Genomic DNA, 288,358 nt, shown 5'->3' with positions numbered 1-288,358 from the left:
AACGACATGTTTGGTGTTTGTCACTTTTGTTTGGGCATTGAACAACGTCACATTAACTATATTGATCCAGCTCACGCACATGGACCGACGGACACATACGCAGTCATGGATATATGTACGTATGTATATCAACTATTATGCACAGCACTATTTTGTAGACTTATGCTTGTTCTATGCTCTCACACTCACACACACACGCATTCTCATGGCCCGATTAATGTTTGAGATCACGTTCGAAACACATACACGCACGCACACACGCACGGACATACGATAGTTACAGCGAATTTTATTGTTGTTGCTTTTCAAATGGTAACGGAAAGAGTAGGAGATTTTTTTAATTGAAAAACGTATAACAACAATACAACGACAATTGTAGAAGGAGAACTCGTTACCGATGCGAGAAGAGTTGTAGTATATATTTTTTCTGTAGAGCAATTAAATAACATTAATTTTAGAGATTTTTTCCCTTAGGGTAGTTCGGGGAATTCCTTGTAATTGTAATTAGATTTTTAGTATAGTTTTTTGCATAATTAAATACTTATTTGCGACCATTAGGGAAAATAATGACAACGGAGTTAATTGCCGGATAAATCTGAAATGAGAAATAATAGATAATTTATTAGGTAGTGGTAAGAGAACGAGACATTTTCCAAATAAAAGAATAAATAACATTTTACAAGCCGCCGGAAATCTGTCTATAAAATTTTGTAGGTCTCAAAGGCAAACAAAAAGTCTTCTGAAAAATGTTGTAGGCCTCAAAGGGCAACGAAAAATCTACCAGGACATTTTTAAAACATTTGTTTCTATAAAATTTCTAAGATCTCAAAGTCCATCCGAAAATTGTCTATAAAGTTTTTACTGGTCCATTATAGACAGAAAAATTTCTTCCGATCATTGAAATAGAGAAAGACTTGAACAAGCCTTTTAAACATATCTTCGGACGCATGGAGAAACTTAAATTTACTACTACAAATAATTAACTACAATATATATTATATCATATTTAAAATTATAGCCCATGACAGAGGCATGTTAGGAGTAAAACACAATTACACTTATTATTATTACGGTTTAAATCTAACAAATTTTGAAAATAGAACTAAACAAGTAATTAACTTTTAATACCCTCCACCTTTGGGTAAAGAGAATATTTTAATGCAACAGTAACTAAATTTAAACGAGTTCCACTTTAAACTACAAATACCAGTCAGACCATTTGGATAATGCTCTTCAACTTTTCAAAAAAAAAAAAAAAAAAACATATAGTAGGTGATGCCATTATATGGGGGCCACACCAAAACGGAAACCTTATAGACAATTTTATACTTCAAGAATTAGCATCTACCAATTCTTCTTAGCTCCAAAACAATTTCCTGGGTTATCAAAATACGGGGTACAGTTGTATGTGCGCTTTAGGAAAACGTGGACCTGTTCTGTCACCTGAACTAGAATCCATTATGAACAGCAAAGACCAATTTTTAGACAAGTCCGTCGAAAAATCCGGCAATTATCATCAAAATACTGAATGTTGAATGAACATTGTTACATGAACAATATTCCGCCACCAGAGCTAGAACTTATTCGAAGTACAAATACCAATTTTTAGACAAATCCGTGGAGGTACCGTTATATGGGAGCTTTACAAAAACGTAGACCGATACATCTCATTTTCAATATCAACCATCTTAGACACAATACAAATTGTTTTGCCAAATTTTGAAGCTCTATGTCAAATAGTGTGTGCTATATCTGTATTTTAACAGACAGATGGACAGACATACAGACGAACTTCGTTAAATCGACTTAGCATTTTATGCTGATCATGAATATATATATTTATGGGGTCGAATACTTGGATGTTACAAACGGAATGACAAAGCTAATGTACCCTTGTTTACATGGTGGAGGGTATAAAAAAGAAGACACGTTTTTTGGCGTTTTGAAAATTTGCATCGAAAAGTAACCAAAATTGAGGGGGCAAGTTCCCCCTATTCCGAACTTTTGGACATTTTCGGATTGAGATTCTACAGAATCCGTGCATTTTAGGTATATGGAGTCTTCGGCAATATTGTAGATAAATGTACAAGAAAAACTTTAGTAGAAATTATCGGCCCTCAAACGAGTAAACGTTAGTTAAACAAACAAGCCCTCCATCGTTTAGAACGAATTTGGCAATTTTCAAAAACAATAAAATCCGTTAAAAATTCTGTAAAAATCTTAAAAATACTGAATGTAGCTGTTTATTAGGGTCTATACGACGACGTGGACCTGCATAGATAACTTTTGTCATGAGTTAATAATGTAGCTAAAATCATCAAAGGTACCGTTATATGGAGGTTATGCGAAGACGTGGACCTGCACAGACAATTTCCTTTTATAGGCTGTAGCATTCATTACAAACATCAAATACCAAATTTGAAACAATTCAGGTGAATAATGCCGCTAAAATCATCAAAATACCGAATATCGGAAGGTACCTTTATATGGTGGCTATACCAAATCGTGGACCGACATGGCCCATTTTCAATACCAAAGTCTTGCAGACATTTGAGTAAAATTTTATCAATCTACTTCAATTCGTTCGGAAACTAGAGTGATTTCCACAGACTTACGGACATCGCTAAATCGACATAGAATTTTATGCTAATCAAGAATATATATACTTTTTGGGGTCTAAAAGGTATATTTCGAGGTGTTACAAATGAAATGACATATACCCTTCATACTATGGTGGAGGGTGTAAAAATTCCTTTCCTCGTAGCAAGTAAAACATATTCCACAAAATTATTTGTCATAAGTTCTTACTATAAGTCCTAGAAGACTCCAAGAGTCTAAAACATACCTAAACGTCAGGAAATCATATATATGAAAAATATACATTTAAGGGATAAAGCCGTACTTTTTGTAAGTTGGTACAAAATCTCCAACAAAGAATCAATTTAGAAAGATGACGTCAAAGAGAAAAATATTCTTCGTAAAATTTTTGATCTATGGATGCCTATGAAAATGTTTCCGCAATACTTTTAAGACCTGCGCAAAAGCCAACGAATATTTATACCATCAGCCATGTGGCTAGAGAGGGTATATATCATCTGATACGGTCAAAACGTGCCTAGACGAAATAACGATTTTAGACCCTAGGTCTCATTAGACCAAATCTATTGAGGACGTTCAGATTCGATGTAGCGATGTCCGTCCGTCTGTCTGTCTAAAGGTGAGAATACATAAATACGCTTTTTTGACTGGCTTAAGTCATCGGCTGGCTTCTTCGGAAAAGAACAAAGGAGCCTCGGACCAAAATCGGTCTAAGTCAACCTAAAACTCCTTTTTTCCGTTATGAAGAAGCCAGCCGATGACTTAATCCAGATAAAAAAAAGCCTTTTATGTACTTTCATCTTTAGGTTTCAGAGGCCTACAAAAAGCTTACACATTTTTGTAAAAGGAATTTTTATGAGGTACAGTGAAACGTAGAACTGTTTTAAAATTTGTAAAATGTGAGATAAATTACACATGGAACATTAAAACGAATATTGGCCAACAGAAATTGGTTATAAATATTTTGTAGACATGAATGTTAAAGAAAACATGTAAAAAGCTGTATGTTCGGCCGGGCCGAACTTTGAATACCCTCCACCATTTGGTACAAATTTAGCAATTTTCAAAAAAATTAAAATCCATTAAAAAATTCTGTTAAAATCTTAAAAATACCGAATTAGCCGTATATAAGGGTCTAGACGACGACGTGGACCTGCATACGCAACTTTTGTCATAAGCCTGCATAGGCATAGGCATACAATACTTGAAAAAATGCTGGTAAATAATGTCGCTAAAATCATAAAAATACCTTATATCGGGGGTACCGTTATATGGGGGCTATACGAAGACGGAGACCTGTACAGACAATTTTCTGTCTTATGCTGTAGTATTCATTATGAACTTCGAAAACCAAATTTGAAATAATTCCGGTAAATAATGTCGCTAAAATCATCAAAATACCGAATATCAGGAGATGCCGTTATATTAGTGCTATACGAAGACGTCAACCTACATGGCCCATTTTCTGTTTTAGGCTGTAGTATCCATTACAAACTTCAAATACTAATTTTGAAACAATTCCGGTAAATAATGTCGCTAAAATCATCAAAATACCGCATATCGGAAGGTACCGTTATATGGGGGCTATATGAATATGGGGACCTGCATGGCCCATTTTCAATACCAAAAGTACTGCAGACATAACACACATTTGAGTAAATTCTTATCAACTTACTTCATTTCGTCCGGAAGCTAGAGTGATTTCCACAGACGGGCAAACAGATAGAAGGATACCCGGACAGACGGACGGACATTGTTAAATCGGCATAGAATTTTATGCTGATCGAAAATATATATACTCTGTGGGGTCTAAAATCTGTATTTCGAGGTGTTACAAACGGAATCACAAACTTAATATACCCTCCATACTATGTTGCAAGGTATAAAAAGATAAAAAAAATTATAGGCCCCAATAACTAATAAAAAACTTTCTTGCTTCTTCAATTTTATAGCCTCAAATGCGAACAGAAAATTTTCAATGCAATTATACAGGGCTCCGAGACCTACAAAAATTTTGTACCAGATTTTTCTTTAAACATTCTGCATCAAAAATTATAACATCTGCTTTGCAACACCAACGAAAGCCCAAAGCGTGCTTGTGGCTTCCATTAAAAATTTAAAGAAATGTTGTTTTAATTTTATGTTTCCTCTCTCTCTCTCTCTCTCTCTCTCTCTCTTTCTCTCTCTCTCTCTCTGCCTTTCACCTCTGCTTCCCAGATCATGGAAACGTGTTATTTTATTAGACATTATGGACGAAATACCTGTAAATTATGCATTTTATTTTTCATTCCTTCATTTCATGGTTACCTACTTGACGTGTGGTGTGGCGTGGCCAGGCGAAAATGTGATTAACATTTACTCGAAACTTTACAAGGCAGCGTTAATGTTCAGGTCATAAAGATGTTACTTCATTGTAATTTGAATCCCAAAAGATTTACTTTGGTAATATGAAAATAGCTTTTATGATACCATTGTGTTGAGTGTAAAATTGTAATTTTATGAAGAAAGCGAGGTGGGGTGAGGTGCGATGACTAAAAGAACATTGAAATACCAGGAAATTAACAACTTCAATGTACACTCCATACATACATATTTCAAAAGTCATGAAAAGTTTAAAGGAAATTAAAGAAAGCAAGTAAAAAACATTAAGTTCGGCCGGGCCGAACTTTTAATACCCTCCACTATTTGCAACGAATTTGGAAATTATTAAAAAATAAAATCCTTAAAAAAATTCTGTTAAAATTTTAAAAATACCGAATATAGCCGTTATATTGGGGTCTATACGACGTGGACATACATAGGCATTGTTTGTCATAAGCCATTACCATATTCAAATTCGAAACTTGAAATAAACGGTGAATAATGTAGCTAAAATCATCAAAATGTCGTATATAAGGTGGTGCCGTTACATTGGAGCTGTGCGAAGACCTGGACCAGCATAGACAATTTTCTGTCACAGGCTGTAGCATCCATTACGAACTTCAAATACCACATCTCAAACAATTTCGGTGGGTATTGTACCCAAAATCGTCAAAATACCGAATATAGGGAGGTACCGTTGTATGGGGGCTATATGAAGACGTGGACCTGCACAGACAATTTTCCGTCTTAGGGTGTAGTATCCATTTTGAACTTCAAATACCAAATTTGAAACAATTCCCGTGAATAATGTCGCTAAAATCATCAAAACACCGAATATGGGGGCTATACGAAGGTGTGGACCTGCGCATACAATTTTCCGTCTTAGGGTGTAGTATCCATTTTGAACTTCAAATACCAAATTTGAAACAATTCCCGTGAATAATGTCGCTAAAATCATCAAAATACCGAATATAGGGAGGTACCGTTATATGGGGGCTAAATGAAAACGTGGACCTACATGGCCCATTTATGAACTTAACCTGCCTACTGGAAAAATAAACATGTGTGCAAAATTTTAGACATCTATCTCAATTCATTCGAAAGATTACAACAGACAGACAGACGGACAGACAGACAGACGTACAGACAGACAGACAGACAGACAGACGGACATTGCTAAATCGACTTAGAATTTTACGCTGATCAAGAATATATATACTTTGTTGGGTCTCATATGAGTAGGAGTTACAAACGGAATGACAAAGTTAATATACCCTCCATAGTATGGTGGAGGGTATAAAAATAAAGCCCTGTGAAGTCGATATATTTAAGAGTAACATTTTCGCAGACATTTGAGACTCATACAACTTTAAGAGTTTTTTTTTTTCAACTATTTTGAGCGCTTCTGTGGCTAAAGAAATAAGAAAATTTTTTGAAGAATTCTGAGTCTTTAGAACCAAAAATGGCTTTAACCACATACAACAGCAGCGACGTCTACTTCATTATATTATTCCTTTTGCCATTATCAAATTTAGTACTATTTAGTACTTTACCCCCTGGCAGAGAATTTTCTCTATAGGTCCACGATATCGTATATCCCCCATACAACGGTTCCCCCCGATATTCGGTATTTTAATGATTTTAGCCACATTTTTCAACGGAATTGTCTGAAATTGTACACAAGGAGTTCTCTATGAGTACTTTATCCTCTGGCAGAAAACTGTCTATATAGCTCCACGATATTGTATATCCTCCATATAACGGTACCCACCGATATTCGGTATTTTGATGATTTTAGCCACATTTTTCAACGGAACTGTCTGAAATTGTACACAAGGAGTTCTCTAAGAGTATTTTACCCCCTGGCAGAGAATTGTCTATATAGGTCAACGATATCGTATAGCCCCCATATAAAGGTACTCTCATAGCTGATGATTTTAGCCACATTTTTTAACGGAACTATCTGAAATTGCATACAAGGAGTTCCGTGTGAGTACTTTATGTATATATACGTCCACAATATCGTATATCCCCCATGTATCGGCACCATGCAATATTCGGTATTTTTAAGATTTTAACAGAATTTTTAATGGATTTTATGTTTTTGAAAATTTCCTAATTCGTTCCAAACTGTTTTTCTATTTTTTTTGCCACAAAACTGAATAAAAAATTCAAGCACTCTAAAGTCCACAACAAAGATTCTATTCTCCAATTTTCTCGTTTTTTTTTTTCCAGAAATGCCTAATGTCATTGTGAATTTTTCCAACAAATTGAAATACCAATATCCCTCATTTTTGATTGTGAAATAAAGATACGTTTGTTTGTTGTTGCATCAAAAATATTATTTGTGAAAATAAAAGCGAATCACTTCCAAAGTATTCAATTTCCATTTAAATGCAAAAAACGAAACGAAAATAAATCCAAGTTATTTTAAATCTAGAATTTCAAAATTCATTCAGAGAAAACAAAAACAGCAACAAAAGCCTGCACTGGAAATGAACAGTGGAGAAGCAAACCAAACAAAAAAAGCACAGCCGTTTTACATTTTACGCTGATTTCTATCACACAAATTGTTGGTGCTAACAGGCACACACACACACACCAATACCACCACAAACTTGTAAGCGTGACGGTATTACTTTTCATATTACAGCCATCCAAATATCAAAAGAAGAAGCAGCGGCAGTGGTAGTAATATCATCAGTTGTGATTGTAGTTGTATGGGAGAACAACGAGTTTTCCTTTTGTTCTCCATTTTCCGCTGCTAACTTTGTTGTAGTTGTTATTGGGCGATATGATGATGGCGATGGTGGTGCGGTGGTGCTTTTTTGTTACGAAAACGAAGATGGTGAATAAGAGAAGAAAATAAAACAACTTTAACAAGTTGTCGAAAAGCAATGGCAAAGCAAGCTTACACGCACACACACACACATATATACATGTTCATAAATGCCCCGGGATACGGGACCGGGGATGTTGAAGGAAACAAACAACAACGTGTTGTATGCATCCAACATCCAGAGCGTTGCTGTATTTAACCCCAGTGACACACTCACATGTTGGCAACGGGCAACAACAACAAAAAATTGACAGACAGCTGAGATTGTCCAATTTGGAGTGGAACAATCCAGCCAGCTGGGGAGGGAGAACTTTGTTGTTCTTGTCATTTCGGCAAATTTCTTATAATTTTCACATTTTCATCTCTTTTGCCTTTTTGCCCCCCACTCACATGCTGTACGAAAAACAAAACCGCTCCGAGAACAAATAAACCACCAGACTGGGAAAACTTAGAATGTGGAAATTTCTTTTGGGTTGATGTAGAGTAGTTTGTGAATGGAGATTCTTCCAACAAAATATGATTGAAAATTATGATTTTCCTTCTCCATTTATTTTTTCAGCTGTTTTCTATTCAGTTTTTTTTTTCTTCTGACATGCCAACGAATAGCAGCAAATTTTTTTATTCTCAATTCTTTTGTTTGTTTCATCTTTAATGTCTTTCGGTATTTTTTGGAGATTGGATTTGAGTTTTCAATGAATTCACACAAAACAGAAATTGTCTCCTCTCTCTCTCTCTTGAGCATTGGCTGAAATGTGTGTTAGTGTGTGTGTGTGCCATGCTCTCTTTCTTATTTGTTGGTAATTGAGGTATGAGTTGTGTTTTAATGAACTTTTACTTTTTTTCCAGTGGAATCGTGAGTTTGTGCTTCTAACAGAAACAATGAGTCTGTGATGATGTGAAACGAGTTTTTCAATAGTTTTAAAAAGTCTTTTGTTATTTTTCTAAGAATATTTTTTTTTTCGTTGGCAGGAAATTTCTAAAGTTCCGGAGGAAATTAGAGGATGTTCTTCTTTTTTTTTTGCAAAAGGGGTTTAATTTATTATGATACTCTGTAAAGTAATGTTTAAAATAACTGAAAGAGACCCCATTACCTTTAATAAAAAAGGCCATTGGTCCTCTATAGTAAGGCGTAATGTTCTTCTAAAGAAAGAGAAGACTCCATATGAGAAAACCCTTTTGTCTTCTATGAGACGACCTAATTGTCGTCTATGAGAAGACGTAATTCTCTTCTATGAGAAGACCTAATTGTCGTCTATGAGAAGACCTAACTGTCTTCTATGAGAAGACCTAATTGTCGTCTATGAGAAGACCTAACTGTCTTCTATGAGAAGACCTAATTGTCTTCTATGAGAAGACCTAATTGTCTTCTATGAGATGACCTAATTGTCGTCTATGAGAAGACCTAATTGTCGTCTATGAGAAGACCTAATTGTCTTCTATGAGAAGACCTAAGTGTCTTCTATGAGAAGACCAATTTGTCTTCTGTGAGAAGACCTAATTGTCTTCTGTGAGAAGACCTAACTGTCTTCTGTGAGAAGACCAATTTGTCTTCTGTGAGAAGACCTAATTGTCTTCTGTGAGAAGACCTACTTGTCTTCTGTGAGAAGGCCTAATTGTCTTCTATGAGAAGACCAATTTGTCTTCTATGAGAAGATCTATTCATCTTCTATGAGAAGACCTAATTGTCTTCTATGAGAAGAACTACTTGTCTTCTATGAGAAGACCTAATTGTCGTCTATGAGAAGACCTAATTGTCTCTTATGAGAAGACCTAAGTGTCTTCTATGAGAAGAACTACTTGTCTTCTATGAGAAGACCTACTTGTCTTCTATGAGAAGACCTACATGTCTTCTGAGAAGACCTACTTGTCTTCTATGAAAAGACCTACTTGTCTTCTATGAGAAGACCTAATTGTTTTCTATGAGAAGACCTACTTAACTTCTATGAGAAGACCTACTTAACTTCTATGAGAAGACCTACTTGCTTCTACGGGAAGACCTACTTGCTTCTACGGGAAGACCTACTTGTCTTCTATGAGAAGACCTAATTGTCTTCTATGAGAAGACCTAATTGTCTTCTATGAGAAGACCTAATTGTCTTCTATGAGAAGACCTTTTTGTCTTCTATTAGAATAATTGTTAATTTTCTATGGGAAGACATTTAGGCCTTCTCCGAGAACATCTTTTATGAGAAGAATTTTTGGCCTTTTTTGAGAAGATGTTCTTTTCATCTATGAGGAGACTTTTCCTCTTCTGCAAGAAGATGTTGTGGTGTTCTATGGATAGGACTTTTGGTTTTTTTGAGAAAATATTGGTCGTGAAAAGACTTGTTGTCTTTCAAATGAAGACCTATTGGTATTTATAAGAAGACTTTTTGGTCTTCTATGACAAGACTTTCTATAAGAAGACCTTTTGGTATTTTATTACCGACTTTTTGGTCTTCTTCTTTAAGAATAATTTTGCTCCTCTATTGGAAATCCTTTAATATTTTTCCAAGATCATCATTTAGTCTTCCATGGGAAAACGTTCTGGTCTTCTATGAGAAGACTTTTTTTGTCTTCTATGAGAAGACTTATTTGTCTTCTATGAGAAGACTTTTTCGTCTTCTATAAGAAGATCCTTTGATCTTCTATGAGAGGGGCTTTTGGTCTTATATACATTTGAGAAGACCTGTTTGTCTCCCATAGCAAGACCTATTGGTCATCTGTGAGAAAATCTTTTCGTCTGTTATCAGAAAACCTATTGGCCTTCTGTTCATTACATATTGGTCTTTTATGAGTAGTTATTTTGGTCCTCTGAAGGAAAAGATCATTTTTCTATGAGAATAATTTCTGTTTTTCTATGAGAGGTCTTTAGTAAACACAATCTACTTCTCGAACTAAGTGAAGAAATTTTAAAAAATGTTTACTAAATTCTAACCACGGACGTAAATTATTTGGATAGAACGGATTATTTACATGAAACCAGATTATTTGCAGCTCTACCGCTGACATTATGGTGTTAAAACCGGAGTAATTCTGCCTGACATCGTATGCCTATCAAGACTATAAACTTCATTTGGTCACTGACATGATCATATGTGAAGTAAAAATACGGGTACTGCACTACAGTGAACCTTTGTCAAAACGTGGACCGATATTGAAATTTTTTTTCGGACGGATTCTGATCCTTTTTTTTTTTTTTGTTTTAAGAAAAGAAAACTTAGCACCAAAACAAAAAAATGGTGCAAAAATAGCACCCATATGCCAAAAAGAAGATCTACATTAATAACTTATTGCGTGACAACTTTGTATGCTCTTAGGACCTCAAACTCCACACAAGTACTATGTTGGTAAAAAATTCATCTGAAACCTTTGAAATATTTAACAATTAAAAATGCAGTCAAGTTACATCAACAGGAATTCTTAATAGCCTCCACCATCAGAAAAACGTTATTTTTGAATAGGAACTGGCGATACCAAATTGCAAAAAAAAAATCCGTAAAACATGTGGTTAAAATCATCAAAATTTCGATAAGAGAAAGGAAACGTTATATGAGGGATATAGTTTGGATGATAGTTTTGGGATAATCTTTAAATGTGCGTGAGGTATTAGGTATAATGTACCGACGAATTCCACTTTATCTTATGCTGATAAAAAAAATATTGGAATGTGCAAAATTTAATGAAAAATTTTATGCGAATAATTGCAATTTAAAAATCAAAATTCTGGTTGAGAGAAATATTTAAATATACCTAGTTGGAATAGGATCGCTGACTTTTTTCACAAGTCATAAGATATCTATAATCTTCACACCATATCTTGTGTTAGTAGAAAGTGTATGAACGAAAATGAGATTATTACTTCCCATTTTATGAGTGTTTTGTTATTCAAAATGTTGATGTTTATTTTCAATTTTAAGAGAGATATAATCCTTCAAAATGTTGATGCGTTGTTGGGAAGATACCTAAGTAGTCCAATATTTTCCATATTCACACCTAATCTTGTGCTGATAGAAATATTGGGATATGCTAACTTTAAAAGGAATAGGATGAAAGAAACGCGTTTTTTAAGTTGACCCGTTGTAGGGAAGGTGCGCGAAAGGAGTGGTCCGATATATTCCATCTTCACACCTGACACCTGAGATGTTCAAAGACTGAAGAGAATCGGATGCTATTGCATATCTTTAAAATCATAATTATTCAAAAAGTTAACCCTTTGCATGGGAGGGATATGGTGGATTGAGCGGATATTGCAGATTTTCGCGCTTAACATAGCACTGTTACAAATATAAGGATTTTCAAAATTTGGATTATCCTTTCATGTTTTATGCGGTAAAATATTTTCTATAAAAATTTTGACCTTTTGAGAGAGAGGTACCGGAAGGTGTGATAAGATATTGTCCATGACCGAACACGAACTAATACTGACAATAAAATTACGATGTACTAAGTATGAATAAAAACGGATACTCCCTTCGTGAGTTACCGTGCGTACATACACACAGAGGGGCGGTGGGAAACATCCATATTTCCTGAAACGAATTTTGTCCAAAGGGACCTCGATTGCATAACCGATATTTTGATACGCGCATTTTGTCCGTATCAAATTATTTATACACTCTGTAGCCATATTGTTTACCCGCTAAATATTATCCGATCGCCAACCAAAATGCAAAATTCCGTCTCGATAGATCTTTAATTGTGACCCGTAGAACGACTGCAATTTCCAGTTCTTAATCCATTTCAACCCCTAAATATTTTGGGAAAATCTTTAAAACAGTCGGCTACTATTCCGACAGTAACCCAACTCCCTTTTGTGATGATCGGACAATAATTGCGACCTGAATATAAAATTCCCAACACATTGTGTTGAAGGGTGTGAAAAAATATTACAAGATGTACAATTCAATATTTTAAGTAAAATTGAAAAAATCTCATGCGATAAAAATGTAACAAAAAAAAATATCATAAAATATTACAAAAAATATTCACAATTTTATTTGCGTATTTTTAGGAGATTTTTCTTTTCTTCTGATTATTTTTCGATGACTATCCAAATTGGTAGTCCAGCCCTGAATTCTAGCCGTTTGCAAAATTTTGTTATTTGGTCTATACTTGTGAAGTCTAGAGCAACTGCAAAATCAAGAAATAAGGAAGAAGAATAGGAAGTTCTATATGTAATATCGTATGTCCAGGACCAATATTTCGAGGTGTTACATACGTTTTGACCTAATCAAACTTAGTATTGTAGGGTATAATAAACGGACAAAAATCGTCCACTCTCTCCAAATCAAGTTATCTTTATCAAGATAAAACCTCTGCTTCAAAAGTTAGGAATGACAGAAATCACGGTAATCACGCAAGAGTTAAAACGAATTATGATAGGAAACAACAATTTCGCACAGATAAGTCCTTTGTTTGCAGGCAAGTCAAGATCAAAGATGGGTTATATCGATCGACGATATTGTATAGCCCCCAAATAACGATACCTTCCTATATTCGGTATTTTGATGATTGTAGCCATATTTTTAATGGAATCGTCTGAAATTTTACACAAGTAGCTCTTTGTGAGTACTTTATCCCCTGAAAGAGAATTGTCCATATAAGTATTCGGTAGCTCCGAATATTCGGTATTTTCATGATTTAGCCACATTTCTGAATGGAATTGTTTCAAAATCCACACGAGGAGTTCCGTTAGAGTACTTAACCCCCTGGAAGAGAATTGTCTATATAGGTGCACTATATCGTATATCCTCCATATAACGGTACCTCCCGTTATTCGGTATTTTCGTGATTTTAGTCACATTTTTTAATGGAATTGCCTTAAAATCCCCACCAGAAGTTCCTTCTTAGTGCTTAACCCTCTAGAAGAGAATTTTCTATTTTGGTCCCTGATATTGTATATACCCCACATAATGGTTCCTCCCGATATTCGGCATTTTCATTGTTTTAGCCACAATTTCCAAAATATTGGTCTCAAAATACACACAAGGAGTTCTGTTAGAGTACTTGACCTCCTGGAGGAGAATTATGCATATATTTCCACGATATCGTATATCCCCCATATAACTGTACCTCCCGATATTCGGTATATTGATAATTGTAAAACAAATTATCGGAATTGTTTCAAATCTCGTATTTGAAGGTCGTAATGGGTAGTACAGCGTATCAGAATATTCGGTTTTTTGGTGATTTAAGCCACATTTTCCAATGAAAATTCTGAAATTATACACAAGGAGTTCCTTCTGAGTACTTAACTGAAAGGCAATTGTCGATATCGAATAGCCTCCATACGATATCTGATATTCGCTATTTTGATAGTTTTAGCGACATTTTTACCAGAGTTGCTTCATATTTAAAGTTCGTAATGACAGTATGCGTATCTTGATCTATATCTTCGTATAGACCTCATGCAACATACAGTTATTTGATTATATAAGCGACATTATTCACCTGAATTGTTTCCAGTTTGATGATATTTTTACAGGAATTGCTCCAAAATTCATATTTAAAGTTCGCAATGAGTACTATAGCCCATGACGAAAAAATTGTTTATGTCTTCGTATAGCCCCAATATAACGGTTTTCCTCTAAGCGGTATTTTTCGATGCATTTTTTTTTTAATTTTTTTAAAGTTTCTTCAAAATGGTGCAGGGTATTAAAAATTCGGCCCGGCCTAATTTATCTGCTTTTTTACTCGTTCATACTAAATTTGTGGTCTATTGAATCATTCGATATTTCCAAAATGCGAAATATTGATGAAAAAATTGTTTTTTTGACATAGATCCGAAAAAAACGGATCAATTCAAGATAAGCAGACAATTTCAATCGATGTACTATATGGAGAATCTTGAGGCATAATTTCTCAATGCTGCAAATTTTGTAAATGAAAGGTTTCCCAAAAACCTATTCAGAGGTGACACATATTTTGGAGGCAAATCTAATTCCCACAATTCACAATTGATTCTACACAGTTTCATTAGCTTTAGTTTGTCATATTTCTAGAAAAAAAAATTCGAATAGATAACAAATTGCTATATTCAAATTCTAAACACACACCTTCTTCTGGCAGCGTATTCTAATGAAACTCCATGTATTTTGTTCGAATACTTAATGTCACCAACACACACACACACACTCACGCACTCAAAACGAAACAGAAATGAATACTCAAATTGTAGTTTATTTCATTTTTCATTCACACTAGTTGATCTCTTTGTTTGTGGAATGGTTGCTTGGCTTGGCTTGACTTGCCATTGCATAGAATTCGTTCGTCTTCAAGGTTGTTGGAATTGCTGCTTTGTTCGTCCAACACATTTATAGCCTTAAAGTATGCTATGACTTTTTTCTTCGTCTTCTTCTGCTTCTTCGCTTTTTGTTCTATGGAATTTTATTTATTTTTCTCGCACTTAACCTCTTTGCGGTTTCTTTTCTTTTTTTTTCGACTTTCTTTATGTTTGTTGCTCTGAGCTCCCTTAAGTATACTTGAATTTTGGTACTTCAAACGCGGCGAGCGGTGGCGGGGGCAGCGGAGCTGTTTTCATCTAAGACTTAAAGTAGATTTGGATTCTTGTGTGTTTTTGCGCGTAATAAATTAATTCCGACTTGACTTGAATTGAATCGAAAGTAGATTTGCCATTGTATGTTGGGCAATCGTTTTCACAATTTCATTTTACACTCCGCTAACATATTTATGTGAGTTTTCATCCTGTCACACACACGTGCTATTCAAAAACACACACATTTTTTCGCGATTTCGTATTCAATTGATTATTTAATCTCACCAATATTCCGAAAATTGGAAAAGAATTTATGTTTCATTTCTTTTTTGGCATCTTCTTTTTTGTTATATTTGTTTTGTGTTTATCTTTTTTTTTTAACTCCCAGTAATGTGCTCTAATTTATCTCATGTAACTAAGAGTATGCAATACTTTACAGAAATTTACTGTGTATGTATGAATGTGCTGGAACAGCAAAACTTAACACGTATAATTGCCTTAATTGAATGAACTCTTGGCAATGTTTTGTTGTTCGTCACAATTTTGTTGTTGTTAATATTATTGCTGTTGTAGTAGTTATGTTTTTATATTCTGCTTAAAACTTCGTTGACTGAGAAATGATGGCACTAGAAATGGCGTTGGCTGGTTAGTGTTGGTGACGAAGATGACGATGGTCGTAATGGTAGTTGTGGTGGTACCGATGCTGCTGCTGCTGCCACTGCTTCAATGCTGGCTGGGTTGTTGATGGTGGTGGTGGTGGGGATGTTGGTTTCTGTTTTATTTTTACGTCACAGACTCAGCAGCCGCCACTCTGCTATACATAACAATAACCTTAAACATTCAAAACGTTTGTGAACGCACTCACACGCACATACACTGTCATCCGAGATACGCACTCACACTTATACACTTAACCACTTTCACATGAAAGCACACTTGCTGGCTTAACTTGCCTGCTCGACGCACAAGGATTTATATATAAATTTCTTTTCTATTTTTATAGCCTACTTTGGGGCTTTCATTTTTTACCGAAATATATCTCTTTGACAGCAAATTAACTTTCACTTTTTGCCCATCATTTCATTTCTTCACTTTTCATCACTTTTTGTTTCCAACTCTCTGTTGCAAAAAAAAAAAGAAACCAACGACTGAAACTAATTCCAAAAGTATTTTCACTCTTCTTTGTGGTATTAGATTTTTTCCTCGTTACGACCGTTTCCTGACACGCTAAACATCGGTTTCTTAGGTTTTTCAATGTTGACCCGTCTATGTGAGGCTGCTATCAGCGACTGATTTGTTGTCAGGCATCTGTGCGTTTCGCAGGAATACTTGGATTCAAAGAGCTATTTTTCACTCTCGCTCTTTCTCTCTCTCTTCCGCTCATTGAATTAAAAGCATCTCTTGCATCAAGTCTCCACAAGTAAATCATGTGCTCCCCACCCCGCCCCCAACACACACACACTCATACCCCTCAACCCGCACCCTTGTCCAGCCACACAATTCACGTCGTTTTCAACCCTCCCCGTTGAAGGAACATTCAACAGTCATTAAACTTTCAACTTAAAATATCCCACCATTTACATTTGTGTGTGTGTATGTATGTGTTTATTTTCTGCCAAGAGACAATGCTGGAATACCAGAGAGCGGCAAATTGAGAGTATTCTCCAAAAATGTATTATGTTTTTACATGTTTTTTGCAATCTCTCTCTCTCCCTCTCTCTCTCGTGATAACTTTCCAATGTGTTTTACTCCGTTTCCTTATCTTTTATGATTTATCCTTGTTTCTTTGTATCCTTGTTTTGACATATAATTTTAGGTTAGTGGTTACTTGTTTGCCGTAATAATTTCACACATATGCATGCCAAACTCACACCGAGACACTCTCACTCTAACCCAGACTGACATCTGGCGTTGCTTAGCAATAAATTAACGAAGCATCATGAAATGGAGTAAGAGGCATGTGATAAATGCCTAAACATATTAAACAAATTGCAGGTTAATTTCAAGTTCCCATATTTTGATTGAATTCGTCAGGGTGATGGCACTATGATATAAGACATGCCATGCATGTCTGCGAAGGAGGTCATATTAATATCTCAGTGGAAAAGCTGGAACAAGAGCTGTGATATTCATTGAAATTTGGAAATAACTACAGCATTAAAAAATAAAAATGGTACAAAAATAACTTGCATTTTTCCATTGATTTTAAAAATGCCTTTTAAACTGGTACTCAAGAAATAAAAAAAAAAACATTAAAAATTTCAATACGGATCAACTTTTTGAAACACGTTTTATAAAAATCAACAGCTAAACAAGTGTTCTAACAGTGTTCATTTTAAACGATTCTAACGATTCTAAGGAGACATTTGAACTGGAAGTGTACTAGAAGTTAGCAAAACATTTATACTAAGTGAACCGGTAAGACTAGCAGATCTCTTTTATTTTTTGTGTTGAAAGAACATTTCCTCTAATCAAAGTTATTCTTATTTTAAAGTTTTTTTAATTTTAAAATTTTGTGAAATAATTTTTTTTCTATTTTTTCGTATTTTCATATTTTTTTTTTACTTCTGACAACAAGAAAATACTAAGTTCTGGATTCGCCTACTGTGTGGCCTAACTTGAATGGTCTTGGAAGCTTTTATGTCTGCTATTTTGAGTCAATTACATGCTTTTGTACCTAAATCAACTTGATATCTAATTAAGTTCTTAATATTAAAAAAAAACTTATGTATGATTTTTTACAAACACTATTTATTTATATAAATATTTTTTATGCTATTTCTAATTTAGTTCTGGATATTTTATCTAGAGGAGCGTATAAAACTTTGCATACACTTTTTTATAGATTTCGGCAGCTTTTCTAACGACCATAAGTGCTGCCAAATTCTTAATGGGAATGGCGTTTAGTGCTGCCCATCTCCGTTGTGATGTTGCATATCATTTCATATATAGATGGCGCTGCGTGAAATACATGTACATTCAGTCAATATATAGTTAGTTAACATGATTAGTTCTTTCATATGTTGTTTTTAAACCATTGCACTAGAATAAAAGAAGATAAACCTAGACTTGGGGACATAAAAAAAAACAAAAATTATTATTCTCAAGCAAATTTAAATATATATATAATATATACAAGTTTAACGCATTAATACAATAAATACAATTTAACAACAACCACATAGAAATTTGTGATTGTTAATAATGTTACAGTTGTAGCATCGTAGAAGAATATAGATAGACGCATCGACATAGCCGCTGGGGCAATGAACTGTCAAACCAATTTTGGAAAATTATTTAAATTTGTAAAAATTGTTGAACAACGCGTATTATATAACGTCGTATAAGAAATCATATAAAATTCTACTTATATTTAAAAAGACCAAAAATCTCAATAGATTGTTTTAACTTCTAAAATATATAGTTAAAGCCCATTCAGACTATACCCGTATAGGGTAAGTGTACCAGTAGTCGCCACTTTAAGGATTTTCAATGTTTCGATCTTTCAATATTCTGAGTGAAATCATTCAATCAACGTCAACATCAATCAACAGAAAAATAAAGTTGTTCAGATTCCAAATTTTGTTTACTTTTCGAAATAAAAAATAAAAATTTAATTTGCTTTTATTAAATTGGCAAAATATGCAATTTTACTAAAATAGTAGTTTTTTGCCAGTAATCGGCACCATTTTCCAATGCTCGGCATGTCTATTTGCCAGTAGTCGGCATATGAGACATATTTTGTTATTTTAAATAGTATAAAATAATGCTATATTATAATTCATAGTTTAATCCAGAATTTGAAATTAATTTCGTTTTTAAATAGTGTTCTATTTAATTATCATTCTGAACTAAATAGTACTGTTACCTTCAGTAACGTATGGATTTTCAATTAAAATAGAAATGAGATTAAATAAAAAAGTGCCTTTCTTATATTTGGAATTTGTGAATTGATCTTTTTTCCTTTAGATAGCCAACATTTTAAAAAAAAAAAAATGCCACCGCTATCTAAGACGTCAAATAGCTGATTTGAAAAACCTACTTAATTTAGAAAAGTTGATCAAAAAGCCCAAATAAAATCAACTGCCGACACAAAAATATTTTTTTATTTGTGTAGTTTTTGGATAATTTTTTAATAGTTTTCTCAAGTTTTGGTGAAATTGGTCAACAATTATATTTTTCTTGCAATCGGCACCCCCTGCCGACTACTGACAAATCTCTTTTTTTCTGTTCCTAATATCGGCATTTAAAAAATATAACAGAAAAATGCTTGATTTGTAAATTTTTTAAGATATAAAATGATCTTTAGGCTGTTATTTACTATCATAAAATATTTCGGATTCCAAAAGTATTGAATTTAATGTCCTTAAATTGATTATAAAGTTGACGCCACCCCTATTTTTATACCCTCCACCTTGGAAAGGAGGGTATATTAACTTTGTCATTCCGTTTGTAACATCCTTAAATATCCGTCTTAGACCCCATAAAGTATATATATTCATAATCAGCATAAAATTCTAAGTCGATTTAACGATGTCCGTCTGTCTGTCTGTCTGTTGAAATCACGATACAGCCCACATTATTTGACGTAGAGGGCCAAAATTTAACAGAGCTATTTGCATTGTGTCTAGGATGGTTGGTATTGAAAATGAGATATATCGGTCCACGTTCTGGTATAGTCCCCATATAACGGTACCTTCCGATATTCGGTATTTTGATGATTTATGCCACATTTTTTCACGGATTTGTCTGAAAATTGGTATTTGTAGGTCATAACGGGTCCCTGCGCGTGTGGCAAAACATTGCATGTATAGGTCCACGTTGTGGTATAGCCCCCATATAAAGGTACCTCCCGATATTCGGTATTTTATTTTTTTTGCCACATTTTTTCACGGATTTGTCTAAAAATTGGTATATGTGGGTCATAATGGTTTCCAGCTCCGGTGGCGAAACATTGCATGTATGGGCCCATGATTTGGTATAGCTCCCATATAACGGTAACTCCCGATATTCGGTATTTTGATGGTTTTTGCCACATTTGTTCACTGATTTGTCTAAAAATTGGTATTTGTGGGTCATAATGGGTCCCTGAGCGTGTGGCAAAACATTGCATGTGTAGGTCCACGTTTTGGTAAAGCTCCCTTATAACGGTACCTCCCGATATTCGGTAATTGGATGATTTTTGCCACATTTTTTCACGGATTTGTCTGAAAATTGGTATTTGTTGGTCATAATGGGTTCCAGCTTCGATGGCGAAATATTGCATGCATGGGTCCATGATTTGATATAGCCCCCATATAACGGTACCTCCCGCTATTCGGTATTTTGATGGTTTTTGCCACATTTTTTCACTGATTTGTCTAAGAATTGGTATTTGTGGGTCATAATGGGTTCTAGTTCGTATGGCAAAACATTGTAATTATAGGTCCACCTTTTGGTGTAGCCCCCATATAACGGTACCTCCCGATATTCGGAATTGTAATGTTTTTTGCCACATTTCTTCTAATGTTTCTTTTACCCTAAGGTGGAGGGTATTAAAAGTTTGGCCCGGCCGAAATTAATGTTTTTTTACTTGTTTTCTTTACAAACAAGCATGCATTGGAAGAAATTCACTGACAAAAACCGTTATTCTCTCGTAATAAATGATCGGAGCTCAAAAGAGCAGAGAACACTGTTGACGTTTTTTGTAATTATTTCATTATTTGGTCACTTCTATTCATAGTTATTTAAGTTTAAATTTCAAAACTGCCGATTTCAAACTTTAACAATGTAATTGATAGAAAGTCAAGATGTTAAGTTTTTATAGAGTATGAAGGAAAAAGTGTATATTCAACATATGGTGGGCATAGGTAATATGGAGATCTAAATATGGATATTGAAATAAGTGGATATTTGAAATAAGTGAAACCGGGAAGCAATTGCATATAGGAGATAAACCGATACATGGAATTTCATCATCTTATTTGTACAGATTTTTAACTATGTTATACACTACAGGACTTCAACAGTGAAAGGTGAATGAATCCAAAGAATGTTAGATTGGTTTGGGGAACAAAACATTGACAAATTTTTGGGGTGTGGTTAAATATTGAGATAATTTTTTTCATTTCAAATTGTTTATCCCCGTAATTTCGAAATGTATAAAAGTTATCTATACATAAACGACTTCCTGCAAGTCTACTATACATTTCATAGCTGAGCAATTTAATTAATTTGGCCTGATTTCTTCTTGTAAAGAAATTTTTCGTATTTTGTATTTATAAATCTATTGCACATACAGAAATCAGAGATGGGAACCTCTTTTTATGTAGTGAAATGGGACAAGGTAAATTACAGAAAATGCGGAGATGGGTATGCTTATTTGAAATGACTTTACCTTCATAATTTTACCATGTTTAATATTTTGATTGGATAAACAATCTGCCCCAAAATTTTGTACTTCAAATTAATTCGCCCGAATTACAGCTTTGTTGTAATTTTCGCCTATGTTGCTCCTGGTATTTCTACCATGCAGTTTTCTGAAGAAGTTTCAACTCGTGTACAAAATGCGCGCCTCGGATGAGAGAGAAAATAAAATTTACATTTGTTTGAATGTAAATACGCAATTTAACTTTGTAGCTTTCATTCATAATTCTCAGTCTCCCCAAAAAATTTTAAAATTTCTTTAAATTTTTCTATTTTTTAAATGTCATAATTTATTTTTTCGATGAATGGCATACATTTCATCTTAGATCTGAGTGTGATTTGAATGGAACAAAGAATCTTTGTTAGCTCAGCAAATTTTGTGTGGGAAATTAAGTAGATATTTCTTAAATAATGGTCGAACAAGGAATAGAGATCGAATCACGTGCCATGTGAACTTAATATAAATATGTACAATTTTTGATAGGATAACTAATTTTCCCTTATAATATCGACAAAAAAATGCAAAACTGTTATATTCTTGCATGTTTCGGAGCCGAATAAAAACCAATTTTATATTTTTATTTGTATACCTCGGAAAAAATGCATGTTTCAAAGGTAATATGTAATAATGGTAACTTTTTCCTTTGCTCTTCCTAAAGCGAGGGATAAGAAAAGCGGCTATGCAGGAGGGATGTTAGGCATTTCCATGACATTTCCGTATATTGAATGATAAATGATACAGAAATACCCCGCTTCTCACCACTAACAAGCTTTTTTGTACGGCCGTATTACCCAAATACACGGAAATGCTAACTCCATTCAAAATTAACTAAATTTGAAACACTAATAGAATATAAATTTTCATTTTCAAAATACCAAATATTCACATGTTTTCTATATTATTATTTCAATCTACCAGAAAACCCACTGTTAAAGTTGACAATTTTCGGCTTTATTTTTTCATATGCCTATTTTGGGGAACTTTGTGGCGAATAACCCCGTCATTTTGTTAATGCCGGAAAGTTATTTTACGACATTTTATTAATTATGGTTAACTCCTGCCTTTGGCCACTCGAAACTGAATATGGTAACTTTATTACCCATTCAGTGTTACCACATTTTTAATTGGTCCAACATAAATTTATAAGGTTGGCAACACGCATAATTTTAACGAAGATGTTGCTGAATAAATACAGTGTTGTATTGTTCAACGTTGCGAACGTTGCCATACTATAACACTGAAATGAAAGAGGGGATAGCAGCACAATGTTTTGCTTCTATTTTATAATACGGTTTTATTATATATTTTAAATTTGTCTTAGTTCAACATAATTTTGATTAGAAACGATAAGTGTAAGAAGAACATCTAAATTATATTGAAAAATGTATTCGTTGAAAAAATTTAATTTTATATTGACACAATAATACAAAAGTCAAATGCATAGTTTTCAATTAGAATTGCCAAAATACTCATTGCGTATGAAAATATAAAAATGAAAAGTTCCAACTTGGAAATTACAAAATAAAAATATATGCTTTAACATACTGCTACGATAACAAGTTTTTAACGATATCGAAAAATATTGCAAAACTAGTAGATTCTCGCAGATTCAGGAACAGAGCAAATATTTAAAACCATTGAACTTTACTACTTTACTTTAATATTTTACAAAAATTTTTAAACTTAGGTTCATTTGAAATATACGATACGAAAGTCTCAAACGTTTTATTGTGATAAGAAGACGCGTATTTTCGTGCTCATCGCAAACATGTGTGTAAGACTCTAAAACCTTCTTTATATATACATGAAAATATATCAATATACAGTGTTTGTCACATATTACTTTACACAAATCACATTTTTCATTACTTTTTCCAGAAATTCATCGAAATAAGGTATTTCATGACTAGTTAAGCTTTGTATTGCTCTTTTATTGTTTTACTAGAACTTTTATGGTAAATTGTCCTTGCTAGTTAAAGCGGGACCAAATATTATATTTTGGAGGAGTTTTCTGTGGCAATGTAGCAACCTAAGGACTAATGTGCAGAAAATATATCGAAAAGGGGTTCCGTAACATCGCATTTTAGAAAAACTTTTAAGGATACACTAAACCAAACCCTTAATATAAGCCTAAAACAAAAATTACTAACTAGATTACGCGACTAATCACAAATTTTAAAAACGAAATACTACAAATATCTACAGGTACGCGTACAAGAGGCTACTAGTAACAAGAAATCAATTGGATAATGCTATAGTTCTACACTGAGTTTTCATAATTCCTAAAAGTAAAAAAACTGTAAGTTCGGCCGGCCCGAACTTAAAATACCTTCCACCATTTGGAACGAATTTGGCACTTTTCAAAAAAAAATAAAATCAGTTAAAATCTTAAAAGTACCGAATGTAGCCGCTATATAAAGGTCAGCATAGGCAACTTTTGTCATAAGCCATTAAAACATTCAAATGCGAAACATGAAAAAATTCGCTGAATAATGTAGATAAAATCATCAAAATACCGAATATAGGGAGGTACTGTTATATAGGGACCTGGACAAATACCAAATTTGAAACAACTCCGGTGAATAATGTCTCTAAAATCATCAATGTATCGAATATTGGGAGGTGCCGTTATATGGGGGCTATACGAAGACGTGGACTTGCACGGACAATTTTGGTTCATAGGCTGTACTATCAATTACGAACTTCAAATACCAAATTTGAAACAATTCCGGTGAATAATGTCGCTAAAATAAGCAAAATACCGAAAAAAGAGAGGTACCATTACATGGGAGCTATACCAAAACTTGGACCTACATGGACCATTTTCAATACGAAAAGTCCTGCAGACATAATATACATTTGAGGAAAATTTTACACAGGGACAGACAGGCATTATTGCTAAAACTACATAGAATTTTATGCTGATCAATCAAAAAATATATATTTTCCACACTATGGTGGAGGGTATACAAGTAGTTGGCGTTAGCCAGGTTTCGACAAAAAATTAGAGGTTTTATGATAATTTAACTGGAATACTTATTTTTCTTTAGTATAAAATTATACTCCAATATAAAATAAATTAGAACAATACAACGCTTTAACATTCCCTTGCCACCATATGTCGTCCATTCGATCTGGCAACACGGAAACAACGAAAAGAAACTTAACGCTATGGCTGAATTTCGTGCTGACAAAACTTAACGTCAATGGCAAAGTGAACGAATCAGCACCACAAGTCAACCATCTTTGCAAGTATTACGTCTAGAGAGGGCTGGGTGTATAAGAAGTAAATCCGTTTTTTCTGCAAGCGACAAGAAATAGAAAATTAATTTTAAGTCAAAATGTCGATGATTTCTGCTCGTTTGGCTACATCTGTGGCCCGCAATTTGCCAAAGGCCGCTCAACAGGTATTAGTTTAAACAAATTGGAATAAATATTAAAAAAACCAAAAATTATAACGAGAAAAAAATGTGCAAAAATGTCTTTGCCCGACGAAAGTGTGTGAAAACTCTTCAAGAGAATGAAAAAAGTTGTGCAATCAGAAAACATGGCTTGAACGGAAAGAAAATTATGGCCACAACAAAAGTAAAGTGATTGGAACAATTTTTCACAAATAAAAAGTGAAGTTTTATGAATTTTTCATGGATTTAAAAGATTTGCCGATAATGTTACGCAACCCTTGGTTAGGTTCAGTGGCTGAGTTGAGTGGCAATGAGTTTGGAAGAATGTGGAACCAAGTAAGATGGGCCGAACCGAAGGAATAAGTGCAGTGAAATTTTGGTTTTTATCAAAGTTTAAATTGTTTATTTTGGGGAAAATTCTAAGCATAGCTTTTAAGTTTTTCGCCCAAGTTACATAATGTTCAGAAAACGGCTGAATTTTGCGGCACTTTTCCCCCGTCTTCGGCAACTGCTCTCTTCTTCAATGCTACTGTATTCTATTGCTCTCTCTTGTCACTCTCCCAATGGCCCGGTTCAATTGTTGGTGTTATTTTTCTGTTTCTCTTGCTCAGCTGTCAAAAATCACATAACTGCCAAGAGGAACAGCAAAATGCCTACACTACCGAGTTGAGGTTAGGTTATGTCCACATTTACATTTTAATAAATATACGATTTAAAGTAAAAAAAATATTCATAGAAGAAAAAAAAAACTTGAAGAAATATTAATTTATTTTGATTTTTCTAATTGGAATTAAACTTTTGTTTGCAAATTATTGCAAAGATCTGTCTGTTATTTTTCGGTAGTGTGTGTTTGTTGGTTGCTTTTGTTCATAGTATGTGTGTGAGAAAAGAACAACCAACTGCATGTGCTGCCATATTTACTGCTGCTGATGGTTATTCAATTGCCAGAGTAGACTTTTTTCGGTCAAATCTTACATAAGTGTAATTTAATGAAAATTCCATAAAATATATACAATATTATTGACATTTCCTGTAATTTATTATAAATGTTAAAACTTTTGCACATTTTTTTCTTAATTTAAAAAAATATATTTTGTAAGCACCCGGCATTTACATTGCATATTTGTAAAAAAACTATTATTCATCACTTACTAAGTTTAAGACAGTAGAACATTGTTTTTAATAATGTATATACATACTTATTATATATTGGCATTTTACCAATATTTTATTTGGTACGTAGGTATGATAAAACTTTTTCCGGTTTCTGGTTGGGTTATGTCACTATATGGAAAAGGTGTCAATGCCTTCTCCCTAACGAAGAAAAATTGTTTTCTGCAAGCAAGAAAATTGATTTTGCCAACATCGGTCCACAGATCTCGAACATATATCCTTGTTTTGATATACCTGCCTTACTATTTATTATTTGTTGTCTGCGACAATAATTTATTGGGCGTTGCTACAAAAATATTTTACGAACTTTTTTTAATATTCTGCAAAAAATCTATTTTTATTGGTTTGGAGGGGTTCAAACCTTCCCTTAAATCTAGCCTAATTACAAAAAAGAAATGAAATTTCTGTTGTACATTTTAACAATGAGACTGTCCCAAGGTATTTCTTCGAGTTAACGGAGATTTTCTACATTTCTCGACTATAAAAAAGTGTATTTCAGTATTTTTTATTTGTGAATTTAATTTTTTGCTTTAATTTAGAGCCTGTATATATATCGAAATGTAAAAAGAATTACACATGTTGGTCCTGGGTCTGCTTGATTAGTGAGAAAATACTAAGAAAAATTAAGGAAAGACCAAAGATTCATTTTCAAAATAACTGGGTACCAACCTAGAAAACAAAAACAACAAATATCCATAGACCTCTTGTAAATCGTACGCCTAAACAAAATATGACAGAAAAGAAAACAGGGATATGATTTTGGGATACATTTAAATGGTGTGTCCCTCTAGAAGAATGAAGACATTTTGAATGTATAATATATATAGAAGTCTTTGGAAATTTTTTAATAGAAAAACTTTTAATTGCCTTATGAAACTCATTTATATATATGTCAATGTCTTGTAGAAAAGTATCTTGTGTTGTTCTCCCATGTAGTGATCTAGAATGTGAAAAATGTCCAATTGCTTGCCGCTATGCAACTAACAGTAAAGAGTTGATATCCCACTTTGTAATTGTCCCGATTTAACCTAACTCCTGCCTTTGTTGAAACCTCACGTAATTAGCTATTTGACAATCGCTGTTTTGAAAATGCTAAACTTTGCTTACCAAATGCTTCTTTCCACCCCCCTTTCTTTGGCAAGAGCACTCTGCGTCAAATTTGATCATGCCTCATTTGATGCGATTTTTTAAACTTGCCAAAACTAATTGGTGGCAAACATTTATTCATTGATTTAGTCATGTCAAGACTTTATCAAATGTATATGACTTGTCACATTTAAAAATATATATGTGCAAAACCTTCCCCTCATTGGCATGTCAGTAGAAAAGTAGTTATAATCTCTTGTAGTTTGCTATTTTTCTAAACTCAAATTTGTTTTTCCCTCCGAGTCCATATCACACGACTTTTTTTTTCACAGAAACTGCAATTTTGTTGGTGGCAGGGAAGAAAATGTCGTAATTATTCTCCTCTCTTACTCAGAATTCAAGAGCTATTGTGAAAAAAACGTCCAAAGTGTGTTATTTGACCACTTCAAAATTTGTTTTTACACTTTTATCCACCTCGACAAAGCATCTAATACCTATTGTACTGTCTATCCGTACAACCAACTCCCAACCCCTTTTTTTCTTACATAACAAAAGATATATTGTAGGCATAATTTTTTTGTATATTGCATAAAACAAGTAGATTCTTCTTCTTAAAATAACAACACCAACAACACATGACATTTGATGAGTATTACATACTAATATATTTTTCCTTTTACTTAACTGCATTTAGGTTGCTGCCAAAGCCGCTTACCCAGCTGCAACTCTAGCTGCACGTAAACTCCATGTCTCCAGCACACAACGCAGCGCTGAAATCTCTTCCATCTTGGAAGAACGCATTATGGGCGTTGCTCCCAAGGCCGATTTGGAAGAGACTGGCCGTGTGTTGAGCATTGGTGATGGTATCGCTCGTGTCTATGGCTTGAACAACATCCAAGCCGATGAGATGGTAGAATTCTCCTCCGGTTTGAAGGGTATGGCTTTGAATTTGGAACCCGATAACGTTGGTGTTGTCGTATTCGGTAACGATAAGCTCATCAAGCAAGGCGATATTGTCAAGCGTACCGGTGCTATTGTCGATGTCCCCGTCGGTGATGAATTGTTGGGCCGTGTCGTTGATGCTTTGGGTAACGCCATTGACGGTAAGGGTGCCATCAACACCAAGGAACGTTTCCGTGTCGGTATCAAGGCCCCCGGTATCATTCCCCGTGTCTCTGTACGCGAACCTATGCAAACTGGTATTAAGGCCGTCGATTCCTTGGTACCCATTGGTCGTGGTCAACGTGAATTGATCATTGGTGATCGTCAAACTGGGTAAGATAATCTGAGGGGGGATGAAGGAGAAAGATTATATTCCATATTATAACATGTTCTTAATATTTTTTTATTGTCTCTTTAAACCTTTCCTCAAATACAGCAAAACCGCTTTGGCTATTGATACCATCATCAACCAAAAGCGTTTCAACGATGGCCAAGATGAATCCAAGAAATTGTACTGTATCTACGTTGCCATTGGTCAGAAGCGTTCCACCGTCGCCCAAATTGTCAAGCGTTTGACTGATGCCGGCGCCATGGACTACTCCGTCATTGTCTCCGCCACTGCCTCCGATGCCGCTCCCTTGCAATACTTGGCTCCCTACTCTGGCTGCGCCATGGGTGAATACTTCCGTGACAAGGGCAAGCACGCCTTGATCATCTATGACGATTTGTCCAAACAGGCCGTCGCCTACCGTCAAATGTCCCTGTTGTTGCGTCGTCCCCCAGGTCGTGAAGCCTACCCCGGTGATGTCTTCTACTTGCATTCCCGTTTGTTGGAACGTGCCGCCAAGATGTCCCCCGCCATGGGTGGTGGCTCCTTGACTGCCTTGCCCGTCATTGAAACCCAAGCCGGTGATGTATCCGCTTACATTCCAACCAACGTCATTTCCATCACTGACGGTCAGATCTTCTTGGAAACTGAATTGTTCTACAAGGGTATCCGTCCCGCCATTAACGTCGGTTTGTCTGTATCCCGTGTCGGTTCCGCTGCCCAAACCAAGGCCATGAAACAGGTCGCTGGTTCCATGAAATTGGAATTGGCCCAATACCGTGAAGTAGCTGCTTTCGCCCAATTCGGTTCCGATTTGGATGCTGCTACCCAACAATTGTTGAACCGTGGTGTTCGTTTGACTGAATTGTTGAAGCAAGGTCAATACGTACCCATGGCCATTGAAGATCAAGTAAGTATTCGGCTGGGAGTGAAATCCAGGCAAGATTATTAATTACATTTCGTCCTGCTTAGGTTGCTGTCATCTACTGTGGTGTCCGTGGTCACTTGGACAAGATGGATCCCGCTAAGATCACCAAGTTCGAAAAGGAATTCTTGCAACACATCAAGACCTCCGAACAAGGTCTCTTGGACCAAATTGCCAAGGAAGGCAAGATCTCCGAATCCGCTGATGCTAAATTGAAGGAAGTCGTCACCAAATTCTTGTCCACCTTCCAAGGTTAAACAAAGGATGCTAACATCAACAAATAAATTCACAAAACAACAACCTACCATCGTCATTTCAGTAAAAACGTAGCATTAACAACAGCCAAAGCTACCTTACACACTCACACACCAAAATACCAACTACTAAACACAGAGTGTTCCATCATCGGTGTCGTCTCACGTTATTCTTGTAATTTAAATATAAAATATCGTTAAACGATTTCACTTAAGGCATAAACACACACAGAAACGTTAAAGCAGAATTAAACACTCTTTTAAAAAGAATGAATGAAAAAATAGTCACTTGCAAAACAACAAACAAAACGTTAAGTTAAAGAAAACATTGAATAACAAACAATAAAATATAAAAACTTATAAAAATCGAAATGTTCAAAAAAATCTTAAAAATTTCCATAGAAAACTTTTGTTCAGGTTTTCCTTATTCTACTTTGTTATTACCCACCAATGCCCTGTCTGAGCAGTAGATGAGAAGAGATAAAAACACGAGGGCTCGAATGATGCGAAATCGAAATGGCCGACAACATTAGGAGAATATTTCCATCCCAACTTCATCTTAAACAAGATCTATGAGAGAGCGCGCCTAAAGGGAGAAATGTTCTCTTGGATGTTGTTAGCCGACGATATGGATTTTTTGTTTTATTTTCCCCCAAAAAAACTCGACAATTCGTTTCAAACGAATTTCTTTAAAGTGTTGCTTTTTAAAGATATGAAAATATTACTCTTACCAGCCATTATTAAACAATAAAGATTGAAAAACACATTTATATATAAAAATATGATTACATCATATAATGGAGCATGTGGATGTTTAAATTAAACACATTAAATTACTGATTACTATAATAAATATAATGGAATATCCTTAAAGTTAAACAAAATACACCACTCTAAAACAATGTGTTTTTATTTCACAGTTAAAATTAACTTCTTGATTAGTGAGGGTGCTTGGATTGTAGAAAAAAACGTGTTTCCTTACGTAAGCGCATATATGTGTATGAGAGTTGGTATTGAATTGAAAGAAACAAAATTGAACGAATGTAGAATAAGGATTACCATGAATGTGGGGTGGTGAAAAAGGAGGGGTTAAATTTGGTCTTTGATCAATTTGAGAATATTGTTATATGGGGGATATACGAAAACGTGAACCTATATACGAATGTTTTTGTCATAGGCTGTAGTGCCGATGACGAACTTTAAATACGAAGTTTGTTACAATTCCGGTCAAAAATGTCGCACAAATCATAAAAATACCAAGTATTTGGAGGTACCGTCATATGGGGGCTATACGAAGACCTGGACCTGCATACAAAAAAATTTTTATTATTAGCTGTGACACCCATTACGAACTTGAAATACGGAATTTGAAATAATTCCGGTTAATAATGCCAATCTCAATCGGACAATACATGGTAAAATTAAGGAGGTAAAGTCATTTCAAATAAGACTGTCCATCTCTGCATTTTCTGTAATTTATCTTGTCAAATTTCACTGAATAAAAAACAGGTTCCCATCTCCGATTTTTGTGTATACAATGGATTTAAAAATATAAATTTTGACAATAAGATGTTGTCAAATGAATAATTTTGAAAAAAAATTGTAAACATATGATTGCATGACTTTACCTTCTTCATTCTACCATGGAACAATATATGCGACATGCACTTTATTTTCAATATATGGACATGTATAAATCGACTCAGAATGTGATTCTATGAAGATCATCACAGGTACTATGAGTCTATCTCGTTTTATTCTGCATGTTACAGACAAATGCACAAAGACATAATACCGTGTACCACAGTGAGTCGTAGGGTTTAATAAACATATGTAGAGGATTAGGATATTTCATATACTAGATTCTTATTCTATGGAATGGAGTGGATCTATTTTATACCCTCCACCCATGGTAAAAGAATATAGGTAGACGCATCGACACAGCTGCTGGGACAATGAACTGTCAAACCAATTTTAGAATTGAAAATGTTGAATGAAAAATGTTTTAATTTGTAAAAATTGTTGAAAAACACGAATTATAATAAACTCCGAATGACGTAGTATAAGAAAACATATAAATATCTACTTATATATGAAAAAACATTTAATTTTTTTGATATATCAATGCTCCCAAGCGTTGATGCATCTACCTGTATTCTTCTGCCATGCCTCCACCATACTATGAAGGGTTTTGGTCTGTTCTAGAACTGTAAGAATGTACAAGTTTTTACTACTATAATCGATTCCCCTTTTATGATATCAAAAAAAAAAAAAAAAAAAAAAAAAAAAAATAGTAGATTATTGTAGGTACTGGAACAGATCATGTATTAACTTTGTAATTTCGTTTGTAACTCATCGAAATAAACATTTTTGTTAGAAATGATTAATTTTACTTGACAATATAAAAAAAATTCTTAATTACTGGTTTTTATCGGGCTTTTTTGGTCGGATTATTTTAAAATGAAAATAAGATTTTATTTCATTTTTTTGCTCGACGTTTCGTTGGTTTTTTTCCAACATTATCAAGAGCTTATTTATTTGAAATTTTTAATTATTTTTCATTATTATCTATTAAAATGCATTAAAATCTGGACTCCACGTACATATAATTAATACAATAAATAATAATAAAATAAAAAATCAATTGAATACTCAATTGCGATAATGTAGAAACAGTTCTGTGATAAAATTAACTTAAGTTTAACTGTTTTTTTATTATTTATTATTTATTGTATTAATTATATGTCCACGTAAAGTTTTTAATGCATATTAATAGATAATAATGAAAAATAATTAAAAATTTCAAATAAATAAGCTCTTGATAATAGTTGTGTTCCAGAACATACAAATTAGTACTAATTCTGCTACAACGCGTTCCCGTACTCCAAAAACTAGAAAAACTTGGAGCTCCCTTGGAGAAAAAAATGGCGCTGAGTGGTGCCCATTTCTGCTTGTTTTAGCTACATAAATTTGGCCGAGCAGAAATGTGCATATTGTAAATTTGACATTTAATTGGCAGGGCTAACAAGGTTGAAAAATATATTGATACATTTCAATGTTCGCGCGTGACAACAAAAATAAAGAAAATGGTGAACTTAAAAACTAATATTTGTCGGGCAAAAAACAAAAAGAGAAAATATGGAGCAACTAATGTATTAATACCAGCAGTGAAGAGGACTGGCTGAATGAGGAATCAGATTAGTAATTATTATTATAGATTATTAATTTTAACTTATTATCTTCAATACTCATTTTTTAAATTTTTGCGTCCTTTTCAGTAAGTTTTCACCAGTCCGATTCAACTGTTTACTTTTGGAATTTTGACATTTTATGCTAATTTTCCGTTCCCTTATTTTTTTAGCACACCCTAATGAGAATGACATTTCGAACTGTTTTACTATTATTTCGAATAGTTTTACTATTAAAAAAGTACTGGAACACAACTAATGTTGGAAAAAAGCCAACGAAACGTCGAGCAAAAAATGAAATAAAATCTTATTTTCATTTTAAAACAATCCGACCAGAAAAGCCCGATAAAAACCAGTAATAAATAATTAAATTGGTCGAAAATCAAAATATAACAATTCTCAATTTTTTTCCAAGAAAGATAAATTTATTACAAAGAATTGCTTACTTGCAGAACCTCCAAGAATCCTTGAGTTTTTCAATTTTTTCGATATCATAAAGAGAACATCGGTTTTTATAGTTAATATTTTTAAATTCTTGCAGTTCTGGAACAGACAAAATATAAATGCTTGATCAAATGATTCTTTGCCCTTTTTAACGTTGCCATATTTTTTTGAGTAAGCTCAAAATATATTTACATACAAATTTTTCTCATACAGGCAGGTATGAGAAAATGGTTTCAATTCCGTAATTCAAAATCGTTCGTTTTTGTTTTAGCTTCTTCAGATTTTGTACGATTTGGTGAACTACAAATTCAATTTAAATTTGACAATATTAAATATTCAATATGGTAACATTAGAGGAATGAAAGAACGAATGAATGAGGAATCAAAACAAAACACATGACTAGAAACATTGTAGAAGTCATGGTACAATAAGGAGGTAGAACAGCTTCGTAAAACTACAGAAATACAGCCCTGAGGCTATGCCCGTTTCCTGTCAGAATTGTTCCAAATTATTGGCAACAAGTTGTTTTCATTCATTTGGTATTTTTTGTTCATTTCTAAAATGATTCAAATAGCGCGAAAGATAAATGAAAAGCCTGGAATATGGACCTAAGTGTTCAATCTTTTAATTCCATAGCAAATCTGGTTAAAATTGTTAATGCGCGCCTCGCAATTTATGTTTCTTCTAATCATTATTTTGAATATGTTTTATTTTTATTTTTCAAAACAACAAATACATACACAAAATTGACAGAAGTCGGGCACACTTAGAAAAAAATTGTAATCAGCTGGGAGCTCTACCTTACCTTTTCATTGTACCATTGCTGAAGTGTAAATATTCTTTTTAAAAGTGTTTTTTTTTTTTTGTGCAAAACTAAAACCATTATCATTAATCAGATGATGCTTTAAGCATTTTGGAAAGGTAAGAGTGTCAGCAATAATTTGGAATCAATTTAGTTGACCCCCATAATGGGCCATTTTCCAATTTTTTTTGCGGTTTTATAAAAAATCCGGGTGCAAAAGTGGATAATTTGACTATAACTTGCAAACCGCTTAAAAATTACCTCATTGGTTAGATATTTTCATAAGCTATCCAATGATACCTATATTGTCTATATCGGGTAAGTAGATCCGGTCCAAGAACCGGACTTTCGGGTCAAAAATCGTGGGTCCCGGGTCTGTCCTCCAAGAAAAATATAGTTTCCCGGGCTCAGGTAAAAAATACGTACAACTGGAAAAAATTTAAAAAAAATTAAGAGTTTTTATTAAACATATTTTCAGATAATTACATTTTTGTACAAAATTCTTTTTTTCTTTTTAGTGTTATTTTTGTTTAGTTTTTTTCTCTGCTTCAGTTTATTAATTATACCCTCCACCATGGGTAGGAGGGTATATTAACTTTGTCATTCCGTTTGTAACACCTCTAAATATTCGTCGTAGACCCCATAAAGTATATATATTCATAATCAGCATAAAATTCTAAGACGATTTAGCGATGTCCGTCTGTCTGTCTGTCTGTCCGTCTGTCTGTCTGTCTGTCTGTCCGTCTGTCTGTTGAAATCACGATAGAGCCCACATTATTTGACGTAGACCTTTGAAATTTGGCACAAGTGTGTGTATTTTCCCTAGGATGGTTGGTATTGAAAATGAGATATATCGGTCCACGTTTTGGTATAGTCCCCATATAACGGTACCTCCAGATATTCGGTATTTTGATGATTTATGCCACATTTTTTCACGGATTTATCTGAAAATTGGTATTTGTAGGTCATTACGGGTCCCTGAGCGTGTGGCAAAACATTGCATGTATAGGTCCACGTTTTGGTATAGCCCCCATATAACGGTACCTACCGATATTCGGTATTTTGATGATTTATGCCACATTTTTTCACGGATTTGTCTGAAAATTGATATTTGTAGGTCACAACGGGTCCCACATTTTTATGCCACATTTTTTCACTGATTTGTGTAAAAGTTGGTATTTGTGGGTCATAATGGGTCCTAGCTCGTGTGGCGAAACATTGTAATTATAGGTGCACGTGTTGGTGTAGCCCCTATATAACGGTACCTCCCGATATTCGGCATTTTAATGTTTTTTGCCACATTTTTTCTAATGTTCTTTTACGATAGGGTGGAGGGTATTAAAAGTTTGGCCCGGCCGAACTTAATGTTTTTTTACTTGTTTTTTGAATAATTTTTGTTTGACGAAAAAAGTGATTTTCAAGAAAAAAGTGATGTGACAACACTTTGTTAACAATTGGCTTCGTCAATTGAGAAACCATTAAAATTTGCTAATTATTTAAAATTTGCTAATTATTTTAATTTAATTTAACTGTGTATTTGTCATTAAGACATTTTTATTGCATAAAAGTTTTTTAAGGTGACAAGTTTCCATAAAAAAATACAATTTCACTTGCAAAAACAAAAGAGGTTTCAAACCGAGAAGAATATTGCGTTTTATGATTTGTGAAGAAGCTAAGTACGAAATTAAATTCACTTTCGTACGGAATTCGTTCCTGTGACTTGCCTGATAATTTTATAATTCTCACAAACTCACAACAATTGATCAGAAATATCGAAAATATTAAGAATGCCCAATGTCGATCAAGCAAATTTTGATTTCATGCAAGATCTCCATAGTGCGGTTAGTGTTCCCGCCAAATTCCAGTACAATAGCTTTGTAAACACATATTTTTGATGAACATTTTAAATTTTCTATTGACCAAAGGTCAGTATTGAAGAAATCTATTTCCGCACATCTGTCTAATGTTCTGAACACACAATTTTATTATTCTTAAAAATATAATATTGTTCCTATTCATCTTAGAGAGGAAACTATACTCTCTTATGTCTGCAACAACAATTTCGTCAGAGAGGTTAGGTAAAAAGCAAACAGAATACTTTTCGTTGAACATGCTTACAAAAAAAAAACAATTTATTTTCAATCACCGTAACAATATAAAAATTACCAAAGGAAGTTGTCAACTTCTGCAGCAGACAATGTCTGGGGTAGACTAACTAACCATACTATTAGGATTATTTCATGGTATGTATTTATTGTTGTAAAGGATTTTTAGCGCCTTTTATGCATTCAATGCAGCTTGCCTGGACTATTTAAGGACAGTACTTAGAGCTAGTTAAGATTCCATTGTGTTTAATTTTTTGGTCACAAGCTGAGAGGATTCGGTCACAATGTTCTTTTACCAGCAATGTATTTTTTGTTTATCTATAGGGTATTTTAGAAATCTGCTAGCTTTGAAGAAATAATAATACTGTCAACAGCAAGGAAACAAAAAGAAAAAAAAAAAACAAGTAAAAGATAGTAAGTTTGGTCAGGCCGAACTTTGAATACCCTCCGCCATTTGGAATGTATTTGGAAATTTTCAAAAAATAAAATTCGTTAAGAATTTTGTTAAAATCTTAAAAATACCGAATATAGCCGTTATATTGGGGTCTACACAAAAATTTGGGCCTACATAGGCATTGTTTGTGATAAGCCATTACCATATTCAAAAACGGAACTTGAAAAAAAAAAAAAAAACGGTGAATAATGTAGATAAAATCATCAAAATACCGTAAATGGGTAGGTACCGTTATATCGCAGATATACGAAGACCTGGACAATTTTCTGTCACAGTCTGTAGTATCCATTAGGAACTTCAAATACGATATCTCACACTAATTTCGCTTAGTATTGTAGCTAAAATCGTCAAAATATAGAATATAGGGGGGTACCGTTATATGGAGGCCACACGAAGACGAGGGTCTGCATTCGCAATATTTTGTCATGTCAAAATACGAAATATGAAAAATTTAGCTAACATCATCAAAATACCGAATATGAGAAGGTACCGTTATATGGGGGATATACGAAATTTGGTTACAAACATCAAAATATAGAATATCGGGTGTTACCGTTATATGGAGGCTTCGAACCTTACCTGCCTCAAAGCAAGATCTGATCTATGCAAAATTTAAGCTTCCTACCTTTTATCGTTTTGACTGTAACGTGATTACAACAGACGAACAGAAATCGTCTTAGAATTTTACGTTGATCAAGAATATATATACTTTGTTGGGTCTAAAATTATTATTTCGATGAGTTAGAAACGGAATGACGAACTTAATATACCCTCCATACTATGTGTGGTGGAGGGTATAAAAAATGTTCAGTATATTTACAGCTCTTCTATGAATAGAAATCTGTGATTTTTATGGATAGAAGATTTTTATAGGCCCCTACATGTAGAACCCCTTCCACATTTCTTCCAATGATATATGAATAAAATAAAATAAAATAAATAATAAAATAAAAAAAATAAAAAAATAGACCTAATGAAGATTTATAGAAGACCTATGAAAGTCCTATAGAAGACCCAAGGAAGATCTTCTATTCATAAAAGGTCTTATACATACAGAAGAGCTGTAAATTTATATATCGAAGTCCTGCGGAAGTCCTTCAATATTTTGAAGATCTGAACAGTTCCTCTTAACGGTATTCCCTTTATATAAGAAGGCCTTAGATGTTCTATTTTTCGAATACCTACAAAAGGTGTTTTTTCTTCTATGAGTAAAGGACTACAGCTTTTATGGGTAGAAGACTAGTAAAGGCCCATATGTCTTCTATAGATATATGAATAAAACGGCAGCAGAAGTGTTTAAATTCAAACAATGGTCCATAGAAGACAAATGAAAGTTCTTCTCTCCATAGACGACCTGTAAGGTATCTTCAAACCGAAGAAGGCCATTAAATGTTCCGTAAAAGATCTAAACGAGTAAATATCCTCCACCATTTCTATGAAACTTGAGAAAATTAAAAAAATCCGTCGAAAAATACAGTCTAAATGAAAACTGTTATTTACGGTCTGTACGAGGACATGGATTGGTATAAGTAATAGGCTGTGGTACTGATTCCGAACTTCAAATACTAAATTTAAAACAATTCAGGTGAATAATGTCGCTAATAACATCAAAATATCGAATATCGGTAGGTACCATTATATGTAGGCTATACGAAGACGTGGAACTGCATAGACAATTTCCTGTCATAGCTTACAGTACCTAATGCGAACTTCAAATACCGAATATTATGAGGTACCGTTATATATGGGATATACGAAGACGTCAGCGTGCATATGTATTTTTTTGTCAGATAACAACAGACAGGTAGACGGACAGACAGACCCACAGCCGTAAATCGCTAAATCAACTTAGAATTTTACGCTGATCCAGAATATATATACTTTGTAGGGTATTACATGAATATATCCATATTATGGTGGAGGGTATAAAAAGGTATTATATACATAAATAGGTAATCAATTCAAGCAAGTGGACTGTTCCGGAGCCGCAAGAATGTAATAGTTTTTACTACGATAACCGATTTTACCATTATGATATCGATAAAACGTTGCAAAACTAGAAAATTCTTGAAGGATCTGGAACTGAGCAAATTTGTATAAAAGGTTTTAACATTAGGGGAGATCTTAATTTCTCTTGTTCATTAAACACGTTTTAGAAATTTCTATCCTCCAATCTTTGGAATACCTTTGTAAGGGCTCCTATCCTAAAATAAGTTGTGGAGATTCTTCGACCTGTAAAGGGTTATTTATTTCTCGAAGACCTATTAAAGTTATGGGGGTCTTCTAAGGAAGGGTCTATATTTGAAACAAATTCACAGTCAGTACATGCGTAGAATTTTCATTAATGTTGCATACAAATATAGGTGTTTATAATCCTTAATATATTTAGAATCTAATGTCTTTATTATATCTGTGTACCAGCCTCATAAAAAATGCCCTTCATATTCTCTTTCGAAATAACTTTCCTTCTTTTGACTACTCTTTATCATCCATCACCTTCATCACAGTATAAACACCATTGCTAACATTAGTGTGATTGTTGTACCCCTACCTCTGCTATTCGATTCGATTTATTACCGCTATTGTTGTTATTGTTTTCGATGTTTTGTTTTTTTTGGTGTGTTCATTTACTAATGGCTCTTGTCGAAACGCATGAAGCAACCAAATTGTTACTCACAGCAAATATGTGTATCTACAAGTAGGAAAATAGGTAGTTGTGTACTACGCGCGAAAAGAATCTACGATGCAGGTTTTGGTGGTTGTTGGTTCGTTGGCTGGCTGGCGAGCTATTTTGTGAAATGCAGGGTATCTACCGATTGTTCGTTCACTTTCTATATTTTGCTGTGCGCCTATTCGAAAATCGAGTTTGACGGTTTTATGACCGTCATTTATTTTCTTCTTCAACTTGTTCTTGGGCTTTTTTATGGCCTGTTTTATTGCGCTACTACAACTTGCTATACCGCCGCTCTGACTGTTGTTGGTGCTGACACATTAATTACATCGAAAAGCACCACACTCTGCCTTCGTTCAGAACAGACAGACATGGTGCAAATAAATGGATACATCAGGGTGTGCCGCCAAAATTGCTGGAATGTAATAAAATTGGTGATTAATAAAATGTTTTAATGAGGTTGGATTGCTTAGCTCCTCAGCTAAGCATAAATAATAAAAAACATAAAAATCAGAATAAGCACTGAAATCGTTTGGTCAGTTCCAGATCTGCAAGAATCTAAAAATTTTTACTGCGATAACCGATTTTCCCTTTATGATATAGAAGAAAATTGCAAAACTAGTAGATTCTTGCAGGTTCTAGAATAGAACATTGATAGTACGGTCCAAATAATTTAATGTTTGAACATAAATTCATGCAAATGTTGAACGCGACTGCGATTCAAATAGTCTGCCGGCTTAGTTCAATTTTGGCATATTCTTTCAACATTTCAGCTGGTATCTCTTGAATAAATGCGACTCAACGTTGTCTTCTAATAAGTCACTTAAAGCGGACTCTTCTATATATGTATACATAAAATCACATGTCATGCAAGTCAAGGTCTTGAATTTTGGGCAAGAAAAGTTGGATATAGTCTCACGGTAAAGCTGGCCATACACATTTACATCATCTTTGAAAAAGTACGGCTCAATGATGCCACCAGCCCACAAACCGCTCCATACTGTGATGTTCATGGACGCTTGCAGTGCTCCTATCTTATATTCACTCCAAAATCGACAATTCAAATTATTTTGGTACCCATTGAGACAAATGTGAGCTTAACCGCTGAATGGAGGAAAGCGCGACTAACTTTGTTAACAGGGCACGCATTTTAATGATAAAATTCAATTCATGGACCAAACTGAAGATGATTGACAGTAAAACGAAACACGAAACGTGGGTGAGCTGTTTAAGCCAGTGCACAGTGGTCCCAACCCATGAAAAAAACCAACGGCCTCAGTACAATAAACTTTAACTCAAGCTCAGCATAGTCACTTCAAACATTAAATTATAGGGTGAGATGAAAAAACTGCAACTGTCATTATATTGTTTACAAGCGTACAAAAGCATTTTGGTGAAAAATTTCAGAAAAAAGTTATACGTGCTGGAATTCATGTGTGATAGTGTGATTTCTTTATATTTGGCTGAAAAACCACATGTGGCTATCGTTAGAGCACTCCTGCATTTAAACGTGAATAAATCTTTTGTGTCTCGTACCATTGCTCGTTACCGTGCTCCTGGTAGCGTAGCCCGACGTCAATGAAGTGGACAGCAACATCAGCAGAAATGGTTCGAAAAGCAAAGAAACGACTTGATCGAAACTCGCGTCGCAGTGGTTGAAAAATGGCTCGGCAAATATTGAAAAATGAGCTCAGGGTACATCCATTGAAATTCCAAAAAGTGCAAGAACTTACACCGCCACATAAAGAAAATAAACTCAAAAGAGCTAAAGATTTGCTTCGCTTGGCCGAATGGTGATCGGCCGGATTCGGGTTTCTCCGATGAGAAAACATTTGTTGTCCAGCAGTTTGTAAACAAACAAAATGATCGTGTTTACTTGCCAAAGAGGTCTGCTGAAAATGTGCACCTTTGGTTGGCCACCAGAACTTCAGCGCCGGCCGTCGTGATGGTGTGGACCGCCATGACAGCCGATGGTCGCTCTCCACTCATATTATTTGACCGTGGCATCAGAATAAATGCCGAAATTATCGCGAAAATATTCTAAAGGGTGTATTAAAGCCTTGGGCATGCAAACTTTTCGGCCGCAGATCTTGGACATTCCAACAGGACTCAGCACCATCGCACTCAGTACGCGTCACCCGTGAATGGTTACAAAATGAGGTTCTTCGCTTCATTTCTAGCGCACAATGGCCACCAAAATCTCCGGATACCAATCCGTTGGACTATTGTGTCTGGAGTATTTTGGAAAGCAAGGTGGGCACTAAAAAATACCAAAGTGTCGATCACCTCAAGCAAGCGCTTCGCCGAAAATGGGCCAAAATACCGCAGAGCAACATTCGGGCAGCGTGTGACGGTTTCATTGGCCGTAATTCGTGCCAAAGGTGACCATTTCGAACAAATCTTAACTTATTTTAAAATTTTATGCTATTTCCACATTTCTTGCTTTGATTCAAAAAAATGTAAAAAAGAAATAAAAAGTTTAGCGTTGCACTCTGTTGCAGTTTTTTTAATCACCCTGTGCACCAAATAATTCCTATCGGATATCTTAAGAATTCATTTTAGGGAAAAGAAGCCGATTTTGTTTGCTTTTCTCCGTGCTGCAATTTGTCTTTAATTAATTTCTTTTTTTGAGTGCAATTCGGCCAGCAAAAAATTAAATTATTTCATACTCGTATATTTTATGTACCTACATACGCATGTACAAAGTTCATTAACGCGTTTCTTTTCTTCATCTTCGTCACATCTACCATCTATGCATGTGTGAGTATATATCTGCAAGATAACATTTTTTATTGGTCTCGGTACTGATAAATGCCGGTTACTGTATGTTAATTATTGAGCCTTACCATTTGCATACAGGCAGACGCATCTACATATCTGTATGTATGCACGAATTTATGTGCCTATCATTCTCTCTTAATCACTTACTCTATCGCTATACTTTTGATTGGAAACCAGGGGATACAGCGTGTTTTGGTGTTGCTTTCCATATCTTTTTGCCAGTTCTGTGCTGCTGTTACTCAAATATGCAAAACATTATGTTTGGTTGTGTATATAGAGACGAGTAGTAGTAAGTTTTATTATAAGCGGAGATAATAACTGTAGAGTGCTGAGCGACTATGTCAGAGATACAAGTAGGTAGACCTACTTATGACCATATGCAATAATCTTTTCTATCAAGTTCCAGCAGAAATGAAATTGGTTCAAAACTGACATGACAGTGACAAAGAATACTTTGTAGATGTCCCATGGTTAACAGAAGGAGACACCAAACATTTCCTAGGTATGTCATAGAATGTACATCACATTTACAAGCTTATATTAGCTACACAAATCTTAATAACGATAAAATTCACAACGTCACTGCATTTATACCCTACGCCACACTGTGGTACAGGACATTTGTGCAACTGTTTGTAGCAGGCCAAAGGAAGAGATATAGGCCTATAGTGCCTTTTGATGATCACATTCTGAGTCGATTGTTTGTCGATAATTTTTGTAAACGAAGTACAGGTCTTATTTATTTTCCACAAATCACTTTTTGTGATAGTTCCCATATATATCTTCGTCCGATTTGAATTTAATGTTACGTCATATGTGTAATATTCGTCCAAATAGGAAATATCTCGGCACATCCGATCGACTTCAGCCTAGAAGCAAGTACTTCAAATTTGGTGAAAATCGGTTCAGATATAGCTTTATAGTTTCCATATCTTGCATGGATTTATAAACATTCAACCGAATTTTCCATTTGGTAAAACCCTGTTTCTTATTGCTCCGATATATATTTTTATACCCTCCACCATACATAGTATGAAGGGTATTGTAAGTTCGTCATTCCGTTTGTAACTCATTGAAACAATTTTAGACCCAACAAAGTATATATACTCTTGATGAGCGTATAATTCTGAGAAGTCCGTCGGTTGTAATCACGCTAGAGTCAAAACAAATTAAGATAGGATGCTAAAATTTTGCACAGTCTATTGTGCGCAGGCAGGTCAACTTCGAAGATGGGCTATATTGGTCCACGACATCGAAAAGCCCCATATAACGGTACCCCCGATATTCGGTGATTTTAGGCACATTTTTTTCAATTGAGTTTTCTAAAATTCTGCACAAGAATTTCTTCACATTTGTCAATGGTATTGTCTGAAATTCTACACAAGGAGTTCTCTGTGAGTACTTGACCACCTGAAAGAGAATTTTCTATACAGGCCCACGATAAGGGTACCCCCCGATATTCGGTATTTGGATGAATTTAGCCACATTTTTCAACGGAATTGTGTGAAATTCTACACAAGGAGTTCTCTGTGAGTACTTTATATCCTGGAAGAGAATTGTTTATATAGGACCACAATATAGGATATTTTGATGATTCTGAAATTCTACACAAGGAGTTCTTCCTGACTACTTTAACCCCTAAAAAAGAATTGGCTATATAGGTCTACAATATTATATATCACCCTCATAATTGTACCTCCCGATATTCGGTATTTTGATGATTTTAACCACATTTTTAAATGGATTTGTCTGAAATTCTGCCCAAGGAGTACTCTGTGAGGACTTTATCTCCTGAAAGGGAGCTTTCTATATAGGACCACGATATCCTATAGGCCCCATACAATGGTATGGGTTATTCGGTATTTTTATGATTTTAGTCACATTTTTCAATAGAATAGTCTGAAAATCCCCACAATGAGTTCTCTTTGAGTACTTTACCCCGTGGAAGAGAATTGTCTATGTAGGTATACGTTTTAGTATAGCACCCATATAACGCTACCCCGAGAAATTGGGTATTTTCAGGATTTTCGCAACATTATTCACCGGAATTGTGTCAAATTTCGCATTTGAAGTTCGTAATGGGTACTACACCCACTGACGGAAAATTGTCTATGCAGGTCCACGGAGGTACAACGGTATCTCCCTTTATTGATATTCTGATGATATTAGAGACATTATTTACCGGAATTGTTTCGAATTTCATATTTGAAGTTCGGAATCGGTACTTCAGCCTATGACAGAAAATTACTAGCATTACCAGCACCACGTCTTCGTATAGCCCCTTATACAAAGGTATTTATTTGAGCGATATCCCTTTCCAATGGTGAAGGGTATTAAAAGGTCTGTCCGGTCGAACTTAGCTGATTTTTTAGTTGTTTAATATAATCCTTTTCAAAGCCATATCATACACTCGATAGCAATGCAAGCAAAACGATCTTCACGATTTAAAATGTACAAGAAATTGCCAAAATCTAAACAGGGTCCGGCCTTTATTCTTTGACAGAAGTGTCAACAACAATTTAGACAATTAATAAAACTACACACCTTCTTATTTTTCTCTTATTTAAAATAATTTATATTTATTTTTTAAAACTTGTTTTACATATCATGTTTTGTGTATTTTTATGAATTAATTAAAATAATAAAAATATATAATTGAGAAAATTTGTTTTTTTAAATACATACAAAAATATAAATTGCTTTTGTGTGAAATATGCGATATTTAAATTCTAATAGAAATTCGTGTAACATACACTACTACGTTTTGACCATTATTTTTGTGTTTGCATAGCATAGACGTATTCTTAGGGAAAATTTAGCTATAAAATGGGATGGATATATTGGTCGTATAAAGTGTGGCGAAAGTGACGTTTTTGTGTGTGCGGAGGGACTACCATATTTAAAACAGTGTTAAACAAAATAAAAATGGTCAAACATAAGAAAAATAAACATACCAAACAAAAAACGCTCATTAATTTATGAAATGGAAAATGAAATGGGAAATTAATAAATCAACATAAAAAAACTTAAAAATATAAATAATAAATGGGACAAAAAGTATTTAAAATAGCTAATGTTCGTATGGAATTTATTGAAAAATCAGTCAGATAAAGGTGGGAAAATTAGGGGAAATTTAAAGCAAAACATTTGTTGTTAAATCTTTTTTATGAAAGGCATATAGAAAAGGAACGCTGTGTAGAAAAGAATAGTAAGTTAGAGATTTATCGCAACATTTATTTAGCCAGCAAATGCGATTGTTTTGTAAATATCATGAGTAAAACTATAAAATACAGCTGCTTTTTTCTGAGTCATACATTTGCCATGTAAGCAAATTAAGCCAAATCAAGCCGCGCCTAAGACCCGAACCTAAACAAAATCCTAACCAAATCATATTTATATATTTTTTTTTTTTTTGGTAACAAAAAGCCGCGCCGCGCCTATAGTTTGTTTGAATTATGGACAACAATGAAACGTTTTGTACTTCCCAAAGCTACTGGTTTTGTTTTCTTTTCAAACATCACAAGACTCAAGGTGATGTTAAAGAAAACAAATATTAAATTGATAAAACTGCCTCTATGTATGTGTGATGAATTAAATGGGGATTCCATACCAAAAATCAGTACGTACTTAATGGGTAAATTTTGTACTAAATAAGGGATGGGGTAGGGACAAAAATTAAACAATTATGCTAACTATTGTTACAATTATTAAAGACAAAGGCAGAGAGAGTAGGAAAAGTGTCATCTAGGAAATCTCAAACCTTAAGGTCTTTTTATTTTTTGAAGTTGGAAATATGATCATGGATTTCTGATCCTCACTGTGGTCAGTCAACATTAAAATGTCTAGATTCACATTAAATCATAATAATAATGCATAGTTATGTAATTTGCTTATACAATTGTTTTATGACACAAATTTGTTAATATTTATTAACATTATTAAATGGACTAAAATTTCTTTCGATGAAATTTTTCTCACTCCCTTTTGTATGTGTTTGAAAGAAGAATATTACAAACAAAAGAAAAAGTCAACCACTACAATTGTTATATCTACTCCTTACTGCTAACGATGGAATCCATTAGAGTACTATACAATTCGGAACGTGTGGAGACTTTTTGGAATTTTGAAGCTTGATATTTGGTATACACAGCCTTCAGTTTGGCATTTGGTGCATTACGAGCCACAGTGGCAATTTTCTTGGCAATGGGTCTTAAATGCTCCGGCGAGTAACGTGAATACCATTCCAAGGTCGAGTTCCAATGTTTGTTGTTCAAACCGGTGGCCATGTTGGTATTTTCTTTCAATAGATTTAGGGAGAGGAACAGTGAGGCGGCAGCAATCTGGAATGAAAAGATTAATGGTTTTACATTTTTTTTTTTATAAATTTAAAAATAATTTTAAAAGCAATTTTAAAAACAATGAAGTTTAAAAAATTAATTATTTGAAATATTCAAATTGATCACATCTAAAAGTAGATGATTCACAAAAATAAAAACAATTCCATTTCGATCCAAATTTGTCCGATATTGAATCAGAGGATTTGGTTTAGTTCACTTGTCGTTGAGTGGTTGAAAATAGGTTAGGTGAAAATATCAATCTCTTACTGGTTTTAAGTGAAATAAGGTCTTACTGTTCAAATTTTTAACATTTACAATATCTACTTTATATTATACGAAAAATCTGTTAATAATCAGTCTATACTTACTTCTGATGGCTTATAATGTGACATATCATACTCAATCATGGCCAATTCCAAAAAGTATTTCGACATGGCATGATGATTGTCTTCAGCTTCAGCAGCTTTGGAGAAACGGCGCAAGAAATGTATGGGCAATGGTCGCGACAAATTGCAATCCAAAGCCTTGAATATCTGCAATTCCATTTGACGAATTTGCTTGCCAGTATAGGTATCATCGGTGATATAGATGAAATCCGCAATGGCTGGTGGGAAAAGCTCTTCATACTTGGCAGCAATGAACAATGCGGTAACGCCAACCAATTGCAAATGTGATCGTTTGGTATCCTTAACAGCTTGCAAATAACGATCAATTATTGCCACAGCCAATTGGAATGTCTCAGCGGCCAAATGGAACTGAGTATGAACTTCGTTGATCCAATCAATTAGAACGGCACGCATTTTGGCGTAGACCTCAGCCTGGCCTTCCAAGTGATTTTTGGCAACTGGCTGCTCGGCTTCCAATTTGAAAAGGTACGAATAGATGTCGTTAACATAGTCTGAGACCAAAACCAAGTTTTCCGAATCGCCTTCATCAATATCCTTAACATCGTCCAATAGCTTGCTTGAGTGTGTTTGAACACTGACAATTTTCAGTTTATTATCGGCGGACTTAGTGGTGGTAGAGGTAGCTGTTGTTTCGGTGGTCTTCACAACTGGTTCCTTACGGCTTAATGTGGCAGCTGCCGAATGCGATTTGACCAGTGTTGGTTTGGTTGTAGCAGCATTTTGTGTAATGGCAGCCTTGATTTTTGTTAATGATTTACGGGATAAATTGCTATCTTCACGACGTAGAGAAGGTTCGACGGTGACATCCGTTTCAGTCTTGTTGTTTGTTTTGTTGATAACTAAAAATGCAGATTTTTATTTAAAATAAAATTGAAAATTAAGAGATATATGGGGCCCAACTTACTTTTAACTTGTTGCACTTTATTTTCGACCAGTTTCGTGGTCAGCGTCTTAACTTTATTATGCCCGACAAGCAAGTGCGAATTTGCCGATGCATGTCGTTGCAGTCCTCCCAATCCGGTGGTGGTTGTGGTGCCCAAACGCACCGAATTGGATCGGGTTAATACTTTACGCTGGGCTGCGGCAGCAGTAGGTGCCACTTCGCCGGTTGCAACATTTGTACGTGTAGCACCGCCGACTGTGGTCGTTGTTGTGGTCTTCTTCCAATGGGTATCCACACGAGCCTTGGTTGCACGCAACGCATTTTGAAGTTTTGTATCCTTCAGGCTGAAATTTAAAAAGAATGATTTGTTTATATATAATAAACTGCAGCAGACTACTGGGAAGATTAAAACAATAGTCAGAAAAAAAAAATGGGCAGAAAGGCATTCAAATATAACGGTTTTTTTTTTAATAGCCGCCCTTTGGACGGGGCTTGCGATTTTTTTCCTCTGGGAAGGTCCATCGCCGACAACACGGAGTAAAGAAAACATGATTTCTCCATATCTCTGGACCCAGAAAATATAACATATATTGTGGCATGTGTCAACTTTAATTTTAATTGGAACAAATTGAGTTTACACCCAGGTGGAGAAAAAATCCTGACATTTTCCATAAAGGTATACCTCCTGATCCTAATTGTAATATAATCAATACTTATCGAGATATAGGGTTCCAAAGTTGCAAAAATTTCCTTTTTATACTTAAAAACCAATAAAGAAAATATCAGTAAAAATTTCAGAAAAAATCTAGCTGAGCGTACTCACTTGAAACCTTTTAATTTTCGACATTAGGGGAAGGATTTTATTTAAAAACAAGTAAAAATTCAGGTATGTTAGTCCGAAATACGAAATTTGAAACAACTCCGGTGAATAATGTCGCTAATATCATCAAAATACCGAATATAGGGCTGAACCGATATATTGGGATTATACGAAGATCTAGACCTGCATAGCCAATTTTCTGTCATAGGCTTTAGGACGAAATACGAAATTTTTAAACCATTCCGGTAAATAATATTGCCGAAGTCATTAAAATACCGAATACAAGGAGGTACTGATACATGGGGCCTATACGAAGGCGTGGACCTGCATAGACAATTTTCTGTCACAGGCTTAGTACCCATTACCAAGTACAAATACAAAATTTGAAACCATTCCTGGGAATAACGTCGCTAAAATCTTCAAAATACCGAACATAGGGAGGTACAGTCCTATGGGGGATATATCTGGACGTGGACCTATATAGCCCATTTTACACCTATACCAAAAGTCCTGCAGATCAAACATTCAGTTGAGCAAAATTTTATCAACCTACTTCCATTCGTTCGGAAGCTGAAGTAATTTCCACAGACGGACGGACGGACAGGGCTAATCGACCTAGAATTTTATGCTGATCAAGAATACATATATTTTGTAGGGTCTAAAATGCTTAATTCTAGGTGTTACAAACGGAATGACAAACTTAATACTATGGTGGAGTGTATCGATACTTTTAATATAACACCCGTACCGTTTTAAATAACCCCCATCATGTGGCCATGTGTTATCAGTAGCTTTCATACTTCATGTGCAGTAGTTTAGTAGATCTATCTGGGAGCCGGACTTTCGGGCCAAATATCTGGGCATCCGTCACGCAAGAAAAAATACAAACATCTACCTCTAGAAACAATTAAAAACCAAGATTTCCTACTAAATTAGAGCTAAGCATATAAAACAATTATTTAAATTTGTGTTTCATCTATGGATGTGATCATACTGGAATGTAGATATTTAAAGAAAAATTTATATTCCATCTCTCCAAACTGCACTTATCGCACCACAATGGGTTAACATACAATAACAAGTCTACGTGATCTCTCAGCAATAAAAGCCGTTAAACTTGACGAACACTGTTTTCCATTCCACTCTTGTCCTATCTCTCTCTCTCACCATTGCATACAGAGGTCTCATGTACAACAAAGAATAATACAAAAATGAAAATAAGAATAACAGATGGAATGGATAGATTGATTGTGTACATATAATGATTGAAGTTAAACATCCCTGGCCGGGGAGGGAAAATGGAGAAAAATGATTACATCTAAAAAAATTGAAAATCATAATCAAAAGAAATTATGTTCTCCCCAGCTGTCATTAATGTGAGGATTGTAAATTACTTACTCCTTTTGTGCTGCGTCCTTGGCGGCAATTGTCCGTACAACACCACGATTTTGTAGGTCTCCTAATGCGGCTCTTTTTGTGACCTCTGTTGTGGAGACACCAATTTTTTTAACTTGCTTGAAAGCAGCAGACTCATTCTATAATAAAATAAATCGAGTTGAAAATTAAATGCAAATATTTTGATTTTCTTTTAACTTATTCTTGCAATGAAATTTGATAATTGTCAATTCAAGAATGAGGTAGACGCAAGAATTGAAAATGCCGCCATAAGGGTAAGTTGTTGTTGCAAATCACAGCATACAATTGGCTGTGTTGTTTCTGTATCAAAAGGAATGGGAATAATACCGCAAGTAAAACATGCTCGAAGGAAAAGAAGATATTCCAATGGAAATTGTGGAAAAAAACATATTTGTTGTTGTTGATCGAAAACAAAACGGTAAAATTCCCAAGGAAACAATGGATTTCTTTACATTGCTCGAATGGCGGGCATTCTAAATAAAATGTTTTATTAAAGCCCTTGTGGGAAAACCTCCACTTACCTCATCGACACGTTTTAAAACAGTTGTTCCAACCATTTTTGTCTAGTTTTTGTTTTGTATTCTATAGAATCCTCTTTAGAATTTGTTATAATTACTGAAATCGATCGCTTTTTTCTTCGTTTATTTTAATTGAAAGTTTTTATTCCCAGAATTTTCTTCGAGGAGAATAAAAACTGACACACAAATACAGAGACGTTTTGTTCAGGCTCGACAAACACACAAATTTATTTGAAGTTTTTTTCTTTTTGTTACTTGATTACATTAATGACACACAAAAATTGTTAATTATTTCTATTTGTTACTATTCTTTTCGATATTTCTCGTTGATTGCACTTTTGTGAAAACGTAGGTGTTTTCTTTAAAATAAAATAATAAATAAAATTCTTATAAAACGAAAATCTCTGCTCTCTACCTACGATCTGAACTCGAGCCGTTGCTGTTTGCTTTTGAATAAATGGCGTTTGAATTGTGGCGCACTTGGTTCGTTGAGTTGCGTTTCTTTCGTCAAAAAAATGGAGTTCTCAATAGCAAGGCAGCTGAATTCAATGTGGATGATGTGCACGCGTGTGTGTGTGAGTACTTGTTTTATTATTGCTTTGACGAAAACCTCTCTCTTGCTCTATCTCTATTGTTGTTTTGTTGCATCATGTGTTTGAATGTTTTGTTGCTATACCAATTGGCGGGCTTTGGTTGGGTTATGACGTTTAGGGTAGAAATTGTGATGTTAGAACCAAAAATACTACTTATGGACACACATTTTTGATCGTTTTACACAAAATCAATATTTTATAATAGTTTAAATAAATTAAAAATGTAATTTTAGGGTATTTCTCTCGTAGAATTATTTGACGAAGCTTAGCAGTGTTGTATTTGCGAATACGCTTCAAGAGGGAACCTATAGAAAATGCGTATATGATATGCCGAGGAGGTGTTGTACAATTTGTTGACAGTTTTGGAAACATTGAACATACACATTAGGGCTTTCAATGTTAAACACACCGTAGATGCGCTCACAAATATGGAAAAAATACAAGGTTTTTATACCCTGTGCTATAATTTGGTAGAATCAAGAAGGTAAAGCCATGCAATCATGTATTTACAATCTTTTCAAAATAATTCATTTGATGGCATCTCATTAAAATGTATATTTATTTATCCACTGTAAATACACATATCAGAGATGGGAAACTATATTTTATGCAGTGAAATTGGCTAAGGTAAATTACAGGAAATGTAGAGATGGGTATGCTTATTTCAAATGAGTTTATCTACTAAATTTTACCATGGCAACTACTCGATATACCCATATCAGACCCATCAAAGTATATACATTCTTGATCAACGTAAAAAGCTAAGTCGATTTAGCTATGTCCAACTGTCAGTTTCTCTGTCTGTTGTAATCACGATATTTTTTCGAACGAATTCAGACAGAAGGCTAAAATGTGTCACACATATGTATTTTGTCAGTAGACAGGTTAGGTTCGAAAAAGGCTCTTATCGGCTCACGTTTTCCTACAGCCCCCATATAACGATAGCTCTCAATATTCGGTATTTGGATGATTTTGGCGACATTATAGACCAGAATTGTTTCGAATTTCGTATTGTAAGATCTAAATGAGTACTACTACCTATGACAAAATATTACTAAGGGTTCAAGTACATAAAACGCTTGAAGTCACGGCTTGGCATATTAATGTCAAATTATAATGGAAAACGACGGCAGGATTTTAGTGCGGCTCTGTAATCGCTTTGTGAAAAGTCACAAAATATTCCTAGCCATGACTTCAAGCCTCTTATGTACTTAGCCCTTAATACATGTCCACGCTTCCGTATAGCCCCTATATAACGAAACCTCCCAAGATTCGGTATTTTAACGATTTTAGAGACATTATTCTCCGGAATTGTTCGTCCCGGCCGAACTTAGTTGCTTTTTATACCTTCCACCATAGTATGGTGGGTATATTAAGTTTGTCATTCCGTTTGTAACACTTCGAAATATACATTTTAGACCCCATAAAGTACATTTATTCTTGATCAGCACAAAATTCCATGTCTATTTAGTGATGTCCGTGCGTCAGTTGAAGTCATTCTAGCTTCCGAACGAATTAAAGTAGGTTGATAAAATTTTACTCAAATGTATATAATATCTGCAGTACTTTTGGGATTGAAAATGTGCCATGTAGGTCCGCTACCTTCCGATATCCGGTATTTTGATGATTTTAATGAAATTATTTGCCGGAATTGTTTCAAATTTGGTTTATGAAGTTCGTAATGGATACTACAGCCTTAGACATAAAATTGTCTGTGCAGGTCCACGTCTTCGGAGATACCCCTATAACGGTATCTCCCAATATTCGTTAATTTTCATGATTCTAACAACATTATTTACAATAATTGTTTCATATTTGGTATTTGAAGTTCGAAATGGATACTACATTCTATTACAGAAAATTCTCTGTGCAGATCCACGTTCTGGTATAGCCCTCATATAATAGTACCTCTCTATATTCGGTATTTTGATGATTTTAGCTACATTATTTACCGATTTCATATTTGAACATTGTGTGACAAAAGTCCGCGTCGTCGTAAAGACCCCAATATAACGATTTTAACAAAATTTTTAATGGATTTTTTTTTAAATTGTCAAGTTTGTTCCAAATGGTGGAGGGCATTCAATGTTCGATTTTTCCAATTCCAATTTTTAGACAAATCCATGAAAAAATGTGGCAAAAATCGTCAAGATACCGAATATCGGGAGATACCGTTATATGGGGGCTATACCACACAAACTAGGACCCATTATGACCTACAAATAACAATCTTCAGACAAATCCGTGAAAAAGTGAGGCAAAAATCTTAAAAATGCCGAATAGCGAGAGGTATTGTTATATGGGGACTATACCAAAATGTGGACTGATATATGTCCTTTTCAATACCAACCATCCTAGACACAATACAAATTATTCTAATTATTGAATTCAAATAATGTGGCCTGTATTGTGATTCCAACAGACGGACGGACAGACAGACGGACATTGTTAACTCGACTCAGAATTTTATGCTGATTATGATTATATATACACTATGGGGTCTACGACGAATATTTAGGGATGTTACAAACGGAATGACAAAGTTAATATACCCTCCTTCCCAAGGTGGAGGGTATAAAAATAAGTAGATTTTTAAATGTTTATTTATACGACGCCAATGGGTGTTTTTTATAATAGACATTTTTCAACAATTTTAACAACTTTCAATCATTTTCATTCAACACGATACCAATCGGAGGTTGTTATGATATACATTTTTCAAAAATTTCTACAAATTTGAATAATTTTTCATTCAAAATTTTCAATTTCGAAATCGGTTTGACAGTTCATTGTCCCAACAGCTGTGTCGATGCGACTACCTGTAATGACCTACCATGGTACATAGCCAAACAATAGAGAGACATATGATTGAGATTGTTGTAAAATAAGTGAGTTTATTCACATTGGTCTTATAGAATAACAGTAGGTTTTCTTTACAGAATCCATTTTTTGGTGAAAACTTTTTTATTAATTGCCTGTCTTCGGAAGAAAAAAACCCTTTGGAAAACCTTGAACATAAACCAACAATGACAGACAAACAGTGTTAATTGAATTTTAAACACCTTCCATTGACTTATCATTCAACAATTTATGATTTCCGCCAAATCACAAAACTGAAGTACCTACCAATCCAACAGCAAAAAATACAGAAACATCGCCAGAATCCATTTGCATGCATTGTTATTACAAGAAACAAAAATACATACAGCATCAAAAACAATGACAACAACAACTAATTCTAGAATCAAAATTCTAACAAGAACATTGTTGTGTTTGTTGTTCTTGCCAATATTAGCACTTATCATCATGCATATCTTCTGCAAACTGGGTATCTTTGAAAAGAATCTTTGCACGGTGCAGCAGTGGTTAGCTGGCGGCAGAGGAAATGCCTGCAAAAAACACTGGAAAATAAAACGAAGAACGGCCAAGAGATTTAGCTGAACTGTGTCTGGGTGTTTTTTTTGCGAGCACACATGTGCACGAGTCGATGATATTCACAAATATTTGTGTGTTTTGAGATGTGTTATGGAAAAATGAGCAAAAAATTAGAAAAAAAAAAAACAACTCCAAAATCAAAACAAAAAACACAAGAATTGGTTTTTCAAATTCCATTTCAACCGACTGTGATGATCAGTGTCAAGATTTGACATACAACTTGTGCTTCTTGTTAGGTCTTTTTATACCCTCCACCATAGATAGTATGGAGGGTATATTAAGTTCGTCATTCCGTTTATAACTCATCGAAATACTCATGTCAGACCCAACAAAGTATATCTATTCTTGATCAGCGTAAAATTCTAAGACGATTTAGCCATGCCCGTCTGTGTGTCTGTCTGTCTGTCTGTTGTAATCACGCTATCTTTCGAACAGATTGAGATAGAAGGCTAAAATTTTGCACACATGTATATTTTGCCAGTAACGGTACCTCCCGTATTTTGATGATTTTAGCGACATTATTTAACGGAATCGTTTCAAATTTGCTATTTGAAGTTCGTAATGGATACTACATCCTAAGTCAAAAAATGAGCTATATAGGTCCACGTCTTCATATAGCCCCCATATAACGGTACCCCCCGATATTCGGTATTTTGATGATTTTAGCGACATTATTTAACGGAATCGTTCCAAACTTGGTATTTGAAGCTCATAATAGATACTGCAGCATAATACAGAAAATGGGCAATGTAGGTTCACGTCTTCGTATAGCCCCCATATACCGTATAGCTCCCATATAACGGTACCCCCTATATTCGGTATTTTGATGATTTTAGCTAAATTATACACATATTTTTCTTCATGTTTCGCATTTAAATATTGTAATAACTTATGGCAAAGTTGCATATGCAGGTCTACTTTTTTTTTAAATTTTCGGTTTTTTGTTATTGCAAAATGGTCAGGCTTTATTCCTTTTATTGTTGTTTTTATAAAAACAACGTTTGTTTATTAGTGGAGAACGACCATTTTGCAACAACAAAATACTACGGTATCCCGAACAAACAAGCCACACTGTTCGATTTTCGGTATTTTTAAGATTTTAACAGAATTTTTAACGGATTTTATTTTTTTGGAAATTGCCAAATTTGTACCAAATGGTGGAGGGTATTAAAAGCTCGGCCGAACTTACTGCTTTTTTACTTGTTTTTTTTTTTTTTTTTTTTGAAAATTTCCTAATCCTTTGCATATGGTGGAGGGCATTCAAAGTTCGGCCCGGCCGAACTTAGAGCTTTTTTACTTGTTTATCTATTTAATGCGTTTGAATGGACAATTGTTTGCAACATGTTTGAGTGTGGCTCATTTAGTGTTTTTGTACAATTTCAATGTCGAAAAATTATGATTTATTAACGCGTCGTTCGTTACTCTTATCAGGAATTCATACCTAAAAGGTCTTAAAAATTAAATTAAGAGTTTACAGACGAAATGACACTATCAGTATATGCTTCTGAACATTGATCATGGCACAACCAGAAATGTAGTTTAAATTAACAAAGGAGGCAGAAAAATACAATTCTGTACTAGAATCTTACTATGTCAAATAGACCTTTGCGGTATGGAAACAATTGTTTTGTTTATTTTCATTTTAATACATTTTTTGCATTGGGAAAACCAGTAGAACAAAAATGGAAGTAGAATAAACGGTTTATTGCAAAAAAGATAGAAGGACAATATTTTTTTTATCCCAAAATTCAATAAGTTGTTCCCCACTACACTTGTTAAATCGATGGCACTATCTTTTTAACAATCTAGCACTTTTCGTACCTCCTTACTTCAAATTCGTACATCACCTTAACAATTTCAAAAGTTGTACCTCAGGCAAAACTATCGAATATACTGATCTTCGATACAATACATAAAGAGCAACAAATTTAGTAACAATTTAGCACTTTTCGAACAATTATAGTATATAGCCTATTCAGAACCAACTCCTTTCACCAACAGTGAAACTCATATTTAGGATTTCAGCTCTATTCCTTCAATCAATACCAACGCATTTGCAAAATCACCACCAGCTCTATACATTCACTCAATAGCCAATTTAGTACCATTTAGTAATTTTCGAACAACTATAGTACACATTTCCTGAACCACATCCATATCTTAACCGCAGATACCAACAGAGTACTTCTCGAATTAATAGAGGACACAAATCCAAACCACCGTCAAATCTCAAAGACACTTACCATCAGTAATCTAAATATCAAATTTCAGAACCGTTTATCGAACCCTTCACCCAATACCTAATATATTACCATTCAGTACTTTTCATACAATTATAATATACATTTTCGCAACCACCTTTATATGTCCAAGCTATACATACCAATACCAAATCGTTCCAATTTAAGTACTATTTAGTACTTTCCGTGGATTTCCAAGACCACCTCTTTATCACAAACCAACCACCAACAGGGACCCAAATACAAAAATTCAAAATGCCAGCTTCATCTGTTCACCACAAACCAAACTGTTGCAAATTTAGTACCATTTAGTACAGTTCGCATACTTAGTACACATTTCCAAAATGACGTTAATTTTTTAAACTTACGTTCCAACCTAATTCTCATATTCAATTTAATTTTTTTATATCCTCCACTATTGTATGGAGGGTATATTAAGTTTGTCATTCCGTTTGTAACACACCGAAATACACATTTTAGACCCCACAAAGTACATACATTCTTGATCAGCATAAAAATCTAAGTCGATTTAGGGATGTCCGTTCGTCTGTCCGTCCGTGTATCCGTCGGTCCGTCAGTGGAAACCAATCTAGCTTCCGAACTAATTGAAGTAGATTGATAAAATTTTACTCAAATGTTATTACTCAAATGTCTGCAGGACTTTTGGTATTGGAAATGGGCTATGTAGGTCCACGTTTTGGTATGGCCCCCATATAACGGTACCTCCCGATATTCGGTATTTTGATGATTTTAGCGACACTACTCACTATTCAGATTTGGTATTTGAAGTTCGAAATGGATACTACAGCCTAAGACAGAAAATTGTCTGTGCAGATCCACGTCTTCATATAGCCCCCATATAACGGTACCACCCGCTATTCGGTATTTTGATGATTTTAGCGACATTATTAACCGGAATTGTTTCAAATTTGATATTTGATGTTCCAAAGGGATATTACAGCCTAAGACAGAAAATTGTCTATGCAGGTCCACGTTTTCGTATAGCCCCCCATATAACGGTACCTCCCAATATTCGGTATTTGGATGATTTTATCGTTAGTGTTCACCGGAATTGTTTCAAATTACGTATTTAGAATTCGTAATGGGATCTACAGTCTGCGACAGAAAATTGTCTGTGCAGGTCCAGGTTTTCGTATAGGCTCCATATATCAGTACCTCCCTATATTCGGTATTTTGACGAGTTTAAGTACAATACGCACCAAAATTATTTTAGATGTGGTATTTGAATTTCGTAATGGACAGAAAAATATCTACGCTTGTCCATGTGTTCGCACAGCTCTGATTACAGGGTACCTCCCTATATACGATATTTTGATGATTTTAGCTACATTATTCACCGTTTATTTCAAGTTTTCGAATTTGAATATGGTAATGGCTTATGACAAACAATGTCTATGTAGGTCCACGTCGTATAGACCCCAATAAATCAACGATATTCGGTATTTTTAAAATTTAAACAGAATTTTTTAAGAATTTTATTTTTTTTTTAAATTCCAAATTCGTTCCAAAAGGTGGAGGGTATTTTTTTTTAACTTTTTTTTTTGTTTTTTTAATTTGTTACAAATGGTGGAGGTTATTCAAACTACCGATTGTACTTATTCTTACTTATAAAAAAAATTTGTAATAATGTCGAATTTATTTAAAAACGTCTTTTTATCTCTCTTATAAACGCTACATTGTTCACACTGATGCAGCGTTGGTGTTCGATTTGAGGTCCACAAAATGAATGTAATGAATTTTCAACACAAAAACATACGTACATGCATACATACAAGCATACATTGAATATTTTAGCATTATTGGAAGAACAATGAATATGAACAAAAACAATGATGTATACATACATACACACATATTTTCATAGTTTTAAAACAAAAGAAATGTATTTTTGAATTTTTAGAATCAAAAGCTAAGAACTTTTGAATTGTTTAAGGAAATTTTAGTGAGGTAAGAATAACGATAATTTAGTGTATAGATAGGTAAAAATGAAAATATTATTACAAACATATGTTTTGTTCCAGATTCTGCAACAATATACTAGTGCTGCATTTTTATACCCTGCATCACATTGTGGTAAGGGTATTATGTATTTGTGCATTTGTTTGTAACATGGAGAAGGAAGCGAGATAGATCCATAGTTACTTTTGAAAACATTCGCAGAACCACTTTCTGAGTAGATTTATGCATGTCAGTCCGTCCATCCGTCCATGTATTCTTGTGAACAAAATGCAGGTCGCATTTATTATCCGATTGAGATGAAGTTTTGCAACAATATTTGTTTGGCACAAGGTCAAACCCTATTGAAATTGGTGATAATCGGATCAGATTTAGATATAGCTTCCATATATCTTCAACCGATTTCGGGTTAATTGTGCACCAAATGGCTAATATCAGTCCAAATGACCTGTATTTTGGTACATCCCACGGAACTCAGTCTAGAAGCAAGTAAATCCATATATTATATTTCATTCGATTTGGGGGCTGAAGTCCCTCACATGAGTAATATGCACTCCAGAAGAATGATATTTGATACCGGACATCAGATACTGCTCAAAAATATCTCTGTCAAATTTTATAGAGATCGGTTCAGATTAGGATACAGTTGCCATATATATCTTTATCCGATATCAGGTTTATTGTGACCCAAACGGGCAATATAAGTCCAAATGTACTACATTCATCCTATAAACCAGTACTTCAAATTTGGTGTAAATCTGTTCAGATATAGCTATAGCTCCTATATACAGGGTGAGATGAAAAACTGAAAAAACAAACTTCAGATTGTTGTCATTCCTAAGCCACTCGTCCGACAGCTGCTAAAATTATTCCATTGACAGAGATGGAATTCAAGCGTGATAGTGTGATTTCTTTATATTTGGCTGCAAAACCACAAGTGGCTATCGTTAGAGCACTCCAGCATTTAAATGTGAATAAATCTTTTGTGTCTCGTACCATCGCTCGTTACCGTGATACTGGTAGCGTAGCCCGATGTCAAAGAAGTGGACGGAAGAAAACAGCAACATCACCAGAAATAGTTCGAAAAGTAAAGAAGCGACTTGATCGAAACCCGCGTCGCAGTAGCCGAAAAATGGCTCGTGAGCTGAACATATCGCAATATTCTATTCGGAAAATATTGAAAAATTAGCTCGGGGTAAAGCCGTTGAAATTCCAAAAAGTGCAAGAACTTACACCGCAACAGAAAGAAAATAGACTCAAAAGAGCTAAAGGGTTGCTTCGCTTGACCGAAATTGGTAAACTGCCGAATTTGATTTCCTGCGATGAGAAAACAGTCGTTGTCCTGCAGTTTGTAAACAAACAAAATGATCGTGTTTACTTGCCAAAGAGCTCAGGTGAAAATGTGCACCTTCGGTTGGCCAGCAGAACTCAAGCGCCGGCCATGGTGATGGTATGGGCCGTCATAACAGCCGATGGTCGCTCTCCGCTCGTATTAATCGACCATGGCATCAGAATAAATGCCGAATATTATCGCGAAAATATTCTGGAGGGTGTATTAAAGCCTTGGGCACGCAAATTTTGTGGCCGCAGACCTGGCACATTCCAACAGGACTCAGCACAATCCACCATTCAGCACGCGCCACCGAAGAATGGTTACAATATGAAGTTCCTCGCTTAATTTCCAGCGCACAATGGCCACCAAAATCTCTGGATACCAATCCGTTGGAATATTGTGTCTGGAGCAAGCGCTTCGCCGGGAATGGGCCAAAATACCGCAGAGCAACATTCGGGCAGCGTGTGACGAGTTAATTGGCCTTTGGAAGACCATAATTCGTGCCAAAGGTGACCAATTCGAAGAAATCTAAACTTATTATAAAATTTGATGCTATTTCCGACATTTTTTGCTTTCATTCAGAAAAATTAAAAAAATGTAAAAATGATGGCTTTTGACTTTGTTGCAGTTTTTTTATCTCATCCTGTATGCTTTGTTTCTGCAACTTTTTCGATATCTAGTTTTGCAAAAATTATATTAAAAAAATTAAATTATTTTTGTGTGTTTGATTTATTCATAATTGGAAAAATGTTTTAATTTTTTTACTTAAGGCTCATTACAGAGTTAGATGAGGTTGACCTTGTTCGTATCGCCCTTAAATGCATGTGTAAAACTTGGAGAACAGAAAAATACTATTGGTCGGTGTTAATATTAAAATATACACAAAAAATAGCAATTCCGATATTGTACAACCATATAGTGATGTTGTCGTAATTATAGTAAACATGGCCTAGCTTGTTATTACTGTCTTAGGTTTTTTTTTTGCAGGAATCTTATTACCCGCTGATCTTCCCCATTGTTATAATATCAACAATTTGAATGTTCTATGATCAGCTTCACTTAATCGGATATGAGATTATCAATAAACTGACAAAAAATGTATTTACATAAATGTATTCAACGTCAATTACCTTAACTCCATTAACGACTACCTAGTTAATAGATTTATACACATACTCGTATAGATCAATGCGTGTCCAAGTGGGCATCAAAGAATTGAAAAATATAAATGTACAGGGTGAGATAAAAAGCAACTGCAACAAAATCAAACGCCATAAGTTTTAATTATACCCTACAACACTTTGTGTTGGGGGTATTATAAGTTTGATTGGGCCAAAAATTATGTAACACCACGAAATATTGATTTCCCACATAGGAAAGTATATATGGATCTTCCTATCTCGCCGAGCTGAGTCGATCTAGCTATGTATATCCGTCCGTCCGTCTGTCCATGTTAATTTGTAATCACTCTACAGGTTGCAGTTATGGCCCGATCTTCGCGAAATCTAAAATGTAGATGGGGTTACGGTCAGAATAGAACCCTATTTCTTTTGAAGATGATCGCATAATATTTAGGGGTTGAAATGGACCAAAAACTGAAAAATTCCTGATTTTGCAGTTGCTCTACAGGTCACAATTATAGACCAATCAAAGCGAAAGTTAGCATGGGGCTAGGCTGAGCAGAAGCTTTCCAATTTTGATGATCATCGGGTAATATTTAGTTGTTGAAATAGACCATAACATTTGTGTTAAACAAAAGTCAAATTTTCCATTAAACCGCGAATACTTTTAATGCCGTCGAAATCACAAATAGACGAACAGGTCAATTCTGACCGTTACGTAGATGCCGATAGTAAAAATATCGGATATATATAGCGAAATAAATAAAACATATAAAGGGATGTTAGCTAGAATGCATATATCTCCAGAATGGCTGGAGGATTTTGACAAATTTTGTAAATTTAGAATGCCCTTTTGGCATAAAAGTATAAAATCTAAAAAAATCGCATAAAATGATGCCAACAATGATGTTAATATAGATTTTGTGAATTTTCATATTTTCATATTTTTTATCGCATGCGATTTTTTCAATTTGACTCATAATATTGAAGTGTATATTTTGTAATATATTTTACCCTACAACAAAGGTTGGGTTATTATATACAGCTTACAATTATCGTCCGATCCTCACGAAAATTTCCACAAGGGTAGGGTTAGGCTCAGAAGGGCTAGACCTATTGTTTTCAAAGATGCCCGCAATATATTTAGGGGTTGAAAGGGACCAACAACTAAAAATGTTCCTGGTTTTGCAGCCCTTATAAAGGTCATAAATAGAAACCAAATGACACGAAATCTCGTAGTTAGAGTTTAGAACAGTGGGTAGAATGGACCACTACTTTTGTGTGAAAAATACCAACATTACTTACAGGCGATATCCAAAATACACAAAAAGGCGAACTTCTGGATTCTTATGCTGATATAGCCAAATATCGTAGGGAAGAAGTCTAGCATATTTAGCTCTAAAATGGACCACAACAACAAAGAGCACAACGGAGTTTGTAAATATAGGGCAAATGTCACTGGTCAAAATACTGGGCAGTGCTCCGTGACATAATTTCAAAAGCGAAATCTTCCAAAATAAATTTGGACATAAGAGGGCCTCTAACACATTGTAGTGTTGTAGGGTATCACATGGTCGGCCCCGCACCACTATAGCCTTTGCTTACTTGTTTTTTTTTTAATTTTATTGAATGAAAGCAACATATGTCGGAACTAGCATCAAATTTTAGAATAAGTTTAGATTTGTTCGAATTTGTCACCTTTAGTACGAATTATGGCCTTCAAAAGGCCAATGAAACAGGCTGCCCGAATGTTGCTCTGCAGTATTTTGGTCCATTCAAGGCGAAGCGCTTGCTTGAGGTGTTCGACACTTTGGTCTTTTTTAGTGCCAACCTTGCTTTCCCAAAATGCTCCAGACACAATAGTCCAACGGATTGGTGTCCGGAGATTTTGGTGGCCATTTTGCGCTGGGAATGAAGCAAGGGACCTCATTTTGTAACCATTCTTGGTTGGCGCCTGTTGGAATGCTCAAAATGTTTGCGTACCCATGGCTTTAATACACCCTCCAGAATATTTTTTCGATAATATTCGGCATTTCTTTTGTTGCCACGTTCGATTAATACGAGTGGACAGCAACCATCGGTTGTTATGGCGGCCCACAACTTCACCATGGCCGGCGCTTGAGTTCTAGTGGCCAAACGAAGGTGCACATTTCCAGCTGACCTTTTTGGCAAGTAAACACGATTATTTTGTTTGCTCACAAACTGCAGGACAACGAATGTTTTCTTATCGCAGGAAACCAAATTCGGCAGTTTACCATTTTCGTTCAAGCGAAGTAACTCTTTAGCTCTTTTGAGTCTATTTTCTTTCTGTTGCGGTGTAAGTTCTTGCACTTTTTGGAATTTCAATGGATTTACCCCGAACTCATTTTTCAACAACATTTGCCCAATGGAATATTGCGATATGTTCAGCTCACGAGCCATTTTTCGGCCACTGCGACACGGGTTTCGATCAAGTCGCTTCTTTACTTTTCGAACCATTTCTGCTGATGTTGCTGTTTTCTTCCATCCATTTCCTTGACGTCGGGCTACGCTACCAGTATTACGGTAACGGGCGATGGCCCGAGACACAAAAGATTTATTTACCTTTAAATGCTGGAGTGATATAACGGTAGCCACTTGTGGTTTTCCAGCCAAATATAAAGGAATCACACTATCACGCATGAATTCCATCAGGAATATTTTTTTTTCTGGAAAATTCTCAACAATATAATAAGCTGTCACTAGACTAATTTTAACAGCTGTCGGACGAGTGGCTTAGAAATGAAGTTAGTTGCAATTTTTTATGTCACGCTGTAATAAGGTGTCCGATATACGAATACTTTTTAATGATTCTGACAAATATCGGGCATGACATCAACACAAAAATGTACCTCCTTATTGTACCATGGCTTCACATTTTTAAGAAATAAATACTTGTTGTATTTTACACACCCCTAAAGTTAAATGACACTTGTGAAACATAAACAAAGCAATGACATTTCTTTGTGAGTCAAGTGTAATTTGAAATTCGCCCAAATAATCAAATTCTAGAATTTTTGATGTGGTCACAACTTTTGATTTGTAATGAAATAGGATCGTTCAAAGTTGTAGTAACTTAAGAAATGGTATGAAGCGAACTTACCCCTAAAGATCCAATTGCCTGAAGACGATGATCATCAAAACCAAACGAAAGTTTCCAACAAAAGTTTCCACCCCTTACTCCAATTTTATTGCTGAGAATGGCACAATTGTTGGAACAGCGAAAGAGGAATGCTTTTGTTGCTGGGAGGAGTGTTTGTGTTTGTGCCAGTCCAGTTGGTTGTGTGATGTTCGATTGGCACTTGTCTAGGTTGAGTGTTTGTTTTGTGGGGGATCGTCTCTATTGTTGGAGGTGTTGTGGCGACGACTAGCTCTGGCTGGTTGTGTGTAACATTGCGGTGTGTTGTCGTTGTTTCGTTCATTTTTTTGTAACAATAAAAGAGAACACTTTGTTTTGCGAAGTGTGCGCTTCTGATCGTCAGCGCGATCGTTGCGTTGAAACAAGAACACACAACATTTTCATGCAAAGAGTTTTTCCCATTTGCACGAACAACAAGTCGCTCATTCGCGTTTGAAACGGCGTTGTGATAGAAACGGTGAACGCGGAAAATCTTTGTTTGCCAATCGAATGAATGCAGCGTGGGGGAAATGTGAAAATTCCGAAACGAAGAAGAAACTAAGAAACGAACAAAGAACAAAAAGTGTTTAATTAATTAAGTCATATAACGGTGCATAAATAAAATAATAAAAACGAAATTAAAATAATGTAATATTTTTAAAATAAAAAAATATTAATTTTCAAATCCACATGTTTTGTGACCTTAAAAATAAAATAACAATACTTTGTGCTAAACATAATTTCCAAAACATAATTAACCAAAGTTCAAAAGTAAAGTAAAGTACTCCACATTTTGTCATGCAATTAAACAATTCTAACAATTTTGTTGTTTGGTTTTTGGTGTTTGTTATGTTCGAGTTGTGCGTCCGTTTTTTAAATTTTGTCTGTTGTGGCAAAAAATGAACGAGAATAATTGGGAAAAACTAAAATGGAAAAGAACAAACTTTGTTACGCTTGAAGGGCGAACATTATAAATTATATTTTTTCGCCATGATTTTCCAAATTTAAATTTTTATTTACCTTTTCCACTGGCATTTCTAGGTTATGTATGTGCGTGTGGTGTAGAATAGAAGAACAATCTGAAGTTAGTCCATGGTCGGTATCATAAAAATAAAAAAAGGTGCGGATTTAAAATACCCTTGCATTTCAATTGATTTATTATTGAAAATATAAAAAAAAAAGTTTGCAAGCAGAACCATAAGTTTCTTAAATTGTTAAATTTTGTAATATTGTAAAATCCTCAGTTCGTAGTGAAAGAATGTTTTATACGGTTCCCGATAAAACAAAAAATTTAATTTTTCATTCTTTTCGGCGTAATTTTTTGCCGATTTAGCCATGTTCGTTTGTCTGTCTGTCCCTCTGTTGACATTGCGATAGATTTTGCACCATTAAATATAGAGCTATGACATTTTACATAGATAATTGGGACCAAAACAAAAAAAAAAAAAAAAAAAAAAAAACACATAAATATCTGTCCATTTATGGGTAAAGCTGAAAACCAAATGATGTGGATTTTGGAATATTCCCCCCTCACCAAATAAGCTGTAAATTTATATTCGGATTTTTTGGGTTTTGTATTGCTCCCATATAATTATTATACCCTCCACCATGCTATATTGATTTTAGCTATATTATTCACCGTTTATTTCAAGTTTCGAATTTTAATATGGTAATGACTTTTGACAAACAATGCCCATGTAGGTCCACGTCGTATGGACACCAATACAGGGTTGCCCATATTCGACGGACCCATCTGGCAACGCTATAACTTTTGACAGAGATGTCACATCGCTTAATGACATAGCGCGTTTGAAGCGTCAGTCCAAGCAGATTTTTACCATGAACCAATACACGCCACGCGAGCGCTCTGAAATAGTTGAAATTTAAATTCAACAGAAGAAGTCAATTGTGAAAACTCAACGTGCTTTTAAAACTTTAAAAAAATGTGAGAAGTGTGCCTTCTAAGAACACCATTAAGCGGTTATACGACTGATAAGGCCCTTTCTAATCCGAAGAGGCCATATAAAAGTCGACCAAGGCGATCGGCCGAGAATATCGCTGCCGTACGAGCCAGTGTTGAGAGGTCCCCAAGAACATCCCAAAAACGCCGTTCTCAGCAGTTAGGCATGGCTCGGTCCACTTTACAACGGATTATTCGCATTGATTTGCATTTGTTCCCGTATTTTTGGTATTTTTTGGTATTTTTATATTTGGTATTTTTAAAATTTTAACAGAATTTTTAAGGATTTTATTTCCTAATTTGTTCCAAATGGTAGAGGGTATTCAAAGTTCGGCTCGGCCGAACTTACTGCTTTTTAACTTGTTTTTTTTTGGTATTTTAAAGATTTTTGTTTAAAATTTTCAACCAAATCAATTCCGGTGTTCTGTTGGCAGATTAAATCTTTGCTCGATTAGATTTTAGGTATTTGCTATGTTTTGATTGGTCCATGACATAAGATATAGACATTATATGTGAATTTCAAATATCTGAATTGATCTTGATATGTGTGTCCGTCCTTCCGTTTGTCCATAAATTTTAATCACGCTGCAGGTGGCTCGATCCTCACGAAATTTTGCATGGATGTGGGGTTAAGGCAAAAATAGAAGCCAATTGGGGTTTAATTGCAAAATATTTTGCGGTTTGAATTGTTCCAAAGTCAGAAAACGTTTTTGATTTTGCAGTTGCTCTAGAGGTCACAGTTATAGACTAATCGACTCGGAATTTTCCATGGGCTGGGCAAAAGCCTACTAGTTTGGATGGTCACTGAATAATTTTAAGCGGGAGATTATTAAAATAAAAATTACGAACATTTCCATTAAGCCGCGAATATTTTAAATCCCAGCGAAATCACAATACTTGAAAAGGTAATTTCTGAGCGCCATATTGATGCTTTGATCCAATATATCGATATATAGCAAAATATATAAAATCTCATATAAAAAAGATTGAATTTTTAATTAGGAGTTTTTAGTTATAACTCAAGAACGGCTGGACGGATTGTAACAATTCGGTTGGCAGAAAATAATAAACAATATATGATTTTAACTAGACCAAAAACCTAAAAATTGTTTGGATTTTTCAGTCGTCCTACAGTTCTCAACTAGATAGACCAATAGACATGGATTTTTATAAGGTTGGAGTTAGGGACAGCGTTGAAGCCTAGAAGTTAGGATGATCATCTGATACAATCCAGCTGTTTAAATAGACCACAAAAATACCAAAATCGGCGAAGCCACAAATACATGAAAGACGCACCTCTGACCTTTACATTGATGCTGATTTCATTGACGAATATAGCCAATATCGGAGATACGTGAAGTCATACAGAGGAATGTTAATTTTCAAATACATATTGTTTTGAATACTTATAAACATCATAGCGCCTAAATATAGGATAAATTCTACGAAGATTTACATGACCTCGTGGTTTCGGTCAAAAGGCAAGATAAAACTTTTGCAGGGCTATGTGACATTATTTAAAAAATGAAATGAAGATAAAAATTTCAATATGCACGGAAATTTTTTTGAATTTTTAAAAAAAGTTTCCGAAATTTAAGTATTTGACGTTGTTGAAACATCTGCTTCATCAAATACCGATGTTTTTTAGAGACCATATGTTTTTGGAAGATATTGGTTATAGATCTATGATGATAATTCGAATAGAGATTGGGGGATATCTCATACATCCCCCATGGTTGGGGATGTTTTTTTTTTTAAATCTCCATTCTAGTCAAAAGGGTTTTAGATCTGCAGAAACTTTACCGCAATTGTTTTTCTTGCTTTTAAATATCGTCCCTAATTTTCAACCACTTTAGCTGGAATATCTTTTATTTTTGATTCTTTGTAGGCAAATTAACTCCTCTCAAATAATTTAATGGAGCTTCTAAATATTTGGTTTTCAACGATTTTAGGACCCAAGAAGAAGACTTAGTAAGAAGGCTTCCAAGATGCTTGAAAGTATATTAACAAATCACGCTATAAATCTTGAAAAAGTTTAAAAATGTCTTAAAAATCCGAAATACTTTCATTTCTGCACTTTTTGCATATTTTAAGAAATGAGTTTGAAGAAAATCGGTTACTGATTTCACAATTAATAAGACAATAATATAATACAACAAAATAGCTACGTTATTCCAAATAAAGTGTCAACGCCGTTCTATTATATGCGAATTTTGACATCCTGAAAAGAAACGGAAATTTAAGGAAAATCGTTTCAATAATGATATTAGGTATCAGATGCCTCACATAGCCCACACATACCTCTTTCAAATTTCATCAATATCAGTTCAGAGTAGAATATAGTTGTTCACCAAATTGTTAAGATCAGTCCAAATGATGTGGATTAAGGCCCATATGACCGATATTAGCCTAGAAGCAAGTACTTCAAATTTGATGAAAATCGGTTTAGATTTAGCTATAGCTCCCATATATATGTTTCATTCGATTTGGTAATTAAGCCCCTCACATTCGTAATATGCACTCCACAACAATGATATTTGGTACCAGACCAGAAATACCTCTTTCAAATTTTATCATTATCGTTATCCGATTTCACATTTATTGTGCACCAAATGGAAGATATAAGTTCGAATGAATTGGATTTAGGCCTATACGACCCATCTCAGGCTGTTTCATCCGATTTAGCGTTTATGTCCTTCACATTTGTAATATGCCCTACACAACAATGATATTTGGTGCCAGATATCACAGCTAGAAATACCTTAAATTTTATCGAGCTTGGTTCAGATATGGCTATAGCTTCCATATATGTCTTCATCCTATCTTTCCGTTATTGTGCACCAAATATGTTAAATCAATCCAAATTGGATGGATTTTTTCACATTGAACCAAGTTTTTTCTATTGGTGAGACTCGGTTCTCATACATCTATCGCTGTGATATACAGCGTGAGATGAAGAAAAACTACAACTAACTTCAGACTGCTGTCATTTCTAAGCAACTCGTCCGACAGCTGTTAAAATTATTCCAATTTATTGTTTACAAGCGTACAAAAGCATTTTGGTAAGAATTGTCCAGAAAAAAGTTATTCGTGATGGAATTCAAGCGTGATAGTGTAGTTTTTTTAATCTTTGGCTGGAAAACCACAGGTGGCTATCGTTAGAGCACTTCTGCATTTAAATGTGAATAAATCGTTTGTGTCTCGTACCATCAGTCATTATCGTGATACTGGTAGCGTAGCCCGAAGTCAAGGAAGTGAACGGAAGAAAACAGCAACATTAGCAGAAAAAAACAAAATGATCGTGTTGACTTGCCAAAGAGGTCAGCTGAAAATGTGCAACTTCGGTTGGCCACCAGAACTCAAGCGCCGGCCATGGTGATGGTGTGGGACGCCATAACAACCAATGGTCGATCTCCGCTCGTATTAATCGGTCGTGGCACCAGAATAAGTGCCGAATATTGTCGCGAAAATATTCTGGTTGTATACCAAAGTGTCGATCACCTAAGCAATCGCTTCGCCAGGAATGAGCAAAATACCGCAGAGCAACATTCGGGCAGAGTGTGACGGTTTCATTGGCCGTTTGAAGCCCATAATTCGTGCCAAAGGTGACCAATTCGAACAATTCTAAATGTATTCTAAAAATGTAGGTCCACGTCTTCGTATAGCCCCCATATAACGATACATCCCGATATATGGTATTTTGATGATTTTAGACACATTATTTACCGAAACTATTTCAAATTTGGTATTTGAAGTTCGTAATAGATACTACAGCCTGTGCCAGAAAATTGTACGTGCAGTTCCAGGTCTTCGTATAGCCCGCATATAACGGTACCTCCCGATATTCGCTATTTTAATGATTTTATCGACATTATTCAACGGAATTGTTTCAAATTTGGCGTTTGAAGTTTGTAATAGATACTACAGCCTAAGACAGAAAATTATCCGGGCAGATTCACGCCATCGTATAGCCCCCATATAATGGTTCCTCCCGATATTCGGTATTTTGATGATTTTAGCGTCATTATTCACCGGAATTGTTTCAAATTACGTATTAAGAGTTCGTAATAAGAACTACAGTCAGTGACAGAAAATTTTCTATGTAGGTCCAGGTCTTCGTATATATATCAGTATCTCCCTATATTCGGTATTTTGACTAGTTTAGGTACAATACCAACCGAAATTGTATGTGAAGTCGTATTTGAGTTTCGTAATGAATGCTATAGCCTGTGACAGAAAATTGTCTATGCTGGTTCAGGTCTTCGCACATCTCCGATATAACGGTACCTCCCTATATACGATATTTTGATGATTTTAGCTATATTATAAATAGATTTTTTTTCAAGTTTCGCATTTGAATATTCTAATAGCTTATGACAAAGTTGCCTATGCATGTCCACATCGTCGTATAGACCCTAATATACGGCTACATTTGGCATTTTAAAGATTTTAACAGAATTTTTAACGGATTTTATTTCTTTGAACATTGGTAAATTTGTACCAAGTGGTGGAGGGTATTCAAAGTTCAGCATGACCGAACTTAAAGCTTCTTTACTTATTTGCTTTTAAATAAATAAAATAAAAAAGAAAAAAAAAAAACGCAAAAATTATTGGGTTTGACTTTGTTGCAGTTTTTTTATACCACCCTGTATATTTTTGAATATTATCCTTCTAGATACCATGTAGGGTATCATATAGTCGGCTTAGCCCAGACCAGCCCAGCCCGACCCGAATTTTGACCTTACTTTCCTGGTTTTTACTTTCCGTTGCAAAAAATCATTATCTAGCTGATAAATTTCAGAAATAGTTATGGAACTCAGAATCTAAAGTTTGTTTTCTTAATAAATATGAAAGTGGACCAAAGACTGTAAATTTAATGATAATGGAAGACGAAATTTTTTTTTTTTTTTTTTTTTTTTGAGTTTTGCCTTGTTGAAATTATTTTTTTATCCCGCTGAAGATTTAAGTTAAACTACGCCATAAAATACCAAAGATATCTATAGTTTTTATGTTTACAATAATACATTAAGGTTTAAGTTAAAAAAAGTTAAAATTTATTCGAATGTCTTATTGAAAAGTGAGCCAGTGGGTCTTGGGAAATACCTTTGAACCTTGAACTGTGAGCCTTGGGTTCATAAAATTATGTAAATTATAGGTATATTTTTTAACCTAGAGGGATATAGAGGGGGAAACTTTTTAAATTTATTTCATTCGAATGAGAAAGTCTAAGTCTGCAAATGATTAAGTATTTTAGTCTTTCTCATCGTCTATGGTAGAATTTTAGCATTTTTATTTTGGGCTATATACATTGCATCATAGAATTGGTAATAATTTCATGAAACAAATGACCTCAACAGTTTATTTAAGCATCCATCAGTATCATGTGAAGCTGTCATTAGCTAAATTTGTTAAAATTGTTAGAGATTTGATAAATTTGATGCATGATATATACAATATTAAAAAAAAAACAAATATTTATCAAATGACCCAAGAAAATTAATGATTCTAATATGCAAAAAATGCTAACAAATCCTAGTGTTGATTGTTCTTCCCACACCTAAAATTTTTAATGAAACAAAAACAATCCCAAAAAAAGAAATAACCTGTCTTGTTGTCGCTAAATTTTTCAATGTTTATATTTGACAGTTTGTCTTTACAATATTTTTAGTAGCGATTTAAAACTAGAACTCTAGAGAAGCATGAGTCGGTTATGCTAGTGGACAAGTTAAAAAAATCTTTAAAGCAGTTGCAGCTAAAAAAGTTGCAACAAAAAAATATTTGTCAAACCATCGACAAAATAAAAACCACACAATAATTAACATTACAACACACACCTACATTGAACATTATAAGAAAATGAAATTTTCTTAGATACCGTTAAAATATAAAAAAAATATTAATAATAAAAAAAGAAATTTTCGAACTGCAATGTAAATATAGCAAAAAACACACACATACAACAAGTGCATGAAGTGAAACAAAAGACTTAAGCAACAAACGTGATTCTGGCTGGCTTAGAAGACGACGATATACAGCTAACCAACAACAACAACAGCAAGAGCCACAACAACCATCATCTAAGCAAGCTAGCAACCAACGAATCATCCAACCAAGCAAACAATTCACTAAGCCTGCAAATGTAAACATAACCACAAAACTATAACAAAAGCCTCCTCCACCCCCCCAAACCAGAGTAAAATAACATCATCGTAAGCATTATCATCATCGCTACCACCTCCACCAACAGCACCACAACAACGACGACGATTAGTGGCAGCAGCAGCAATCGCTCCGTACACTGAGCCACACTAATTCGAAACCCACCTAAACTGGAGTAAACCAAGTTAAACATAACAAACAATTAATTAGTGCATAAACTTACAAATAATTAACTGCCGTTAAATTTAACTCTTACGCCTCTGCCTTGGTGTGCAGCCAGCCCGCCGTTGCTGGCCCATCGAATTGCCCAAATGTAAGCGCACTACACAATGATTTCGTTTTTTCGAACATTCACTTTTTTATTTTTTTGTTTGGTTCGGTCCGTCGATGTGAAATTGAAGACGAGTGCAGATAAGAGAAAAACATGTAGTTTTGAAAAATTGGATGATTCGAATTGTAACCTGCTCTATAGGCAGCCATAATTTTTAGACAAGAGTTGAACACTTGTATCTTCAATCGGGGAAAGATTTTTTCAGAGGTTTCCTTCGGATAGTAGGCCGTTCGATAGACAATTATTCGGGTAGATATGTTGTCTTCTTATGGAAAACGAAGAGGTCTTTCCCTTGAAGAGAATAATATCTTCTCAAAGAAGAGCAGGAGATCTTCTCAAAAAAGAGCAGAAGATCTTCTCATAGAAGAGCAGAAGGTCTTCTCATAGAATAGCAGAAGGTTTTCTCATAGAAGAGCGGATGAAGGTCTTCTCAGAAAAGAGCAGAAGAAGAGAATAAGGTCTTCACATAGAAATACAATAGTTCTTCTCATAGAAGTGAATAAGGTCTTCACATAGATATGCAGTAGTTATTCTCATAGAAGAGCAGAAGGTCTTCTCATAGAAGAGTCGAAGGTCTTCTCATAGAAGAGTCGAAGGTCTTCTCATAGAAGAGCAGAAGGTCTTCTCATAGAAGAGTCGAAGGTCTTCTCATAGAAGAGTGGAAGGTCTTCTCATAGAAGAGTCGAATGTCTTCTCATAGAAGAGTCGAAGGTCTTCTCATAGAAGAGTCGAAGGTCTTCTCATAGAAGAGTCGAAGGTCTTCTCATAGAAGAGTCGAAGTGCTTCTCATAGAAAAGCAGAAGCTCTTCTCACAAAAGAGCAGAAGCTCTTCTCACAAAAGAGCAGAAGCTCTTCTCACAAAAGAGCAGAAGCTCTTCTCACAAAAGAGCAGAAGCTCTTCTCACAAAAGAGCAGAAGCTCTTCTCACAAAGGAGCAGAAGCTCTTCTCACAAAAGAGCAGAAGCTCTTCTCATAGAAAAGCAGAAGCTCTTCTCACAAAAGAGCAGAAGCTCTTCTCACAAAAGAGCAGAAGCTCTTCTCATAGAAGAGCAGAAGCTCTTCTCACAAAAGAGCAGAAGCTCTTCTCATAGAAGAGCAGAAGGTCTTCTCATAGAAGAGCAGAAGGTCTTCTCATAGAAAAGCAGAAGGTCTTCTCATAGAAGAGCAGAAGGTCTTCTCATAGGAGAGCAGAAGGTCGTCTCATAGAAGAGCAGAAGGTCTTCTCATAGAAGAGCAGAAGGTCTTCTCATAGAAGAGCAGAAGGTCTTCTCATAGAAGAGCAGAAGGTCTTCTCATAGAAGAGCAGAAGGTCTTCTCATAGAAGAGCAGAAGGTCTTCTCATAGAAGAGCAGAAGGTCTTCTCATAGAAGAGCAGAAGGTCTTCTCATAGAAGAGCAGAAGGTCTTCTCATAAAAGAGCAGAAGGTCTTCTCATAAAAGAGCAGAAGGTCTTCTCGTAGAAGAGCAGAAGGTCTTCTCATAGAAGAGCAGAAGGTCTTCTCATAGAAGAGCAGAAGGTCTTCTCATAGAAGAGCAGAAGGTCTTCTCATAGAAGAGCAGAAGGTCTTCTCATAGAAGAGCAGAAGGTCTTCTCATAGAAGAGCAGAAGGTCTTCTCATAGAAGAGCAGAAGGTCTTCTCATAGAAGAGCAGAAGGTCTTCTCATAGAAGAGCAGAAGGTCTTCTCATAGAAGAGCAGAAGGTCTTCTCATAGAAGAGCAGAAGGTCTTCTCATAGAAGAGCAGAAGGTCTTCTCATAGAAGAGCAGAAGGTCTTCTCATAGAAGAGCAGAAGGTCTTCTCATAGAAGAGCAGAAGGTCTTCTCATAGAATAGAATAGAATACGAGAATGTTTCTCATGGAAGAGCAGAAGGTCTTCTCATAGAATAGAATACGAGAATGTTTCTCATGGAAGAGAAGAGAAAATGGTCTTCTCATGGGAGGTAAGACGAGATGATATTCTTATAAAAGGTAAGGAGAAAAGAAGAAAGTTGAAGATAATAAGAAGGTCTTCTCGTAATAATGAAGAAGAAGAATGTCTTCTCGTTGAAAAAAGAGTGTCTTTTGAAAGATGAGAGGAATGGTTTGAATAGAAGATAAGAAGGTGTTCTAAGAAAATGACGAGTTAAAGAAAAACGTCCAGAAAGGTTTCTCTTTAGACCATCAGAAGGTCTCCTCTCTCAGAGGGTCTTGTCATAGCAGTACCGATGGTCTTTCATAAGAGCATTATAGTATCTTCTCTAGAAGACCTGAAGGTCTTGTCATAGAAGGGTTTAAGATATTGTCAAGAAAGGCCAGGAGGTTAATTCATAGAAGACCTATTAATAGAATATCATTTCGAGGTCCTGCGTAAATTGAATTTACATATCCTTCAGAGCTTTTCTAGTTACAGAAGACCCCTCCTCTATTCATGGAAGATCCTGCAGACCTCTTCTGTACATAAAATTTCACTCGGACGTCATCTATAGTTATTAGACACCACCTCCATCCTCTGGTGCAGAGTAAAGGCATAGTCCACATTGCCAATCATAAATTTTCAAAACAAAATTCTTCAACATTTTCAGATTCCTGAGGCGAAAATATGGCAAAATGTCTTGGAATGTTGGCAAATTATTTGGAAATTAATAACAACAACTGCTCAACAGCAATCACAAAATCAATGAGCGAGGAGGCCGCATCAGATATCAGCAACAAAAACAACAACCCCAATAATAATGATGTTCATGCTGATGTCTATTGACCAATAAATTCCAAAAGAGGCTAATTAAAACTGCATTAAGAAGACGGCAAACGTCAGGTGCTGCAAAAATAATAACATTCGAACAGCAAAAACAACAACACCGAACACTGCCAACGAAAGTGTAACGTTTTACTTTTCGTTTCGTTGCGAATACAAACACCAACAACAAAAACACTTCAATGCTTGCCGAAAGCCCCACCTCCTGGAAAACAACACGAAAAGCGAAACATTGTAGAATGTGTTCAAACATTGGCTTGATTTTGATTTTATTAATCGCTTTATTTGGTCCATGTTTTTACAACGTCAATTGCCTGCAACAGCAGCAGCAGCAGCAGCAACAACAACAACAACATCAAAATAGTACTACAACAACAAATAAACTCACAAGTGCCGGACTGCAAGGTGGTCATCATCATCACCATCCGCATGGAGTAAATATTTCGACTGATGACGTCGCCGACGATGACGACGGCGATGTGGGTGATTTTGAAAACAATTCATGGCACGCTTCGAATACCACACACCAACCTCATGCGGCTTCGGACGAAAGCTCAAGCGCAACGGGCGGTGGCCACTTTATTGATATAACACGGAAACACCAAATCCACTACAACGGCCAGTTGGTAAGTGATATTCATTTTTCATTTTTTTTGAGTTTTCTTTTCTCTGTTGTTATTTTTTTTTTTTGGAGAGCTAGCTTATTTTAATAACATTTCTTAATTTTTATGAGTTGGAAGTTTTGAGGGTAATTTAAATATTCTTGCGTTTTAAATTTAGTTAACTAATTAGGCAACATTCAAAATGTTTCGTATTTTGGAAAAAAGTGTGTGGTCATAAATTACACAAGATTAGGTTGTTGTAAAAGATAAACGACCTTCAATTTTCAAAATTCCTCACAGATAGTAAATGTTAAAAAGTATTTCATAGATGGAAGCCTACGGAAACGTCTTACATTGATATTAGATATTCGAGGCGGCCTATTGTAGATATAGGGCCTTCAAATAGATTTCTGTTAAAAAAAAAAAAAAAAAAACAAAATATCAGCAACATGTCTTCTATAATTTATAAAGCGTTTTCAGTACACCAGAATCATTTCTCATAGCAGACCGATAGGATTTCTTCTACTTCTTCAGAAAGACTAGAATCTTTCGCTTTGGCTTTGAACAGACAACATTCTTATAGAAGACAATAGTTCTTCTAATCGAGGCGTGGTAACCTGAAGAATTTATTTAATAAAGACAAAAGGGTTCTTTAACGGAACTTCTCAATAAGACTCGTAGGTCCCCCTTTAGGGGGAAGGAATAAATTCTCAGAAGTCCAGAGTCACATAGAAAAACCGGAGGTCTTTCTCTCATGGAAGACCATCGAAGAGCAGAATGTTTTCTCGTTGCAGAGGAGAAGGTCTTCTCCTCGAAAAGCACAAGGTCTTCTCTTCGCAGAGAAGAGGGTATTCTCATCGACGAGAATAAGGTCCTTCCATCGATTATAGAAAGGCCTTATCATCGATGTTGAGAAGATCCTTTATAAGATTGTCGCCTAAACATCGAAAAGAAGGTTTTCTCATCGACGGGGAGACGGTTCTCCCATCAAGGAGTAAAAGTTTTTATCATCGAAAAGAAGAAGGTCTCCTTACTGCAGAGAAGAAGGTCTTCCTATCGCAGTAAAAAAAGTCTTCTCATCGAAGAGAAAAAGGTCTCCTCAACGAAGAACAGAAGGTATTCTCATTGAAGGTCTTCTCGTCTTCTCATCGAAGAGAAGAAGGGTTTTTCATCGAAGAGAAGAAGGTCTTCTCATCGAAGAGAAGGAGGTATTCTCATCGAAGAGAAGAAGGTATTCTCATCGAAGAGCAGAAGGTCTTTTCGTCGAAGAGAAGAAGGTCTTCTCATCGAAGAGAAGAAGGTCTTTTCACCGCAGAGAAGAAGGTCTTCTCATCGCAGAGATGAAGGTCTTCTCATCGCAGAGATGAAGGTCTTTCCACCAAAGAGAAAAAGGTATTTTCATCGCAGAGAAGAAGGCCTTCTCATCGAAGAGAAAAAGGTCTTCTCATCGCAGAGAAGAAGGTATTCTCATCGAAGTGTGGAAGGACTTCTCATAAAAGGGAAGAAGGTCTTCTCATCGATGAGTAGAAGGTCTTCTCATCGAAGAGAAGAAGGTCTTTTCATCGAAGAGAAGAAGGTATTCTCATCGAAGAGAAGAAAGTATTCTCATCGCACGGAAGAAAAAGAGGCATCTCACCTCAATGAAGGAGGTTTTCTCATGGAAGAAAAAAAGATCATCACGACGAAGAGAAAAGAACGTTTTCTTTCCAAAGAGAAGAATGTCTTCTCGTTGAAGAAAAGGAAGTCTTCTCGTTGAAGAGAAGGAGGTCTTCTCGTAGAAGACCTTTCATCGAAAAGGGGAAGGTCTTTTCATCGAAAAGAGGGAGGTCTTTTCAACGAAAAGAGGAAGGTCTTCTCAGAGGTATGTCTACTTATCGTAAAAAAGAAAGCCTTCTCACAAAAGACAAAAATGACATCCTGTAGAAGAACTGAGAGTCTTCTTATAGATGAACAGCCAGAAGGTCTTCTCATAGAAGACAAGAATTTTTATTGCACACCATAAAGTCTTTTAATAGAAGATCTGAAGGTCTTTTTACAGAAATACAGATGGACTTTTCAGAGAATACCGTAAAGTCATTTGACAGAATATGGAAGGTCTTCTCAGAAAAGACTAGAAGGTGTTGTCTTTAAAAAACAGAAGGTATCTACTTTATATGACAAGGAAGCGCTCACCTAGAAGAACCAAATGCCCTTGCTTCTCACAGAAGGACAGAAGATAAAGCAGGTTTTATCAAAGAAGACCAGAATATCGTCTCCCAGAAGAAATACCAAAACATTTTCTCTTTGCAAATAAAAAGGCTTTCCATACAAAACTCTAAATTTTTCCCATACCAGGTGGTCTTCTCACACAAAAGCAGAATGTCTACATACGAAAGATCAGAAAGATTTTCTCATGCAATATCAGAACGTCTCCTATTGGAATATTGGGAAATCTTTCCACGGAAGACCAAAAAGTTTTCCACACCAGATCAAAATATCTTCTTATAGGAGAACAGACTATTTGATAGCTTTTTTATTGACCTGTTAAAGAAATGCTATAAATTATAATACATCTCCAGTCTCGCTATTTGCGTGATCTGTCTCAATAAGTCTGTGTTTCATGAATTCAAATGTTTTTTTTTTTTTAACTTAAAGCCATGTCCATAAAAAACTCTCATTGTTTCGATTTGTTATTCACCCAAGAATGTATATCCCTGCTTTTTGAATAACGTTTAATTTGAAACTCATGTAAATTACTCACATTCGAGCTCAAGTGATCATATTAAAAGACTACAAATCAATCAAACTATTTGAAATATGTATTGAATGAGGAGAGCGCCACACAACATAACATTGTCAGTCAGTCAGTCGGTCGGTTAGCCAGGCACCCAGTCGAGCCTCTGTGCTCACCATCACGACTGGCTGGCTGCACAACTGACTGTCAATGATGCAAATCAGATGCCAATACCAGTCAGGCAATCTGACTCACGTGCCACCGCAATTTAACATAGATTTCCATTTGTCTCCCCCCAACAATGCGTCCAAAGAGCGGAGCCACAGAGGTTGAATATCTATGCCACCAATCGAACATAGATATTGTAACAAAAACAAATAACACGATCAAAGATTTCAATAGAGCAAAGATCATGAAAAGAGTTTTTGTTTTGCAGCATGACAATGTAAGTGCTAAAAGTGGGTAGGTACCGAAACGAGGTTCGAAATCGGAAGTTTATTAGTATGGACTGTGTTCATGGAATATTGGGTATAATTTGGCTAGTTTGGGATAATTATTGTACATTGAATATTTTTGAATAAATAACATTTACAAATAAAATTTTTAGTTTTGTTACGAAGATGGTTCCATATTCTTACTACTACAAATAATAATCGTGGATTTCAAAAACTCCGAAATAGCTTGTAACACAATTTTCTATACCCCCTCATATGTGAAAAATAATTTTTTTATTGTTTTAGAAAAAAAATCTATGTTAGGGTTCTGTTGGCACACCCTAGAGACATTTGAACGTCAGGGTTAAGTGCAAAAATTTCAACAGTTTTCTGCATTTTTAATTCTTCGATTGTTTGCAATAAAATAAAAATGGAAATATAATTCAAAATAATTTTGTATTGTTATCTTGACAAATACTGAATAATTAAATTAAAAACTCTGAATTGAGGTGTTGCATTTAATGACAATATAATTATTGGTTTATTGGAATTACTCAACACTGTTAATAACGATACTAAAGAGGACTAAAATTGATTGGACCTGAAAATAGCATTTTTAAAGTCGGTACTATAAAAAGTTTTTTGTTGGGTTAGAAAAGCTTTTTTCGAGGATATATTTTCATTTAAGATCTGAATTTCTTATAACGGAGCAGAAGAACGTCATCTCATAGAAGAAAATAGGGTTTTCTTCCGAACTAGGATAAAATCTATTGTAGAAGACCACACGAAAGTCATCTTAATAAAATGGACCAAAATGCCCCTTACAAGAAGCCCAAGGTCGTCCCATAAAATGCCAAAACTGTCTTACTATTAAAAATAACATTGCTTTCTAACTCAAAACTAATAGTTGATCTCATAGAGGACCAATAGCTTATCTAATTGTGGGGCTGAAGGTCTCCTCAAAAAAAATCTTACACAATGCCAGGCGTCCTGCACATGAAAGACCGAAGCAGAGAGAATTGGTTGGGCTTTATTTTAAACGTCGGAAGGTTTCTTCATCAAAAGACTGGGAAGTATTTCGAGAACTTCGCGCAAAAGATTACAGAATCGTCTGATAAATAGACAAAGGCTTTTGCAAAAGGCCTTCTCATAGAAAAGCAAAGGTCATCTCAAAGAGGACCAGAAAGTCTTTTCATAGAAGAACAGAAGGTCTTCTCATCGAAATCCAAAAAGTGTTTTCACAGAAGGCTAGAAGGACTTTGCACAGATGCGAAGAAAATCTACTTACAGATGATCCCCTTAGAAGACCACAAGGTTTTCTCTAGATGAGAGAAAAGTCTTCTCTTGAGGAACAAAAGGTCTTATTTCGAGGAGAGCAAAAGGACTTCTCATAGAAAAGCAACAGGCCTTCTCATGGAAGAGCAATAGGTCTTCTCAAAAAAGATCAACAATTCTTCTCATAGAGCCGAAGGTCTTCTCGAAGAACAGCTTAAGGTCTTCTCGAAGAAGAGCTTAAGGTCTTCTCGAAGAAGAGCTTAAGGTCTTCTCGAAGATGAGCTTAAGGTCTTCTCGAAGATGAGCTTAAGGTCTTCTCGAAGAAGAGCTTAAGGTCTTCTCGAAGAAGAGCTTAAGGTCTTCTCGAAGAAGAGCAAAAGGTCTTCTCGTAGAAGAGCAAAAGGTCTTCTCGAAGAAGAGCTTAAGGTCTTTTCGAAGAAGAGCTTAAGGTCTTCTCGAAGAAGAGCTTAAGGTCTTCTCGAAGAAGAGCTTAAGGTCTTCTCGAAGAAGAGCTTAAGGTCTTCTCGAAGAAGAGCTTAAGGTCTTCTCGAAGAAGAGCTGAAGGCCTTCTCCAAGAAGCCCTAGAAGACTTCTTATAGAAGAGCTGAAGGCCTTCTCCTAGAAGACCTAGAAGTCTTCTTTTAAAAGGTTTAATGGTCTTCTTTTAGAAGGCCTCGAAGTTTTCTCATTTGAAGACCTGAAAGTCTTCTCAAGGAGAAGACCTGGAAGTATTCTCATAGAAGACCTGGAGATCTTCCCATAGAAGACCTGGAGGTCTTCCCACAGAAGACCTGGATGTCTCTCCATAGAAGACCTAGAGATATTCTCACAGAATACCTGGAGATCCACAGACCTGGAGGTTTTCCCACAGAAGATCTGGAGATTTTCCCAGAGAAGACCTGGATGTCTTCCCAAAAAAGACCTGGAGGTCTTCCCACAGTAGGTCTTCCCTGGAGGTCTTCTCATAGAAAAACTGGAGCTCTTCCCATAGAAGACCTGGACGTCTTCCCATAGAAGACCTGGATGACTTCCCATAGAAGTCCTTGACGCCTTCCCATAGAAGATCTGGACGTCCTCCCATAGCAGATCTGGAGGTCTTCCCATAGAAGTTATTTTATAGAAAACCTGGACCTCTCTTGATAGAAAACCAAAATGTCTTCTCTTAATTTCTGACTATTCCATATTTCTATCATCGCTATAACTAAGGTGGAAGTGGGTTATATCGCTCCACTCCTTCTTCTTCAATTTTCAAAATTTTCTACTACCATGTTCATTATAGGAAGCGAAGTGAGTATCCTCTGTTAAACAAACCTCATACTTCGTATTAATTGTATCACGCTTATGTCAGGTGCGAAAATGTCCTCACAAAAAGTCGTGCTAATAATTGTAATACTAACAATAAAAATAGTTACAATAATATTTTTTTATTATTGTTATAATTCAGATAATTAACAACAGCGACTACAACCTACTCAACAATATCTGAATTATGGGCAACAGAAAATTATCAGCAAATATCTTCAACTTAAAACCATTCATTACCCCACGTCTCAACGCCACTGCTACTTGAGTTGCAATTAAATCGCAATCATTTCTTTCTTATCGATTCCGATTTTAATGTAATGTCTTAATTGCAATCGAAGACTGATAGAGTCATTGTGACACACCGTCAAATAGTCAATCCACTAGAAAATCAATTGACCAGATTGCGCTTGTTGACAATTATTTTGCCATGGCACTTCAGAACTATTGACCATTCCGCACACGTGTCGTGTCGTATCGTTGCTGGCAAACTGGCTATGTCGTCTTGTGTATAAAGTGCAATATTTCCATTCACGTTTGCTTTTATTTTCCAGTTTTATTCTCACTAGCACCGTCTAATGATGCCTAGTATTATTATCAGTATTTTTGCTATTATTGTTTATTGTTATTGTTTATTTGTTTGTTAAACGATTGATAGATTGCGTTTCAATTGAACGCCATCGCCATCATCTTCATCCTACACCGCCGAGAGAGATATTGATTGCAACAAATTGTCGGTTGCAAATGGACCATAGCAAATGCATAACAAATACTTTTGCCCGGGGTCGAAGTTGTGATTTGTGATTGCGCTGTACACTTTTTTTAAATCAATTATTAATTGTTAATAAAAAGTTATTGCTGAACTGGTTACTTAACTCGGGCAATAAATAATAAAATGTGGCGGAAGCTATCTAATGCAAAAGACAATGCAAATGCAACACGTTGTTTAGAATCGCTCATATGCAAACACCGGCGAAATATGGGTGATGAGAGTGGGTTGGTGTGACTAAAACTAAAATTGTATTAAACAGACCAAAGGATACTGAATTCCAGCATAATTAAATAAGTATTCTATGTCGATTTAGCGATGTCCGTCCGTCTATCCATCTGAGGAAATCACTCCAGTTTACGAACGAATTGAAGTAGGTTGATAAAATTTTACTCAAATGTATATTATGTCTGCAGTACCTTTGGTATTGAAAATGGGTCACCTTTTTGCATAGGTCCCATATAATGGTACCTCCCTGTTTTCGGTATTTTGGTGATTTAAGCGACATTATTCATCGGAATAGTATACAATTTCGTATTTAAAGTTCCAAATGGGTGCTTCAGTCAATGAACGAAAATTGTCTGTGCAGGTCCAAGCCTTTCTATAGCCCTTCACAATGGTACCTCGTATTAGATACATGAAAATTGTCTTCTAGAGGTCCTCTCTCTCGTATAGAAAATCCGGAGATCCTCTCTCTCGTATAGAAAATCCGGAGGTCCTCTCTCTCGTATAGAAGAGCTAGAGGTCCTCTATCTCGTATAGAAGAGCTGGAGGTCCTCTATCTCGTATAGAAGAGCTGGAGGTCCTCTATCTCGTATAGAAGAGCTGGAGGTCCTCTATCTCGTATAAAAGTGCTGGAGGTCCTCTGTCTCGTATAGAAGAGCTGAAGGTCCTCTATCTCGTATAGAAGAGCTGGATGTCCTCTATTTCGTATAGAAGAGCTGAAGATGCTCTATCTCGTATAGAAGAGCTGAAGGTCCTCTATCTCGTATAGAAGAGCTGGAGGTCCTCTCCCTCGTATAAAAGAGCTGGATGTCCTCTATTTCGTGTACTAGACCTGTAGGAACTCTACCTCATTAAGGAGACTTGGAGGTCGTACAGGTCCTTTATCTCTTTTAGAGGACTTTTTAGTCCTCTATCTCGTGCAGAGGACATTCTAGTCCTTTATCTCGTATAGATGACTTTTGAGTCATCTAGCTTCTATAAAGGACTTTTCGGTCATCTATCTCCTATAAGGACTTTTAAGTCATTAATCTCCTATAGAGAACCTTTAAGGTTCCTTATCTCGTATATTTGACCCCTAAGACACGTATTGAAGATCTGAAAATACCTTATCTCATAAAAAGGATCTTTTAGTGCTCTAACACGTATAGAAGACCTGGAGAGCTCTTATCTCATATTAAGACCTCGTATAGTATACCTGGAAATCCATTATCATGCATAGAGGACCTCGAGGTCCTTCACCCTCCTTATCTCGTAAATAGGATTTTGAGGTCCGTTATTTTGTGCAGAAAACCTGGGTATGCTCTATCTCGTATGAAAGACCCTAATGTAGCAAATCTGGTAACCCAGGTAGAAGACATGGAGGTACCTTCTCTCGTATAGAATACCTGAATATATATCGGCCATTGCGACGCGGGTTTCGATTAAGTCGCTTATTTACTTTCCGAACCATTTCTTCTGATGTTGCTGTTTTCTTCCGTCCACTTCCTTGACGTCGGGCTACGCTGCCAGTATCACAAAAGATTTATTCACATTTAAATGCTTTCCAGCCAAATATAAAAAATCACACTGTCACGCTTGAATTCCATCACGAATAGCATTTTTCTGGAAAATGCTCACCAAAATACTTTTGTAAGCTTGTAAACAATATAATGAGCTGTCACTGGAGTAATTTTTAAAAGCTGTCCGGCGAGTGGCTTAGAAATGACTGCAGTCTGAAGTTGGTTGCAGTTTTTTCATCTCACCCTGTACTTTAATACACGTGCATCAATTTGTAATACCAAGAATGCAACATTGCCTTGTGTTTGTATCCCTAATTCCGTAAGCTGTCTTCCTGAGCTTCAAGAGTAAGGAAGTACATAGAATTATGACAAATTTTGATATCAGCAGAAAACAATAGAAGATGAGTTCCAAGACTAGAATTGAGATACAAGTTATCACACATATACTACTGAACTGCATGGAAAGGTCGTTGTGCATTGAAAATGCATAATTTTTTGTTGATTCCAAAGAAAACATATGTTTGACAATAAAATATGCACGTTCAGCAAGTATCATGACAAGGCAAATCATATCTCCTTTAAACGTTTCTTTTCGAGGCAATATTGAATAACTGAATTTCAGTTTTTTTTGGTTTGAGTCGGTTAAATATTCTGAGATTCCAATTTCATGCAAAAAATCACTTAATTTTCATTTTTGATGGATGGTTGGCCTGACAGGCAGACAGTCAGAAGCTACTATCAACAATAAGCTGCTAACGACATTAAGCGATTTTTTTGTTTATTTTCATTTTCATGACGGAATGTTTATGTTTTGAGTCATTGACATGAAAATCACTTCGAGCCGGTCATTTTGCTAACTGGCTCGCAGGTTTTGTGTCTCTCTTTTTTTTGCGGCAATTCAATTACTGTTCTTAATTTAATTTTGTAAAACCAAGTATTATTTATTGTAGTTTTGTTCGAAAGAGTAAAAAAAATAAATTAAAAATGATAAACATGCAAAAAATAAAAACAAAATTAAATCGTACGATAATCACCTGTTCGTTGTGATGGCAAGCAATATATTCTCAAATGTGTCCAGTAATGAAATATTGTTTCGCTTTGCGTATTCAAGCAATTATTATGGGTCAAGACTTTTTTCTACCCTAATCGCAACTGGTTTTGGATGCAGTAGTTTATACACATTATTAGTTACAGATTTATGTGTCGCATTTAACAGCTCACCATTTCAAGCATGACACCCTAACCCCATTATCTGGTTCTAAGCTATCAAAGTAAAATACTAGGCCAATTAATAAATGGTATCAGCATTAAGTTTTCACACATCAAAACATTGACATCGATGTCAGCTTCTTTAATAAAACATATATTCTGGGCTCTTGGGAAGACCTTGAGGCCCCTTGGGACCAGTAGAAAACGTTTAAAAAAGATATTGCCCTTTAGAAGATCCAAAAAGACCTCGTTTTTGATCCTGGGGGATCTTCTCGAATAGAAAAAAAGATCCATCTTTAATAGAAGCCTTGGAGGTCTTCTATCTCATATAAAAGAGCTTCTATCTCCTATAGAGGACCTGGAGGTCTTCTAGCTCGCATAGAAGACCTGGAGATATTCTATCTATATCGTATAGAAGAGCTTGGAGCTGTTCTATCTCGTATATAAGAGCTTGGAGCTCTTCTATCTCTTATTGAAGAGCTTGGAACTCTTCTATCTCGTATAGAGGAGTTTGGAGCTCTTCTATCTCGTATAGAGGAGTTTGGAGCTCTTCTATCTCGTATAGAAGAGCTTGAAGCTTTTCTATCTCGTATAAAGGAGCTTGGAGCTCTTCTATCTCGTACAGAAGAGCTTGGAGCTCTTCTATCTCGTACAGAAGAGCTTGGAGCTCTTCTATCTCGTACAGAAGAGCTTGGAGCTCTTCTATCTCGTACAGAAGAGCTTGGAGCTCTTCTATCTCGTACAGAAGAGCTTGGGGGTCTTCTATCTCGTATAGAAGAGCTTGGAGCTCTTCTACCTCGTATAGAAGAGCTTGGAGCTCTTCTATCTCGTATAGAAGAGCTTGGAGCTCTTCTATATAGAAGAGCTTGAGAGAGTATAGAAGAGGTTGGAGCTCTTCTATCTCGTATAGAAGAGCTTGGAGCTCTTCTTTCTCGTATAGAAGAGCTTGGAGCTCTTCTTTCTCGTATAGAAGAGCTTGGAGCTCTTCTTTCTCGTATAGAAGAGCTTGGAGCTCTTCTTTCTCGTATGGAAGAGCTTGGAGCTCTTCTTTCTCGTATAGAAGAGCTGGAGATCTTCTTTCTCGTATAGAAGAGTTGGAGCTCTTCTTTCTCGTATAGAAGAGTTGGAGCTATTCTTTCTCGTATAGAAGAGTTGGAGCTCTTCTATCTCGTATAGAAGAGCTTGGGGGTCTTCTCTCTTGTATAGAAGAGCTTGGGGGTCTTCTATCTCGTATAGAAGAGCTTGGGGGTCTTCTATCTCGTATAGAAGACCTGGAGGTATTTTCTATCTCCTAGAGGAGAGCTGGAGGTTTTCTCTCTCGTATAGAAGACCTGGAGATCTATCATATAGAAGACCTTGTGAGGCTTCAATTTCATATAGAAGACCTGAACTGTCGTATATTCCCTATAGAAGACCCTTAAGGCCTTCTACTTCATATACGATTTCCATCTCGTATATAGATCTTTTATCTCAAAATGTATTTTTAAAACACTTTTGAATTTTTGTCTGAAAGGGCTGATGTGTTTCCTACGTATACAAGACCATGATTTTATATAGCCTGGATACCTTCTTTCTTCTATAGAAGGCCTGATGGGACTTTTATATGGTATAGAAGACCTGGAGGGCTTCTATAGGGTTTTTAAGGCCTGGAGAACTTCTATCTGGTATTGAAGGCCTGGAGAACTTCTATCTGGTGTTGAAGGCCTGGAGTGATTCTATCTGGTGTAGAAGGCTTAGAGGTCTTTTATATCATATAGAAGTCCTGAAGGTTTTCTATTTTCTATACGATTTCCGTCGGGTATATAGGTCTTCTATCTTGTTCTGCATTATGTAAAATTTATTTTAAAATAACTTTTCCATTTTTGTCTGACATTTTTCATAATTGAGTAATTTTTTTGGGCTTCGATACCTCTGCCAGTTTTAGTCACAGTTACACTTTGATTTTAAAGTGGTTAATGATAACCCCCTGAACAACCAAATCCAATTTATGCCGACACTCCGTTTTTATTTTAACAACCCGGCGGTTAGCACAACGTTTATTACATAACGATTATAATTTGAATATTTTTTGGTCGAACACCACAACAAAAACAATGAGCATGAAAGCATTAAATAATTTCACTTAATTTCTTTAATATGCTTACAAAAAAAAAAAATCACCCCCGACAATTTTTGTTGCTGTTGTTTTTTTTCGCTACTCCAGTTTGCTCAAATTATCCAAAAACAATGGAAAACTGGTAAAGAAGACTTCATGTTTAGACAAATTATTATGTGAAATACAACATAATTGCGTTCGGAATTGTAATGAGAAATTGTTCAAATGTCATACGAGTATAGATATGTATGGTTGAGGGGGAGAGATATAGAGCAAATGGTGGTAACTAACAAAAGGTTTGAAATATATAAACGGCTGCAAAGGAGTTAAAAATTGTAACACTGAGTCTCAACTAGAAGAAATCGGATGAACCTAAACCATTAAGGATTTTTAGAATGTCTTTTATTCGTCATAGAGGGCGTGGAGGTCTTCTAGGTCATAAACGAACAAATAGACAGATTGGAGATCTTGAATGGAGACCATAGAAAGTCTAGATTTCGTCTATAAGACCTGAATGTATTCTACTTGCGACCTGGATGTCTTCTACTTGAGACTTGGATGTCTTCTATATGCCGTCCTAGTTGCTTTTCATTTGCCATAGATGACCTAGAGGTCTTCTATATGCTATAAACAGATTGGATATGCTTTCTGGCTGGATGCATTCCTTATGGCATGAACGATTCTATATGCAAAAGGCGACGTGGAAGTCTTTTATGCCAATATTGAGGACGTGGATGTGTTCATAGGTGACTTTAAGGACTTATACATCGTGAGAAGGAAAAACTGCAACCAACTTCAGACTCCTGTCATTCCAGTGACAGCCTATTATATTGTTAACAAGCCTATAAAAGTGTTTTGGTGAGCATTTTCCAGAAAAAAAGTTATTCGTGATGGAATTCAAGGGCGATAGTGTGATTTCTTTAAATTTAACTGGAGAACCACAAGTGACTATCGTAAGAGCACTCCAGCAATTAAATGTGAATAAAGCTTCTGCGTATCGTACCATCGATTGTTACCGTGATATTGGTAGCGTAGCCTGACGTCAAAAAATCGACGAAAAGTAAAGAAGCGTGAGCTGAACATATCGCAATATTCCATTTGGCAATTATTGAAAAATGATCTCGGGGTAGAGCCATTGAAATTCCAAAAAGTGCAAGAAGTAACACCGCAAAATAAAAAAGAGTTATTTACTTGCCAAAAAGGCCGCCATAACAGCCGATGGTCGCTCTCCGCTCATATTAATCGACGAAGGCATCAGAATAAATTTCGAATATTATCACGAAAATGTTCTGGAGGGTGTATTAAAGCCTTGGCACGCAAACATTTTGGCCGCAGACCTTGGACATTCCAACAGGACTCAGCACCATCGCACTTAGCACGCGCCACCCAGGAATAGTTACAAAATGAGGTTCCTCGTCTTATTTCCAGCGCACAATGGATACCAAAGTCTACGGATAACAATCCGTTGGACTATTGTGTCTGGAGTATTTTGGAAGGCAAGGTTGGCACTGAAAAGTACCAAAGTGTCGATCACCTCAAGCAAGCGCTGCATCTGGAATGGGCCAAAATACCGCAGAGCAACATTCGGAGTGCGTGTGACGGTTTCATTGGCCGTTTGAAGGCCATAATTCGTGCTAAAGGTGACCAATTCGAACAACTCTAAATGTAGCCTAAAATTTGATGATATTTCCGACATTTCCGACAATAAAATTAAAAAATCAAGTAATCAAAGGTTATTGCCTGCAACACTACTATATGTTAGAAGTCCCTTTATATCCAAATCCATTTTGGAAGATTTCGCTTTTGAAATTATTTTACGGAGCACTGCCCAGATATTACCCTTAGCATTTTGACCAGGGTCATTTTTCCAATATTTACGCACTCCATCGTGCTGTTAGTTGCAGCTAAATATAATCCAATGGTCATCCAAAATGCTAGAATTCTTCCCTGTTGTTAACTCTCGCCTCTGGCGTGTCGATTGGCTTCAATTATGTGATCAGGAAAATGTTTCTATTTTTGGTTCGTTTAGCAAGAGGGTCCTCTGTATCTCCAAATTTAGACTCATCTATATGATTTGCTTGTCTACGATATTTGGCTATATTCGCCTGTAAGTTATTTTCAGCGTTTCGATAGAATGGAAATGTTGGTATTTGTTCACACAAAATTTCGTCTATTTGTGACTTCGCCGTTATTAAAAATGTTCGCGGTTTAATGGAAAATTTTACTTTTATTTAACACAAATGCTAGGATCTATTTTATTCACTAAATATTATCCGATGACCATCAAAATTGGAAGGCTTCTGACCAGTCCTGAGCTCCAGCCCCATGCTTACTTCCGCGTCGATTAGACTATAACTGCACCTGTAGAACAACTTCAACATCAGGAAATTTTTCAGTTTTTGGTCTATTTCAACACCTAAATATTATGCAATCATCTCCAAAAGCAATAGGCTTCTATTCTTACTATAACCCCACCTCCATTCAATTCGTGAGGATCGGGCCATAATTGCGACCTGTAGAGTGATTACAAATTAACATAGACAGACGGGGGGACGAACATACATAGCTAGATCGACTCAGCTCGGCGAGATAGAAAGATCCATATATACTTTCCCATGTGGGAAACCAATATTTCGAGGTGTTACATAATTTTTGGCCCAATCAAACTTATAATACCTCCAACACATACAGGGTTGCCCATATTCGACGGACCCATCTGGCAACGCCATAACTTTTGACAGAGATGTCACATCGCTTAATGACATACCGCGTTTGAAGCGTCAGTCCAAGAAGATTTTTACCATGAACCAATACACACCATGCGAGCGCTCTGAAATAGTTGAAATTTAAATTCAACAGAAGAAGTCAATTGTGAAAACTCAACGTGTTTTTAAAACATTAAAAAATGTGAGAAGTGCGCCTTCTAAAAACACCATTAAGTGTTTATACGAAAAATGTTCTACTGGTAAAGCTCTTTCTAATCCGAAGAAGCCATATAAAAGTCGACCAAGGCGATCGGCCGAGAATATCGCTGCCGTACGAGCCAGTGTTGAGAGGTCCCCAAGAACATCCCAAAAACGCCGTTCTCAGCAGTTGGGCATGGCTCGGTCCACTTTACAACGGATTATTCGCATTGATTTGCATTTGTTCTCGTACAAAATTGAATTGACGCAAAGAATGTTGCCCGCGGACAAGCCTCGTCGATTGGAATGGGCCCAAAGAGTCATCGAAATGGCTGAAGATGACGAGCAATTTTGGTACAAAATTATAATGTCCGATGAAGCCCATTTCACATTGAATGGGACCGTAAATAAGCAAAATTGCCGTTTTTAAACCACTGAAAATCCTCAGGAGATTCAAGAAGTGCCTCTTCATGACGAAAAAGTCACAGTTTGGTGCGGCGTTAGTGCGAAAACGGTCATTGGGCCGTTTTTCTTCCAAAATGAAAATGGCCATGCTGTTACCATCAATCCGGAGCGTTATCGCGACATGATGACCACTTTTGTGATGCCAATTATTCGTCGAAAGCGTATAAGGCAGTTCTGGTTTCAACAATCGATTTTTCGAAGAATTTGTTTCCGGGCCGTTTGATGTTGAAAAGTGGTTATTTGGACCGGCCACCGCGTTCGCCCGATTTGACGCCGCCTGACTTCTTCTTGTGGGGATATTTGAAGTCAAAGGTTTACGTTAACAAGCCAAGGACCGTAGAAGAGCTCGAGGACAACATTCGTGAAGAAATAGCCGATATTCCGGCCGAAATGTTGGCAAAAACGATGGAAAATGCAGCAAAAAGGGCACAATACGTCATCAACGCCAGAGGCGGCCATTTGAGTGATATCATATTCAAAAATTGATGTAAACAAATCTACTTGGAACAAATTAAATGATTAACATTGCCAACCGCCAAATTTTTATTTTTTTCTTTGATTTAAAAAAAAATCATGGGTCCGTCGAATGTGGGCAACCCTGTGGTTTATAAATTAAGGCGTTTGACTCTGTTGTAGTTTTTTATCTCACCCTGTATGCTATAGACTGACTGGAGGTATTCCATGTGCTATAGAGCTGGATATATTCTATATGCCTGAAAATCTTCCATATGCCAAAGATGACCTGGAAGTCTTCTATACGACATTGAAGACTAGGAGGTGTTATGGACAACATTAGCGACCTTATGGACTTATATTTGCCATAGACGACTTGGAAGTCTTCCATGTTGAAAACCTGGAGATCTACTTCTGGACGACTTGGAGATGTTATATATGCCATGGAACAGAGCCATAGAAAATCTATATTTCGTCTATAGGGCCTAGACATCCTCTATAAGACCCGAATGTCTTCTACTTCCCATAGTAAGCCTGTAGGTTTTACAAACTCCATTGAATACCTCAATATAGCCCTAAAATCCAATAGATTATGTAATTTCAGGTAGCTTGAAGCGTTTCACAATATTTGTTATTCAATATTTGGGACACAAAGAAAATTTCTTGTCATATGTCTCTCAATCTTAGCTTCAAATGCTTGGTTCAAATTTGATTCGTTACAAAATACATTTCCAATATTTCGTTCAGTATTTGGATTGGAAATGCCAACAAAATTGCAAATCTTTCCTAACACCCCTTCAACATCTGTCACATATTGTCAAAAATTACAAAAGATGTTAATGCACTGCTAAATTGTCACTTAAGTTACTTTGCATTTTGTCACAAAGCTGGAGCACTTTTTTGTGTGTTTTACCTACCATGTTCATCATTAGACGAAAATGCGATTACCTAGCCAGACAATACGGAAGTCACAGCAGACTGAATGGACTTGGATGAACCGAAAAAGAGTAGAATTGTAACAAACCAAACATACACGCATACATATATTGTTGTTATTGTTTTTAACTTCTAAAGACAATCGTTCTTTTGGTTCGTCGTCGGGGGGTTATTTATTTGTTTATGATTCTGGCCATGATGTGTGTGTGTGTGTCTGTCACTTTGATATGGAATGTTGACATTTGCGACAATTGACAATTGGTTTTTTTTCTTCCTTTCGTACGCTTGTTAGTTAAACATCACATGAATTATGAAGGGAAAATAATTTTCTTAATTTTAGGAAAATTCCCAAATAGACATTAGAAGTTGTAATATGGGAGTCGAAGACGTTGGCAAATTGTGTAAATAAAGTTAGGTAGAGGCGGCGATTTTGTGTGTTTTATGTTGTGTTTGTGTGACATAAGGGTAGCGCTTCTCCTTTTCTCCTTTAATAATTTAATTTGTGAGAGCATGAGTACAAAATTGCCACTGAATATTTTTGTGACTAATATAAGCGGAAATTATTAATTAAAAATTTCTTTACATTTGAATATTGCAAAATAGTTTCATTGAGAATTTTAAATGTATTTTATTGCTTAATTGAACTTGATTTTTATTGAAATTCCATTTCATTCTATCCACATCCTCCAATGAGAATTTCTGTTACATTAGCGGTGTAAATAATTTATAAGTTTTGGAATTTTGACGTCACTCATGTATCTTAAATATAATTTCCGAAAACATTTCAGCTCATGGTAGGTGTGAGGAAATATAATTGTTATTGATTTTAATGGCCGAGAACTGATTAACAACAAAATTAAAACAAATATTTTGAAAGAGCCACAATATTAATGTATATGTAAATGATGCAAATGCAATCGTAAAATCAGAAATCGGTATCTTGAAATGCTAACCACTTTTATACCCTACAACACTATGTTTTGGGGGTATTATAAGTTTGATTGAGCCAAAAATTATGTAACACTTCGAAATATTGGTTTCCAACATAATAAAGTATATATGGATCTTCCTATGAGTTGACCTTGCTATGTATGTCTGTCCGTCTGTCCATGTTTATTTGTAATCACTCTACAGGTCGCAATTATGAACCGATCCTCACGAAATTGAAAAGTGAGGTGGGATTATGGTCAGAATAGAACCCTATTGTTTTTGGAGATGTTCGCACGATATTTAGGGGTTGAAATGGACCAAAAACAGAAAAATTTCCTGATTTTGCAGTTGCTCTATAGGCCACAATTATGAACCAATCGACGCGAAAATTTACTTGGAGTTAGAGTTTAGGAGTGGACAGAAATCTATCTATCTATCTAATTTCGTATGTCAATTTGTTTCAATTTTTGTCATATTTTTTATAGCATGCAATTTGACTTACAATTTTGAATTGTAAATTCTCTAAATTTTTACACCCCCCAACACTACGTTTTGAGGCTATTATATGCATACCACAATTATAGTCCGATCCTCACGACATTTTGCATTTTGTTCTTAAGATCAACATTTAAAGGTGCAAATGAACTAAAAAAATGATTTTTTTTTTAACTTTGTAGTCGCTCTATAGGCCACAATTGAAAACTAATCGACTAATCTTCCAAAATGGATTTGGATATAAGGGGGCTTCGAACATATTGTAGTGTTGTAGGGTATCACATGGTCGGCCCCGCACGACTATAGCCTTTGCTTACTTGTTTTGCCTGGAATTGAAGAAATAGATATCAACAGCCAGAGAAACAATTCAATTGTTGCATCAGTCATTTCCCGGCTGTGTTATTTATGGGGGCCAGAATAGGCCGCTATGATCGTGCGATCTAACACCTTTAGATTTTTTTTTTTTTTTGAAGTCGATGGTTTACGCGAAAAAAGCCGACGACGACTCAGGCCTTAAAAGAGGAAATTGTTATATGGGGGCCATACCAAAACGGGAACCTCTATGGACAATTTTGTACTTCAAGGATTGCCATCTACCGAACTTCTAAAAAACCAAAAAAAAAAAAAAAAATTGGCGAAAATCAACAAAATACCGAATAACGCGAGGTACCGTTATATTGGAACTATATAAAAACATATACCTATACAAACAACGTTTCGCAACCGGAGCTAGAACCCATTAAGACCTTCAAATACCAATTTTTAGACAAATTCGTGGAAAAATCTGACAAAAATTATCAAAGTACCGCATATCGGGAGGTACCGTTATGTGGGGGCTATACAAAAACATGGACCTATATATACAACGTTTCGCCACCGGAGCTAGAACCCATCAAATACCAAATTTTAGACAAATCGCTAAAAAATGTGGCGAAAATTATCAAAATTAGGAATATCTGGAAGTACCGTTCTATGGCGGCTATGCCAAAACGTGGTCATATACATACTATGTTTCGCCATAGGAGCTAGAACCTATTTCCGAATTACAAATACCAATTATTGGACAAATCCGTGGAAAAATGTGGCAAAAATCATCAAAACACCAAATATCGGGAGTTACCGTTATACAAAAATGTACACCTATACATACAACGTTTCGCCACCGGAGCTAGAACCCCTTATCATCAACATAAGAACCCCTTATAACCAACAAAATTTTAGACAAATTCACGAAAAAATGTGGCGAAAATCATCAAAATACTGGATATACGTTATATACCTGGATCGGCTATACCAAAACCTGGACCTATATATCATATTTTTAATACCAGGCATTCTAGGCACAGCATAAACTTTTGAAGCTCTACGTCAAATAATGTTGGCTATATCGTGATTTCAACAACAGACAGATGAACGCACGTCGTGAAATCAACTAAGAATTTTATGCTTATCATGAATATACAGGGTGACATAAAAACCGCACAAAGTCAAACGCCATAATTTTTACATTTTTTTTTCTAAATTTTATTGAATGAAAGCAAAAAATGTCGGAATTAGCATCGAAATTGTAGAATAAGTTTAGATTCATTCGAATTGGTCACCTTTGGCATGAATTATGGCCTTCAACCGGCCAATGAAACCGTCACACACTGCCCGAATGTTGCCTTGTGGTATTTTGGCCCATTCTCGGCGAAGCGCTTGTTTGAGGTGATCCACACTTTGGGTTTTTTATGCCAACCTTGCTTTCCAATATACTCCAAACACAATAGTCCAACGGATCCTGTATCAGGAGATTTTGGTGGCCATTGCGCGTTGGAAATAAAACGAGGAACCTCATTTTGTAACCATTCTTGGGTGGCGCGTGCTAAGTGCGAAGGTGCTGATTCCTGTTGGAATGTCCAAGGTCTGCGCCAAAATGTCTCCTTGCCCAAGACTTTAATTCATCCTCCAGAATATTTTCGCTATAATATTCGGCATTTATTTTGATGTCAAGTTCGATTAGTACGAGCGGAGAGCGAGCATCGGCTGTTATGGCGGCCCACACCACCACCACGGCTGGCACTTGAGTTCTGGTGGCCAACCGAAGGTGCACATTTTCAGCTGTCCTCTTTGGTAAGTAAACGCGATCATTTAGTTTGTTTAAAAACTGCTGGACAAAGAATGTCTTCTCATCGGAGAAAACCAAAGTCGGCAGTTCACCACTTTCGGCCAAGCGAAGCAACTTTTTAGCTCTTTTGAGTCTATTTCCTTTCTGTTGCGGTGTAAGTTCTTGCAATTTTTGGAATTCAAATGGCTTTATCCCGAGCTCATTTTTAAAGATTTGCCGAACGCAATATTGCGATATGTTCAGCTCACGAGCCATTTTTCGTCCACTTCTTTACTATTCGAACCATTTCTGCTGATGTTGCTGTTTTCTTCCGTCCACTTCCTTGACGTCGGGCTACGCTTTCAGTATCACGGAGATTTATTCACAGCCAAATAAAAAGAATTCACACTATCACGCTTGAATTCCACCTTGAAAATCTCACCAAAATGCTTTTGTACACTTGTAAACAATAAAATGAGCTGTCACAGGAATAATTTTAACAGCTGTCGGACAAGGAGTGTCTTGGGAATGACAGCAGTCTGAAATTGGTTGCTGTTTTTTCATCTCACCATCTAATGTCAGCCAATTTTTATACCCTCCACCTTGGAAAGGAGGGTATATTAACTTTGTCATTCCGTTTGTAACATCCCCAAATTGAAAAGGAGATCCGTCCTTTTTGGCTCTTTTGGTATAGTCCCCATTTAACGGTATCTCTCGATATTCGGTATTTTGATGAGGATGAGTCTAAAAATTGGTATTTTTGTGTTCTAATAGGTTCTAGCTCCGTTGCCGGAATATATCGTATGTATTGGTTCACGTTTTTGTATGGCCCCATATAGCGGTACCTCCCGATATTTACTGTTTTGCTGATTTTGCGACATGTTCCCACGAATATGTCTAAAAATTGATATTTGTGGGACACAATGGATTTTAATGTTTCCTTTACTAAGGTAACTTAAGTTGTGTTCCAGTACTTTTTTAGTAGTAAAACCAGCAGAAGAGAGAACAGTTCGAAATGTCATTCTCATTTAGGTTTGCTCAAAAAATAAGGGAACGGAAAATTAGCAGAAATGCGATAAAATGTCAAAATTCAATATTCCAAAAGTAAACAGCCTAAATCGGACTGGTGAAACCTTACTGAAAAGAGCGCCAACATTAAAAAAATGAGTATTGAAGACGATAAGTTAAAATTAATAAATTATAATAATAATTAATAATCCGATTTCTCATTCAGCCAGTCCTCTTCACTGCTGGAATCATCCAAAAGTGAATAAATCAGTTGCTCTATATTTTCTCTTTTTGTTTTTTGCACGGCAAATATTAGTTTTTCCTTTAGTTTTCAAGTTGATCATTTTCTTTATTGAAATGTATCAATACATTTTTCAACCTTGTTAGCCCTGCCAATTAAATGTCAAATTTACAATATGCACATTTCTGCTCGGCCAAATTCATGTAGCTAAAACAAGCAGAAATGTGCACCACTCAGCGCCATTTTTTTCTCGAGAGAGCAGCAAGTTTTGCTAGTTTTTGGAGTAAGGGAACGCGTTGTAGCAGAATTAGTGCTAATTAGTACTAATTTGCAGGTTCTGGAACACAACTTTAATGTTTACTTAATGTTTTTTTTTTACTTGTTTCTATCCTTGTTGTTAAAATTTGGTCAGTTGCTACCACTTTTCAATTATATTTCTAATTGAAGATTATTGGGAAATATTTTTACAGAGTCCTTCTGGAAAAAAATCGTAAATTGTTAGGAAAATTGTTTGCATTTCCTGATCAGAATTGTATATTTACTTATGACTTTCCACAACAATTCTAACCCTACGAATTGAAGATTTGTATGACCCCTAAAATAGCAGTGTTTTGACGAGACACTTTTTTAGATTTTTTGTCCAAAATCATGGATTTTTGTGAGAATAATTTTGAGGTTATCCTGTCAAAAAACGTATATCTGATTTTTCAAGAACATTCTTATAAAGCCATTATGACATTTTTATACCCTACAACACTATTTGTTGGGGGTATTATAAGTTTGATTGGGCCAAATCTTATGAAACACCTAGAAATATTGGTTTCCCACATAGGAAAGTATATATGGATCTTTCTATCTCGCCGAGCTGAGTCGATCTAGCTATGTATGTCCGTCCGTCCGTCTGTCCGTCTGTCCATGTTAATTTGTAATCACTCTACAGGTCGCAATTATGGCCCGATCTTCACGAAATTTGGAATAGAGGTGGGTCAGAATAGAACCCTATTTCTTTTGGTGATGATCGCATAATATTTAGGGGTTGAAATGGACCAAAAAACTGAAAAAATCCTGATTTTGCAGTTGCTCTACAGGTCGCAATTATAGACCAATCAAAGCGAAAGTTAGCATTAGGCTAGAGCTTAGGGCTGGGGAGAAGCCTTCCAATTTTGATGGTCATCGGGTAATATTTAATGGGTAAAAAAACCCATAACATTTGTGTTAAATAAAAGTCAAATTTGCTATTAAACCGCGAATATTTTTAATCCCGGCGAAATCACAAATAGACGAACAGGTTCTGACCGTTTCGTAGATTCCGATAGTAAATATATCGGTTATATATAGCGAAATATATACAATGTGTATATACAAAGGAAGGGGATGTTAGTTAGAATGCTTATATCTCAAGAATGGCTAGACCGATTTCGACAAATTTTGTCAATTTAGAATGCCCTCTTAACATAAAAGTATAAAATCTAAAAAAAATCGCATAAAAAGGTATCAATAATGATGTTAATATAGATTTTGTGACGTATTTTTAATTTTTCATATTTTTTATCGCATGCGATTTTTCAATTTGACTTATAATATTTTGTAATATTTTTTCACCTTACAATACAGGTAAGGGATTTTATATAAGTATTGCAAATATCGTCCGATCCTTACGAAAATTTTCACAATGGTAGGATTGGGCTCAAATGAGCTAGGTCTATTTTTTTCAAAGATGTCCGCAATATATTAGGGGTTTGAATGGACCAACAACTAAAAATGTTCCTGATTTTGCAGTTATTATAAAGGTCACACATAGAAACCAAAAAATCTCGCATAAAGTTAGAGTTTAGGACAGCGCGTACAATCGACCACTAATTTTGTGTGAAAAAATACCAGCATTAGTTACAGGCGATATCCGAAATACACAAAAGGCGAACTTCTGGCTTTTTTATGCTGATTTCGTTGACGAATATAGCCAAATATCGTATACAAGCAAATCATATGGATGAGTCTAAATTTGGAGGTACGGAGGGGCTTCTTGCTTTTGGAGATGATTGCAAAATATTTAGGGGTTCAAATTAACCAAAAACAGAAATATTTTCCGATCGCACAATTGAAGCCAATCGACACGCCTGTGAGGATAGTTAAGGACAGGGAAGAATTCTGGCATTTTGGATGACCATTGAATTATATTTAGCTGTAAAATGGCCTACAACAACTAACAGCCCGACGGAGTGCATAAATATTGGGCAAATGTCGCTAGTCAAAATCCTAATTTCAAAAGCGAAATCTTCCAATATGGATTTAGACATAAGGGGGCTTCTAACATATTGTAGTGTTGTAGGGTATCACATGGTCGGCCCCGCACATCTATAGCCTTTGCCTGTTTGTTTTTATTAATATTACTTTATTACATCCAGGAAATGATCATAGCTTGCAAGTTTATATCTGCCAATAAAACAACGGAAACTTTCTGCCCTGTTTTAGTTTTTGCCATAAATAAGCCTTGTCCTAAGTTTTTCAATGGCACATAATTTCCATATATGTATTACAAACAAACAAGAAGGTCAATGTAAAACATTGAAACATTAAATGGAAACATTTTACCATAATCATATTCAAATATGCGCATTGTTAAAATAAATTACCCAAAGTCATATTTTTGATATCTGGCCTAGAAATGATCCGTATTTCAAGTAGCCCCAACGAAAATGTGCAAATGAATTCATCTTTTCCGCAGCGCACAGAGAAGATATCATGAATTTGTGTTTTTCTTCGTTACATGGCGATCTGGGTATTTTGTTGGCTGTTACTGCACACGTGATTTCGATTCACGCCATATCTTCCCTGGCAAATGCCTTTCTGAGTGTCTGAGCGTTGAGTAAAATTTTAATAATCGCATATAATTATGCCGCCAACTCACATGCGACTGCGAATGAATGGCCAATATTGTTCATTCACAATAACGAAGTGGGCATCTGGAAACCTCAGCCACACTGAAGTAAGTGGCAAGTAAAAGAATCGGCAAAAAATGTTTCATATGAATTTTCGTTGTTGTTTTTGCTTCTTTTGCAATAGCTTCATTTTACTTCTGGTTTTATTAAAAGTATTTCGATGTTCTTTGTTGTTGTTGCTGTTGTGTGGTCATTGCTACCTACTTCTTGCTATTTAAGATACTAAATTTACGGTTGCTGTAATTTCCATTTCGCGCCCTTGTGTTGGGTGCAACCACACGAAAATGAAGATCACAGAATATCGTACAGAAGAACAAACAGTGCAGAACAAGGTAATAGATACAGATGGTAATTATTGGAAATGTCATATGAAATGTCAACATTTATTTACGTTTTGTCAGCTTATGCACATAATTAGCATTTTATACTCTCAGCCATACGAAACGTGCCTTATCGAAATAACGGCTTTAGATCCATTTCAGGACATTTAAAGTCGATCTAAAGATGTTCGTCTGTCTGGCTGGTGCGTCCGATAACTCTCGAAGGGAGCATCCGTTTTGGTCCAAATTTGGTATATCGTAATATTATGGCCAAACTTAGGTTGAAATCGGAGATGAATAAAATCGGTCCACTACTTCTGGTATCTCCCCACAAAAGGCCAACATTTTACAAAGGAGATAATCTACTTCATTGAAAGAGAAAGGTTCATTTGCTTTTGTGAAAATTTGCACAACCGAATATTTTTGCCAGTGCTAGGTAAGGTGTTAAAATAGACAATATCGGCCCATTCCATAAAGTACCTCCCATACAGAGGCTCAACATTTCGAACAATTATAAATCTTATAAAATGTTTAATAAGACTCCAATTGTCTTCGAATTTCACACATCCTAATTTTTATACCCTCCACCTTGGAAAGGAGGGTATATTGACTTTGTCATTCCGTTTGTAACATCCTTAAATATTCGTCCTAGACCCCTAAAGTATATATATTCATAATCAGCATAAAATTCTAAGTCGATTTAACGATGTCCGTCTCTCTGTCCGTCTGTCTGTCTGTTGAAATCACGATACAGCCCACATTATTTGACGTAGAGCGCCAAAATTTAGCAGAGCAATTTGTATTGTGTCTAGGATGGTTGGTATTGAAAATGAGACATATTTTCATAGACAGACACGTTCTGTTATAGTCCCCATAAAACGGTACCTCCTGATATTCCATATTTTGATGATTTATGTCACGTTTTTTCAGGGAAATTGGTATTTGTAGGTCATAAGGGGTCTCTGTACGTGTGGTAAAATATTGCATGTATAGGTCCACGTTTTGGTATAGCCCCCATATAAAGGTACCTCCCGATATTCGGTATTTTGATTATTTTTGCCAAATTTTCTCACGGATTTGTCTAAAAATTGGTATTTGTTGGTCATAATGGGTTCCAGCTCCGGTAGCGAAACATTGCATGTATGGGTCCACGATTTGGTATAGCCTCCCGATATTCGGTATTTTGATTGTTTTTGCCACATTTTTTCATTGATTTGTCTAAAAATTGGTATTTGTCATAATGGGTCCTAGTTCGTGTGGCGAAACATTGTATGTATAGGTTCACGTTTTGGTATAGCCCCCATATAAAGGTACCTCCCGATATTCGGTATTTTGATTATTTTTGCCAAATTTTCTCACGGATTTGTCTAAAAATTGGTATTTGTTGGTCATAATGGGTCCCAGTTTGTGTGGCGAGTCATTGTAATTTTAGGTCCACGTTTTGGTATAGCCCCCATACAACGGTGCCTCCCAATATTCGCTAATTTAATGATTTTTGCCACATTTTTCACGTATTTGTCTGAAAATTGGTATTTGTAGGTCATAATGGGCATGTATGAGTCCACGATTTGATATAGCCCCCATATAACGATACCTCCCGATATTCGACATTTTAATGGTTTTTGCCACATTTCTTCTAATGTTTCCTTTACCCTAAGGTGGAGGGTATTAAAAGTTTGGCCCGGCCGAACTTAAAGTTTTTTTTACTTGTTTTGTTAACAAAAGATCTGGTCTGAAGATGGGATATATCGGCATACTCTTTCTGAATCACAACGGGTCAAAATTTTGAACAACAGTGAAGCTCGTAAAAAGAGAAATGAGCCTCCGATTCTTTTAAAAATTCACACATCCCAATACTTCAACTTAAGCACGATCTGGTGTGAAGATGGTAGAGATCGGACTACTCCTTTTGGCATCTCCCCCATATAGGGACAAAATTTTGAATAATTACGGGTGAGATGAAAAAACTGCAATAAAGTCAAACGCCACAATTTTTACATTTTTTTTTAAATTTTATTGAATTAAAGGAAAAAATGTCGGAAATAACATCAAATTTAAGAAAAAGTTTAGATTTGTTCGAATTGGTCCCCTTGGGAATGAATTATGGTCTTCAAACGGCCAATGAAACCGTCACACGCCGCCCGAATGTTGCGGTATTTTGGCCCATTCCCGGCGAAGCGCTTGCTTGAGGTGGTCGACACTTTGGTATTTTTTAGTGACAACCCTGCTTTCTAAAATACTCCAGACACAATAGTTCAACGGATCCGGTATACAGAGATTTTGGTGGCCATTGTGCGTTGGAAATGAAGAGAGGAATTTTGTAATAATTATTTTGTAACCATTCTTGGGTGGCGCGTGCTGAGTACAATGGTGCTGAGTCTTGTTGGAATGCTTGCGTGCCCAAGACTTTAATACACCCTCCAGAGTATTTTCGCGATAATATTCGGCATTTATTCTGTTGCCACGGTCGATTATTACGAGCATAGAGCGATCATCGGCTGTTATGGCGGCCCACATCTTCACTATGGCCGACGCTTGAGTTCTGGTGGCCAATCGAAGGTGCACATTTTCAGCTGACCTCTATGGCAAGTAAACACGATCATTTTATTTGTTTACAAATTGCTGGACAACGAATGTTTTCTCATCGGAAAAAAACAAATTCTTCAGCTCACCACTAATCACGAATAATTTTTTTCTGGAAAATTCTCACCAAATGCTTTTGTACGCCAGGTAATAATTTTAAAAACGGACGAGTGGCTTAAAAATGACAGTAGTCATCTCACCCTGTAATCTATGTAGATCTGGTATGGTACATCCCAATGACCTACTAATTCCATATGTATACAAGAAGAGACTAATAGATACAAATGAAATCTATTCAAATTTTTAATAATCTACGATATGTCCATATACAATTCTTCACCAGTGTTATGGTCATAACAGTATCATGTAGCCAGTAGGTGGAATAATAATGCGTATAATGAAAATATTTTTCTTTTGCTGAAATTTTTTTACGCATGAGCGTCAGGTTCTATCGACAGCACGAAGTAGAACTTGGCAGAGTCAGTGGTTAAAAACAATAATAAATTATAAAATATGCTAGCATGCAAAACAATGTAATTCGTTTTTTTGCTGCCAAATTGCTGTTATTATCATCATCGGGGCAGGTAGGTGGTGTGTGTGGACCTGGGCATTTCACATAATTGGTTGTTTCCCAGCAGGGCTAACTGGCTCATAATGACACGCAAGAAAATCTTTATTTTTATTCTGGAAGAATCTTAAGTAGAAAGAACGTAGAAAAGAAAAAAAAAAATAGCCAACCTTTGAGACTTTTAAAACAGACTATCTTTCTATGATTTATTATAGAATACCATGTGGTAATTTCTGACAGAACAGATCATTTGGTCTTGTTTAGAAGAAGACCGTTTGGTTTTCTATTAAAGAAAACCTCTTCATTTTCAGTAGAAAAATACATCGTAGTTTTCTATAGAAGAAGGCCTCCTGTCTACTATAGAAGAAGACTTCCTGTTCTTCTCTACAAAATGATCTATTGGTCTTCTTCAGAACAAGACTTCCTATTCCTCTCTAAAAAAGACTTTCTGGTCTTCTCTAGAAGGAAACTTTGTGTTTTTTTCTAGAAGAAAGCCTTGTGGTCTTCTCTAGAAGAAGATCTCCTTGTCTTCTACAGAAGAAGGCCTACTGGCCTTCTGTAGAAGTAGATCTCCTCGTCTTAAAGAAAAGAAGAGCCCTTCGTCTTTCATAGAAGAAATCCTGCCGGTGTTCTGCAGAAGAAGATCTCCTGGTCCTATAAATTTTGGATATCCTGGTCTTATATAGAAGAAGGCCTACTTGTCTTCTGTAGAAAGAGATCTCTTCGTTTACTACAGAACAAGACCTCCTGGTCTTCTAGAGAAGAAGATATCCCGGTCTATTGACGAAGACCACTTGGTATTCTTTTGAAGAAGACCACTTGGTGGTCTTCTATTGAAGAACACCACTTGGTGGTCTTCTATTGAAGAAGACCACCTGGTCTTCTATTGAAGAAGACCTCCTCGTCTTCTATAGACGAAAATCTTCTGGTCTCTAGTAGAATACCTTCGATGTGACACACATTTATTTATAGATCTTAAACTCTAGAAAAAGAAAACTATGACAATTACAGACACGTTTCCATAACCTGAACTGCTTTGGAAAATTAATTAGTATTTAAATAAAATGCCGTTATACTAACTTTATTCATTCATTCATTTCTGTTCTCCAAAAAAAAAAGAAGCACACACAAAGAGTAACGCTTTCAAGAAAATGTAGTAAATGAAAACATGTGTTTCTTCTTCGTTATATTCATGGGCAAAAAGCCGCATCCATCCCGCACACATCCGTGCTACTATTGGTGATGGCGGATGGCGGATGGCATTGATATGACTACTCCTCCTTCTCCTCCGCCTCTCGCTTTTTAATGAGCTCAAGTGTTAATGCTTAGTTTTCTTTCGTTTTGCATTGTTAGCAGCTTTGCTTTCAACAGCATCTGGGCTAGCAGTGGCACCCGTCGTCAATGTTATGGATATGGAAATTCACAGTGAAAGTGCTGCTGCCTCTGCTGTCAATCGCTACAAAGTGAGGCTCTTCTGTATCTCATTGTTGCTCTTGCCTTTTGTTTTGTAGGGCATGGTGTTGCTGTCTTCGTTTTTTTTTTTTTACTTTTCTTAAATTATTAAATCAAAACGTTTAAATATTTTTCAGAATACGACGTTTTAATTAAAACAATAACTGTTTAATTTGAAATGGAAATTTAAATATATGTTGTTGATGTTGTTTGTTTTCTGTTTTCGTTACAGATTGATGAAGATAACTTATTGGAGCATTTGGAAGAACATGAACGCGAGTTGATATTTGGAAAGTCAAGAAAAAGTAAGTATGGTTGTGTTTGATTTTTCACATGGGGGAGGAGTGGAAGAGTGGGCATATCTAGAATAAAGAAAGTGGGAAGTTTCCATTGACAACCGATGGTTAGTTAGATGTATATATTTATTATAAATACTATGAGAAAATAATAAACAATTTATTCTAATAAAATTAGGTAGGTCAAGATTGAATGGAAAAATTTTAAGGGACAAGTTTTTGATAGGGGAAAGTCTCTAAAGACTACAAACAATTTGGAATACGACTTTTTTAATACGACTGCAATTTGTTTACAATAAAAAATATTTTTTTAAAAACAAAATGACCATATTTAAATAAAGATTTAAAAACAAACTAAAAACTCTTATTTTTAAGGCCACATACAAAATTTCAAATTTGAAATTTGACCTTAAACTTCTCAACATCCACTGGACTATCATTATTTCCTCAGCCATATCGCTACATAGGGTATACAGGCTAAGATAAAAAAGCTGGAACAAAATCAAATGCCATAATTTTTACTTTTTTTTTAATTTTATTGAATGAAAGAAAAATTTTGTCGGAAATAACATCAAAGTTTAGAATAAGTTTAGATTTGTTCGAATTGTTCACCTTTGGCACGAATTATGGCCTTCAAACAGCCACACGCTGCCCGTCACGGCCCATTTTTTACATTTTTTTAAATTTTATTGAATGAAAGCAAAAATATCGAAAATAGCATAAAACTTTAGAATAAGTTTATATATGTACGAACTGGTCACCCTTGTCACGAATTATGGCCCTCAAACAGCCAATGAAACCGTCACACGCCACCCGAATGTTGCCCTGCGGTATTTTGGCCCGTTTCCGGGGAAGCGCTTGCTTGAGGTGATCGACACTTTGGTATTTTTTTTTTAGTGCTAACCTTGCTTTCCAAAATATTCCAGACACAATAGTCCATCGGATTGGTATCCGGAAATTTTGGTGGTCATTGTGCGCTGGAAATTAAGCGAGCAACGTCATTTTGTAACCATTCTTGGGTGGCGCGTGCTGAATGCAATTATGCTGAGTCCTGTTGGAATGTTCAAGGTCTGCGGCCACAATGTTTGCGTGCTCAAGGATTTAACACACCCTCCAGAATATTTTCGCGTTAGCATTCGGCATTTATTCTTATGCCACGGTCGATTAATACGAGCGGAGAGCGACCATTTATACCCTTCAACTTTGTCATTCCGTTATTAACTCCTCGAAATATTCACAATAGACCCTACAAAGTAGATATATTCTGGATTAGCGTAAAATTCTGAGACGATCTAGCGATTTCCGTCTGTATGTTTTTCTGTCAGTCTGTTGTTTTCACACTATCTTTTGAACGAATTGAGACAGAAGGCTAAAATTTTGCATACATACATAGTTTACCAGTAGGCAGGTTAAGTTCGTATATGGGCCATGTCGGTCCACGTTTTCGTATCGCCCCCATATAACGGTACCTCTCGATATTCGGTATTTTCATGATTTAAGCGACATGATTTAACGGAATTATTTCGAATTTCGTATTTAAAGATCTTAATAGGTACTACAGTCTATGACAAAAATTTGTGTACGCAAGTCCACATTTTCGTATAGTCCCCATATAACGGTACCTCCCGATAGTCGGTATTTTGATGATTTTAGCAACGTTATTCACCAGAATTGTTTCAATGTTCGTATTTGAAGTTCGTAATGGGTAGTACAACCTATGGCAAAAAATTTTGTATGCAGGTCCACGAATCCGTATAGCCCCCATATAACGGTATTTCCGATATTCGGTATTTTCATGATTTAACGACATTATTTCGAATTTGACAAAAACTTTTGTATGCTGGTCTACGTTTTCGTATAGTCCCTGTATTCGGAATTTTGTTGGTTTTAGCTACATTATAAACAGATTTTTTTTTTCAAGTTTCGCATTTGAATATTGTAATAGCTTGTGACAAAAGTTGCCTTTGCAGGTTCACGTCGTCGTACAGACCCTAATATACGGCTACATTCGGTATTTTTAAGATTTTAACAGAATTTTTAACGGATTTTATTTTTTTGAAAATTGCCAAATTTGTACCAAATGGTGGAGGGTATTCAAAGATCGGCCCGGCCGAACTTACGGCTTTTTTACTTGTTGGAAATTCAATGGCTGTACCCCTCGCTCATTTTTCAATATTTGCGGAATGGAATATTGCGATATGTTCAGCTCACGAGCCATTTTTCGGGCACTGCGACGCGGGTTTCGATCAAGTCGCTTCTTTATTTTTCTAACCATTTCTTCTAATGTTGCTGTTTTATTTCGTCCACTTCCTTGACGGCGGGCTACGCTACCAGTGCCAGTATCACGGTAACGAGCGATGGTACGAGACACAAAAGATTTATTCACATTCAAATGCTGAAGTGCTCTAACGAAAGCCACTTGTAAACAATATAATGATCAGTCACTGGAATAATTTCAACAGCTGTCGGACGAGTGGTTTTAAGTTACAGCAGTCTGAAGTTGGTTGCGGTTTTTTCATCTCACCATGTATGTTTTATTTCAATAAATTGACATAGGCTGAAGTTTTACTCTTTAACCTGTTTTTCTGATAATTTGAGGGGAAGCTAAAGATTTTAATTGTCTAACAAGGAAAAATATCATTGTCCATTAAAAGTTGCAGGACACTGACCAAAAAAGAAAAATTATATTCTGAGTAACCGTGCGTCTGCGCAGAGGCACCCCACGAACACTCTTTCCCTGTCTGACCAGTAAACATATTGCATCACAAATCGGCAGAAATACCATGATAATCTTTAATTTCTCCCTTTACTTTAACCACTCCTTGAAAGAAGATAAGCCCTAAAAGAGGCAACAAGTACATTCAAGTTTAACCAAATCATGGCAATTATTGTTTTTTTTGCATCTGTTTTTTTTTCTTCTCTCGCTTAAATAGTGGTTTACCTTAATTATTGCATTGTTCGTTTTTTCTCTTTGTTTTCATTTCTGCACTTAATTGGTCCAGTCGGTTTGGATGGTTGGTGTGGATTACTTGGTTTTTGGGGAGAGATATACCCCCATGATTGACTTATTGAGTTTGCAGCAAATCGAAGGTGTTATTTGATACTTTTCTGCAACTTCACTTACACGCTGCTAGCTAGCAAGCCAGCTGAGGTACATGCATATATAAGTCACCTATATTTGTGAGCAATCTATGGTTTTGTCATAGGCAACATTGTGTTTGGAAATTTACGCTTCAATGGCAAAGAAATGAGCTTTCGGAACCGCAAAGAAAAAAACACTAATCGTATGGGATGAGTGGAATTAAAAGGAAATTGTGGATGAAGGGAGGGAAATGGATTTGATAAGATACCTTGGGCGTCTATTAAAGAAATCTACGCAACATTAAGAACATGATTTACTGATTATCATAGCTTCATTTATGAGAGTATATTGCTCTTTTAAGAATAAGTAAGGTATGCAGGTGAGATGAAAAAAACTGTAACCAACTTCAGACTGCTGTCAATTCTAAGCCACTCGTCCGACAGCTGTTAAAATTATTCCAGTGACAATTCATTGCATTGTTTACAAGCTTACAAAAGCATTTTGGTGAGAATTTTCCAGAAAAAAGTTATTCCTGATGGAATTCAAGCATGATAGTGTGATTTCTTTATATTTGGCTGGAAAACCACAAGTGGCTATCGTTAGAGCACTCCAGCATCTAAATGTGAATAAATCGTTTGTGTCTCGTACCATCGCTCATTGCCTTGATATTGGTAGCGTAACCCGACGTCAAGGAAATGGACGGAAAAAAACAGCAACATCAGCAAAAATGGTTCGACAAGTAAAGAAGCGACTCGATCGAAACCCGCGTCGCAGTGGCCGAAAAATGGCTCGTGAGCTGAACATATCGCATTTTTCCATTCGGCAAATATTAAAAAAAAGAGCTCGGGGTAAAGCCTTTGAAATTACAAAAAGTGTTAGAATTAACACCACAACAGAAAGAAAATATACTCAAAAGAGATAAAGAGTTGCTCTGCATGGCCGAAATTGGTGAACTGCCGAATTTGGTTTTCTCCGATGAGAAAACATTCGTTGTTCTGAAGTTTGTAAACGAACAAAATGATCGTGTTTACTTGCCAAAGAGGTCAGCTGAAAATGTGCACCTACGGTTGGACACTAGAACTCAAGCGCCATTCATGGTGACGGCATGGGCTGCCAAACAACTGATTGTCGCTCTACACTCGTATTTATCGATCGTGGCATCAGAATTAATGCCGAATATTATCGCGAAAATATTCTGGAGGGTGTATTAAAGCTTTGGGTTCGCAAACATTTTGGCCGCAGATCTTGGACATTCCAACAGGACTCAGCACCATCGCACTCAGCATGCGCCACCCAAGAATGGTTACAAAAATGAGGTTGCTCGCTTAATTTCTAGCGCACAATGGCCACCAAAATCTCCAGATACCAATCCGTTGGACTATTGTGCCTGGAGTATTTTGGAAGGCAAGGTTGGCACTAAAATATACCGAAGTGTCGATCACCTCAAGCAAGCGCCTTGCCGGGAATGGGCCAAAATACCGCAGGGAGCGTCTGACGATTTTATTGGCCGTTTGAAGGCCATAATTCGTGCCAAAGGTTGACAATTCGAACGAATCTAAACTTATTTTAAAATTTGATGCTATTTCCGACATTTTTTGCTTTCATTCAATAACATTTAAAAAAAATGTAAAAATTATGGCGTTTGACTTTTTTGCAGTTTTATTTCAACCTATAAAAGTCGTGAGGCGAATAAAATATTTATTAAAACATATTTGTGGACTTATTTACAGACTACAAATACCGAACTTCCGACAATCTCGTTAGTAAAATCCTAGGACCAATAATAACTAATACCAACCTTCCGAGGCACAACGCAAACTAGTGCTCCAGATTACAATGCTCTACGTCAAATAATGTAGGCTGTATCGTGATTTCAACAGACAGACAGGTCCAGGGTTTCGCATACACCCCATATATCGGTACCTCCTATATTCACCGGAATATTTATTTTTTTTTTATTTAAATATGTAATGGCCTATGACAAAAATTGCCTATGAAGGTCCACGTCTTCGTATAGACCCTTATATAACTCTCCACATTCAGTACTTTTAAGTTTAAAACAAATTTTTAACGATTTTTCATTTTTTGAAAATTTTCAAACTCATTCCTAGTGATGGAGGGTATTCAAACTTCGGCCTGGCCGAACTTACTGCATTCTTACTTGTTTAGTCGTTTTCGTAAAGAGTTGCCATTTATTCAACAATTTTTAGAAATAATTTTTTAGAAAACCAATTCCACCATCTCTCAGCTCCAACCTCTTTATTATGTTACCCCCAACCAATACTTCATTGCTTTTAATCCTTACTATCTCTATTTTTATTTGCAGAGCGTTCCATAAAATTGGTACATTTAATATATCGGCCAACTGCTGCAACAGCTCATCCAACAGATGTCGATGCATCCCACCACGAAGATGATTGGGAGTCTGTGGAATTACAAATACCAAATAATAGCTTAGAAACCGTCACTACTGCAGTCGTGCATCGCTCTAAACGATCTGACAATGAACCAGCAGCCGCAACAACAACAACAGCTACACCAAAACAACAAACGCCAAATAGTCAAGGTAGTGGCGCCCAAGAGTTACCTCCAATCGTATCGGTGCAAATCAAAGGTAAGCCATTCATTTTGCATAGACCTTTACTGGCTGGCAAGGGGACTGGGAGGGATGGTAGTCAGCTGAATTGTTAAAATGTAAATTACATGGAAGCAACATATGGCCCATAATAATTTTGTAGGCATCTTTCTGCTGAGCACTTTTTGCCTTGGGCTATCTCTATCATAGATATTTTGCCGCTCTGCTAAAGTTTTTAGAGTCCAATGTTATGGTTGTTTTTTTTTTCTTTTTTTTTGCAACAAAGACCTATTTGACCTCTTTTTGCAGTTGCTTTACAGCTGGATGAATGAAGAACTAAGAGAAAGGGAAAAATGAATTGAAATAGACATTTTCCATTGTTTAATTAAATGCAATTAGTGTTGCTGGAGTGTGGAGAGGGTTTTTGATTGAAAGAGATGCATGTGCCATCTGGCTACCAAGTGTTGATGAATGATAAACAGCTTTGAACTGCACCGGGAGAGCAATAAAAAATCTCAGCGATGAAAGGTTAATAGATCAATTCATAGGAAAAACAAGATGATTTTCCACATAACCCTATTGCTGATTTCTGTACACTAGACAACAAAGCTTAAATTCCCAGTTTCCTGGTGACAAGGGAACTGCAATTTTTTTCCTTAAGTGATATCTACATTTTCCTGCCTTATATTTAACAATGCCTACTTTTCCCTTTTGCATTTCAAAAGATCTGCAGCCCATATACATTTTTATTAAATTATGGTTCATTTCAATTTTCGCTCCACTTGACCTTCTGCCACCGTTGAATTCTTTGGAAATGTTTCAAAAGTATCAAAGCATATCAAAATATGCAATCTCCGTCTTCATCTTCGTCCAACGAAGAACAACACAAAGTCGAAGTTAATTTTTGCGGTCAATGAATTTAAATTAGTATGGCAGTTCTAAGTGCTATGCATATTAGAATCTATGCGAGGGCTGTTGTTAAAGCGCTTCGATGTATAAACGATTATATCACAAAGTATATAAATAAATGCGAACTAGATTACATTTTTTTGGTTTAAAAGAAAATCTACAATGCCCTTCTAGAAAATATTTGGTAGTAGGCAATATTTTGGCAAAAATATATTAGTTTTAAATTCACAAATATATCTAAAGAAAGTAACTAATTTTTAAGTGCACAAAAAATAAAATACATTTTCTTAAAACTTGATATCAAATTTTCGGAAAAATACTTTATAAAAAATCCGCAAAATTTAGTATTTTTACAGACATATTTTATAATACTAAAAGTCCTTGGAAAATAATAACAAAACATCTATACTCTTCGGATTCTTAAAAATTATAAATTTTTAAAAAAATTGAAAAGGTCCTTGAAAAGTATTTTTTAAAAATGTTGTATTTTTTAGAAAATTTATAACAACATGAAGTAATATTCAGATTAAAAAGAAAAAAAAAAATAAAAAAACAGTATAATATTTATTTTTAAATGATATGGAAAAAATGATGAAAAAAATATATAAACATGTATTATCTTGAAGTACTCAATATTTATGTTCCTCCTTCGAAATATTTAGAAAATATGTAGGGTTCAAAACAATCGTCAATATTCTTAAAAATATATTTTATAATCTACGAATTTAAAGTCCTCGAAAATGTATTTATAAAACAATCCGCAAATTTACGGACTTTAACAAATATATTTTTAAAAATTCAATTATTTGGAAAATATATTGTAGAAAAATTGAGAAACTTTAGCTTTTTTAAAATAAGGTACATTGCGAAAAGGGTAGTGCCCGAAATTTCCACCTTAAAATTTGAAATCAAGTTTGACAATTTTTTTATAAGAACTTCATCACATCACACTAAATGTACAGACTATAAGGGTTAATTGATATAGTTCAAGCTGCTCCTGGCTCGGAAAGAATAATAGAAAAATATTTACCTTTTACATCAAAAAGTTTTCACAGTCTTTCATGTTTAAGTTTACCGAGGACAATGGACCCACATCTAACGTTTCTGTCCAAAACTAATATAACGTCTCCATATATAAACTCGAGAAACCAACAGTAACGACGTCAATGTCAAGTTTCAGCTCTACCTCTTTTTTGTACAATTATTGTACGCATTGCCAAAACCACGTCCATATGCCAATCCCATATACCAAAAGAGACCTCAATATCAAAATTTGGGATTCCAGCTCTATCCCTTTTAGTACTACTCGAGGAAGTATAGTACACATATCTAAAACCACCTCCATATCTTAACCACAGACACCAACAATGACACCTATATCAAAATTTCAGAACATCAGCTATATCCCTTTAACCAGTACCACAATTAGTATTATTTAGAACTTCCTGTACAATTATAGTACAGGTTTCCAAAGCCACCCCATATCTCAATTCCAGATACCTCAATATCAAAATTCTGGATGCCAGCTCTATCCCTTTACCCAGTACTAAATTTAGTAGTATTTAATACTTTTCGAAATACAATCTCCATTTCTCAATTTCTCAAGATACCAACGGATACCTCAATATCAAATTTCGGAATTTCAGCTCTATCCCTTTACTCAATATCCAATTTAGTACCACACATCCAAAACCATTACATATCATAACTGCAGACACCAACAATGACACCTATATCAAATTTCAGAATTTCAGTTCTATCCCTTCACGCAATAACAAAGTTAGTCTCAATTCCAGATACCAACAGATACCTCAATATCAAATTTGAGGATTACAGCTCTATACCTTCATCTACCTTCATCTAAAACCAATTTAGTACCATTTAGTACTTTTAGTACAAATATAGGACGCATTTTCAAAGTCCTGCAGACATAACATACATTTGAGCACAATTTTATCAACCTTCTTTATTGCGTTCGGAAGATAGAGTGAATTCCATAGACGGACAGACGGTAGGACATCGCTAAATCGACATTGAATTCCAGCTGATCAAGAATGTATATACTTTTGGGGGTCTTAAATGTATATTTCGAGGTGTAAAAAAGGGAGGGTATATTAAGTTCTATACCCTTGGAAAATATCTTTAGAAAGTCCGTGGTATTTTTATACCCTCCATCTTGGAAAGGAGGGTATATTTACTTTGTTGTTCCGTTTGTAACATCCCCAAATATGGGGTTTACCATAATGTATATATATTTATAATCAGCATAAAATTCTAAGACGATTTAACGATTTGTCTGAAAATTGGTATTTGTTGGAAATAATTGATTTTAGCTCCGGTGGCGAAACTTTGCATATATAGGTCCAAGTTTTGGTACAGCCCCCATATAACGGCACCTCCCGATATTCGGTATTTTGATGATTTTTGCCACATTTTTTCATGGATGTGTCTAAAAATTGGTATTTGTTGGTCATAATGGGTCCTAACTCCGGGGGTGAAACTTTGCATTATAGGTCCACGTTTTGGTATAGCCCCCATATAACGGTACCTCCCGATATTCGGTATTTTGATGATTTTTGCCACATTTTTTTCACGGATTTGTCTGAAAATTGGTATTTGTGGGTCATAATTGTGTCTAGTGTTTCCATTACCCTAAGTTGGATGGTATTAAAAGTTCGGCCCGGCCGAACAATCTCATTTCAAATATACAAAATAAAAATTTTGATTCAAAATCCTATAATATACGGATCTAAGAAGTTATGAAACTAGGAATAACTCAAGTGACGTCTGACATCATTAACCGAGTAAGATAAGGTGCCAAAGTTTTTATCACAACAATCTCGGTGAAATCAGTTAAATTTGTTGAGAGCTTGTTATCTGTGATTATCAGTTGAGAACTTATCTTGTTTTTGAACCATGACCTAAAACAAACAAAAATACTGTGGACCTGTACCAATAATTTTCATAGTAGTCTATACGAGTATACTTATGGTGATGTTATCATTTCGTTTGCAACCTGGCGAGCGATTGAACTAGAGGTGTACAGGGTGGACCAAAATGTAGCCATTGATGTTGATCTGTGAGTTTTCATTCTTGAGCCAATCGCGAGGAGGATTATATTCCATTTTATGAGAGTTAAAGGTATTCAAAATTTTCACCCATTGTGGGGGAGACACCACGAGGAGTGTTCCGATATATTCCATCTTCACAACAGATCTTGTGCTAGTAAAAATATTTGAATGTGCATACTTTAGAATGAATTAGTGGATAATTTCGCATTTTATGAGCATTTTGTTATTCAACAATGTTATCCTTTGTAGAGGAGGTATCATTAGATCAAGGGTCTAAAACTCTTATTTCGATGATGCACGTTTTAGCATTAAAAAATAATACAAATCTTCGGTGGCTGAGGGTATAAAAATCAAGTGAAAAAACGTTAAGTTCGGCCAGTACGAACTTTTAGTGCCCACCAACTTTTGGTTAAAGAAACTGGGCGAGGGGCCATACCAAAACGGGAACCTTCATAGACAATTTTATACTTTAAGGATTGTTATCTTCTTAAATATCAATAATTGAAACAGTTTCGTGGGTAAATGTGACTAGGGTTATCAAAATACCGAATATCGGTGGGTATCGTTATTGCTCCGCCAACAGATCTAGGACTCTTTACGAACTACAAATGCCAATTTTTGGACAAATTCGTGAAAAAATGTGTACAAGATCATCAAAACGCCGAATATCAGAAGGTAGCGTTATATCGGCTATATACCAAACCGCGGACCTTTATATACTATGTTCCGCCACAGGAGCTAGAACCTATTACCAACTACAGGGTAAGATGAAAAAACTGCACCCAATTTCAGACTGCTGTCATATCTAAGCCACTCGTCCGACAGCTTTTAAAATTATCCCAGTGACATCTCATTGTATTGTTTACAAGCGTACAAAAGCATTTTGGTGAGAGTTTTTCAGATATAAGTTATCCGTGGTGGAATTCAAGCGTGATAGTGTGATTTCTTTATATTTGGCTGGAAACCCACAAGTGGCTATCGTTAGAGCACTTCAGCATTTAAATGTGAATAAATATATTGGTCTCGTACCATCGCTCGTTACCGTGATACTGGTAGCGTAGCCCGATGTCAAGGAAGTGCACGGAATGGAATGCAACATCAGCAAAAACGGTTCAAAAAGTAAAGAAGCGACTTGATTGAAACCCGCGATGCATTGGTTGAAAAATGGCTTACAAGCTGAACACATCGCAATATTCCATTCGGCAAATATTGAAAAATTTCTTTCCGCAACGGAAACAAAAGACTCAAAAGAGCTAAAGAGTTGCTTCGATTGGTCGAAAGTGGTGAACTGCCGAATTTTGTTTTCTCCAATGAGAAAACATTCGTTGTCCAGCAGTTTGTGAACAAACAAAATGATTGTGTTTACTTGCCAAAGAGGTCAGAGGTTAGCCACCAGAACTCAAGCGCCGACCATGGTGATGGTGTGGGCCGCAATAATAGCCGAAAGTCGCTCTCCCCTCGTATTAATCGGCCATGACATTAGAATAAATGCCGAATATTATCGCGAAAATATTCTGGAGGGTGTATTTAAGCCTTGGGCTAATTTTGGACGCAGACCTTGGACATTCCAACAGGACTCAGCAGGCGCCACCCAATAATGGTTACAAAATAAGGTTCCTTGCTTCATTTCTAGCGCACAATGGCCACCAAAATCTCCGGATACCAATCCGTTGGACCATTGTGTGTGGAGTATTTTGGAGAGCAAGGTTGGCATTAAAACATACCAACGTGTCGATCACCTCAAGCAAGCGCTTCGCCGAGAATGGGTCAAAATACCGGTTTCATTGGCCGTTTGAAGGCCATAATTCATGCCAAAAATGACCAATTCGAACAAATCAAAACTTATTCTAAAATTTGATGCTATTTCCGACATTTGTTGCTTTTATTCAATAAAATTTAAAAAAATATATATAAAAATCATGACTTTTTTGTAGTTTTTATACCCTCCACCATACTATGGAGGGTATATTAATTTTGTCATTCCGTTTGTAACTCCACGAAATACTCATGTCAGACCCAACAAAGTATATATATTCTTGATCAGCGTAAAATTCTAAGACGATTTAGCCATGTCCGTCTGTCTGTTTGTCTGTCCGTCTGTCCGTCTGTCTGTCCGTTGTAATCACGCTATCGTTCGAACAAATTGAGATAGAAGGCTAAAATTTTACATACATGTATATTTTGCCAGTAGGCAGGTTAAGTTCGTAAATGGGCCATGTAGGCCCAAGTTATCATATAGCCCCCATATAACGGTACCTCCCGATACTCGGTATTTTCATGATTTTAGCGACATTATTTAGCGGAATCGTTTCAAAGTTGGCATTTGAAGTTCGTAATGGATACTACAGCCTAAGACAGAAAATAATCTGGGTATGTCCACGTCTTCGTATAGCCCCTATATAACAATACCCCCCGATATTCGGTTTTTTGATGATTTTAGCGACATTATTCACCGGAATTGTATCAAATTTGGCATTTGAAGTTCGTAATGGATACTACAGCCTAATACAGAAAATAATCTGTGTAGGTCCACGTCTTCGTATAGCCCCTATATAACGGTACCCGCCGATATTCGGTACCCCCTATATTCGGTATTTTGAAGATTTTAGCTACATTATAAACAGATTTTTCTTCAAGTTTCACATTTGAATATTGTAATAACTTATGACAAAAGTTGCCTATGCAGGTCCACTTCGTCGTATAGGCATAGGATACTGCAGCATAAAACAGAAAATGGGCCATGTAGGTCCACGTCTTCGAATAGCCCCATATACCGTACCCACCGGTATTCGGTACCCCCTATATTCGGTATTTTGAAGATTTTAGCTACATTATAAACAGATTTTTCTTCAAGTTTCGCATTTGAATATTGTAATAACTTATGACAAAAGTTGCCTATGCAGGTCCACTTCGTCGTATAGGCATTCGGTATTTTTAAGATTTTAACAGAATTTTTAACGGATTTTATTTTTTCTTTTGAAAATTGCCAAATTTGTACCAAATGGTGGAGGGTATTAAAAGTTCGGCCCGGCCGAATTTACAGCTTTTTTACTTGTTTGTATCTTAACCTGTATACGACGATTACTTAGGGAAGTTACAAATCCAATGACAAAGTTTATATACCCTCCTATTTTAGGTTGAGGGTATAAAAATCGGGTTTCAATGTAAGCTAATGACAGTGTACATTGACTTAGTTCATTTGCTCTTTTCAGTTATCACTTCGCTTGAACATTCGTAAGCTGTACCATTCAACAGCTTCGCACCTCGTATATTTTATGCAGAATACGACTACAAAGCTGCTGTGGCAAATCAATTCCGCTCTAATGATATTTTCACTCACCCCACATTTTTTTGTGGTTCGTTTTCTTCTTCTTTCAGATAACGATCATTTGGTCAATTTGAAGTTGCAGCAAACGCCAAAGTTAATCGACGATGCATTCGTTTTTATACGACGCTATGCCAATACATCACAACTAGTTGAGAACTCACACAAACTGGCGGAACGTTTGGAGAAATGTTTCTATCACAATGAGAATTCGGCGCTGGACTTGTGCGATGGTGAAAATGTGGTAGGTAGTAGAATAGCAACAACAACAACATATTGTTATGCATTCAAGAATTTTAAAATATATTCCCCTTTTTTCTTTCCAAGCGTGGCCTATATCATCATAATCAAACCGACTTTATTATACATCCACTGCCCGAGAGATTTGGCAATAACACTCACATTATACTCGAATCGGAATCAGAGATTTATGACAACATCTGGTCGAAATCGTCATCAGTATTAAATGAAAATATACAGTTTGAACCGGAACTGGAGGAGTTTAACGACTTGAATATTGAGACCATGGCTGATATGGAGAATACCACAAGGGCGACAAGAAATACTGAAAGTGATCCACATCAGCAAAGACATGGCCCCGATCATGCTAGGAAATTACATCACAATAATGCTGTACCTTTAAATTTACGTTTTAAGCCACGACATCATCAGACACATCAGCGTCAATCGCATTCACATCATTCAAATGGTCACAATCACAATGGACAAAATCGAAATCCATCCTCTCATCGCTCCCACCATAATAAACACAACCGACAACCACATCACCGCAATCATCATCTACATCCTCACCATCAGCAGCCGGAGTCCTCAATTTCTTTAATGGATTCGGAAAAATCCACTAAACGTGCTAGACGTTTTATATCACCCGTCAAGGATTGGTACAACCCAAACGATGTTCTACACATAGAGACGGCTATCTTTGTCGATACCGATCTCTATAAACATATGGCTAAGAATTTTCCCAAAGATACCAGCTCACATTTGATACGTTTCGTGTTGGCCATGATTAATGGAGTCCAGCTGCTCTATCATCATCCATCGTTGGGACGACGAGTTAATTTTGTTCTCAAACGTTTGGAAATATTGGAGAAGGATCCCTTGGATTTGCCACGTTCAAGTGATATTGATATATATTTGAGTAATTTCTGTAAATGGCAGACACGCTGGAATTCCGCTAAAGATCCGAAATTGCATTATGATCATGCCGTGATATTGACGGGTAAGTTGGGTATTACCTTTTTTTATAAAGAAATTACGAATTTGAAAAAATAGAATAACTTAAAAATTGTGTAATGAAAACTTGATTTTAAAAGATCGGTCGGGCCGAACTTTTAATACCTATACGATATCGTGGACCGATTCTGCCCATCTTCAAACTTGACCTGCCTGCAGACAATGTACTGATCTGTGCCAAATTTTTTAACCCAAGGCTTTAATACACCCTCTAGAATATTTTCGCGATAATATTCAGCATTTATTCTGATGTCACGGTCGATTTATACGAGCGGAGAGCGATCATCTGCTGGCGTTAGAGTTCTGGTGGCCAACCGAAGGCGCACATTTTCAGCTGACCTCTTTGGCAAGTAAACACGATCATTGTGTTTGTTTACAAATTGCTGGACCACGAATGTTTTCTCATCGGAGAAAACCAAATTCTGCATTTCACCACTTTCGGCCAAGCGAAGCAAGTCTTTTGAGTCTATATATGGGAAGCTATAGCTATATCTGAACTGATTTTCTCTAAATTTGATGTTCTTGCTTTTAGACTAAATTCGGATGTGCCAAAATTCAGGTCATTTGGACGGAAATGGGATATTTGGTGCACAATTAACCCGAAATCGGTTGATGATATATGTGGGAGCTATATCTAAATTTGAACCGATTCTCACCAATTGCAATAGGGTTCGCCATTGGACTAAAGAAATCTCGTTTGGAAAGTTTTATCTCAATCGAATAATAATGCGACCTGCACTCTGTATTGCAAACCGTGAACCTTTATGAGAGAGGTACAAGGAGGGGTAGGCCGATGTCTATCATTATCACACCGGAACCTGTGTTAGTAAAAATAAAAATTGAAAAGAATCTGATGCTTATTTCGCATTTTATGGGAGATTAATTTGTTGGAAATCCTGACCGATTATGTGGGAGGTACAAGGAGGAGTAGACCGATATATTTTACCTTTACACTAGTTCTTGTGTCAATAAAAATGGTGTGAAGTAAGAAATTAGAAGACAGTCGGACTCTTATTTCACATTTTATAAGAATTATAATTATTCCAAATTTTAAAGCTTTGTGGGGGAGGTACTTGATGGAGTGGGTCGATTTTATCCATTTTCGCACTGACAAAAATATTGGGATTTGCAAAGTTTGCACGGAATCTAATATTTTCTCTATTTACAAGGAAAAATACTTTCTTTAAAAATTCTGAACTTTTGTGGGTGAGGTACCAGAATGAGTGGACCGATATTGCCCATCTCCGAACTCGTTCTAAGTGTAAAAGTGGACAATATCGGTTCACTCCTTCAAGTACCTCCCCCACAAATGGTCAAAATTTTAAATAATTACAACTCTCATAAGAGTCTGATTGTCTTCATATGTCGCAAATCCCAATATTTATATTAAACCAAGCTTTGGTGTTAAGATTGAATATATCTGTCCACTCCTTCTGCTACCTCCCCCACAAATGGTCGAATTTTTCAAAAATAAAATATATATTTTGCACAGGAAGAGAAAGGATGATCCGATTTTGCTTCAACTTTGCAAATTCTAATATTTGCATCAGTTCTACGTTAGGTGTAAAAATGGACAATATCGGTTCACTCCTTCAAGTACCTCCCCCACAAATGGTCAAAATTTTAAATAATTACAACTCTCATAAAATGTGATTTAAGAATTCGATTGTCTTCAAATTTCACCCATCCCAATCATTTTATTAGCCAAGGTCTGGTGTTAGATGGCGTATATCGGTCCACTTCTTCTGGTACCTCCCCAACAAATGGTCGAAATTTAAAAAATATATATTTTCTGCACAGAAAGGGAAGCAATAATCTAATTTTGAAAAACATAACACTCAAAGAAAGCGTAATAAGGGTCCAACGCTCTTAAAATTTCACACATACGTAGCGTGAAGAGGGCTGAGGGTATACATCTGTCGGCAAAACCGACCGATACTTTTTTATTTGTTTTTTCTAAGTTTCGCATTTGAATATTGTAATGGCCTATGAAAAAAGTTACCTATGCAGGTCCATGTCGTCACATAGACCCTAATATAACAGCTACATTCGGTATTTCTAAGATTTTAACAGAATTTTTAGCGGATTTTATTGTTTTTGAGAATTGCTAAATTCGTTCCAAATGGTGGAGGGCATTCAGATTTTTAGTTGTTTTCTTTTTTAAAAAGTATGCCTTTTTGTAATTGAAAATCCACTTAATTGATGCAACACTTTTATGTTTCTTCTTCTGTTCTGCATTGTAATGTCGGCTGTCGGATATATTAATTATTTTACAACAACTTGGCATTGCAAATCATTCAATATTCTTTGATTTTTTTATTGTTTGTTTCTTTATTTTATTGTTTTTGTTTTTTCAATCACTTCCAAGGTCTCGACTTGTATGTGGTGGATAAGAAAGGCAAACTGATTAATCAAGTGGTCGGTCTCGCACCAGTGGCTGGCATGTGCATCGACACATCATCGTGTACCATTAACGAGGGCAAACATTTTGAGAGTGTTTTTGTGGTAGCTCATGAAATTGGCCACAAGTAAGTAGGTTAAAACCGGTGATGGCGTGGCATGGCATGGAATTGAAGTGCACTGTACAATAGCCACGAAGAGGGTGGTTTAGTGACCATATTCCGTGTCAGATTTGCATTATTTTTTCTGCCGTACAACAAGAACAACAACAATAATTATATTCTCCTTACAGTTTAGGTATGCGTCATGATAGCATCGATAATGGCTGTGAACCCACATCGCACATAATGTCACCCACACTGGGTAGTGGCAAAATAACCTGGTCGAAATGTTCAAGGGATTCATTGAATCTATTTTTGGAGTAAGTTGGCTTAGTTTGTCAAAGGTTGTTGTATTTCTGATTTAATAATTGATGTATTTTGCCTTCAGGAAATCCCAAGCAAAATGTCTATTTAATCGCGCTGAATTCAATCACAATTTGGATCATTCGGCTGAGGGTATTCTGCCCGGTGAGCGTTTCGATGCCAATCAACAGTGTATGCTGAAATATGGCAAAGAATCGACAAGGGCTCGCAGCCAATCATTGTCGGATATTTGTCGAGATCTTCATTGCCAGAGGGATAGGTACACTTGGACTTCGCATCCAGCGCTGGAGGGTACAGCCTGTGGTGATAATATGGTAAGCTAGATGTAATTTATTTAAACTTGGGATTTCTCTTGCTTAGTTTAAGGCTACGAGCACCCAATAGGTGAAACGTTTTGCGGAATTTGTGAGTAGGGTATGTTGAACATAAACAATCCGTTAGATGGAAGGATTTTGAGAGACCGAAGAGATCATACCAAAAAAGAGAAATGTTCGGACAGAATATTGTACTCTTTTTCCGAAATTATACATCCTAAGATATGAATCTGGTAGTCCTTTAAAGTTAATCTTACAAATCCATGATCATTGCTTCAGCAAACTTTTGAAAGAATTTTATAAACACAATGATCTTTATAATTCACCATCACGGTTCTGCAAGGCCTTCAATTTTTTTTATAACTGCCTATATTGTACTTTAATTGGGGTTTAAAAATATTCGTAAAAAGTGGCGATTTTAGCTCTGTAGCATTCAGAAATATTCAAAAAATATGCCATTTCAGCTCTGCTAGGACATTAAGAATATTCTTAATAATCAATCAATCAATAAACACGATTATAGCTCTCGGATGCTTTAAAACTAAATATACAACGAAAAGTCCAACTTAAAATTTGAAATTCATTCTGCCAGTTCCGTTGTCAGTATTTTGAAGATTTCTACCACAGCTAAAACTTGACATTTGGGTTTCCTGAAAGGTCTGTTCCTTCCTTGCGAAAAATGTTCGATTAAGGTCCACTAGGTGCCTTTATCCTCTAGATTTTCGGTATTTTTGAGGTTTCCGACACAGTTAATAAAATCTATCTGTCTGTTGAAATTACGATACAGCCCACATTATTTGACGCCAAAATTTAGCACAGCAATTTGTATTGTGCCTAGGATGGTTGGTATTGAAAATGAGATATATCGGTCCACGTTCTGGTATAGTCCCAATATAACGGTACCTCCCGATATTCGGTATTTTGATGATTTATGCCACATGTTTTCACGGATTTGTCTGAAAATTGGTATTTGTAGGTCATAACGGGTCCCTGTGCGTGTGTCAAAACATTGCATGTATAGGTCCACGTTTTGGTATAGCCCCCATATAAAGGTACCTCCCGATATTCGGTATTTTTTGCCACATTTTTTTCACGGTTTTGTCTAAAAATTGGTATTTGTTGGTCATAATGGGTTCCAGCTCCGGTGGCGAAACATTGCATGTATGGGTCCATGATTTGGTATAGCCCCCATATAAAGGTACCTCCCGATATTCGGTATTTTGATGGTTTTTGCCAAAGTTTTTCACTGATTTGTCTAAAAAATGGTATTTGTGGGTCATAATGGATCCTAGTTCGTGTGGCGAGTCATTGTGATTATAGGTCTACGTGTTGGTATAGCCCCCATATAAAGGTACCTCCCGATATTCCGTATTTTAATTTTTTCCACATTTTTTCACGGATTTGTCTGAAAATTGGTATTTGTTGGTCATAATGGGTTCCAGCTTCGGTGGCGAAACATTGCATTCATGAGTCCATGATTTGATATAGCCTCCATATAAAGGTACCTCCCGATATTCGGTATTTTGATGATTTTTGCCACATTTTTTCATGGATTTGTTTAAAAATTGGTATTTGTAGCTCATAATGGGTTCTAGCTCATGTCCCCATGAGAAACATTGTATATATAGGCTATGGTATAGCCCCCATATAACTGTACCTCCCAATATTCAGTATATTGATGATTATTGCCACATGTTCCCACGAAGTTGTCTAAAAATTTGTATTTGTGGGTCATAATGGGCTCTAACGCTTCCTTTACCCTAAGGTGAAGGGTATTAAAAGTTTAGCCCGGCCGAACTTAATGTTTTTTACTTGTTATAATAAAAACTGGCCACGACCATATATATATTTAGAAACTAACAGTGACATTAGATAAAATTTTTAGGATTCAAGCTCTATCGATTCAACCAAACCGAAATTTTACCACATTTGGTACCATTTAGTATTTTTGGTGCACATCAGTACAAATTTCGAAAACTTCCTCCATATTCCAATCCAACACTTCGCCAGTAATGTTAATTTCAAATTTCAGGATTCTAGCGCCATCCGTTCGTTCAAATTCAAATTGTACCGAACTTAGTACCGTTTAGTACTTTTCGTGTAGATGAGTACTCACTTCCAAAACTACCTGACTACATCGACTCCACTCCTCAACCTTGATTCCCATTCTGAATTTTAATTTTTTAACTCTAACCGTTCACATGATATGAAATAGTACAAAATGTAGTACATTTCGTACACTTATAGTTGCGAATTTCCAGAAACCCGTTTGGTACATCTATCAAACACTCCATCAGTGACCCACATTCTAAATTTTAGCTCTACTGCTTCCTCAAATACAAAGAGTACTTTATTTAGTACCTTCTAATACTTTTCGTACCGTTCTAGTCTAGCGATTAAACCTGCCTAAACTGACCCCTTCGGACCAAGAGTGACCCTCATCCAAAATTTTCAGATTCCAGCTTCAGCCGTTTCATCTGGACGTTGATGAATCGTTTAGTCCGTTTCAGATAATAGGTCTGGGTTCCTCAAAAATATCTAGATCCAATAAACGGTTATAGATCGGAAAAAACCACCAATCAGATTCTAAAGATCGGTGACTATAAATATGGGATGCATAAAAAAATTCTACAATAATAACTCTAAGTGAATTCCTTATATCTACGACTTCCGCTCTGAAAGGACTTCTCTAAACCTTCCAGAGATACCTAAAGATTATATCAAATATCCAGCTCTGGATTGACTTCAAACAAGTTTAACTGTGCTCTGGAAAACCTACAAAAGTATGGACTACAAAAAAAAATTATAACTTATGATTATGATAACTCATGATAACTCAGAATTTCGCTAAATATATCCTTAAATATAGGATATTCTTTAGAATTTCATTAATTAAGAATATTGAAAATAAATATAAAAAAATGCGTTCTTTTATCTTTTTAGTGGTGCCGCAGTGGATTTTGTGTTGTCAAACGTATTGAATTGTACACAGCATCCAAGCAAACTGCTGGTCTCACCAAGGCCAATTATGACAAGGCAGCGTTTTTGGACAGTCCAAAATCCGGGAATTTATTACATGAGTATCAGAAGGTAATTTAGAAAAATATAAAAAATATTTTTTTTCCTTTAAAATTGGAAAATGGTCCATTCTTACAGCCCTCAAGCAGTTGGAGTGAATGGAGTGAGCCAAGTGCCTGTGATTCCAGCTGCCTATATGGCCCTTCGAAACGTTTGCGCGAGGGAAGTACCGGTCTCAAGGTATATACCCGGAAATGTGTTGACTACAAACGCCGGTGTATTGGCCGAGATCATCGATTCGAAACTTGCGTGGCCAAACAATGCTACAGTGTACCAATGTTAACGGTATCGGACTTTGCCAAACAAGTCTGTGAGAAGGCACAAAAATTCGACAGCGATCTGACAGGTGAAGGTGAACAAATCTCGGGCAACATAGAAGAGTCATGTAAGGTCTATTGTAAGACCAAGACAAATGGTACTAAATCTCGTAGCTGGACATTCCCGGATGGCACCACTTGCCAGTCGAAACTGTATCGGAATGATGAACCCTCGTACTGTATCCAGGGGCGTTGTGAAAAATTCTCCTGCGATAATTCGACAAGTAATTATTATAAAATTGATAATATCTTTTGCAAGCAGCAGGATAAATCAAATGATATGGACAATGAGACAATACGAAGGAGTTCTACATCGGTATCATCGCCTTCGTCATCGGTTACATATCAGACGTATGGTAATCAAATACCGATAGGACCTCCCTCGACGACCCACACCACGGCACCTGCTTCGTACAGCAGCAATTATGATGAATATAAATATCGCAGTAATACGAATAAGAATTACTATGATCGTGGGTCGAATGCAGATAGGATTTATGGTCCTACAACGGTGCGCAGTAAATATGAGAATGGTAAGATTTTTGATTTGTTATTGAATTTAAGTAGTAAAGCAAATAGATTTTCAATGAAAACATCTTTACTTAAGAGACTTTTTGCCCATAACAGCAAAGTTTTTGTATGATTCAAGATTGAGTGCACCCTCCTTAAAAATATTTAGGTTTATAATTTTTTTAAAAAAATATTATTTTATATTTTTTAACTTTTTAGAATAATTTTTTCTTTTTTTCATTTTCTAGAAGTTGCAGCAAAGCCATTACATGGACAATATAACCATGATACAACAACCTATCGAAGAAAATCGGATAACTATGCACCCTGGAATAAGTACAGTTATCATGTTAACGATCATTTGCCATCCGAGTCGTCATTACCCAAATCACAAACTTCAATTGCCGTTGTAACTCCCGGTCCGCCGGAAGCAAATGAAAATCTGTGGGTGGTAAAGTCGGGATGTTTTTCAAGTTGCATGGCGCGGTCTAAGGGTATCCAGGTGGTAATGAATCGTAAGACTGGCGAAAAGAATATACAACTTTGCACGCACACTGTAAAGGTAAGTGGAAAGAGAGAGAGAGAGAGAGAGAGAGAGAAAACAAAAGTTTAGCTTGCTCTCAAAGAAAGAAAGGTATTAATTTCTAGAACAAAGCATCTTATTTTTTTGATGACCGAGGAGTCTATTTTAGAACACTAAGGGATCATATCTTATAGAAGACCAATGGTCCTCCAAAAGAACAAAACAGCTCAGAAATCCTCATTCATAGAAGGAAATATGACAGTCAGTGTTATAAGTGGTTCTCTTTAATAGAAGACTTTCTTTACTAGAAGAGAAGAAGGTCTTGCTAGAGAAGAGCCGAGGTTATTCAAAACAGATCATCAGAAGATTTCAAACTCAGAAGACAAAAAGATCTTCTTTCACAAAGGACCGAAACCTTTTCTACCCAGAAGACTAGAAGATATTCGTCAATAAAAGACTGGAAGAATTTCTATCACACACGACTATTAGCTAGTCGTCAATAGGAGCTAAGAATATGGGTTTTTTCTTCCATTGAGGTCCAGAAGATGACCTTTAACCCATACAGGATCAGCAGATATCCTTCTCCAATAGAAGACCAGAGGGCACTTTCTTACACATAAGACCAGATTGTAACTGTCTTCCATTGAAGACCAAGAGGTCAACTTCTTTCACTGAAAACTAGAAGGACACAGAAGAACCTTTTTCTACCATATAAGACCAGAAGGTGAACATCTTCTTTCATAGAAGACCAGATGGTGGCCTTCTTCTATAGACGAGGAGTAGTCTTCTTCTATATGCGGACTTCTTCTTCATTAGAAGGTAGTCTTCTTCATAGAAGACCAGAATGTGGTTTTCTTCATTTGAAGGCCCGAAGGTCCTCTTCTTCATATGAAGACCCGAAGGTTGTCTTTTTTCATAGAAGACCAGAGAGACTTCTTCTTCTATAGAAGACCAGAAGGCGACTTTCTTCCATAGAAGACCAGAAGGTGGTCTTCTTTTATAGAAGACCTGAAGTTGTTCTTCTTCTATAGAAGACCCGAAGTTGGTCTTTTTCTATAGATGACCAGAAGGTGGACTTCATTTATAGAAGATCAAAAGGTGGCCTTCTTCCCTAGAAGGCCAGAAGAGGTGCTGGTGGTGAAGAAGGTCTTCTTACCCCGAAAACCAGAAGGCAGGGTTCGGCCATAGACGAAGGTAGACGTAGAAGATCAGAATTAGTTCTTTAAAAAAAGATGATAAAAGAGTCTTTAATAGAGGACTTTTAATTTGGTTTTCCTCCATTTAGAAGACCAAAAGGTAGACTTCAATAGAAACTGCTCTTCTTTCATAGAAGAATTGGTCTTCTTCCACAAAAGACCAGATGGTTTTCTTTTTTCATAGAAGACCAGGAGGCGGTCTTCAATGGAAGACTAAAAGGTGATGTCCGATAGAGAACCAGAAGCTGTCCTTCAATAGAAAATGAGGAGACGACTTCAATAAGGGCCAGATTGTGGTCCAGAAAGCGGCCTTCAAGAGAAGACCAGCAGTCAGACTTCAATGGAAGCCCAGAAAGTTGTCTTCAATAGAGATTTTCTTCGATATAATGTTGGAAGGTCCAAAAGACCATTATATGGCTTTTTTCTATAGACCCCTGAAAAATAGTCAGTAGTCCTCTTCTTTTGAAGACCAGTTGTTGACGTTTCGCTGTGATGTCTTTTTCGCAAAAGACCAAAAGATATACTTCTTCTACATAGGGTGAGGAACCTACACGTAAAAAACATTTTTATTCGGTTAAAGGACCATGGGTGGTTAGATTTTTTCATAGAAGATAGCTTCTTTCACAGAAGGGTTTCTTTCATAGAAGACCATTTAGTGGTTTTCTACAACTGAGGAAGTCCTAAGAGTCTGGTCTGTTTCCTTAGAAGCCCTTTGTTCGTAGAAGACCCTTTTATTTAGTTCCAACCTAAACTGAATAAACAATTACCCTTCCAGCCCTGTGAACGCTTACAAACGACTGGAGAATTTGCCGACAACACCTGTTCCGGTTACAAGACCAAAGTTCGTGGTCTCTCCGGCCATGGTACCCAAATCGCTGCCAGTGTTGAAAATCCCGATCGCAGTTGTCGTGTTGGCTGTCAAGATGAATTCATACAACATCGTTTCTATTTGGTCAATGGCAACTATGGCCACTTCCCATTGGGGACACGGTGTTCGAACAGCGACGATCGTTATTGTGTTCAAGGCAAATGTTTAGAATTTGGTCCCGATAAAATACCACTGCAAAAGTCTCACATAAGTTTGGCTCTGTTTCGCAGTCGGCGATCAGCTAACAGGAATCCACAGCATTCAAGGAAAAAGAGAAGTTTTCTCTATTACGAGCCGGTGAATATAACGGAAACACTGACACAAGATTTCATCGATAATATTGTTAACAGTATCATCCAATTGGAAGAGAATCAAGCGAAGGGTGAGTTGCGGAGTTGGACAAATAAATTTGAAAATATTTTATTATTTTTCTTTGGTTTTGCTTTGCAGAAGATGGTCTTCTTGGTCATCACATCGAATTTTCAAATCCCATACACTACTCCATGAATGAACAGCAGCGGCGAGAGCATGAACATTGAGTCTATTTTTCGATATGTTATGAAATTATTTTAAATCAGAGTATCCGCTTTCTCCATTTTCGCTCCATTTTTTCCGCGATTTCATATATTTTCAAATATTTATTGATATTTTTTTTAATAGTATTTTTTATATATATATATAAAAGTATTTATATGTATGCATGTATGTAGGAATTTTACGAGTAATGTATCTCTCATAAGTCGTGATATTTTTAGTTTTATAATTATTTTCATATTCAAATGATAATCAAGAAGAACAAAAGAAAGAAATTAAAATTATATATGAATTTTTACGTGTATCTCAAATATGGCGTGTTTCATTCGGATGAGCTTGGCAACCCTGTCACTGGGTATTTGCAAAATTATTTAGGTGTTGAAAAGTGTTTATGCCTGAAGGTGTTGTAAAGGAATTCAAGCTATGTTGGTGCTTTTTTTTGGAATATCCCACTTGCGTTAGAAGTAAACAACAACAACAACAAAATATCATTACGTTACAATAACATGACTGTCTACATAGTTTATGTTATAATTACCGTTGTGCTAGAAAGCTGCACGCAATACTGTTGGACATGTTTTTCCATTATGAAGAGGGAACATAGAACCATATTAGACCAATGTCTCTTTGCCTAAATCATTCACGATGTACTATTAAACATAAATACAAAATAAATAATAAATTTTGAATCATCAAAATAAGTAAATAATAAATAAGTTAGTAAGTTAACAATAAATATAGAAAAAATAAAAATAAAAAAAATTAAAAAAAATACATAAAAGACGAAAAGATTGTCGTCTGTCAGAGAAGATGAAAAGGCTGTGCTTTGCCATACAAGATGAAAAGGTAGTCTTCTGACATAGAAGACGAAAAGGTGGCCTTCAACCATAGAAGACCAGAAGATGGTCTTCAGCCATAGAAGGTCAGAAGGTGATCCACTTCCCCAAAAGACCAGAGGATGGTCCAGAGGATGGCCTTCTTCTATAGAAGAGCAGAGGGCGGTCTTTTTCTACAGAAGACAAGAGGGTGGTCTTTTTCTACAGAAGACCATAGGGTGGTCTTCTTACAGAAGTCCAGAGTGTGGTCATCTTCTGCAGAAGACCAGAGGGTGACCTTCTTCTACAGAAGACAAGAGGGTGATCTTCTTATGCAGAAAACCAGAAGGTGCTCTTCTGCCACAGATGACCGTGGTCTTCTGCCCTAGAAGACCAGAAGGTGTTCTTTGCCATAGAAGACCAGAAGGTGATCTTCTGCCACAGAAAACCAGAAGGTGATCTTCTGCCACAGAAGACCAGACCGTCGACCACCATAAGGTGGTCTTCTTCTTAGGAAGACCAGAAGGTGGTCTTCTTCTATGGAAGACCAGAAAGTTGTTTTCTTTTGTGGAACGCCAGAAGTTGGTCTTCTTCTGTAGAAGACGAAAAGCTGGTCCTCTGTAATAGAAGACGAAATGGTGGTCTTCTGCATAAAAGGCCAGAAGGTGGTCTTCTTTCACAAAAAAACCAGAAGGTGGTTTCTGCCATAGAAGACTAGAACGTGGAATTCTTCCAGAGAAGACTAGAAGGTGGTATTTTTCCACAGAAGACTAGAAAGTAGGTAGTCCAGAAGGTGTTCTTCTAGAGAAGACCAGAAGGTGACTTTCTTTTATAGAAGAACAGAAGGTGGTCTTCTTCTAAAGAAGACCAAGTGGTCTTCTTCTATAAATGACCAGAAGGTGGTCATCCGCCACAGTGGTTTTCTATCAAAACCAGAAGGTGGTCATCTGCATTAGAAGACCGGAATGTGGTTTTCTATCATAGAAGACCAGATGGTAGTATTCTGCACTGACAAAATAGACCAGAAGGTGATATTTTTCTATAGAAGAAAAGAAGGTGCTCTTCTGCCACAGAAGACCAGACCGTGGTCTTCTTCTATGGAAGACCATAAGGTGGTTCTTCTTCTATAGAAGACCAGAAGGTGATGTTCTTGTGTAAACTACCAGAAGGTGGTCTTCTTCTGGTGTCTTCTTCTGTAGAGGACCAGAGGAGGGAAAGCAGTTTTCGGGAGTAAAAGACCTTTAGGTGGTCTTCTTCTATAAAAGACCAGTATGTGGTCTTCTTCTATAAAAGACCACCAGACCGTGGTCTTCTTCTATGGAAGACCATAAAGTGGTTCTTCTTCTATGGAAGACCATAAGGTGGTTCTTCTTCTGTGGAAGACCATAAGGTTGTCTTCTTCTAAGAAAGACCATAAGGTGGTCTTCTTATATAGAAGACCAGAAGGCGGTCTTCTTCTATGGAAGACCATAAGGTTGTTTTCTTTTGTGGAAGGCTAGATGTTGGCCTTCTTCTCTAGAAGAGCAGAAGTTTTTTTCTTTTCAGAAAGCCCAGAAGATGGTCTTCTTCTGTAGAAGACTAGAAAGTGGTTTTCTTCTATAGAAGATCAGAAGCTTGTTTTCTACTACTTGTTACTAGAAAGTGGTTTTCTTCTATAAAAGACCAGAAGGTGGTCTTCTTGTGTTGAAGACCAGAATGTGGTCTTCTTCTGCAGAAGACCGGAAGGGGGTTTTCTGCCATAGAAGACCAGATGGTATTAGTATTAGTCTCCTTCTTCAAGTAATAAACCTTCACAGAAAACAAGCAGCAGGTCTTGTCTTGTCTTCTTATTTAGAAAATCAGCAGGTGGCGATTTTCCTCAAAAAGCATGAAAGTGGCCCTCGTCTACAAAAGATCAATAGGTGGTGTTTTTTCTTCTCAGCATTATAGACCACAAAGTTGCCAGCTTTGGCGTGTCTCTTCTATAGAAGACCATATTGTAGTTTTCATAGATGAGAAGCAGCAGGTGGTCTTTTTCTAGCAGTTTTTTCTTCTACAGAAGACCAGCAGGTGGTTTTTTGCTCAGAAGGCGAGAAGATGATCCTTGTCTACAGAAAACCAGAAGGTGGTCGTCTTCCATATAAGACAATTAGGTGTTTTTTTTGCATTGAAGACACGCAAGTAGTAGCATACCAGAATGTTGTTTCTATCATTGAACACCAGGAGATGGTATTTTATCCCTTTAAGACCAGGTCTTTGTAACAGATTATTGTCTTTTACTTTGAAAACTTAAGGGTTATAATAATCCACTAAAGCAATATGACCTTCCTTTTGCAACGGAATATTAAATTCCAAACACTGTGTTGGCTGCGTAAACCCCAAAACCCCACAGACACATTCATACCCCAACACGAAAACCTATGACCTGCACCCACTAGGTGGCTCATGTTCATGTCGTGGTAGGCGACCCCAACTTTTGCACAATTGGATACAAGTACTAACAACAAGTGCATTTATTACCCGTACTCTCTGTTTTTCTTTACATAGTCTCTCTCTCTCTCTCTCTCAATTACCAAAAGTAAACTTACTCTCTTTGGACAATTCCGTTGATAGAAGACAACAACGTGACACCGCAACAGCCATGTATTCCAACGGTGGGAGAAAAGAAAAATTAGATAAAATAAATGTACCTGAACCGGATATGACACAGTCCACTAAGGATACGCGAACCCTAAAGACGTTCCAAGGAAGACAAAAAAGAAAATAAAATTGAAAAAAGAAGAACAAAAAATAAAAGAAAATCAATTAAGTGCATACTTTCAAATAAATAACACAATTATCCCAACAATACTGGCAGAAAAAGTGTGGAAATGTAAAAGCAAGTGAAACAAAGTATTTTGATATGTGCAAAGGAAAAACGTGAAGAATTTGCATCAAGTCTTGTAAGGTGTTTTTATTTTTGTACATGCCATGGCATAAATTTCCATATTTTGAAGAAAATTGTGCTCGACTCGAGGATATTCAATAGGACATTGACCATTGCCCGACCAGGGACTGGGTTAAAGCCACAGGGTCATTGTGCAATATTTGAACCACGATGAAGTGAAAATTGCAATGGCCATGGAAAATCGGGGTGAAGTGTGTGCGTGCGTATGAATGTGAGTTTTACAGAAGAGAAGCAATTGAAGTTGTAGCTGAATTGAAACTGGGCATATTTTGAAGTACCTATATGTTTTAGGTCAAGAAACTGTTTATGGTGAAATTAGTCTCATTGAATCAATACTATATTTTTTGGATTCTTTTATCAGGAGGTGTTTTTGTTATTTGTTTTTAGGAAAAATATTTGGTTTTAATTTATTTAAAGATATGTTATCATATACAGTCCATCGGGTTTTTGTTTGCCAGTCTGTGCGTGTCAAGTATCCTATAAAATATAAATACAAAAGGCTAACGTCGACAGAAAAAAAACATGTGACATTTAAATATGTATTGTGATATAAAAAAATAGAACAACAATGGATTTTTCTTGGAAGAGCGTGAAAGATGCCACGATGCCACAGTGGACAATCTTCTTATTTCTGTGTGGTTTTGAAATCTGTTAAAGCAAGTAAATTTGTATCGCAAAAGAAGCAAAACAACTACATTCCATAAAATATGTTGGGAATATACCTGGAACATATGTGGAAAAAATAATTAATTATTTTTAGGTAATACCTTGGAAAAATGCGTTTCATCAGAGCTTTCGCTGGACTTCCCTTGCCTAAAATCTTTTGAAAATGTGTCAAGTCTTTTAGAAAGAGGCAAGAATTAGTTTTAGCCAAAAGTGGTAATATCGAAGCATGCAAAATGCATGGCAAAAAAAGTTAAAAATGTCCAATTACACTGTGCCACAATTTTCGGGCAAATTTCTGGGGATTAGTAGATCCCAAAGAGATTAGTAGATCCCACATAGATTTGGGCTGTCACGTCAAAGGGCCCATTACACACAACCTAAGAGCCTCAAATTGTTTGCTTTATACTTAGCATTTGATTTGGCACAGGACTTTAGGTTAGGTTATAGAATAATTTGTACAAAATAAGGGTCATACCGGTTCACTTTTTGGTATTTTTATATCCCATACCACATAGTGGTAAGGGTATTATGTCTTTGTGTATTTGTTTGTAACATGGAGAGGGAAGCGAGATAGACCCATAACTAATTTTGAGGATCTTCATAGTCAGTCCGTCTGTCTGTCCGTCCGTCTGTCCATGTATTTTTGTGAACAAAATACAGGTCCCACTTTTTATCCGATGGAAATGAAATTTCGCAAACAGTATTTGTTTGGTCCAAGGACAAACCCTATTGAAATTGGTGAGAATCGGTTCAAATTTAAATAAAACTCTCATACATATCTTCAACCGATTTCGTGTTATTTGTGCATCAAATGGCCAACATCAGTCCAAATTATCTGAATTTTGACACATCCGATCAAATTAAGTCAAGAAGCAAGTATATCAAATATGGAGAAAATCTGTTCATGTGTTTCATCCGATTTGGGACTATATGTCCTTCACATGCGTAATATGCACTTCACAAGAATGATATTTGGCACAAGATATATAGTTTAGAAATAAGTGCCTAAAATGTTGTCAATATCGGTTTAGATTTGGATATAGCTTCCATATAGATCTTCGTCCGATTTCAGGTTTTTCGTGCACCAGATGAATTGTGGCATATACGACCGAATTTACTCTAGAAGTAAGTATTTTATTTTTTTTTTGCCATTTTTTTTAACGGATTTGTCTAAAAATTGGTATTTGTGGGTCATAATGGTTTCCAGCTCCGGTGGCGAAACATTGCATGTATGGGTCCATGATTTTGTATAGTCCCCATATAACGGTACCTCCCGATATTCGGTAATTTGATGATTTTTACCACATTTTTTCACGGATTTGTCTGAAAATTGGTATTTGTTGGTCATAATAGGTTCCAGCTCCGGTGGCGAAACATTGTATGCATGGATATATGATTTGACATAGCCCCCATATAACGGTACCTCCCGATATTCGGTATTTTGATTATTTTTGCCACATTTTTTCGCGGATTGGTCTAAAAATTGGTATTTGTGGGTCATAATAGGTCCTACTTCGTGTGGCGAAACATTGTAATTATAGGTCCACGTTTTGGTGTAGCCCCCATATAACGGTACCTCCCGATATTCGGCATTTTAATGGTTTTTGCCGCATTTCTTCTAATGTTTCTTTTACCCTAAGTTGGAGGGTATTAAAAGTTTGGCCTGGCCGAACTTAATGTTTTTTTACTTGTTTATATTATTCTTATCGAATTCCAATCATGCACTATACAGCAATGTTATATGGTTCATAGGCGGTATGATTTACTTCCCATAAATTTTCAAAATACTCTTTTAAATACGCACAGTGGTGTAGGGTATCATATGGTCGGCCCGCCCGACTTTTGATCTTCCCTTACTGGTTCATAATAATTTCGGCAAATGTTGGTAATTAAAATACTTATTAAGAAAAAAACATTCTTGAAAAATCAATAATATAATCATCTTTTGAAGATAACCCCTGATTTTAACTATTTCCAAATTCTTGGATATATTTTTTTAATTGATTTGGCTCTTATGTCGCATTTTGGTTTCGAAGGTGTGGAAAACCTTTTCGCACAATTTTTTCAATGTGGGTCAATTTTTTTGGAGCATGATTTTATTTTGTTCCAGGGGCTTGACTAAATTTTCCAATGGGTTGGGGGTAGATAGACATATTGCAGAAAAAATTCAATACAGGTACACATTTTTGTCAACACTCCTAACAAAAATTCTCTTGGAGGTTACAAATTCTGCAAGCTGGTTCTCTACACCCGTAGTCTAAATAAACATTTTTAGTCAAATCGCATGGAAATAGGTACAATCAGAAGGTACTCTGAAAAAGGTAGGGATGTATTTGAAAAAAAAAAAAAAAAAAAAAAAAAACTTTTCCACATTTCTCCATAAAATAATAGGTTCTTTTCCAAGAAAAAAATATTAATATTACGTGGGAGGTTCATTTTTGTTATTTGAGGTCCCCACGACTTTTTGTAAGAGTGAACTTGAAAAGAGAAATTAAAAAAAATGGTTTGGATTTACTTAAAAATTTAAAAAAAAAATAAAAATTTCGGGAATCTATTCTAAAAAATGCACTATACTTAATCAGGCCAAATGTTCTGGTCTTTTTCGTACATTATATATAAAATTATTTTTTTTTACTTGCGACCATCGAAATAACTTCGATATGCTTTCTATGCATGTCAATGGACGGGAGAACAGCTTCCATTACATCTGTTGCAAGACTGTGTTTTCCATCTACGTATGAGTACTATGGATAATGGTGACATATAATAAGTATACGCAGTGGTTTACCACAGTTTAACTTATTGAATTTGTAATGTTTGTAACATATCGACGATTTAGAAATGAGTTTAATTTAAAAAATAAATTTTATATACTCTAAAAAACTGAAAAAGAGTGTTCAATTCACTTTAGAACATATCTAGTGTGAAAATCGGAAATATTGCCCGATGTTTTCTTGTGCGTTCGCAAAGAGCTCTTAACATTTTCGAACAATTTTATGAGACATACATATTTTTCTCAAAAAAAAAAAAAAAAAAAAAAAAAAAAAAAAACAGGAGGTAAATTAAAAATATTGACTCATTCCTTTTGTCCCTGAACTACAAAGGTTTTTAATTTCTTATGGGAAGTCATAAAATTAAAAAAAAGGTCCAGACCTCAGGCGCCAAATCAAATATTAGATCAAATAATGCTTCACCTATTAGCATTTCCTGATTTTCCTAAACTCAAAAATTCTTTACTGGAACAGACAAAATTAAAATTCGTTTTTGAAATAATGCCATACAGTCACTCAGAAGGTTACTTTTGGTTTTTGTTCTGTTTCCTCCCTCTGTTGTGCTAATCAGTATCCAAAATTTGCACAGTTGCACATAAAAATAGTGGACCATTTAACTCTCTAAATAAAATCCAATGGCTTAAAAAATGGTAGATTTCTGCCCTATCCAAAACTCTAATCTCATGCAAAATTGCGTGTCCATTGGTCCCTACCTGTGACTTGTAGTGCTACTACAAAAATTGAACAATTTTTAAGTTTTTGGTCCATTTTTAACCCAAATTATTTTTCTTACATCTTCAAAACAATAGGCTTCTATTACGAACCTAACCCTACCTCCATGATAAATTTCGTGAGGATAGGACGATAATTGCGATCTGTATATAACACCTCCAACAAATAGTTTTGTAGGGTGTAACAAGTGTTTCCAGTCAAATTAAAAAAAAACAAGTAAGCAAAGGCTACACTCGAGCGGGGCCGACCGTTGAATACCTTACAACACTATAATAAATGATACAGTTTATATAGGCCATATACTCGAAAGAATTCCACAAGATATTATGACAAATTATAAAAGATAACCATCAGGTTTCGTTCTCTAATTTTCGAATAATAGCAACTTTAACTAATTTGCTCATTTCCAATTTATTGGTAGATGTTGCGCGTAAATGGTCTTCCTAGATCAGGAACCAATATTTCCCAAAGACCTATAATCTCTCAGAAGTGGCAAAAGATTAACATTTATTATTGGTTTTTGACTAAAACGCATCTATATGAGATACAGACATTTGACTATATTCTTCAACGAAATCAGCCTTAACGAAATAGTCAGAAGTGCGTCTTTCCTGTATTTGTGAATTCTCCAAAAAGTCACTGGAATGGACATTTTCGTATTTTGTCTACAAAAGTTGGCAAACTATTTCACACATTGAATATTTTTGGATGGCCATCCAAAACTGCTTGGCTTTTGTAATTTTCGGTAACCCCCATTCAAATGTGCGTGAGGATCGGGCGATAATTACGACCAGCAAACAATTTTGCAGTTTTTTGGTCCATTTCAACCCCTAAATATATGGCGATCATCTCCAAAAAGAGTAGGCTTCTATTCTGACCCTCATCTTATCTCCATGCTAAATTTCGTAAGGATCGGGCCATAAATGCGATCTGTATATGATATCCTAACTACTTAGTTTTGTTGGCTGTAGAAATATTACCAAATGTTTAATTCAAAATGAAAATATGCCAAAAATATGACAAAATGGAAAAAATATGAGAAAATTTTACAAAATCAATGTTTTCATCTTTAGAGAGATATTGTTATGCGATTTTTTTAGAAGTTTTTTCTTTCCTGCCAAGAGGCCATTCAGAATTAATGAGAACTGTCGAAATCAGTTCAGCCGTTCTAGACATATAAGAGATTTTTCAAGCATATCTTCTTTGATAAACATATATATCGCACATATTTTGCTATATATCCGTTTTGTTGGATGTTAACATCAATGTAAAGATCAGAAGTAACCTTGTCATGGCTTTGTGATTTCGCTGGGATTTAAAATATTCGCGGTTTAATGAAAAATTTTTAATTTTTTCAACACAAAAGATATGGTCTATTTTACCCGCTAAATATTATCCGATGACCACCCAAATTGGTAGGCTTCTTCCCCGCCCTAAACTCTAGGTACGTGCGAGATTCCGCGTCGATTGGTCTATAATTGCGACCTGTATAGCTACTGCAAAGTCCGAAATTTTTTCAGTATTTGGTCCATTTCAACCCCTAAACATTTGGCGATCATCTCCACAAGAAATAGGCTTCTATTCTGACTCTAACCCCACCTTCGTGCAAAATTTCGTAAGGATCGGGCCATAATTGCGACCTGTAGCGTGATTACAAATTAACATGGACAGACGGACAGACGGACGGACGGACATACATAGCTAGATCGACTCAGCTCGGCGAGCTAGGAAGATCCATATATACTTTCCTATATGGGAAACCAATATTTCGAGGTGTTACATAATTTTTGGGCCAATCAAACTTATAATACCCCCAACACATAGTGTTGTAGGGTATAACAAGTTAAAAAGCATCAGTCGGTTTAGCCGACAGATGTATACCCCCAGCCAATGTTCGATTCTTTAAATCCTGTTATGATCGTTCAAATTGAGTAGGTTCCGAAGTAATGGACCAAAATTGTCCACTTCGTATCGGACCTAAAGGAATATGATGTAAATATTGCAGCGTGAAAGGTTTGAGACATGTGATAATTTTTAGAAAATTTCGAAAATTTGTACCTAATACCGAAGTCGACCAAAGTGTTCCATACTTCATCTGCTACAGATAAAAAGCTTGGTATGGGCAAAATTACAAGAAAATCTAACATTTATATCCAATTTATGAAAAATCATAAATTCCATTTTCATATTTATATGAAATATGTGATAATTTTTAGAAAATGTTAAAATGTGCGTGAGGTACCAAATCGTGAGGTATAATCGACCAAGGTATTCCATTTTCATACATCATCAAATACAGGTAAAAATATTGGTATGGGCAAATTTACAACAAAATTTAACATTTAGGTCCAATTTAATGCGAAATCATAAATTTCATATTCATCTCAGGTTTCCGGTTGAGATAAATATTTAGTGTTTCGAAAGTTATGACAGAAAAAAGTATTGAAAGTTGTAACCCTTTGTGGGAGAGGTACTAGAAGTGCTTCGCAGATAGATATCATCTTCACAATAGATCTTGTGTTAGGAAATACTTGAGCATTTTGGTTTCTAAATTACATCGGACGTTAATTTCGGGTTATATGAGTTTCATGGATATTAAAAATTTAGACCCTTTGTGGGGGAGGTACCAAAAGACATGGTCCGATCATCCTTATAACAGATCATCCTTATAAGAGATCTTGTGTTGGTGGAAATATTGAGATGTATCAAGTCTGAATGGAAGTGGATGTTAATTTCATTTTAAAAGTTTCGTGGGTATTCAAATTTTTGATACTTTGTGTGGGAGGTACCAGAAGGAGTGGACCGATATATCCCATCTCTATAGCTAACCTTGAGTTAGTAGAAATAATGGGATGTGTGAAATATGAAGAGTACACTGCGTCTATTTCGGATTTTATAATCGTTTTGGTGATTCAAAACTTTAACCCTCTGTGCGGGAGTTACGAGAAGAAACGGTCCGATCTCTACCATCTTTATAGCAGTTGTTGTGTTGATAGAAATATTGAGATGTGCCTCCCACAAAAGGGGGAGGATATATTCCATCCAAAAATATTGTGATGTGTGTAATTTGACGGCAATCGGACCCTTTAATATCATTTTGTAAGTGTAAACATTATTCAAAATTTTGACCCCTTATACTTGGCCCCCTCCATTTTCGCATCTGACATAGCACTGATGGATATAGGAGGATTTGCAAAATTGGAGGAAATTTGGATCATCCTTTCTGATTCAGCCTTTCTTTCTGCCTTTTGATTTTGTTGCAGTTTTTTTATCTCTCCCTGTATACCTTCTGTAGCCATATGGCTCAGGGTATAAAAATGATATTTGTGAATACCTTAGCTTTTGTACATAACTATCGGATAAACGGAAGATACTCTTTAGTTTGTTCAAATACATGGTTACCCATATTCGACGGACCTTTGGGCCATTTCCAATCGACGAGGCATGTCCGCAGTCAACATTCTTTGCGTTAATTGAATTTTGTATGGGAATAAATGCAAATCAATGCGAATAATCCGTTGAAAAATGGACCGAGCCATGCCCAACTGCTGAGAACGGCGTTTTTGGGATGTTCCTCTCAACACTGGCTCGTACGGCAGCGATCGCCTTGCTCGACTTTTATATGGCCTCTTCGGATTAGAAAGAGCCTTACTAGTCGAAAATTTTCCGTATAAACGCTTAATGGTGTTCTTAGAAGGCGCACTTCTCACATTTTTTAATGTTTTAAAAGCACGTTGAGTTTTCACAATTGACTTCTTGTAAATTTCAACTATTTCAGAGCGCTCGCGTAGCGTGTATTGGTTCATGGTAAAAATCTGCTTGGACTGACGCTTCAAACGCGGTATGTCATTAAGCGATGTGACATCTCCGTCCAAAGTTATGGCGTTGCCAGATGGGTTCGTCGAATATGGGCAACCCTATACAGATTTTTACCATGAACCAATTCACGCCACGCGAGCGCTCTGAAATAGTCAATTGTGTCAATTGAAGTCAATTGTGAATACTCAACGTGCTTTTAAAACATTAAAAAATGTGAGAAGTGCGCCTTCCCCAAGAACATCCCAAAAATGCCGTTCTCAGCAGTTGGGCATGGCTCGGTCCACTTTACAACGGATTATTCGCATTGATTTGCATTTGTTCCCGTACTGAATTCAATTGACGCAAAGAATATTGCCTGCGGATTGGAATGGGCCCAAAGGACCTAAAGGTCCGTCGAATATGGGTAACCCTGTACAAACATCCAACATTTCAGTGACATTTTCGCTCAAGCCACCATAAAGAGATTGCTGTCACCCACTACGCAACTACCACCCTCTTTGCTTGACCTTCACAATACTGGCCTGCGAGAAACATTAAATGACAATTTAGTTTACATTTCTCTCACTTCTGAAATATAATAAATATACCAATCTACTTTTTCTCCAATGAGAAATGCCCCAAGCCAATTCCATTAGCTAAGATAGCAACTAAAGGCAGCTTATTAATGTCTTTTTAACAAATGATCAACTTCTTTCTTTTTTCCACAGTTGACAAAAGCTTTTCAAGGTGAAGCAAGCGACGAGCAATTATTGAACCCGAACAGCGGAATTAAATGTCAATAGGTACATGCTAATCATAATGATAATCAATTGACATACATTTTGGACAATGACCAAATGACCGAATGACCAAAATTCCCAATACCATGGCGGCGGGTGATAGCGCACGTTGCCCGGAAATTGGGTCAAATTGTTTCAAGTTATGACCATAGAAAACAAAAACAATAAAAACAATCACACTCACGAAAAAGTTGAAAACAAATAAGACAAGGAATGTGGGTAAAAAGTAAATGAATTAAGTGACTACGATATGACGAAGTAAAGGAACGTGTTATCCTTCAAAGAGTTTCAGTTGTTATTATAGATATTAAAATGGGGGACAGTGGAAATGCTAATGGCGATGACGGCGGTGGTGGTGGTTTCTGTTTGTCTTGTGCACAGAAAGCCATTAAAAAAACTATAGTAAATGAAGTATTCTAGAAGGAAAAGAGAAAACATGAGTTTCTAATAATAAGGAAGTCGATGAACCATGTGTACAAGGTCATGTCATTTTATCTATTTTTGTTGTTTGTGGCTTTTTATGTTGCGTAGGAGTAATCTTAAGTTATGACCAGTTGTTTTTTCTCATAATTATATGGGGATAGTTCCTAAAGAAATTTTTTTCTATTAATATCCTGAAAATAGTTCTTAATTGATATAATTTTAGATAACACATTTGCCTATAGGCTAATGGGGTCATCGTACGTCATGTGCTCTCAAAATTTGATAGGATGGGAATTCTAAGTTTACTTTGCCTCAAAAGGTTGTAACACTTTGAAATATTTATATTAGACGCGTATTTTAGTATACCGCTCGTCATATCTGCTTGAGACAAGTCGATCTCGCTATATGTGTGTGTGAGATCTCCACAGCACTCTCGTCAGAAGGTTTGCCTTATGTGGGTTAGTGTTCTTTCAGAGGTCAGAAGAGAGAGAGAGAGAGAGAGTAGTTCATGTCCAAGATTACAATTGGCAGTTGCGGTTAATTTTTTTCGAACTTCCATACTGCTTTAAGGTTCGTCCCGAATAAAGCTTTCTCTCTCACTTCGTAAGCTGAGGGGGGTCTTGGATAATGAACTTTTTTATACCCTCAGCCATTAGCTAGAGAGGACATTTGAAGTCGATCTAGGGGTGTACGTCCGTCAGTCTGATTGGCAGTCTGGCTGGTGCACGCGATAACTCTCGATAGGAGTATCCGATCTGATCCAAACTAGGTACATCGAAATATTATTGTCAAAAATAGATCGAGTTCGGAGATGGGCAATATCGGTCAACTCGTTCTGGAACCAACCCTACAAAAAGTCGATATTTTCTAAGAAAATATTTAACAGCACAGAAAGGGAAAACATACTCCGATTTTGCCCAAAAGTCTGTAAATCCTAATATTTGCAAAATTGCTAGGTCAGGTGCGAAAATGGACAATATCGGAGCACTCCATCAACATTTTTTAATATTATTGAATGAAATCAAAAATTGTCGGAAATAGCATCAAATTTTAGAATAAGTTTAGATTGGCACGAATTATGGCCTCAAATGGCCAATGAACCCGTCACACGCTGCCCGAATGTTGCTCTGCGGCATTTTGCTTGAGGTGATCGACTCTTTGATATTTTTTAGTGCCGATCTTATTTTCCAAAATACTCCAGACACAATAGTCCAACGGATTGGGATCTGGAGATTTTGGTGGCCATTGTGCGCTGGAAATGAAGCGAGAAATCTCATTCTGTTGAGTGCCATGGTGTTGAGTCCCGTTGGGATGTCGAAGGTCTGCGGCCAACATTTTTTGCATGCCCACGGCTTTAATACACCCTTCAGAATATTTTCGCGATTAATACGAGCGGAGAGCGACCATCGGTTATTATGGCGGCCCACACCATCACCATGGCCGGCGCTTGAGTTCTGGTGGCAAACCGAAGGTGTACATTTTCAGCTGACATCTTTGGAAAGTAAACACGGTCATTTTGTTCGTTTACAAACTGCAGGTCAACGAATGTTTTCTCATCGGAGAAACCCAATTTCGGCAGTTCACCACTTTCGGCTAATTCAAGCAACTCTTTAGCTCTTTTGAGTCTGTTTTCTTTCTGTTGCGGGGTAAGTTCTTGCACTTTTTGGAATTTCAATGGCTTTAACCCGAGCTCATTTTTCAATATTTGGCGAATGGAATATTGCGATATGTTCAGCTCATGAGTCATTTTTGGGCTACTGCGACGCGGGTTTCGATCAAGTCGATTCTTTACTTTTGGAATCATGTCTGCTGATGTTGCTGTTTTCTTCCGTCCACTTCCTTGACGTCGGGCTACGCTACCAGTATCACAAGATTTATTCACATTTAAATGCTGGAGTGCTTTTACGATAACCACGTGTGGCTTTCCAGGCAAATATAAAGAAATCAAACTATCACGCTTGAATTCCATAACGACTAACTTTTTTCTGGAAGATTCTCACCAAAATGTTTTGTTCGCTTGTAAACCATATAATAATCGGACGAGTGCCTTAGAAGTGACAGCAGTCTGAGGTCGACTGCAGGTTTTTCTTAAGAGTGCAATTATCTTCGAATTGTCGAGTCTGGTGTAAAGATGGATTATATTCGTCCACTTCTTCTGGTACCTCTCACACAAAGAGTCAAAATTTTGAATATCAGAAAGCTCATAAGACGCAAAAGTAACATCTGATTCCAGTCAGACTTGGTGCATCACAATATTTCTATCAACACAAGATCTGTTATAAAGATGGTAGAGATCGGTTCAAGATTTTGAAAAACAAAACGCTCAAAGAAACCGAAATTGGCATCCAACTCTCTTCAAATTTCACACATCCAAACACTTTGACTAACACAAGATATGTTGTGAAGATGATATTAATCTAAGAGCCCCTTCTGGTACCTCACCCACAAAGGGTCACAATTTTTAACAAATGTATCTGCCATAACTGCGAAATAAGTCGGCGATTCTTTGATTGCTATATTCAAATATTTCCCTTAACCAGAAACCTGATATGAATGTGTGATTTATCGAAATTTATGATTTCAAATGAAATTGGATATAAATGTTCTATTTCCTTCAAACTTTGCCCAGACCAACATTTAAATCTGTATTGTATGAAGTATGAAAATGAAATACTTCGGTCTGCTATATCTGTTACCTGACGCATATTTCCACGTTTTTGACAAATTTGCACATATCTCATATAAAGTACAGGAAGGAGTCGATAAAGTCCAAATCTGGTACGTTATAATATTTGTATCAGACTTATGTCACATACGAATTGGTCAATATTGGCCAACTGCTTCAGAACCTCCTCCGGAAGGGGTCAACAGTTTGGATAATCATAACAAGGTTGGTGTATACCATCTGTCGGAAAAACCGACTGGCATTATTTTATTATTTTTTTCTTTTTTTCATTATGGCCTGGCTTTATACTAATGACTCCTCCTTGTTCCTTCATTTATTCCTGTCAATATTGAAATCACTGCAGTTATTTCTATACCCCTTCGCCAAACAAATTCTTATTATTTATCATCCGATTCTATTATATCCTAATCCAAAAAAAAAAAAAAAAAAAAAAAAAAAACAATTTAAACAATGTAATTGAGGCCAAAATGCAACTGACCGCAAGTAATCATTTATTTATGACCGGTTTTATATGGAAGCAATGGAAAACAGCAACAAACAAACAGCTAAAATTTCCCACAACAACAAAAACAATAACAATAATGTACGAACATGCAATGTTGACACATAGGTTTTTATGATACCCATTCAGCAATTAGCTGGAGGAGGCTATTACAGTGATGGTTTTATACTACAGTTATCAAGGAATAAAATCATCGAGGATTATATTTTAATTTGGATTTTTATACCCTCCACCTTGGAAAGGAGGGTATATTAACTTTGTCATTCCGTTTGTAACATCCTTAAATATTCGTCATATATGGGGTCTACATAAGGTATATATATTCATAATCAGCATAAAATTCTAAGTCGATTTAACGATGTTTGTCTGTCTGTCTGTTGATCGTGATTTAAACAGACAGACAGACCACATTATTTGACGCAGAGCGCCAAAATTTTGCAGAGCAATTTGTATTGTGTCTAGGATGGTTGGTATTGAAAATGAGATATATCGGTCCACGTTCTGGTATAGTCCCCATATAACGGTACCTCCCGATATTCGGTATTTTGATGATTTATGTCACATTTTTTCACGGATTTGTCTGAAAATTGGTATTTTTAGGTCATAACTGGTCCCTGTACGTGTGGCAAAACATTGCATGTATAGGTCCACGTTTTGGTATAGCCCCCATATAAAGGTACCTCCCGATATTCGGTATTTTGATTATTTTTGCCACATTTTTTCACGGATTTGTCTAAAAATTGGTATTTGTTGGTCATAATGGGTTCCAGCTCCGGTAGCGAATCATTGCATGTATGGGTCCACGATTTGGTATAGCCCCCAAATAAAGGTACCTCCCGATATTCGGTATTTTAATGGTTTTTGACACATTTTTGCACTGATTTGTCTAAAAATTTGTATTTGTGGGTCATAATGAATCCCAGTTCGAGTGGCGAGTCATTGTAGTTATAGGTCCACGTTTTGGTATAGCCCCCATATAACGGTACCTCCCAATATTCGGTATTTTGATTATTTTTGCAACATTTTTTCGCAGATTGGTCTAAAAATTGGTGTTTGTGGGTCATAATGGGTTCTTGCTCCGTTGGCGAAACATTGCATGTGTAGGTCCACGATTTGGTATAGCCCCCATATAACGATACCTCCCAATATTCGGCATTTTAATGGTTGTTGTCACATTTCTTCTAATGTTTCCTTTCCCTAAGGTGGAGGGTCTTAAAAGTTTGGCCCGGCCGAACTTAATGTTTTTTTACTTGTTTATTTTCCTTTTATCCCATACTTTGAAGAATACATTAACTTTGTCATTCCGTAGCGTAAATAGCCCTATATTTTGAAGGAATTGAGATAGCAGACGATAAGGGCAGGTTAAGTTCGTAAATAAGCAATGTCTGTCCATGATTTCGTAAAGTCCCCATATTTTTTTAAGGTGTTTTAACTTGAGCAGTATTTTTAGAAGGATTTGTTTTGAAAATTTTAAAGTTCCTCCCAAATGTTGGAGGGTATTGAAAGTTCGACCCGACCGAACCCGGCCTGTTTTTATACCTTACACCACATAGTGGTTAGGGTATTAGGTTTTTGTGCATTTGTTTGTAAAATGGAAAAGAAAGTGAGATAGGTGTTGAGGATCTTTATAGAATCACTTTCTGAGTCAATTTATGCATGTCAGTACTTCTGTCCATGTATTTTTTTTTGAACAAAATGCAAATCATATCTATTATCGGATTGAGATGAAAATTTCCAAGCAATATTTGTTTGGCCCAAGAACGAACCTTGTTGGAATTGATGAGAATCGCCCCTCATATGTATCTTCAACGGATTTTGGATTAATTGTGCACCAAATGGCCAATATCAGTCCAATTAACCTGAATTTTGGCACATCCGCCCTAACTCAGTCTAGAAGTAAGTACATCAAATTTGAAAATCGGATAAGATATAGCTATAGCTCCTATATGCATATATTTATATGTGTCATCTGATTTGGGGTTTTATCCATGTCCGTCCGTCTATCCGTCTGTGGAAATGACTCTAGCTTCCGAACGAAATGAAGAAGGGTGACAAAATTTTAATATTCATCGGAATTCTTTGAAATTTGGTGTTTGATGTTCGTAATGGATGCTACAGCTTAACACAGAGAATTGTCTTGCAGGTCTACTTCTTCGTATAGCCTCCATATAACGGTACCTCCCGGTATTCGGTATTTTGATGATTTTAGCGACATTATTTACCGGAATTGTTTAAATTTTGGTATTTGATGTTTATAATGGATGCTACAGCCTATGACAGGAAATTGTCTGTGCAGGTTCACGTCTTCGTGTAGCCCCCATATAATGGTTCCTCCCGATATTCGGAATTTTGATGTTTTTAGGTGCATTATTCACCGGAACTGTTTCAAATTTGGGATTTGAAGTTCATAACGAATACTATACAGCCTAAGCCAGAAAATTGTCTGTGCAGGTCCACGTCTTCGTATAGCCCCCATAGAACGGTAACTCCCGATATTCGGTACTTTTATGATTTAAGCTACGTTATTCACCGACTTTTTATACCCTACAACACTATGTGTTGGGGGTATTATAAGTTTGATTGGGCCAGAATTTATATAACACCTCGAAATATCGGTTTCCCATATAGGAAAGTATATATGGATCTTCCTAGCTCGCCGAGCTGAGTCGATCTAGCTATGTATGTCCGTCCGTCTGTCCGTCTGTCCATGTTAATTTGTAATCACTCTACAGGTCCCAATTATGGCCCGATCTTCACGAAATTTAGAATGGAGGTGGGGCTAGGGTCAGAATAGAACCCTATTTCTTTTGGAGACGATCGCCAAATGTTTAGGGGTTGAAATGGACCAAATACTGAAAAAAATGTGGGATTTTGCAGTAGCTATACAGGTCGCAATTATAGACCAATCGACGTGGAATTTCGCATGTAGCTAGAGTTTAGGGCGGGGAAGAAGCCTACCAATTTGGGTGGTCATCGGATAATATTTAGCGGGTAAAATAGGCCATATCTTTTTTGTTGAAAAAATTTAAAAATTTTCATTAAACCGCGAATATTTTATATCCCGGGGAACCGGGGAACATCTTTACATTGATGTTAAGATCCAAAAAATCGAATATATAGCAAATATATGCGATATATATGTCTATCAAAGAAGATATGCTTGAAAGATCTCATATATGTCGAGAACGGCTGAACTGATTTCGACAGTTCTCATTAATTCAGAATGGCCTCTTGGCAGGAAAGGAAAAACGTCTAAAAAAATCTCATAAAAATATCTCTCTAAAGATGAAAATATTGATTTTGTAAAATTTTCTCATATTTTTTCAATTTTGTCATATTTTTGGCATATTTTCATTTTGAATTAAACATTTGGTAATATTTCTACAGCTAACAAAACTAAGTAGTTAGGATATCAGGATATCATATACAGAGCGCATTTATGGCCCAATCCTTACGAAATTTTGCATGGGGATAAGATGAGGGTCGGAATAGAAGCCTACTCTTTTTGGATGATCGACATATATTTAGGGGTTGAAATGGACCAAAAAACTGCAAAATTGTCAGCAGGTCGTAATTATCGCCCGGTCCTCACGCACATTTGAATGGGTGTTACCGGACATTGCAAAAGCCAAGCAGTTTTGGATGGCCATCCAAAAATATTCAATGTGTGAAGGAGTTTGCCAACTTTTGTAGACAAAATACGAAAATGTCCATTCCAGTGACTTTTTGGAGAATTCACAAATACAGAAAAGACGCACTTCTGACTATTTCGTTAACGCTGATTTCGTTGCGTTTCAGTCAAAAACCAATAATAAATGTTAATATTTTGCCACTTCTGAGAGATTATAGGTCTTTGGGAAATATTGGTTCCAGATCTAGGAAGACCATTTAAGTGCAACATCTACCAATAAATTGGAAATGAGAAAATTAGTTAAGGTTGCTATTATTCGAAAATTAGAGAACGAAACCTGATGGTTTTCTTTTATTATTTGTCACAATATCTTGTGGAATTCTTTCGAGTATCTCGCCTATATAAATTGTATCGTTTATTATAGTGTTGTAGGGTATTCAACGGTCGGCCCCGCTCGACTGTAGCCTTTGCTTACTTGTTTAATTTCGTATTTGAATATTTTAATGGCTTATGACCAAAGTTACCTCTGCAGGTCCATGTCGTCCTATTGACCCTAATATAACAGCTACATTCGGTATTTTTTAGATTTTAACAGGTCGGATTTTATTTTTTTTTTTTTGAGAATTGCCAAATTCGTTCCATATGGTGGAGGGTATTCAAAGTTCGGCCTGGCCGAACTTGCAGCTTTTTTACTTGTTTTACTTGTCTAATATAGCTTTTATCCAAGCCATATCATGCACAATACCTCAAGGTTATTTAGTACTAGAGATACAAAAGCCTCCGCCAAATTTGTTGACAATCAATTCAGAGTTGGATATAGTTCCCGAATTGTGATTACTTTAAAGCCATGATAGGCGTTCAAAAAAGGTTCATTGCTGGTATAAACCACTTCACATAAATTCCCAATATTACCTTTTTTGTTACGGAAGCTCTACGCAAAGTAGTGTAGGACATCTTATAGTCGAGCCCGCCTCACTCTTTACTGGTCTATTTGATATTGTTATTTAATGGATTTTTTCCGGTGTTTCCACCTTTCCATTGCAAATATGCTCTTTAAAGGCAAGACGAACAAGTTCTTTCAATTCGAGCGTAATTGTCGTCTTTGAAAAATGTTTTCTCCATCGATTTATTTTGAATTAAAAATTTAAACATTCTTTAGAATTTTCATTGCCGTTCATTGAAATCAAAACTCTGCTTGGGAAATTTGTTTCAATTAAATTTAATTTCAAAAAACAATTTTCGTTACAAAATTGGAATGACGTCATATAATGTTAACTAAAAGCAAAATATTTCAGTATCTGCAACAAAAAGTTTGTAAATAATTCAATTTGTTTTTAAGTTGTGCGTTTATTTTTGAAAATTTCTTTTCTTTTTTGTGGGTTTTAAAATTGTGTAATTGTTTTAGGTTTTCTTGAGTTTTACAAGAATTATAGACTTGTAGTTATAAAAAAAACTTGTTACCGCTAAAATTGCAGCCAGGTTGGCTTTTATACATAAAAGTTCTTACCCCAATCCCTGCATACTATACCGTGCCATTTTCAGCCACATGTATTTTCATTGGGTTAATTTGGGGGACGTGAAATAAAACGTAATCTACAACAATTACCTCCACAACATATGAATTAAATAACATCAAACTTACGATCTTATTTTTACCCGTAAGTCCTCAAAACTTTTCTTAATTAATACATGATTTTTACAGGAAATCCTTGAAAACGTCTTGGATATTTTTCACGAAATATTCAATATATAAGAAGACAACAAAATATTTTTTTACACCATGTTCCATATTTGAAATATGTTCTGGTGAAAAATGTACAGGGTGAGATAAAAAACTGCAACCAACTTCAGACTGCTATCACTTCCAAGCCACTCGTCCGACAGCTGTTAAAATTATTCCAGTGACAGCTCATTATATTGTTTTTGGTGAGAATTTTCTAGGAAACTAGTTATTCGTGACGGAATTCAAGCGTGATGTGTGATTTCTTTATCTTTGGCTGGAAAACCACAAGTGGCTATCGTTAGAGCTCCCCAGCATTTAAATGTGAATAAATCTTTTGTGTCTCGCACCATCGCTCGTAACCGTGATACTGGTAGCCCGACGTCAAAGAAGTAGACGGAAGAAATCAGCAACACCAGCAGAAATGGTTCCAAAAAGAAAAAAAGCAAATTGATCGTACCCCGCATCGCAGTGGCCAAAAAATTGCTCGTGAGCTAAACATATCGCAATATTCCATTCGGCAAATATTGTAAAATGAGCCATTGCAATTCAAAAAGTGCGAGAACTTACTTAAATAAAATAGACTCAAAAGAGCTAAAGAGTTGCTTCGAAAAGAGTTGCTAGGCCGAAAGTGGTGAACTGCCGAATTTGGTTTTCTCCGATGAGAAAACTTCGTTGTCCAGTAGTTTGTAAACAATCAAAATGATCGTGTTTACTTGCTAAAAAGGTCAGCTGAAAATGTGCACCTTCGGTTAACCACCAAAACTCAAGCGCTGGCCATGGAGACGATGATTGCTCTCCGCTCGTATTAATCGACCGTGGCTTCAGGGTAAATGCCGAATATTATAGCGAAAATATGCTGGAGGATGTATTAAAGCCGTGGGCACACAAACATTTCGACCGCAGACCTTGGTCAGGATTCAGCATCATCGCACTCAGAACGCGCCACCCAAGAATGGTTATAGAACGAGGTTCATCGCTTAATATCCACAATGGCCACCAAAATCTCCGGATACCAATCTGTTGGACTATTGTGTCTGGAATATTTCGGAAAACAAGGTTGGCATAAAAAATACCAACCCAAGAATGGTTATACAATTAGGTTCCTCGCTTAATATCCAGCGCACACTGGCCACCAACATCTCCGGATACCAATCCGTGGACTATTGTGTATGGTGTATATTGGAAAGCAAGGTTGGCACTAAAAAATATCAACGTGTCGATCACCTCAACCAAGCGCTTCGCCGGGAATGGGCCAAAATACCGCAGGGCAACATTCGGGCAGCGTGTGACGGTTTCGTTGGTCGTTTGAAGGCCATAATTCGTGCCAAATGTGACCAATTTAAACAAATTTAAACGTATTCTAAAATTTGATGCTATTTCCAATTTTTTTGCTTTCATTCAAACAATTTTAAAAAAATGTTAAAATAATGGCTTTTAATTTTGTTGCAGTTTTTTTTATCTCATCCTGCATAACATCTGCACAACAGATATTGTATTAGCAAAAATGTTTGTATGTGTGGCATTTGAAGAGAGTTGGTTGCTTATTTCACTTTCCTAGAGCGTTTTGTTTTTCAAAATCTTGAACCATATGCGGGGCAGGTAGCAAAAGAAATAGTCCGATATCTACAATCTTTATAACGGATGTTGTGTTGATGGAAATATTGAATGGCATTGGATATTAATTTCCCTTTTTATGAGCTTCATGAATATTGAAAATGTTGAGCCTTTGTGGGGTAGGTACCAGGAGGAGTAAACCGATATATTCCATGTTCACAAAATATCTTTTGTTAGTGGAAATAATGGGATGTGTGAAATATAAAGAGAACGCGATGCTTATTTCGGATTCTATAAACGTTTTGGTAAAAGTTTTGAATAAAACTTTGACACTTTGTGGGGGAGAAACCAGAAGGAATGGTCCGATCTCTACCGTTTTTATAACATATTCTGTGTTGATATATTCAGATGTGCCAAGTCTAAATGGAATCGGATGTTAATTTCGCGTTTTATGAGCTTAATATATATTCAAAATATCAACCTTTTGTGGGGGAGGTACCAGGGTACTTTGGGTTGATAAAAATATTGGGATGTTTGTAATTTGAAGACAAACAGACTCTTACATCACATTTTATAAGAGTTGTAATTATTCAAAATGTTGACCCTTTGTGGGTACTCGATGGATATTGTCTATTTTCGCACCTAACGTAGCACTGGTGCAAATATTAGAATTTGCAAATTATATAAAATCAGATAATTTCGATCTTTTGTGGGGGAGGAGTGGACCGATATTATCCATCTCGAAACTCGATCTAAGTTTGACAAAAATATTATGATGTACCAAGTTTGGACCAAATCGGATATTCCTTTCGAGAGTTATCGTACGCACCAGCCAGACGGACGCATATCGCTATATCGACTCCAAATTTCCTGAAACGGATTTTGTCCAAAGAGACCTAGGGTCTAAAACCGTTACTTCGACTAGGTACATTTTGTCCCTATCAAATGCTATATACCCCCTCTAGCCATATGGCTGAGGATATAAAAATCCCACGGACCTAGAATGCATCTCAACAAATATTTATCAACTTGCTTCATTTCGTTGGGAAGTAGATAGGCAGACATGACTTAATCAACTTCAGTGGTACCCAATTTAGAACCTGAATAAATTCTGGGTATGATATAGTTTACTGCTTTGAAAAACCTTGCAAATTTAGTTCTTCAAACCTATGTATAAAAGAGTAGTGAAATAACAAAATACTGACTGATCGAGAATCAACACCCAGACGAAACGGCACCAAAGAAGTTTTGGAAATTCGAACTTTACGGCTACGAAAAATTCAGAAATGCAACTAAACTTCTAAAATGGTGGCAGGTGGTGGTAGGTTTGCGTTAAAGATGTGATTTTGGAAATGTGCCCTACAAGTGCACGAGAAATACTAATAAGTAAAACAGCTCTAAATTCGGCCGGGCCGAACTTTAAATACCCTCCACCATTTGGAACGAATTAGGCAATTTTCAAAAAAAAAAAAAAAAAAAAAAAAAATTAATAAATAAATAAATAAAAATAAAATCCATTAAAAATTCTGTTAACATCTTATAAATACCGAATATCGGAAGGTGCCGATATATGGGGTATATACGATATTGTGGACCTATATAAACAATTCTATTTTAATGGGGTAAAGTACTTACAATTGAACATTTTTGTTGTTTTTTTACAATTCCATTGAACATTTTTGTTAAAATCATAAAAATACCGACTATCGTAGGGTACCATAATATGGGGGATATACGATATCGTGGATCTATGTAAACAAAAATCTTCTAGGGGATAATGTACTCTCGCGGAACTCCTTGTGCGAATTTTCAGAAAATGTCATTAAAAATGTGGCCAAAATCAACAAAATACCGAATATCGGGGGTACCGTTATATGGTGGCTATACGATATCGTAGACCCATATAGATAATTCTCTTCCAGGGAACCGTTATAAGGAGGCTATACGATATCGTAGACCCATATAGATAATTCTCTTCCAGGGGATAAAGTTATCGCAAGTAAATCCTTGGGTGGATTTTCAGACAATTCCTGCAGTCAAAAGACAGATCTTTGCAAAATTTTAGCTTCCTATCTTTATTTGTTTTGCCTGAATCGTTATTACAACAGACGGACAGAATTTTGCGCTGATCAAGAATATATATACTTTGTTGAGTCTAAAATTATTATTTCGATGAGTTAAAAACGGAGTGACAAACTTAATATACCCTCCATTTATGGTGGAGTGTATAAAAAGTACTATATGTTTGGTATTGGGTGAAAAGATGGTAAGGGTATTTGGTTTTTGTGCATTTGTTTGAAACATGGAGAAGGAAGCGAGATAGAACCAAAGTTTCTTTTGAGAATCTTCATAGAATCACTTTCTTTTTGTGAACAAAATGCATTTATTATTGAATGAAATATATAGTTTCGACATGACTTATATCGGTCCAAATAACATGGATCTTGGCAATTCCGACTGAATTCATTCTAGAAACAAGTATTTTTAGCTTGGTGAAGATTGACCTTTGCCAAATTTTATCAAAATCGGTTCAGATTTGCATATAGCTCCTATATATACATTAATCCGATTTTAGGTTTATTGTGCACAAAATGGCTAATATTAGCTCAAATGAAGTGAATTGTGGCACTTCCGACCGAATTCAGCCTAGAAGCATGTACTTCCAATTTGGTGGAAATCGGTTCAGATAAAGCTAGAGCTACTATATGTTTTTTTCCGATTTGATGGTACAGTCCCTTACATGCGTAAAATACACTCAATTTGATACATGACATTAGATACAGCTCGAAAATAATTCTGCCAAATCTTATCGAGATCCGTTCAAAATTTATATATATATACGTTCGATATACATCTTCATCCGATTTTACGGTTATTGTTCACCATATATGTAATTTGGTGAAACTCGGCCCGGTATATTTGTTGCTGCAATAAATATTTTTATACCCTCTACTTTGGAAAGGAGGATATATTAACTTTGTCATTCCGTTTGTAACATCCCTAAATATTCATCATAGACCCCATAAAGTATATATACTCATAATCAACATTAAATTCTAAGTCGATTTAACGATGGCGGTCTATCCGTCTGTCTGTTGAAATCACGATACAGGCCACATTATTTGACGTAGAGCATCAAAATTTAGCAGAATTATTTGTATTGTGTCTTGGATGGTTGGTATTGAAAAGAAGATATAACGGTCCACGTTTTGGTATAGTCCCCATATAACGGTACGTCGCAATATTCGGTATTTTTATGATTTTTGCCACATTTTTTTACAGATTTGTCTAAAAATTGGTATTTGTGTGTCCTACTGGGTTCTAGCTCCGTTGCCGAAACATTGTATGTATAAGTTCACGTTTTTGTATAGCCCCATATAGCGGTACCTCCCGATATTCGACGTTTTGATAATTTTTGCCACATTTTCCCACGAATATGTCTAAAAATTTGTATTTGTGGGTCATAATGGGTTATAACGTTTTTAAAGTTTCGGCCCGGCCGAACTTAACTTGTTTAATATAATTTAGTAATGGAGTAAAACAGTAATGGAATTTGGTATTAGAGGTACAAAAGCCTCCGTCAAATTTATTTACAATCGAAAATTGTCGGTTCCGCCCGACTTTTGACCTTTCCTTACTAGCCATGTATACAATTGGTTTCCAAATTCTAAGTTCAAAACTTTTGATCATCCCTAAGCATTTTGACAAATGTATACGTGCTTTGAAGCGTACCTTATGTTGGACATGCTGCCTCAATAATGCAGCCCATTGTAGTAGGTATCTATGTCATTACGGTTCATTACAAATGCAACATGCTATAATGACAACAACAATATCAACAACAAAAACTACGAATAAAAAAATCATTTTAACCGAAAATCAAAAGCATATGTTTATTGAATCAAAACGAACACGAACATTTGCTATCTCTCGAAATAGGGATAATAAAATAACTCCAACAACACCACTCACCCACCCACTCATGGTGTTCTCCTTCGTAAACAGAAGAACACAACAAAAGAGAACAATAAAAACGAGAGAGTGGACAAACTATCTGTGGGAGAACAAACTTTCATGTTGGACACCACATTTTATTGTCCTTTAATGGAGATTGCGCCAGTTTCGAACATTAACTAATGGTCGCAACAAATCTCCCCCGCCCACACAAGCACATACTCACTTTAACTAGGAGACAGTCAATTGTCATTTAGTTGGAAAAAAATTCTTCGAATTCTAAACTTGTGGTCAGTTGCAGTTTGTGAGCGCCACTCTCAGAACACATTAACGTGTCCATCCGGTCGACTGTCCACTTGGTTGATTTTCGAACTAAAACGGATATGAAATGTAGAACTTTTTTCAAAGTAAATGACACAGCCTTATGTACCTTCAATGCCTACGGTACACAAATTGACTGTACGCTAAATAGAAACAAAAACAAAAAAAACGTGAAATAATATTAAAATACAACAACAACAACACCACGAAATATTCAAATTGGCACCAGTACAAAGCGAAATAGTTGAACGTGCGGCTGAAACGGAAGGAAATTCGCTATAAAAACGTGTGATTTTTAAGCAACGTTCACATTTGAAACGCCCCATGTCAAACAAGTGGTCAAAATGGCCGTGAGTTAGAGACCGACCGGTGCATAGTGAGTGTGTATGGGTGATAAAGGATTATTGTGAATGTATTGGTGTGTGAAAGAAAATATATTATATTGCAGTTCATATTGTAGTTGGTGTATGAGAAATTCCAAGAAATTTGTGAAATAGCAATTTATTTGAAAGTATTTATTTGACAATATGTGTGGAATGTAAAAATATCGTCAAATTAAATATGGAGATTTTTTTATGAAAATGTTTTCAATTGTTATTAAATTGGCTGCTAGCCTAATTACAGTTTAAAATTATTGGTAAGAAATGTTTTATTTCCACTAAACCAAATTCATTTATTTTTCTAGAAATTTTGGAAAGTGTTTTGTATTGACTAATAGTGTATTGGGGTTTCTGTGGATGTGAAATCAGTTTACCAACAATTATCTCACAGAGTTTAGTTTTGCTCGTTTTTACTCGCGAGTGTGAAACATACCTATGAGCGAGTAAGAGTACAAAAAGTTTACTGTCCACTCTTCTATTTTATGTGGGAGCGCTAGAGAGTTATTCCCGTCTGAAAAATCAAATTGGGGATCAAAACGCACCAAATGGAGTAGAGATTACTCTACGAGTAAAATCGAAAGGAACCATATATTTTGTTTGCCGATTTAGGTGTTCAAGTGTGTGTTAAGTCGGAAGCATGTGTTGATATTGGGAGTATAAAACCTAAGAAGAATAATTGTGTTGTGACAAAACTAAAAGAGTGCTCGGCAAGACTGGAATTTGCGAATGAGTTTCACTCTTTATTCGAATTTGAGCGAGTATTTTGGAGGTCTGGTCAAAAGTTGTACATCAACATCAAAATTTCAGCGGATTTTTATTATTATACCCTCCACCATGGCATGGCGGGCATATTAAGTTTGTCATTCCGTTTGTAACACCTCGAAATATACATTTTAAATCCCACAAAGTGAATATAAAGTTCTATGCGATGACCGTCCGTCTGTTATTGTTGTTATAGCAGCTCATACTGCTGTGTTCGACTCTTCTCAATCTGGTTCTGTCTCTAAGTCCAGTCTCCAAAGGGATACAACCTGTGAGAGTTGGGTCCACAACGAGACTGGAGTTAGGTAAGTAGGTTTGGCTTGACAGCGAAATAGGTGCCACCTGTACAACAAGCTGGGCAGTTGTTCTGCACATCGCTGTCGATAGGGGCCCAAAAGAAATTCAGACAGCTGCACCTGAGCCAAAACTACTCGGATTTGTCGGGGCAGCTCTCGCTCTTTCATGACTTCTGAGACCGCTTTAAGTGAATACTATTTAGTTCCGTTTGATAGGTCTGTTGATCTAGAGTCTCTCTCTTACACCCCTGTACCTCTGTATCTACATCATGAAGATCTCTCCTTACATGCCTGGGCGAAGGTTGCCTATACATACAAGCAGGCATTGCATTGACAGCATTTTATTATGCTGTTGCATCGGTAGCACCTTCGCCTCCTCCTCAGGTCTCATGAGGAGGACCCTGTTGCGGTTCTAAGGGAAGCATTCTGGCAGGACTGAATATTTTTCCACTACATAGCGCATAGCACGTTGTCGGACCACCCCGGAGCCGCATAGCTTACCACAGACCGGCCTATCGCGTTGTAAGAGGTCAACAAGATTTCCTTATCAGCTCCCCAAGTGCTGCCGGCCAGAGACTTAAGAACCTTGTTTCTACTGTGCCATGCGCGGACGAAAGGCTATCGAATGTGATCCCTAAGACCTTGGGGTAGTTGGTGGTTAAACGTGTGGCGGTCGCTATAGTGGTGGATATCTTCATATTCATCGTAGTGAAAAGGCGGTTAGATCAACTAAGTAAGCGTTTAACCGATCGCATACATCATCTATGATTGGTCCTGACGCCTCGAGCGTACAATCATCTGCGTGAGTTATTATCTCTATGCCGTCTGGAGGGCGTGTCAGAAAGCTAAACGGAGATATCACCTCACCTTGGGGAACTCCCTGTTTCACTCTACGGATGATCGACTTCTTGTTTCCAAAATTCCATGTACGATTGGTGGTCGCCAATGTAATGTAGTATACTATCCAACGTTTCATACTTGGTCGATACGTTCAATTCCCTCGAACAGTGTAGCTTGATTGACTGTATCAAAAAAGTGCCACCATAACTGTTCTTTCACACAGCCTGTTCTTTCTTCTGTTGAGTCTCTGCTGACATGTGTGGAAATGGCGTGTAAAGCTGCTGTTGTGCTATGCAATTTCCGAAATCCGTGTTGATGATAGACTACTGGGCAAAACTCGCTAATGCTGGGAAGGAGTAAAGCTTCAAGCGTATTTGCTACTGGTGACAAAATTGATATCAGCCTGTATGAATTACTTTTGCTGGCATCCTTGTCTGGCTTCAGTAGCGGAAATATCCTGTCCATTTTCCAGGCATGGTGAGATACTCAACTCCTGGATCATACAGTGGCTCCACCATCTCCACAGAGATTCCGTCAGGGCCAAGCGCTTTGGATGACTTTGCGCTTCTGATGACATGTGCAATGTGGTGGTACCCCCTCGGCTGTAAGAGATCGAACACGGCGTAGGATTATTCTCTTAGCTTTGTCACTCTTAGGATGCTGTATGAATTGCCGGTTGAAAATCAATGGTTTGTTGATGTCCGTCTGTGAAAATGACAGCATTGAAGTAGGAAAATTTCAAATTGAAACTTTACTCGAGTGTGTGTTTCGTCTGCTGGACTTTTGATACTGAAAATGGGCTATATAGGTTCATGTTTTGGTGTAGCCCCTATATTGATATTGTTCACAGTAAATGTTTCAAATTTCGTATTTTAAGTTCCTAATGGGTACTACAGTCTATGATAGAAAATTGCCTATGCATGCATTCGTATAGCTCCCACATATCGGCACCTCCCTATATTCAGTATTTTGACGATTTTAGTTACATTATTCACCGGACTTTTTTCTAGTTTCGTATTTTAAGTTCGTAATGGATACTACAGTCTATGACAGGAAAATGTCTATCTAGTTCCTGGTCTTTGTATAGTCCCCTTATATCGGTACCTTCCAATATTGCGTTTTCGATTATTTTAGCTACTTTATTCACTGGAATTTTTTTAAGTTTCTGAAAAAATTGAATTTTGTAATGGTCTATGACAGAGATTGCCTATTCAGGTCCACGCCTTCATGTAAACCCCAGTACAACGGCAACTTCCTATTCCAAATTCGTTCCATTTGTGGGAGGGTATTCAAAGTTCGGAAAGTCTGCAACTTAAGGAAAAGAATATTCCTAACTTCTCCAGAAGGGCATATAACGTATTTTTATGGATAAGAGTCCGCATACAAATATTTTAAACTTAGAAAGGATATAAGGGCATTATATTACGGTTACAATATACTAAGTTTCACAGTGTTATAATGTCTGATATCTTCTTCGAAAAAACCAACTTTTTTTTGGATTTTTATACCCAACACCATATGGAGGGTATATTAAGTTCGTCATTCCGTTTCATGTCAGACCCAACAAAGTATATATATTCTTGGTCAGCGTAAAATTCTAAGTCGATTTAGCCATGTCCGTCCGTCTGTCTGTCTGTCTGTCTGTCCGTCTGTCTGTTGTAATCATGCTATCTTTCGAACAAATTGAGATAGAAGGCTAAACGTACCTCCTGATATTCGGTATTTTGATGATTTTAGCGATATTATTCACCGGAATTTTTTCAAATTTTTTATATGAAGTTCGTAATGGATACTACAGCCTGTGAAATTGTCTGTGCAGGTCCACGTTTTCGTAAAGCCCCCATATAACAGTACCTCCCGATATTCGGTATTGTGACGATTTTAACGACATTATTCACCGGAATTGTACAGCCTAAGACAGAAAATCGGTCATGTAGGTCCACGTCTTCGTATAAGCCCCACATATTAGTACCTCACTACATTCGGTATTTTGATGAATTTAGGATGAATTTAGGTATAGTACTCACCTAAATTGTGGATGCTACAGCCTGTGACACAAAATTGTTTATGCAGGACCAGGTCTTCGTATAGCTATACACGGTATTTTGATGATTTTAGCAACATTATTCACCGTTTATTTCTAGTTTCGAATTTTAATATGGTAACGGCTTATGACAAACAATGCGTATGTAGGTTCACGTCGTAAAGACCTTAATATAACGGCTATATTTGCCATTTTTAAGATTTTAACAGATTTTATTTTTTGAAAATTTCTAAATTCGTTCAAAATGGTGAAGAATATTCAAAGTTCGGCCCGGTCGAACTTATTGCTTTTTAACTTGTTCTCGCCTCAAAAGATACTGCCAGATTCAGATATTATTTTCTATTATTTTTAGTGACTTTCTGTGCTCTACTTCCAAGACTATTAATAAATTTATCATTTATTCTTAAAATGATCGGTTAAAGCTGACATTTTCCTCTGGAATAGCCCACATAGAGCTTGGCAAACAATGTGTCATTGTGTATGCCATTGTATGTATGCATTTCGTTCTAATTTTTTTTTCAACATCGTTATTACCACAAATAATAATAATAATAGTAATAATTATAATCACCATCATTGTGAATTGTCCTGCAGGATAGTGACAAAATAAGCTTCAACAAATTTTGTGTAAAAACCCAAGTGAAAAATATGACTTATTTTCCGGCTGACGTTTTGTTTTTGTATTCCACAGAAAATGATAACAAAATATGAATGCATAAAACTCCGCCACAGGCTAAGATATGACAAATTAGTTTCAAACACGATGTCGAAATGAGGTGAACGCCAAAAGATAGACATCAATGCAACGTTAATAACAAAAAAAAAAAAAAAAAAGTGAAACACTTACACACACACAGACACCCACCCACGAGTGAGTATGAATGAAATGCTGTGTGGAAAATTTTATTGAAAACAATTTGTATACATTACTGTGTCTTGTAAAAAAAACAACAGTCATTTGTTAATCATCAACGAAGTCTTCGTGAATACGGTCGTCGTTCTCGTAGCTGTATTGTTAAATTCGCCATTACATTGCGTTTCGTTTCGTTTCGGCCATTCATTCTTCATCCATTCATTCGCCAGCTTAGTTTTCTTCCATTTCCATCGATGAGAATTGTAAAACGGATATCGCACCAACAAATACTGTCCGCCTTAATGAATTCCGTGTACCCGGATAAATAATTAACCAAGTTTTAGTTGTCAACAATTAAATATTGAAAAAATGCCTCCCAAACGCCGACGTCGTTTTCAAGGCTTATACTATCATTCGTCGCCGCCTAAAGGTAAGTGAAAATAAATGTCGTATATATATATATATATATGTACTTAAACACATTCTGTAGTAGTATTAGTGCATATGAATAGAGCATAGGGAGAATTCAATTGAAATCTTCAAATGTATTGTAAAGTTGTCGTTGTTAATTATTGTTATTATTAAAATAGGCTTATGACAGGTAACGAAAATTTAATATAAGGCTAAATAGAATTGGTAAACCAATCGAACATTGTCGAGGACGAATACTCAAGGTTTCGAGATTAAGGGTTAATAATGGAATTATTTTTTGACGTTTGAGATTAAAATGAGTGGCTATTAGAGAACGTTTTCCCCTTTGAGTGTCTTGGTATTTTGCTCTACTCCGTCTAGATTGATGGTATGTTGGGTTGAGTAGTTCAAAACCTACAGATGGCAAATTAGAGAATATAAGCAGAGAATATAAGGTGTGCATTGTTTACAAACATTCGATTTATTGGTCATTAAGTTAGCCATCAATATAAGACCTACGATTTTCATACCCTCCACCTTGGAAAGGAGGGTATATTAACTTTATCATTCCGTTTGTAACATCCCTAAATATTTGCCGCAGACCCCATAAAGTACATATATTTATAATCAGCATAAAATTCTAAGTCAATGTCCGCCTGTCTGTCCGTCTGTCTGTCTGTTAAAATCACGATACAGCCCACATTATTCGACATAGAGCGTCCAAATTCAGGAGAATAATTTGTATTGTGTCTAGGATGGTTGGTATTGAAAATGAGATATATCCGTCCACGTTTTGGTATAGTCCCCATATAACGGTACCTTCCGATATGCGGTATTTTTATGGTTTTTGTCACAGTTTTTCACGGATTTATCTAAAAATTGGTATTTGTTGATCATAATGGGTTCTGGCTGCGGTAGCGAAACATAGTATGTATAGGTCCACGTTTTGGTATAGCTCCCATATAACGGTACATCCCGATTTTCGATATTTTGATGATTTTTGCCACATATTTTTCACGGATTTGTCTAAAAATTGGTATTTTTGTGTTCTAATGGGTTCTACCTCCGTTGCCGAAATTTTGTATGTATAGGTTCACGGTTTTGTATAGCCCCATATATCGGTACCTCCCGATATTCCATATTTTGATGATTTTGCGACATTTTCCCACGAATGTGTCTAAAAATTGATATTTGTGGGGCCCGGCCGAACTTAATGTTTTTTTACTTGTTATATGCAGCACCATACATAGTATGGAGGTTATATCAAGTTCGTCATTCCGTCATTAATAACTTTAGACCTAACAAAGTATTTATATTCTTGATCAGCGTAAAGTTCTAAGACGATTTAGCCGTGTCCATCAGTCTGTTGTGATCACGCTTGATCCAAAACGAATGTATTTTGTGTGCAGGCAGCTCAAATTCGAAGATATCGTATGGCCCTCATATAACGGTACCCCCCAATATTCAGCGTTTTGATAATTTTAGGCACATTTTTCAATGGAATTGTGTGAAGTTCTGCATAAGGTGTTCTTTGTGGGTATTTTACTTCCTTGAAGATAGTTGTCTATATAGGTCCACGATATCATTAATAATTGTACCTCTCGATATTCGATATTTTGATGATTGTAGCTGAATATTTCGTTGAAATTGTCTGAAAATCCACAGAAGGATTTCCTTCTGAGTAATTTACCCCTAAAAGAGAAATTTCTATATATGCCCACGATATCGTATATCCTCCACGAATTATGTCCTTTGAACGGCCAATGAAACCGTCACACGCTGCCCGAATGTTACTCTGCGGTATTTTGGCCCATTCTCGGCGAAGGGCTTGCTTGAGGTGATCGACAATTTGGTATTTTTTATTGCCAACCTTGCTTTTGAAAATTCTCCAGACACAATAGTCCAACGGATTGTTATTCGGAGATTTTGGTGGCCATTGCGGGCTGGAAATGAAGCGAGGAGCCTCATTTTGTAACCATTCTTGGGTGGCGCGTGCTGAGTGCGATGGTCCTGTTGGAATGTCCAAGATCTGCGGACAAAATGTTTGCTTGCCCAAGGCTTTAATATACCCTCCAGAATATTTTCGCGATAATATTCGGTATTTATTCTGATGTCCATTAATACAAGCGGAGAGCGACCACGGGCTGTTATGGCGGCCCACACCATCACCATGGCCGGCGCTTGAGTTCTGGTGGCCAACCGAAGGTGCACATTTTCAGCTGATCTCTTTGGCAAGTAAACACGATAATTTTGTTTGTTTAGCATCTGCTGGACAACGAATGTTTCTTATCGGAGAAAAACAAATTCGGCAGTTCAGTTTTTTGAGTCTATTTTCTTTCTGTTGCGGTGTAAGTTCTTGCACTTTTTGGAATTTCAATGGCTTTACTCCGAGCTCATTTTTCAATATTTGCCGAATGCAATATTGCGATATGTGCAGCTCACGAGCCATTTTTGGGCCTCTGTGGCGCGGGTTTCGATCAACTCGCTTCTTTACTTTTCGAACCATTTCTGCTGATGTTTTCTTCCTGTTTACTTTCGTCCACTTTCTTGTCGTCGGGCTACGCTACCAGTATCACGGTAACGAGCTATAGTACGCGGCACAAAATATTTATTCACATTTAAATGCTGGAGTGTTCTAACGATAGCCACTTGTGGTTTTCCAGCCAAATATAAAGAAATCACACTATCACGCTTGAATTCCATTACGAATAACTTCGTTGCAACAGATCTTGTGTCGATGGAAATATTAAGGTGTTCTATGTCTGATTGGAGTTGGGTGTTAATTTCGCATTTTATGAGCTTCATGGATGTTCAAAATGTTGGCCCTTTGTGGGGGAAGTACTTGATGGAGTGGGCCGATATTGTCCATTTTTGCGCTTGACCTAACTCTGATGCAAATATTAGGATTTGCAAAGTTGAAGCAAAATCTGATCTTTCTTTCCAGTAAAATATTTTTTTTCTTTAAAATAGGTTGAGGAATTAAAAAACTTCAAAAATCACTTGGTAATTGTTAAAAAATCCACAACTATAGCCCAACTGGTCCCTGAAAAATATTTATTATATTCCTTAAAAAAGTATTTTGCCAAAAGTGACGATTGTAGCACTATTGGCCAATGGAGATAATTTCACCATCTTGTATTCTTTGAAAATATATTCTTTAAGAATCCGCCAATGTGGGTATCTTGGTCTAGGAAAAAATAAATGCTGACATCGAGGAATGCGAATTGATGTTACATGGAAGAAATTTTCGATATTGGCCTTGAAGAAAAATTCTTGAACATTGAACAACAAATTTTCCTAAAAATCGATGTTTATACCTATGTGGATCTTGAACATCATATACTTAACAATTCTTTTCCATTTGTGGAATGTATAAATTCTTCTAACTGAAATTGACCTTCAAAATACATTACCTAACCCAATAGCGTTTTCACTTAAAGTATAAGTCATCCCTCCCTCCCCATCTCTTTGTTTATATGCTTCATGACAGGTTGTGCACGTTTTTGCCAATGTTAATTAAGGGAAAAACATAATTTCATTTATTTAAGGGTTGCAGCCGACCGCGCACACTTTGATATATACATCACGAGTATAGATAACCACACATAATTCCATTGTAACGAAACACATCATTTAATTGCCAATTCAATCGACAAAGTGTTTTCAGATAAATTTTATGTCACCCAAACATGCAAGGATTGTGAAAGTCAATAAATTTACGCACGCTGAATGTTTCAGACATCGACATGATGGCAGGAAAATGTGCGTAGATTGCGTGTCTAGCTGTCAGAAGAAAAGTGGTCGGCCGTCAAGACGATTTGGTTGTTTGTTGTTTGACTTTTTGGCGCAATTAAGTTGTAGATTAGTGTTGGTTAGAAAGGTGTTTGTCTGCATATATTTATGGAAGGAATTTCCATACAGTACAGTAGTTTTCTAATAAGTGAAAACAATGAAATTTGAAATATATAACTGGAAAAATGTGTTGGTACGTGTAGAGTTCGAACAAACTAATTCGTTAAGTAGTTTCTGGGACTCCGGTCGTATGAGTGGTATGAAAATTATTAAATAACTCATACGTTTAGGAGCTGGTGTACTGAATTATGAACTAGATTGAAAAAAGTCTATGTATGTGTATAACCCCATTAATTTAACTAGACTAGACTTTAACTGGCGTAGTTTAACTGTAATACCTTAACTTCTCCAAGTAATTAAAATGTACTCCTTTGTATACCATACAACACTATGTATTTACGGGTATTATAAGGTTTATTGGACCAAAAATGATGTAATACCTCCAAATATTGGTCCCTAATATAGAGAAATATACATGAATCTAGCGGGTAAAATAACTCATAACTTTTATTTCAAAAAATCGAAAATTTCCACTAAACTGCGAATATTTTTTTAATCCCGGCCGAATCACAAATACATTAAAAGGTCACTTGTGATCATTACAGTGATGCTGATAGCCAAGATATGGGATGTATAGCAAAATAGGTAGAATACAAATTTAAAAGAAATATCAATATCTCATAAGTTCGGAATGGTATTTGACCAGAAAAGGTTAACATCTAAGAAAATCGCTTAAAAACATGCCAATAATCAAACATTGACTACTTTTGTTAAATTTTTTCAATTTTTGTCAAATTTTAATTTTCAGTTTTTTCTACAGCCTGCAATACTATGTGTTGAGGGTGTTATATACAAGTCACAATTCTCGACCGAACCTCACGAAATTTAGCATGGGGTAGGCTTGTGGTCAGAATTAAAGAATATTGTTTTTGAAGATGTACACTAGGGGTTGAAATAGACCAAAAAAAATTAAAATTTTAGTGATTTTGCAGTCACTCTATGAGACATAATTGAAACCAATCGACAGGGAATTTTGCATGAGAAAAGAGTTAAGGACGGGGAAGAGGTCTAGAACATCGGGGCAGAGCTCTATGACATCATTTAAAAAACCAGTAAAGAAAGTCTTAAAGTCGGGCGGGGCCGGCTTTATGATACCCTACACCACTTTAGTAGAGCCGCGCATAACAATTAAAAGTTTTTATGGGAGAATTCATTCATACACGCTATGATTATAATTGTAATTTATAGTTCAAAGGACTAAATATGCCGAAGCATTTGTATCTTTTAAATTGGGACTTGTATTGCCCATTTGGTGCACAATTAATTTGAAATCTATTAAAAATATATATGGGAGCTATATCCAAATCTGAAAAGATCTCGATAAAATTTGGAAAAGATATTTCTGAGCTGTATTTGATACATTTCTTTGAATATCGTTGTTACGGAGTGCATATTACGGCTGTGGGTAACAAATATGACAAATCGGAACTGCGATATTCAGAGAAATGTATCAAATACAGCTCAGAAATATCTTTTCCAAATTTTATTGAGATCGAACAGTATATCGAACAGTATATACGGTAGCTATAGCTATATCTGAACCGATCTTCACCAAATTTGACATACTAGCTTCTAGACCCAATTCGGCCGTAAGTGCCAAATTTCATCCAATTTGGGCAAATATTAGACGTTTGGTGCACAACCAAAGTAAATCGGAGCTATATCCAAATCTGAACCGATTTCGATAAAATTTAGCAAATGTATTTCTGAGCTGCATTTGATATATTTCCCCAAATATTGTTGTTACAGAGTGCATATTATGGCTGAAGAGGACAAAAATAACAAATCGGATGAACAATATATATGGGAGCTATAGCTATATCTGATTGTACGTGCAAAATTCCATACTATTCGGACTGCACAATATAAGGCAAATCGGACGAAGATATATATGGGAGCTATATCTAAATTTTGACGGATTATCTACAATTTCAATAGTGTTTGTCCTTGGGACGAATTTCAAAATTTCATCTGGATAGGGCAATAAATGCGAACTGTACTTTGTTTACAAAATTACATGGACAGACGCACATGCATAAAACGACTCAGAATGTGATTCTATGCAAATCATCAAAAGGAACTATGGGTCCATCTCGTTTCCTTTTGCCTGTTACAAACAAATGCACAAAGACATAATACCCTGACCACCTTGTGATGTAGGGTATAATGAGTTTTCCAAATGAATTTGGACATAAGGGAGCTTTCAACATATTAAAGTGTTGTAGGGTATCACATGGTAGGCCACGCACGACTGTAGCCTTTGATTACTAGTATACATTTAACTTAAAAATGTGGGGGTATGACAATATTGTAGTTAAAAACAAAAGGATGGTTAATCGAATATATTAAACTCCCAAGTTAGTTACCGAAGAGATCTTTTCTTCTTTTTTTTAAATATTATTGAAAAACCCTTTAAATAGCATCAAGATATTCTGCAAATTGTTTTGTCACTGAATTCCACTATAGGTTTTAGAAAACGTCAAAAGGCAGAATTTTACCTAAACATACAGTTATGCCAATGTATTTCGATCAAACTATCTCGCTTCTTCTTTAGTAGAGTAGTATGAAATTTATGATATCACTCATAAGTTTAGGAACTGTTGTAATGAATTATAAACTGGATTGATACAACTCTACCTAAACGCCAGAAATTTCTATATACAATACAGGGTGAGATGAAAAAACTGCAACCAATTTCAGACTGCTGCCATTTTTAAGTCACTCGTTCGACAGCTGTTAAAATTATTCCAGTGACAGCTCATTATATTTTTTTACAAGCGTACAAAAGCATTTTGGTGAGAATTTTCCAGAAAAAAAGTTATTCATAATGGAATTCAATTCAATTCCAAAAAGTGCAAGAACTTACACCGCAGCAGAAAGAAAATAGACTCAAAAGAGCTAGAGAGTTTCTTCGGTTGGCCGAAAGTGGTGAACCGCCGAATTTGGTTTTCTACGATGAGAAAACATTCGTTGTCCAGCAATTTGTAGACAAACAAAATAATTGGGTTTACTTGCCGAAAAGGTCAGCTGAAAATGTGCACCTTCGGTTGGCCAACAGAACTAAAGCGCCGGCCATGGTGTTGGTGTGGGCCGCCATAACAGCCGAAATGTTCAACTTTGCTAGTTTTGAGAAAAAAAAAAAAAACAAGTTAACAAATTAAATAAATAAAATAAAATAAATAAATAAAATCCTTAAAAAACTCTTTTAAATTTATAAAAATATCGAATATAGCCGTTATATTTGGGTCTATACGACGTGTATGTATTGTTTGTCATAAGCCATTACCATATTCAAATTCGAAACTTGAAATAAATTGTGAATAATATAGTTAAAATCATCAAAATACCGTTATATCGGAGCTGTGCGAAGACCTGGACCAGCATAAACAATTTTCTGTCACAGGCTGTAGCATCCATTACGAACTTCAAATACCTAATTTGAAACAATTCCGGTGAATAATGTCGCTAAAATGATCAAAATACCGAATATCGGGAGGTACGGTTATATGGGGGCTATACGAAGACGTGGACCTGCATGGCCCAATTTTAATAGCAAAATTTTTGCAGACATAATACACATTTGAGTAAAATTTTTTAACGTACTTCATTTCGTTCGGAAGCTAGAGTAATTTCCCAGACGGATAGACGGACAAATGGACGGACATCGCTAAGTCGACATAGAATTTTAAGTTGATCAAGAATATATACACTTTGTGGGGTCTAAAATGTTAATGTGTTACAAACGGAATGACAAACTTAATATACCCTCCATACTATGGTGGAGGGTATAAAAAATAAGAAATACACTTATATGGTGGAAATACATTTTAAGAAATAAACGTTTACATATCTATTAATCCATGGCTATTTTAATACTGAAAATTTTGTTAAAATCTTTATTTATGGGCCTTTTTGTTGTCCTGGAATGCATTTTTAAAAATGGCAGTCCCACAAAAAATCTTATTTTTTCTTAAGCAAAACTGTTTTTAGAAAAAATTGCGAATGCGATGAAGATTCTTAACATCAGATTTTGTAGAATTTAAATTCCCCTTAATTCAATCCTTTTGAAGCTGTCGAAAAGAGTATAATGTTGTCTTAGTTGTAATTTCAGAGCTCTCTTTGGATCTCATCGAAGTAATATGAACAAATTTCTATTTATGCGGAATCGATAGTACTAGTACTATTTTCGTACATATATGCTATTTATACAACAGAAAAAAAACATGCGACACAAACATAATGGTGTATATAATATATATGTGTGTACAGATAATTAGTGGTGAACAATAAATTTCAAAAACTGGCGCCATGGGACATTATTCTGTTTCTATTTTTGGCGGGGCCAACAAGTGGTTTTGTCAAATCACAAACATTTTTCCGGTGATTTATGTGTCGGTAAATAAATGTCGCTTCCAACAAATCTAATAATAAATGCATGAAACCTCATAGCTCTTGAGAAATTAGCATTTTATTGAATGTCATCACAAAGACATTAGACAGCAAAGAATATTGAAAACTGACATGGGATGATTTATAAAATATGTAGTTAGGTGCTTCATTGAAATCAAACTCACAATAAAATCGACAAACTTCAGCCCTAATTTCAGTTATCAAAAAAGAGGGTCACGATATCAAAAAAGCTAAAAGTTTGTTGAACCCAGGGTGAATATCTTCTCTTCATACAGTCCGGAGGTGAGAGTCATTGTAACGTTACTGAAAATAAATTTCTTCTTACAATTTTTCCAGTTACAGAGACAATGCTGTTACCCATGTCTCCGTTTAAGGCGGTACAGCTAAGAAAGTACCTTCACTAAAATTCTACCTCAAAAAAAAAAAAAATAAATAAATAAATAAATAAAAATAAACTTTTAATGCCCCCACTTCCCCAATTTCGCAATTTTCAAAAAAAAATAGTAATCCGTTAAAAATGGTGTTACAATCTTAAAAAATACCGAATGTAGCCATTATATTAGTGTCTATACGACGATGTGGACCTGCATAGGCAACTTTTGACGTAAGCCATTACAATATTCAAATGCAAAACTTAAAAAAAATCGGTGTATTATATACCTAAAATACACCAAAAACGTGGACCTGCACAGATAGTTTTCTGTCTAAGGCCATTACGAACTTTAACTACTCTATTTGAAACACTTCCGGTGAATGGTGTCGATAAAATCACCAAATTACCGAATATCGGTAGGTATCGTTATATGAGGGCTATACGAAGACGTGGACCTGCACAGTTTTCTGTCTTAGGCTGAAGTATCCATTAAGAATTTTAAATACGAGAATTTTAAATTTGAAACAATTCAGGTGAATAATGTAGCCAAAATCATCAAAATACCAAATATTGGGAGGTACCGTTATTTAGGGGCTATACAAAGACGTGGACCAGAACATACAATTTTCTGTCTTAGGCTGTAGTATCCATTACGAACTTCAATTACCAAATTTGAAACAATTCCGGTAAATCACCAAAATACCGAAAATAGGGAGGTACCATTATATGGCGGCTATATCAAAACGTGGACCTACATGGTTCATTTTCAATACCAAAAGACCTGCAGAAATTATGAAATTTTGCATGCCATCAGGGTTAAGAAGATTATTTCAAATTTTAGAGGATACAATGGATTAAAATCGGAATTATCAATGCAAATCTGCACGGTGCATCTAAGGCGTAAACAGGGTCTTTAGGGATCAGGCCTCTACTACTCTGAAATATTGCCTTGGAAATTTATTTTTCTAATAGTGGAGGTATAAAGAGTTTGGCATGGTTGAACATAGGTTAGGTAATGGTAAAGAAAGCGCGCTTGTCTTCAGGCAGCATTTACACTCGTAGACCTGCCGGTATATTGTGTTTATCCCAAATTTAGGAAAGAGAACGGAAAGTGACCTGTGATGATACCCACCCCAAATTGCAAGTAAGTTTACGCATTGGAGATGAGCGATTTTGTTATCTTCTCGGAGATTATAGACCAGCTGTTTTTAGAGGCTTTTCATCCCCTTTCATTGAACCATTTTTGTTGAAAATTTTCGGAGAAGTATTCGTTTATCACAGGAAAAAAGTGGCACAAGGGTGGTCTGATCGAGTTCTCTACTTCAAAGTCAATTAATTCAGATCCCGTCGTGCCAATTCATCTGCTGCCTCATTACCTTGAATGTAGCAATGGCGTGGGACCCAGCAGAGGTTGATGGACAACCCAGTTTTTTCCAGGGCTTCTCTGGTAAAAGAATTTAATGTCCCCTGTGCCGCTTGAATATCAACATATACGGTCGCCAGATCGTTAACATCACTGTTCCTATGCGCCTGTATATGGGTTTTTTAATCGCTAAGATTTCTGCCTATGAAATCTTAAGGATATCGCAGAAGACTCTAGCACCTGGCCCACATTTTCCCTTAGAACAGTCATTATATACAGTTATACCGCATAAAGGTGATTTGTTGCGGGTCCAGATGTCCATGTCAAGTATGTGTATATGAGTTTAAGTGGTTCGGAGTTCAACTGTTCACCATTGTTTAAAGTATCTGAGTCGTAGGACACAGTTGTATGAATTTAGGTTGAATTACCTAAAGACCCATATATCCACTTGATTATATGCGACTTAAGATCCTAACTTTTACCTATAGAAATTTGTCAAGAGTAAAGTGCGACTAAGCCTGTATTTGAGCGCTCTTAAGAAATTCTTTTCCAGTTTAAATTATGATCGAGAATAGTATCGAGGTATCTGGCTTCAGAAAAGAGAGTTAACATTACTCCATCTTTCATTGGTGAAAAGAATTCTGAACATTAACGCTTCTCGTACAGATGACCAGCTCTGTTTTTGATAGACTTACGCCCAGCTTATTGCTGCCTTCTCACCCTAATAGCTTAACGAGAGCTCCTTGCATTAGATCTGGAATTGTTTACAGAAACTTCCCAGCGATCAACCGAACCACATTGTCGGTATAGGCAACGAATTTTGTCCCAGTTTGTTCCAGATCCTTGAGTATGTTATTAATAACCGTGTTATTAATAACCATAAACCACAATAATGGCGATAGAACACAGCCCTGCGGTGTACCCCATTGGACTGAATTCTTAATGGAGCTCTCCAAATGTGCGAATAGAAGCTTCTGCTGCTGAGCATGGCATCAATACATTCTATGAAGAGCTGGGGTACATTAAGTTTTAAGAGAGGAATGAAAGCATACGAGTGTGATATTGTTGAAGGCTCCCTTGATATTGAGAATAGCATTGAAAATTGTCTCTTTGTCCTCCTTTTATATAGGCATGCCGAGCAGTGTTGATTGCAGTAGGAGGTGGCAGAGTCAACTAACCTTTAAAGATTTTAGTAGAAAGGTGGAGAGATCAATAGGTCTGTAGTCCTTTGGAAGTGAATAACTTGGTTTCCCAGCTTTGGGAATGTAAGTCACGGAGACTTCCCTCCACAGCATCGGAATGTGTGATAGAAACTGACAGGCTTTAAAAATCTCCCTCAGCGTCGAAGCATAATGTAACTTGGCGGGAATAATACTGTATGGTCGAGGTGTTTTTAAGTGTCTATGGCCAATTTGAGTTCGGGATTGAAGGTTGTTAACTTTTCGCTGCCACCAATTGTGGAGAGCATTCGGTAAACTTTGGATATGAGCTTTTCCAAGGTGTAGTCGCTTACATGCACATCATTTATGAATCTTTTTGCACGCTTTGTTCTGTGTACTACATGGAGATGGAGCAACTGAAAGACTCCATGCGCACAGATAACTTAGAGCCCTTTTAAAATAGGCTTTCGGTTTTTTCTACTCGTCGCATGATCGTTTCTAGAGTTATGTTACATTTGACCATAATTCCACCATAGACATTTTGAAGGTTTAAACGACTTCTATTTATATAAAACCTTCTAAGGTCTGTAGAGATAGGCCTCGTATCGATCTTGTAATGAGTCTAGAATAAGACTAGGATATCTGGGTGTTCACCAATACAATTGTAAATAAAGGCTATAGGCGTGCGGAGCCGACCATGTGATACCCCTTATGTCCAAATCCATTTTGGAAGATTTCGCTTATGTCACGGAGCACTCTCCAGATATTACCCTTAGCATTTTGACCAGGAACATTTGCCCAATATTTATGCACTCCGTCGTGCTGATATTTGTTGTGGTCTATTTCGCAGCTACATATAATCAATGGTCATCCAAAATGCTAGAATTCTTCCCCGTCCTTAACTCTCGTCTCTAGCGAGTCGATTGGCTTTAATTGTGTGATTAGGATTTTTCTCTGTTTTGATCATTTGAACCTCTAAATATTATGCGATCATCTCCAAAAGCAATAGGCTTCTATTCTGGCCCTAGACCCACCTCCATTCTAAATTTCAGACAGACGGACATACATAGCCAGATCGACTCAGCTCGGCGAGATAGCAAGATCTATATATACTTTCCTATGTGGGAAACCAGTATTTCCAGGTGTAACATAATTTTTGGCCCAACCAAACTTATAATACCCTCAACACATAGTGTTGTAGGGTATAAAAATAAAATGTATTGGTAGAATATTTAGATTTAATCAGAGTCGATGAAGAAGGTGCTGCCGGATATGGATGATTTTTGCTATAGCACTTTTATATAATATTTCTTTAAACCATTGCCTCAATACGCATAGCTTTTATAATTTAATAGATAGACAATCACCAAATAACTTTGAATTTCTCTGCCTAGAGTAATGGAGAACATGTTTTTTATGAACTCACATTGCTTCTTGAGAATTTGTGATTTTTTTTCTTTTGAACACCATTGCAAACCATTTGACGGCTTCCAATGAACTAAAATATTACAAGAATTGCTTAACACAAAGAAGTTCGAGTTCATTAATAATTAGGAAAAATTCCCATAAATAATTAAGCCTTAGGACAACATAATTAAGTCTCAATTAATTTGACGATTATCGAAATTAATTTAAGCGGAAACAAGAAATGTAAGAATTCACGATTTTGACTGTGGCTGGTTTGATTCTTGTTTAATATGCAAATATTAATCAAACGGTTAGTAGGAAAGTGGAACATTATGATAAGAATGTGGTGGAAAAAAGGGAACAATATTTGGAGTGACAGTTTTACAACATCATTGGTTTGAAAATTTAGAGATAGAAAATTAGGAAGCACACTATATGAGTAATGATATGAGTTTTTGAAATGTTTGGAAAATAGACAAGTAAAAAAGCTGTAAGTTCGTCCCGGCCGAGCTTTAATACCCTCCACCATTTGGAACGATTTTGGAAATTTTCAAAAAAAAAAAATAAAATCCGTTAAAAATTCTGTTAAAATCTTAAAAATACCCAATGTGGCCATCATATTAGGGTCTAAACACGACGTGGACCTGCATAGGCAACTTTTGTTATAAGCTATTACAGTATTCGAATGCGAAACTTAAAAAAAAATGGTGAATAATGTAGCTAAACTCATCAATATAGGGAGGTACTTTTATATGGGGGCTATACCAAAATGTGGACCTGAACAAACAATTTTCTGCTATTGGCTGCCCGCTAAAATCATCAAAACACCAAATATAGGGGGGTACCGTCATATGGGGGGCTATAAAAATACGTGAACCTGCACAGAAAATTTTCTGAAATAGGCTGTAGTATTCATTACGAACTTCAATTACCAAATTTGAGACGGTTCCGGTGAATAATGTCGCTAAAATCATCAAAATACCGAACATTGGGAGGTACCGTTATATGGGGGCTATAGGAAGACGTGCACCTGCACAGAAAATTTTCTGTCTTAGACTGTAGCATTCAATACGAACTTCAAACACCAAATTTGAAACAATTCCGGTGAATAATGTCGCTAAAATAATCATCATACCGAATATCGGATCATCATCATACCGAATATCGGGAGGTACAGTTATATGGAAAATACACCAAAACGTGGACCTACACGGCCATTTTCAGTACCAACAGTCCTGCAGACATCACATACATTTGAGTAAAATGTTGTCAATCTACTTTATTTCATTCGGAAGCTAGAGTGATTTCCAACGACGGACAGTAGGATGGACATCGCTTAAACGACATAGAATTTTTTGGGGTCTAAAATGTATATTTCAAGATTTTACAAATGAAATGAAAAAATTAATATACCCTCCGCATTATGGTGGGGGGTATAAAACCTTCCAAAATATCATTGATTTTTGAAAGGGATATTTGATTTTTTAAAAACCTTGTAGATTTTAGGAATATTTTTCAGAGTCCAAAACCAACCAAACCAAAATTAAGGCACTAGGGACCAATTGTAAAATTTATATGTAATCTTTTTGGGCCACCTTGTATATAAAATAGACATAGATCTGCTTAAAAGTCAAGAACCGCTGGACTGATTTTCACAATTCTCATCAATCTGGAATGTACTCTTACTAACAGAAAAATATGACAATAACCAGTAAAGAAAGTCTTAAAGACGGGCGGGGCCGACTTTATGATACCCTACACCACTTTGCTAATCTAGTAGAGCTCCACATAACAGTTAAAAAATTTGTATCATTTAAATTCGGATTTGTATTGCCCATTTGGTGCACAATTAATTTGAAATCGGATAAAGATATATATGGGAGCTATATCCAAATCGGAACCGATCTTGAGAAAATTTGACAAAGATATTTCTGAGCTGTATTTGATATATTTCCCTGAATATCGTTGTTACGGAGTGCATAATACGGCTATGGGTAACAAATTTAACAAATCGGATGAAACGTAAAAATATGGGAGCTATAGCTATATCTGAACCGATCTTCAACAAATTTGGCATACTAGATTCTAGACTCAATTCGGTCGTAAGTGCTAGATTCCATCCCATTGGACAAATATTATACGTTTAGTGCACAATAAAATGTAAATCGAACGAAGTTATATATGGGAGCTATATCCCAATCTGAACCGACCTCGATAAAATTTATCAAATGTTTTTCTGAGATGTATTTGATATATTTCCCCAAATAATGATGTTACAGAGGAGGACAAAAATAACAAAGCGGATGAACAATATATATGGGAGGTATAGCTATATCTGAACCGATTTCAATCAAATTTAGCATACTTATTTTCAGACCTAATTTGGTTGTATGTGCAAAATTTTATTTTCAGACCTAATTTGGTTGTATGTGCAAAATTCCATACTATTCGGGCTGATATTAAACGTTTGGTGTAATATCAAATCAAATCGGACGAAGATATATGACAGCTATATCTAAATTTGGACCGATTATCTCCAATTTCAATAGGGTTCGTCCTCGGGCCAAACAAATGATTTGTGCAAAACTTCTTCTGGATAGGGCAATAAATGCGAAATGTAATGGTTTACAAAAATACATGGACGCATGCTGAGTCCTGTTGGCATGTCCAAAGTCTGCGGCCAAAATGTTTGCGTGCCCAAGGCTTTAATACGCCCTCCAGAATATTTTCGTGATAAAATTCGGCATTTATTTTGATTATTACGACCATCAGCTGTTATGGAGCCCACACCATCACCATGGCCGGCGCTTGAGTTCTGGTGGCCAAACGAAGGTATAAATTTTCAGCTGACATCTTTGGCAATTAAACACGATCAATTTTTTGTTTACAAATTGCTGGACAACGATTGTTTTCTAATCGGAGGAAACCAAATTCGGCAGCTCACCACTGTCGGCCAAGCGAAGCAACTCTGTAGCTGTTTTGAGTCTATTTTCCTTGGGTTGCAGTGTAAGTTCTGTCACTTTTTGGAATTTTAATGGCTTTAACCCGAGCTCATTTTTCAATATTTGCCGAATAGAATATTGCGATATGTTCAGCTCACGAGCAATTTTTCGGCCTTAACCAAAATACTTTTGTACGCTTGTAAACAATATAATGAGCTGTCACCGGAATAATTTTAACAGCTGTCGGACGAGTGGCTTAGAAATGACAGCAGTCTGAAGTTGGTTGCTGTTTTTATACCCTTAACCTTGTAAAAGACGGTATATTTACTTTGTTATTCTGTTTGTAACATCCTTAAATATTCGTCGTAGACCCCATAAAGTATATATATTCATAATCAGCATAAAATTCTAAGTCGCCTGTCTGTCTGTATGTCTGTCCGTCTGTCTGTTGAAATCACGATACAGTCCACATTATTTGACGTAGAGCGAGAGCAAAATTTAGCAGAGCAATTTGTATTGTGTCTAGAATGGTTGGTATTGAAAATGAGATATATCGGTCCACGTTTTGGTATAGCCTTCATATGACTGTACCTGCCGATATTCGGTATTTTGATGGTTTTTGTCACATTTTTTTCACTGATTTGTCTAAAAATTGGTATTTGTAGGTCATAGTGGGTCCTAATTCGTGTGGCGAAAGATTGTATATACAGGTGGTCCACGTTTTGATATAATCCCCATATAACGGTACCTCCTAATATTCGATATTTTGATGATTTTTGACACATTTTTTTTTTACGAATTTCTCTGAAAATTGGTCATAATGGGTCCCAGTTCGTGTGGCGAATCATTGTAATTATACGTCCCCGATTTGGGTATAGCCCCCATATAACGGTACCTCCCGATATTTGGTATTTTAATTGTTTTTGACACATTTCTTCGAATGGTATTTGTTGGTCCAAATGGGTTCTAGCTCTTTTGGCGAAACACTGTATGTATAGGTCCACGTTTTTGTATTTCGTATTCGTATTTCCCTATATTCGGTATTTTAATGATTTTTGGCACATTTTTCCATGAATATGTCTAAAAATTGGTATATGTGGGTCAAATGGACTCTAATGTTTCCTCTATCCTAAGGTGGAGGGTATTAAAAGTTTGGCCCGGCCGAACTTAATGTTTTTTTACTTGTTTTCATCTCACCTTTTATGGTTTCTTTAGAACCTCCATTTTCGTTTCTTCTTCCTGTCATTCCAAAAAAATTATCCCTATTATTAATAAGAATTAACTCCCCTCCCCAACTCTTCATGACCTTCCTTGGAAAAAAGTATTGGTCGTCTATAACATGTGGAAGCAAACATATAATTGTTTGTTTTGCTGTTAATGAGAAATTTTAGACGGTAACCACTGGTCATTAGTTTTATGGGTCGCCGTTTTTTTGGATGAAAAATAAAATACTTTTGTGGGGGTATGATGATGACCAGAATGTTTGTTCTGGCTGATTGTTTGAATGATGGGGCTGTCGACGACAACTGCTACCAAACCGTGTTCTACATATTGACCATGTCATTTGTTTGGTCATGTCAACCAAAAAAAAAAAAAAAAGAAAAAACAATGAAATAACAAATGAATAATATGCACCTTTATATTCCTTGGCCATATACACATAAAATCCGCTGCTTGTCCTTATTCCTCCTGTCCGTCAACGTCACACATTTATTGGTGATCCAAATTTATTTTGACAGGGGTTTTAGTATTTTTGTTAAAAAGGTTCCATGAACTTAACTTTTTGATTTAGTTGTTAGCCGGCTTTCTGGGGCAATACACGTGCGGTTCGCTCAAAATACATTTCGACTTTTGGACATTTGTAGCAAGTCAGTCAGTTAGTCAGTCAGCAACCTGTCATTAGTGGTGTTGTTGGATACATTTATTTATTTATCTGTGTGGTTGAGTATTCCAGCCATTGTCCTGAAGTTGTTGTTACTAATATTAAAGCACTCACAAAGGAGTAGAAGTAGAATATTTAAGTGAAATTAACATTTATTTGATTGATTGTTGAAATATTGACTTTAATTGTGATGACTCATGATTTATAGATAATTTTAAATTTTTTTTCTTTTATTAATTTTTAATTGCAGTACTACCCATGAATGGTCAGCTGCCAAATGATAGTGGCCGTCGGAGGCGTGGAAGCGATGGTAAGTTTTGACAGTATGAAAATAATACGGGCTGGGTTTATTTGATGTAGACTTACGGTGGACCCGGGCAACTATGCAACCTTTTTTTCGAAAGAGGATACAATGTTTTAGAACATTAATGCAATACTTTTTATAGCTAATTAAAAATGGGAAGAAGTTATACATAAAAAAAAATATTCATTTGGATCAGGACCCTGCACGCCAGAAGACCCTCCAGCCCGGCCCTGAACATGGTTTATGTTCTGTCATTTTCAGTTCATTTTCGATGAAAACGTTAATTTCTTCCAGGTTCAACCTCCACGGATTTGCTTTGAATTCTGATCTAAATTACCGACCACATTTTAATTACCAAATGCATTTTCCGAATATTAAGTTGCTCAGACTACGGTATTATTGGACTGCGATATAATGTAAAGCCACAAAAAAATATTTGAAAATCCTGATAGAACATTTGTTCTCGGAATTTTTCTGGTCCAAAAAAACTCAAAAATTTTCTTGCAGTGATGTCTTATGGAAGACGACCAAAGGGACTTTTTATAACATTAGCCATATGGCTAGAGAGGTTTTATATAATTGGATACGGCCAACACATGCCTCATCGAAACAACGGCTTTAGACTCTTTGGACCAAATCCGTTTCAGGACATTTAGAGGCGATCTAACGATGTATATCCATCCGTCTGTATGTCTGGCTGGAGCGCACGATAACCCTCGAAGGGAGTATCCGATTTGGTCCACACTTGGTTCATCGTAATACTTTTATCAAACTTTGATCGAGCTCGGAGATGGGCAATATCGGTCCACTCTTTCTGGCATCTCCCCCACAAAAGGGCGAAGCTTTCAAAAAATAATCTACTACACAGGAAGAGAATCGATAATCCTAATACTTGATAGGTTAGGTGCGAAATTAGACAATATCGGGCCACTCCATCAAGTACCTCAATCACAAATGGTCAAAATTTTGAATAATTATAACAACATCGGGTCACTCCATTAAGTACCTTCCCCACATAGGATCAAAATTTTGAATAATTATAACTCTTATAAAACGTGATGTAAGATTCCGATTGTCTTCGAATTACACACATCACAATATTTTTATTAAACCAAGATCTGGTGTGAAGATGGACTCCTTGTGGTACCTCTCCCCCAAAGGGTCAACATCTTAAATATCCATGAAGCTCATAACACACGAAATTAACATCCGATTCCATTCAGACTTGGCAAATCTTAATCTTTCTACTAACACAAGATCTTTTATAAAAATGGTAGAGATCGGACCATTACTTCTGTTACCTCCCCCCACAAAGGGTCAAAGTTTTGAATAACCAAACAATTAATTAACCAACCTTTTAATGTTTGAAGATGAGATGTATCGGTCTACTCCTTCTGGTACCTCTCCCACGAAGGGTCAACATTTTGAATATCTATGGAGCTCATAAAACGCGAAACTAATATCCGATTAACATCAAATTTTACACATACACACATTTTTTGTAACGCAAGATCTCTTATGAAGATATATCCAGAATGTCTTCTATTGGAGGGATATAAGATTTTCTCGCCGAGGACCATAGATTTGCTCGAACCAGACTAAAAGGCTTTTCCTGATGTGACAAGAAGGCCGTCTCGCGGAAGTCTTTTCAGGATTTCTCTAAGAAGACCATAAGCTCTTCTTGTAATGGAAAGAAGGTCTTTTCGTTGTGGACCAGAAGGTCCTCTCATAAAGACCAAAAGGACTTCTTTATAAAATGAGAGAGTATTCTCATTGGACTGGCAGAACGGGCAGAGGTCTTCCCATAGCAGAGTATAAGGTAAACGTATAGTTGAGCAGAAGGTTTGCTCACGGAAGTGTTTGCTCAAAGCAAAAATTCTGCTCTCAAAACATCCGAAGCTTTGCTCACAGCTAAGCAGGCGATTGTCGCACAGCAGAGCAGAAGGACTGCTTATAGCTGAGCAAAAGTTTTGATCCCCGCAGAGTAGAAAGTCTGGTCATAGCAGAGCTGAAAGCATAGCATGGAGTAACGTCGTTTCATCGCAGAGAAGAATGTCGTGTATTCGTAGAGAAAACTGACGGCTCATCGAAAAGCAGATGGTTTGCTATATCGCCAGGTTCTTTTTTTCCAAAAATAACTGATAATTTTGGGCATTGAATTGCTAATTGAAAGGAGTTTTTGGAGGAACTCCTAAATTGAACAATTTTTCATCAAACTTTCTCATTTTTATTACGCTGCTAGATTAACACTCATGTCTCAAATGATATGTATATATATCATAAATTTAGGTTAGCCTGTACATAGTAATCAATTCCTTATCTATGGACATTAAGGACATTATCTTATTTACACATAGTTTCACAGTGTTGGTCTTTAAAACAACTTCATTTTTATACATTGCCAGCTTAAGAAAGTGTAAAGGTCATTTGCTCTTTCTTATATCTCTAACAAGAAGCAAAAACACATACCCACATATATCAATTAATTGGTTTAATGGAAGGAAACTCCCAAAAATAGTTGAGATAAACAGTTTTTTATTTGTCCAAGTGGAATGAAAGTACACGAATAATATTTAAACAAAATTGTTTGAAATAAAAATAAAAAAAAACAACAACAGAATTGAAGCTACTTTGTTACACGTCATATGTCTCAATTCTCATGGGAAATATTCAAACAATTAACAAAATTAAAATTAAAACAATTCAATTATCAGTTTATTTGAAATAAAGGTAGGGATAGGCAGGTGGTAGAAAGGGCTGAGAGTTTGGTTGGGCCAACCCTCTTTTGACCTGCAATACAAAGAGATATTTTTTAATGCTGAGGTGGCACAATCAAATTTCATGTTGGTTTCAAAATATTGTAGGAGACAAGTAGGTGATTATTTAAAAATGTAATATAACGCTGTGGATTTTTATATTAAATATTTAGAGAAATAATAAGCTACTGTGTCTTTAATATTCACCTGAAAATGACGTTGCCTAAAGTCGGAATATTGGATATAAAAATCAAAATTTTAAAAATAAGATACTGACTTTTTTTATTTGACCTCAATTCAAAACAAGGAAAAAACAGTATGTTCGGCTGGGCCGAACTTTGAATACCCTCCACCAAATATAAAAAAATTGGAAATTTTCAAAAAAAAAAAAAAAATCCCTTGACAATTTTGTTTACATTTAAAGAATGCAGAATATAGAGGTTTGCAGTTATATAGGTGTCCATACGAAAACGTCTAAAGGGAGGTACCGAAGACCTCGACCTGCATAGGCAATTTTTTGTCACAGGTTTTAGTACTCGTTACGAAGTACAAATACGAAATAAAAACCATTCCGGTGAATAATGTAGCCAAAATCATAAAAATACAGAGTATAGGGAGGTGCCGATATACGAGGGGCTATACGAAGATGTGGCTCTGCATAGACAATTTTATATCTCAGACTGTGGTACCTTTTAGGAACTTCGAATAGGTAATTTGAAGCTATTTAGGTGAATAATGTAGCTAAAATTATCAAAATACCGAATATAAAGAAGTAGAGTTATGTGGGGGCCTTTATAGCTCATTTTTAATACCAAAAGTCTTGCAAATTAATTGCACATTTTTATGATTTCTTCGATTGATAATCACGGATTTCGGGAGCAAATCAGATCAATAACACTGGACTTTTTAGGTGGATTTCACTAATTTTTAAAATAAATTTCTCCAATTTCAGATTTTGAAAAACTACTTTGAAAACCTATTTTGGCAAAAAGCGATTAAAAAAAGATTATCTGGAATTTATTCTTGATTTTTAAATGATTTTTGAAAAACTTTCTATGCTATAGTCGTGAATTGGTTCTATCTGAGGTGTAATTGTAAATTTTCAAAATGTGAATTTTTCGAAGGACTAGTTGGTTTATAATTCTTAAAATCAAATATTGAAGGACCAGATTGGCTCAAATCGTCCGTTTTAATATCCTACACCACGTAGTGGTTTCCATCACGAAAAACTAACTTTTTTTTTGGAAAATTTTCACCGAAATGCTTTTGTACGCTTGTAAATAAATAAATAAAGTAATAATAATAATAATAATAATAATAATAATAATAATAATAATAATAATAATAATAATAATAATAATAATAATAATAATAATAATAATAATAATAATAATAATAATAATAATAATAATAATAATAAAATAATAATAATATAATAATAATAATAATAATAATAATAATAATAATAATAAAATAATAATAATAATAATAATAATAATAATAATAATAATAATAATCATAATAATAATAATAATAATAATAATAATATAATAATTATAATAATAATAATAATAATAATAATAATAATAATAATAATATAATAATAATAATAATAATAATAATAATAATAATAATAATATAATAATAATAATAATAATAATAATATAATAATAATAATAATAATAATAATAATAATAATAATAATAATAATAATAATAATAATAATAATATAATAATAATAATAATAATAATAATAATAATAATAATAATAATAATAATAATAATAATAATAATAATAATAATAATAATAATAATAATAATAATAATAATAATAATAATAATATAATAATAATAATAATAATAATAATAATAATAATAATAATAATAATAATAATAATAATAATAATAATAATAATAATAATAATAATAATAATAATAATAATAATAATAATAATAATAATATAATAATAATAATAATATAATAATAATAATAATAATAATAATAATAATAATAATAATAATAATAATAATAATAATAATATGGTGGTGGAGGGTATTACCACCATTGGAAATTTTCAAAAAATAAAATCCTTAACCGTTATATGGTGGCTATACGAAGACGTGGACCTGCACAGACAATTTTCCGTCAGAGGAAAATTGAAACAATTCTGGTTAATAATATCGCTAAAATCATTAATAGCCTTCCATCTCAATTCGTTTGAAAGATTACAGCAGACAGTCAGACGGGCAGACAGACAGACGAACATCGCTAAATCGTCTTAGAATTTTACGCTGATCAAGAATATATATACCTTGTTGGGTCTCCCTCCATAGTATGGTGGAGGGTATAAAAATAAAGTCTATTAGAGGACTTTTCTAAGCTTCCTCTCTTAAATAACTTAGTGTGGATGTCGTGGATTGAATAATGACGATGTTGACAAATTAATAAAGAGAGAAAGAAACGGTAAAGAAAGTCTAAAAGTTGGGCGGCCACGTCTTTATGATATCCTACACCGCTTTGTATATTTAGTAGATCTTCATATAACAAATAAAAAATAAAAATATAACCAATCGGATGAACAATATGGAGCTACAGCTATATCACGTTTGGTGCACAATAAAAGACAAATCGGACGAACATATATATGGGTGCTATATCTAATCTGAACCGATTTCTATAAAATTTGGGAAAGGTATTTCTGTGCTGTATTCGATATATTGCGGCTTCGGAGAACAAAAATATCAAATCGGATGCACATTATATACATTAGCTAAATCCGAACCGATTTCGATCAAATTTGGCATACTTATTTCCAGGCGTATTTCGTACTATTTGGGCTGATATTACATGTTTGGCAATCGTATGAAGATATATATGGGAGCTCTATCTAAATTTTGACCCACTTTCTCTAATTTTAATAGGGTTTGTGCTTGAATGCAGGATTTTCAGGGCTCTGGATTTCCCATTTGGACGGTGCTATTGTTTCAAATCTTAATTTTTTTGCATTAAAATTTTCAACAATTATCGTTTTCCTTGCAAAAAGAAAAAACTAATATCTTCCTGCCTTTTGTTTATTGCCCGACCTTGAGTTGTGATGGCGATAAAACTTTTACTTTCACTTTTCAAATTTTCCGTTCTCACTTCAACTTACTTTGACTTAAGAAAATTTATAGTAATGTCATTTTCATTGCTTTCAATGATTGCACTTGAAAACTAATTTCATGAATTGCTGGGCGAGAGTATTTGGGCGAGAAATGGCAAACTTTTACATCGAAACGCCTTTTTTTGGTTTTATTTAAAGAAGTCATCGTGTGAAATAAATCACAAAACGAAAAAAACTGAACTTTTCAAAAATAACTTGTCTTGATTGACATGCAAACATGCAATAAATAATAATTGAAAAACAAAAGTTTTTCACAGGCAAGGAAAAGACACAAGAAAACGGTGGCGGAGAAAAGAACTTTAAATTAGTTCACACACACACACACAGACAAATATTTTGGCGAAAGGAGTAACGGAATTGTAATTTTGTTGTTTTTGTTTGCAGATTTTTCCATCAAGCTCTCCACAATACGAATATGGATGCATGAAAAGGAAATTGGTAAACTAACCCGCATATTATGGGCTGGCCAGGGGAATCGTTTAAGGCAACAGGCCAGCACCAATCCCAGGGTCAAGAGATTTCTAGCAGCAGTGCCTTATGTGATGGTGAGAGCCAAGGAATCCTTGAGGATATGATTAAAAGGATTTAATTTGTGTGTCTCTTATTTCCTCTTTTAGAATTCCATTCGCGATGTCCATCAAGCGGTAATCGACAACAATTTGGAAAATCTTCAGGCTCATTTGGAACCACCTGTACCACCGGCCTTGGTGACATGTCGCGATGCAAATGGCCTAAATCTGATACACAAAGCGGCCGGCCTTGGCCATGCCACAATCTTGGAATATCTGATCACCACCTGGCCCGATGGCGTACACGAGTGTGATATAACCGGCAAGACCCCCCTGCATTGGGCTGCCAGTGCCAAAAATAATATGCGCTGTTACACGCTGCTCACGCAAGCTGGCTGTGACGAGGAAGCCGTTGACTATGTAAGTTTGTCACTTTGGCGAAATTAAAAACTTCAAAAATTCCAGCGTCAATGGGTTTTGATTGAAATGCTTTGTTTTTCTGTTGTCTTCCATATGCGTTCTCTCATTTTTTTTTTGATCTGACATTGACAATCGTTGCGACAAATTGAAAAAATAGAAAATGAAAACGCCTTCATTTTATCGCCATAAACCGCATGAAATCGAAAGGGCGTTTCTGACGTATGTTCCCGAGGCACCACGAGTATCACCGGATGTGGCCACAGATTGGGAGGCCTTGAGTGATGACAGCGGTGATGGCAAGGTGGGTATATCGGGGGGTTTTGTCAAGGTGCTGTGGAAGATAATTTAATGGTTTTTTGTATATGGATTTTTTTTTGGTATTTTTGGTATGTCTTTAGAATCCCAACATCAAAATACCCGAAATGAATGGTTTCGGTAGACATTCCAATACGGAGAGTAATGAAAATACATCGGAAGCTGAAATGACGGAGGGGTAAGTATTGGGGGATTTATTTTGCTTTATTTTTGATAGAATTTAATCGGGGATTTCAGGGATATTTTTTATAGAATATCGGTAAGGGAATAGTTGTGAACTTTCAAAAGTGAATTTTCTGGATCATTCGTGTATTTAACATTTTTTCGAATCTAAAAAAAAAGATTTTGCAAGAATAGTTGTGGTTTAAAAAACTAAAATATTTTTGAAGGAGGGAGGTATGGAAGCAATGATCTTAAATATACCTTTTAAGACTTCAATTATAGTTTTTTTTTTTTATTTTGAAAAATTAAAATTATTTTTTTTACAACGGTACTTTTGATGTTTATTATTAAAAAATCTCAAATCACGAATTTCAATTTTTTTATAATTACAAATTTTTACAGAATATTTTTTCAGTATTTTTCTAGGACTATCTTGACTCTTACATTGAATTTTATACACATTTAATTACTTTAATCGTTGATTTTTAAGAATACTTTGAAGGACAATAATAGTAAATTTTTGAGATTATTTTTAAGGAACTGTAAGGTATTTCTAAGAAGGAATTTTAAAGATTTGTGCAGTTTTTTTATTATTACAGATATTATCGAGATGGAGCAAATTTTTGAAGATTATAAAAAAAACTAGGGCTCTTGCTCTGGGTCTTGTTTTTTTAAGTTTTAAAAATCCTGAATTTTTATATTTTTAAATCTCGGATCGTGGTTTTTAGAAATATTTTCAAGTAGGAATATGTGTGATACAATCGCGATTTATTTAAGAATATTTTTTTTACAATTTGTTTTAGGATTATGCGGGGCTATATTGGAATTTTTGTTCATTATTTTGGATATTTAGAAATTTCAAGGCACAAAACGTAGATTTTTTAAAGAAAAGTTTTTTTACGGACTATAACCCAGCGAAGATTTTTAAAAGAATATTTTTTTTAAGGCTATCATTGAATGTGAGTTTTTTTAAGCAAATTTTTAGGAGCTATCTGGTGGATAAAAGTGAATTTAAGCCAGTAAGGAAAAGTCAAAAGTCGGGCGGGCCGACTATATGATACCCTACACCACTTTGCATATTTAGTAGAGCTCATACGTCCCGAAATTTACTCCATTTTGGTTGATATTAGCCATTATTTGTAGAATTAACCCGAAATCGGTTGAATATATATATGGGACCTCTATCCGAATCTGAACCGATCTTGATAAAACAAATATATGGGAGCAATATCTAAGCCGATGTTCTCCGAATTTGATGTACTTGCTTCGAAACTGAATTCGGGACTTTAAACCCCAAATTGAATAAAACATATATATAAGAGCTATAGCTATATCTGAACCGTTTTATACCAAATTTAAAGTACTTGGTTATACGATGAATTCAGTCGTAATAGCATAATGTAAAGGGTTGCCCATATTCGACGGACCCATCTGGCAACGCCATAACTTTTGACAGATATGTCACATCGCTTAATGACATATCGCGTTTGAAGCGTCAGTCCAAGAAGATTTTTGCCATGAACCAATACACGCCACGCGAGCGCTCTGAAATAGTTGAAATTTACAAGAAGTCAATTGTGAAAACTCTACGTGCTTTTAAAAAATTAAAAAATGTGAGAAGTGCGCCTTCTAAGAACACCATTAAGCGTTTATACGAAAATTTTTCGACTGGTAAGGCTTTTTCTAATCCGAAGAGGCCATATAAAAGTCGACCAAGGCGATCGGCCGAGAATATCGCTGCCGTACGAGCCAGTGTTGAGAGGTCCCCAAGAAGATCCCAAAAACGCCGTTCTCAGCCGTTGGGCATGGCTCGGTCCACTTTACAACGGAGTATTCGCATTGATTTGCATTTGTTCCCGTACAAAATTCAATTGACGCAAAGAATGTTGCCTGCGGACAAGCCTCGTCGATTAGAATGGGCGCAAAGGTCCGTCGAATATCGGCAACCCTATATATGGGAGCTATATCCTAATCTGAACTTGACAGAGGTATTTTCGAGCAGTATCTGATGTCCGTTACCAAACATCATTGTTGTGAAGTGCATATTACGCATGTGAGGGACTTAAAACTCCAAATGGGATGAAACATATTAATGGGAGCTTTAGCTATATCTGAACCGACTTTTCCCCAATTTGATTTACTTGCTTATAGACTGGTCATTGGGACTTATATTAGCCATATGCGAGCTGTATCTAAATCTGCTCCGATTATCAGCAATTTCAATATGTTTCGTCCTTTGGCCAAATAAACATTGTTTGCAAAATTTCATCTCAATCGGATAATAAATGCGACCTGCATTTTGTTCACAAGAATACATGGACGGACTGGTATGCGTAAATCGACTCAGAAATTGATTCTATGAACATCCTCAAAAGTAAGTATGGGTATATCTGCTTCTTTCTCTATGTTACAAACTAATGCAGAAAGACATAATACCCTGTGGTGTAGGGTATACAAATATTTTTCCTAGAAAAATGAACTTGAATATTCATAGAGAATATTTTTTCAAGGACAATATTTTTTTAAGGTTATTAAACGTGGATTTTTTAACGTATATCATACCAAATATGGATTAAAAAATATATATTTCAAGGACTATCAGAGGACTTTTCTTAATTGGCATTGTTTTAGGGACTATCATTGAAATAACCTTATATTTTTAAAGATTATTTTTAAGGACTATTAGAGCACCAAACCTGGATATTTCAAAGCATAATTTACAGGGAACTATCACACATCCATATGTAGATTGTTTAAAGAATATTTTTACAAAGATTATCAAGGATAAAAGGATTTTTTGAATAAGATTTTTAAGGACTATATTGTTGATAAATAAACTTGATATTTTAAAAGAATTGTAGACCACCTAACGTATATTTTAAATAATATTTTCAATGACTGTTACAGCAATGAAGGTGAGAGTTTTTTCAATGACGCTATAGAATATTTTATCAAAAATTTCAAGGAACATGTGGGATAAAATTGCAGATTTAAGTTTTTATTCAATATTTCGTGGGTTTTCTAAAAGATATATATATATATATATATATATATATATATATATATTTTTTTTTTTTAATTTTCAAGGATAGAGGATTTCATTTTTATACCCTCCACCTTGGAAAGGAGGGTATATTAACTTTGTCATTCCGTTTGTAACATCCTTAAATATTCGTCGTAGACCCCATAAAGTGTATATATTCATAATCAGCATAAAATTCTAAGTCGATTTAACGATGTCCGTCTGTCTGTCTGTCTGTTGAAATCACGATACAGCCCACATTATTTGACGTAGAGCGCCAAAATTTAGCAGAGCAATTGGTATTGTGTCTAGGATGGTTGGTATTGAAAATAAGATATATCGGTCCACGTTCTGGTATAGTCCCCATATAACGATACCTCCCGATATTCGGTATTTTGATGATTTATGCCACATTATTTAACGGATTTGTCTGAAAATTGGTATTTGTAGGTCATAACGGGTCCCTGTATGTGTGGCAAAACATAGCATGTATAGGTCCACGTTTTGGTATAGCCCCCATATAACGGTACCTCCCGATATTCGGTATTTTGATGGTTTTTGCAACATTTTTTCACTGATTTGTGTAAAAATTGGTATTTGTGAGTCATAATGGGTCCTAGTTCGTGTGGCGAAACATTGTATGTATAGGTCCACGTTTTGGTATAGTCCCCATATAACGGTAGCTCCCAATATTCGGTATTTTGATGATTTTTGACTGATTTTTTCACGAATTTCACTGAAAATTTGGTAGTTGTAGATCATAATGGGTCCCAGTTCGTGTGGCGAGTCATTGTAATTATAGGTCCACGTTTTGGTATAGCCCCCATATAACGGTACCTCCCGATATTCGGTAATTTGATGATTTTTGCCCCTTTTTTCACGTATTCCTTTACCCTAAGGTGGAGGGTATTAAAAGTTTGGCCCGGCCGAACTTAATGTTTTTTTACTTGTTTTTTATTAAAAACTACGTGGGTTTTCTAAAGACTAGTTTTTCCATATTTTTCAAGAACTATCTGGGTAAAATCAAAAATTAGAATGGTTTTCAATTTCGGGAACAAAATTGAAGATTTACATCAATACTTAATGGATTTTTAGAAAAATGTTTGTTTCAATATTTTCGAGGAATTTCCGGAATAAATTTCAGAATTTTTTAATGTATCGTGAGTTCTCTAAAGATTATTGCTTATGCACTATCAGAGCTATTATCTAGGATTTTTTCAATACGCTTTCAATGTGGATTTTATTGTAATATTTTCAATAGGTCAGGACTGCTGATTTGGGATGGAAATATTTTAAAAGTCTAATTTAGCTAATATATAGTGGATCGAAACATAATTGTGAAAGTCTCCCAGATCTAAAATCATGAATTTAAAATCAATTTAATTTATTTTCCCTTCAAAACACAGCGCAAGTGCAGCGGATGACGATGATGCTGGTGGTGGAGACGATGAAGCCCTAACAGAAGAACCAGAAAAAGAAGAAGAACCTGCCGCTGAAGAAAATGGTGATGGAGATGCTGAACCAGCGGCTGATGAAGAAGAAGAGCAGGCTGAAGAAGAAAAACCTGCCGAAGATGAGACCGAAGATAAGAAAGAAGAAGAAAACGCCGAAGAAACCGAAAATGCTAACGAAGAAGCCCAAACTAATGACGATGAGGCTACAGCTGAAGACAAAGAAGAACCACAAGATGAAGTAAGTACTCTCAATTTCATTTAACTTTTTTGGCTTTCATGTGCACCCTTAAGAAGCTAGGAACTGTAAATACAATTTGTTTAGGAAGAAAGGCTTTCCAAATTTATTTGAAACTAGAATTTGCTAGGCCAAAAAAAAAAAAAAACAGCTTTTCCTATGTTATGATTTTGTTACTTCGTATTTTTTCCTTGCAAAAGAAACAATTGGGATTGAAAGTAAAAAACTATTGTTAATTTGAAAAAAAATTTACTCGTTTTGTAAATATTTCTTTTATGTTTAAAAAAAAAGCTTAAAGGCACATTAAATTTATCTATGCAAAAAAAGCTATGCTTGTTCGTCTCTTAAACTTGTAGCCCAAATCCCATTACCCACAATGTTTTACTGACAAACATGAGATGAGAACAAAATGAACTTGTTTTTTGTTAATGAACAAATGGTCTGTTAAAAGTAAGCCATTGTCGGCCTTGATTTTATTTCCTCATCTTCAAGAGTTTGCGAGTTTTCAGTTCATTTTGTTTTGTTGTTCCTAAATATATTTCCTATAACTCTATCTTAAAATTGGAAAATAGATTTGTCATCATTCCTACAGGTGGAAGTCATTGAGCTAGACATACTCTCGTGTGTTGATATAGAGGGTTTTGGAGGAAGAGAGTGAGCGTTTATAAATATCTGTGAAGGATAATGACTCTTTTTACGGACATTGAGGGGGTTTCTCCTTCACTGGAAGAAAGTGCAGACTTTCAATTAGTTTTTTTAATTTTACTGAAGGTTTTTGTGTACAAGAATTCGAGTAGATATAATAAATACGAATGATTTGTCCCCCTTATTTTGCGTAGTGAAAGCTTATAGATGTATTTAGGTACATATTCTGTAGGTTGGATATATTTCATAGGTATTATGGGGATGGAATACCATCTACAGGTATTTGAGAAATGAAGGACTCTATACAGGTCTAATATTAACAGACAGGCGTTCTTTTATAGATAGCAAACCATTTGCATGGCTACTGCTCATCTACAGGTCTCTTTCAAATGGAGAACGTACCACAAGTATTCCTGCGGAAGTGCGCCGCCTACAAGTCCGATACGATCTTTTTTAGATAGGGTTTCCATCTTTTACAGATTTTGTAGGATTTTTTTTATTCAAGTCTTCTATGATCATATTAGTTCCTACAATATATTTCCAAAGACTCTATGCCACAAAATCGAGGATTTAAATTTGTATTTAATATTTCGTGGGGTTACTAAAGAATATTTTTTAATACTTTCAAGGACTCACTATTTGGGATATAATTGAGGATTTCAATTTTTGTTTTAATATTTCTAAGAAGATTTTCTAAAGAAAATTTGCTTATGAAGGGCTACAGATATTCCAGAAGAAGAGGGCCATCTACAAGTCCGATTCCGTCTTTTTTGGATAGGTGACAATGTTTTAACGTACCTCATTCTCTACTTAGAAGACTATGTAGAATGAATTCCTTCGACAGGTTCTGTAAATAGGAGACCTTTTACGAGCCTTCTACTTTGTTGGCAAAACACCCTCTGTGTGTCTTCCATACTACGTTTTGATAAGACAACCCCATTAAATATAAGGCTGGTCTGCTGGACTTCTGTTTCCACTATAGACCTTCTTCAGATCTGTGAAGCCTTTCATCCGGCCTTCTTCTTTGAGTTTTTTATTGAAAGATGAACTTCTTTCACAGTTCTGTGAATAGAACACCTTCTTTTGGTCTCCTTAAGATAGAAAATCTTAAATCTTCATGACTTCTAATAATAGAAGACCTTCATCAGGTCTACTCAAAACATGAAGGCCCTCTTCAGGTTTTTTGAAAGCCCGTTAGTGGTAATCCTTTGATATAGAATTCTCTACAGGTCAGACTGTCTAGATGCTCTATAGATAGAAGACCTAAAGTAATTCTGTAGATAGGAGGTCTGGTAAAGTCTTCTAGAGGTAATACATAGACATACAATCATTTACAGATCGTTAATGGAAGATCTTTAAATGTTCTATAAGATGTAGTCCTGTGAAAGCCATCTGAAAAAAGCTCTTCACAATTCTATAAATTGAAAATAGTCTAGAGTTCTGTATAGAATCTACTTTTCTGGAGGATATAAGCCCTTAACAATGTCTTCTGTTCAGACATTTTCAAAATAGAAGACGTTCTTCAGATCTTCAATAAAAAAATTGAGATTCTTTAGCTCTTCAAAGGACAGATTAGATTTTTCAAGTCTTTTCTAGATATCAGGTCGTCAACAGATCTTTTGCGCAAAGAACCTTCAGGAGACTTTCTAAATACTTTCTGTTCTACACGGAATTATGCTCTCAAGCTTTCTTCAAATCTCCAGGGATGCTTCATACATGGGATTTTGTAAATATCTTCTATTGAGAGAAGTTTCCATTAGGAGATGAGTCTTCTTTTTAGATGAGAAGTATTAAAACAGAAGAGTTACTTGGTCAGCTTTGACCAGGGGTCGGCATTCGTTTAACATTTAAAATAACAAAGGCACAACACATTTATAACAACCGGCGCTCCAGTCTGCATTGAGCTCTCAATGATAATATTGTTGCTTGCTTTCATGATTTTTAGTTTTTAAAATTGCCGAGCCCTGGCATTTATCAAATATATGAAAACAATTAATAACACAACCGGCAATGCCATGGAGATGGGAGTAGTGGCTGTTTTATCTGTGGTTTCTTGCTCCCTCCTCATTTTCCAGCGAATAGCTCAATACCGACCCCTGATCTAAACAGGCTGTCGAACCCAGATTTAGATAAAATATCTTCTAAATGCCTTCCTTGTATAACAAGGTGACCGGTGGATTTTTTTTTAAGTGGAATTCCACCTTAAGCGTTATTCTCACTTAATTTCTTTACTCTCCCCCCACATTCTTGCTCTCTCCTTTTCAATACATGCTCTCAGAAAATATGTTTAGCTCACCACATCTCTTCTTGATGACAAATCGATATTCTATTCTCAAAACTTTGTTCCATATTTCTCTGCTAAATAAACAATGCTTAACCCCCCAAAATATGCAGAGGTTTTATGAATTAAATTTAAAACAAAAATACAAATACAAAAAAAGATACAACAACAAGAAAAAGACAAGAAAATCAGTCGACAATTGTTTACTTTTTACAGAAACAAACACAGTCTGTAAATGAAACGAATGCCACCACCACCACCAACGACAGCGAAACGAATAAGGCCGAAGAGGAGGATCACGAAGGAGAAAATGAAAAACAAAATGACGAAGAAGAGAGTGAAAATAGTAAAGAAACTGTCATCGAAAAAAGTGATGAGGGAGCCCAAGAGAGGGAAGACAATGAAAAGGAAGTCAATGAAAAAGATGAAAAAACCATTGAAACTGCTGAAGAAATAAAGGAAATAGAGGAAAAGCAGGTGGAAACTGAAGACAGTGATAAAAGCGAAAAGAAAAAGGAAGACGATGAAGATTTAGAAAGCCATGACAAAGAAAAGGAAAAAGACGAAGTTGTGGAAAGTCATGATAAAGCAAAGGAGGAAAAGGAAGATCTAGAAAGTCATGATAAAGGAAAGGAGGAGGAAGAAGATCTAGAAAGTCATGATAAAGGAAAGGAGGAGAAGAAAGATCTAGAAAGCCATGATAAAGGAAAGGAGGAGGAAGAAGATCTAGAAAGTCATGATAAGGGAAAGACAGAAGAGAAAAGTGAGGATCAAGTAAAAGAAAATGAACAGGATAGTAGTAAGGAAGCAGAAACAAAAGAGGATGAAAATGAGGCCAATGATAAGGCAAACGAGGTTGAACTGAATGGCAACAATAAAGGTGAGCACAATGAAGAAAAAGGTGATAGTATTAAAGAAGGCGATAATGAGGGTAAAGGCGATGGAAAGGATGTTGTAAAGGATATGGAAGATAGGGATGATCTAACCAAAAACGATCATGAAAAGGATTCGCTAGAAGAAGGAAACCAAGAAAATAATAAAAATAACGAAAAGGATGAGAAAAACGAAACAGTGGAAAACACAAGTAAGAATAATGAAAAAGAAGATGATAATAAAGATAAAGAAAACGACGACCAAACTCAGGGTAAGAATGGAGAATCTAAAACTGAAGGTAAGCATGAAGAAAGCTCGATAAAAGAAGAAACAGAAATCTCAGTAGATTCGGGAAAAGAAGATGGGAATATCTCAAAGAATAAAGAGGACTCCGCAAAAGAAGATGTGAATTCAACAAAAGAAGAAACAATCACGGAAGTGGAAAAAGAAAAGAAAAAGGAGAATGAAACAAATGGCAAACCCGCTGAAAATGAAAATGTGCCAGATGTAGGCTCAAACAAATCCAGTGAAAATGGAAAAGACGAAGAGCAAGTACCAAAGACCGATGACAATCAAAAAGACATTAAAATCATAGAAGAGAAGTCGGAGAATGCGGAAGAAGAAATCAAAAAAGAAAAACTCGGAACCAATGAAAGTTTTGTTAAATTGAATTTAGTTCCAACGGGAATTTTAAAGGAGGACCATAAGGAAACATCGATGAGCGATGAAAAGAAGAAAACGGAGGAGCAAGAAGAAGATGAAAATAATAACAATGCAGTATCGCCCATTAACAATGAAGAAAAAGATGATCAAGATCCTAATAGATCTTCAGAATCCCCACAAAAATCGCCCAAATCCCCAAGTGACACAGATGAGTCCCAAGACATTGAAGATTTCCTCAAGCAAACCCAGCAAGACATTAGCAACAAATTTGATGAAATTAGCGACAATTTAAAAGAAAATGTTAAAGAATTTTCCAATAAAATAAAAAATATTTTTACCACTTCAGATGAAAATGAAAACGACGATAAGAGAGATGGCGAAGAAAGAGAGGACAATGATACCCCCAAGGATTCGAATGAAAATGAATCGAATGATATTGTCGTAGGTAATGCCAATACTCCGAAATCTCAGCACAAAGTGGTGAATGGCAAGGGCAGTGGCCGTAAATCGGGCAAACATCGCTCGGGTGGTGAGAATAGTAGCGAAGATGATGACGACGAAGATGATGAGGTACAATTTGGCACACTCTAAATTCTTCTTTGAGTTTGCCTTTGTTTTGATTTCTAAAAAAAAACTTCAAAGTAGTGTTGGATTGTTGCAAAAAAATTATAACAAAATTCTTTTCACACACAGTTCACCAAACTCTATCTCTATCTTTCTCCCCCCTCTGTAAACTGTTTTTGAAAACAAATCAAAATCTTTTGCACTGTGGATTCGTATACGATTTAAAACCAAAAACAAAAACCCAAAGCAATCTAATTACTAAGTGATATCTATATATGAACCATCAATTACATAATGTTTCCTATTTGAAGTAGTTCCAAATAACTTTGTATGTGTGTGTGATTTCCAGAGCACAGTAGTAGTATTTTGGTCCAAAATAAGAGCATAAGCGATACTCTCAATTATACAATTATATGAAAACAAATGTATTTGTAATAATTTAGTTAAATTTCTAGAAGTTATTGTGTATTGTGTCTCTCAACTCTTCTTTAAGTTATGAAAAATGCTAAATAAACAAGAGTATATGAATTTTATCTGAAATGTTTGTATGTTGATTTTATTCGAAATTTTAATTTTTTTTATTGGAATATATGTGTTTTTTTTCTTGTGTAAAAGCTAAAACGCCAGATTAGGGTATTGGTAAATACAATTCTGAGATAAAATATATTAGACAAAAAACAATCTTTTATAGAAGCTACAAAAATACAGGATCTATTATTGTTTTTGGGGGGCAATCCGTTTTTTTTTGTATTTTAAAATATAAAATAGGATTCCACTGGGATAAGTTACAATTTTTGTGTTTTTTTGTTAATGCTGTATTCTCTCAGAGAGTACATTTTATGCAGTATTATAGAATTGAGAGAGAATTGAATGAATTCTCATTACATACATGCAATTTTTAATTAAAATTTAGAAACTACAGACTTATGTATCTGTAGCCGTGGGTGATGTGACTCCACATTACAGTTACTTTGAAAACAGAGACTAAAATTTCGACTTACTGGCTTAAGTCCGAGTTGAGTAGGAGTTATATTCGATATAATCTGAATTTCGGAATTTAGTTCCACCAACACAATTTTTAACCCATTAACGCCGACGGGTGCGAAAACGCACCAAAAATAGAGGTGTTTTTTAGCATGCATAGGAACGGTTTCATATTTGACATCGTTTTTCTGTTTCTTGGTAAAGATAGTAGATGGATGGGTCTATTTATTTGACTTTGGCTGTTTTTTCATCAGACGTCACATAAATGATGATAAACGCATCGCCAAGTGCAGGTTTTCCCACATGCAAAAAATAACCCTATTATACAAAGAAAACATATAGAAAAATTATATTTTTGAAATATGTATTGGTATGGATCGGTAGCCCTTTGCCCTATATTTACCTCATAAAATTTTCAAAATTGTACATATAAACGTCTTTGCATACATAAGTGTAGTGCGTTTTCGCACCCGTCGGCGCTAATGGGTACTTTTTTACTAAGAAAATTATTTTCGGTTAACCAACGAACCAATGTGCGAACGCTAATGAAGCGCTTCCCAATCAAAATAACTGTCACACGGTCTGCTCTCTGTCACGATCTCTTTAATGCATCATTTCGCATTTTTCTCCCACAAATAAGGGAGCCGGCGTTAATGGGTTAAGCTTATTGAAAGTAAAAGACCATGAGGCTGGAGAGGATGTTAACAACGACTTATATTGTGTCACACAAGCTTACATTACTTATGTTAATGGCATCCTAATCGATCTGCGTTATCGATTATATTGTATCGCTATACTCTTCATGAGCACTAAAGATGGCCCTAAATATATACGTTGCTCCCTTAAATTACAATATCCAACAAAGCTTAATATAGCAAAACCAAAACCAGTAAAGAAAGTCTAAAAGTCCGGCTGGCCGTTTTAATGGGAGAATTCAACATACACGCTATAATTAATTATAATCATAATTATAATTATTATGGGAGCTACTTATAATTATAATTATATATATAATCATCATTATATATAATTAAATAATAATTATATTATAATTATAATTATGTTATAATTATTATAACTATAATTATCGTTGTTATGGAGTGCATATTACGGCTGTGGGTAACAAATATAACAACTCGGATGAACAGTATATATGGGAGCTATAGCTATATCTGAACCGATCTTTAAAAAAAATAGCTTCTAGACTCAATTCGGTCGTAAGTGCAAAAGATTAGACGTTTTGTGCACAATAAAACGTAAATCGGTCGAAGTTTTATATGGGAGCTATATCCAAATCTGAACCGATTTCGGTAAAATTTGACATACTTATTTTCAGGCCTAATTTGGTTGTATGTATAAAATTTCATACTATTCGGACTGATATTACACGTTTGGTGCACAGTAACAAGCAAATCGGACGAAGATATATATAGGAGCTTTATCTAAATTGTGACCGATTATCTCCAATTTCAATAGGGTTCGTCCTTGGGTCAAACAAATGATTTGTGCAAAATTTCATCTGGAGAGGGCAATAAATGCGAACTGTACTTTTTTTACAAAAATACATGGACAGACGGACGAACGGACATGCATAAATCGACTCAGAATGTGATTCTATGCAGATCATCAAAAGGAACTATGGGTCTATCTCGTTTCCTTTTGCCTGTTACAAACAAATACACAAAGACCTAATACCCTGACCATCTTGTGGTGTAGGGTACAAAAAGTGTTCCAAAGTTTCGTTGCCGTCTCGCTCGGATTTGCTCGAAGTTTACTCTACACTCTTCTAAAGTTTACTCTACACTCTTCTAATGCCAAGGTCGATTAAAAAGAGCGGAGAGGGGCCATCGGCTGTTATGGCGGCCCACACCATCACCATGCCCGGCGGATGAGTTCTGGTGGCCAACTAAAGGTGTACATTTTCATCTGATCTTTTTAGCAAGTAAACACGATCATTTTGTTGGTTTACAAATTGCTGGACAACGAATGTATTCTCATCGGAGAAAACCAAATTCGGCAGTTCGCCACTTTCGGCCAAGCGAAGAAACTCTTAAGCTCTTTTGAGTTTATTTTCTTTCTGTTGCGGGGATGGTTTTACCCCGAGCTCATTTTTCAGTGTTTGCCGAATGGAATATTGCGATATGTTCAGACACAAAAGACTTATTCACATTTATATGCTAAAGTGCTCTAACGATAGCCACTTGTGGTTTTCCAGCCAAATATAAGAAAATCACACTATCACGCCTGAATTCCATCACGAATAATTTTTTTCTGGAAAATTCTTACCAAAATTCTTTTGTGCGCTTGAAAACAATATAATGAGCTGTCACTGGAATAATTTTAACAGCTGTCGGACGAGTGGTTTAGAAATGGCAGCAGTCTGAAGTTGGTTGCAGTTTTTTCATCTCACCCTGTATATATAAAAACAAGGCTGGTAATTTAGCCTTCAAATCCTAAACCTTAAAAAATTTTAGAATTTTTTTGAAAAAGAAAAATTTGAAGCTCCATATTTTGACGAAAATATGGACATATATTGAATGAATTTTCATAATATTTACACATCACTGTTTTACAACTTTTTATTCTGAAACATTAATAGCTACTTCTAGTCCATGTTTTTATTTTAAAATTATCGCTTTTGATGGGGAAAAACTGTATTATACTTTAAAATACCGAAAACAAATGTTTTCCTTCTTCTTGCGATAAAGTGAAGCATTTCTCAAGTCTAGCCTGTGTATTTAGAAGAATAAAAATCTACGACTTTGAAATTTTCTATACTAAATTAACATTTTGTGTTCTGTTATAGTCAATTATCCCAAAAGAAGAATTTTATTATTTTTTTAATTAATCTCCGTTTTTTGTATCTTTACTCCTCTGTGGGTCGTTGGATGGTGACTATTCAAGGTTCACATACCTCGACTATACGAAATCGGGGCAATATATATTTTTTTCCACAGTGGTTGGTTCCAAATAATTAAGTTCAAATGTCGACTTTCCAACTATTTCTACCGAAAATTGGATGCTATCGTCATGAAAACAAAAACGAATTTCAAGTACCAAAATTCAAATAATCGCAAAATGTTCCTAAAATCATTAAAATATCAAAAAGTTTGGGATAACTTGGATCGTATATGTACTACAGCAAATTTTAAGCAACTCCATTGAAAATATGGTTTAAATCTTTATCACCCTTATGGGCAATTTAAAAATTTTATATTCAGTGCCATTCCTTAAAATACATTTGCCATTAAAAGAATGCATTAAATTCGCTTCTCTCGCATGGTAGTTTGTTTCTTAATTTAAAGCATACTTCTAGGCGTGTTTTAAATCTAAAACCACAATAATGGAAACACTTGTAAGTAAACTGGTAATATAAAATCTATTCTCTACATAGCGCATGGAAATTCCCAACTTCTTTGAATTCCCGCCTTCCAATATAAACATTTATAGAATTCAATATCGAACTTTCAATTTCTATAACTCCCACTATTGATTTTTACCTCCTAGTTCTTCTTAAAATGAAATTAAAAGTTATGAACATATATATATATTTTTTAATTTATTGACTTTCAACCTAGAAATAGTTGAAATAGCTTCCGTTCAAAGTTAGTTTCATTTTTTTTTTATTTTTGATTTTGCCATAACTGTCAAACAATCGTTATTTTTCATGGCGCGAAACTCAGCGCATATCTAGAATGGCATCTAGGCATGCAATTCATAGCGGCTAAATGAACGAAGCAACTATACCTTGATATTTTTTGCTGATAGTAAATAGTAAATATGTCAATAGTGGGGAATTTTGCAATTTTACATATTAAATATTATATAGTAAATATTATTCACAATAAAGAAATTAGTGAAATTTGCTAAAAAATAATTCGATTTGGGTTTTTACTTAAAAAAATTTAAAAAAATAAATAAATAAAAAAAATAATTTTTAAATAAATACGATGTACGAATTCGTTTTCGATATACGAATAGGGAACGAAATATAATATTTGATCTAAGAGTAACTAATAGGTGCAGATTAAATACATGTGGAGTACTAAATTTTTGACTAAAACGCATCTATATGAGATACAGACATTTGACTATATTCTTCAACGAAATCAGCGTTAACGTATTAGTCAGAAGTGCGTCTTTCCTGTATTTGTGAATTCTCCAAAAAGTCACTGGAATGGACATTTTCGTATTTTGTCTACAAAAGTTGGCAAACTATTCACACATTGAATATTTTTGGATGGCCATCCTAAACTGCTTGGCTTTTGCAATGTCCGGTAACCCACATTCAAATGTGCGTGAGGATCGGGCGATAATTACGACCTGCCGACAATTTTGCAGTTTTTTGGTCCATTTCAACCCCTAATCATCTCCAAAAAGAGTAGGCTTCTATTCTGACCCACATCTTATCCCCATGCAAAATTTCGTAAGGATCGGGCCATAAATGAGATCTGTATATGATATCCTGATATCCTAACTACTTTGTTTTGTTAGCTGTAGAAATATTACCAAATGTTTAATTCAAAATGAAAATATGCCAAAAATATGACAAAATTGATTTTACAAATTTAGAGAGATATTTTTATGCGATTTTTGTAGTCGTTTTTTCTTTCCTGCCAAGAGGCCATTCTGAATTAATGAGAACTGTCGAAATCAGTTCAGCCGTTCTCGACATATAAGAGATCTTTCAAGCATATCTTCCTTGATAGACATATATATCGCACATATTTTGCTATAAATCCGATTTGTTGGATAATAACATCAATTTAAAGGTCAGAAGTAACCTTGTGATGGCTTTGTGATTTCGCCGGGATTTAAAATATTCACGGTTTAATGAAAAAAATTGATTTTTTTCAACTCAAAAGATATGGTCTATTTTACCCGCTAAATATTATCCGATGACCACCCAAATTAGTAGGCTTCTTTCCCGCCCTAAACACTATCTACATGCGAAATGCGTCGATTGGACTATAATTGCGATCTGTATTTCAACCCCTAAACATTTGGCGATCATCTCCAAAAGCAATAGGGTTCTATTCTGGTCCAAGCCCCACCTACATTCTAAATTTCGTGAAGATCGGGCCATAATTGCGACCTGTAGAGTGATTACAAATTAACATGGACAGACGGACAGACGGACGGACGGACATACATAGCTAGATCGACTCAGTTCGGCGAGCTAGGAAGATCCGTATATACTTTCCTATGTGGGAAACCAATATTTCGAGGTGTTACATAATTTTTGGCCCAATCAAACTTATAATACCCCCAACACATAGTGTTGTAGAGTATAAAAATTATGTTGGTTGAAGAAGTAGTAATATTGAAAATTAAAATTTTGGAAAGAAATATTGGTGTGTAGAGTTAAGATCCTTGTATCAATGTTGCAATTTCGTACTAAAAGCGCGCGAAAAGTATCAAATTGATATTGGCTGAGCAAAAAATCATAGCCCTAATTTCAAGAATTCCTTTGCGAGGTTACTACCGTTTGAGAGACGCCAAAAAGCAGGTGATTTTCAAAAGTAGAACTATGAGTGTAGAAGCCAAGCTTGGTACACTTGGTAGTAAATTATAAAAAAGGGATAGGTTTTATAAAATATTTTATTTAATTAGAAGGTGAGGTGTACCTAAAGGAACTAAATACGGTACCATTTGTAATAGGAGAATTTATGGAACTTATCAAAATATTCTTCGAAATTATTTGTCATAAAATTCTACTATAGTCAAACGCTATAGTTTTTACCTTTTTTAATTTTACTGAAAAATGTGCCAAAATAGCATCAAATTTTAGAATAAGTTTAGGTTTGTACGATTTGGTCACCTTTGACACGAATTATGGCCTTCAAACGGCCAATGAAACCGTCACACGAATTTTCTGTGCCAACCTTGCTTTCCAAAATACTACAGACACAATAGTCTAACGGATTGGTATCCGGAGATTTTGGTGACCATTGTGCGCTGGAAATGAAGCGAGGAACCTCATTTTGTAACCATTCTTGGGTGGCGCGTGCTTAGTGCGATGGTGCTGAGTCCTGTTGAAATGTCCAAGGTCTGCTGCCAAAATGTTTGCGTGCCCAAGGCTTTAATAAACCCTCCAGAATATTTTCGCGACAACATTCGGCATTTAATCTGATGCCACGGTCGATTAATACGAGCTGTAAATCTCAGAATAATAGTTTTTATAAAAAATATGTCATGATCACCCACAATAAATAAAATTAGAGGATTAGAGATTAAAAGCTGGACCTATATTGAACATTTTCGTACATAGCGTTTCTAAGTAATGCGAACTCCAAATGTCAACATATGGCGAAATTAAATTGGAAACATGTCCAAAACTTAAAAAATACTTGAAGTCGATTTTGGAATTACCTCCTATTTAATAATTACCTTATTTGGGGCTTTGGAAGACGTTTCCTTAACTTAAGTTTTCAAATATTCCCCTACAATTTAGGCAAATACCAGTATTCCTAGTGGGTTGTTCGAGGCTTTTAAGTACGGTAGATAAACCAGACTTCATTTTAATTTTTTTTTTTGTTAATTTGAAAAGTTTTTGAATCAAACAAATGCAATTAAACTTCTAATAACCTCAACTTTAGGGTAAAGGAAACATTAGAAGAAATGTGGCAAAAACCATTAAAATGCCGAATATAGGGAGGTACCGTTATATGGGGGCTATACCAAATCGTGGAACTTCACATGCAATGTTTCGCAAAGGAGCTAGAACCCATTATGACCTACAAAAACCAATTTTTAGACAAATCCCTGAAAAAATATAGCAAAAATCATAAAATTACCGAATATTGGGAGGTATCTTTATATGGGGGCTATACCAAAACGTGGACCTATAATCACAATGACTCGCCACACGAACTGGGACCCATATGATCTACAACTACCAATTTTCAGAGAAATTGATGAAAAAATGTGTCAAAAATCACCAAAATACCGAATATTGGGAGGTACTGCTAAATGGGACTATATCAAAACGTGGACCTCTACACACAGTGTTTCGCCATACGAACTAGGATCCATTATGACCCACAAATACTAATTTTTAGACAAATCAGTGAAAAACTGTAGCAAAAACCATCAAAATACCGAATATCGGGAGGTACCTTTATATGGGGGCTATACCAAACCATGGACCCATACATACAATGTTTCGCCACCGGAGCTGGAACTCATTATGACCAACAAATACCAATTTTTAGACAAATCCGTTAAAAATGTGACAAAAAATAATTAAAATACCGAATATCAGGAGGTACCTTTATATGGGGGCTATACGAAAACGTGGACCTATACATGCAATGTTTTGCCACACGTACAGGGACCCGTTATGACCTACAAATACCAATTTTCAGACAAATCCGTAAATAAAATGTGGCATAAATCATCAAAATACCGAATCGGGAGGTACCGTTATATTGGGACTATACCAGAACGTGAACCGATATATCTCATTTTCAATACCAACCATCCTAGGCACAATACAAATTGCTCTGCTAAATTTTGGCGCTCTACGTGAAATAATGTGGGCTGTATCGTGATTTCAACAGACAGACAGACAGACGGACATCGCTAAATCGACATAGAATTTTATGCTGATTATGAATATATATACTTTATGGGGTCTACGACGAATATTTAACGATGTTACAAACGGAATGTTAAGTTAATACACCCTCCTTTCCAAGGTGGATGGTATAATAATCAGAAAATTAAAATCAGCCACGACTCGGTATGTACCAAAGTCCCATCATTATCCTTGATACAAGAGTAGTTAATACGCTTTAAATTTTAGGCAATTCAACTGGTAGAATCGATTGTAGCTAAGATTGATTGATCAGAACTCGTACTGTAGTCAGTAGTTAGTGCATGATCATTTTAGAGATTATCGTAGATTTGTTGCATTTTAGCTAAAATTGGCCATAAAATTCAAAAACAAAAACAACTCCTTTCCAAAAAAAATCTTCCCACTTTTTCCTAGGAAACTGAAGCAGAGGCGGCGGCAGACGACGGCGAAAATGATAACGACGATGAAAAAGAAAATGATGAAGAAGGCGAAGAAGATGAAGAAAATGAACCAAATGACGAGGAGGACAACGAAAATGACGTGGAAAACGACGAAGATAATAATGAAACCGACAAAGATAATGAAAACGAAGCGGAAAAAGATGACGACAACGAAGAGGAAAATGCCGAGGCAGAGCCTGAGGATGATGGTGGTGCCGATGGCACTGAGTCACCCACCTCATCAATGGCCATTGAAGGTTTTGTCGAGGGAGTTGCCGATGATAATACAGTTCAGTCCCATAAAGCTGCTTATGTTGAAGATGATAATGATGAAGTATAACTTTTCGAAAACAAACTCCTATTGTTGTCCTGTTTGTTTATTTTTATTCCTCTCAGCAAACAAACAATTCTGATGCTGTTACAATATTTGATATTTTCATTTCTTATGAGTTTTAACAAAACAATCCATGCGTAGTGTCTTGTCATAGCTGAACACATACACACACACTTGTCTGTCACATCTCTGAACTGTCAGTCGATTAGTCAATTTGTGCACTTTTCGAAACTTTGCCACCTTGAAATTAATTTCTTCAGGGACATTTGACACTCACCACCACGACCACCACCACCACGAAGATACACCTACTATTCCAGAAGCTTTCTTCATTCCCAATTGATTCTTTTTCTCTTTAATTTTTTACTTTCTATTAGGTTATCTTATTTTCGAGCACCTCTTAGAGCACTGTGCACCCCTTTTTTAATTTTTGTCCTTTGAGATTTCTTTTTCCTGTAGCTGTTCTTTTTTTTCGTTTCAATTTTGTGTGTTTTGATAACAAAATTCTATTTAATTTGATACTTAACGCCATCATATTTTATCATCACCGAACCCTACTCCTTCATTCCCCTATAAAAAAAAAAAAAACAAAAATAAAAAAACCAAACAAATTCGAAACCCCCAAAAGGAGTCACGTATCAATAGAATCATAGCTTCTGGAGATATGGAACAATTGGCCCAAATCGTATTGAATGGGGATGGTCAGAAGCTATTGAATGTCAAAGCCAAAGAACCGGAAATTCAGGCGTTCCTAAGGAATGTACCAAATTATATGGTGAGTCATTCATATATTGGGCGCCACATTTGATAAAATAAAGCATTGCCAATATAGTAGCATACATATTGAAAAATTATTAAACATTTATATCGCTTTCAGGATAAAATTCGTCGGGTCCACGAAGCTGCCCGTGGCGGTAGTTTATTGAATTTGCAACAGGCGCTAGATCGACGAAAGTTTGCCATAGCCAAAGATGAAATATCACCGAATGGAGCAACGCCATTACATGTAGCTGTGCTATTTGGCCATAGTGGTAAGTTCGATAGGTTTTTCAAATGAACAAATTATCGTCATCTATTTTCCAATTGTATCTTTCAGATATTGTTCGATATTTGTCTGCTCGATTCCCTGAAACCACCTCTGTAACAGATAATGATGGTCGAACCGCCCTACATTATGCAGCAGTTATAAGCGATAATGGACATTTTTATAATGTACTCCAGCAGTTGGGAGCAAATCCAAAAGCTATGGACAATGTAAGTCAAGTGCATCAAACTGTAGAATTTAGAACAGTGCTAGGAAAGGCAGGAACGTATGTTCTCAGAAAACCAAGTTCTCTACACACACACGCACACACTTTAAATCACTAAAAAAATGTAATCGGAGGGAAGCGAATTCGGGAGATCATAACATTTGGGAGATCAGTGTGAGGTAGAGTCATAGACAAATAAAAGCATACACTGAAAAGTTTTAATGTTTTCCCACCCGGCAGATTCACTTAGGCCTAATCAAGTCACGTATAGAACTGGAAATCATTGCACAATTAACCCACATCCAATTTTTTTGTCCAAAGCTATTTCAACGTCACCATATGTAAGCCCTAGAAAACAACAGTAACCCTAATATCAATTTTCTGAATTTCAGCTCTTCCTCTTCATCAAATACGAAAATTTTTAACAATTAGTACGCATTTCCAATACAAACTAGATATCTGTATTCTAGAACTCAACAGTGATTCGAAATTAGTACAATTTTATACTTTTGGAACAATTTTGGAACACAAGATACCAACAGAGACCTTAATATCACATTTCAGGATTCCAGTTCTGTGAATTCATTTAATTTGGTAATTTTCGTATATATATAGGACGTATTTCCAAAACCACCTTCATATATTAAGCAAAGATACCAAAAGTTACATCTATATCAAATTTCACGGTACTACAGCCTATAACAGAAAATTATCTGTTATAGGTACGTTTTGGTATAGTCCTCATATAGTGGTACCTCCCTATATTCGGTATTTTGATTATTTTAAGCGGCATTATTCAACGAATTCTTATGTCAAAAGTTGCCTATGCAGGTCCACGTCGTCGTATAGACCGTAATATAACGGCTACATTCGGTATCTTTAAAATTTTAACAGAAATTTTAACGGGTTTTATTTATTTATTTGAAAATTCCCAAATTCGTTACAAATGCTGGAGGTTATTCAAAGTTCGGTCCGCTTTTTTTACTTTTTATATTGGAACAAGATAATGCTAGTATTTTGAAATTACTGTGGGTATATTGCTCTGGGAAACATATATGGAGATAAAATTTTAAATTCGTACACTAAATGTACGATAAGTCCTAAAAGGTACCCAACTTGATAACGTTAATAATTGGTGATAGGAAAATTTTAGAATATGATATTAAATGAATGTGTGAATGTATTGAGAACCGGTTTTGAAAATGTATTTATATTAAACTGTAAAATTTGATATGAGGAACACTAATGTATAAAAAAAAACATAAAAAAGCTCTCAGATTTTAGCCCCAGAAAAAAATTTAGTAATATTTAGTACTTTTCCTAAAATTGTTCACCATAATTGTACAAATACTTGTACTATTTTTAAATATAATATCGAATTTTGGGATTCCAGCCTTATCCCTTCACCCAATTCCAAATTTAGTACCATAAAGTACTTTTCATACAAAACTAGGATGCATCAGATATGAACATTTATCAAAATATCAAATTTCAGAAAAGTATCTCTATCCCTTCACCCAATACAAAATATAGTACCATTCAATACTTTTCGTAAAATTGTGAAACTACCTCCATATGTGCAGGTTACACATAAAAATAGATCTTAATACCATATTTCAGATTTAAAGGACTGTAAACCGTTTTTGGATTTTCAATCTAAAAAATTACAAAATGTGCTAATTATTGTACCATTCGTATTTGGTGAGTGAATTGATGTTGAAATCTGAATTTTTTGAAGAGGTTTTCAGCATCGCATTAAAATTGCACGAAAAGTGTAAAAGGGTACTGATTTTTTCAGCAGTAGGAGCTAAAACAAGTAAAAACAATTAAAAAAGAAGTAAGTTCGGCCGGGCCGAACTTTGAATACCCTCCAACATTAGGAACGAATTACAAAATTTTTAAAAAATAAAATCCACTAACAATTCTTTTAAAATTTTTGAAATACCTAATATAGGAAGTTGCCGATATATAAATACATACATACATATACATATTGTGGACCTATATAGAAAAATCTATGTCTGGGGGTAAAGTACTCACAAAGAATTCTTTATGTAAAATTTCTGAAAATTCCGTTGAAAAATGGTGCTAAAATCATCAAAATACCGATTATTGGGGGATACTGTTATATGGGGGGATATACGATATCATGGACCTATATAGACAACTTTCGTTTAGTGGATAAAGTAACCACAAAGAACTCCTCATGTAGACATTCAGACAATTGCGTTGGGAAATGTGGCAAAAATTATCAAAATACCGAATACCGGGGGTAACGATATATAGGGGCTATACGATATCGTTAAGCTATATAGAAAATTCTCTGTCAGGGGGTAAAGAGCTCACAAAAAACCCCTTGTGTAAAATTTTAGACAATTCCGTTGAAATTGTGGCTAAAATCGTCAAAATGCCGAATATCGGGGGGTACCGTTATGTGGGGGCTATACAATATCGTGGACCTATAAAGACGACTCTCTTTTAGGGGATAAAGTACTCACACAGAACTACTTGTGCGAATTTTCAAACAATTCCATTGAAAAATATGGCAGAAATCACAAAAAAAATCTATTTCGGGGGAAAAGTACTCACAAAGAACTCCTTGTGTTGAATTTTAGACAAATCCATTGAAAAATGTGGCTAATATCGTTAAAATACCGGATATCGGGGACGTATAAAGACAGTTCTCTGTCAGGGTATAAAGTACTCATAAAGGCAATTCCATTGAAAAGTCTGGTTAAAATCATCAAAATACCGAATATCCTACACATCCGACCTACACATGCAATGTTTCGCCACCAAAACTAGAACCCATTATGACCAACATATACCAAGTTTTAGACAAATCCGTGAATTAAATTGCCAAAAATCATGAAAATATCGAATATCGGGAGTTACCGTTATATGGGGCTAAAAATACCAATTTTTAGACAAATCCATTATAAAGTGTTGAAAAAATCATCAAAATACCGGATATATAGAGGTACCGTTACATGGGAACTATTCCAAAACGTGGACCGATATATCTCATTTAATAAACAATGAAAATTGTTCTGCTAAATATTGACGCTCTACGTCAAATAATGTGGGCTGTAGCGCGATTTCAACAGACAGACAAATGGAAGGAAATGGTTAAATCGACTTAGAATTGTATGCTGATTATGAATATATATATATATATATATATATATATATATATATATATATATATATATTATGGGGTCTAATACGAATATTAAGCGATCTTACGAACGGCATGACAAAGTTAATATACCCTCCTTTCCAAGGTGGAGGGTATGAAAATATAGATATTCAGAAAATATATACATACATGAGAAGGTGTGAACAAAATGTTAAAGGCCCTAATGACAATTCCTGGGAATTGACATCTGGTCATGTAATCTAGGCTATTTTGTTTCACAAAGAAATAAAAATTGAATAATCAATAATGAAGTGAAATAAAACAAGATTTCACATTTAACATCAACCTTTGTTAAATAATGAATATTCTTCCTTTCAGTTTGACAAGACCCCCGAACAATATTTGGCCGATAATGATATGAAGGACACATTTAATTATGGCCTACTATTGAAAAATTTCGGTGCCGAAGAATTGGAAGAACAACTTTTGAGTGATCAAGGTAAGTGGGAAATTATTTGGTCTACCTTGGGATTTCATGTTGGTTGGGGTTAATTTTGAATTTGGGTTTTTTTTTTTTAGAGATAATTACATAAAGTTTTCATTTTCAATGTGTGCTTGCATGTGTATGTGTGTGTATTGGCATCATGTATATGTGTTGTTTTATTTTTTCCCCCTTTTTCTAATTTTAATTGACCAACAATGGGGTGTCATCGCAAATATGTGTTCTTTTAAAATGCTTTTTCATTTGTATTTCTTTTACATTTTTTGTTTGTTTATTCAATTGCTTTTTATTGTCACTGTTTTTGTTAAGTGAGGAATGAAAATAATTGCTATTTTTTTTTGGCATGACAAATTTTATGATTTTTATTTTATTTTTTTTTCTCTTTAATTTAAAAAGAGGTTGCTTTCAGGATTTATTTCTTCAAAATGCTTTTCTTATTGAGCCATGAAATTTAGGGATTCGTAGTTTTATATAAGAGTCCACTTTAAGACTTTCCGATGTTTACCTTCAACAAAAATAATCGACAATACGATCTCTCGATTTTGTCCAATAAGAAAGAATTGGTTTTCAATTTTTAATTTTCAACAAGTAAAAAAGCAGTAAGTTCGGCCGGGCCGAACTTTGAATACCCTCCACCATTTGGAACGAATTAGAAAATTTTCAAAAAAAAAAAAAAAAAAAAAATAAAATCCATTAAAAATTCTTTTAAAATCTTTAAAAAATCTAATATAGGAAGGTGCCGATATGGGGGGATATACGATATTGTGGACCTATAAAGCAAATCTATGTCTGCCTGTAAAGTACTCACAACGAACTCCTTGTGTATCGTTATATGGGAGCTATACGTTATCGTTAACCTATATAGAGAATTCTCTGTCGGGGGGTAAAGTGCTCATAAAGAACCCCTTGTGTACAAAGAACCCCTTGTGACCATTCAGTTGAAAAATATGGCTAAAAACATCAGAATACCGAATATCGGGGGTACCGCTATATGAGGGCTATTCGATATCGTGGACCTATATAGATCTCTGCCGAGGTATAAAGTACCCACATCATCAAAATACCGAATATCGGGGGGTACCGTTATATGGGGTATCGTATATCCCCCATATAACGGTACCCCCCGATATTCGGTGGACCCGTATAGACAATTCTCTCTCAGGGGGTAAAGTACTCACAAGGAATTACTTGTGGGGATTTTAAAACAATTCCATTGAAAAGTGTGGCTAACATCATCAAAATACCGAATATCGGGGGTACCGTTATATGGGGGCTATACGATATCGTGGACCGATATAGCCCATCTTCGGACTTGACCTGCCTGCAGACAAAAGACAGATCTATGCAAAATTTTAGCTTCCAATCTTAATTCGTTTAGACTGTAGCGTGATTACAACAGACGGACAGACGGACGGACAGGGCTAAATCGTCTTAGAATTTTACGCTGATCAAGAATATATATACTTTGTTGGGTCTAAAATGATTATTTCGATGAGTTACAAACGGAATGACGAACTTAATATACCCTCCATACTTTTTTGGTGGAGGGTATAAAAAACGATTCAAAATTCATAATTTTTGATGTGTGTAAAATATGAAATGATCGGGTTTTGAATTTTTTTATGCGTTATAATTAGAAGAAACAAAAACAAAAGATGTATTAATCATTGCATAGTTTTTGGCTCGTATGACCTGTGGAATGTAGCAGTATGTAGAGTCGATATTTCGATATTTGTCTTTAAAAATAGCCTATCTGGCGATAATGTTCAATTATTCGATTTTTTCGATTTGAACCTTTCAAACCAAAAGAGTTTAGAGTTTAACATCGAAGTTATTGAATTAATTAGCAATAATTACAGAAAAAAACAAAAACCAGTTAAACGTTGCATACTTTTTGGCTCGTATGAAAATGAAGAGGGCTGAAATCGATTCGAACAAAGCCATACATTATAATTATAGGTGGCCAAGAACGTTTCTCTTTTGATGAAGAAATTTTCTCAAAAATCTTTTCTCTTCAGAATATTTCTATAAGGTCTTCTCTCTATAAAAGGCATGAAAACGAAATTTGCTAGAAGACCTTTGAATGGTTTATCTCCATAGGCGATCTCTAAAATCGTTGCTTTGTAGGAAACTTCTGGAGGCATTTTATCTATGGAAGACCCTTGATTGGTTTAAACATATAAGAGAATCGTTAACGGTTTATCTCTTTTCAAAGGTCTTCTATACGGTATTTTTTAGAAGGCCTCTGAGATGTTTTGTATCTATAGAAGGCCTTTCAGATATCTTCTATCTATGGTAGTTCTCTCAGAGGTTACATTGAATATCACTGAGAGGTCTTCTATCTTTAGAAGGTCTCTGAGAGATCATACATCCATAGAAGTCCTCTGGAGGTATTTTATCCAAATAAAAAGGCCTCTGAGTGCTCATTTATCTAAAGAAGGCTTCTAAGATATAAAGACTCCTTCTGGTACCTCTAGTATCTATAGAAGGCCTTTCAGATGTCGTCTATTTATGGTAGTTCTCTCAGTTCAATATGGTATACATATTGAATGTAACTAAGAGGTCTTATATCTTGAAGACATCTGGGAGGTATTATATTTATATACGGACGCTGAGAGGTCTTCTATCTTTAGAAGGTCTCTGAGAGATCTTATATCAATAGAAGTCCTCTGGGAGGTATTTTATCCAAATAAGAAGGCCTCTTAGTGCTCATTTATCTAAAGAAGGTTTCTAAGATATAAAGAAAGCCTACGAGACGTATTCTATCCAAAGAAGGCCATTGAGAGGTTTTCTCCATATAGATGGGACCTTGATAAGGCTTCTGAGTGGCATTTTATCTATTACAGACCTCGGATAGGTCTTTATTAAAAAATATATCTCTGAGAGATCATATATTCTTAAAAGGTCTTTGATGGGTAATCTATCTAAAGAAGGCCACTGTGATGTCTTAAATCTATAGAAGGACATTGAGATGACTGCTACCCATATACGATACCTGTAGAAGGCATCTGAGAATTCCGCTTTTAATATTTTCAGTCATATGGCTAACAAGGCTATATATACATATATCATTTGCTACGGCCAAAAAGTGCCCAGGGCTCTTTGGACCAAATCCGTTTTAAAATATTTGGAGGCGATCTAGGGATCTAGGAATGTCCGTCCTTCCGTCTGCCTGTCTGGCTGGTGCGCCCGATAACTCTCGAAGAGAGTATCTAATTTGTTCCAAACTTGGTACATCGAAATACGATTGTGAAACTTAGATCGAGTTTGGATGTGCGCAGTATCGGTTCATTCTTTTTGGTACCTCCCCCTCAAAACTCGAAATGTTTGAAGAAACTATTTTACTGCACAAAAAAGAAAGGATCATCCGATTTTGCACCAACTTTACTTATCCTAATATTTGCATCAGTGCTAAGACAGGTGCAAATATGGTCCACTCCGTTAAGTGCCTCCCTTACATAGGTTCAACAGTTTTAAATCTTTTAAAACTTGACACAATAGTACGATTGTATTCAAATTCACACATCACAATATTTTCATTGACACAAGATCTGGTGTAAAGATGAGATATATTGGTCCGCTCCTTCTGGTACCTCCCCCAGAAAAGGTCAAAATTGTAATATCCATGATTCCATTCAAACTCGGAACATATAAATATTTCTACACAACACAAGATCTAGTATGACAATGGAAGAGATCGGACCATTCCTTCTGATTGTGAATAACCAAAACGCATTTTAGACGACCTCTAGAAGGCCTCTTTTTCTATAGAAGATTTCAAGAAGGTCTCCTGCCTATAGAGCTCCAACATTGACAGAACTAACTTTTGAATGTACTTACCTTTCTTTTATTTTAAAGACAAAAATTCTGTCGTCCCAATACCACAACATTCCCTTCCATATTTCAGGGTCATTGATTTACGTACATCTACGAATCACACCCCAAATTATTTCCTCTATTTCCTTACGTTCGAATATGAATTCCCCAATAAATTAAATATTCAATTAAAATTTTAAATAAATTAGGGTCTATTTATTAGCTGTTATCATATTTCTGGAAGTTTCTTTATTGTGTGCGTGATTTTGTTGTCTTCACCTTTTCCTGTTACCAATCTCGTTCATAAGTTTGTGTTCTCTAGCGGCATTTAGTTCGGTTGTTTGTTCTGCGCTTTACATTATAAATAATGTTTGATTGGTAGCCACCTTTTGCAGACAATGTCACCTCCCCTTATGGGGGGTTCAACCTTAAACTTGTGTGACCAACATGGGTCATGGATACCAAAAAGGCTACATGGGGTTGGGGGTAGCAGGTGTTGGAAGGATGACATTGGTGCACGGATCGATGTCAATTGTCGTTGTCGAATGACAGACAGGTCATGAATTACATTTTTAAAATCCATGCAGTTAGTCGTTGTTTTAAAGTTTTGTCCATCGGTTGTGTCAATCACAAATTGTCCCACGTATAAGTTGCAAAAGAAAATTAAACGTTTTCCGTTTGTACAATACAGCCGAACATTGTTTCAAATCGTGTTGTGTTATTGTTATCGATTTTTTTCATCTGCAATTATATGGCTCTAAAGACAGATAGAATTCGTTTTATGTAGGCAATAGTTGAATTGTAAATTTAAATTGCTTAGAATAAAACATTTTTATTTATGAATTTGTTTCGAAAACAACATGGATAATCGTCAATTCTTTAATCACATTATAAGGAATATTGACGATGTTTTCGGTAAGTGGAAGGAAGTGAAAATCAAAAATGCCCTGCATAAAACAATTGGAATTACTTTTTACAGCAGTGTAATTTAGAACTCATTTAATTTAACCATTGCGTTTGGACTTCATGAACGTTATAGGAATTAAAATAATTCTCTAGTCACGTGATATGCAGCAAATCGAAGTAAAAGTTGTACGGAATTATTTTCATTGCTTTAGCTGCATTGTTTTGAAGCTAAAAAATTTAAAAGTGAATCATATAAAACCGATGAATGGAAAACCCCAAAAAATAAAGGTTTCGTCCTATTTGTGAAGGACTTTTAAATAAAGCATATTTTTTTTTAATTATATAAACCTGAAAGTATCGAAATTATATCGCCCTGACACGGTAAAACTCAGAAGTGTAGAGAAGGACAGACGTTTCTGACTACGATGTTGCATATATATACAGGATAATATAAAACAAGTTAAAAAGCACTAAGTTCGGCCAGGCCGAACTTTAAATGCCCTCCACTATTTGGAACGAATTTGGAAATTTTCAAAAGATAAAATCCTTAAAAAATTCTGTTTACATTTTAAAACAAGTAAGCAAAGGCTACAGTCGAGCGGAGCCGACCGTTGAATACCCTACAACACTATAATAAATGATACAGTTTATATAGGCGAGATACTCGAAAGAATTCCACAAGATATTGTGACAAATAATAAAAGAAAACCATCAGGTTTCGTTCTCTAATTTTCGAATAATAGCAACTTTAACTAATTTGCTCATTTCTAATTTATTGGAAGATGTTGCACGTAAACGGTCTTCCTAGATCTGGAACCAATATTTCCCAAAGACCTATAATCTCTCAGAAGTGCCAAAAGATTAACATTTATTATTGGCTTTTGACTGAAACGCATCTATATGAGATACAGACATTTGACTATATTCTTCCACGAAATCAGCGTTAACGAAATAGTCAGAAGTGCGTCTTTCCTGTATTTGTGAATTCTCCAAAAAGTCTCTGGAATAGACATTTTCGTATTTTGTCTACAAAAGTTGGCAAACTATTTCACACATTGAATATTTTTGGATGGCCATCCAAAACTCCTTGGCTTTTGCAATGTCCGGTAATCCCCTTTCAAAAGTGCGTGAGGATCGGGCGACCTGCGACCTTACGACCTGCCGACAATTTTGCAGTTTTTTTGGTCCATTTCAACCCTAAATATATGGCGATCATCTCCAAAAAGAGTAGGCTTCTATTCTGACCCTCATCTTATCCCCATGCAAAATTTCGTAAGGATCGGGCCATAAATGCGATCTGTATATGATATCCTGATATCCTAACTACTTAGTTTTCTTAGCTGTAGAAATATTACCAAATGTTTAATTCAAAATGAAAATATGCCAAAAATATGACAAAATTGAAAAAATATGAGAAAATTTTACAAAATCAATATTTTCATCTTTAGAGAGATATTTTGATGCGATTTTTTTAGACGTTTTCTCTTTCCTGCCAAGAGGCCATTCTGAATTAATGAGAACTGTCGAAATCAGTTCAGCCGTTCTCGACATATAAGAGATTTTTCAAGCATATCTTCTTTGATAAACATATATATCGCACATATTTTGCTATATATCTGATTTCTTGGATGTTAATATCAATGTAAAGATCAGACGTAACCTTGTCATGGCTTTGTGATTTCACCGGGAATTAAAATAATCGCGGTTTAATGAAAAATTTTGAATTTTTTCAATACAAAAGATATGGTCTATTTAACCCGCTAAATATTATCCGATGACCACCCAAATTGGTAGGCTTCTTCCCCGCCCTAAACTCTAGCTACGTGCGAAATTCCGCGTCGATTGGTCTATAATTGCGACCTGTACAGCTACTGCAAAATCCGAATTTTTTTCAGTATTTGGTCCATTTCAACCCCTAAACATTTGGCGATCATCTCAAAAAGAAATAGGGTTCTATTCTGGCCCGACCCCGACCTCCATTCCAAATTTCGTGAAGATCGGGCCATAATTGCGACCTGTAGAGTGATTACAAATTAACATGGACAGACGGACAGACGGACAGACGGACGGACGGACATACATAGCTAGATCGACTCAGCTCGGCGAGCTAGGATGATCCATATATACTTTCCTATGTGGGAAACCAATATTTCGAGGTGTTACATAATTTTTGGGCCAATCAAACTTATAATACCCTCAACACATAGTGTTGTAGGGTATAAATACTGAATATAGCCGTTTTATTGGAGTCTATACGACTTGGATCTACATAGGCATTGTTTGTCATAAGCCATTACCATATTCAAATCCGAAAACTTAAAATAAACGGTGAATAATATCGTATATAGGGATGTATCGGTGCTGTGCGAAGACCTGGACCAGCATAGACAATTTTCTGTCATAGGCTGTAGTATCCATTAGGATGTTCAAATACGACATCTCAAACAATTTCGGTGGGTATTATACCTAAACTCGTCACAATACCGAATATAGGGAGGTACTGATATATGGGACCTGGACCTGTATAGACAATTTTCTGTCACAGACTGTAGATCCTATTACGAATTCTAAATACGTATTTCGAAACAATTCCGGTGAACAATGACGATAAAATCATCAAATTACCGAATATTGGGAGGTACCGTTATATGGGGGCTATACGACGACGCACAGTGTCACGACCGCGGCCAAAAATGGTAAAAACCAAGTACATAAGAGCACAAATTTATTGATGAGAATTGATAGAAAACATTCCAGTTAGGAATAATATGAATTTTGGTAGTGATACGTCAAGTAGTTTTGCCTGTACGAGGGTTCAAATCTGATAGTTTTTGGCAATCGGCATTTTTCTTTTTTTTTTCGGAAAATTGACACTTTTTTCATATGTTCAAAAATTTGAATATTAAAAGTAACGGTTATAAAAAAAGTGTTTATTTTAGTTACTTGGGATGTCAAAAACTTGGCTTCACCTTTGTTTGGGTGTAAATAGTGATCATATGGTGTTTACAGTTACAAACACCTGTTGTACTTAGTTCATCTATTTTGTAAAGCAAATCTTGAAATTAGTGGAGTAGAAAAAAAGGTTAAAAAAGTTTAGTCTACATTTTTGTTGATTTTAGTTGTGAAAAGTATGTATTTTTAACCTATAAAAAAATTAGCTGCGGAAACCTGCGGTCCTAAGAGTTATTTGCTTTTTTTAGTGACCACCTCTTTAAAAAACTGTGACATATTTTTGGAATGGTTAGAAGTAAAGGATCAAAGTATGTCATATGTTCTGGCAAAACTTAAAGAATTTATTGAGGATCGAATTGGAAGGAAAATGACGGGCGAAGAACACATAAAGGTTAAAAATATTTGCTACAAATTGTCTTCTACGTGGAAAAAATACTATCGAAAGAGGGATAAAGTAGAAATGGTCTTAAAAGATTGGTTTCTTATGGATACGTTTAAATTTGATTCGGTACATTTGAAGATTATTTTTATTAAACCAATTATTTAAAAACTTTTAAATATTTAGGAACCTGATAAGTCTACATCAAGAGGTCGACCACGCATTAACTTTGAGGAAAGTTCATGTAGAACAAAAAGGCGACGTGTATTTGAACTTGTTGCATCTACTGTTGTTGCCCCATTGTATGGGAGGTATACCAAATCATGGTCCGATCAATTCAATTTTTTGTCACTTGTTTTATAGCCCAAATTAGAAGTAAACTGCAGATTTTCGTTGAATTTGGGTTAATACATTCGTTTTTATATCCCAAAAGAGAGAATTTTTCAAGACCCATTGTATGGGAGGTATACCAAATCATGGTCCGATCAATCCAATTTTGTCAACTGTTTTATAGGCCCAATTAGAAGTTACATGCCAATTTTCATCAAATTTGGTTGAATATTAACGATTTTATAGGCTAAAAGAGTGAAATTTGGAAGACCCTATATATGGGAGGTATACCGAATTTTGGTCCAATCTATCCAAATTTTTGTAATTTGCTTTTTAGCCCAATAATAAGCATCTGTACAAAATTTCATCCACCTACGACAACTCTTTCTATTTTTGGCCGCCGTTTGTATGAACTCGCGACATAGTGCGACGTGGACCTGAATAGACAATTTTCTGTCATAGGCTGTAGTATCCATTTCGAACTTCAAATACCAAATTTGAAACAATTCCGGTGATTAATGTCGCTAAAATAATCAAAATGCCGAATATAGGGAGGTACCGTTATATGGGGGCTATATGAAGACGTGGACCTACATGGCCCATTTACGAAATTAACCTGCCAACTGGAAAAATAAACGTGTGTGCAAAATTTTAGCCTTCTAACTCAATTCGTTCGTATATTCAAAATACCGAATATAAGGAGGTATCGTTGTATGGTGGCTATACGAAGACCTGTATCTACATAGCCAATTTTCTGTCATAGACTGTTGTACCCATAAGAATATTCAAACACGAAATTTTAAACTATTCCGGTGAATAATTCAGTTAAAGTCATCAAAATACCAACATGGGGAGGTACCGTTATTTGAGGGCTATACGAAGACGTGGACCTGCACAGACAATTTTCTAGCATAGGCTGTAATATCCATTAAGACTTTCAAATACCAAATTTGAAACAATTCCGGTGAATAATGTCGTTAATATAATCAAAATACCGAATATGGGGAGGTACCGTTTTATAAGGGCTATACGAAGACGTGAACCTGCACAAACAATTTTCTAGCATAGGCTGTAATATCCATTAGGACTTTCAAATACCAAATTTGAAACAATTCCGGTGAATAATGTAGTTAAAATCATCAAAACACGGAATATCGGGAGGTGCGGTTAATGGGGGGTTATGCGAAGGCGTGGACCTGCACAGGCAACTGTTTGTTATAGGCTGTAATATTTATTAAAAACTTCAAATACCAAATTTGAAACAATTCCGGTGAATAATGTCGTTAAAATCATCAAAACACCGAATATCGGGAGGTGCGGTTAATGGGGGGTTATGCGAAGGCGTGGACCTGCACAGACAACTTTTTGTTATAGACTGTAATATTTATTAAAGACTTCAAATACCAAATTTGAAACAATTCCGGAGAATAATGTCGTTAAAATCATCAAAACACCGAATATCGGGAGGTGTGGTTAATGGGGGGTTATGCGAAGGCGTGGATCTGCACGGGCAATTTTCTGTCATAATACCAAATTTGAAACAATTCCGGTGAATAATGTAGCTTAAATTACCAAAATTCAGAAGGAGGGAGGTTATTTGGTGGCTATACCAAAACGTGGACCTACATTTTCAATACCAAAAGTCCTGCAGACATAATATACATTTGAGAACAATTTTATAAACCTATTTCATTTCGTTCGGAAGCTAGAGTAATTTCCAAAAATATATATACTTTGTAGGGTCTAAAATGTATATTTCGAGGTGTTACGGACGGAATGGCAAACCATATTATGGTGGTATAAAAAATTAGCTGAAAAGTTTTTTTTTTTTTTTTTTGTTTTGGTATTGATCTACCTAATTTTCAAGCTTAAATGAAAATTTCATTTTGGTACGTATCGTATCGTAACATCTCGATCCATTTGATATTTACATTTTTTGAAGATTATGATTGACGTAATAAGCACTTAGAATAGTATTCGCCTGTGTACAGAGAGTACAAATATTTTGTCGATGCGATTTTTTAAGTTTTAATTAATCAATTAAAGTAAAAGGTCTTTTAAATTCAATCTTTTGATTTTAATTTTCATTTATTGTTGTTGTTATATTATCACCTTTTTAATTTTCTGTGTAAATGTGATGAAGATGTTTATAATCAATATAATTTTGTTTTTCATTCAACTGTAAATAAGTATTTCAAATAATTTCTCTAAATTATTTTTTTGGGATTCTAAATATTCAATATGATTTTATTTCAAAACGTTTTTCATTATAGGCCAGCAATAAGTGTTCAATTTTAATGTTGTTCGTTCGTTCTTCAGTTTTTGATTTCTGTAAATAATAATAAAAAAAACATATATATTTGTTATGATGTGTGATGACAATAGATGGCGTTGTGTGTGTTAAGCTAACTCAACAAAATAATTAAAAGAAAAAAACGAAAAACATGAATCCTTATTCTGCACTTCTCTGCATTCTCCTCTTCTTTTGTCTTCTTTTCACTACAACTCCAATATTTCTATCACCTGTAACGTGTACATCCAAAAACCAATAAACGATAAACCCGTATTATTTATGGTCCTCACCTCACCCCCTGCAGTACCAGATGATTTGCACAGCTCGAGGCGTTTGTTAAACGATGGTGATATTCAACGCACACTGGATCGTTGCTTCAGCGTGATACAGGAATCGAGTAAGGTATGGAGTGGTGCCACCGCCTCCGCCTTGGCCCAGAAGAAACCATTGTCGGACAATAATTCCCTACAGCTGGCCGTAACGGGATATTTGAGTCGTTTCCTGAAACCCTCGGTGTATGAGAAAATAAAGAAGCGTCAAACACGTTTGGATCACAATCTCTTCGATGTCCTGTGGCCGGCATTGCGAAAGACATCGAAGGAGCGCCATCTGGAGGAAGACATAAATTGTGGCGTAATTGCGCCCGACTTTGATGTCTATGTGGTGTTCCAGGAGTTTATGGTCCCCTTGATTAAGGATATGCATTGCATGTCTGTAACGGCCGATTTTAAGCCACATCCTCGCATTGCCTATTTCCCAATGCAAAATGCCGAGCGCCTTAACACCGCTTATTTTGTGTTTGAAGATGATTCAAATTTGGTGGTTCGTTGTCAGGTGGAATGTTCCCGAAATTTAGATACCTTTGAGTTACCGCTCAACTTGACCATTGGACAAATTGAACAAGCCGAACGTTTGATGATGGCCAAAATATTTAGCTCAGCCTTTATAGAGGCCATAGATGAGGAGGAACCGGGTAGTTACTATACTTTAACAGAGATCCTAGAAGAAAACTCTGAGGTCCATGAAATGCTCAGTAGCTATAATCTTCTCATACCTTTGCTTGACCAAAAAGATGCGGTACAACAGGCTGAGTCCATAGCCTTTAATGGTCCCCTGTGGCCATATGGTCGTGGAGTGTATGTCAGTGCCTCCAATAACATGGCCTTGTGGTTGAATTGCCAGGAGCATTTGCGCATCATTTCCAGCACCTCGTCCAAGGATGCTGCTGACATCGGGTCAGTTTATACACGAATTGGACGTTGTATTTCATTCCTCGAGCAACAGTTACATTTCAAAGAAAGCTATCTGCTGGGCTATCTACAATCTCGACCATCCTTCCTCGGCACTGGCCTGAAGATGACAACAATTATACGTTTGCCAAATCTCATGAAAGAAATGGACAACTTACGCCATCTGTGCTCGGTGCGGGGTTTGGCCCTTACCACCAATCGCCAATCGAAACTGAGCGTACGCCTGATAAATATGCAGTCCATGGGCTCCGTGGAACACATACTCTTCCAGGACTATTGTACGGCTGTCACGAACATTCTGTCGCTGGAGAAGGATATGTCACTGACCAATTCCAAACACATTGCCTCAATGTTGGTGAAAATATTTCGTCGTAAGAAAAATAGTTTAGCTGAACGCCACTAGATGCCAAATGATTCGATGTGATTGATGACCACTTCCCCCCAATTCCCAAAAAAAAAACGCTTAAAGACCTCCCCACCACCTCTGAAGCCAAATTAAGAGACGTGTAAATACAATACAAAAAAAGCAAACCAAAAAGTCATTTATTCATCACTTAACGAAACTGTATTATACAAAGTAATGAAAAAAAGAAAAATCAATTGTCCTCTATTATCTCCCTGCTTTTTGTTCCTGATTTTATTTCGTTGTCAGAAAGCAAAGCCAAAAAATAAAACACAAAAAACCTGCAAACTCATTACGGATTCGTAAGTTTCATTTTACATTTTCCTTACATTACTTGTATTTGATGTCCTCTTTTTTCGGTTCATGTCTTGTCTAAAAGAATTTTCTCTTGAGTTGCTTTAACATGCATTTATACATCTGTAGATTATTTTTAATTTCTTTTGTCCTTCTATCATAGTTTTTTTTTTTTTTTTTTTTTTTTTTTTTGGGAAAAGCACTTTAAATTTATTTATTTACGTTTAAAATACAAATCCCGGAAAGCATTTTTTTTTGTGTAAGATATTTGAGACTTAAACCAACCCTGCCTTCTTACAGAGGGTACATACATCTTGGAATGGCTTTTTAAGATCCCCTGTTCCCTTATAAGGATTCGTCCGTCTAGCTGATTAAAGTGAACAATTATTTTCGTTAAATCGCTAATTATACCCTCAGCCATACGGCCAAAACCTGTCTCATCGAAATTACGATTTTAGAAGCAGGTATCATTGATCCAAATCCATTTCAGGACATTTGGTTCCGATCTAGCGATGTCCGTCCTCTTAAAGGGGTCCAAACTTGGTACATCCTAATATTATTATCAAAATTAGGTCTAGTTCGGAGATGGGAAATATCGGCCCATTACTTCTAGTACCTTCCCAACAAGAGGTCGAAATTTAAAAATTAATAAATTACTGCACAGAAAGAGAGAGGATAATCGGATTTTACTCCAACTTTGGAAATCCTAATATTTGCAACAGTACTAGGTTAGGTGTGAAAATGAACAATATCAGTCCACTCCACCATATACCTGTGGTGCAGCGTCAACATTTTGAATAATTATAACTCTTATAAAATATGAATTAAGCGTCGGATTGTCTTCAAACTATACACATCGCTATATTTTTATTAAGCAAAGGTCTGGTGTGAAGATTGAATATATCGGTCTCCTCCTTCTGGTACCTCCCCACATAGAGTCAAGATTTTGAATAATCGTGAAGCTCATAAACTTAACATCCGATTAGATTCAGAATAGGTATATTATATATTTTTATCAGCACAAGATCTGGTAGAGCTTGGACCATTCTTTCTAGTATCTTACCCGTAAGGTATCAAAGTCTTGAATAACCAAAACGATTATAAAATCCGAAAGAGGCTTTCAGTTCTCGTCATATTTCATATTTCACACAATTTTTATTAACCCTTGGTCTGGTGTAAAGATGGCATATACAGGGTGACATAAAAAACCGCAACAAAGTCAAACGACATAATTTTTAATTCTTTTTAATTAAAACAGAAATGTCGGAAATAACATCAAATTTCAAAATAAGTTTAGATTTGTTCAAATGGCCAATGAAACCGTCACACGCAGACTGAATGTTGCTCTGCGGTATTTTGGCGGCGAAGCACTTGCTTGAGGTGATCGATACTTTGGTATTTTTTAGTGTCAACCTCGCTTTCCAAAATGCAGAAACAATAGTGCAACAGATTGGTATCCGGAGATTTTGGGAGCCAATCGAGGAACCTCATTTTGTTATCATTCTTGGGTGGCGGGTGCTGAGTGCGATGGTGCTGAGTCCTGTTGGAAAGCCCAAGGTCTGCGGCCAAAATGTTTGCGTGCATAAAGCTTTATTACACCCTCCAGAATATTTTCGCGATAATATTTGGCATTTATTCTGATGCCACGGTCGATTAGTACGAGCGGAAAGCGATCATCGGCTGTTATGGCGGCCCACACCATCACCATGGCCGGCGCTTGAGTTCTGGTGGCCAAGCGAAGGTGCACATTTTCAGCTGACCTTTTTGGCAAGTAAACACCATCATATTGTTTGCTTATAAACTGTTGGACAACGAATTTTTTCTCATGGGAGAAAGCCAAATTCGGCAGTTCACCACTTTTGGTGAAGCGAAGCAACTCTTTAGCTCTTTTGAGTCTAATTTCTTTCTGTTGCGGTGTAAGTTCTTGCACTTTTTGGAATTTCAATGTCTTTATCCCGAGCTCATTTTTCAATATTTGCCTAATGGAATATTGCGATATGTTCAGCTCACTAGATATTTTTCGGCCACTGCGACGCGGGTTTCGATCAAATCGCTGGAGAATTCTCACCTGGAGAATTCTCACCAAAATGCTTTTGTACGCTTGTAAACAAACGAGTGGCTTAGAAATGACAGCAATCTGAAGTTGATTGCAGTTTTTTCATCTCTCCCTGTATAGTTCCATTCCTTCTGATACGTCCTCCACAAAGGGTCAAAATTTTGATTATCCATAAAACTCATAAAAGTCGAAATTAACATCAGATTCCATTTTGACTTTGTTCATCTCAATATTTCCATCAACACAAGATCTATAATAAGATGGTAGAGATCGAACCATTTCTTCAAGATTTTGAAAAACAAACCGGCCAAAGAAAGCGAGATAAGCATCCAACTCCCTTCAAATTTCACACATACAATAATTTTTTCTAATACAAAATCTGTTTTCAAGATGATGTCGCAATATTTATATAATATTTAGTTATGTCCGATACGAAATGGACAAATTTGGTCCATTCATTCGGTTGACCATGTGATACTCTACAACACAACAATATGATAGAAGCCCCCTTGTGTCCAAATCCATTTTAGAAGATTTCGCTTTTGTAATTATGTTATGGAACAGTGCCCAGATATTACCCTTAGCAGGGACATTTGTCCAATATTTACGAACTCCGTTGTGCTGTTAGTTGTTGTGGTCCATTCTACAGCTAAATCATCCAAACTGCTACACTTCGTCCCTGTCCTGTACTCTCTCTTTCCTTTTTTTGGGTCATTTGAATCCCTAAATGTTTTGCAATCATCTCCAAAAGCAAGTTTCTCCAAATTTAGACTCATCTATATGATTTGCTTGTCTACGATATTTGGCTATATTCGTCAACGAAAAGCATACAAAAGCCAGAAATTCGCCTTTTGTGTATTTCGGATTTTGTCTGTAAGTTATTTTCAGAGTTTCGGTGGATTTGGAAATGTTGGCATTTTCACACAAAAGTAGTGGTCCATTCTACTCGCTGCCTTAAACTCTAACTTCATTCGAGCGTTCGTGTCCTTTGGTTCTATTTGTGACCTTTATAAAGGCTGCAAAACCAGGAACATTTTTAGTTGTTGGTTCGTTTCAACCCCTAAATATATTGCGGACATCTTTGAAAATAATAGGCCTAGCCCTTCTGAGCCTAACCCTACCCTTGTGAAAAAAGAATGTTTTTTTTAAGGTTTTTTCACAAATTTGACCTTTTGTGTGTTTTTTTTTATCCATTTGTAAAAAAATATAAAGTAAAAATGCCGGCCGAACTTTGACCACCAAATGGAAGATATTTACAAATTTCAAAAAAAAAAAATCCGTCGAAAAATACTGTTTAAATCATATAATTCCGAATATGGGGAATTACCTTTATATTGGGCACTATACGAAGGCATGGACCTGTATAGGCAAATTTTGTCATAGACCATAACGATACTCAAATACGAAACTTAAAACAGTTCCGTGTACCTATTTCGAACTTCAAATACGAAATTTGAAACAAAAAACATAATATCGGGAGGTATCGTTAAATGGGGGCCATACGAAGACCTGGAACTGCATAAGCAATGTTCTGTTCTTTTTCAAAAACAAAATTCCTGCAGATCAATCTACTCCATTTCGTTCGGAAGTAAGAGTGATTTCCACAGACGACCAGACCGACGGACATTGCTAAATCGACAAAGAATTTTATGCTGATCGTGGTCTAACATTTCCATTTCGAGGTGTTAGAAATGGAATGACAAACTTAATATACCCTCCATACTATGGTGGAGGGTATAAATTTGACAAGATGATGAGGAGATTTATAAAAAAACGAGCATAAAGAGACTATTAAAGACAAGCTGGTAGGGATTCTTCCACAAACGAGCTGATATGAGTGTGAGCCAAATTAGCTAGAGATGATATCAACGGGATAAACTGAAAATTAAGTCTATTTTGGATGAGATGAAGAGCAAGTCCATTCGAGTTTATGAAGATCTATTATGGACGAGGCAGCAGAGTAGCCTTTTATATACGAGGTGATGGAAACTTATCTATAGATCAGCTCTTATTGTGTTCATTATAGCCAGACCAGCCGATGAGGCAGTCTGATAAGGTCATATAGGATACAAACTTTTTTTTAACCGTTTCGGTTTGATTATCGATTATCTATCAGCTGGATAATAACCCGGTTGTTGTAGAAGAGTCGAAAACATATAGCTGATTAATGCTTTGCGTTTTACAACAGTGGACTGCTGGCGAGCGGGATGATTGTAGTCCGCTTATCTTTAAAGTACTTGGCTAATAGACTTTAGATTGTCAACTTATTCATGATAATAGGGTTGTAATAGTTGGAATTTTCCTCACCCTTTGATGATATTGGAGTCCATGGGGTCAAGCCTAATATAGTACTTACTTTTATGATTACTTTTCGAGTGTGGAGGAAATGCATGGAAGAATCTTACACTCAAAAGTTCTGTAAGCAATTGTGGAGCGCTATCTTAATTTTATTTCAGAACTTTACTTCTGAATATTTTTACCCTATACCACACTGTGGCAAAGACATAGAAGCATTAAGATATGGCAAGACTGAGTCAAAATATGGCAACCATGTGAAAATGCCCATGTTGGCAATATGCAAATTTTTAAAAAGGTCTACGGAATAGAATTTTGAAACCACATATTTGAATTTTTCAAACTTTTATTTCAATATTATATTTCCGTTATTGGGTTTTTATACCCTACAACACTATGTATTGGGGGTATTATAAGTTTGATTGGGCCAGAATTTATGTAACACCACGAAATATTGGTTTCCCATATGAGAGAGTATATGGATCTTCCTAGCTTGCCGAGCTGAGTCGATCTAGCTATGTATGTCCGTCCGTCCGTCTGTCCATGTTAATTTGTAATCACTCTACAGGTCACAATTATGGCCCGATCCTTACGAAGTTTTGCACGAAGGTGGGGTTAGGGTCAGAATAGCAGCCTATTTGATCGCCAAATGTTTAGAGGTTGAAATGGACCAAATACGGAAAAAATGTCGGATTTTGCAGTAGCTATACAGGTCGCAATTATAGACCAATCGAATTTCGCATGTACCTAGAGTTTAGGGCGGGGAAGAAGCCTACCAATTTGGGTGGTCATCGGATAACATTTAGCGGGTAAAATAGACCATATCTTTTGTGTTGAAAAATTCAAAATTTTTCATTAAACCGCGAATATTTTAAATCCCGGCGAAATCACAAAGCCATGACAAGGTTACTTCTGATCTTTTCACTGATGTTAACATCCAACAAAACGGATATATAGCAAAATATGTGCGATATATATGTTTATCAAAGAAGATATGCTTGAAAAATCTCTTATATGTCGAGAACGGCTGAACTAATTTTGAAAGTTCTCATTAGTTTAGAATGGCATCTTGGCAGGAAAGAAAATGCGTCTAAAAAAATCTCTTAAAAATATCTCTCTAAAGATGAAAATATTGATTTTGTAAAATTTTCTCATATTTTTTTTAATTTTGTCATATTTTTGGCATATTTTCATTTTGAATTAAACATTTGGTAATATTTCTACAGCTAACAAAACTAAGTAGTTAGGATATCAGAATATCATATACAGATCGCATTTATGGCCTGATCCATACGAAATTTTGCATGGGGATAAGATGAGGGTCAGAATAGAAGCCTACTCTTTTTGGAGATGATCGCCATATATTTAGGGTAGGAGTGCAAAATTGTCAAGAGGTCGTAATTATCGCCCGATCCTCACGAACATTTCAATCCGGGTTACCGGACATTGCAAAAGCCAAGCAGTTTTGGATGGCCATCCAAAAATATTCAATGTGTGAATAGTTTGCCAACTTTTGTAGACAAAATACGAAAATGTCCATTCCAGGAATTTTTGGAGAATTCACAAATACAGGAAAGACGCACTTCTGACTATTTCGTTAACGCTGATTTCGTTGAAGAATATAGTCAAATGTCTATATCTCATATAGATGCGTTTCAGTCAAAAACCAATAATAAATGTTAATATTTTGCCACTTCTGAGAGATTATAGGTATTTAGGAAATATTGGTTCCAGATCTAGGAAGACCATTTACATGAAACATCTACCAATAAATTGAAAATGAGCAAATTAGTTAAAGTGCTATTTTTCGAAAATTAGAGAACGAAACCTGATGGTTTTCTTTTATAATTTGTCACAATATCTTGTGGAATTCTTTCGAGTATCTCGCCTATATAAACTGTATCGTTTGTTATAGTGTTGTAGGGTATTCAACGGTCGCCCCGCTCGACTGTAGCCTTTGCTTACTTGTTCATATTAACATCCCTCTGTCATGAGCGGTTGCTCGACGTATTGTAGACACAAATTTACATTACAGCTCAGAAATACTTTGCTAGTTTTTTTCGAGATCGGTTCAGGTTTGGGTATAGTTCCCATATATATATTTACTTGATTCCTAATTTATTGTGCTCCAAATAGTTAAAATAAGCCCGAATTGAATGTATTTCGGCATATGCAAACGAATTTAGCCTGGAAGAAACTATATCAAATTTGGTGAAAATAGCTTAAGATATAGCCATAGGTCCTATATATATAAATATTCATCCGATTTTTTATTTTACTCCCTCACATCCGTAAAATATTCTCCATGACATCAAAATTTGGTGCCAATTATCAGATACAGCATAGAACTGCTTTTGCTAAATTTTGTACAGATCAGTTCAGATTTCGATAAATCTTCTGTATTTATCTTCATCCGATTTCACATTTATTGGACCTAAAAAGTATAATATCAGCTCAAATAGGATGGTTTTTGATATGTATCGGTTCAGACACAAACTCCCCCATCAAATTTAGTGGAATGCGATAGAAGCCTATCATATTTTGGTTGGTATGCTACAGTTTACAGTTGGTATGTTTTAATTCTCATAAATTCGCCATCAAAACGTGCAAAGTGGTGCATGGTATCATAAAGTAGGTCCATCCCGACTTTGGCCTTTCTTTACTGGTTTTAACATATGATTGAGGAATTAAATTGTAAATATACCCTGATCATATGGTGCAGGACAAACAAATTACGTTTCACGAAATATTTTGTTTTTGTAGGATTTGCAGCTTTTTATTGCTTTTTTAGATGCAGTAATTTGTAGTGTTGTAAATTAAAAAAAATATATTAAATGTTACTAATTTTTTTATGGATTTTTTTTCTTATTTTAGGTAAAATAGAAAATCAGAGTTTTGAAGAAAATCCCATATTCAAAACAGAACAAGGCAAATATTTAGCTGAAAGTAAGTACAAATAATAATTTCTAATATATATAATTTTTTTTTAATACAGGGTGAGATAAAAAAATTGCAAGAAATTCAAACGGCATAATTTTTACATTTAAATTTTATTGAATTAAAGCAAAAAAAAAAAATCGGAAATATCATCAAATTTAGAATAAGTTGAGATTTCTTCGAATTGGTCACCTGTGGCACGAATTACGGCCTTCATACGGCCAATGAAACCGTCACACGCTGCCCGAATGTTACTCTGCGGTATTTTGGCCCATTCCCGGAGAAGCGCTTGCTTGAGGTGATCGACACTTTGGTATTTTTTAGTGCCAATTTTCCTTTCGAAAATACTCCAGACACAATAGTCCAACGGATTGGTATCTGGAGATTTTGGTGGCCATTGTGCGCTGGAAATGAGCGAGGAACCTCATTTCGTAACCATTTTTGGGTGGCGCGTGCTGAGTGCGATGGTACTGAGTCCTGTTAGAATGTAAAAGGTCTGCGGCCAAAATGTTTGCCTGCCTAAGGCTTTAATACACAGAATATTTTCGCGATAATATTCGGCATTTATTCTGATACCACAGTCGATTACTACGAGCAGATATCGATAATCGGCTGTATTGGCCGCCCACACCATCACCGTGTCCGGCGCTTGAGTTCTTGTGGCCAACCGAAGGTGAAAATTTTCAGCTCACCTATTTGGCAAGTAAACACGATCATTTTGTTGGTTTACAAACTGCTGCATAACGAATGTTTTCTCATCGAGAAAACCAAATTCGGCAGTTCACCACTTTCGGCTAAGCGAAGCAACTTTTTAGCTCTTTTGAGTCTATTTTCTTTCTGTTGCGGTGTAAGTACTTGTACTTCTTGGAATTTCAATAGCCTTTCTCCGAGATCATTTTTCAATATTTGCCGAATGAAATATTGCGATATGTTCAGCTCACGAGCCATTTTTCGGCCACTGCGACGCGGGTTTCGATCAAGTCGCTTCTTTACTTTTCAAACCATTTCTGCAGATGTTGGTGTTTTCTTCCGTTCACTTCCTTGACGTCTGGCTACGCTACCAGTATCACAGTAACGTGCGATGGAACGAGACACAAAAGATTTATTCAGATTTAAATTCTGGAGTGCTCTAACGATAGCCACTTGTGGTTTTCCAGCCAAATATAAAGAAATCACACTATCACGCTTGAATTCCATCACGAATAACTTTTTTTCTGGAAAATTCTCACCAAAATACACTTTTACACAATACTTTAATAATTTTAACAGCTGTCGGACGAGTGGCTTAGAAATGACAGCAGTCTGAAGTTAATTGAAGTTTTTTCATCTCACCCTGTAGTTTTCAACAAGGGTGGTTAAGATAGTTCTCTGGCCTGAATAGTATTCGGTAACGGTGTCATGGAATAGTTAAGATTAAGAATGTGGAATTAAAAAAACAAAAATATCATATTCTTGTCCCTCCCAGAGAACTATGTTTTCTTGCTCCAATCAACGAAACTGCCCAAAATTTTATAATTCCCCAATATTTCTTTTGCAGATCTAGCCGATCCCCTTATCAAAGCTTTAACACAAGTTGCACAAAAACGCCCACAAGATCCCCTGCAATATTTAACGAATTATCTGCAAACATTTGTGGCACAGCGTAACACAAATGGACGAACAGTAGTACGAGCTGCCGTCCATTCGGGCAGTAGTCACACAGACTCCACGGCACTGGCGGCCAATTCGCAAACAGACTCACTTGAAGAGAAGCCAATTGTACCAACTTCACGTATGAATGGACATGTGACACGCGACAAGGGTGAAGATATCGAAACGGATCCTGCTCAACAACAAATCTACGATGAGGATGCCGATGAAGCGGAGGCTGCACTGTCCAAGCGCTTAGAGGAACGCGATGAACATGGTCAGAGTATGCTGCATTTTGCAAGTGCACGATCACATCGTCGCGGTGGTCTACTGCAGTTGATCGAAGAATCGAAAGTGGATATAACATATCGTGATGAGTTATATCGCACGGCCCGTGATGTTGCCCTGCAGGCGAATCAGGTGGTCAATGCCAAGGATATTGATCGTTATTTGATATCGCTGGCGATTGTTGGTAGGAAGCCGTATGAGATTTTCGAATTTGAATATATTTCCATTTATTGTGTCTTTGTATAGGTGATGTCAAACCCTTTGAGTACTTTGCCATTGCCGGCTATGATCATATCATTGATTTAATGGAAGATGACAAATCAATTATCGAGGTTGCCGAATCGAAAGGTCATACAGAGTTGGCAACCTATTTGCGTACCATACGTCCTATGGAGGTAATTTAATTTGGAATTTTACTACTCTCTATGATAGGCAATGAGAATATTTGTATTAAATTTAAATTTTTTTAGGAATTACGCGAAGAACTTCATCAAATGATTCGTGACCATAAAGCGGATCGAGTTAAGGAAATTGTTGCTGGGCCAGAAGCCAAATGGTTGTTAATGGCCAGAAATTATTATGGTAAACATATCTATATAATTGGCTCAATGTTGTTGTTTCAACTGATTTTATTGGTGTTTTCTTTGCCATTCTGCTATTAACTCCAAGTTCATAATGAGGTTGATGTTGGTCGAGTAGATTTCGTTCAGTGGTTGAAGGGTTGCAAACTGTTATGTGGGGCAGATCTACAAAATAACAAGTAGAAACACATTAAGGTCGGCCGAACTTTTAATCCTCTTCACCTTGGGTAAAGGAAACACTTTTACATAGAAGTATCTGAATTTAAGCGTGTTCTACTTTAAACGTCATATGCCAGTAAGACTGTTTGGAAAATGCAGTTAAACTTATCAAAAAAAAAGTGGGTGAGGCCACTATATGGGGGCCATACCAAAACGGAAACCTCTATAGACAATTTTCTGCTTCAAGGATTCTCATCTATCAAATTCGTGGGTATGTGACTAGGATTATCAAAATACCGAATATCGGTGGGTACGTTACATATAGGAAAACGTGAAACTAAATATACAATATTCTGCCTCCGGGCTAGAACGCATTGCAAACTTAAAATACCAATTTTTACACAAATCCGTGAAAAAATATGTCAAAAATCATCAAAATTCTGAATGTCGGGAGGTTCCGTTAAATGGGGACTATACCAAAACGTGGACCAACATATCTCATTTTCAATACCAACCATCCTAAACACGTTCTGCACTGTAGGCTGTATCGTGATTTCAACAGACAGACGGACATCGTTATCAACTATCAATCGGGTTTCCTTTTAAAAATCTTATTCCGGTGTGAAAAGTCCTGAAGATAGAACTTTAAAAGTACTTGAGATATCACACTAACTTAGGAAAAAGTGTGGGTATCTGCAATTTTTTGTTATTTCTGGCATCAAACTTCAAATGTGTCCGGAAAATAGTTTTTTTTAGAGATTCTAGAAAAGCACTATTTTGTTGGAGAATTGTCTTTGATAAATTAATCACAACTATTAATGTTCTGGCATCATTCTAAATGATGCCCAATGCTGTGTTGAGCTATATTACATTTGGAATCCAAGCAATTCATTAAGCGTTTTAGGTATTAAGTTGCTAAAGTTGACCGGGTTGCCGCTGCTGAAACTCTGCATTGCTTCGGTAGAAATAATCCAGTCTTTGAAAATATTGGGACTATTCCATATAACCCAAACTTAGTACATCGTGATATTATTATAGTCAAACTTAAAGATAAAGTTCGGAGATGGGCAATATCGGCCCACTCCTTCTGGTACCTCTTCCACTAAATGTTAAAATTTTCATAGGAAATTATTTGCCTCATAGAACCTAAAAGAAACATATATTTTTATTCTAATTATGCAAATCCTAATACAGGGTTGCCCATATTCGACGGACCTTTGGGCCCATTCCAATTGACAAGGCTTGTCCGCAGGCAACAATCTTTGCGTCAATTGAACTTTGTACGGGAACAAATGCAAATCAATGAGAATAATCCGTTATAAAGTGGACCGAGCCATGCCCAACTGCTGAGAACGGCGTTTTTGGGCAGCGATATTCTCGGCCGATCGCCTTGGTCGACTTTTATGTGGCCTCTTCGGATAAAAAAAGCCTTACCAGTCGAAAATTTTTCGTATAAACGCTTAATGGTGTTCTTAGAAGGCACACTTCTCACATTTTTTTTTCACAATTGACTTCTTCTGTTGAATGTAAATTTCAACTATCTCAGAGCGCTCGCGTGGCGTGTATTGGTTCATGGTGAAAATCTGCTTGGACTGACACTTCAAACGCGGTATGTCATTAAGCGATGTGACATCTCTGTCAGAAGATATGGCGTTGCCAGATGGGTCCGTTGAATATGGGCAACCCTGTATGTTTTATCAGTGCTAGGTTGTGTGCTAAAATGGGCAACATCGGTCCACTCCATCAAGTACCTCACCCACGACGGGTCTACATTTTAAAAAACCATGGCGCTCATAAAAAGCGAAATTACCATCTGATTCTTTTGAAACGTTTTATTTTCTAATATTTCCATCAATACCAACACAAGATCTGGTATGAAGTTAAAATATATTGGACCACTATCTCCGGCACCTTCCCCACAACGGGTCAAATTTTTTAATTATTATACCACCTTGAAAAGACGAAACAATCTTCTAATTCTTTTTAAACTTCGTAGATTTCGTCTTTGGGACAGTTTTTCAATTCCAAATACTGAAAGTTCTTTATTGATATTTATCCACTCTGCTTAAGGCCAATTTCCAATTTTATCTTTTTTTCGAGACAAAATCTAACAAACTGAATGTCAAGCAATATATATTTCATTTTTTGAAGCGCCACGAACAACGTCAATTTTTTTATTTTTTCCTGTCAGAAAGGAAACAATTTTCAGTGTTTGGTTACCAAACCAAAAACCAATTCCGAACTTTTAGACTTTTTAATTTTAACAAGTAAAAACGCAGCTAAATTCGGCCGGGCCGAACTTTTTATACCTCCCACCATTTGGAAGAAACCTGAAAAATTAAAAAAAAAATCCGACGGAAAATACCGATCAAATAGAAACTGTTATATGGGGGCTATACGAAGACGTGGTCCGGCATAAGTAATTTGTATCATTGGCTTAGTAACTGTTCCGAACTTTATATACGAAATTTGAAACAATTCCGGTGATTAACGTAGCAAAAATCATCAAACTACCGAATATCGGAACGAACCGTCATATACAGAATATATGATATCGTGGACTTATATAGACAATTATTTTCCAGGGGGTAATGTTCAATTTCATTGAAAAAATTAGCTGAAATTATCAAAATACCGAATCATGGGGTTAAGTACTCACAAAGAAGTCATTGTGTAGAATATCAGACATTTCCATTGAAAAATTTGGCTTGATATACGATATCGTGGACCCAAATAGAAAATTCACTTTTATGGGGTAAAGTACTCACAGAAGAACTCCTTGTGTAAAATTTCAGACAAATACATTGAAAAATGTGGCCAAAATCATCAAAATACCGAATATCGGGGTGTAACGTTCCATGGGGGCTATACAATATCGTGGACCGATATAACACATCTTTGAACTTGACCTGCCTGCAGACAAAATACAGATCTGTGCAAAATTTCAGTTTCCTATTTTAATTTATTTTGACTGTAGCTTCATAAGAACAGACGGACGAAAGGACAGGGCTAAATCGTCTTACAATTTTACGCTGATCAAGAAAATATATACTTTGTTGGATCTAAAATTATTATTTCGATGAGATATAAACGGAATGACGAACTTTATATACCCTCCATACTATGTATGGTGGAGAATGTAAAAATCGGTTAATTGAAAGCCGACCAAAGTCGACATTTCGTAAATTGTTGCATACCTTTTAGCTGTGTAGAAATTAAAGTCGATCAACAATCAATGAATGTATACCGAAAATAATATTTTCGATAACAAAAATCAGGAGTATCAAAGCTTTGATTTCTGTGTAATCATGACCATGATATTTTCCGACCATAAATTTTACTTTCTCGGAGATCATGGAATATGGAGTGTGTCATTCTCAGAAACTACGTTAAGAGAGAGGGAGGGTTAGCTTGGAAACAACTGTAGCGTATTTCAGGCGGAAATCTTTGCGGTCAAAAAGATCACAGACCTGCTGGTCACGAGGAGCACTGAGGTCAGCGGTCCGGTGACTATTTATGTCGATAGTCAAGCGGCACTGAAGGCCTTAAATTCCTTTACTATCAAGTCTAGGGCTGTTTTGAACTGAAGGGAATCCTTGGAAAACACTGGGTTGTCCATCAAGCTCTGTTGGGTTCCTGGCCATTATAACATCCCAGGTAACGAGACTGCAGACGAATTGGCCAGGCTAGGATCCGAATCAACTTCAATTGAAGTACACAACTCGGTTAAACCACCACTGTGCCATTTCCTACAGGTCATTCACAGACATTACTCTGAGAAAATCCAACAAAAATGGCTGGACGAAATGGGATGCACCATCTCCAAAAAATCTGGCCCACACTCTCAGAGAAGAGAACAAGATCGCTGATGTCATTGTCAAACCCTGATTTAAAACTTGTGGTGGGTATCATCAAAGGTCATTGTAAGGTGAGGGCTATTACCTCGAAATGGGACAGCGACGACATTGACTACTTTAGGAAGTGTCAAGATGAAGAAGAAATCGAGACAGTCGAACAGTTGCTCTGCCACTGCCCAGCACTCATAAATGTGAGATACAGACTAGTGGGAGAACTAGTGTCACATGATCTGTCCTCTTTTTCTAATCCTTCGATTAGCCAGAAGATTCAAGTGACTAAAGACCACACGGCAAACTCCTCAGCCGTAGATCACACTCTTAAACTCTATTTCTTATATTCATCTCTTCTACAACCACTTTTTCTCTCTTTTCCTAACATTCTTCTAGGATGAACACAATGGTCTCCTAGTGAAGCGGTTGCCATATGGTGACCGCGCGTCCTTTAAAATAACCTAAACTAACGATAAGAACATATGGCTTGAAAGCATGTCACATGAATGTTTGTGAATGGTCTTAATTTTGGCTCGGTTCAAAAGAAACCGGTTTTTCCAAGTTTCATGTTGGTTCAAATCAGCAAAATGTAGCCCTGGTTGAAATGTTGTTCTTACGAGAAATGCCGGTTGCTTTATACGAATAATCATCATTCACAATTTAACTAAACTACTTTATGTATTTTAAATGAATTATTTACATTTAATTCTATATGACAGGAAGGACAGCGCTGCATATAGCCATATTAAAAGAAGACGAGGAGCTGGTGGAACATTTTGTTAAAATATGTCCGGAGGCCTTGAAAATCGGTGATAATGTAAGATTTATATAATTGGATTTTCTTCATTTTGCCAATTCAATGAACTTATTTCAAATTTTCACTTACAGCTGGAACGGTCTCCTCTGCACTATGCCATGGGCACAAATCTGGTCGAAGGCATCAGTCGGATACTCATACAAAACGGGGCCAAGCGAACGAATAAGGACTTGAAGGGACGACAACCAAGCTATTATTTTATGAATAAGGCAGACATTCTGCGATTACAAGAGGAGGAAGATGAAAACCGCTAATGTGGATCAATATTCACACACACACACACACACACACACATTCACCAGCTCACCCAAACACATGTCACCTAATTTAAAGTAAAGATTGTCTTATAAACACCTTGTATTGTTGCCTAATTTTAACTTTTAAATTTATCGACAATTTTAATTTCCCCTCCAAAAAAAAAAAAAAAAAAAAAAAAACTGAAGTATTATTTTGTAAGAAAATCAAACAACGTGTAGTGTCAAATGTTTAAATTTTAAGTAACCAAAAAAAAAAAAAATATTTTAACAAAAAGTGCACTTAAATGAACGTCTATATTGTTTAACAATTGTGGTTTCCTTTACGATTTATTCTGAAATTAAGTGCCTTTTTAGGAAGTAAAAAAACTAAAACATTTTTTGAGCACTTTGGTGTGCCCTGTTAAAAATTAAGTGCCTTAAGAAATCAAACAAAATTAAAATATCTAAAATTGTACAATTTAAAATTTAAACAAAATTCACAACGAATTTATTTATTCATAATTTGGAAGAAAAACAAAAAACTGTTTAATTTAAGTATTTATAAATTATTTAAAAATGATAATATGTTTTATTTATTTGTTGAATAAAGGAAAGGTAAATGGAATGGGAAGTGTTTAATAAGGAGTAATGAATTAACGGCTGAGGGTGCATTATACCAATATTATACTCAGAATATTTACACTGTGCAACACAAACCAGTAAATAAAATCTTAAAGTCGGGCGGGGCCGACTTTATGATACCCTACACCACTTTGTTAATTTAGTAGAGCTCCGCATAACAATTAAAAAATTTTATGGGAGAATTCATTCATACACGCCATGATTATAACAAGTAAGCAAAGGCTACAGTCGAGCGGGGCCGACCGTTGAATACCCAACAACACTATAATAAACCATACAGTTGATATAGGCGAGATACTCGAAAGAATTCCACAAGATTTTGTGACAAATAATAAAAGAAAACCATCAGATTCCGTTCTCTAATTTTCGAATAATAGCACTTTAACTAATTTGCTCATTTCCAATTTATTGGTAGATGTTGCACGTAAATGGTCTTCCTAGATCTGGAACCAATATTTCCCAAAAAAATGAGAAACAGACATTTGACTATATTCTTCAACGAAATCAGCGTTAACGAAATAGTCAGAAGTGCGTCTTTCCTGTATTTGTGAATTCTCCAAAAAGTCACTGGAATGGACATTTTCGTATTTTGTCTACAAAATTTGGCAAACTATTTCACAAATTGAATATTTTTGGATGGCCATCCAAAACTGCTTGGCTTTTGTAATGTCCGGTAATCCCCATTCAAATGTGCGTGAGGATCGGGCGACAATTTTGCAGTTTTTTGGTCCATTTCAATCCCTAAATATATGGCGATCATCTCCAAAAAGAGTAGGCTTCTATTCTGACCCTAATCTTATCTCCATGCAAAATTTCGTAAGGATCGGGCCATAAATGCGATCTGCATATGATATCCTGATATCCTAACTACTTAGTTTTGTTAGCTGTAGAAATATTACCAAATGTTTAATTCAAAATGAAAATATGCCAAAAATATGAGAAAATTGAAAAAATATGAGAAAATTTTACAAAATCAATATTTTCATCTTTAGAGAGATATTTTTATGAGATTTTTTTAGACGCATTTTCTTTCCTGCCAAGATGCCATTCTAAACTAATGAGAACTTTCGAAATTAGTTCAGCCGTTCTCGACATATAAGAGATTTTTCAAGCATATCTTCTTTGATAAACATATATATCGCACATATTTTGCTATATATCCGTTTTGTTGTAAAGATCAGAAGTAACCTTGTCATGGCTTTGTGATTTCGCCGGGATTTAAAATATTCGCGGTTTAATGAAAAATTTTGAATTTTTCAACACAAAAGATATGGTCTATTTTACCCGCTAAATGTTATCCGATGACCACCCAAATTGGTAGGCTTCTTCCCCGCCCTAAACTCTAGATACATGCGAAATTCCGCGTCGATTGGTCTATAATTGCGACCTGTATAGCTACTGCAAAATCCGACATTTTTTCAGTATTTGGTCCATTTGAACCCCTAAACATTTGGCGATCATCTCCAAAAGAAATAGGGTTCTATTCTGACATCAGTCCCACCTCCATTCTAAATTTCGTGAAGATTGGGCCATAATTGCGACCTGTAGAGTGATTACAAATTAACATGGACAGACGGACAGACGGACGGACGGACATACATAGCTAGATCGACTCAGCTCGGCGAGCTAGGAAGATCCATATATACTTTCCTATGTGGGAAACCAATATTTCGAGGTGTTACATAATTTTTGGGCCAATCAAACTTATAATACCCCCAACAACAACACTATGTAGGGTATAATTATAATTTAAAGTTCAAAGGACTAAATATGCCGAAGCAATTGTACCTTTTAAATTTGGACTTGTATGACCCATTTGGTGCACAATTAATTTGAAATCAAATAAAGATATATATGGGAGCTATATCCAAATCGGAACCGATCTCGATAAAATTTGGTAAAGATATATTTCCCTGAATATCGTTGTTATGGAGTGCATATTACGGCTGTGGGTAACAAATACAACAAATCGGATGAACAATATATATGGGAGCTATAGCTATAACTGAACCGATCTTCACCAGATTTGGCATACTAGCTTCTAGACTCAATTCCATCCCATTTGGGCAAATATTAGACGGTTGGTGCACAATAAAAGGTAAATCGGACGAAGTTATATATAGCTATATCCAAGTCTGAATCGATCTCGATAAAATTTAGCAAATGTATATCTGAGCTGTATTTGATTTATTTTCCCACATATTGTTGTTACAGAGTGCATATTACGGTTGCGGAGGACAAAATAACAAATCGGATGAACAATATATATATGGGAGCTAAAGCTATATCTGAACCGATTTCGATCAAATTTGGCATACTTATTTTCAGGCCTAATTTGGATGTATGTGAAAAATTCCATACTATTCGGACTGATATTAGACGTTTGGTGCAAAATAAAAGGCAAATCGGACGAAGATATATATGGGAGCTATATCAAAATTTATACCGATTATTCTTGGGCCAAACAAATAATTTGTGCAAAATTTCATATGGATAGGGCAATAAATGCGAAATGTACTTTGTTTACAAAAAAAAAAAAAAAAAAAAAAAAAAAATGGACGGCCGGACATCCATAAATCGACTCAGAATGTGATTCTATGCAGATCATCAAAGGAACTATGGATCTATCTCGATTGCTTTTGTCTGTTGCAAACAAATACACAAAGACACAATACCCTGACCACCTTGTGGTATAGGGTATAGAAATAATTACGTCGAAAATGCAGTAGATTATGAAAGTCAAAGAAACCTAAACAGAGCTGGCAAGCCACCACCACCACTCCCACACTTTTAGAAATATTCGGATTAAGATTCCTCGAAATCTGAGCATTTTAGGTAAATAGTGTCTTCGGCAATATTACAGGCAAAACTACGAGGAAAAATTTTCGTCGAAAAAATTGACCTTCAAGCTAGTCAACAAACAAGCCTTCTCTTAAGTATGCAAGTTAAAATATTTCACAAAATCATTTGTCATAAAATTCTACTGTAGGTCCTAGAACACGATAGATGTACACTCACAGCATGTGGTCGATTATTTAAATATATTTTGACTTATAATTATTCAAATTGTTGATCCTGGAATGGGTTACGAAGAAATCGGCAATATTGCCCATTTCGTATTGGACCTAAATAAATATGATCTGAATATTGCGACGTGTCAGGTTTGGACTATATTCGTTACTTCCTTCACTTTATATGAGACATGTGATAATTTTTAGAAAATGTTAAATTCTGTCTGATGTACCACGTACTAGTTGCGATAAAAAACTGCAACAAAGTCAAACGCGATAATTTTTACATTTTTTTTTTAAATTTTATTGAATGAAAGCAAAAAAATATCGGAAATAGAATCAAATTTTAGAACAAGTTTATATATGTTCGAATTGGTCACCTTTGGCATGAATTATGGCCTTCAAACGGCCAATGAAAATGTCACACGCTGCCCAAATGTTGCTCTGCGGTATTTTGGCCCATTCCAGGCAAAGCGCTTACTTGAGATGATCGACACTTTGGTATTTTTTAGTGCCAACCTTGCTTTCCAAAATCCCAGTCACAATAGTCAACGGATTGGTATCCGAAGATTTTGCGAGGAACCTCATTTTGTAAACATTCTTGGGTGGCGGGTGCTAAGTACGATGGTGCTGAGTCCTGTTTTAATGTCAAAGGTCTGCTGCCAAAATGTTTGCAAGACCAAGGCTTTAGTACGCCCTCCAGAATATTTTCGCGATAATATTCGGCATTTATTCAGATGCCACGGACTATTAATACCAGCGGAAAGCGACCGTCAGCTGTTATAGCGGTCCACATCATCACCATGGCCGGCGCTTCAGTTCTGGAAGCCAACCCAAGGTGCACATTTTAGCTGACCTCTTTGGCAAGTAAACACGATCATTTTGTTTGTTTACAAACTGCTGGACTACGAATGTTTTCTCATCGGAGAAAACCAAATTCGGCAGTTCACCACTTGCGACCAAGTGAAGCAACTCTTTGGCTCTTTTGAGTCTATTTTCTTTCTGTTGCTGTGTAAGTTCTCGCACTTTTGGAATTTCAATGGCTTTACCAGAAGAACTGGTCTGATCTCTACCATCATTATTCCAGATCTTGGGTTGATAGAAATATTGAGATGTACCGAGTCTGAATGGAATCGGATGTTAATTTCCCATATTATGAGCTTCCACATACTCAAAATGTTCAGCCTTTGTGGAGGAGGTACCTGAATTAGTTGACCGATATATTCCATCTTCACACCAGACCTTGGATTAATACAAATTTTGTGATGTGTGTAATGCTTTTTTCGATGCTTATTTGGATTTTATGATCGTTTTTGTTATTCAAAACTTTGACCATTTGTGGATACCAGAAAAAAGTGATCCGATCTCTACCATCTTTATAAAAAATCTTGTGTTAATGTAAATATTGGGATGTGCCTAGTCTGAATGAAATCGGATGTTAATTTCTTTGAGGTAAACTATTTTCTTTAAAAATGTTGATCCCCTATGGAGTTGCCAGAAGGAGTGAATCCGTGTTGCCCATCTCCGAACTCGGACCATGCTTGACAATAATATTACGATGTACCGAGTTTGCGTGCGCAAATAGATAGACAGACAGGCGGACGCCCATAGATCGACTTTTGGTATTGAAAATGGGCCATGTACGTCCACGTTTTGTTATAGCCCCCATATAGTCGTACCTCCCTATTTTCAGTAGTTTAGTGATTTAAGCGACATTATTCACCTTAAATGTTTTAAATTTGATATTTGAAGTTCGTAATGGATGCTACATCCTAAGACAGAAAATTGTCTGTTAAAAAAAATAATAAATAAATAAAATAAATTAATAAATAAATAAACCACTTCAAAATTCTGTTAAAATCTTAAAAATGTCGAATATAGGAAGTGGCAGTCATACTGGAGTCTATACGAAGACATGGACCTGCATAGAAAATTTTCTGTCATAGACTATAGAACCTATTAGGATCTTCAAATGCGAGATTTGAAACAACTCGGGTGAATTATGTGTCTAAAATGATCAAAATACCGAATAAGGGTGGGGGGTTATACGATATCGTCGTCCTATATAGGGGGTAAAATACTCAGAAGAAACTCCTTGTGTGGATTTTGAGACAATTGCATGGGAATGTTTGGCTACAGTCATCAAAAAACCGAATATCTGGGATACCGTTATATATCCCAGCCACGATATCATATGGGTGCTATATCAGCCCACGATATCATATGGGTGCTATATGATATCGTGGGCTGATATAGCCCATCTTCGTACCTGACCCGGCAGATGGATAGGCGGACGGACGGACGGACGGACGGACGGACAGGGCTAAATCATCTTAGAATTTTACGCTGATCAATAATATATACACTTTGTTAGATCTGAAATTATTATTTCGATGTGTTATAAACGGAATGACGAACTTAATAAACCCCAACACTATGTATGGTGAGGGTATGAAAAAAAAAATGGATCAATATTTCAAGTATTTATTGCGTTTTAGTCATATTTTCCATTGCATTTAGTAAAAAATCAAAAATGTCCAGTCCAGTTTGTTGTTATTGTAAGGTTTTGGTCATAGCTACCAATCGACTTGGCTTTAACGAGGTTTTTAGGGCGTTTAACACTTTTTCGCGATAAATTTCAATTATTTCTGTTTCTTATTATTGCTCCTGACTTAATTTGAAACTATTAGCTCTTGGTTTGTACCATTAATTTATGCTGTTATTAAAATCCTGCCCTATCCCCTGACGTTGTAAAAAAATCAAAAAAAATTGATAAATTTGTTCAATAACAATGGCGCACCGTTGTTTACTTTTTAAATCCTTGAAGTATGAACTTTGGTAAGTTGGTAGCTGAGTTCTTATTAATTTCAAGTAATTTCTATAGCCCGTGCGTCATGCCCAAATTTCCAAAGAAATTATGCGATAATAGTAATTTATGATATTCCCACGACCCGCCGCAGGTGGGAGAAAGCGCAAATCGTTGATATCAACGTTTATAGTTCAGTTCTATTTTAAATCCAATAATTTGGGACCCCCATCTACTCGCTCAGTCTTAGAGGCGTAGTGCAACACCACTAAAATGTTTAAGGCTTAGATCATGAAATGGGCCGCAAATTGGTACAGATCTATTTTCTAGATTCCAACCAATTAATTGTTTGATAAGGACGATGACAATTTTTTATACCCTCCACCATTCTATGGAAGGTATATTAGCTTTGTCATTCCGTTTTTAACTTCTCGAAGTACTCATAGATCATACAAAATATATATTCTGTATCAGCATAAAAAGTCGATTTATCGTCTGTCTGCGTATCTGTCCGTTTATCTGTTGTAATCAAGGTATCTTTCAAAAAAAAAAAAAAAAAAAATTGAGATAAAGGGATAAAATTTAGCACACGTTTGTATTTTTCCAGTGGGCAAGTTAAGTTCGTGAATGAGCTATGTCGGTCAATGTTTTCGTATAGCCCCCATATAACGGGAACACCCGATATTCGGCACTTTTATGAGTTTAGAGACATTATTCGCCGGAATTGTTTCAAAGTTCTTAGTAATCGGTAACACAGCCTATGACAAAAAAATTGCGTATGCATGTGTACTTTCTCGTATAGCCCCCATAAAACGGTAGCGACATAATCTACCGGAATTGTTTCAAATTTCTTAAAAGGTTCTAATACATATTACAAAAAATTGTGTATGCCGATCCACCTCTTCGTATAATCACAATATAAAGATACCTCCCGATATTCAGCATTTTGATGATATTAGCGATATTATTCATCAGAATTTCTCCAAATTTCGTATGTGAACTTCGGAATCGGTACAACAAGCTATGCCGGAAAATCACTTATGCCTTCTTTCTTTCATATGGTGGAGGGTATTAAAAGTTCAGTTCGGCCGAACTTAACTTCTTTTTTATATCCTCCACCATACATAGTATGGAGGGTATATTAAGTTCGTCATTCCGTTTGTAACTCATACAAATAATAATTTTAGACCCAACAAAGTATATATATTTTTGACCAGCGTAAAATTCTAAGACGATTTAGACCTGAATCAGGCTACAGTCAAAACGAATTAAGATAGGAAGCTAAAAGCTTGCACAGAAATCTATCTTATCTGCAGGCAGGTCAAGTTTGAAGATGAGTTATATCAGTCCACGGTACCCGCGATATTCGGTATTTTCATGATTTTAGCCTCTTTTTTCAATGGAATTATCAATGGAATTATCCTACACAAGGAGTGCCTTGTGAGTACTCTACCCCTTCAGATATTCGGTATTTTGTTGATTATAGCCACATTTTCCAATGGAATTGTCTGACAACAACACACAAGGAGTTCCTTGTGAGTACTTTATCGCCTGGAAGTTTAATATCGTTAAAGATCTATGATGTCGTATAGCACCCATACAACGGTATCCCCCAATATTTGGTATTTTGATTATTTTAGCCACATTTTTTAATTGTCTGAAATTCTACACAAGGAGTTCTTTTTGCGTACTTTTCTTCCTGAAAGATAATTGTCTATATAGGTCCACAATATCGTATATCCCCCATGTAACGGCACCTGCCGATATTCGGTACTTTGATGATTTTAACCATATTTCCAATGGAATTGTGTGAAAATCCACACAAGGAGTTCCTTGTGAGTACTTTAGCCCCAGAAAGAGTATTATCTATAAAGGACCAAATTGCCGTATAGCACCCATATAACGGTACTCCCCGATATTCGGTATTTTGATGATTTTAGCCACATTTTTCCACAGAATTGTCTGAAATTCTACACAAAGAGTTCTTTGCGAGAACTTTATAATCTGAAATAGATTAGTCCATATAGGTCCACAATTCATGTATCGTAATTTTCCGATATGCGGTGTTTTTAGATTTTAACAGAATTTTTAACGGATTTTATTTTTTTGAAAATTTCCAAATTCGTTCCAAATGGTAGAGGGTATTCAAAGTTCGGCCCGGCCGAACTTACTGCTTTTAAACTTGTTAGTTGCTCTGTACAAGATCACCTCCGCCATCTTTCCCGTCTTTTCCCCATCTTCCCCTTCTCCAACCCTCTTTCCAATCCTTTACTTATATAAAGACCTCTTTCAATTTTTCTTGTCTTTGCGGTTCTCTTCATTCATTCATTAAGTCAAAGTATGTCCATTGTTTTTAATAGCTCCAGAATAACAGTAGGATCTCCTCTTCCACATCCAATGAAACTAATTGCTTTCATTTTCTGTGGTTAAAAATATAAAATTTGAACGATTTCCATCAATTGTTTTGCTGGGGTTCCGCCACAATAACTCAATTATTTTCTCAGTGTAGCCTATCACCAACCATAAAAGACGTTTATTGGCCTTTTTAAATAACAAACATTTAAAAATACATATCTTTAAGAACTGATCATCTTTAATACCTCTTCGTCATTTCAATTTTCCCTCTTGTGATCTTATCTGGATGGAAGAAAACAAATATTAAATCTCTTTGCCGATTAAAACGTGTGGCCGGGTGATTTGGAAAAATTTATGAGTGCCACAACATAAATCTGAAGTACGCTCGATGGAGTAAACTATGAACTGTCGTCAATTAAACAAAACGCCAAAGTGAAGTGCAGAGCGCAGCGTTAATTTTTGGGCAGCAAAAAATAAATCTGATAAGATAATTTGCAAAGAGCAAACCAGTAGTAGCAATGGAAGCAGATAGTTATCTGCTATTGTTGGCCTATGTGCTATTCCAGGCAACCCTAATGGTAAATGACGTTTCAACCCAGATTCGATAATGAATACATTCAGATTGCATTGATTTATAATCCTTTGATTGTTATTAAAAGTCAATAAAATTATTTGACTTTTGTTGATAATTTTAGTAAAGAAATCTATGAGGCATGACAAAGGAAAACAAACACCTGAAAAGTCATAACATTTACGGTCGAAGGTGGCGTGTTGAGTTTAAGTGGTAATGACGATGGATTAGCTTTGTTTGGGATTTTCTTGTGACGTCAGCTGGAGGGCACTCTTTTGCAGACAAATGTTATCATATCTATTTGATATGTTTATTTAATGGTGTTTTTACTAAAAGAATCACGTTGTCCATTGGATTATCAGACTATAAAGTGCTTTGAAGTTAAGCACTCGCCTATATGGTGATTATGATCCAGTTGAAGAATGGACCTATAAGTGTTGTACGCTTTTCGTTAAAACTATGCAGTTTGTAGTCTTTAGAAGTTAGAAAATTCAATATTCCAGCCAAAAATGTCTAATATAGAATCAAGGTTTGGAGAAGCCACTACATAAGAGTTTTGATCGGTATATATCAATTATCATTGTATAATTATTAGAAGGTGCTGTCAGTAGGAATTACAATTTTCGAATACGAGCAAAGGTTTTAAAGGAGAAAATGGAAAAAAGATTAATTTTCAAAAAAAAAAAAAAAAAAAAAAAAACAAGTAAAAAAGCTGTAAGTTCGGCCAGACTTTGAATACCCTCCACCATTTGGTACGAATTTAACAATTTACAAAAAAAAAACACGGTTTTAAAATTCTGTTAAAATCATGTAGCCGTATATTAGAGTCTATATGGCGACGTGGACCTGCATAGGCAACTTTTGTCACAAGGCAACTTATATCACAATATTCAAATGCGAAACTTGAAATAAATCTGTTTATAATGTAGCTAAAATCGTCAAAATCGTCGAATATAGAGAGGTACCATGGTGGTTATAAAACGTGGATCTGCAGAGAAAATTTTTTGTCATAGGCTGTTATATCGAACTTCACGAACTTCAAATGCGAAATTTGAAACAATTCCGATAAATAATGTCGCTAAAATCATCAAAATACCGAATATCGGGGTGTACCGTTATATGGGGGCTATACGAAGACGTGGACCTGCACAGACAATTTTCTGTCATAGGCTGTAGTATTCATTACGAACTTCAAATGCGAAATTTGAAACAATTCCGGTAAATAGGTTCGCTAAAATCATGAAAATACAGAAGATCGGGGGTACCGTTATATGGGAGCTATACGAAGGCGTGGTCCTGCACAGACAATTTTCTGTGATAGGCTGTAGCATCCATTACGAACTTCAAATACTAAATTTGAAATAGTTCCGGTAAATAATGTCGCTTAAATCATCAAAATACTGAATATTGGGGGGTACCGTTATATGGGGGCTATACGAAAATGTAGACCTACATTGCCCATTTTCTGTTTTATGCTGTAGTATCTATTGAAAACTTTAAATACCAAATTTGAAATAATTCCGGTAAATAATGTAGCTAAAATCATCAAAATACCGAATATCGGGAGGTACAGTTATATGGGAGCTATCCGAAGACGTGGACCTATATGGCCCATTTTCATTACCAAAAGTCCTGCAGACATAGTACACATTTGAGTAAAATTTTATCAACCTACTTCATTTCGTTCGGAAGCTAGAGTGATTTCCACAGACGGACAGACGGACGGACATTCATAAATTGACATAGAATTTTATGCTGATCAAGAATATATATACTTTGTGGGGTCTAAAATGTATATTTCGAGGTGTTACAAACGGAATGACAAACTTAATATACCCTCCATACTATAGTGGAGGGTATAAAAAACAAGTAGAAAAGTATCGGTCGGTTTTGCCGACAGATAGGGTATACATCTGCCAATGTTCGATTATTTAAAAATATTTTGACTTCTGTTATGAATTTTCAAACTCTTGACCCTCTATGGAGTGGGTTTTGAAAGAACGGGTCAATATTGTCCATTTCCTATCGTACCTAAATAAATACGATATAAATATATAAGAAAATCGAACATTTATATCCAATTTATGGGAAATCCATATTCATCTCAGGATTCGAGTTGAGAAATATATATTTAGATATAGCAAGTTGTAAAGAATCGCTGAGTTGCTTCGAAATTTACGACAGCTAAAAGTATTGAAAATTGTGTCCTTTTGTGGGTGAGGTACCAGTAGGGGCTCACAGATTATAGCATCTTCACAACAGATCTTGTGTTAGCAAAAGTGTCTGTATGTGTGAAATTTGAAGAGATTTAGTTGCTTATTTCGTTTTTTTTTTTTGAGCGTTTTGTTTTTCAAAATCTTGAGCCCTATGTGGAGGAGGTAGCAGAAGAAATGGTACCATCTTTATAACAGATCTTGTATTGATGGAAATATCTGATATCTGGTATCAAATACCACTTGTGTGGAGTGCACATTACGAATGTGAAGGACTTAAACACCAAATCGGATGAAATATATAGGGTGAGATAAAAAAACTGCAACAAAGTCAAAAGCTATAATTTTTACATTTTTTTTTTTAATTTATTGAATGAAAATATCGGAAATAGAATCAAATTTTAGAATAAATTTAGATTTGTTCGAATTGGTTACCTTTAGCACAAATTATGACCTTCAAACGGGCAAAGAAACCGTCACACGCTGCCCGAATGTTGCTCTGCGGTATTTTGGTCCATGCCCGGCGAAGCGCTTGTTTGAGGTGATCACTTTTTAAAGCTTGAATTATTGAATATTTTAAAATGGCCATAACTCCTTAAATATTAAGCTTTCGGTGTTTTTAGCTATTATTTGTAAAGCTTGATTATTTCTGATCACTTTTTAAAGCTTGAATTATTGAATATTTTAAAATGGACATAACTCCTTAAATATTGAGTTTTCTGTATTTGGTATTTTTTAGTGCAAGCCTTGCATTCCAAAATACTCCAGACACAATAGTCCAACGGATTGGTATCCGGAGATTTTGGTAGCCATTTTGCGCAGGAAATGAAGCGAGGACCTCATTTTGTAACCATTCTTGGGTGGCGCGTGCTGAGTGCGATGGTTCTGAGTCCTGTTGGAATGTCCAATGTCTGCGACCAAAATGTTTGTGTGCCCAAGGCTTTAATACACCCTCCAGAATATTTTTGCGATAATATTCAGCATTTATTCTGATGCCACGGCCGATTAATACGAGCGGAGAGCGACCATCGGCTGTTATAGAGGCCCACACCATCACCATGGCCGGCGCTTGAGATCTGGTGGCCAACCGAAGGTGCATATTTTCAGCTGTACTTTTTAACAAGTAAACACGATCATTTTGTTTGTTTACAAACTGCTGGACAACGAATGTTTTCTTATAGGAGGAAACCAAAGTCGGGTTTGTGGGGTATACAATTTTTGTTTCGAGGTGTTACAAACGGAATGACAAACTAAAAATACCAACATACTATAGTGGAGAAATTTCAAAAATTCGCATTTGTATAAAAGCTGTACGTTTTTGTATGCCCTCAGCCATGTGGTTAGTGTGGGTATATATCATTTGGTATGGCCTAACCGTTCCTAATCGAAATAACGGTTTAAAAATCTAGGTCTCTTCGGACCAAATCGATTTCAGACAATATGGAGCTACTGCGCGCCATAACTCTCGAAGGGGGTTTCCGATTTGGTCCAAACTTGGTACATCGCAATATTACTAACAAACTTAGATCGAGTTCGAGGAGGGGCAAAATTGGTCCACTCCTAGTGGATCTTTCCCACAAAAGGCGACATTTTTGAAGAAAAAAACTTACTGCACAGAAAGAGAAAGGATAATGCGATTTGCCCCAACTTTTGAAGTCCTAATATTTGCATCAAACCTATGCCAGTCCCGGAATCAAAAACGACAGATTTATACACCCAGCCAATGTTCGATTATTTATATATATTTTGACTTCAGTTATAATGGAATAGGTTCAGAAGGAATGAGCCAATATTGTCCATTTCGCATCGGACCTAAATAAATATGATATAAATATTGCGACGTGCCAGGTTTGGATTATATTGGTAACTTCCTTCACGTTACATGACATATGTGATAATTTTTGGAAAATTTGAGTAGTCGAACAAAGTATTCCATCTTCACATTTCATCTAATACTGATAAAAATACTGATATGGGCAAAATTACAAGAAAATCTAACATTCATATCCATGTTCAACTCAGGTTTCTGATTGAGAGTATGGTGACAGAGAAAAATATTGCAAATTGTGACCCTTAGAGGATAAGATACCAAAAGGGGTTCATTTCTTCAAAACAGATATTGTGGTAGTATGTGTGAAAATTGATAAGAGTTGGATGCCTATTTCGATTTCTTTGAGCGTTTTGTTTTTTCAAAATCATAAACTTATTGTGGGAGAGGTACGAGAAGAAATGGTCCTTCCTCTACCACCTACCGTTCGATATGCGGTCTCATTTCATATCTCATATACCTTGACTCAGTTAAGCCGAAAATATACTCCTTATTTCCAACTTAATTTTATAGGCTGATAAAACTTCGTCGTTTATAATTATAGATTGAAAAAATCCGTGCACCCTGTTGGGCATTGCCAATCGATAAGTTTTATTTAATCAAATAACTCACTTATTAAATCAATATTTTGTTTTGGATTTCCTTTCGGTGGGGGGAGATTATTTGCAAATTTTCACTGTATCGCTGCCCAGATTATTGTTTAGTTCGTTATCATCGATTATCGTTGTTCTTTCTATTGACTTTGATTTATATTTGTTATTTTTTGTGTGGAAAGACAAAAAAACAGTTTATGATAATATGACCACTGCTGGCTGTGCCACTGCGAGCGACCAAAGTTTTCATTTTAGTGGATAATAAATGACATAATTGAGTCGTTGATCGAACCTCCACTCAGGCGGTAGTGGAACGGTAGTTGCATTTAAAGGATATTAGAAACAATTCAAAAAAAATGACTGCGGATATAGAAAAGGGTAAAATATTAAAAAAATGCTCAATAGTGAGAAAGTGAAAAAATAAAGATTTGTTATGAGAAGTGAAAAAATAAGAAACGAAGAGAAAAATGATAAAAATAATATTACCAAAAATATAATACTAAATTTAAATAAGATTGAAGAAAAACCAATGAAGTAACAATATGGCATCGATCGCAAACAAAAACAATAAATGTTACATAACTTTGATAAATTTCAAAATAGTTTCTTTTGAAACACTTAATCAGTTGAATTCTGAAAAAAAAAAAAACACTTTGGTCACACACGCGGTCTTCTTGGTCCTTTTTTTTCAAAATGTGGTTGAAAATTACCTTTAAACGGGAGGCATATTAAACGAAATTACAACCAACAACCAAAGAAAAGCAATGTCAGTTTCCATTATAAAGAACTTAATGGAATGTGTTCCCAATTTTTTATACCCTCAGCCATATGGCTACAGAAAGAATATATCATATGATACGGCCATAACATGCCCTATAAAAATGAAGATTTTAAATCATAGGCCTCTTTGAACGAAATCCGTTTAAGGACAATTATGATCGATTTAAAAAAGGATGTTCCAATTTAATATAAAATTTGCAAATCCCAACCCAGTTCTATGTTAGGTGGGAAAATGGAAAATATTGGCCCAATCCATCAAGTGCTTCCCTCACAAGGGGTCAGAGTTTTGAATAATTATAACTCATACAAAACGTGAAACAAGAATCCAATGCGCCTAAAATTTCACACATCTCACTATTGCCGCCAACACTGTGAAGATGATAGATATTGACACATCCCTTTTTGAACCTCCACCACGAAGGGTCACCATTTCAACACTTACATCTCATAATGTGAGGAGAAAGTTAGCGATTCTTTCCAATGTTGGTATATCCATGGTACAATAAGGAGGTAGCTTACAGCTTCGTAAAACTACAGAAATACAGCTCTGAGCATGGTACAATGAAGAGAAGGTAGGTCAGTTTTGAAAAAAATTCAAGTATAGATGTCTACCTGTTTGGCTTGTAATGTCAAAATTAGTATCAAAACAATAAAAAATCAAACAACTTGTTTCATTTATTTTGAGTAAATAATTGAAAACCGCGATAATTGAATGAAAGGTCAACACTTATTTTCAAAATCATGTACTATATATCTCTAAAGGATTATTTCGCTACAAAAACTCTAGATTTTTTCGATGCATACGTTGAAATAAACATTTTGAAAACAGCCGAATTTGAATATTTTCGGAACAATTTTTTTCTTATTGAAAAGAAAACACATACATAAACAAATAAAGATGACATATTAAGCCAAGAAAATAAAAAAATTAAAATCATATGGTATCGTAGCCCTACCTTGATATCATTGTACCATGGCCCTGAGGCTATGCCCGCTTCCTGTCGGACTCATTCAAAATTGTTGTTGTTTTAATTTTTTCATATTTTTCCTAATTTTTAAATTGAGTTAAATATCACGAAAAATTAGCAAAATGCCTGAATTTTCTCCCAAAAACATGATCCAATCTGTTCAATCTTTCAATTTCGTGGCTAAACGGGTTAATAGCTTTAATGCGCGAGACGCAATGTACGTGTCTTCCAATCAATGGTTTTGAAAATACTTTGTTTTCATTTTTCAAAACAATAAATACATACACGAAATTGGCAGAAGTCGGGCACAATTAGAAAAAAATGTAATCAGCTGGGAGCTCTACCTTACCTTTTTATTGTACCATGGGTATATCCATGGTACAATGATATCAAGGTAGGGCTATGATACCATATGATTTTAATTTTTTTATTTTCTTGGCTTAATATGTCATCTTTATTTGTGTATGTATGTGTTTTCTTTTCAATAACAAAAAAAAATGTTCAGAAAATATTCAAGTTCGGCTGTTTTCAAAATGTTTATTTCAACGTATGCATCGACAAAATCTAGTTTTTGTAGCGAAATAATCCTTTTTGAGATACATAGTCCATGATTTTGAAAAGAAGTGTTGACCTTTCATTCAGTTATCGCGTTTTTCAATTATTTATTCAAAATAAATGCAACAAGTTGTTTGATTTTTAATTGTTTTGATACTAATTCTGACATTACAAGCCTCTAGAGACCTCTATACTTACAATTTTTTCAAAGTTGGCCTACCTTCTCTTCGTTGTACCATGGGTATATCCATATATTTCTCTCATTTGCACTTCACAATATTTTTAATCAGTGTAAGATGAAGTGTGAAAATTGAACATTTCGGTCCAATACATCTAGTACCTCCCGCACATTTCATATATCTCACGTAAAGTGAAGGAAGACTAAGGTCAGATAAGAAATGTACAAAATTGACCCACTCCGGTAGTTGGAATAATCACGGACATTGACTTTTTAGCCTATTAATTTTTTTAGTTTTTTTGCTCTACACCACATAGTGGTAAGGGGAAAATGGGTTCAGATACAGCAATGGCTCGCATATATATGTTTCATCCGATTTGGAGGGTTTGAGTCCCTCACATGCTAAATATGCACTCTACAACAATGATCTATGGTACCCGATATCAGATACAGCTCAGAAATACATCTATAAAATTCTATGGAGATCGGATCAGATTCGGACATAGCACCCATACATATCTTTATCCGATATCAGGTTTATTGTGCACCAAATTGCTAATATCAGCCAAAATGAACTTAATATTGATAATTCCGATTGAATTCATCCAAGAAGAAAGTATTTCAAATTTGGTGAAAATCTGGTCAAATATAGTTATAGCTCCCATATATATGTTTCATCCGATTTAGTGTTAAAATCCCTCAAATGCGTAATATGCACTCCTCAACAATGATATTTTATAAAGAGCATCAGATATTACTTAAAAATACCTCTGCTAAATATTATCGAGATCGGTTCAGGTTTTTATGTAGCTTCGATATACATATATATATTATCTGATTATACGGTTATTGTTCATTATATATGTAATATACGAATAGGTTTTTTTCATATTCAACAGAATTTTATCATTTGGCGAATCTCGGTCTGGTATATCTATTGCTCCAAGAAATATTTTTATACCCTGCAACACTAGATGTGTTGGCGGTTTTATAAGTATAATAACACCTCCAAATATTGGTTTCCCACATAGGAAAGTATATATGGAACTTCCTATCTCCCAGATCTATGCCGAAATTAACAAAGGAGATGGGGCTAGGGCCAAAATAGAAGCCTATTGCTTTTGGAGATGATCGCATAATATTTAGGGGTTAAAATGGAACAAAACCTGAAAAATTTCCTGATTTTTCAGTTGCTCTACAGGTCGCAATAATGGATCAATCGACGCGGAAGTTAGCATAAGGCTAGAGCTTCGGGCTGGGCAGAAGTCTTCCAATTTTGATGGTCATCGGATAATATTTAGTGGGTGAAATAAACCATAACTTTTGTGTTATATAAATTTCAAAATTTCTATTAAACCGAGAATAGAATAGAAACCCGGCGAAATCACAAATAGACGAACAGGTCAATTATGGCCGTTACGTACATGCCGATAGTAAACATATCGGATGTATATAGCGAAATATATACAATGAAGGGGATGTTAGCTAGAATGCTTATACCTCAAGAATGGCTGGACCGATTTTGACAAATTTTGTGAATTTAGAATGCCCTATCGGCATAAAAGTATAAAATCTAAAAAAAAAATCGCGTAAAAATATGCCAATAATGATCTTAATATAGATTTTGAAGTATTTTGTGACATTTTTATATTTTTTCATATTTTTTTATCGCATGCGATTTTTGACTTACAATATTGAAGTGCACATTTTGTAATATTTTTTCACCTAACAACACAGGTTGGGGTTATTTTATACAGATTGCAAAAATCGTCCGATTTTCACAAAAATTTTCCCAAGGGCAGGGTTAGGCTCAAAAGGGCTAGGCCTATTGCTTTCAAAGATGTCCCAACAATTAAAAATGTTCCTGATTTTGCATTTGTCGAATATAGCCTAATATCGTAGACAAGCAAATCATATAGATGAGTCTAAATTTTGGAGATAAACAGGTGCCTCTCGTTTTTGGAGATGATCGCAAAATAGTTAGGGGTTCAAATGAACCAAAAACATAAACAGTTTCCTGATCGCACAATTTAAACCAATCGACAAGTCTGAGAAGTGAGTTAAGGACAGGGAAGAATTCTAGAATTTTGGATGACCTTTGGATTATATTTAGCTGTAAAATGACCACAACAATCAACAATATTGGGCAAATGTCCCTGGTGAAAATTATAAGGGTAATATCTGGGCAGTGCTCCGTCGCAGAATTTTAAAAGCGAAATCTTCCAAAATGGATTTGGACATAAGTGGGCTTCTAACATATTGTAGTGTTTTAGGGTATCACATGGTCGGCCCGACATGACTATAGCCTTTGCTTACTTGTTTAATATAATCCTTATCGAGGTTATATCATGCACTACACAGCAATGTTGTTTGGTACTAAAGGGCAAGAGCCTCCGTCAAAATCGATTCAGAGTTGGACTACTCTAAAGCCATAAGCATTTAAATAAGGATCATCGTTTTTATGATCTACTTCACATAAATTCCCAATAAAAACGTTTTTGTTACGGGAGCTCTACTAAACACACATAGTGGTGTGGGATATCATATAGTCAGCCCCGCCTGACTTTTAATCTTTCCTTACTGGTTTATATATGTGTATCGATTGGATAAAATTTACTTCACGAAACATTATTAATACTGGTCTAAGATTCCATAATTGTATCATATGGTGGCACCAGCTATTTTTAAGGTGTGTTTTATGTCCTGATAACATTTTTCCCGATCGTAGTGACTATAATTAAATATTTAGAATTCTAAATTTGTAGAAAAAAAACCATATCCTTGTAAATATTTTTCATGCCGATAGAGATTTTGGAATTTCTGTTGATCGGTTTGGCCTTCAATCATGGGTATTGTGAAAGTTCTAACCATTGAACTAACTACAAATTAATATTTTTACACGTTATGGTATCTGACCCTTTTTCTGATTTAAGATAACTGATTTCAAAATAATTCAAATTTTGATATGGTGAAGGTCTTGAAATGATCGGCTCGGCCAAAATAAAATAATATCTTTACCAGTTTTTTTATTGAATTCAATTTTTGTATATTAAAATAGGACCTATTTTGGGCCAACGACACCTGCAGGTGTTCCTGCTCTTCCTTGCCATTACCGTGAATTATATTGCTAAATTTAATGCTGGAGTAGCGGTGGTTGCCATGACAAATGCAGAAACAACAAATCCAGATTTTCCGGTAAGTAAAAATAATAGGAAAACCCTCAGATATAATTTAAGAGGAGTTCCAAAGATTATTCTAATATACATATATTCAAAATGTTCTTAATAAATAGAAGACCTTCAAGACACTTCTTCGATGTTTCTGAAATACTATTGGAAGCCTTCAGAAGATCTACTGTAAAAAACTCTTGATTAATCTTTCAAAGAAAGCCTTCTATTTTTGAAGGCTATCTTGAATATATGTCAAACATAGAAGCTTTTTTGAAGGACTTGCATTTCGAAAAAATCTGTTGACGTTTATACAGCTATATTTTGGATGTCTTCGCTGTATAAATGCTTTTGAAAGGTCTCCTATTTATGGAAAACCTTCGGAAAGTCTTCTTTCTTTTAATACTCCTTGAAGGTTTTTTTTTTTCATTGAAGATCTATGGAAGGATGTATTTTTATACCCTACAACACTATGTGTTGGGGGTATTATAAGTTTGATTGGGCCAAAAATTATGTAACACCTCGAAATATTGGTTTCCCACATAGGAAAGTATATATGGATCTTCCTAGCTCGCCGAGCTGAGTCGATCTAGCTATGTATGTCCGTCCGTCCGTCTGTCCGTCTGTCCGTCTGTCCATGTTAATTTGTAATCACTCTACAGGTCGCAATTATGGCCCGATCTTCACGAAATTTAGAATGTAGGTGGGGCTTGGACCAGAATAGAACCCTATTGCTTTTGGAGATGATCGCCAAATGTTTAGGGGTTTAAATGGACCAAATACTGAAAAAATTTCGGATTTTGCAGTAGCTATACAGGCCGCAATTATAGACCAATCGACGCGAAATTTCGCATGTAGATAAAGTTTAGGGCGGGAAAGAAGCCTACTAATTTGGGTGGTCATCGGATAATATTTAGCGGGTAAAATAGACCATATCTTTTGTGTTGAAAAAAATCAAAATTTTTCATTAAACCGTGAATATTTTAAATCCCGGCGAAATCACAAAGCTATCCCAAGGTTACTTCTGACCTTTACATTGATGTTATTATCCAACAAATCGGATATATAGCAAAATATGTGCGATATATATGCCTATCAAAGGAGATATGCTTGAAAGATCTCTTATATGTCGAGAACGGCTGAACTGATTTCGACAGTTCTCATTAATTCAGAATGGCCTCTTGGCAGGAAAGAAAAAACGTCTAAAAAATCGCATAAACATATCTCTCTAAAGATGAAAATATTGATTTTGTAAAATTTTCTCACATTTTTTCAATTTTGTCATATTTTTGGCATATTTTCATTTTGAATTAAAAATTTGGTAATATTTCTACATCTAACAAAACTAAGTAGTTAGGATATCAGGATATCATATACAGATCTCATTTAAGGCCCGATCCTTACGAAATTTTGCATGGGGATAAGATGAGGGTCAGAATAGAAGCCTACTCATTTTGGAGATGATCGCCATATATTTAGGGGTTGAAATGGAGCAAAAAACTGCAAAATTGTCGGCAGGTCGTAATTATCGCCCGATCCTCACACACATTTGAATGGGGGTTACCGGGCATTGCAAAAGCCAAGCAGTTTCGGATGACCATCCAAAAATATTCAATGTGTGAAATAGTTTGCCAACTTTTGTAGACAAAATACGAAAAGGTCCATTCCAGTGACTTTTTGGAGAATTCACAAATACAGGAAAGACACACTTCTCACTATTTCGTTAACGCTGATTTCGTTGAAGAATATAGTCAAATGTCTGTATCTCATATTGATGCGTTTCATTCAAAAAAAAAAAAAAAAAAAAAAAAAAAAAAAAAAATAATAAATGTTAATCTTTTGCCACTTCTGAAAGGTTATAGGTCTTTGGGAAATATTGGTTCCAGATCTAGGAAGACCATTTACGTGCAACATCTACCAATAAATTGGAAATGAGCAAATTAGTTAAAGTTTCTATTATTCGAAAATTAGAGAACGAAATCTGGTGGTTTTCTTTTATTATTTGTCACAATATCTTGTGGAATTCTTTCGAGTATCTCGCCTATGTAAACAGTATCGTTTATTATAGTGTTGTAGGGTATTCAACGGTCGGCCCCGCTCGACTGTAGCCTTTGCTTACTTGTTATGGTATATTTTTATACCCTACAACACTATGTGTTGGGGGTATTATAAGTTTGATTGGGCCAGAATTTATGTAACACCTCGAAATATTGGTTTCCCATATAGGAAAATATATATGGATCTTCCTAGCTCGCCGAGCTGAGTCGATCTAGCTATGTATGTCCGTCCGTCCGTCTGTCCGTCTGTCCATGTTAATTTGTAATCACTCTACAGGTCGCAATTATGGCCCGATCTTCACGAAATTTAGAATGGAGGTGGGGCTAGGGTCAGAATAGAACCCTATTTCTTTTGGAGATGATCGCCAAATGTTTAGGGGTTGAAATGGACCAAATACTGAAAAAATGTCGGATTTTGCAGTAGCTATACAGGTCGCAATTATAGACCAATCGACGCGGAATTGCGCATGTAGCTAGAGTTTAGGGCGGGGAAGAAACCTACCAATTTGGGTGGTCATCGGATAATATTTAGCGGGTAAAATAGACCATATCTTTTGTGTTGAAAAAATTCAAAATTTTTCTTTAAACCGTGAATTTTTTAAATCCCGGCAAAATCAGAAAGCCTTGACAAGGTTACTTCTGATCTTTACATTGATGTTAACATCCAACGAAACGGATATATAGCAAAATATGTGCGATATATATGTCTATCAAAGAAGATATGCTTGAAAGATCTCTTATATGTCGAGAACGGCTGAACTGATTTCGACAGTTCTCATTAATTCAGAATGGCCTCTTGGCAGGAAAGAAACAACGTCTAAAAAATCGCATAAAAATATCTCTCTAAAGACGAAAATATTGATTTTCTAACATTTTCTCATATTTTTTTCAATTTTGTCACATTTTTGGCATATTTTCATTTTGAATTAAACATTTGGTAATATTTCTACAGCTAACAAAACTAAGTAGTTAGGATATCAGGATATCATTTACAGATCGCATTTATGGTCCGATCCTAACCAAATTTTGCATGGGGATCAGATGAGGGTCAGAATAGAAGCCTACTCTTTTTGGAGATGATCGCCATATATTTAGGGGTTGAAATGGACCAAAAAACTGCACGCACATTTAAATGGGGGTTACCAGACATTGCAAAAGCCAAGCAGTTTTAGATGGCCATCCAAAAATATTCAATGTGTGAAATAGTTTGCCAACTTTTGTAGACAAAATACGAAAATGTCCATTCCAGTGACTTTTTGGAGAATTCGCAAATACAGAAAAGACGCACTTCTGACTATTTCGTTAACTCTGATTTCGTTGAAGAATATAATCAAATGTCTGTATCTCATATAGATGCGTTTCAGTCAAAAACAAATAATAAATGTTAATCTTTTGCCACTTCTGAGAGATTATAGGTCTTTGGGAAATATTGGTTCCAGATCTAGGAAGACCGTTTATGTGCAACATCTACCAATAAATTGGAAATGAGCAAATTAGTTTAAGTTGGTATTATTCGAAAATTAGAGAACGAAACCTGGTGGTTTTCTTTTATTATTTTTCACAATATCTTGTGGAATTCTTTCGAGTATCTCGCCTATATAAACTGTATCGTTTATTATAGTGTTGTAGGGTATTCAACGGTCGGCCCCGCTCGACTGTAGCCTTTGCTTACTTGTTTTTTTTGAGTTCTATATACTTCTCTTCCCTTGTGAGGAGGATTTTCAGGAGTCATCAATAATTAATTTTTATACCCTACACCACAAGGTGGTCAGGGAATTATGTCTTTGTGCATTTGTTGTAACAGGCAAAAGTAAACGAGATAGACCCATAGTTCTTTTTGATGATCTGCATAGAATCACATTCTAAGTCCATTTATGCACGTCCGTCCATCTGTCCATGTAATTTGTAAACAAAATACAGGTCGCATTTATTGCCCGATCCAGATGAAATGTTGCACAAATCATTTGTTTGGCCCAAGGACGAACACTATTGAAACCCTAAGATAATCGGTCAAAATTTAGATATAGCTCCCATATATATCTACGTCCGATTTGCCTTTTATTGTGCAACAACGTGTAATATCAGCCCGAATTGTATGGAATTTTGAATATACACCCAAATTAAGCCTAACAATAAGTATGCCAAATTTGATCGAAATCGGTTCAGATATAGCTATAGCTCCCATATATATTGTTCATCCGATTTGTTATATTTGTTACCCACAACCGTAATATGCACTCCGTAACAACGATATTCAGGGAAATATATCAAATACAGCTCAGAAATATTTTTGCCAAATTTTATCGAGATCGGTTCAGATTTGGATATAGCTCCCATATACATTTTTATCCGATTTTAAATTATTTGTGCACCAAATGGGCAACACAAGTCCGAATTCAAAAGATACAAATGCTTCGGCATATTTAGTCCTCTGAACTTTAAATTAAAATTATAATCATAGCGTGTAAGATTAAATTCTCTCACAAAAACTTTTAATTGTTATGTGGAGCTCTACTAAATTAGCAAAGTGGTGTAGGGTATCATAAAGTCGGCTCGCCCGACGTTAAGACTTTCTTTACTGGTTTTTATTATTTTTTATATTTTTCAGGAATACGATTGGAATGAAATGGAAAAATCCTACATCCTGTCGAGTTTCTTTTGGGGTTACTTTGTGACACAATTTCCCGGTGGCTATTTGTGTCGGCGATTTGGTGCCAAAGTGACAATGTTCGTTTCGACGTTGGGCTCCGCCTTGGGGGCTCTGCTTATACCATTCACCGTGGACTGGGGTGGCTGGCAGGTGTATTGTGGCATTCGTGTTGTACAGGGTCTATTCCAAGGACTGCTATTTCCCTGTATTCATGCTCACCTGGCCGCCTGGTGTCCGGTGAGCGAAAGAAATCGTTTGGGAGCCCTAGCCAATACGGGCATTGAGTGTGGCACTGTCCTGGCAATGTTTTTAAGTGGCATCATAGCTGCCTCCAGCATGGGATGGCCGGGTATTTCTTATATATCCTGCGGTGTTGGTGTTGTATGGTGTATTTTGTGGATTGTATTTGCCGCCAATAGCCCCAGCGAATCGAAATTAATTTCCGAAGCCGAATGCAATTACATTGAAAGTTCCAAGAATGCCCTGAAGGAGGTGGATGCACGTGACACACCGAAAAAGATTCCTGTGCCATGGGCGGCTATTATGAGCTCATGGCCGTTCTGGGCGTTGCTGGTTGCCAGATCTGCCCAATCGTGGGGTTTCTCAACGCTACAAGCTGAGATTCCTTCCTATATGAATGGTGTCCTGGGCATGGATATGAAGAGTAATGCCTTGTTTTCGGCCCTACCCTATTTTGCCATGTGGTGTATGTCGTACATCTATTTGATTTTATCGGATGTTTTATTGCAAAAGGAAATTTTGAGCCTAAATGGAATTAGGAAAACTTTCAACTCCTTGGCATTTTGGGTACCAGCAGTTGGTCTAATAGCTGTGGGATTTGTGGGCGAAAGCCAACAAACATTGGCCATTGTTTTGATGACAGCTAATGTGGGTATCAATGCGGGTTCCACCATTGGTAGTGCCTTGAACACCATTGATTTGTCGCCCAATCATGCTGGCATTCTAATGGGTATTGTCAATACATCGGCCAATATTATACCAATTTTGACACCGCTGCTGGTGGGATTGATTGTGAAGAATGAGGTAAGTAACAGATGAAGAATTTGATGAGGTACAACAAAGTAATGCTTCTTCATTTTGGTTTCTAGGAGGATCGCACAGAATGGCAAATAGTCTTTGCCATTTCGGCCATTGTCTTTGGTTTGGGCAACTTGTTCTACATTGTCTTTGGATCCACAAAACTGCAGCCATGGGATGATGAAAATTTCCTCCTTTCGAAAGATATACAAAATGAAGACTGTGTTGATAACAAATCGACGGAAACGAAAGAAAAGTATTAAATTATTTATTATTTAAGATTATATTAGACATATAAGTCATATGATATGTTAAAGTATTATAAGTAGTTTTTAGATATACGGCTTTTTATTTTATTAAACAACAACAAGTAAAAAAGCAGTAAATTCGGCCGGGCCGAACTTTGAATACCCTCCACCATTTGAAACTAATTTGAAAATTTTCAAAAAAATAAATTCCATTAAAAATTCAGTTAAAATCTTTAAAATACCTAATATCGAAAGGTGCCGATATATGAGGGATATAGGAAATTGTGGATCTATATAGACAAATCTATATCTGGGGGCAAAGTACTCACAAAGAACTCTTTGTGTAAAATTTCAGACAGTACCGTTGAAAAATGTATCTAAAATCGTCAAAATACCGAATATCGGGGTGTACCGTTATATGGAGGATATAGATATCGTGGACCTATATAGACAATTCTCTTCCAGGGGGTAAAGTACTCGCAAGGAACTACTTGTGTGGATTTTCAGACAATTCTATTCAAAAATATGGCTAACATTATCAAAATACCGAATATCGGGGGTACCGTTATATGGGGGCTATACGATATTGTGAACCGAATATTTATAGATTATAATTTTATACAGAGTTACGCCTAAGAACAATATCATCGTAGAACAATTAAAAAAAGTGTAAAAGTCTTGATTTCTTGTATAAGTTCTGCATTTTTATTTTACCCCGAAAGTCCTTCAGATATATCGATATGATAATTTTATTGATGTGCCTGATTTGTGACAAATTAAATCCGTCGCCAGTACTCCAACTTATATAAATCCAATGTTCTTATGTGATATCTTTTCGCCCAGATTGTTGTTCATCGGAACTGCATTCATTCATATCATCTCCACATTTGGGCAACAAATAGTTCGGATCATTCCAGGGTTGGGCATCCGTTGAGCCCCAAATTAGATAAATTATATTACCCACGAAATATATCAAAGCACAAATGATAAACAGAATTTGCCACTGTCTATCATCGGACTAAAATAGATAAGTAAATGTTAGGTTAGATTTTAACAGCCCTGAAAATGTAGATAACATTTTACTTACATCATCGTGTACGACGGCAGCCATTACCAGAGGATTTAACATAGGCATTATACTACCAGCCGCATTTAGAATGCTCATCAAAATATCGGTGTGATTTGGTGACAGGTCGATGACATTTAAACCGCTGCCAATCATATTACCCGCATTAACGCCCACAATGACAATCATCAAAATTCCGGCAATAATCTGTTGATGGGGCTTTAGAAAACCAATGCCTATCAGACATATGGCTGGTATCCAAAATGCAATGGAGTTAAAAGTTTTTCTCACAGCATTCAGCGATAATATTTTATAATTTATCAAAAGATCCGCCAGTATCAAATATACATAGGACATTACCCACAGGAGGATATAGGGCAAGGCCGAGTAGAGCGTATTATTTTTCATATCCATACCAAACACACCATTCATGTATTCAGGCAAGGCTGCTTGAACTGCGGTGAAGGACCAGGCCTCCGAACATCGTGCCACAATTAAAGCCCAAAAGGCTGGTGATAATATAATAGCTTTCCAGGGTATGGGTATTGATTTTTTGCTACCCTCCACAGTTTCTTTTTTCGATATTTGAATATAAGTTTTTTCTTCGAGCGATATATACTTTGAAGTATTTGGTGAGCTGGCACCAAATATTATCCATAAGAGACACCAAATAAGTCCAATACCACAGAATATATAGGAAATTCCTGGCCAACCAAGTGCTGATATGGCTATAAGGCCACTAAGTAACATGGCCATCAGTGTGCCACATTCATTACCCGAAAATGCCAATGCACCCAGACGATTCCTTTCCTCCACCGGGCACCAATTGGCTAAAAGTGCATAGGCGCCAGATAAATCCAAGCCCTGGAACACACCTTGTACTACTCGCACAGCACAAAATATTTGCCAATCGCCAAATTTCAAGGTGATGGGTAATATCAGCCCCACCAAAGATGAACCAAATATTGCCGTAAACAAAGTGACTTTTTCACCAAAACGCTTACAATAATAGCCTGCAAACAGTTGTGTAAAGAGATAACCCCAAAAGAAACTGGACAATATGTAGGATTTTTCCGATTCGTTCCAATTATATTGCTGAAAATAAAAGTCAATACTAATATATAACAAGTAAACAAAGGCTATAGTCGTGCGGGGCCGATACCCTACAACACAACAATATGTGAGAAGCCCCCCTCATGTCCAAATCCATTTTGGAAGAATTCGCTTTTGAAATTATGTCACGGAACACTGCCCAGATATTACCCTTAGCATTTTGACCAGGTACATTTTCCCAATATTTGTGCACTCCGTTGTGCTGTTAGTTTTTGTGGTCCATTTTAGGGCTAAATATAATCCAATGGTCATCCAAAATGCCAGAATTCTTCCCTGTGCTTAACTATCTTCTCAGGCGTGTCGATTGGCTTCAATTGTGTGATCAGGATTTTTTTCTTCTTTTTGTTCATTTGAACCCCTAAATATTTTGGGATCATCTCCAAAAGCAATTTGGCTATATTTGTCAACGAAATCAGCATAAACAAGTAAGCAAAGGCTACAGTCGAGCGGGGCCGACCGTTGAATACCCTACAACACTATAATAAACGATACAGTTTATATAGGCGAGATACTCGAAAGAATTCCACAAGATATTGTGACAAATAATAAAAGAAAACCATCAGGTTTCGTTCTCTAATTTTCGAATAATAGCAACTTTAACTAATTTGCTCATTTCCAATTTATTGGTAGATGTTGCACGTAAATGGTCTTCCTAGATTTGTAACCAATATTTCCCAAAGACCTATAATCTCTAAGAAGTGGCAAAAGATTAACATTTATTATTGGTTTTTCACTGAAACGCATCTATATAAGATACAGACATTTGACTATATTCTTCAACAATATCAGCGTTAACGAAATAGTCAGAAGTGCGTCTTTCCTATATTTGTGAATTCTCCAAAAAGTCTCTGGAATGGACATTTTCGTATTTAGTCTACAAAAGTTGACAAACTATTCCACACATTGAATATTTTTGGATGGCCATCCGAAACTGCTTGGCTTTTGCAATGTAACCCCCATTCAAATGTGCGTGAGGATCGGGCGATAATTACGACCTGCTGACAATTTGGCAGTTTTTTGGTCCATTTCAACCCCTATATATATAGCGATCATCTCCAAAAAGAGTAGGCATCTATTCTGACCCTCATCTTATCCCCATGCAAAATTTCGTAAGGATCGGCCCATAAATGCGATCTGTATATGATATCCTGATATCCTAACTACTTAGTTTTGTTAGCTGTAAAAATATTACCAAATGTTTGATTCAAAATGAAAATATGCCAAAAATATGACAAAATTGAAAAAATATGAGAAAATTTTACAAAATCAATATTTTCATCTTTAGAGAGATATTTTTATGCGATTTTTTTAGACGTTTTTTCTTTCCTGCCAAGAGGCCATTCTGAATTAATGAGAACTGTCGAAATCAGTTCAGCCGTTCTCGACATATAAGAGATCTTTCAAGCATATCTTCTTTGATAGACATATATATCGCACATATTTTGCTATATATCCGATTTGTTGGATGTTAACATCAATGTAAAGATCAGAAGTAACCTTGTCATGGCTTTGTGATTTCGCCGGGATTTAAAATATTCGCGGTTTAATGAAAAATTTTGAATTTTTTCAACTCAAAAAATATGGTATATTTTACCCGCTAAATATTATCCGATGACCACCCAAATTGGTAGGCTTCTTCCCCGCCCTAAACTCTAGCTACATGCGAAATTCCGCGTCGATTGGTCTATAATTGCGACCTGTATAGCTACTGCAAAATCCGATATTTTTCAGTTTTTGGTCTATTTCGACCCCTAAATATTATGCGATCATCTCCAAAAGAAATAGGGTTCTATTCTGACCCTAGCCCCACCTCCATTCTAAATTTCGTGAAAATCGGGCCATAATTGCGACCTGTAGAGTGATTACAAATTAACATGGACAGACGGACGGACCGACATATATAGCTAGATCGACTCAACTCGGCGAGATAGGAAGATCCATATGTACTTTCCTATGTGGGAAATCAATATTTCGAGGTGTTACATAATTTTTGGCCCAATCAAACTTATAATACCCCCAACACATAGTGTTGTAGGGTATAAAAAGCCAGAAGTTCGCCTATTGTGTATTTCGGATATCGCCTGTAAGTAATGTCAGTATTTTTTCAAACAAAAGTAGTGGTCCAATCTACCGGCTGTCTTAAATTCTAACTTCATGCAAGATCTCGTGTCCTTTGGTTTCTATTTGTAACCTTTTTAACGGCTACAAAATCAGGAACATTTTGAGTTGCTGGTCCATTTCAACCCCTAAATATATTGCGGACATCTTTGAAAACAATAGGCTTAGCCCTTCTGAGCCTAACCCTACCTTTGTCAAAAATTTCGTGAGGATCGAACGATAATTGCAATCTGTGTATAAATAATAACTCCAACCTGTGTTGTAAAGTGCAAAAATATTTACAAAATATACACTTCAATATTATAAGTCAAATTGGAAAAATCGCATGCGATCATCTCCAAAAGAAATAGGGTTCTATTCTGACATTAACCCCATCTACATTTTAAATTTCGTGAAGATCGGGCCATAATTGCGACTTGTACAGTGATTACAAATTAACATGGACAGACGGACAGACGGACGGACATACATGGCTAGATCGACTCATCTCGGCGAGATAGGAAGATCCATATATACTTTCCTATGTGGGAAATCAATATTTCGTGGTGTTACATAATTTTCGGCCCATTCAAACTTATAATACCCCCAGCACAAAGTGTTGTAAAGTATAATAATATGTTGTTTCAAAATTAAAACTCACCGGAAAATTAGGATTGGTTGTCGATGAGTTTGTCATTGCCACCAAAGATATACTGGCGCTGTATCTGGTCATATAATTTATTGCAGCAAAACCAAACAACAGCAATGTCTGGACATGTCTTTGGCCAATAACCGGACCTAAATTGGCAAAATTAATAGGCAGTGTCAATTGATTCAGAACTCCATCTATTGAAATTAAAAAGGTCAGTACCTTTGCTGATATCACTTTCCATTGGAGATTCTCACTTCAGATATTCCGTCGACAGTAGACGCCGTGATCGTTGGCAAATGATTGAACCTCAGCCAACAACTGCAACCGCAATTGCACTGCCCAAGCGTTATCTAGTTAAAAAAGAAACAAACTTATAGCATAAAAAACATGCGATAACCACTTCACATTAAGTTGTCATCAGAAAAAATCAAAAGATATTAAATGATATTACATGAAAAGTTTTTGTTCCACGTTTGTGTATTTTTAAAGCGCTTAACAATTTTAAATAAACGATAAGTAGTGAGTAGCACCATTCAACCAATGTGGACAAGCATACATACATAAGTATAAAATCGCGAACAACGAATTTTGTCCAGAAAGTGATGCCAAGGTTCTTTCCAAATTAAAATCAGTTAAAAAGTGTCTATCGGTTTTGCCGACAGATGTATACCCTCAGCCAATGAAGTATTACTTAAAAATATTGTGAATTCTGTTATGATTATTCAAATATATAACCCCTTATGGAGTACATTCCGAAGGAATGGGCCAATATTGGCCATTTCGTATCGGATCTAAGTAAATATGATATAAATATTGCGACGTGGGGTTGTACTATACTATAAAACCAGTAAAGAAAGTCTTAAAGTCGGGCGGGGCCGACTTTATGATACCCTACACCACTTTGCTAATTTAGTAGAGCTCCACATAACAATTCAAAATTTTTATGGGAGAATTCAAACTTACACGCTATGATTATTATTATTATTATTATTATTATTATTATTATTATTATAATTATTATTATTATTATTATTATTATTATTATTATTATTATTATTATTATTATTATTATTATTATTATTATTATTATTATTATTATCATTATTATTATTATTTTTATTATTATTATTATTATTATTATTATTATTATTATTATTATTATTATTATTATTATTATTATTATTATTATCATTATTATTATTATTTTTATTGTTGTTATTATTATTATTATTATTATTATTATTATTATTATTATTATTATTATTATTATTATTATTATTAATATTATCATTATTATTATTATTATTATTATTATTATTATTATTATTATTATTATTATTATTATTATTATTATTATTATTATTATTATTATTATTATTATTATCCATCCCATTTGGACAAATATTAGACGTTTGGTGCACAATCAAAGGTAAATCGGACGAAGTTATATCTGGGAGCTATATCCAAATTTGAACCGATCTCGATAAAATTTAGCAAATGTATTTCTGAGCTGTATTTGCTATATTTCCATAAATATTGTTGTTACAGAGTGCATATTACGGATGTGGGTAACAAATATAACAAATCGGATGGACAATATATATGGGAGCTATAGCTTAATCTGAACCGATCTTCACCAAATTTGACATACTAGCTTCTAGACTCAATTCGGTCGTAAGTGTCAAGTTCCATCCCATTTGGACAAATATTAGACGTTTGGTCCACAATCAAAGGTAAATCGGACGAAGTTATATATGGGAGCTAAATCCAAATTTGCACCGATCTCGATAAAATTTAGCAAATGTATTTCTGAGCTGTATTTGCTATATTTCCATAAATATTGTTGTTACAGAGTGCATATTACACAGCGGAGGACAAAAATAACAAGTCGGATGAACAATATATATGGGAGCTATAGCAGTATCTGAACCGATTTCGATCAAATTTGGCATACTTATTTTCAGACCTAATTTTGTTGTATGTGCAAAATTCCATACTATTCGGACTGATATTACACGTTTGGTGCACAAGATATATATAGAAGCTTTATCTAAATTTCTACCGATTATCTCCAATTTCAATAGGGTTCGTCCTTGGGTCAAACAAATGATCTGTGCAAAATTTCATCTGGATAGGGCGATAAATGCGATCTGTACTTTGTTTACAAAAATACATGGACAGACGGACAGACAGACGGACGGACATGCATAAATCGACTCAGAATGTGATTCTATGCATATCGTCAAAAGGAACTATCTTGTTTCCTTTTGCCTGTTACAAACAAATGCACAAAGACATAATACCCTGACCACTTTGTGGTGTAGGGTATAAAAATTGGTATGGGCAATATTACAGGAAAATCGAACCATAATATCCAATTTATGGGAAATAATAAATCCCATATTCATCTCAGGTTTCTGGCAAAGAGAGATATATTTATATATAGCAAGTTTTAAATAATTGTTTCGCAATTTATGACAGATAAATGTATAGAATTTTTTGTGCCTTTGTGGCACAAGATAGCAACAGATCTTGTGTTAGCAAAAATGCTTGTATGTGTGAAATTTGAAGAGAGTGGGATGCTTATTTCGCCTTCTTTGAGTGTTATATTTGTCAAAATTTTGAACCCTATGTTGGGCAGGTAGCAAAAGAAATGGTCCGATCTCTACCATCCTTATAACAGATCTTGTGTTGATGTAAATAGTGAGATGTACCATGTCTGGAATGGAATCGGATGTTGATATCGCTTCTTATGAACATAATGGATATTCAAAATTTTTAGCGTTTGAGGGGGAGGTATCAGATGGAGTTGAGCGATATATTCCTTCTTATTGCCAGATCTTGATTTCATAAAAATAGTAGGATATGTGAAATTTGATGACAATCGGACTGCTATATAATATTTTATGAGAGTTGTATATATTCAAAATTTTGACCATTTGTGGGGGAGGAACTTGATTGAGTGGACCGATATTGTCCATTTTCACACCTGACCTAGCACTGACGCAAAAACTACGAGTTGCAAAGTTGGAGCAAAATCGGAATATCCTTTCTCTTTCTCTGCAAAAAAAATATATTTTTTGAAAATTTCGACCTTTTGTGGGGGAGGTACTAGAAGGAGTGGATCGATATTCCCATCTCCGAACTCGATCTAAGTTTGACAAAAAAATTGCGATGTACCCAGTTTGGACCAATTCAGATTCTCCTTTCGAGGGTTATCTTGCGCACCAGCCAGACAGACAGACGGACGGATATTGCTAGATCGATTCCAAATGTTCTGAAACGGATTTGTTCCAAAGAGACCTAGGGTATAAAACCGTTTTTTCGACTAGGCATGTTTTGACTGTAGCAAATTGTATATACCCTCTGTAGCCATATGGCTGAGGGTATAATTAAAGACGTTAGCACTTAACGTCAACGCCAAGTTTGTTTCATGTGAGTTACTGCTTAAGGTAGGCGATTGCTATAGCCGACTGGAATATTTGCGTGGCATAGTGTGTAAAGTCTATAACAGCATAGATGTACAAAACTGTCCAAAAATGTACTTTAGTGCGCGTATTCTATTTTCTCGCTTTTCGTTAGCGATTTTAATACCCTACACCATAAGGTGGTCAGGGTATTATGTCTTTGTGCATTTCTTATAGTTCATTTTGATGATCTGCATAGAATCACATTCTGAGTCGATTTATGCATGTCCGTCCGTCTGTCCATGTATTTTTTTAAACAAATAAATCATCTCTCGTTACCGTGATACTGGTAGCGTAGCCCGACGTCAAGGAAGTGGACGGAAGAAACCAGCAAAATCAGCAGAAATGGTTCGAAAAGTAAAGAAGCGACTTGATCGAACCCCGCGTCGCAATGACCGAAAAACGGCTTGTGAGCTGAACAAATGAGCTCGGGGTAAAGCCATTGAAATTCCAAAAAGTGCAAGAACTTCCACCGCTACAGAAAGAAAATAGTCTGAAAAGAGCTAAAGAGTTGCTTCGCTTGGCTGAAAGTGGTGAACGGTCGAATTTGGTTTTGTCCATGAGAAAACATTCGTTGTCCAGCAGTTTGTAAACAAACAAAATGATCGTGCCAAAGAGGTCAGCTGAAAATGGGCACCGGTGTATCGGTTGGCCAGCAGAGCTCAAGAGCCGGCCATAGTGATGGTGTGGGCCGCCATAACAGCCCATGGTCGCTCTCCGCTCGTATTAATCGACCGTGGCATCAGAATAAATGCCAAATATTTTCGCGAAAATATTCTTGGCACTCAAGCATTTTGGCCGTAGACCTTGGACATTTCAACAGGACAGCACTATCGCAATCAGTACGCGCCACCCAAAAATTTTTACAAAATGAAGTTCTTCGCTTCATTTCTAGCTCACAATGGCCACCAAAATCTCCGGATACCAATCCGTTGCACTATTGTGTCTGGAGTATTTTGGAAATCAAGGTTGGCACTAAAAAATATCAAAGTGTGACGGTTTCATTCATCGTTTGAAGGCCATAATTCGTGCCAAAGGTGACCAATTTGAACAAATCTAAACTAATTCTAAACTTTGATGCTGTTTCCGACATTTTTTGCTTTCATTCAATTAAAAAAATAATAATAAAAATTATAACGTTTGACCTTGTTGCAGTTTTCTTATTTCACCCTATATTGTTCTTTCGATTGAAATACATTTGCTAAATTTTGTCGAACTCTGCTGAGATTTGGATATAGCTCCCATATCAAACTTCGTCCGATTTGCACTTAGTGTGCACCAAACGTGTAATATTAGCCCAAATAGAATGGAATTTTGCACTTACCACTAAATTGAGCATTGAAACAAGTACGTTAAATTTAGTGAACATCGGTTCAGATATAGGTATAGCTCCCATATATATTGTACATTCGATTTATTATATTTATTCTGCACAGCCGTAATATGGACTCCGTTACAACAAAATTCAGGGAAATATATCAAATACAGCTCGGAAATATATTTGCCAAATTTTTTGGAGATCGGCTCAGATTTGGATGTAGCTCCTATATATATGTCTTTATCCGATTTCAAGTTAAATGTGCACCAAATGAGTAATACAAGCCCGAATTGAAAAGATACAAATACTCCGGCAAATTAATTCCTTTGGACTTTAAATTTTAATTATAATCCTAGCAGGTATGATTTAATTCTCACAAAATCCCCATAAAAACTTTTATTGGTTATCTGAAGACTTTCTTTTCTGGTTGGTTATGAATTCTCATTTACGCTCATACACTCACTCTCAATTTTGTTATGCCCATCCAGAGATGTCAATTGTATTTGTTTGAAACGAATAAAAAAGAATAAGGGAACAAGGCCAATATATAACATTGAACAAGTGAAAACGAAGCAAAGTTCCACCAGGCCGGAGTTTTAATAGCATCCACCATTTTGAAGGAACTTGAAAATTTTCAAAAAAATTAAAAAATCTGTGGAAAACTAACGATGAAAGGAAATCCGTTATATGGGGGCTATACGAGGACGTGGTCTTGCATATACCGATTTTTGTCATAGGCTGAAATACACATTACAAACTTTAGATTCGACATTTGAAACAATTCCGGTAAAAAAAAGTCGCTACATTAATCCAAATGGGCGAATATCGGGGGAACAGTTCAATGGGGGCCATACGATATCGTGGACCTATATAGACAATTCTCTTCCAGAGGGTAAAGTACTCAGAAGTAACCCCTTGTGTAGATTTTCAGATAATTCCATTGAAAAATGTGGCTAAAATCATCAAAATATCGAATATCGGGAGTTACAGTTATATCGGGGAATATACGATATCGTTGTCCTTATATGTGGTGCCATTAAATGTGGACTATATGAAGACGTGGACCTACATAGACAATTTTCTGTCAGGGGTTGTAGTACCCATTACAAACTTTGAATACGGAATTATAAACAATTCCGGTAAGAAATGTCGCCGAATTCATCCAAATAACGAATATCGGGGAATGCCGTAGTTAAATTTTTGTTTCAAAATAGTTAGATTTATTGCATTATTGTTGTTTTTATAAAAAATATGTTTATTCATTAGTGGAGAGAGATTTATTTTAAATAACTGTTGGGGAAAATATCCCCACGCAAAAACCATAGCAACTGACCAAGGTTGGTGGCTATTTCCGAGACCATCTTGTTTCCGAACCTTTTATACCCTCCACCTTGGAAAGGAGGGTATATTAACTTTGTCATTCCGTTTGTAACATCCTTAAATATTCGTCGTAGACCCCATAATGTATATATATTCATAATCAGCATAAAATTCTAAGTCGATTTAAAGATGTCCGTCTGTCTGTCTATTGAAATCACGATACAGCCCACATTATTTGACGTGGACGCGACGCCAACATTTTGCACATCAATTTGTATTGTGTCTTGGATGGTTGGTATTGAAAATGAGATATATCGGTCCACGTTCTGGTATAGTCCCCATATAACGGTATCTCCCGATATTCGGTATTTTGATGATTTATGCCACATTTTTTCACTGATTTGTTTGAAAATTGGTATTTGTAGGTCATAACGGGTCCCTGTACGTGTGGCAAAACATGGCATGTATAGGTCCACGTTTTGGTATAGCTCCAAATAAAGGTACCTCCCGATATTCGGTATTTTGATTATTTTTGCCAGATTTTTTCACGGATTTGTCTAAAAATTGGTATTTGTTGGTCATAATGGGTTCCAGCTTCGGTGGCGATACATTGTATGTATAGGTCCACGTTTTGGTATAGTCCCCATATAACGGTACCTCGCAACATTCGGTATTTTGCCACATTTTTTCACGGATTTGTCGGAAAATTGGTATTTGTAGGTCATAATGGGTTCTAGCTCCTTTGGCGAAACATTGCATGTGTAGGTCTACGATTTGGTATAATCCCCATATAACGGAAACCTCCCAATATTCGGCATTTTAATGGTTCTTGTCATATTTCTTCTAATGTTTCTTTTACCCTAAGGTGGAGGGTATTAAAAGTTTGGCCCGGCCGAACTTAATGTTTTTTACTTGTTCTATAATAATAAATAAACGCTTTTATTATATGAATAAAGCCTTACGATATTGCATTTCTATACCCTAAAACACTATGTGTTAGGGGGTATTATAAGTTTGATTGGGCCATAAATTATGTAACACCTCGAAATTTTAGTTCCCACCCAGGAAAGTATATATGGATCTTCCTATCTCGCCGAGCTGAGTAGATCTAGCTATGTCTGTCCGTCCGTCCGTCAGTCCATGTTAATTTGTAGTCATTTTACATGTTGCAATTATGGCCCGAAATTTAGAATGGAGGTGGGGCTAGGGCCAGAATAGTAGCATATTTCTTTTGAAGATGATCTCATAATGATCAAAAATTGAAAAAAATTTCTGATTTTGCAGTTGCTTTACAGATTGCAATTATAGACTAATCGCATGTGGCTAGAGCTTAGGCCTGGGTAGAAGCCTTCCAATTTTGATGGCCATCGGGTAATATATGGTGGGTGGAAAAAAACATATCATTTGTGTTAAATAAAAGTCAAATTTGCTACTAAAATGCGAATCCCGGCGAAATCGCAAATATACGAACAGATCAATTGTGACCATTACGTAGATGCCGATAGTAAATATATCGGATATATATAGCGAAATATATACAATGTATATCTGCAATGGAAGGGGGTGTTAGCTAGAATGCTTATATCTCAAGATTGGCTGGACCGATATTGACAAATTTGGCCTCTTGGCATAAGAAAATAAAATTTAAAAAAAGTCGTATAAAAAGATGCCAATAATGACGTAAACATAGATTTTGTGGTATTTTGTGACATTTTTTTTATATTTTCATATTTTTTATCTCATGCGATTTTTTGAATTTGACTGTATATATTTTGACTGTGTATATTTTGTAATAATTTTTTATTTGGACACAAGGGCGCTTCTAATATATTGTAGTGTTGTAGGGTATCACATGATCGGTCCCACACGGCTATAGCCTTTGCTTACTTGTTTTATACTGAAATTGTGTTTTTTTAAGTGCATTTACTGGTTACTATTATTTGTAAATATAAACCATACTTATTTTTCGGTTATGGTTTTTATAAACGATTACAAGTAGTCATATCTGTGAGCAAATCGACTGATACTTTCGAATTTTTTTTTTTTTAGAAATTTTTCCATGCTTATTGCCAAGGGTGCAATATGTCGAACTCAAGGACAGTTTTGTTTGTTTGTTTTACAAATCAGCAAATTTTTAACGAAAGTGATCGATTCATTCAATGTTTTCTGTAATAAGCATTTTTTTGTTACACTTTTATCGCAAGTTTTATGTTAAAAGTCCTCAGCTTGAGTGTCTTATGGCTGGTACGTGTTTTGACGCCAGATAACATTACTATATTGGATCAATTCATTTTTCAGTGAAATTTTCTATTTAAGTTGAATAGGGTCTGGTATAACGATTTGTTAAACGCCCAGTGTGACGCCAAGCGGGCAGGATATTTTAGAGCGGATTATTATTTTTCTTTTTGGTTTAGAAAAACTTAAGGATGACAACAGCTGGTTCAAAAGGTATGTTCACAAAAATCTTTTTTATTTAATAATTGCTCAAAAAAGGTTCCATAATAAATACAATGTGATTTACTCCCGAGGACCCCTAATTGGTCAGAGACATGTCCAAGCAGTGTTGTTATTTTTTGGAATTTCCATAAATTACATGACCAAATACAGTGCCAGCATATCATTGGTGGCCATGACGAATGCCTTAACCACAAATCCGAATTTTCCGGTAGGTGAAGCAAACCAGATAAATATTTTTTTAAGAAAATTACGGAAATACTTTTTAAAATTGTTTTTTTTTTTTTAGCAATACGATTGGAGTGAAGCGGAAAAATCATATATTTTATCCAGTTTCTTTTGGGGTTATGTTGTTACCCAACTTCCAGCGGGTTATGTGTGTAAACGCTATGGCGCCAAAGCAACATTGTTGGCTGCAACACTTGGCTCTTCATTGGTGGGCCTAGTTCTACCCTTCACCTTGAAATGGGGCGATTGGCAAATATTTTGTGCCGTTCGAGTTTTGCAAGGTCTGCTGCAGGGCTTCGATTTGGCCGCCGCATATGCGCATCTGGCCAATTGGTGCCCGGTGAAAGAACGTAATCGTTTGGGTGCCTTGGCCAGTTCGGGTATTGAGTGTGGCACTCTCTTGGGCATGTTAGTAAGTGGTATCATTGCAACTTCCAGTCTGGGCTGGCCGGGAATTTCTTATATAGCATGTGCTGCTGGCGTCATTTGGTGCGGGTTATGGGAGATTCTTGGCTCTAGTACACCCAATACCTCTAAATTGATAACTCCTGAAGAGAGGCTGTACATTTTGACATCATTGGAGAAAAAAGCTTCGAAAGACAGTGAAGCCACCCGGAAATCAATACCCATACCATGGAAAGCTATTTTAACCTCCCCACCGGTTTGGGCCCTGCTAGTGGCTCGCAGTTCCGAGGCCTGGTGTTTTTCAGCAATACAAGCTGCCATACCAAACTACATGAACGGAGTGTTTGCCATGGATATGAAAAGTAATACTTTCTATTCCGCCTTACCCTTCATAGTGTTGTGGATAATGTCCTATGTATATTTGGTGCTGGCTGATGTGCTCTTGAATTACAAGGTGTTAACTTTGAATGGTCTGAGAAAAACATACAACTCCATTTCATTTTGGATACCTGCAGCATGCCTTTTTGGTTTGGGCTTATTGGAGGTGCAACAACAGGTTTTGGCTGCCATTTTGCTGATAGTCATTGTGGCTACCAATGCTGGCAACATGATTGGCAGTGGTCTAAATGTCATCGACCTATCTCCAAATCACACCGGTATTGTGATGAGTCTTATAAATGCCACGGCAACCATAATGCCAATTCTAACGCCCATAGTGGCGAGTGCCATTGTCGAGGATAATGTAAGTTCAGTACTGAAAAGTTTGATTAAAAAACACTTAATTGTTGTTCTTCAGTCCAATTACAGACAATGGCAAATCTTGTTTGCCATCTGTGGCAGTGTTTACACTGTGGGCAATATAATCTATCTGATTTGGGGATCTACCGATCCTCAACCATGGAATGATCCAGATTTTCTTTCGCATATAAGTCAAAATGATTATGAACCGAGTTTGGACGATCAGCCGTCAGGGAGTAAAGTTGCAATCGAAATTAATAAAATTGGAGATTGAACCCTCAACAAGTGGTCATGGGTTAAAATTGTTCCTTTGTGTTTTTATTTTTTATAAATATTACACCATTTAACTGTTGACATTTATAGTCTTGAAACGTTGTGAATAAAAATTCTTGAAAAATAATCTTTTTTTAAATCGCATTAGGTAAATATCGTCTAATACTTAGAATTCAAAATCGGCAAAACAAATTTCGTACAAAATTTCGAACTAACTTTAGGTTTCAGGTTCAAAAATTTTAAAAATTGTTGGTCAAGAGTAAATTTTAAATTTTGTGTACAAATTAAAAATTTTCCATCAAAAGGTCATTTAAAAAAAATCTTGAGCAAAAAAAAAATGTTTAAGAAAATCCGAGAAATTCTTGATTAAGACTGACATTATAATTCTTCAAATAATTATACTTAAAAAAATACAATTTTTTGGCCAAACCGTTCTTTAAAGGTTTATAGAAATCCTTAATTATACCCTACACCACATAGTGGTAGGGGTATTATGTTATTGTGCATTTGTTTATAACATGGAGAAGGAAGCGAGATAGACCCATAGTTACTTTTGAGGATCTCCATAGAATCACTTTCTGAGTGGATTTATGCATGTCAGTCCGTCCGTCCGTCCGTCTGTCCATGTATTCTTGTGAACAAAATACAGGTCGCATTTATAAACCGATTGAGATGAAATTTTCCAAACTGTATTTGTTTGGCCCAAGGACGAACCCTATTGAAATTGGTGATAATCGGATCAGGTTTAGATATAGCTCCCATATATCCTCAACCGATTTCGGATTAATTGTGCACCTAATGGCCAATATAAGTCCAAATGACCTGGGTTTTGGTACATTTTACTGAATTCAGTATATATGCCGTAATATGCATTCCACAGGAATGATCTTTAGTACGTGATATCAGATACAGTTCTGAAATAAGTGTATCAAATTTCGTCAAGATCGGTTCAGATTTAGGTTTACTTGTGCACCAAACAGCCAATATCAGTCCGACTGACCTGCTTTTTGGCACATCCGACAGAATTAAGTCAAGAATCAAGCGATGTATATTATACCCTACATCACAAGGTGGTCAGGGTATTATGTCTTTGTGCATTTGTTTGTAACAAGCAAAAGGAAACGAGATAGACCCATAGTTTCTTTTGATGATCTGCATAGAATCACATTCTGAGTCGATTTATGAATGTCCGTCCGTCCGTCTGTCCATGTATTTTTGTAAACAAAGTACGCATTTATTGCCCAATCCAGATGAAATTTTGCACAAATCATTTGTTTGGCCCAAGGACGAACCCTTTTGAAATTGGAGATAATCGGTCAAAATTTAGATATAGCTACCATATATATCTTCGTCCGATTTGCCTTTTATTGTGCACCAAACGTGTAATAATAGTTGGAATAGTATGGAATTTTGCACGTACGGTCAGATTGGACCTGAAAATAAGTATGCCAAATTTGATCGAAATCAGTTGAGATATAGCTATAGCTCCCATATATACTGTTCATCCGATTTGTTATTTTTGTCCACCGCCGCCGTAATATGCACTCTACAACAACAATTTTTGGTAAAATATATCAAATTCAGCTCAGAAATACCTTTGCTAAATTTTATCGAGATCGAGGTTAAGATTTGAATATTGCTCCCATATCTAACTTCGTCCGATTTATCTTTTATTGTGCACCAAACGTCTAATATTTGTCCAAATGTGATGGAATTTGGCACTTACGACCGAATTGAGTCTAGAAGCTAGTATGTCAAATTTGGTGAAGATCGGTTCAGATATAGCTATATTTTCCGTATATATTACTCATCCGATTTGTTATATTTGTTACCCACAACCGTAGTATGCTCTCCGTAACAACGATATTCAGGGAAATATATCAAATACAGCTCAGAAGTATCTTTGCTAAATTTTATCGAGATCAGTTCAGATTTGGATATAGCACCCATATATATCTTTATCCGATTTCTAGTTAATTGTGCACCAAATGGGCAATACAATTCCGAATTTAAAATATACAAATGCTTTGGCATATTTAGTCCTTGAACTTTAAATTATAATTATAATCATAGCGTGTATGATTGAATTCTCCCATAAAAACTTTTAATTGTTATGTGGAGGTCTACTAAATTAACAAAGTGGTGTAGTCGGCTTTTAGACTATCTTTACTGGTTTTTTTGATACAATCCTTCTCTAAGTGATATCATGCTCTCGATAGCAAACTATAACTGCTCTAAAGCCAAATGTTGATAGGTGGTATTATCTATCACATAAAATCTTTTGTTGTGGGAACTCTACAAAATATACATAGTGGTATAATATGGTCGGCACCTCCCGACTTCCTGGTTTTAGTTAGAACATCCTTAGCACGACTTTTGACATTTTTTTTTTAAATCAAAATTTCATGGCAGATGGTTTTTCAATTTTTTGTTTGTCAATTTCGGATTTTCAACCAGAAGGTACTTCAAAAATTTTTATAAAATAATATTTTTCATTTTTGTCCAGAAGTTTCTTCACAATTTTTTAATTACGACTTTTTGTACGGGCATCCTTCAATTTTATGTTCAAAAATACAAGATAATTGATGTATTAAAAAAGTTAATTTTTTTATTGTTTCTTTCATAAAATGTCATTTAGTTCAACACAGGTTCAAACGATGTTTTTAAAACAATTGGAGGGGTTTCTTACGAAATTTTCATAAAAATTGACGATTTTTAGTCAAAATGGTACTCCAATATATTTTCTTAAAACATCGTTTATATTTGGTCGGAGAATTCTATATATTCTCAATAAATCTACAATATTCTTCATATTTTTTTTTAAATATCCAACATTTTTTGTCATATTGTCATTCATAAAATCCCCGTTTTTCGAGTTTTTCATAAAAAAATCAAATTTTCCACAAATTAACTTAAAACCTCACCATTTTTGCGCCGCAAAATCCTACAAACTTTTTTCTTTGAAAAAAATTGTGGTCGATTAAACGAACTTACCCACAATTTTTGGTAAATTGCTTCTTAAAAATCTATGGTAACTACCTACGTTTTGTGATACTTCAAAAATGTTTCCTTATAAATTCACCGTTTTTGATCCTTCAAAAAACCCAATATTTTTTGTTATAAGGTCCGATTTTTGACCAGATTGCCCTTATAAAAAAGGATTTTTTCTAATCCTTTTATTTACAACCTTAATTTTTTTATTTTTCAAAGAAATGACTACAATAATATTTATACCCTCAACCTTGGAAGGGAGGGTATATTAACTTTGTCATTCCGTTTTATAACATCCCTATATATTCGTCGTAGACCTCATAAAGTATATATATTCATAATCAGCATAAAATTCTAAGTCGATGTCCGTCTGTCTGTCTGTCTGCCTCTTAAAATCGCGATACAGCCCACATTATTTGACGTTGGGCGTCAAAATTAAGCAGAACAATTTGTATTGTATCTAGTAAGTTTGGTATTGAAAATGAGACATATCCGTCCACGATTTGGTATAGTCCCCATATAATGGTACCTCCCGATATTCGGTATTTTGACGATTTTTGCCACATTTTTTCACGGATTTGTCTGAAATACGGGATTTTGTATGTCATAGTGGGTCCTAGTTCGTGTGACAAAACATTGCATGTATAGGTCCACGATTTAGTATAGCCTCCATATAACGGTTCCTCCTGATATTCGGTATTTTGATGACTTTTGCTACATGTTTTTCACCGATTTGTCTAAAAATTGATATTTGTTGGCCATAATGAATTCTGGCTGCGGTGGCGAAACATTTTATGTATAGGTCCACGTTTTGGTATAGCTCCCATATAACGGTACTCCATATATTCAGTATTTTGTTGATTTTTATCACATTTCTTCGCGGATTTGTCTAAAAATTTTGTGTGTCCTAATAGGATCTAGCTTCGTTGGCGAAACATTGTGTGTAAAGGTTCACGTTTTATTTTATGATTTTTGCGACATTTTCCCACGAATATGTCTAAAAATTGGTATTTGTGGGTCACAATGCGTTCTTGTGTTTCCTTTCCCATAAGATGGAGGGTATTAAAAGTTTAGCCCGGCCGAACTTAATGTTTTTTTATCTGTTTTTTTTTTAAACGATTCTTCACTAAAGCGATATTTTATGATTTTCAATAATCCAATTTTTTTGGTCAACGATTCTTCCAAAATTGTTTATAGAAACCCATGATTATTGATCAAGTCCCGAAATTTTTTTTAGTTGGAAGATCCTTCATAGGATTTTCTTAAAAAATCCACAATTTCCCTTCATAAAATGTCTCCGAAATCAAATACTTTTTGTCCTCAAAATAAATAATTTAAATAATCCACAAATGTTGGTCAGAAAGTCCTTTACAAATTTTTGATCAAAGAGCCCTTAAAATTTTGCATAACACATTTTTTAAAAAATCCACATGTTTTGGTCGCAACGTGCATTATCTTTTTTAAAAATAAAAGATTTTTTTCAAAAAAAAAAAAAAAAAAAAAATGTCTTTAAAAAGTTTACGATGTTTGGTCAGGATGTCTTTTAATATTTTTTAAGCCCATGGAAATATCTGTAAATAATTGTCAAAACAAACTTCATGGTGTTTGGTCAGAAGATCTTTTATCATGTCTCTTTAAAAAATCTACAATTTTCGGTATGACAAACCTTCATAATTTGGTCAAAAAGTCCTTTAAAATATTTTCGCAAAAAATCCAAAATTGTTATTCTAAAGGTACCTCATAAAATAGCCTTAAAAATATAATTTTTTTTCAAAAATGTAAGATTTTTGGTCAAAAGGTTATTACAAAATTCAAAATTTTAAAAATCATGCTAAATATTTTAGATACAAATATGATTTTAGATACAAATATGATTCTGTAAGACAATGAAAACAAGTTAAAAAGTATCAGTCGGTATTGCCGACAGATATATACCCTCAGCCTATGTTCGATTAAATAATCGAAATATATTTGACTAGTGTTACAATTATTCAAACGTTTGACCCTCTATGGAGCCGGTTTCAAAGGAATGGGCCAATATTGTCCATTTCGTATCAGACTCAAAAATATGAAGAAAAGTTATTTATGTCAAATTTTATGCGAAATCATAAATTCCGATAAATTTCATATTCATATCAGGCTTCTTATTGAGAGAAATATTTGAACATAGCAAACAGTAAAGGATTGCTTAATTGTTTCGAAAGTTATGACAGATACAATTATTGAAAATTGTGACCCTTCGTATAAACTTCACAACAGATATTGTGTTTGCAAAAATATTTGTGTGTGTGAAATTTGAAAAGAGTTGGATGCTTATTTAGCTTTATTTGTGCGATTTGTTTTTCAAAATCTTGAACCCTATGTATAGGGGAGGTACCAGAAGAAATGGTTCGATCTATACCACCTTTATAACAGATCTTGTGTTGATAGAAATATTGAGATGTGCCAAGTCTAAATGGAATCGGATCTTAATTTGGCTTTTTATGAGCTTCATGGGTATTCAAAATTTCGACACTTTGTGGGGGAGGTACCAGAAGGAGTGGACCGATACATTCCATGTTAACACCAGATCTTGGGTTTATAAAAATATTGGAATTTGTGAAATTTGAAGACGTTCGGACTCTTACATCACATTTTATAAAAGTTGTAATTATTCAAAATTTTGACCCTTTGTGGGGGAGGTCCCTGATGGAGTCGACCGATATTGTCCATTTTCGCACCTGACCTAGCACTGACGCAAATATTAGGATTTGCAAAGTTAGAGCAAAACCGGTTAATCGCTTCTCTTTGTGTGCAAAAATTATTTTTTGAAATTTCGACCTTTTGTGGGGGAGGTACCGGAAGGAGTGGACCGATACATTCCATTTGCGCACCAAACCTTGTGCTAATAAAATTATTGCGATGTGTGAAATTTGAAGACTATCGGGCTCTTACATCACATTTTATAAGGGTTGTAATTATTCAAAATTTTGACCCTTTGTGGGGGAGGTCCCTGATGGAGTGAACCGATATTGCCCATTTTCGCACCTGAACTAGAACTGATGAAAATATTAGGATTCGCAAAGTTCGAGGAAAATCGGATTATCCTTTCTCTTTCTGTGCAATAAATTATTTTCTTTGAAAATTTGGACATTTTGTGTGGGAGGTACCAGAAGGAGTGGACCGATATAGCCCATCTCCGAACTCGATCTAAGTTTGACAAAAATATTGCGATGTACCAAGTTTGGGCCAAATCGGATACTCCCTTCGAGAGTTATCGTGCGCACCAGCCAGCCAGACAGACGGACGGACATCGCTAGATCGACTCCAAATGTTCTGAAACGGATTTGGTCCAAAGAGACCTAGGGTCTAAAACCGTTATTTCGACTAGGCACGTTTTGGCCGTATCAAATGATATATACCCTCTGTAGCCATATGGCTGAGGGTATAAAAACTTCCATCAAATATTATCGGTGAGCTGAACATATCGCAATATTCCATTCGCCAAATATTGAAAAATGAGCCATTAAAATTCCAAAAAGTACAAGAACTTACACCGCTCGGGTTAAGGCCATTGAAATTCCAAAATCTGCAAGAACTTACACCGCAACAGAAAGAAAAATAGACTCAAAAGAGCTAAAGAGTTGGTTTGCTTTGCCGAAAGTGGTGAACTGCCGAATTTGGTTTTCTCCAATGAGAAAACATTCGTTGTCCAGCAGTTTGCAAACAAACAAAATGATCGTGTTTACTTGCCAAAGGGGTCAGCTGAAAATGTGCACCTTCGGTTGGCCGCCAGAACTCAAGCGTCGGCCAAAAGTGTCGAACACCTTAAGCAAGCGCTTCGCCGGGAATGGGCCAAAATACCGCAGACCAATATTCAGGCAGCGTGTGACGGTTTCATTGGCCGTTTGAAGGTCATAATTCGTGTCGAAGGTGACCAATTTGAACAAATCTAAACTTATTCTAAAATTTTATGCTAATTCCAACATTTTTTGCTGTAAACAAATGTAAAAATTATGGGTTTTTTTATCTCACTCTGTACGACGAATATTTAGGAATATTGCAAAGTTTCCATGGTGGAGGGTGTAAAATTATATATTGATCATATGTAGAGTGTAAGAGGTATTTTTACATTATGGCAAACTTGAAACTCTTGTAAGACTGCAATTGTATCCAGACTGTTCACAATTAATTTTCAATAAAGAAGAACTTTCAACTTATGGTGGATGTATCAGAAGGAGTATTTTCGGGATTCGGAGTTGCAAAGTTTTGGGAAGTTAGAAACAGATTTTCAAAAATTTAAGTCTTTAATTATTTGTTAATATTAATTTTGTTTTTAAGTGATAAGTGTTATGATAAGTGTTTTAAAAGCAATTTAATAGATTGGGTCGATTTTCCAATATAAAGTGTGAACTAAAAACTTTATATTGAAAAATCGACCCAATCTATTAAATTCCCTTTAAAATACTTATCATAGTGAAAAATGTTCTAAATCCGCAAAAATGACGGAATGTATACAAATGTAATATTTATCAATTTTGACAATCTAAAACTATTTAGTCGTACTTCATCGATATCTTTAGTTTAGTTAGTGTTTGTTTTGACTTGAGTACTTTTCACTTGGCCCTTCACTTCTGATAATACAACAAACGCTTTTCAGTGAGACAGATTCGATTTTTGTTGCCAGTGCGATTAAATCAAAGAAATTTTTGCTAGACATTTATTAAAAACAGGTTGGGAAATATCAGTCGGTTTTGCCGACAGATGTATACCCTCAGCCAATGTTCGATTATTTAAACATATTTTCATTTCTGTTATGATTAATCAAATTGTTGGTCCTCTATGGAGTAGGTTAGGAAGGAATGGACCAATATTGTCAATTTCGTATCGAACCTAAAAGAATATGATACAAATATTGCGACGTGCCAAATTTGAACTATATGGACGGCTTCTTTCACTTTATATGATGTATGTGCAAATTTTTAGAAGATATTAAAAGTGTGTGCGATTTGCCACTTATAATCAACCGATATATTCCAATTTCATACCTCATCTAATACAGATAAAAATATTGGTATGGGCAATATTACAAGAACATCCATATTCATTTCAGGTTTCTGGTTGAGAGATATATAGATATAGCATTTTGTAAAGAATCGCTGAGTTGTTTCGCAATTTATGATAGATAAAAGTATTGAAAATGTTGTCCCTTTATAGGTGAGGTACCAGAAGGTGTTCGTTCGCAGATATATAGCATCTTCACAACAGATCTTGTGTTAGCAAAAATGTTTGTGTGTGTGAAATTTGAAGAGGGTTGGGTGCTTGTTTCGCTTTCTTTGAGCATAATGTATTTCAAAATTTTAAACCCTATGTTGGAC

At 35.6% G+C, this 288,358-nt stretch overlaps 7 protein-coding genes and 1 long non-coding RNA gene across 24 annotated transcripts; 6 read left to right on the top strand and 2 right to left on the bottom strand.

Moving 5' to 3' along the window:
* The first annotated feature begins 24,899 nt into the window (after positions 1 to 24,899).
* On the top strand, positions 24,900 to 30,162 carry LOC101893295 (ATP synthase subunit alpha, mitochondrial). The gene is made up of 4 exons (XM_005176505.4): positions 24,900 to 25,088; positions 28,036 to 28,616; positions 28,720 to 29,521; positions 29,584 to 30,162. Exons 1-4 carry the CDS (start codon positions 25,023 to 25,025, stop codon positions 29,791 to 29,793), a joined length of 1,659 nt encoding a protein of 552 aa, XP_005176562.1. The 5' UTR covers positions 24,900 to 25,022; the 3' UTR covers positions 29,794 to 30,162.
* A 15,134-nt stretch (positions 30,163 to 45,296) lies between these two features.
* Positions 45,297 to 51,081, bottom strand: LOC101895010 (G2/mitotic-specific cyclin-B). The gene is made up of 5 exons (XM_005176516.4): positions 50,621 to 51,081; positions 50,082 to 50,218; positions 47,885 to 48,207; positions 46,942 to 47,819; positions 45,297 to 46,576 (listed from the first exon to the last, which is right to left on the bottom strand). Exons 1-5 carry the CDS (start codon positions 50,654 to 50,656, stop codon positions 46,286 to 46,288), a joined length of 1,665 nt encoding a protein of 554 aa, XP_005176573.2. The 5' UTR covers positions 50,657 to 51,081; the 3' UTR covers positions 45,297 to 46,285.
* A 13,721-nt stretch (positions 51,082 to 64,802) lies between these two features.
* LOC131801381 (uncharacterized) lies at positions 64,803 to 130,016 on the top strand. 2 transcript variants are annotated; one of them, XM_059119985.1, is made up of 15 exons: positions 64,803 to 65,228; positions 72,353 to 72,884; positions 75,464 to 76,262; positions 105,371 to 105,443; positions 110,843 to 111,130; positions 118,450 to 118,640; positions 118,724 to 119,639; positions 122,022 to 122,181; positions 122,346 to 122,474; positions 122,543 to 122,792; positions 125,736 to 125,882; positions 125,949 to 126,720; positions 126,946 to 127,259; positions 129,192 to 129,666; positions 129,735 to 130,016. In XM_059119985.1, the coding sequence occupies exons 3-15, from the start codon at positions 75,819 to 75,821 to the stop codon at positions 129,821 to 129,823; spliced, it is 4,248 nt and encodes a 1,415-aa protein (XP_058975968.1). In that variant the 5' UTR covers positions 64,803 to 65,228; positions 72,353 to 72,884; positions 75,464 to 75,818; the 3' UTR covers positions 129,824 to 130,016. The 2 variants fall into 2 exon arrangements, with proteins under 2 accessions (XP_058975968.1, XP_058975967.1); XM_059119984.1 differs by lacking the exon at positions 64,803 to 65,228 and having other exon boundaries at positions 72,153 to 72,884.
* Positions 130,017 to 133,352: 3,336 nt separating this feature from the next.
* On the top strand, positions 133,353 to 239,388 carry LOC101893623 (glutamic acid-rich protein). 16 transcript variants are annotated; one of them, XM_059119970.1, is made up of 22 exons: positions 133,401 to 133,554; positions 162,134 to 162,725; positions 180,406 to 180,465; positions 186,764 to 186,924; positions 186,997 to 187,308; positions 187,466 to 187,609; positions 187,707 to 187,801; positions 192,214 to 192,499; positions 195,639 to 196,302; positions 197,305 to 197,528; positions 206,500 to 206,859; positions 207,488 to 207,634; positions 207,737 to 207,890; positions 207,956 to 208,113; positions 211,627 to 211,747; positions 222,731 to 224,047; positions 231,599 to 231,670; positions 233,199 to 233,762; positions 233,825 to 233,973; positions 234,049 to 234,160; positions 238,886 to 238,983; positions 239,055 to 239,388. In XM_059119970.1, exons 2-22 carry the CDS (start codon positions 162,665 to 162,667, stop codon positions 239,235 to 239,237), a joined length of 5,442 nt encoding a protein of 1,813 aa, XP_058975953.1. In that variant the 5' UTR covers positions 133,401 to 133,554; positions 162,134 to 162,664; the 3' UTR covers positions 239,238 to 239,388. The 16 variants fall into 16 exon arrangements, 15 of the variants coding, with proteins under 15 accessions (XP_058975958.1, XP_058975951.1, XP_058975944.1 ...); XM_059119968.1 differs by having other exon boundaries at positions 133,400 to 133,554; positions 195,639 to 197,528; positions 206,500 to 206,814; XM_059119961.1 differs by having other exon boundaries at positions 133,400 to 133,554; positions 195,639 to 197,528.
* LOC131801380 (uncharacterized) lies at positions 219,547 to 220,070 on the top strand. Its single transcript, XR_009341805.1, has 3 exons — positions 219,547 to 219,600; positions 219,673 to 219,932; positions 219,990 to 220,070. It is a non-coding gene; the product is annotated as an uncharacterized LOC131801380 (long non-coding RNA).
* A 14,121-nt stretch (positions 239,389 to 253,509) lies between the features above and the next one.
* On the top strand, positions 253,510 to 265,109 carry LOC101895176 (putative inorganic phosphate cotransporter). Its single transcript, XM_059119980.1, has 4 exons — positions 253,510 to 253,616; positions 258,778 to 258,914; positions 263,552 to 264,637; positions 264,703 to 265,109. The coding sequence occupies exons 1-4, from the start codon at positions 253,595 to 253,597 to the stop codon at positions 264,892 to 264,894; spliced, it is 1,437 nt and encodes a 478-aa protein (XP_058975963.1). The 5' UTR covers positions 253,510 to 253,594; the 3' UTR covers positions 264,895 to 265,109.
* A 590-nt stretch (positions 265,110 to 265,699) lies between these two features.
* Positions 265,700 to 270,160, bottom strand: LOC131801423 (putative inorganic phosphate cotransporter). The gene is made up of 4 exons (XM_059120187.1): positions 270,027 to 270,160; positions 269,817 to 269,953; positions 265,967 to 267,040; positions 265,700 to 265,897 (listed from the first exon to the last, which is right to left on the bottom strand). Exons 1-4 carry the CDS (start codon positions 270,046 to 270,048, stop codon positions 265,700 to 265,702), a joined length of 1,431 nt encoding a protein of 476 aa, XP_058976170.1. The 5' UTR covers positions 270,049 to 270,160.
* A 7,989-nt stretch (positions 270,161 to 278,149) lies between these two features.
* Positions 278,150 to 285,165, top strand: LOC131801422 (putative inorganic phosphate cotransporter). The gene is made up of 6 exons (XM_059120186.1): positions 278,150 to 278,156; positions 278,327 to 278,360; positions 278,406 to 278,577; positions 278,656 to 279,741; positions 279,796 to 279,902; positions 285,138 to 285,165. The coding sequence occupies exons 1-6, from the start codon at positions 278,150 to 278,152 to the stop codon at positions 285,163 to 285,165; spliced, it is 1,434 nt and encodes a 477-aa protein (XP_058976169.1).
* Positions 285,166 to 288,358: the final 3,193 nt, after the last annotated feature.

Source organism: Musca domestica, unplaced genomic scaffold (assembly GCF_030504385.1).
Source record: "Musca domestica strain aabys unplaced genomic scaffold, Musca_domestica.polishedcontigs.V.1.1 16, whole genome shotgun sequence".
Taxonomy (NCBI): domain Eukaryota; kingdom Metazoa; phylum Arthropoda; class Insecta; order Diptera; family Muscidae; genus Musca; species Musca domestica.
Note: the sequence above shows the minus strand (reverse complement) of the source record. Positions and strands in the feature narration are given on the sequence as shown.

Coding starts and splice junctions, on each gene's coding strand:
- LOC131801423 (XM_059120187.1), bottom strand. CDS start 270,048: ATGGAAAGTGATATCAGCAAAG. Junction 269,954..270,026: donor GGAAAGTGATATCAGCAAAG/GTACTGACCTTT, acceptor TTGCCAATTTAG/GTCCGGTTATTGGCCAAAGA. Junction 267,041..269,816: donor CAACCAATCCTAATTTTCCG/GTGAGTTTTAAT, acceptor TTTTATTTTCAG/CAATATAATTGGAACGAATC.
- LOC101895010 (XM_005176516.4), bottom strand. CDS start 50,656: ATGGTTGGAACAACTGTTTTAAAACGTGTCGATGAG. Junction 48,208..50,081: donor AAGGACGCAGCACAAAAGGA/GTAAGTAATTTA, acceptor TTTAAATTTCAG/CCTGAAGGATACAAAACTTC. Junction 46,577..46,941: donor CACATTATAAGCCATCAGAA/GTAAGTATAGAC, acceptor TTTTCATTCCAG/ATTGCTGCCGCCTCACTGTT.
- LOC101893295 (XM_005176505.4), top strand. CDS start 25,023: ATGTCGATGATTTCTGCTCGTTTGGCTACATCTGTGGCCCGCAATTTG. Junction 25,089..28,035: donor TGCCAAAGGCCGCTCAACAG/GTATTAGTTTAA, acceptor AACTGCATTTAG/GTTGCTGCCAAAGCCGCTTA. Junction 28,617..28,719: donor ATTGGTGATCGTCAAACTGG/GTAAGATAATCT, acceptor CCTCAAATACAG/CAAAACCGCTTTGGCTATTG.
- LOC101893623 (XM_059119961.1), top strand. CDS start 162,665: ATGCCTCCCAAACGCCGACGTCGTTTTCAAGGCTTATACTATCATTCG. Junction 180,466..186,763: donor TCGGAGGCGTGGAAGCGATG/GTAAGTTTTGAC, acceptor TTTTGTTTGCAG/ATTTTTCCATCAAGCTCTCC. Junction 206,860..207,487: donor TTGAAGATGATAATGATGAA/GTATAACTTTTC, acceptor AACCCCCAAAAG/GAGTCACGTATCAATAGAAT.
- LOC131801381 (XM_059119985.1), top strand. CDS start 75,819: ATGCTTGCCGAAAGCCCCACCTCCTGGAAAACAACACGAAAAGCGAAA. Junction 122,182..122,345: donor GCTCATGAAATTGGCCACAA/GTAAGTAGGTTA, acceptor TTCTCCTTACAG/TTTAGGTATGCGTCATGATA. Junction 129,667..129,734: donor GGAAGAGAATCAAGCGAAGG/GTGAGTTGCGGA, acceptor TTTGCTTTGCAG/AAGATGGTCTTCTTGGTCAT.
- LOC131801422 (XM_059120186.1), top strand. Junction 278,578..278,655: donor CCACAAATCCGAATTTTCCG/GTAGGTGAAGCA, acceptor TTTTTTTTTTAG/CAATACGATTGGAGTGAAGC. Junction 279,903..285,137: donor ACCGATCCTCAACCATGGAA/TGATCCAGATTT, acceptor TCATATTCATAT/CAGGCTTCTTATTGAGAGAA.
- LOC101895176 (XM_059119980.1), top strand. CDS start 253,595: ATGACTGCGGATATAGAAAAGG. Junction 253,617..258,777: donor GACTGCGGATATAGAAAAGG/GTAAAATATTAA, acceptor ATATTAAAATAG/GACCTATTTTGGGCCAACGA. Junction 264,638..264,702: donor GATTGATTGTGAAGAATGAG/GTAAGTAACAGA, acceptor TTTGGTTTCTAG/GAGGATCGCACAGAATGGCA.